Consider the following 288,358-nt stretch of genomic DNA (forward strand, 5'->3'; position numbering starts at 1 on the left):
GGACATGAAAGCCACCCTCATGCATGTGCCGTACCGAGAAACACAACTTCGCCTACACGTTTGTCTGTGGACCAGGCCATTCTAATCGTCACAATAGAAGGGATGTTATGAAATAACGTGGTCCCTTTCCTCATTAAGACATTATATAAAACACAGAACTGGGTATGGTCCTTCTTGGGGGAAATTTAGACATTTCAAATTCACAGTTGCCGCTGCCTACTCAAGGATAATCACGAGCAGCAATCTTACCTTAGATACACGGAGGCTCAAAAGGAAAGCAGAGCATGCATAATTGCTTACCTCGTTCACAAAGGTACTGAGAATTCTAAAGCTTGCAAAGCTCTTGCTTTGAAGGTGGGCAGCACATCTCTCCACATCACTATCAGCGATGCCCGTATGGTCCTGTCTTCTATTAGCTGGATGTAGATGTTACACACATTTGATGACTAAGAAAATAATTGACATGATTAAAAAGTCCCCCTCCACAGGGCAATTTGTCCACAAATGAAGTTGTCTTATCTTAGAGGAGAAAATATTTCACAGCTTGAAATAATTTCTTTTTGTCATCAATGAGCTTTAAACTGTGCCTTAGGCTGGCAATGCCCAAAAATGACTTTGAATCGGCATCTGGCTTAAAATGTTTCTTTTTAAAAAGCGAAGGAAGCCTCCATTCCTATCAGGTGACCCCTCTCTTATCTGTTATCGAGACGATGTTACCAGTTCAGATCCTTCGCTGCTGGGTGAATTAAGTTTAACAGTAGATAAAATAAAGGTAGTGTTACACTATGTAAGCTGATCTGTAAAAAAAAAAAAAAAAAAAAAAAAAAAAAAAAATTAACAGTCAGTTCATCTACCATGACACAGAACACAGTTCTTTGTGTTCATTCTTCTTAGTTCGAGAAACCATACGTAATTCATAGTCAACAGGAATGTATGAACTTTTAATTTGCCCCTGTCAAGTAAACCAGGGTAGCAACCAAGCACTGGAAGTCCATGCAAATTACCCGAGTCTCAGATTTTGAAGCAAGTAGAATGTTAGTCTTTAGTGTTGTTTTTACTTTTGTTTTTACTTTATCAACTAAGGAGAGGAATTTAAAATACCTTCTGGGTTTTCTTTCCCCTACTAAGTTTTTCTGTAAAAAATAGAATTTTTAAGTTAAAAAATATCTTCATTTTTGTATGCCAGTTTCTCTGTAAGAATTACAGGCTATTCAAGTGTTTGCGTTTCTTTGTAATGTTGGTTAAAGTGTTTCTGTTTGAGCGTTGGGTATTTAGCAGCACTGGCCTTCCCCACAGCCCCGGGCCATTCTGATAAAAACATAGCAGGTGAGCTAAGCTCTTTCAATAGGGTAGCTATTGTTGCTGCCCTACGCATCCCAGTGAATAAGGGATGCAACATCTCCTTGACTCCCATTCTGGTCCATTTTTCAAAAAGCGGAAGTCAGACCCTTCAGAAAGGCTATCCATGATCTTTTACTGAAATAAAACAGCTGCAGGAACTCACGTAGCTCTCCGCTCAACCTTCATCAAGATGAAGACAAAAGACCATTAGGATTGATGGCACCTATAGCCATTCCTGATGTCACCTATAGTCACTCCTGATGTCACCTATAGTCACTCCTGATGTCACCTATAGTCACTCCTATAGCCACTCCATTTTCCTCAGACTGAAAAGCACATAACAGCTCAAAATGAGACTTGGAACAAAGCAGCACGCTTCGTAGGAAGATGTTTTTGGAAACTGTATTTACATACATCACTGAGGTTTTACTAAAGAAAAGAACAATTCGAGAAAACCAGAGTTAAGATCATCATTTTAAATATAAGTGCTTGATGTTATGTGCAGTATCTGAGTAATGACACTTGGGTTTTCTAGCAACAGGCTGGACTCTTGACCTAGAGGTTCTGTGACCTCAATTAACTACATATTTATAAGTTATGGTTGTTCTGTGTGAGGTTAGGAAAAGCAGATATGGTTCTAATAGCAAGAACATGAGCTGGACCGCTAGCTTGAGGACAGCCTGGGCTACATAGGGGGCCCTTGTGAAGGGAGGAAAGGAGGAAGATGGGAAGGGAAGAGAGCTGGGGGAGGGGCCAGAGATGGGGTGGGATGAGGAGGAGATGGAGAAGAGGGCAGATAGGCAGGGAGGGAAGACAAGGTAGGGAAATGAAGGGAGAAAGGGGGGAGGAAAGAAGTGAGAGAGGGAAGGAGGGAGGAGAGGGAAGGAAAGAGGATGAGGAAGGAAAAAAGGAGGGGATTAAAATAAGAAAGGAAGATTCTAGATATGAAAAGAAAAGGCTAATTTCATTTGAGAACACTTGACCGGAGACCAAGGGACTGGGGTTAGCCATCGCTGACCTCTTATTATTTTCCAAACATAAACTGTAATATCATGCTTATAAAATCTTGTGATGGCTATGGAATCACCTCCCCTTCTTGCTTTCCAGCTACCTCAAGTTTATTGCTTTCTACAGGCAGGGTCATAACTCATAGCATGCTTTATCATCACTTGTTTCCTATTTTTGTCTTTCTCTCCTCAAGCCAATTTTATTAAAAATCCACTTACTCTGTCTTGTCGTCACGCAGACACCCACAGGCCTGGCTAGCCAACTGGTATGACCACACTGCTGCGTGCAGCCTTACAACTGGCTTGGATTTCAAGTCATGGAAATGACAATCAGTGCCGTTCTTACTTGCTGTATTTAGTGAGGGTAAAGCTTCCCTCATTTACAAGGGAGTCAACTGAGTTCAGGCTCATCTACCACATTATTACCCACAGAAATAGACCACTGCGATCCAAAAAAAATATAAGAAATGATTTCAAATGACTAATATTTTCAATTTTCTACAAAAATCTTTTTTGAGGGTTTAGCCTTACACAATGTATACTATTTATAAAATTACTCCATATTAGTGTGACTGATGAATGGCGGCTAGAAGATAAACTTCAGGGCCTACTAGCATACTTCAGTTACATTCACCATCAATTATTCCAGTCTTCATTAATTAGTTACATGAAACACAAACGTGTCCTTCAAGGAGGCAGCCTCATTATAATTAGATAAGTATGGCTTCATAGGGATCTAGTGGGCATATTATATAACTCACACAAAGGATAGCATGTACCGACTTCATTCCTCATTATAATTTCAGTAGCCTGTTAAAAGGGGGATCTTACTGGTAGAGAAAGTTGTGTTAGGACAAAATAGATCCACTTTGAAAGAAAAAAGAAAGAAAAGGATTCTAAGAGAAAGTGCGGAGTATCATGTCCTTTGTTTTTTTGTTTGTTTTTTTTTCCACTTGATTTCATGGCTTGGTTATAGATTTTGCTAATGCAGCCTTAAACACGATAGCATGTGGTCTTTATTCATCTCACTGACAACATAGATCCTTTCCCTTTTCTCCCTACATTTGATATACTCTGGACTTAGGGAAATCCGTTTTCAATTTGTCAAAGCAAACTTGTACTTTTCAAACACTCTTTAGTCTTATACTACCTACTCTTTCATACTAGAATCATTACTCTCTCATGTTAATTCCATTAAAAGAAGGGACAGTGAATGTCTTTTTTGTTTGTTTGTTTGTTTTGAGACAGGGTTTCTCTGTGTAGTTTTGGTGCCTGTCCTGGATCTCGCTCTGTAGACCAGGCTGGCCTCAAACTCACAGAGAGCCACCTGAATGGGCAGTGAATGTCTTAAGTGGAGTTGTATTTAAAAAAATATAACTTTTACATGTATTTCTCAAATGATTTGGAATCTTCCATCAACAACTTGTGTTTAGAATCCTGCCTCTGTCGAAAATCACACTGGCCCAGCTGTGTCATGGGAGCAAGAATCTTCTGGCCACCACAGGAAAGAAGCCTCGCCTGAGAGGCTAGCTTGTAAAGGATTCAGCCTCTGTCACTCACTGTCCCCCTCCCCTGAACAGCTTTCTACATCGACCATGAAATATGCTGAAGGCTAAAATTGATGGGTGGCTCCAATGAAATGCAGTTCTCAGTTTGCTTAACCAAAACCCTGCTCAGAAACACTTTACCTGACTTCCGGCAGTCAAAATCCACTTTGAAATTCTCAGCGACTATGAAAACCTGGAGGATTGAAAATGTTAAGTTTTTCCTGGAAGACCCATTCAAGCAGTGCTTCTTTTTCCTTTTATTTCCTCCAATGAACCCAAAGATAAAAACGGCTCACTGGAAATTCATAAGCATTTATATATATATATGTTCCACAGAAAAATTTCATTCTAAGCATTCTCAATCTAGTTTATGTTTTAAAAGATTTAGTAGCCAAAGAAACATGGGGGTGAGCGGTATATTGGTGTGTCAGATAAATATATAAATAAATTAATCTATAAAAAATAATCAATACAATCACGTTGGAAAATGGGACTTAGATTGAGCTTAAATATCATCACATTATCAGTCAGGGCTTTACCTGCAGTTTACTCAAAATGGGAACTTTCCTTGCTTGCCTCTAATTCAATATCTTGATCCTGATTTTCTTAACATATAATTTATAATTGTCTGTGTCCTGATAGCCGACCATAGAATCTCACACTCCAAAGAAAATGAATCACAACTCATGATAATTTTGGACTTCGGCAGATTCTTGGTAAACATTTATTCAGTCAATGAACTCACACTCACAAGGAAGTCATAAAAGAAAATTATTTTATTTCTTTATATTGGCATGCCATTTATTTCAACTCAAATGTTGAGTTGCTAGAGTGTGATCTCCCTTAACCCCCATAAAGAGCAAGGCCTTCCAAAGCAATTCATTTCTACAAAAATTAGTTTATCATGTTTCAGGGAGTCCACCTAGCAAGCTTGCGGTTCTCAGACTGACAAATGAGGCTGTCACCATTGTTCTCTGAAGCCTATACGGTGGTAGTCCCGCCTTCCTTGATGCCCTTCAAGCCTTAAAAGGAGCAATGTGTGCCAAGTCCTGTGCCCGAGACAGACCAATCATTGCACAGAGATCTGATGGGGCAGCTGCTGGCAGTCACCTTGCTGGTAACAGCTGAGACAGGCGAGCGAGACAGAACTAGAGGGGTTTCATACAGCGTGTGAAGGATTCAGGTCTCACTGAAACACTGGAAACGTAATGAAAGTGTTTGAACAAGGGAACAGCATCAAGAAGATGTCCAGACCAGACGCTCCCTACGCACTCTTCCTGCGTTGGCAACCCTAAGATGTATAAGATGCGCTTTGAGCTTGGCGTAACAGCCCACCCCAAAGGCTGGAGGTGGACTCGGGAAAACAGTCCAGTTGGTAGTTTCTGCTTAAGCTGCAGCTTACGCTGCTTTTGGTTCTGTCTTTTATGGAGGACGTAGGTTTTGAGTAACTTCCAGAGCCACCCAAGTAAAAATAAATCAAGAAAGATTCTGCTTTCTGCTCTACTTCCCTCTATGTCCTGAGGTAGGAAGAAAGTCAGTGTGGGTCTCCATCATTCCAAGTTGTTTCTCTGTGAAGTATCATCGAACTTTCAAAGGTTGCCTATACTGTATAGTTCCACAAAGAAATAAACATGGAAGCAAAGCCTCAGTTAGAGAATTTTATGCTACCAGTTGATTAGAGAGAGAGAGAGAGAGAGAGAGAGAGAGAGAGAGAGAGATAGATGATTGATAGATAGATATAAATGATAGACTGATAGGTAGATGATAGACACATATATTCACACAACATTTGCTAATAATCATGCTGCTTATGATTGCATACATTTGAATAAAAAAATGTCAAAGCAAACTTAGTGATATCATCAGAAAGCTCATAAGGATTTCTAAAAGTCTTTTGATAACTTTTTTGATAACAAATATTCACTAAATTAATCATAAATCTGTTCATTTCTTCCATGGAAAAGATTACTACCTGGTGCTTGGGCTGCCGTTTTTGTTTTTTTTTTTTTTTAAATAGCTTAGGTATTCAAACTTTTTTGGGACTGAGTGTGAGCTTCAACAAGCTTTATTCATTTGTGAAAATCATCTCAGACTAATTCGACACTATAAACACAGCATACACAAGGAAGGAAGTACATTGTTCCGTAGGCAGCTTTGCTGTGACTAGGCATTTCCTGTCTTTTTTATTCCCCCCTAAAATACATTCCTGCGACTTCCATGAGATCTGAATTAAAAGTCATCGCTTCCCAGAACTCCACGACTAACTCAGATGCTGGCATGCTGATAGCTGCTGATCTGAGAGAAACAGAGTTCACATGCCAAAACCGGTTGCCTTTTGGTATGTGTTAACATCTGGACTTCAAGTCAAACGTCCTATCAGGAAACGGGTTGCATTTTGGTATGTGTTAGCATCTGGACTTCAAGTCAAACGTTCTATCGGGAAACCTCAGCGCCTCACACTCAATCGCTCAAAAGAGGATGGGTACGAAAAAGAAGAAGAGGGAGCCGGAAGTTTGATGGAGCAGGCCAGGCACCATCTGGGCTATGTAGGAGGACTGGAGGGGGAAAAGGAACAAGATGGCATATGCTAGGAAAGTACAGATTGTAAAGAAAGGGTAGCACCCTTGTTTTGCAGACTAGCTACTACATTTATGTCGCTGAAGATTCGGGAGGCAGAGAGAGATATCTTGGGGTTTCTGCGGAGCTACATGGCAACGTTCTGCAGCCCCGAGGAGGGGAGGGAGACCCATCCATGACAGCGCAATAGGTATAAATAACTGCCCATGGGTGTGAGCTCTAACAACTGAGTAAGAATTTGTGGGGAGGAACCATGTCTAAAATGCCTCCTGCATTCCCCCACAGAAACGCAACCCTGGGCACACCAGACGGGCAGAAGCGCTGTGCTTGGGGGGAACATCTGGGTTTAATTACAAGCTGTTTCTGTGAGAAAGTCAACCTTTCAACCTAACTCCTCCTCTGCAAAAGGGGGAGGGGCAGAAGGGGTGGGCTATGCCAATCCTGAGGGCTCATGTCAGAATGAAATAAACTAATGCACACAGCAATGCAAGGTGAACGGGGAATAGCTCCACCCTGGAAGGTGATGGTGTCATACCTGGGACAGAAAAGCAACTAATGCTTCGCAAACTGATTGCCTGGTGAGCTTTGCTCATTACGCCTCTGTGCAAGGATTCCTTTCCATTGACTTAAAGCTTTCTCAGCTTCGGCACTACCAACACTTGGAATCAGGAAACTCCTCAATGAAAGATGGAGGATGAGGGGAAGCAGACGCTTCTTGTGCATTGCAGTCTATTCATAAATAAACGCTCTTCTCCCTCTCCCTACTAGCTCCAATAGCAGCATGCTGGTGACCATTCCCATAAGTCAGACCCAAAAATGTCCCCTGACACAGTCCAATGTTCCCAGTGGAGGCATGTGTGCCTGTACAAAATTGATCAGCAACTGGAAAAAAAAATGCTGATCTAACTTAGATACCAGGGCAATTAATCAATTTTCATAAATCCATCAGAGTTTTGCTTTCTCTATCCCTGAGTATTGGTGATAACCATAGTAGGCACCTGTGGGTACAACTGCAGAAGGCAACCCACTAACTGTTTACATGTATTATCTCCTTTACTCTTATAAGGGGGTGCAATTAATTCGCAATTTCCAAATGAAGAAATAGATGCTCACAGGGCTGAAGGGTCTTGCCCAGGTTCAAAGTGAAGTTCTGCATCCTGCTCTATAGCATTCCAGAGATGCACTTGACCACTGCTGCTGCTCATAAGATGAGGTGGCCCAAAGAGCTCGTGTCTGATGAACATAATTCACCCCTGTCAATGGGAACATGATTTTAGACGTCAGGAGGATTTATAAAAAAAAAATACAGCTATCAGGAGTTTTAGATGCTTGGTAAATATTTACATGAGCCATGAACCCAAGAAAGGCATTAAAAAAATCAAGCATACTTGAATAGAGGCAATTCCCAATGTACACACTGCATGCACAATTATCATTTAACTCTGTAGAAACTGGGTTTTGTGGATTGTATTTTCTTAGTAAATGTTTCTGTTTTCTTGCTTCAGTGTTAATGGAAAAGATGGTGCTGTTCCAAAGCACAAAAATGTTAAGATTAGGTTTGTAAAAAAGTATGTATTATTTGACAGATATGACTTCCTAAAGACTTTCTATCAATAAAGCTCATGGCAAACACTATCGTTCATTAGGTTTTGCATGCTGGCTGGCTACTTGTTGCCAGATAACTAACACAAAGTTAGTACCAAGTTACTTGATGTTGAATCTAGGCTCTTTCAAAATACTGAGACTTATTATTGCCATTTGCAAATTCAAACAATGGAGATGAGGAAAGGCTGAGTAACATGTGTCCGGTCCCAGAAGCCAGGGCAAAAGAAAACTTTAATTACTGAGTAATGTATAACTCAGATGGTCCTATCGGTGTCAATCATTAATGTCTATTGCAAGAGAAACCAGGGTTGCAAAGGTATTTAGTGTCGTAAATGATCCATCAGCAGGGGACACATCCTTCTCAGCTGACAATGAACAAGATTGTTAAGTGCTAATTTACTACAAGGAAGTCTGATTTCACATCCCTCAGACTTCTTTTCTGCTCCCTAGGGCAAGCAGAATCCTTAACTTCTACAACTGAGCACAGGTATTGTATCCTCAAACAACAGCCTTGAATCCTAATAAATGTGGGGAATCATTCTCTCTACTCATGCTAAAATCACACCATGGTTCCCATGGGGGCTGGAAGATCTTCTCCGGGCTGAGATTTAGTGTGGCAAATACCATGGACAGCATGACTACAATCTCCCTTAGTGAGTGTCACAAGCATTCGGTCAGCCACATTTTTGTGCTCTGATGAAGCCCCTGGATGGGAACCCAGAAGACACTCTGCAAGAGAATTTTGTTGTGTCTTAGACCTGTGTGTATCTGACTCGGACCAGGCCTCTAATGAAGCAAGGATCTGAATTCAGAAGCCCACCACCAGTGACTCGGGCTGCTTTCTGTTGTAAAGGACAGAAACCTATCTCAGTTTTGTTTAAGGAAAATTAAGAAGCAACTGTCTTTGCTAACTGGAAAAACTTTAGGCACGAACAGATGCAAAGTACATTCAGATTCTGACACCGCCCCAAAGCATTCCCCAACACATTGGAGCTACAAACAACTGGCTCCTTTATTGGACTGTTAAAGCGAGTAAGACGAAACAAAACGTAGAACTTAACAGATAGGCAGGACAGCTGTTACCTTCATCTTGGAGAAGCTGTTAAATGATATGTTCTCAGCTGGTAAGCTACGCACGTGATTGCTGGTGGCCCCAAATGTTCGGAATCTCAAACACTGTGCTTTTTCCTAGTACAACCTATTCTGAAAGAAAAATAGTATATAACTTGTTTTTCCTCGGTGTACTCAGTTGTGGGGAGGGGAAGAAACCGGCAGCCACAGGAGCACTATTGGTGACTAATTGGATCGTGTTTTAGTCATTGTGACTTAGAAGCATTCCCCCAAAGGTTCCTGTGTTGGAATCTAGGTCCCCAGCTTGCAGTGCTAGAAGTCACGGAACCTTTAAAGGCGGAGCCTAGAACAAAGGTGTTAGATCAGTAGGAACAGCCCTTAGGAGCAGTAGTTCTCAACCTGTGGGTCTCGACCCCGGCGGCAACCCTCTAGCTCCAAAAATATTTGCATTACGATTCCTGACAGCAGCAAAATCACAGACATGAAGTAGCAACAAAGATAACTGTATGGTTGGGGGGGGGGGTCACCACAACATGAGGATCTGTACTAAAGGGTCGCAGCATCAGGAAGGTTGAGAAGCCCTGCTTTAGAGGATATATTGGGATCTTGTCGTTCCCTGTTTCTCTCTTTGCTGTCCAACTGTCATGAAGTAAGTAACACTCTTCCACCAAGCTCTCACGATGTACTGTACCCTCAGAGGTCCTGAGTAACTGGGTCAGACAACCACTGGCTAAACGTCGGAAAATATATGATGAGACAGCTTTTTTCCCTCTGAAGTTCATGATAAGTCCCAGATATTTCATTACTCAGTGCCAGAAAGCTTAACACAGAAGTCTTTTTCCTGTGTTCCCCTGCAACTAAGTCTAATTCCACAAGAGGAATTCATAGATTGTTTCAGGAAACTCGTACTTAACGTCTACGGCAAGGAGAAGCTGATGCTGGCTCTGATGACCATCATGTCAAACAGCAAGATAAACCAAGGTTTACATCAGCACGTCCGTCGTCCTCCCCCACAACGCCCCGTCCCTCCCCCCCCCAAGTCCATGTCCTCCCCCACCCCCGCCTTATATGCTGGCTGTGTGTCACTATCAGCGGAAGCTACAGAAAGGACCTTGAGATTTTCTCCTAACGGGCCCTGAGTGAAAGTGCAGTGTCTCAAGGGCAGGTACTGAATTTGGTTCCTCATCATATCCCTGACAGTAAGCATTATTTTGGCTCAATTAATGTAGAACATGCTTTAATGAGCCGTAACATTTGAAGAATGAGTGAAGGAGAAAATGGAACTCTGGAGACTTTATGAAGGCCACAGCTATAGACATTCTTCTTCCTGAGAGCATTAATGAAAATGAATCATTTCTTAAAACTCCCATTGGTAATAAATGAAGATTACTAATTGATGAAGGACACATATAAGTTACCCTATTGTTATGGGGCTGTCTAAAGTTTCAACACAGTTACAATGGAAAGACACCAACACTGTCACATAAGAGACTTTCGGCTCTGAATCCTGTCTCTCCTTGCACATCAGGGACTTTTGGACATCAAATATCTACTCTTCACTTGTGGAGATGCATGTGATGAAATTAAAGTCATAAACATCAGTTTTAAAACAAATTTGACTCCTCTCCGCGACTCCCCACAAGATCCATTCTTGTCCCTTCCCTTCAGAACTCAGAGTCTAAATTCATTGTGTCCGGCTCTTTACCCCTCATTCAGTTTTGATGCTGTGACTCAGTTTTCACCACTGCTCTTCTGCTATACTAGCTCCTGAGAGCTCCTGATACCATGTACCAACTTCAAAGTATTGTTTTAATTCTGTCTGCTACCTGACTTTCTGTGACCTTCAACATTACAAACCACTCAGTCCTTAAAACGTTCCCCTCTCAACAGCTCATTCCTTTGATTTTTTGTTCCCAATTACTGTTTCCCTTACATCATTTCTCCTCCCACTATTGTCCCACTTAAAGCTATTATTCCCCCAATTCTCTCTTGTCTGCTGTCTTTTCCATGTACACACCCTTGTAGGAAATCTTATCTAAATCCATGCCTTCAATGATTACCAATAACCTAACAGTCTCCCATCCCAAATGTGTCTCCATTCTTGAGCTTTAGACCAATACATCTACAAACAATTCCTCTACTCCACAGCCATCTCAGTTTCAACCCATTGACTTATTAATCCACACCAACTCTCACAATACTAACCCCTTTTCTCTGTGAACACCAGTATTATTTACTCCATTGCCCAGGTTGGAATAAATTATGTCAAATTCTCTCAGTCTTCTTGGCATTTTTTTTTTATTTAGCTGATTTCCCCCAGGCTCTCTAAAATTTCTATTTATGACAAAAAAATATTGCTTATTTGGTGCTATTAAATACAGCCTCATTTGCCTCCATTTTCCCATCACTACAACTAAATTCATCTCTCAAATATATGCACAGGTCATTCTATCAAACAAATACGATCACGTCATAGCTCTGTCCAAGATGCATCAATGGCTCCCAATACTTTCAGGATGCAATTCTCCCTCCATAACAGGTTCATTATATAAGGTTCTGGATCACAAAACCCTGGCACTATTCATCTCCATTTATAGACACTTCAGTTAATTTCCATACTATAGAGCAGAACAGGTCTTCAAAGGAAATTAAAGGAATAAATTCTGAGGAGATGGGGCTGGGGAGATGGCTCAGCAGTTAAGAGCACTGACTGCTCTTCCAGGGGACTCAGTTCAACTCCCAGCACCCACATGGTAGCTCACAACTGTCTGTAACTCCAGCTCCAGGGGACCCAAAACCCATGGCAAAACACTAATGCACACAAAATAAAATAAATAAATAAACAAATAAGTACCTGGAATGGAATATATAATTTTTTTAATCCTGAGAAGATTGTCCCTAGATATAATGGAATGTGGTATGACTCCTATTCAAGCTTACGCAAACACTACTTCCTACACAAAGAAAATTTCATACTATGTTTTTGCTCTGAAGCTTATCATGTTATCTAAAAATGAATCCTCCCTAGGCATAGTGGCACATGCTTATAATCACAGCACGTGAAAAGAGACTGAGGCAGAAGAATTGCCACAAGTTCTGGGTACATAACAAGTTCCAAGTTAGCCTGGACTAGAGTGAGATCCTGTCAAAAATAAACAGTCCTAAATTTTACCCTTCCTTTTAGGAAATACTCTCTCCAAGGAGGACTTTTAATAAGATATTTAAGAATTCCCACTCCCCAAAATATATGAGAAATTCCTGAATTTATAAATGGGATGTGTTCCAAAAATTCTTTTATAACTTGGATCTGTGAAACTTGGAATGCATTTTCTCATAGAAACAATGTTTTATATTTTTATTTAATTTAGACTTAAACTATTTTTAAAATGATTTAAAGCATTATATAATAAAATACATATGTCATAAGCTTTTAAATAATGAAAGAGAGGTCCATAACAATATATTTGGCCTATGGAAAGTAATTATATCATAATTCCTATAAACCTACACTCACCCAAAACCAAGAAATGTTAACTCAGAGAATCCTGCTGCACAATACAAAATGAAGAAAGTAATAGGAGCCTTTTTCTTTCTTTCTTTCTTTCTTTCTTTCTTTCTTTCTTTCTTTCTTTCTTTCTTTCTTTCTTTCTTTCTTTCTTTCTTTCCTTCCTTCCTTCCTTCTTTCTTTCTCTTTCTTTTCTTTTCTTTTCTTTCTTTCCCTCCCTCCCTTTCTTCCTTCCTTCCTTCCTTCCCTCCTTCCTCCTCCTGTTCTTCCTCCTCTTCTTCCTGTTAACTTCTCTTTGGTGTCTCATTGTCTAATAAAATGATGTAAGGTGACTTACATGATATATGTTTGGGTACTAAACTTTGGGGGGAAAAAAGGCTGGCCCTATTGCCCTTTATAATATACTCAATAAACCTATTTTTCTATGAAAAATACATATCATACATAAGTAACTAATACATGAAGGTAATTTAATTTAAAAAGCAGAAATACGAATACATGACTGATTATTAAAAACAGGATTTAATAAAACCAAGACCACACACAGGATACCCTACAGAAATTTATATTGTGAATTTGAGGGATAAGAACCATCCTCTCTGATGATATGGAACACACTAGGAAGAACTACATAGAGATCACATGGAACATACGTACATATGTTATTACATTTAATCCTTGTAATCATTCTGTGAGGTAATACTATTGCTGTGATTGCTCCATTTTACAAATGACAAAACTGAGGCCAAAGTGAATAACTCATCAAGTTATTACAACCACAACACTAAGATCCCCTTGCATTTTTTTCTCCGATATCAGTGACCTCTCAGAGTCCTAACAGAAGTTGAAAAAGGGAAAAAAAAAAAAAAAAAAACCATGATTTTTGACTCTGCCAACCATGAGATGAGTGGACTGGCTACTGCCTTTCTCGTGATAGTGCACAGGAATACCCATTATGCTCACTTATTTCCTCCTATGTCTCGAATCCTAAACATGTCTAAAATATTATCATTTTTATATAAAACCAATGAAAGTTTAGTGAGATATTTTAAATTCCTACTTTCATCATAAGCATACAAATCCAGTTTGTATTTTCACTAGCAACACGTTGCAAACCCAACCGGGCCACATTTCCACTGCTGAGTAACATATTTTAAGATTTTAATAATTTCATGTAGCCATTGGCTACCATATTGGACAGTATAATGCGATGACATTTTATTTGTGCTTTGATAAATAAACTTTTCCTGAAGATGGGGGGGGGGAGGCCAGCCATTTTTAAGTAAACAAAGTTGGGCAGCACACACCCTTAATCTGGTCATTTAGCAGGTAGGGTCTGTGTGTGTGTGTGTGTGTGTGTGTGTGTGTGTGTGTGTGTGTTCAAAGTCACACTAGGGAACAGAGCCAAGCGTAGTGACACACGCCTTTAATCCCAGTACCAGCCACAGAGACCTGGAGGTCTGTACAAACAGGCAGTGAGTGACAAGGAAGTGAGGTAGCTGGGCTAAGAGCCAATGAGAGGGCAGAACAGCAAGGCAATAAAGGAATGGGTAGACAGGAAGTAGCTCACATTTGGAAAGTTGGCTGGTGGCTTTTCCTATTTCCCTGATCTCTCTAAGGCTTTCACCCCTATATTTGACTCCGTGTTTTTTTATTTAATAAGACCATCTAGAAATTCGTCTACAGTATAATTTCAAATGTAAACTCTGATTCACTAGTATATCCCTCAAGGGCCCAAAAAGAGCATAACATGACTTCTTTGACTATTTAATAAATGTATGAAGTAAATGGATAGTGAACAAATAAAATATAAATATTCTCAGTCTTGGGTTGAAAGAAGAGTCATAGTCTATTCTTGGCAGTTTTGCAGATGATAATGATAAAATATCAAATTTCAGATAAATTAAATAAAATTTACTTTTATCTTTTGGGCTAAGTAAATAAAAATATAGTACCAAACCATTGGCAACTTCCTCTGAGATATACTTAGTCATCTGCCTCCTAAATGCTATCTAAATCATAAAAGCTTTCTACATCCTTTTGGAACATTAGACCAGCAAATATCAGCTTGAGCCTACTCCCAACTGCCCATCTACAGAACTGGATGCTTAGTGATTGCTATTTATATCTAAGTGTTGGAGTAGCTCACAATACAGAATCCTGTAACATACATTTCCATAGAGCACATTTCTTCTAATGTGTTAATTTCCCTAAAAAATATAAAACATCTCAGGAGTCTTAAAAACAACAATAACAGCAGCAACAACAAAACTATTTTTAGTCTTACTTGAGGACAATGCCAAGTGTCTCATTTCTTATTAGACCATCTACAAAGCTAAACAGTTTCTAAAGAAGCAGTATTTCAATGTGCTAAACATCTCAGTGCATACCTAGCTCAAGCTAATTTCTCATCACAAATCAGAGATAGTATATGACAAGAAGAATTTGAAGGTAGATGTAGGCAGATAGCATACCAAAACAATTGCTAAATACAGTTTTTTCCATCAAATACAATTCTGGATAAAATGAAACATTTTCCCCAAGAGATAAGCATTATTTATAAATACTGTTAAAATGACTGGACTACCAGATATCTAGCTGTTACTGTTGATTTGAACCCCAAGGAGTAACTCTCAAACACTCATGGTCCTGATTTTGGCACTGTTGATATGAGACGATATTTTCTGACAGTCACTAATTTCAGTTAATTCTTAGTCTTCATCCTGGGCAAGAATAAGCTTATGCCATGTCATCACATGAAGTATGGAAGTTTCTTGGTCTTCTGAGTCTGAAGGCATTGCACTGGATTTATCAGACTGATATTCAGCTAGATGATTAAAAGATGCAAGGATACGACCTACAGCTCAGTATATAAAACTATCATTCAGAGAAAGCATTCACAATTGGGACTTGTCTAGTGTTACAGGATTCATGTATCCCAGCTTCATGCAAAAATACCTATGAATACAGAAAAAAAAAGAAAGAAACTGATGAAGCCCAAAACTATCACTGATGCTCATTCTAATATCAGGAACAGAGAAAATTCATTAACTTCAGGAGTTCCTGATGAAAAAACTATAAATCATAGTTGCTATTAGAGACAGGGACAATTACTGATATGAAAGGAGAGCTTTCTAAGTTTCCAGTTCTATATAATATAGATCAAATCCCCAAGACAAGCAATAACTGCAAGGCTGGGTAAAAAAAAAAAAATCCCATGCAGGATACACATGTCACCTGTCAATTACCATTACCTTATCTTCTTTGAGAATAAGACTCCCCTCCCAAATCACTGTGTGTGTGTGTGTGTGTGTGTGTGTGTGTGTGTGTGTGTGTGTGTGTGCAAGAAGAAGAGGACAAGATGATATTAATAAATATACTGCATGTTTAGGGACTGTTTCAACAAGTAAAGTACCCCAGGTAGATATAAAAATGCAAGCATTTCTTAATCATGAAGAGGTCGATCTTACATGTATTTTCTTGGTTCCAAGTGTCAGACAACAGGCATCCTAAGTATCTCAAAACCTACATCAAACCAGCAAACTGTCGCCCACTAAGTAGTTTAGGAATTGAAACAGTCATCTATACATGGCTCCCAGAAACCTACTGATATCCAATAAACCAAGATTCAGGAGACATGTCAGCCATAAACAAGTATTAGTAGCCACAGGAGAGCATTCAGAGAGTGAGCCAGGAGAAAACAAGGAGGCAGCCGAAGGACTTAGGACAAACTCTCTACACAGACAAACCCTTCTCAAACAAAATCAAAGGTCAGTAAACACTCAGGTCTTGATGAAAAATGACGAGAAGTTTTCAATGTTCTTGACCAAATACACATAATAAAGGAAGAAACAGAGTTAAACAAGGTAAGAGCTAAACAGCACTTTAATGCAGTCTAAAACATTAAAATGTAAAGGCTGAATCAAAATCAAGTCTTGGCACAAAATTTAATTATTAGTAAAGTTGATTTAAAAATAAACAGAATCAATGACCTGAAGGCAAAATATAGAGAAAAAATTACGATATGAAAATAATAAAGTGGAAATTAATAAACAGATGAATTAGAGTTCTAGATGAAAGTACCTTAAACCAACATAACAATTAAAATTGAAACTATAATACAATTTTCTGATGGAAGATCTGCCTGTTACAGAAAAAGTAAGAAAGAAAGAAAGAAAGAAAGAAAGAAAGAAAGAAAGAAGGAAGGAAGGAAGGAAGGAAGGAAGGAAGGAAGGAAGGAAGGAAGGAAGGAAGGAAGGAAGGAAGGAAGCTGACAGACACAACTTGGAGGGTGTTGTTGTTGTTGTTGTTGTTGTTGTTAATCTCACAATTCCAGGTTAACAGTACATCACTGCAGGAAAATCCAAGCAGCAGGGGCTTGAAGAAGTTAGTAATTTCACATCCAGAATCAAGAACAGAGTGTGATGAATACATGCGTACTTGTGAGAGATGCTCACTCTATCCACTCATGTAGTTCACAATGCCCACCCTAAGGGATGGCGCTGCCCACAGTGAACATGATCAAGGCAATCCCTTGCAGACACACTCACAGGATAACCTGATCCTAACAACCCTTCACAGAGACTCTTTTTCCAGTTGATTCTGGATGCTGTCAGGTTGACAAACTCTCACCCATATCTTATAAAAATTATAAAAGATAAACAAGATAAATTATTATACCAAATATTTATTACAAAGACATAGTGCTTTAATTTATATAAAAGAGGCAGGCTTATACCAATAAAGTAAAATATTTCTGGCCACAGAGTTCTCTCTAATAGTAAAGAGTATTAAGACAAACTGTCTATGAAGTTTTTGGAGGCAAAGCTTGTATCAGCCAAGAACTTACTCCTATGTGGGAATAACAGAGATAAATCCAAAAATATAGAAACTATACAGCTTGTTGAAAATGGAGTAGAGGCAGAGCTGACAGTAAACATCAAACTTAGTTACACATGAATTCTTTAAATAATTATAATTACTATGTACAAACATAAAGCAAATGACAAAATTAATCACCAACACATAAAAAATCTACTGACATCTAATAGTCCATGTTTCCATCTTTGCACCAGAGTAATCATAAATACAACCCAAAATATTCACAGCACTATTGTAGATAAAACCAAAGTAGGTAAATTGGCATAAATATTAAAGAAGAATATTTACGTTAGGGTTAAGCAGATGGTACAGTCTCTAAAGCATTTGTATCATAAGCATGAGGACTTGGATTTTGATCCTCAGAATTCACATGGTATGATGGTAGGCACATGTAATCTCATCATCAGCAAGATGGAGACAGAGAAGGCACATCCCTGGAACCAACTGTGCTGGTTGGTGACGTCTGAGGTCAGTGGGAGACCTTGTCTCAAGCAAAATGCTTAATGTCCCTGAGGATTAACACCCAAGATTGTCCTCTTACCTCCACACACATAAGGTGCATGTATGTATACACACATAATTATATAGAAATAGATATGTGTATACAAAATATTAGACATGTATGTCTTTAATCCTATGTTTTCATCAACATATTAGACACAGACATAATTCTACAGCTTCATTTAAAAACATATGTATCCATGAGAACACAGAAAACCAATTAATAAATACATCCCTAAATATTAACAATATTTTTGAGGAATGTCAGTGTTCACTGTTTTTTCAGCCATTTTCATCCTTACTGAAAATTGTTATAGTCTAAAACAAAGTTATATGAGCCAGAGTTTTTAGAACATCCATACAATTTTTCTGAATTTTATGCTTTATTTGCCATAGCTATTTTTTATTTTTCATTTACCTTTCATTTGCTCATGAGAGCCCTGAAGCTTAGCCAAGTGAGGTGGCTGGCACACTTGACCCAGCTCGGTGGTGAAGCTCAGTGAAACTCGTCTCCAGTTACAAAGCTCCGGTTTTATCTTTCACTATGGTGTGTTCTGTGGGTCTGACCGGTGCAGGTTTCCAGGGCCTTTAAAAACTGGAATAAAAGGAAATGAATTTCACTGCAGCATTTTTGCACATTTTGTTGCTCGGCTTTTCCACTCCCATCCCTCAGTCCCATGGATCTTTCTCCTCCTCCCAGGACCCCACATGCCTGTTCACCGTAACGTCACGTGTCTTCTATTACTCTCTTCTCTCCTCCACCCTTAAGACCTCTTTTCCTCTCTTATAGCCTTCTACTTTATTAACACCCCCTACCCAACAACCCAATAAACACACACACACACACACACACACACACACACACACACACACACAACTACATATGAAAGAATTTATCTTTCTGAATCTGAGTCATTTAAAATAGTAATACAATAATAATTTCTAGATACATTCATTTTCCTGCAAATGTTATGATTTCACCACCACCACCCCTCTTTTAGGGCTTAATAAAACTTCCCTGAATTTCATTATCTTTCAAGTGTTCATGGACATTTAGGCGAGTTCTGTTTCCTGGTCATGGTAAATAATGCAACAATAAACATGGATGGGTTAAGCATCTCTGCATTAGGCTGTAGAGCTCTTTGGACAGATGCCTAGAAATCTAGCTGGGTCAAATGGTAGTTCTACTTTTCATTTTTTGGTGTTTTTTTGTTTGTTTTTTTGAGACATATCCATACTACTATCCATAGAGTAGCTGCATCAGTTTACACTTCCACCAGTGGTGAATAAATGTTCTTTTTTTCTCTACATCCTCCTCAGAATTTGTTGCCAATTATATTCTTGATGCTTAGCCATATTAGAGATCTCAAAGCAGTTTTAATTTGTATTTCCCTGAACATCAGTTATTTTAGATTTTTTTTAATCCACGGTGTTACAATAATAAATAATATGTACTTTTATAAAATATCACCTTTTAGAAGTCTCTTATTTTTGAAAATTAAAATTAGGTTTAAAAACTTTAAAATACAATGCAAGGGGGAAAAGATGGTAACAAAGAGTGATTATGATCAAAATACATTTTATGTATGTAAAGAATAAAGTTTTTTTAATTAAAAGTTTTTTTAGGAACTTAGTAGATAATAACAAGAGTCATATCAAAATGTAGATTTCTCAAGACACCACATAGAGTCATTTAATAGTATATTTTATTTAATAAAAAAATTAAAGCTACTAAGTATCAATTTAAAGATCTTTTTTTTTTTTTTTTTTTTTTTTGGTTTTTTGAGACAGGGTTTCTCTGTGTAGCTTTGCGCCTTTCCTGGAACTCACTTGGTAGCCCAGGCTGGCCTCGAACTCACAAAGATCCGCCTGCCTCTGCCTCCTGAGTGCTCAATTTAAAGATCTTAAAGGAATATAGAAATAAGAAATAGAAAAATTTGTATGTCTAAATTTCAAAATTTGAAAATCCAAAAAAAATAATTTCTTATAAACATAATTACACAAATATATAAAGTTTGTTAGGCAAAGACTATATAATGTGGAAATTTTTAATTTTTATAATATGCTTCTAACAACTCTATATTAGTTATTTACACATACAAATTAAAAGGGATAGCTTTTAGGTAAATATAAATACCAAAGCTAAGGTACCATGGAACTACCAAAAATAGAAAGGGAAAATACTTGAGGATAGGTTAATAGATCCAGTACATTTTCTTCAGGAAGTGAACTGAAGTCTATGTACTCATTTCATTTTATGAAACTAGAAAAACTCCCACAGAAGAGCTATCAGTTTATACAATTATTGGGAGTCATCAATAAATATGGGTGCACCCAACACAAAATTTCTGTTATATTACAATCTGGTCTCAAAGGATCCTGTTTCAGTTCTTTAATTTCTCCATCAAACCCAGGCCATGACTAAGATTCACTATCTTGTTTTTTAAAAACATGATTAAACAGTATCAAGGTTCGGAAACTGTATTTTAATAATGGTTTCCCAATTGCATCAATGTACTAAAACATTTAATAAAAGTTACACAAATACATAAAAAGAATACAGAATATGCTGCATGTAAAACAGGTAAGTTTTATGGTACCCAAATTATATCTCAATATATGTTCTGGCAAAGAGAATAAAGCAAAATATACAAATTCTGTTTTAGACGGGAAAAAATAAAGTATTTGGGCAATCTGAGTTTTGTTTAGAGTACTGCCTTCCGGTGGTCTCTGCTAACAGAAATGATGAATAGTTTCAGCAAACCAAGGCCAGTGGGATTCCTGGCTATAATTTCTTTAGCAGAATTTTTCTGCTTTAATGTCTATCTGAGAAGCAGCACTCCTTTCTTTTCCCTTTGGGAAAGCTTCCTGCTACCTCAGCTTTCTTAATCCCAGGATCCAATACCAGCTATTTCATAGAATGGGAATTAATCACTTCTATGTCAAAAAATGGAAAATGGTTACAGGAAAGTGCCCATCAACTGCTAAGTTTTCTACCTCAAGAATAAAGACCATTAAAGATTGCATTATATAACTATAAATAATATTGGTGCTGTTATTATGAACCAAAGACATCTAAATCTTTTGCTATTATGTCTCCTTTCTAGAGTTTATTCTAATGCTGTCATATTTGGCAATGTCAGATGTGACAGCTTACCCCTGGTGTCCTAGCATTTGGGAGGTAGAGGCAGGAAGATGACAAATTTGAGTCTATCATGGTGTATAAGTGTGGTGATATATTGTGCACCCCAATAAAACTTATCTGATGATCAGAGGACAGAGCCAGCCACTAGATTAGACATAGAGGCCAGACAGTGGTGGCACACACCCTTAATCCTATCACTTGGGAGGCACAGGTCCATCTGGATCTCTGTGACTTCAAGACCACACTGGGAACAGAGCCAGGCATGGTGGCACACACCTTTAATCCCAACACTTGAGATCTCATGCCTTTTCTTGGGAAGCACACACACCTTTAATCTCAGGAAGTAAGATGACAGGGCACAGAAAAGTATATAAGGCATAAGGAAACAGGAAGTCTTGTTCTTGAGACTGAGGTTTTCGTAGAGGTAAGAACTAGTGGCTGGCTTGCTTTGCTCTCTGATCTTTCAGCTTTTACCCCAATATCTGGTCCCAGGTTTTCTATTAGTAAAACCATTTAGCAATTCATGTTACACCAAGTCACAAGCCAGATAGCAATACATGAAAAGTACCCAAATAAATAAAGACATTTGTCAATAAATTTATACAAGCAAACTGTATCAATAATAGCAAAAACATTAACCAAAATAAGGCAATAGTTAAATAAACATGTTGTATTTCTAACATTCTTTCTCTCTTTCATGTGTTTTTATGCAAGACAGTGGTGGGCAAGGAATTCATTCACAGGTTTTTGAACTTTGCTTAGATATTATTTCCAACACTGGAGAGAAAATATGAAGAGTCTCTATTTAACTCTCACCCCCACTTAAGTGTAATTTACCCATGATCAACATCCCCCACCAACATGACACATTCACCCCAAATGCTAAGAACATTATGTGAGATGAAAACATTCTGACCAACAGGTTAAAAAAACGTACATAGAAAGGTTGTTGGGTAACTAATTCCTTTAGAATTGCTAAAGGAAATGTGTTATCCTTTTTTTGCTAATATTGTCTTCATTTCTGGATAACCAAATATGATATGAAGAAAAATCTTTCACAGAAAAATTCTAGACAACAAAGGCAAAAAGAATGACAAAAAGTTTTCATTTTCCAAGCATTAAAAAAAAACATATATAATAAAACTATTGCAGGTTACAAAAGGTGGATCACACTAATATCAAATATATATATACATATATATATACATATATATACACATGATATATGTGTACATATATGCATTATATACAATCAGACATGGTGCCTTGTGATGAATGTAACAGAGATCACAGATTACCATCTATCAAGTTTTTCTGCCAAAAAAATAAAGTTTGACCAGAATCCAATCACGTTTCTAGAAACAGCCACCAACTGTCGGTGTTTTGGTTGGAACATCCTCCAAAGGCTCCTGTGTTGAGGGCTTTGTTATCAATGCAGGAATGTAAGGTAGGGCTTTAGAGAGACTATGAGACATGAATTCTCTAAGTTCACCAATGAACTATCCATTTGTGGATTGGTTCCTAATCTGATGAGCTACTGGGATATGACAAAATATTAGGGGGTTGGACCTAACTGCAGAGAAGTGGGTCTAGGGAGTATGCCCTTGGGCCTATTTATTGTCCCCAACATTCTCTGTCTGTCTGTCTGTCTGTCTCTGGCTTTTCATTCCTGACCTGTATGAGATGAGCAGCTTTCTCCCACCATATCTTACCAAGGTTCTCTGTCTCACTATAGGCCAAGAAACAACAGAGCCAAGTGACCATGGGTTGAAAATGTCTGAAACAAAACAAACTAAACTCTTGGAAACAAGATCAATCTTTCCTTCTTCAAGATGACTTTCTCCATAGAAAGCTAACTCGATTAGTAAAGTGGGGAAACACACTATCTGTAAAATGCTGGTAATAACACAGTGACAGTTCCTTCTCCAAATAAATGGCAATTTCTAAAAATGAAAAGAAATTATAATGGACAAGAAAAAACTCAAATGGCATCAACTAAATGTAATGTATGGACTTTGAATCCTCAACAAACATCACAAAATTAAAAGTAGTATTTGAAATAAGAAAACAGACATTCATTATAAATGTTAAGCAATTGGTACTTTAGTTATGTAAGGAAAAGAAAAACTCTTATACTTTACAATATAGGCTGATGCATTTACAGGAGAACTTATACGATGTTTGTTTGTTGTTTCAAGAAAAGTATGGATACAGTGAATCTATCACAGAGCGAAGAATAAATGAAATATGAATAACAGAATGCTGGTAATTGTGGAAGATAGACAACGGCAACATAGAGGTTCATTAGACTCTTCCACTATACTTTTGTGTATGTTTTCTGTAATAAAAATCTTTTTAACTGAACTTCTATATATGAAAAATTAGACCCTGAACCCTATAAGATGAAAGGAAAGGATTGTCTCCCACAAGGTATCCTCTGGCCATCACAAGAGTGCCATAGCATGAGTGCACCCAACACACACACACACACACACACACACACACACACACACACACACACATACACATACAAACACACACATACACACACACACAGAGAGAGAGAGTAAATACATAAATATATACATACATGATGTAGATGTAACCAACCGTCTTATTAAATAAGAAACATAGAACCAATGTAAAAGAGAAAGCCAAGAGGTCAGAGCTCAGAGCTAAAACCTTACCCTTTCTCCTGCAGTGGTCCTACCTCTCTGAAAGAGACCTACTTCCTGTGTGTTTGTCTTTAATATAGTCTTTCTGTTCTACCTTCTCATTGGTTGTAAACCCAAACACATGACTGCCACGTCACTGCCTGTAAGTACAGCCCTCCAGGTCTTAAAGGCGTATGTCTCCAATGCTGGCTGTATCCCTGAACACACAGAGATATCTACCTAGCTCTGTCTACCAAGTGCTGGGATTAAAGGTATGCACCACCACTGCCACACTCTTGCTATGGCTCTAATAGCTCTGACCCCGGGCAACTTTATTTATTAATATACAATTAAAATCACATTTCAGTACAAATAAAATACCACCACACATAAATGTAAAAACAATTTTTAAAAAACCTGAAAATTCACTGTAAATAATTTCTGAGTGAAGATGTTATTGATTAAAGCCAATTACGTGCAAATATCACAAGTCCCTCCTACACAGACAAGACTTTAAACAATAAATACTGGTCCCTTGTTTAGAGATTTCTTTAAAATTCATTCTATTCCTCCAGATGTTCCATCATCTGGCAATTATCAGCATTTTGTTATATGTAGTTAATTCCTTCTGAGACTTAGTCATCATCCCTGAAGGAATCCTTTGGAAAAAAAAAATCACCTGTTAAATTCAGATGTTTCTTCAATGAGAACTTAGTTAAAATGTTGCTCATTTTAACACAGAAATGCCCCAACATGCTTTTTTGAATTAGTAGTACCTAAAATACAAGACCAACAAGCCAAACAAAACAAAATCAGACATACCACGTTGGAAGTGGAGGACAAGTCACTGTATTATGGTGTAAACGAATCCTACTATTTCGTGGATTTAAATTAAAAGAAACAATTATGGGGTGTTCTAGGAACCTGAGAAAACATGCCAGTGACACTCCTGAATTTTAACAAACGGCTTTGTTTCCACACTTAACGGATGTCTATGATTAAGTTCCTGGGTTTGTTAAAAGGGCCAAAACCCTTAAACCGAAAGGATCGATTATGGATCAGTCATACAAAGTGTCCTGTACAAAGATGATACAAAAACCGGCAACCAGCTTTTAAAGTAAATATAACCAACTGCACACGCATAGTTACCTCTTCTCCCCTCCCAAGTGCCTCCAAACTATAATAATAATGAAGAAATTATAAGAACAAAAGTGTATAAGAACAAGGAACAGATGGCCGCAGCGAAATTACACAAGCTAGGCAGCAGAGCAAGTGGTTGTTGACTTAACAACTAGAAAAAAAAAAAAAATACAGCAGTATCAACTCCAAGACCCCAGAAGGACTGAGAAACCAGAGACACCTGGGATCTCTGAAAGAGAGGGTGTGGGTGTGGGTGAAGGAAGAACATGTTGGAAATCCGCATAAGTATAGCTCTCTCAATTCAGAACGTCCACGGAGCTGCCCTCCCCACCTCCAGGAAAGAACTGCAGTGTTCAGGCCCCAAAAAGACACCAGGAAGGAAGCGCAAGCGCATCTCAGAACTGCAGTCTCACTGTAACTAGGGAGCAAGTAGAACTCGATGTCTAGAATGTGAGAATCAAATGTGAGACACACGGCGAAATGATCATGCAAATGAAGCACAGAAGAGAGAGAGAGAGAGAGAGAGAGAGAGAGAGAGAGAGAGAGAGAGAGAGAGAGAGAGAGAGAGAGAGAGGCATAAGGGCCCCTCAAAAAAAAAAGTTAATCATAGGAAGCTAGTGGTTAGAAATGAGATGATAAATCATAATATTGGAAACCTAAGATTTTAGAAACGGAGACTCTAGCACAGGTGGAAGCTATGGAAAGCCAAGCAGAAAGGGCAGTCTAGAAGCACTTCAGAAGGAGGTGTCTCTATTGTAAGGACAGAGGGGAGAAAAAATGGAATTAAAATGTCATTTTGCTGTGTTTTAATATCCTGAAAGAGATTTATACCTCTACCAGAGAATTAGTGGAAAAATCAACAGAGATATGTAGAAGAGTAAGCCAGAGAAAGAGAGAGGGGGGGAGGGGGGGATATGATGATATCGGATTCTTAAATCCTGTGGCTCAATTGTCAATAATGTTTTCCCAGTTGTTAGAGTTTCAGCTGCGTCCACCAGAAGTTCATGTGTCAATGAAACGTCAACGCCTTATTGAGGCAGTGTGGGGAAGTGAGGCCTACTGAGGGCTGTGGGTCATGGGTCATAATCAAGAATGATGACACAGGAGGGGGTTAGTTTGCATGACGCAGGTAGTCACAGTGAGCTGGTCTTCTTGCTTTGCCCTGGGCATGTACTCACTTACAGTCCGTGTTCTTCTGTTAGAAGAACAGAGAACAGAGGAGAGCAAGGGGAAATAGGAAAGACCAATTTTAAAAAATCGTTATCTATGTAAAAAAAAAAAATGGTGAGAAAGGGAGATGTTGGAGAAGAGATAGTTCACCTTCTATCAAAGAAAGTGGAGGGAACAAAAAGATAAATCAAAGTGGGGAAAACCCGAGAAATAACAATATAGAAATGCTACTTAGAAATAAAAATATGAAGACCAGAAGAAATTGAAAACTATCTACAGAGACTATGAATCTCAGATCTCAAAAGACAGACCCCAAATCTCAGCACTCAAGAGACTATGACAAAAGGAAAGAAAGAAGAAGGGAGAGAGGGATGGAGAGAGAGGGAGGGAGGGAGAGGGAGGGAAGGGGGAGGGAGGGAGGAAGGAAGGGAAGGAGGGAGGGACAGAGAGGGAGGGAAGGGGGAGGGAGGGAGGGAGGAAGGGAGAGGGAGGGAAGGGGGAGGGAGGGAGGGAGGGAGGGAGAGGGAGGGAAGGGGGAGGGAAGGAGGGAAACAAATGGGATTAAATACAAATTTTAAAAATTGTTATTATGCCTCGTTACAAATTTGGCTTTTGAAACCTCAAGCGTGTGTATACCATTGATAAAAAGAAATAATTAAGTCTTAAAATCAGGAACTGAAGCTCATAAGCAAATTTAGCAGGCCAAAGGTCTTTGAATGCAGCTCATTTTCCTGCCCCTTTCTGGGCAGGGTTTTTAATGAGTGTGAATTGTGTTTCTGGAAATCAAGGGAAACGTTGCCTTTTGCATTTAGTAGGATTAAGTTGAAGAGACAGGATCACTCTTGCTTATCTAATCAGAAAAGTGGTTAATACAGAGAAAACAGCCAGAGAGAGAAATGGAGGATGGGCTGGAGGGTCAAGACTTTGTCATACATAGCTTCCAGAAACCACTCTCACTTATCCCAATGGACTTACATGAGAGCGACGAGTCCTACTACCACTGGGAATTAGGAGAATGGAAAAATGTAATTGCTCATCCCACCCCAACCACGATCCATCCATGCAGAAGAGTTGCTCAAAGTGTGTCCACACACACAAGCACCCTACAGCAAAGACCCAAACACCCAGGGAGCAAGTTTGCCTGAACAACAAAGGCACGACCCCCACCTTACATCTATCTGCCTTTCAATCTTATCCATAAGCTCCTTAGTGAATACTTTCTTAAATACGGCGAGACCCTCAGACTGTAAGGGAATTGGGGGAGCCAAAGAACAGTACTTTTTAAGCTCAGTATATGATGCTAAAGCTGCCAATTCACTAATAAGTGCCAGATGGTGTTGACCACCCACTCAGGTCTGGATTAAGGCTGGGGCAGTTATCCCTTGTTATGGAATTGTTAGAACAGTTCCTAAAAATGACCCTATTAGGAAAGACATAATTTTATCAAGTGCCACTAATGAATGATAACTAATATAATGTACTTGCATATAAATATGTATCATGCTATAACATTATGACTATTCTGGAGATTAACAGACACGGTGCTTACAGATTCATGGACAAGACTATCAGTCAATCTGGACAGGAAAGAGCCTCTGATGATCCTATGGAAATGGGGCAGAAAGATAAATTAACTGGAAAATTAACTTCATCTACCACTCAAATAATGGCTTCATTAGCAAAGTTTACAGGGGATTTCAAGAGAGTGTCTTAAGCTTGGCCCTAGCATACTTGTGGTCAATGCAAAATGAGCTCCTTGCCTGTCAAAAAGGGAAACAACTACTGTTTAGAGTCAGTCTGGAAGTCTAAAGCCTGCCAAGCAAGGAAGCATATTAAATCACTCCGTGATTTAAAAGAAAATCAAAGAAACAACTATCCGTGTCCTAAAGTTCATGTGTGCATTATCGCAATCTTAGACAGGTCCTTTGGTAAAGAAAAAAGATTAACTAAGTTGGTACTAGACACCAGAAGAATCTTTTTGAAATCTTACTCTAAAATCTGACCACAGTGGTCTCAGCTTATGCGCCAAGGCTACATCCCAAAGCACACGTAGAAACTTCAAAACCACCTATAGAACTGAACTTTGTATACAAGTACTGCACGATTTTGACGGTAACTCTGACTGTTGGGAGAATAGTGTGTACATCGTACCCTGGACAGTGAGATGATTCTCTTGCTAACATGAGATGGAGCTGATAGTTCGAGCCTTTATCACACTACCCAAAACAGTGCACAATTTAAGTTTTTGAATTGTTCCAGAATTTGCCATTTAGTATTTTCAGACCGTGGTTCACCACAGGTGATTGAAACGGCATATGAAAGGAGACTGCTAGATAGTGTTTGGAGTAGGTTACTAAGTAGTCAAAGGAGACTACACATGTGCACAGAAAACATACACATCACATGCACAAGCACATTTTAAGATAATAAAATCCCAAAACAAAGATTCCAACCATCATTGGAATGAAGTGGCATTGTGCAGGCATATATTCAGACAGAGCATTCCTATGCATAAAATACATAAGCAAATAAATCTTAATACTTACTTAGAAGGGGAGATACCATGATCACAAGGTGGCCCTCCTAGGGTGAGTCTTATCCATTGCACTCCAGACATGCTGAGCTGACCCCTGCAATTTCTCCAAATGCAGGAAACTTGACTGCATGAAAAAGAAAATAAAGGAAAAAAAAGAAAATAAAAGAATGAAGTGGCATGTATGAATGATCACCCTCACGGTTTCATCTGTAAAAAAACTGTACTGGCTAAGAATGCTATGCTGGTTCTTGACCTTTGTTCTCAGCATCACGTCTTGCTTTTCCTGTCTGCTCACATCTGTAGGCTATAAGGACTGATCCAGTGGTTTGTTTCCTAGACTCTAGTGTCAGCTGTCACTCCAGTGGGCTTAGCTGATGAGTAATGCTGACTGGAAACAGGAAAGAAAAAAAAAAAAGCAAGCAGGACAAATCAGAAAATAATAGAGCCTGAGGAAAGAGATTCACTTCCAATTGCATGGTCAGAAAAAATGTCCAGAAAGAAGAATGTTTCAAAATGAGACCAGAGAGATGGGTATCTGGTTGGCAAACTGGGAGACAGGAGCATGTGTCTTCATGAACTCACAAATGACTTGTTTGTGGGTCAGTAAAACTTGACACAAACTGAGAATTCCAGGTAAAACTAGAGAAAGAGGTAGGAGTCATCACATTCAGGTCCTTGAGGCCATGTGTTTTAGTCAGAGAAATAACACTTTGAATATATTCTAGGAAGAAGACAATTTAGAAATTATAGAAGGAAGATAATTTGGAAATTATAACAGCAAAGCCCCCAAATGCTAGGAAAGTCTTAATTGTTGTATTGACTTCAGTCCTAGGCTATTTATATATAATTCTTAGAAATAACATTTATTTTCACTCTGGGGAAAAAAGAGAAGGCAGACTATCCAGCCCTACATTCACTGCTCTCTGCTTTGGGAGCATCCCTGGCATCAGCTGCTTCTCCCTGCTGGCTCCAGCTGAGGCAGGAAAATAATGCAAAGAGAAAGGTCTGGAAGACCTTGGGTAAAGTCTTAGAATTTAGCATTGAGCAAGGCTCGCCCTCCCTGAAGCTGGATTGAGATGGTCAGTGCTGCTATTGTAGAGGCAGGGATACTCTGGAGTGGCTGAAGGTGACTCATTCTAATAATAAACAGCTTGCTTACCTTTGGGTGGAGAGTTGAGATGTGTGATGGTTTGAATGAGTATGGCCCCTGTGGTGGTTTGAATGAGTATGGCCCCTGTGGTGGTTTGAAAGAAAATGGGCCCCCAAAGGGAATGGCACTATTAGGAGGTGTGGCCTTGTTGAAGTCCGTGTGGCCTTGTTGGAGGACATATGCCACTGTGGGGGCGGAGTTTGAAGTCGTTTTCACTCAAGCTTCCCTCAATGTGACACTGAGACTACTTCCTGTTGCCTGCAGGTCAAGAGGTAGGACTCTCAGTCCATCTCCAGCACCACGTCTGTCTGCATGCCACCATGTGCTACCATGGTGATAATGGACTGAACTCTAAACTGTAAGTCACCATTTCAATTAAGTGTTTTCCTTTGGAAGAATTGCTGCACTCATGGTGTCCCTTTACAGCAACAGAAATGCTAACTAAGACAGCCCCCATAGGCTCAGATGTTTAAATATTTGGTCCTCTGTTGGAGGAACTGTTTGGGAAGGATTGGGAGGTGTGGCATTTTGGAAGAAGGTGTATTGTGGCTTCAAAACCTTCCTACCATCCTCAGTGTTTTCTAAGCCCCCCCCCCCCCCCCCCCCCCCCCCCCCCCCCCGCTTGTGGTTCGACACATGAGCTCTCAACTGTTCCTGCTGCTGTGTCTCTGCTCTGCCATCATGGACTGGAACCATAACCCCAATCAGACATTGTTTGTTTGTTATAAGTTGCTTTCATCATGGTATTTTATCACAGAAACAGAGAAGTGACTAATGCAAGATGTTAATGGTGCACGGGATACATGAAATTGTACACTAGAATCACATGTATAAAAGCACACACAAAAAAAGCCCTCACTGAAAATAAGCCAAAAATCCGAACTGAAGTAACCCAGAAACCAGAACTCAGGGACTGAAAGATGGCTCCATGGATGAAGGGGCTGGCTGCTAGACCTGATGATGTGCGTTCAATCCCATCAAACCTGACAACTTGAGTTTGATCCCAAGGGCCCACAGGGTGGAAAAGAGAGAGCAGACTCTCTAGAATTGTCCTCTGACCTCCAAATGCACAGTGTGGCACATGTACATACAACTCACACTGATGGAGAGAAAGGATGCTAAATTTTTAAAGACTAGATTCTTTGTACAGTGGGACTTTCAAGCTTCTCAACTGTAGCTTTATCTTAGCTAGCTCCATCCCTGGGAAGTGGATCCTTTCTCAACAAATTCTCACTTTGCTTTTTTTTTTTTTTTTTTTTTTTTACTTATTTATTTATTTCAGTTTTTTTTTCTTTTTTTTTTGTTTTTTTCAAGACAGGGTTTCTCTGTGTAGCTTTGCGCCTTCCCTGGAACTCACTTGGTAGCCCAGGCTGGCCTCGAACTCACAGAGATCCGCCTGGCTCTGCCTCCCGAGTGCTGGGATTAAAGGCGTGCACCACCACCGCCTGGCTCTTATTTCAGTTTTTCAAGAGAGGGTTTCTCTGTATGTATTCTGGCTGTTCTGGAACTCACTCTGTAGCCCAGGCTAGTCTTGAAGTCACAAAGATCCGCCTGTCTCAACCTCCCCAGTGCTGGGATTAAAGGTGTGTGCCACTACCACATGGCCAGGAAGTTCTTTTTTATTATTTATTTATTTATTTATTTATTTAATGCTGAATGCTGTTTATTGAAGGAGGGAAGAGGTCTTAAATACAGGCTTACAGCACAATGGGAGGACCCCAGTGGGCAGAAGTTGGCTACTGATGTTTTACAATCTTGCATCTAAGCTGTTAATGCCCATTATGCAGGATACACAGATAAGGAACTTCCCTTAAGCACTCAGGAGGTTGGAACCAGGCAGGGAATTAGCATAGGGAGGATATCAAGGTCAAGGTCAGCAAGCAAGGCAACAGTTACCCAAAACACTTCTTACAGTCTGTATGTCTCTGTTCAATTATTTACTACAAGACACAAGAAGCTGGAACTCCCAGCAAGTGCCCACTGAATCCTCCCTGTCAACTAAAATCACAGCTACTACTAAATAAGCCTATCTTGAGTCTAGCTTCCTTCCCGGAATCCAGGCTCCTGGGCTCTGCTAACTTCAGCACCTCCTCTGGACCTTCCTGCAGATTCCAATCCCCTATACAATCTATGCATCTAACTCCCCTCACTAAACTATTCACCTTTGCTGGTCGGACCCCAGTACCATAATTACAGGAATTCTCTTAAACTTATCTACAGTTCTTGAGAACAGAGAGCGCTGGTACTCAGCCAGTGCTTCTCCTTGGTAATCAACTCTAGCCCTTTCTTTCATTTGAGTTTATTGACTTTTCCTAGTGGGGTCAAGGGGTTCATGTGAGATGTGAAAGGGAATGTTTTATTGGAACTATGAACCTCTGTAAGTTCTTAAGCAGGAAATAAAACCCAGCCGTGTTCCTCTGTTTAGGACAATAGTTCTCAGCCTGGCTCCCCATTAGAATCATCTGGGGAGCCTTAAACCCTCCCCTACTCAGAAGATTCTGATTTAAGTCATAAGGATGAAAAAAAAAAAAACATTTAAGCAGTGGTCTGTAGACCAACAGTATCAGTATGGCCTGGAACCAGTTATAAATGCAAAATTGGGGGTCCCACCCTAGAATTACTGAGTCAGAAACTTGGGATTGGCCTAGGAATCTTTTAAAGTTTTACCAAGTGAATTAATGGATGCACACTAAGCTTGGAAATCATTATTTTAAGACTACCAAGGTAAAACTAGTGCACAGCACAATTAGAAAAACACAGACTGAGAAGTAGACCATCCAGAGAAGCAGAGCCTACGCTCAACATAGCCTAATACATTTTGCAATTTCCTGTTGTCCAACAGAAAATTAGCAAAAGTTGATAGCAGTAGTAGATTTTTTTAAAACTATACAGGAAGATAATGCACTAAAATTTTTAAAATGGAGAAGACACAAAAATGTAGTCAGAAGACACAAAGGAAAACCAAGAAGGTCATTTCTGCCAGGAGGTGACACACATCTATAATCCCAGCATTCCATAGGGCAATGCTGGGATACACATAAGTTCAAGGCCAGTTGCAGATACACAGTATGATAGTGTCTAATTATATATACTTATATATGTATATATATATGTGTGTGTCTGTGCATATACATATATATATATATACATATATATTCTGAACTTAAAATTGTTACCTCGATAGTAAATGTGCTTCAACAATAAGACTAAGATTCACTGAATAATGAATGTCCAATCATCTAACATATATGCTTCCAACTTGCCCTCATTCCAGCTCCTCTCCCACAGAGGAGTTACTTGTCAAGATGAACTTGCATACCAGATATCAGCTCATGAGCCCAGAGCTGACAAGGGTCTTTCTGGCAAGGGAGCAGCTAGTGTGGTGTCTGAAGAAGATTGCAACCTCATTTTGACTTAGCATAAACGATCAAATGTATTTTGGTTCATTAAAAGTACACAAGCAGTGGTAGCTTCAGGTGTGGTTTGGTCTTGTGGACCTCAACTCCATTTCTCTTGGATTTACCTCCTCACAGATTGTGGTATTTTTTTTTTCCCTTGGTCCAGGTTGTTCCTTGGGATCTCAGCCTTTTGGCCCATTTCTCCAGCTATGAATAAAGTTCTTTTCTCGTGGGACAAACAGAAAGCTCAGATATTACTGCCATGGAAAAGTGGCATCATACTGCCAAGAAGCAAAACATCTGCTGTGGTAGAGAGTGGGCATGTTAAATTGTTCAGTCCAATGACTGTGCATCAGCCTTTAAACGAGGAGCATGTTTGAGCCACCAAGAGTTCATCAAATAAACGTTCATGGCAGCCAATGGTGATCAAAGAGATGTTTTCATGACTCAGTCACTGTTTGTGCATTCTCTGACCCAGGTTAATCCTACTATTCAACTGTTTTGCTTATTGTTCAGCTTTACATAATTTCACTTAGTCATGTATTATATAATTTAACTCCAATAATGAGTGACTAATTGGGAACCGAGAAAGTGGATGTGTTGAGATGTATTACTCATACTCACTCACCACCTTCTAACAACAGTACCTTTTCTCTTCCTCTTCCTGGTGTATGAGTTTAAGTGGGACCGTCAATCCTATATAGGACTTTACCCTAGAACCAAGCTGTGATCACGTGAGTATGAGTCTTACCTGAGTTGTCACAGACAGCAACAGCTAACTGTCAGCTGATAGGTCTGTGTGCTGACACGAAGACTGAGTTAATCCTCTCCTGCCAGACTAGCAAGACCCTGCAATGTTCTAGGTCCCCTTTCTGCTCCCTAAGCTTCCTTTCACATGAGAGTCACCCCAAAGCCTTCTTGTCAACTTACTCAATTGAAGGATAATTTTCAAATGTATCTAAAACACATTCTGTTAAGAAGTGTGAGGGTGATTGTGTTCGTGACTCAACTACTAAAAGCCCCCAGCCACAGAGGCCCGGTCTGAGCTTGATTTCAGGAAACCACAGTTGAAGGAGAGGACTAACTCCTGACAGTTGTCCTTCGACCTCAATACCTGCACCACAGCGTGGAAATAACTGTGCTCGACCCACATGCACACTCTAGAAAAACATGCTTTCAACTTTTTAAAAATCTAAAATGGTAATTCCAAACTTCTATGTGATGACTCACACTAATTTTATAAATTATACGCATATGATCAAAACTTCTAGCCATTCCATCAGGATGTATGTTTCTAATCTTTTAAACGCCACTATTTAATGGAAAATTATAATTGCATTTTGTCCAATTTGACTTGTAATGTGTTAGCTGTTAGCAGTATAGCCTTTCCAAACATTCAGTGTGTTATTTGTGGATAAATGCTTGGAAATAGCAGCTTGAGTCCTCTGATACCCAACCATTTAGGAACAAAGGGAAAAGATTACAAAAATAAGCTAGCTTTTTTAGAGCAATTGTAAGAGTTCTAAGTATAGGAACAAAAGCAGCTTTCTGTCAAGGCTTGATGCATTACACAGAGATAAATTTTACTGTGTATTTTAATATCTATTTATCTCTATACTGATTAACTGCTTCTTCAGCAAGTTAGGCTTTTTCTTATATAACGAAATTCAGAAAAAATGTAAATATTTTCTAAAGCCAAAAATGTACATTTAAATATTCAGTACATAATACGTGTAAAAACAACAAATTAAAGTTGAAATAAATGGAATAAAAGAGCTTGTCATGCCTTCCAGCACATGGGAGGTAGAGTTTAAAGGTTTAAGGTCACTATCAGTTACATAGTGACCTCCAGACCAGTCTGGGCTACATGAAATTCTGTCTCAAAAATAAATAAACAAAAACAAACATGTGTGTGTGTGTGTGTGTGTGTGTGTGTGTGTGTGTGTGTGTGTGTATACATACATATATATGTGGAGAAAGTTAAAAGATAAAGAGGAAGAAGAGAATTAAAATTTATACAACAATTGTTAAAGATATACTGACTTCAAAATTATAATCTTTAAAATCACTTCTTTATCATATCAAATTATGAGAGACTGAATGAAATTATATATACCATTGAAAGGTGTTTGGAGTAAAGAAGGAAAACCCCCCGGGCGGTGGTGGTGAACGCCTTTAATCCCAGCACTCAGGAGGCAGAGCCAGGCGGATCTCTGTGAGTTCGAGGCCAGCCTGGTCTCCAAAGCAAGTTCCAGGAAAGGTGCAAAGCTACACAGAGAAAACCTGTCTCGAAAAAACAAAAAAAAAAAGAAAAGAAAAGAAAAGAAAAGAAAAAGAAGAAGGAAAAACAACAACCTTGGAAACACTGATTCACTCTCCAGCCTGACAGGAAGCTAAAAGAATCCTTCCAGGAAAGAGGCAGGAGGAATCTTTGTAGTGAAATACAAGGTGAGTAAGCGCTTACACTCAGCATCCACCAGACAGTCTTGCTTCCTGCTAATATAAATCATTCAGTCTTTGAAATGCCAGCCAACAAGTCAACCCCAAAGCACAGGCTTTTACATAATTAACATACCGGATGACTTGTGAGACCTCCAATGGCTGTTGTACTAGGTCTGGATATTTGGGCTTGGGTTTTTTGTAGGGTGGGGCTGTTTGTTTTTGTTTTATTTAATTAAAATATAATTATATAATTTCTCCCCCATCCTCCTTCTATCCCGCCCATGCCCCCTCCCTTTCAAATTTATGGCTTCTTACTCTTTAATTATTATTGTTACATATATGCAAATAAATATAAATCCAACCTGCTGTGTCCATTTAGTGTTTTATATGTGTGTGTGTGTGTGTGTGTGTATGTGTGTGTGTGTGTGTGTGTGTGTGTGTGTGTTTAGGACTGACACTTGAGATTGGATAATCAATTAAGGGGCTCCTCTCTGGGGAAAATTAATCCTCCCTCTCTCAAAACACTTGGAGGTCTTCATCTCTGTGAGATTTTCCCCGTCCCCACGGGCACATCAACATGAACAGTTGTCACGTCTTGTTTGAGCGGCCATATTACTGAGATTTCAGGACTGCAGCTTCTCTGTCGTAACTGGAACACATGCTCTTACAGCAGACTTTCCTGGTTCTCTGGCTTTTACTGTCTTTCCATCCTTCTTCGTTGAGGTTCTGTTGTATTGTGGGTGTCTCTGTGGAGGCTGGACACCTCGCAGCCACTTGTTCTGTTCATTTGGACCGTTTATGGCTTCCTGGAATGGTACCCATACGTGGCAAAAAAAGAAGCTTCTTTGATAAAGAGTGAGAGCTACACTAGTCTAGAGGTCTAAGGGTAAGTATTTAGGGTGCCATTATGAATTATGCTGGTTTAGGAAAGTGGCAGCAGTACATTCTCCTTTAAGATCTATGACTTTACTAGCCATGGGTAGTTAGTTAGGTTTACTGTACCAGGCAATCCATACTGTTGATTTGGCTCTAAGTCTACTCAGACAACTGTTAACTACCACCAAGACAGAAGGGCTACCACTGCACCTCTTGGAATATCCTGCCATGCTGGCCATTGTTGTGGTTCAGAGACACCACAGCTGAGTAGAACTATTGATTGCTTTCCTCCTTTGGCAGTTTGCAAAACATCTTCTAGTACAATTAAATTTAGCTCTCAGGGAGGAGGGTTTGGGTCAAACCCAGCCCAAGGCGTCTGGGTCCTGTGGCAAAAATAGGTTGCAACTGAGCAATATGAGCTTCCTTTCAACTTCTGGGAGGCAAGCAAGGGCAAAGGTAGTAGCCTACTTTTTTTTTTAGAGCCTCTTGGGTTCCCCTGACCAACAATGCAAAAGGAGGTTTCTCAAGCCTGAGAGAATGAATCTAAGAGCTGGTTCTTTGTGAAGATAAACAAGGCCTGGAGAGATAGTGCAGGCATTAAAGGTGAGGCTCACAACTTATCTGGGATAAATATAAGGGAAGATAAACAAAATCAAAAGATCCTTGGCCCAACTATCTAAAAGAGAAAAGATAACCCATATTGACACATCAGCAATAAACAGGGGACTACTGCATCAGACACAGAGGAAATTTCTCAGGGATTCTTTAAAAGCCTATACTAGATTAGGTTGGAAAATCTGAAAGAAATGGGTGAATTCCTAGATTCATCCAAACCACCAAAGTTAAACCAAAAAGAGATCAACAACCTAAGCAGACCCATAACAAGTAAGGAGATTGAAATAGTAGGGGGAGAAAAAAACTAAAACAAGTCTAGGCCCCAATGGATTCATGGCAGAATTCTACCAGACCTTTGAAGAAGATCTAAAAGCAAATATTTCTTAAATTATTTTCAAAAAGGAGAAAGTGTAGACAGACATTTCTTTTGGGGATGCCAGCTCACAAATAATATCATGGAGATTATTAATTATGAAAGCTTGACTGATAGCTTAGGCTTGTTTCTAACTAGTTCTTATAACTTAAACTACACCTATCTTTTAATTTGTGTTCTTTTTTGTGGCTTGGTTATCTTTACTCTGAACTCCCCATCCTGTTTCCTCTTCATCCAGCAGTAAACGCTGCCTAGCTATTGGCCATTTAGCTTTTTTATTAAACCAATCACAGTGACATGTCTTCACACAGTGTAAAGGAATATTCCACAACAAGAAAGTGAAAAAGCACTCCCAAACTCCTTCTATGAAGCCAGTATAACTCTAATACCAGAACCAATTAAAAACACAACAACAAAAGCCAAAGCTACAGACAAATATCCATGATGAATTCATAAATGCAAAAATCCTCAATAAAAATATTTGCAAAAATATAGGCATCGATCAAAAATATCCTCTACCATGATCAAGTTGACTTTATTGTGGAGATGCAGACATGGTTCAACATATGCAAGCCAATAAATATAATAAATAAATCATATGCAGGAGCTAAAAGATAAAAGTCACACTATCATCTCAATAGATAGAAAAAAGTCTTTGACAAAATCCAACAGGCCTTTATTATAAAAGTCCCAGAGAGAGTGGGACCTGAGGGCACATACTTCAACATAATGAAGGCTACATGGGACAAACCCACAGCCAACATTATCCAAAGTGGAAAAAAAATTTTTTTAAATCTATCTAAAATCAGGAATGAGATGGGCCTGCTATCGCCACTCCTTTTCAATCTAGTATTCAAAGTACTAGCTGGAACAATAAGGTAAGAGAAGGAAATTAAAAAGACTCAAGTAGGGAAAAAAAAAAGAAGTCAAACTATCCCTATTCACAGATAATATGATACTATATATAAGAGAGGGCAAAAGTTCCACCAGAAAACTTCTAGAAATTATCAGCAGTTTTGGCAAAGGTGCAGAATACAAACCAAACATACAGAAATTAATATCATTTCTACACAAGGAACAAGGAACAAGGGGAGAAAGAACTTGTGGGCACACTCCCATTCATGGTAGCCTCAAAGAAAATTAAAATGTGAATAAATCTGACCAAGGAGGTTGACTGAGCAGAGCTCCAGAGAACACTGCTGGACTGCGATACACCTTCCCCAGACCCCCCGCGATCTACCTATCCCTTCATTTGTAAGTCACTCACTAAATAAATCTTCCTTTTAACTATGTGGAGTGGCCTTAATAATTTCACCAATAGACCTCTACAATGAAAACTTTAAACCCCCGAAGGAAGATATTGAGGACTTAAAGATCTCCTAAAATATTTAAAAGATGACCATTCCACTGAAAGCATTGTACAGATTCAATAAAATTTCAATCACAATCCTCACACTATTCTCCACATAAATAGAAAAACAATATTGGATGAGAACACAAGAGAGAGAGACCCTGGATAACTAAAGCAATCATGAGAAAAAAAAAAGAACACTAAGGGGGTGGGAGAGGAGGTGTTACCATTCCAGATTTCAAGACATATTACAGAGCAATATTAATAAAAAAAATCATAGTACCAGCACAAAACACACATGGAAATAAATGTAATAAAATAGAAGATCAAATATGTCTGTATGTGACTATACTCATCTAATATTTGACAAAGAGTTCAAAAATATACACTGGAGAAAAGACAATCTTTAACAGATGGAGCTGAGAAAACTGTATATTCCCATATAGAAGAATGAAATTAGATACTTATTTATCACCCTGCACAAAGATCAACTCAAAATAGATCAAACACCTCAGTGTGAAACCTAAATGCTAAAACTGCTAGAAGAAAAAGTAGGCAGTGCCGTGTAGCATATAGGTAGAGGAAAGGGCTTTCTGAACAGGACTCCATTCACACAAGAATTAAGGCCAACAACTGACAAGAATGATCTCATAAACCTAAAAGGCTTCTGTACAGCTGAAGAAACAATCAATCCAATCAAGTGAAGAAGAAACCTACATACAGAGTGAAAGAGAGCTTTTACCAGCAATGATGTGAAAAGGGATTAATATCTAGAATATATAAAGAACTCAGAAAACCACGGGTCAAGGAAACAAGTGATCCAATTTATAAATGGGTTTTGGATTTGAACAGAGAATTCTCCAAAGAAGAAATAAAATGGCTAATATCGTTTTGTTGTTGATTTTTTTTTTTTTTAGAGATAGGGTCTCATTACATTGCCCTGGCTAGCCTAGATCTTGCTATGTAGACCACACTGGCCTCCAATGTGACTCCATCCTTCTGTTCTGCCTCCTAAGTGCTGGATAAGCATGTGTGCCACCCAGCAGCATCTGGATATTTTATGCTAAAATTCATTGGCTTTAGATTATTTGGGGACATTATTAATGTTGAATGATACTGTTAAATTGAGGGTACATATGCTGAGACTAGATTTCTAATATTCAAAATAAATATAGAAAAGAGAGATCTTGTGTCTCAGCAGCAAAAGTATACATCTAATAAACAAGAGATCCTAGGTTCAAGTCCCAGTGGGGCCTTCCACCTCCATTGTGTTTTTAAAGAAAAAGGTGGTGTGTGTGTGTGTGTGTGTGTGTGTGTGTGTGTGTGTGTGTTTGCATGTTAGCATGTTGTATGGGTATGTATGTATAAATATGTATAAATACACATATATATGCAGCCATATATACATCGAGATGTGTATGTGTATATATATCCATATATACATCAAGATGTATGTACATATATGTGTGTTCATATATACATCAAGATGTGTGTACATGCATGTATATATTCATATATACATCAAGATATATATGCATCCATATACATCAATATATATACACATTCACTTATACATCAACATGTATATGTATGCATTCATGTATAATCAAGTTATATATGCACTTGTATATATATCAAGTTATATATGCATTTGTATATACAGTCCTAATAGTTCTGACACCACTGTATCCATGAGAAAAGGCCAACTTTCGCCTTTTGGGATCTTTCAGTGTTTCACTTGACAGCTAAGTCACCAATGTATCCTATAAAAATCTGCTTAATGGAGAGTCACCCTGAACTGTGGTATTAATGCCATCATGTCTTAACAGGCAGGGTGTCCGCTGGAGGGTCAATTATACATTTTCCTTGGCTACAGATTCAACATTTGCATGGATAGATTCCAAGTCTATATGGAAAAATGCCTTAGAATCAGGCTTAATCTACTCTACTAGCTGACTTTATTAGATAACGAATACTCACTAGGCAACACGTGAACTTTTTGAAGAGCCTTCTTCTGCTAGATGTCTCTGCATTTCTTTATTTCTCAACAACTCCAGTAAGATGGCTCATTGGGTAAAGGCACTTGCCACCAAGCCTGATGACCTGAGTTTGACCCCCAAAAATAAGGGAATTGATTTTTGTAAATTATCTTCTGACCTCCATACACACGCAGACACACACACACACATACACACACAAATATAAATAAATAAATAGCATAATATAACATTATAAAAAAATTAAAGAACTCCAATACTCATGGCCAATAAAAAGAAGTAGGGATAGGCACTATAATGTCCTCTGTTGCTGGAGGGCTTCTCTCCAGGTTCCCCAAGCCCCGCAGTCCCACAATCCACTTATAAAATAATCACTCAGATGCTTATATCACTTATAAACTGTATGGCCATGGCAGGCTTCTTGCTAACTGTTCTTTTATCTTAAATTAACCCATTTTTATAAATCTATACCTTGCCACGTGGCTGGTGGCTTACCAGAGTCTGTACATGCTGCTTGTCCTGGCGGTGGCTGCAGTGTCTCCCCCTCAGCCTTCTGCTTCCCAGAATTCTCTTCTCTCCTTGTCCCACCTACTTCCTGCCTGGCAACCTACTTCCTGCCTGGTCACTGGCCATCAGTGTTTTATTTATATAGAACAATATCCACAGCAGTCCTCCATACTTATTATATATTATATATATATTGATTATTTATTTGGGTGAAGAGTGTATTAAGGAAGCAGCATTAGTCAAGAGAGGCCTATGTTTATTTATCCAACTCTAGAGCTGAGCTATCTAACCTTTGAAATTAGTGTTTTCTTCAGAGAAAGCAGTGGAACAAACTTTGAACTATTCATGGCTGTTGTAGACTGTCTGGTGGGCTGAGAAGGTATAAGTAATCCACATGCTGTACCAGGTGTGAAACAGCACAGATAAAAAGAGATGAGATAGCTGGGCAGAGGTGCCGCACGCCTTTAATCCCAGCACTTGGGAGGGAGACAGAGCCAGGCGGATCTCTGTGAGTTCGAGGCCAGCCTGGGCTACCAAGTGAGTTCCAGGACAGGCTCCAAAGCTACACAGAGAAACCCTGTCTCAAAAAACAAAAAAACAAACAAACAAACAAACAAAAAAAGAGATGAGATGAGATGTTCAAAGAGTAAAAGCACCTGGGTCCAGAACTGGAATATGCCTTGGATATCTTTGATAGCAAATTTAATATCTTTATATAAGACCATCAAATTATAAAATCGGTAGTTGACACAGCTCTTAATTTCAAACGTCTATTTATTCATTCTAGATCTGTTCGTGTTTCCAATTCCTTTATTGATATCAAATGAATGACCTTTCTGATCAGTAAATGGACTTTTTAAATAAATGCAGCATATAAACTGTATCACATTTGAGTATATGTTTTTACTCAGTTATTCAGGGAGTACAGAGAAAATTACCTATGCCATTTATCTAAAAGCAACTGAAATAACAACCTGCTGATAATCGTAACAAAGATATCTAAAAATTACACTACACCTCTGCACAACATTAAATGCAATTACACCCAAATTTTTCAAGAAAATGTATGAAATAATCATTATACACTCTTCAACATAATTACCAAATAAAATGATTTGCCTAGTCATTTCAGAGTTACAAAGAGAAAAATGATGGATGCCGTGGATGTAGTCATTAGTGCATGGCTCTGGATAATCTATGTGTACTTGTACTTAGCTGATGGGCTGGCTGACTGAAGGTCTTTCTCTTGCCGACAGCCAGGGCTGCACATGGAAAGGGCACTGGTCCAGGAGCCAAAAGATCAGACATCAGCTCTGCAGCATCCCTGGGAAAACCTTTCAGCCTGTTTAAACTCTCAGTTTTTTCATCTGTAAAATAGAATAAAAATATCTTCTGGCTTGCCCTCCTGGGTTGTCAAGAGAATTAGAGGATACGGTGCATATGAAAGCATTTTGGAGATGCAAAACATTAATAATACACTTTATTGAATGGCAGCTGAGAGAGTCTCCTGGTTTTACCCACATTTTTCAGAAACTAAGGTAATTAGTCATGGCACTTAAGATATACCCCAAAGCTAAATTTGACATAAGAGCATCAAGTTCAAAGCCACAAACACAAACCCTGTCCTTGGGCCTGAAAATTATTCAACGCCTTCGAGAGCTGAGGTCAGTCTGCTGGAGCCTCGGCATGGTATCGGCAGCATGCTAATGATATTCTGCTTTGGCGCTGGGCCAGTTTTTCTCTGACCCCAATATTACATTTTCAACTGTCACATGTTGAAATCCTGGGAAGCTGGTTGATAAGAAAAAACGAGGTGGAATCTGAGCCCCTGGGGTGCCAATACTTGAATCAGGGTAAGTCACTGATTTCAGCCATAGTTCTTGCGGTAGGTTTAAATTGACATTAACCTTCAAGAACGATAAAACAACCTTAAGGGCACTGAGGTAAAGTGTCAGTGTAGTCTCTGAATTCAGTCGCTGAAAGCACCCAACTTGGACCCGAGCCTTAAATAAATATACTCTTAATTGTCCCCTGGGTAGTCAATCTAGACAGAAGTTATATTTTCCGCTCTAGGTGGACAATGGAGGAAAGCCCTTCTAGGGCATGACTTCTGCAAAGGGATTCTGAAGAAAGGAACCCTGCTTGAGAATGCGTCTCGATAGCAATCTCATCACTAGGAGTTAAAATTTCAGCTTTTTAGATTTCAGGCATCGAAGCAGCAAGACCTGATACTTTTTCCCTGCCCTTGCCATGTTGGAGCCACATTATACCTGGAAGCTAAGATCTAGGCACAGAACTTTCAGTGTTTCCATTAACAGCTTTGTTTGCACCTCTAGATAAAGACATCTGGGGGAGTCCAAATCTCATTTACCACAAGGCTCCTTTGTAGTTTTCCCCTTGACTTCTATATGGTAGAACACGACAGTTAACTAGCAGAGATTCCAAAGGCTAGCAATAAACTAGAACACAGCTCCAAGAAGCAAATAATAGAGAAGCAGAAATTGTAATAAAAACCAATGATGATGATGAGGAAATCTTATATGTAACTCATTTTACTTCTCACAGGCTCCTGCCATCTGTTCATTCATCCTTTCCTCCATTATTGCAACCTTTGTTTTATAAAATAACAGCTAATTAAATATGTGACTGCCTCTCCTGGCAATTTAAAATATATACATACATCTGAAAGCAGAATTACTGTATTATTTTTTCTCAGCCATTACTTCAACAGTTAGATAAGGATGTTAGAAAGCAAAGACCTATGAAAGTTCAGGCCTGCCCAAGAATTTCCCTAATCAATATGAAATTCAGAGTTGAAACAATCATTTTTAGGGCCTCTGAAAATGCTGGTATTCTATGCTTTTATTTCGGATTTCAAAAAAAAAAAAAAAGGAAGAAAACAGCTCTTGAATTGACTGGGAGGAAATCAGTATACTTCTTGTCATATAACTAAGCATACAAAAATCTAATTTTATCACTTTATTTTTGGTTCTTCATCTCCTTAATGATTTATCTTGATTTTATTTATTCTTTGGTGATTGTTCAACCAGCAAAAAAGGGAAGGGGGGGCTAATTAGACGACATTGAACAAAAGGTAACAGCGCACGCCTTTAATCTCAGCATTTGGGAGGCAGAGGCAAGCACATCTCTGTGAGTTTGAGGCCAGCCTGGACTACAGAGCAAGATCCAAGACAGGTACCAAAACTATACAGAGAAACCCTGTCTTGAAAAACCAAAAAAAATAAAAAAATAAAAAAATAAAAAAATAAATAACAGCTAAGCAACATGGAGGCTCTGGCTGTAATCAGGAACCCTGTTTATGAAATTGTTTAAAAAAAAAATGGCTCCATGCCTGTTTTACAATAGGTGTTTTAAACCTTGGAACATGTCAGGTGAGATCCTAGATGTCATTTGTTTTTCTAACTGATGAATGCATTGAGCATCTTGGCCTGGATAGCTTTGATAAACACCCCAAATCATGGCAGAGGGGAGAGGCAGTCATTGACAATTCTGGTCTAGTCCTTGGTGCTACTGGTTGGCCTCGACGCTGATGTAGAAGGTGTACCTTCAAATTTGAAAATTAATTTAAAGTCGATTCCAGGTCATTCTTTGGCATCTGTGCTGAGAAGACCTATTAATGCCAAACCTCTACAGAAATAAGCACACACGCGCCAGGAATTGGACCAAGATCATCAGTCATTGAACAGGAGATAAATAGCAGCACAGTCTAAGTCATGAACTTTCCAACTCAGAACTGAGTGCAAATAGCAATTCCCCGAACATCAGCGTGAATAATAGTCCACCCCAAAACACACTTCAAACTTCCTTCTAAACAGAGTAAATATATCTCTAACACAACAAGCAGTATTAGAAATCTGCAAATGTAAGTCATTTATATCAATTTAGGAAGCTTCACTGTGAATTAGCCTTTGTACCTGGCACAATGAGAGATACAGAGATATATTCTGAGTTATATAAAACTTCCATTATACTAAAAACAACAATAAGCTGGAAATATTATAGTGGTGACTAGGTCCCCACCAGCTCAATTTCAACACACTTTCAAATATCTCCATAGATGGAGGAGGGGCTTAGAGGGTTACCAGGAGGGCACAGGATATTCCTGCCAGCGAAACACAGCAGAGTGGAGCTCATTTATACTTCTTTTTCAATATCAAAAACAATGCAAATTTAAGTCAGCACATTGTATTAGACAGTGTAAAAAGGGATGTCCTGGTGGTCCCCACGCAAATATAGGTGTGTTTTTGCATCCTTACTACAACTGGATTAGATGTTTCTGAGGGCCTTTTTAACGTCATAAGGGATAGGTCCGAATTAAAAGCCTGTCTCCGGTAGCTTTCAGAGAGAATCATGTTCTCCCCTGAGCAAGTACGGCTTCTGCTGCAAGGGCATGCTGATACTTTAGCTGTGAAAGTGAGTGATGGGGGAATGAAGCCAGGACTGGGCAGGAACAATGCTGGCAGAAATCGATCCAGCTGCAGGACGGGTGCCCAAGAAGGTCGTCGATAGTCAAACAGGCAGTTCCACAGAGCAGAGTGATCTCAAGGGGGATTGTAGCAGGCATCGGAGTCACAGACCCACTGAATCTAGCAAAATGAAAACCCTTAACCCAGAAAAGGCTATCCATAAGACTTGTGTCAGGCTGGGTCCCAGAAGGCAGTGTCTGCCACACCTAAGGTGGAGTGCTTCGAGGACACAGGACTTTTCAAGGTATGGGATTCAACTTCAAAGCAAAACGCAGTCGCCTGGGACCCACCTAGGCTGGCGTCATCCTTAGGGAATCAAGGGAAAATCTGAATAAGCCTTCTAGCTTTCACTTGGCTTTGATTATTTGTTTTTATCACTGAGTTTAGAGTTCAATAGAGAAGTCGTACACTCCCATTAACTTTGCTCCAGATAACATTCCTGACTATGGGTCACAATGATAACAATTACTTGGGTTGGTTGTAGTCCCCGCCATGCCCCCCCTCACCTCCCCACCCCCGTAACTTTGATGCAGCTCAAACTAGGCGAAACCACTAGCCCTTCATCTGGGCCTGCCCAAGTATCTAGTGGACTAAATTTTTTATACCCGTGGGCTAAATTTCCACCTTCAGAGCACACTAAGCTGCCATTTTCTGAGCGTGCATTCTTTGAAGAGTGGTGAAGTTTGATTATGCGTGTGCAGACCACGAATTACCTCATTTTTCCTTGCCTCCCAGTCACCTTTCCTCAAACCTCAGATCACCCTGCTTCTTGACCCCATAATTATCCTTAAATGCTATCCTTAGGAAGGTGGCAACGAGACTTCATTGTTTTCGGATCTCCACAGGTGAAATTTGCCATTTCACTGATGGACATATGGCAGGAGAAGGCAATGAGTTCAATAACACATAGGAAGATGGGGAGAAAAAAAACATAGGCTTGGAACCTGGAAGCTGATGACCCTCTGGAAAAGAACTCTGGCCCTCTGCACCCCCAGCAGAAGAAGGCAAAACGCTTAAGGTAGCTCCAAAGGGAAAACTACAGAGACTCACATATCACTCAGTGTCTTCCCGGAATCTCCTATAAGAGTTCCTAATGTGTGACCCCAACTGGAGGCAAGGAGACAGACTCTCATAAGCTTGGAACTGGGCAGTCCTTGCCAGACTTCTGGTTAGATTCCCCTCCTTCTGCCCCTCCCCCTCTTCCTGATCTGTTTGCAAGGTTTATGATACACTTGGCTGGTTTAACTATGAAGAGTATTTAGAAGCTCCACCTAAATGGTAGAGATGGTAACCGCTAAAATCTTTCTTCAGATCTAGGTTGCAGGGAACCTGGATCATCTGGTAACCTTTGCAATGCTCTTGCTTGAGTTTCATCCAGCATGAAGCAGCACAAAGCATGTGAATTGCCATGAATTTTAACAGGAAGTAGCTCCAGGAGTTTCAAAGTCCACTCCAATGTTCTGTCCAGAGAAGAAAGAAGGGACACACAATGGAAATGAAGATAACCTCACTAAACATACAGCCTTCCTGCTCCGTTCCTCTTCCCCTTTTCTATAAAACAACTTTGTGCTTCCTGATTCCCTGTTTCCAAGATCCTTGCAAGAAATTACCCTTCTATCCTCTTCAGGGCTCCAGCCCTCATTTTGCAAGCACTGACCTTTGAGAAGTAGGTAGTCTGGTCTTATGCTGGTAACAACTACATATAGGTCAGTATGGAGAGGGGAGAGAAGCCGACTGTAGAGCCTTTATCAGAAAAGGAGATACTAGCTGGCCTGGGCTGTGGTGGCACATGCCTTTAATCCCAGCACTCAGGAGGCAGAGCCAGGCGAATCTCTATGAGTTCCAGGCCAGCCTGGTCTACAGAGTGAGATCCAGGACAGGCACCAAAACTATACAGAGAAACCCTGTCTCGAAAAGCAAAAAATAAAAGTGGGCTGATTATAAAGGGGGGGACAGTAAATAAAATGTAAAGGGTGTATTCTTTATACCTCAGCTGGAAGCAATACAGAAGGCAATAATAGTACCTTGAGTATCAACCTGAGAGATGAACCCCCTGACCTTCTTCTATTGATGATGAAACATGTCAGAGGGGAAGAGATTAGAGAGAGAAGACTACAGTAATATATCCCTGGACCTCCCTCTCCATCTCTTTTTCATTTTCCTATTGACTAACTCAACTACAAAAGTCCAAAGCAGAATGCAGATGGATGGGAAGAGGACATGGTGAGATATCCCAAACAGAGGTTGTTGTACAATAATGAAAAATCACAAATGCTTCCCTACAGGATACTAATTTAGATATGGAAAACAATAACTTGTCAGCATAGATGTGAGTAGACACCTGGGGTAAGGGACATTGCCAGTGATGGGTCATAGGTACATCACATGGGCTCCCTAAATGAAACACTCAGAAGGACACATCACATCCTAAGCATCCCCTGGCAAAAAGCCATGCTTGTACCTAAGCAAATCCATTCTACAAAGAATCATCACACAAACACGGATGTGGGGACAGTCTACAAAATAGTTGATCCATCCACTTAAAATATAGCAACGTCATGCCGGGCGGTGGTGGCGCATGCCTTGAGGACATCTCCACGAACTCTGCATGTTCGATAACAACATGTCTCAATGTTCATTTTGAGGCAGGTCAGACAACGACAGCGAAGAGGCAGGCAAAACACATGGCAGCTAGATGCTGGCGCAACAGCAGAGCTGGGTTCCAGTATGACGTCAGGCAATTGCTCAACCAGCAAACATCAAGACCTGATAGAACAAGATGGGACCAACCTGGCCAAGAGTGACAACTGCTATATTTTGCTTCATTATAATGGCATCCCCGGCTTGAGGGATGGCTCAGAGGTTAAGAGCACTGACTGTTCTTCCAGGGGTCCTGAGTTCAATTCCCAGCAACCACATGGTGGCTTACAACCATCTGTAATGAGATCTGGTAGCCTCCTCTGGCCTGTAGACATTCATGCAGAACATTGTATCATAATAAATAAATAAATCTTTAAAAAAAATAATAATGGCATCCCCAGCAGGGGAGCAGTGGTGGCGCACGCCTTTAATCCCAGCACTTGGGAGGCAAAGCCAGGTGGATCTCTGTGCGTTCAAGGCCAGCCTGGGCTACAGAGTGAGTTCTAGGACAGGTTCCAAAGCTACACAGAGAAACCCTGTCTCAAAAAAACAAAATAATAAAATAAAATAAAAAATAAAAATAAATAATGGCATCTCCAGGTCATTAGCCTTGCAGAATTTTCTGTTCCCACACGCATCTAATGTCATGACTTATCTAAAAACCTCATCTAAAGACAAAATGAAGAATAAATCCTATTCTGAGGGAAACTCCTAATCCGTTCCAGAAACCCTCCCCTTTCTCTTATAGCTTAGTTCATGAACAATCTTCCCCTCCATTAAGCTCACTGGTTGTAAGATGTGCTGCCCCAAACTCACAGGACTCACTTGGAAATACTTCCACTCTCCCCTTGAGTGTTGATGTTTTGCTTGGTGTTGAAAGCGCTCTCCTAGTTCACAATTCTGTCTCATCTCTAGATCCCCCCTCTGATGGTGACAAGAATGTGGAAACACTGAGTAGTCTTGGCCCTGTCCCTCACAGAGACCTCCTTAGCCCTCACCACCAATGACAGTTTCACAATGACTTTGACTGTCATGCTGTGGTTACAGCATATAAAGACCTTATTTCAAAACCGCGCACACAAAAGTGGTATTAGATGGTAAAGGGATATCACAAGAAGTGTCCACAGTGATCAAAACACCTATGACTTGGACCACACACAGTACCGAAGTCATCATTCTGGAGAGACTTGCTGTGAATCATTAATGTGCCCAGGTACTATTCAATGTACATGAAGGGTCCAAAAGCTTGTGTGGATTTCCCTGTTGTATTTATTGTATCTTGTTGCATTGACTTCAATGCAATTAAATATAAGTGGATCCTAAACAAGATGCTAAATTTCTACCTCATCAATAATAACAAACATGTAATTCTTACCCCCAGGAAAAGCAGGCAGTTATGGATCCACTCAATATGAGGAGAAAAAATGCCCCTGGCAAGTCAGGCCCTCCTGGCAGTTTTCCCTGGAGTATAGTCAGAGATCTTTCAAAGCATCAAGAAGACGTTTAAAATATAAAAGTAACTCGGGCCTATGAGACCAAGAGGATCTGGGACAGAGGAGGAAAGAGATCATTCAGACTCCTCCATCCTTGTGTGAAATGCTCTTTTATCCAGGACAGAAAAGAAAAGTTCAGTCATAGAGAGCAGACTTCTGTTGGTCGCCAAGAACTCTTGATATGAAAAATGAACAGCTTCCTCGGACCTCCCAAATGCGTAGTTCCAGGGTAGAGCTGAGCAGCTTAATGTGCACCTATTGCATGAGCGTGGATGGAGCACTAAGCCTTAGCCTTAGCCTTGTAATCAGTGTGAGAGTGATGGGTAGGTATAATACATACTTTACAGCAAATGGTAGGTAGCCTAAGGGCCTTGAGGCTGCATTTCTGCCCTACTTCTTAGAATCGTGGATCATGGGTGTGGTTGTAAATGAGGTTATAAATGCTCACTGAGTCTAAGCTATATCTTATCTGTTTTTATTGCTCACAGTCTAGAAAACCTCGGTTATAACTGGAATGGCTAACTATGGGTGGACTCCGGTTCCAACTAGCAACCAGTACCCAGAGAACTTAGCACGCAGACCAAGAAGGGAAGGACATGATAGGGAAATAAAAACTGGTCACTAGTTGATGCCTTTGTGAGAGGCTTCAGGAGCTCTTCATCCATCAGTTCTGTGGTTTCCATATGAAATCTTTTCCTTTGAAGTAATCGTGCTTACCAAGTTCTCCACAAAATGGCAGTCACCGAGGAAGAAAGAAGACCATTAAATGTTGTCCAGGCATGGTCAACAATAATACTGTTTTCTCTATAAATGAAAGATTTCTTTAAAAAAAGAAGAAAAGGCAGAGAATACAGAAATACAAATTCTTAGAAAAAGAATCTGCCTACTACCACAGCCTTGGCGAAGGAATTCAGCCATAAGGGGGACATGACATGTTTTCTTTCATTTTGTCTAGCTAGGACAGTTTCTTCCTTCCAAGGTCACAGCATCCTCAAACTCAGGCAAACCAACTGACTTAAATTCCTGTCACTATAACAAAACATTGAGAAAGCCAACTCAAGGAATGAAAGTTTTGTCTCGGGTCACAGAGGACTGGGATCTGTAATGAAGTAGTACATCATGGAGAAGCCCAGAGTAGGGACACTGTCTCCCTCATGACAGCCAAAACACAACGAGAAAAGCAGTAAGGGGCCAACGCACCCTATATTTCCTTCAAAGATGCACCCTTAATTTCCCAACATCCTTCCACAGTTTATACCTCCCAAAAGTTCCATCTCCTTTCTACAGCACCATGGAAAACATAGATGTTTTAGCATGTGTGCCTCTACAGGATATGTAAGATCTAAGCCACATACACATTGTATTTGAAAATAAATTAAGGAACAAGAGTCCAGGTACTCAACAAAAGTACCAGGCATTTCAGACCACATTTCCTATGGACACCATGCTCCAACTGTAGGAAACAGCTTCAAGGCCATTAAATATTGTAAGATACTGGCTTACACTCCACATTTGCCTAGCATCCTATTGGGGGCTACAGTTGGCATTTTTTCTGCCCGAAACAAGAATGGTTCTGACTCCATGAATGAACAGCCCTGAAGTCAGTAGCAGCATGGGAACATCTCTACAAGCATGAGGCTAGATGTCTTCAATTAACTTTCAAAGAATGTTTGTATCCATGGAGATACAGTCAGAATTTCAGGACTTGGCTATACTTAAAGCTTCGTTTTTTAAACCACATGTTCTTCTTTAATTTTTTTTATCACACAAAAGGTACACAGAGTAGAAACTACCCGTGTCTGATCCCTGCTCATAGTTCAGCAGGGGGCATCTTCCAAACCAAGCTCATAAAGTAAACTACACAATTCACAAGCACCGTTCATATTTAATCACTTCAAGCACTGTGTCTCTTTTTTTCTGATAGAGTCTGTCTTAATTTTCTTCTGTAGCATTCAAAAAAAAGAGCAAATGAAACACATTTATAAAAATTGTCTTCAGCCAGGAGGGTGGGGTGGGGTGGGGGAGGTGCACGTCTTCAATCCCACCACCTGGAAGGCAGAAGCAGTGGGATCTCTGTGAGTTCAAGGACAGCCTGGTTGGTCTACAGAGTGAGTTCCAGGACAGCCACAACTGCACAGGGAAACCCTGTCTTGAAAAACAAAACAAATTTTTTTTCTTCAAGCATTTTGTTACTGGAGCTATATAACTTTCCCACACTGACTAGTTTTCCCAAAGACAGATTACATTCTTAAAAATATAAATACATCTTGGTTTCTCCGGTGTGAGCCAGCCATTGTTAGACTATACAGAGCACATCCTGTAAGCCAATCTAATAAATCTCCTTTAAATAGTGTGTGAATGACTGGGAGGCTGCCCACCTGTAATCCCAGGGTGTAAGAAACAGACAAGGAACACCCTCCCACTCCCCCAACCTCCCAGCAAGCTGGCAAAAGCTCTGAGTTCATCAAGGGGTGCTGTCTCGGTATACAAAGAGAGTGATACACACACACACACACACACACACACACACACACATATGACACACAGTGTCAATCTCAGGCCCCCACATGAACCTGTGACCACATGCACCCACACAAATGTGAACAAGTATACATACCCACCTACCACACACACACACACACACACACACACACACACACACACACACACACACGCCGTACACGCACAACATATGTGAATACTATCAAAACCTAACAGGGTCAAATTTCTTGACAGTGTCTGGGGTGGTTTGAATGAGAATGGCCCGCAAAGGCTCAGATAGTTGAATACTTGGTGGCTAGTTGGTGGTACTGTTTGAGAAGGATTGGGAGGTGTGGCCTTGTTGGAGGAAATGTGTTATCGGGGGTGGGCTTTGAGGTTACAAAAGCCCATGACATCCCCAGCATCTCCCTCTCCCCTCCCCTCTGCTTTGGGTTTATGGATCAGATGTAAGCTCCAGCACCATGCTTACCTGACTGCTTGCTGCCACACTCCCTGCCATGAAGGTCACAGACTCAAACCCTCTGGATCCATGAGTCCCCAAATGAAATGCTTTCTTTTATAGGTTACCTTGACCATGGTGTCTCTTCACAGCAATAGAAAAGTAACTAAGACTGAGATAGTGTCCATATGTAAAACAGCATATTAATGCTTTCTGTCTCTACAGGCACAGATGATACTGCCTATCATACATGTGTTCGGTAAATAGTGATTGTCATATTCGAAGACTGGCATGCTAAAGTTTTCCATTCAAAAGCAGGGTGGAGCCTGTTGACACTGAGAACACAATGGTGACACTTAGCCTGAGCATCATTGTGTACAGTGTGGATTTCATACACTTTCACCCATCAACTCCACGAGGCAGATATAATAGCACTTTTATATTGGCCTTGTATTGCTGCCATAACTGCACATTTAGAGGGGTGGCCAACACAAATGTATTATCTTATCATTCTACAGGTCAGAAACCCAATAGAGGTCTCACCAGGCTAAAATTACGGTGTCCCGGAGTGGTGTACTGGAGTTAGAAGGGAGAATTTTTTGTTGCCCATTGAGGTAGATGGCAAAATTCAGTACCCAGCAGTTGTAGGAGTGAGCATCTCATTTTCTTGCTGTATCAACTGGGTCATTCCGGTTCCTGGGCTGTTACATTCTTGGAGTCTTGGACTCTCCTTCCCCGAAAGCAGCATCATTAAGGCGGGTCCCTATCATGTTCCAAAAATCTCCTACTTTGTGTGTGTGTATTCACTTTTCTTGTTGTTCTAACTAGCTCATTGATAGAAACAACTTCAGGGAGGGTAGATTCACGTCAGTTCGGGGAATCAGGTTCAGGCCATCATGGTAGGGAAAGGTTGGTAGACTAGCATGGTTCCCATTGTGGTAAGCCAGGAACATGGAGGAACACCAGCATTTTCTACTTTATTGCTTTCCCCTTTTATTCCATTAGTTGCCACCTCTATCTGGGGTTCATCCTCTTCTTTGGGTTCGTCTTTGCCAGAATCACCCTTACAGACACAACCAGAGGGACGCCTCAGTCTCCTGGGTGACTGGAAATCCAGTCAAGTTGCCAATGAAGATTAATTTTGACCAGGAAGAGGTCTCATTTTGAGAGTTCACCCAATTAGAGGCTAGGACTAGTTCAATAATCCAGGACAATTTTCCCATAGAAGTCTGCAAATTATATATTATATCTGCAAGATTCCTTTCATTGTGTTAACGCAGCACATTCTCAGATTCCAAAGAAGCATACATAAGCAGTGTGGGGTGGGTATGGAGAATATTGACCAGTTGTCAGTTATTGTTGTCCATGTTTTACATATGGAAAGCATAAAAACCAAAAAAATAAATAAATAAAAGATAAGGACTTGTCTTTACACAGCAAAGAATGAGCTTAAACCTCAAAATCATTTTATTCTAATCGCATCAATGGTCTTCCAGTGAATTGGGATTTGTCCAAAAGACCACATTGCCCTTTTTCCCTACCTGCATGTAAACCCATGCCTCCAAACCCAGTGCCAGGTGTGGCATACCTCCCCTCAAGCTGGTGATCAGAGGTGTCCCAGAACCACCACCACCAACAACAACAACAACCATACAGGCTACTGTCATTGCTCTTACGTGCCCACCATATCGAGGTGGGAAAACCTTATTGCTGATAACACCACACACTGGTCACAAGACACAGAAAAATCAAGCCAGTACCGACCAGGAATCTTCCTCCCTGCTAGCTATCTCTCCCTACTGGAAGGTGCTACGCAGGCCTCTTGGAATGAGGAGGTAGGAGGAGTCATCAACAGACTTACCCAGCTGTGAACCTGCGAACTCCAAAAAATGTTCACAGGTGCAGTAGTAGTACAAGCTGGTGGTGTAACCAACTGCTTTCAGCTTGGATGTAGGGCCTGCTCCAAAGGAGGAAACACGTGCCTGACACGGTACATCTGACTAAGAACCCTCAGGTGGGAAGCGCATGGGCACCAGGGGTGAACCTACTACTACTATTTTGCTAAGTGAACAGTTTGTATCAAACTGCCCTCTGAATTAGTACATCTCTCCCCATAGATTAGTGTAGCTCTCAGGCCTTCACAGAGACGTTTCTTTGTGCAGTGGAAGGTGATTAACAAAGAAACACACAATTGGTTTCAGTCCAAAGAAAAAGTGGTTGAGGAGGACTTAGCCCACAAATGGAATATCTATATCACATCCCTTCTCAAAGGCACAGGACCATGGTGAAAGACGGGGGAGGGGGAGGGCAGGGAAAGGCTGTAAGATCCAAAGATTGATCGGGAAGGACCAGGGAAAAACAGACCCTTTTGGACCTGATAGGACCACTGTAAGGACTCACGAACTTACAGCAGCTGTGGTTGCCTCCCCCAAAACCTGCACAAGATTAAACCAGTCAACATTCTAGCACGGAGTGGTAAGAGGGTTGGTTCCTGAGCTCCCACGGCTAACTGAGCTATGGACAGTTAGTCAATGGTTTTGAAGGGAGAAAGAATCAGTTTCCTCTAAAGCTGTGGCTCAGGTAGGTCTACCACACTCCAGTGGATGGCCCCCTTCCCAGAAGTGTATGAAAAGAACAAGTTGGAGCTAACAGGCTACTAAATTTTAAAAAGACAACAGAAAGTAGGAGGAGTAAGGAAGTGAATGAATCTATGGGGAATTAAGGAAATAAAATTCTCAAAAAAAAATAAATAAAAATGTTTATTTTAAAAAGGTAAGTTACAAGATTTATTCGCCTTTTATGGATTGAAGGTATTTGCGTAAATTTGTCAAAACATAAAGCAAGTATAGATATTATGTGTAAACACACAGTGTCTTGGTTAGATTTTTGTCAACTTGACACATGCCGGGGTCTTCTGGGAAGAGGAACTTCAATTAAGAAGAAGCGCCTCCCTCAGACTGGCAAGTCCATGAGGCACTTTGCGCCTTTCCTGGAACTCACTCTGTAGACCAGGCTGGCCTCGAACTCACAGAGATCCACCTGGCTCTGCCTCCCGAGTGCTGGGATTAAAGGCATGCGCCACCACCGCCCCGGCCCCGTGAGGCACTTCTTGATGAGGACTGACGTGGGAGACAGCCTGCTGGAAGCAGAGCCTCCTGGGGCAGGGAGTCCTGGGTCCTGTAAGAAAGCAGCCTGAGTAAACCAATAAGCAGTGTTCTTCCATGCTTCCGTTTTAGTTCCTGACTCCAGAGTTCAGGCTTGAGTTCCTGACCTCCCTCGGTGATGGATTGTGAGTTGAGAGACATAAATGAATCTTTTCCTCCCCAAGTTGCTTTTGGTCTTGGTGTTTGTCAAAGCAATAGGATGCAAACTAGAGCATGCCAATTTATAATAAAATATAAAATGGGGGAAAGGTGATGTTTCTGAGGAATAAATATAGCTTTTTCAGTGCTTCTGTACAAGAAGCCAAAGTTTAGCTGCATTTTGGCTGATTTGGTTCTAATTTCTTCTAAAGCATACCTGTTACCGTTTTCAGTAAGTAGACATCTTTTTGGCTCAATTTGTTTAAAGGAAAATATCTATTTCCTAAACTGGGTGTGGTGGCACAATTTTTGGATCCTTAGCACTCAGGAGGCTGTGTCAGGAAGGTCACAAGTTCATGGAGAGTTTGAGAGCAGCCTGAATGACGTATCTAGACTCTGTCTCAAGAAGGCAAGGGCATCTTGATGCACAAGCAAGTCTCTGACGAGTGGAAGGCTAAGAGGCTTGTTACACTACACATGTTATATCAGCAGATAATTTTTCTCTGAATATACATTTAACAATTTGATATGGAGCCGAGCCGGGCAGTGGTGGCACATGCCTTTAATCCCAGCACTCGGGAGGCAGAGCCAGGCGTACCTCTGTGAGTTCGAGGCCAGCCTGGGCTACAGAGTGAGTTCCAGGAAAGGCGCAAAGCTACACAGAAAAACCCTGTCTCGAAAAAACCAAAAAAACCAAAATAAATAAATAAATAAATAAATAAATAAATAAATAAATCTGATACGGATATGATTAATATTCATTTGAGACAAGATTGAATACTTTCTATTGCCTAGAAAATACAATATTTCTAGACTTGTTCTTGTTGGTAGAATTTAAACATGTAATTTAAATTTATTTTCACATAAGAAACAACCAGTAGATATCTATTAACCCAATTATTAAGTTGAAACTGTCTCTTGGCAATTCAGAGAAATAAATTATTGAAAGGCAAATTGTGAATCACTGGTTATATTCTGAAAAACGGTCATGCTCCTGAAATATAGGCAATTTCTAAGAAAATGCATAAAGTTCTCTTAAACAAAGGAAAAGCAGTAACGTTAGGTTGGTCATACACAGAGATCACAGAGCATGCTCAATACCTGGCCATGATCGGTTGCTACAAGAATAGCATTCAAGCATTTTTATTGACAAAGCATGGTGGTGCACACCTTTAATCTTGGCACTCAGGAGGCAGAGGCAGAGGCAGAGCAATCTCAAAGAATTCAAGGCCAGACTAGTATACACAGAGAGCTCCTGGCCACCTAGGGCTACATAATGAGATCCTGTTTTTGTTGTTTGTTTGTTTTTCTGAGACAGGGTCTTACTGTGTAGCTCTGTCTGTTAGGGAAGTCACTCTGTAGACCAGGCTGGTCTTGAACTCAGAGAGATCTGCCTGCCTCCGCTCCTGAGCACTGGGGTTAAAGGTGTGCACCACCATACCCAGTGAGACCATTTTAAAAAATACTAATAAATGTAAAAGTTGTTTTTTTAATTGAATCCCAAGTCTTAATATACTTTATCTTGCTGTAGCAGGATGTCATAAACTTTACAGAGAGAACAAATGCATTCTTACAGTTCTGGAGCCTTGAGATTCCTGCATCAAGGTGGCAGTCTCTGGTGAACTTCTTGCTACATCACCCCATCACATGAGGAGAGCCAGATGGGTGTGCTCAGGGGAGGGGGTGTTACCAACTTTTAATCCCAGCACTCAGAGGCAGAGTTACTCAGATCCCTAGGAGATCAAGGCCAGCCTAGTCTACATAGCAAGCATTAGGCCAAGCAAGGCTACAGAATGAACCCCTGTCTGAAAATAAGGAGGGGCCAGGTGGTGGCGCATGCCTTTAATCCCAGCACTGGGAGGCAGAGCCAGGTGGATCTCTGTGAGTTCAAGGCCAGCCTGGTCTACAGAGCGAGATCCAGGACAGACGCCAAAACTACGAGAAACCCTGTCTCAAAAAGCAAACAACAACAACAAAAAACAAAAACAAAAACAAAAAACAAGGAGGAGAGGGGAGGGGACAGGAAAAAAAAGAGGACAAGGTGGGGCCAACCTCACTTCTATGACAACCCCCTCTCACAGGAGCTAACACAGTCTCAGAAATCAGAAATCTATCACTCCATTCGTGAGAGTAAAGCCCTTATGAGTTAATCAATTACTATGAGGATTCAGTTTTTAACATATAGTTGTAAACTGCAAAAATAAAAAAAAAAATCAATAAATAAAACTTGGTTTTAAAAGTCCAATAACGGAGCTTTGAGGAGATGTAGAACAAATAGAGATATTAAAAGCGTTTAAGAAGGAAATGTTAAGGAAAATAGTCTGACATCAGTATCTAGGCTGAACTAAGTGAAAAAACATAAAGAGAAACAGAAGTCTTTCGGTCTCCTGGGTTTGTAACCATGAAGGCAATGCAACCTAACGCTTGGTTGGCTCTGGAGCCAGACATTGTTTGAAAGCCTGGCTCTCCTGTGTCACAGCTATTTACTTTAAGCCAGTCACTTGCTAGTTCCAAACCTCAATTTTCTCATAAAATGAGGATGGAAATGTTATCCACATGCTGGACTTGTGAGAATTGAGATGATAGATAAAAATCGACACAGTGTCTGACACATTGGCAACACTCGGCTCTTCCTTATTGTTGTTATGGTTATTGAGAACAGTGGGCCATGGAAAGAGAAAGAGAAAAGAAAAGGGAACTGTAAAGAAAAAATTATTAGGGCATTGTAAATGATTCTGGCTTTTTTATGATCACGCAAGCTGTGTTGTTTTAAAAGGTAATAGAGCATAAAATGTGTGATCTAAACCTCTCTCCGATGTGTGTATGTCCTGAAGTCCACCAAGGTCGGAATCTAGTCAGGGCCAAGCTCTGGAGACTTGAGGTCAAACATCTTTGTCCATTCAAGCTGTCTGCTGCAATAGATACGCTCCTCGTCTGAGCTGTCCAAGTAACCAGCGGCTACCACTGATGAGGACCACCGAGGAAGTGATGTTTAATTCCACTTAGGTCATTTTATTTTATTAACTTGGTTACTTTAAATATAACTCTAATGGATCATAGATGGTTTCCTGCAGCTAGCCATTACTACCTTGAACAGCACGGCACCAGTTACACTCAAGAGAAACAATGTTCAGGATATAAAGGGACCCAAAATGCAGATGCACTGGGTATCACTGGAGACAATGAGGATGTTCGTAGAGATTCTCCAAGATAGATTAGAACAGCCAGCTGGAGCTACAATTATTTTAGGGCTGGAGAGCCTGGCTCCTAGCTCTATGCTTCAAAGCTACCTATGAAGCATACTTCCAATGTTCAGTAGTTTACTTAACTAGGAAGAATGAATAAAAAAAAAAAAAAAAACACCAGGCAGTAAGAAAATAGGTGGGAGAGACTGAAGACAAAATACTGTCTTCCAACCGGGAGAGAAGTTGGGGTCCATCTGCATTTTTCAGCCCTGGTCTGTAGACGTTAAACCAAAAGGAAGAAGTTCGATTTCCTTTCCTTCCCAACCCCGCATATGTCTATTCTTCTATTCCGCTTCCAATTTTAACCCTTTATTAACTGCATCATTCATCCATCTTCTTCTGCAGTACCAACAGCCAAGAAAGTGGTCTGGGCATTCCAGAAGCCCATTAGCCTTCTGTGTTCTGGCCTGTGGCTGTATCCTATTCATGCTTATAGCTCCATTTCCAAAACCCCTCGAGGCTCAAATCATACCAAATACTCTTAGTTCCCCACCGCCCAAAAAACTCACATTTTTTAAAAAACCTTTTTGTTGTTCTGGGAATGCTCTATAAACTATCCTTTTTCTGCTTGTATTTGATGAAAACAAAAATGTTAAGTAACCTCTAGAGGTTTTGTTACACAATGCAATCAGTATTCAGTTTTAAACAAAAGCACAAAAAATGTTGAAATAAAAATCTAAGTTATACAATGATACAGTCTAAAATAACTAAAAACAAGTAATAATAAATGCTAGCTTTTAATGCATTGTGTCACACACAACACAATCCCCTAGAACCAAGAGATGATTTGTTGAACCAATGATAAAATAAACACATAATTTCGGAACTAGGTGGAAAGCCTCAGACATTTTTTTTCCCAGTTACCTATTTTATTTGACAAGCAAGGAAAATGAAACAGAGAAATACAGTTCACTGCTTAGGATCATGCAAGATGTCAGTGGCAGCTGCTATCCAGTGCTATTTCTATATCCCATTTCTTTCTTTTCCAAATGAATCACAGCACTCCAGGGTAATAATTACTGCTGCCGTGCCTTTCCTATCAGGAAGCTGCCCCCACACAAATCAGGCCAGTATTACCAGGGTGAAGACAGCCAAATGCCTCTGTGCTAGGATGCTTCTTTCAAGGAAGGTAGATCTTCAGCACAATTCCATCTTTCAACATCAAAGTCCCTAGTAGCATTCATTGTTAATTCACCCATCATCATACCTGCTCTTGTCAATATCCACAAAGGAAACCTGTCTTATGCTTACAGGTTATTTCCTCCCAAGTCTCTTAAAAAGATAGAAAACAACAATACCCCATATGACTATCAAGTATCCCAAAGCCCCAGAAAGGAATAACAAGAAAATAAGACCTAGAGTCAGGATTTTTTTTTTATACCAGATAAAAAAAGAAATCAAAACTACAATACTAATCTATTAGTAGCTATGGTTACACTTTTTGGAAATTAGAAAATTCACCCCATACATATGGATCGTGAGATACATCATATTTGACACATTAATACTTACGTTTCTTGATGTGTGAGAATTAAACCCAAGACTAAATATTATTAGTTAGTTTTTATTCTGTCTTAAGTTGAATTTGCTGGTAAGAGATGCTAAAGTGTGTATTTGCGTGCAGGCATTTTTTGATGCTGTGTTCACCAGAAAAATGGTGAGAGGAGAGACAGAGAGAGAGAGAGAGAGAGAGAGAGAGAGAGAGAGAGAGAGACAGAGAGAGAGACAGAGAGAGAGAGACAGAGAGAGAGAGACAGAGAGAGAGACAGAGAGAGAGACAGAGAGAGAGAGAGAGAGAGAGAGAGAGAGAGAGAGAGAGAGAGAGAGAGAGAGAGAGAGAACAAGAAGGCAAAATTTGTTGAGTGAAAATGAAGATCTACAAGTTTATATAAAGGTTTCAGCAGATCTCATGGCCAACTCAGGGGCTGACCTGTTGTGCTCATCTAAATAAGGACTGGGTCTTTTTACTGCCGCATGAGCCAAACACGGTCTTTAGGCTTCATAGAAGGAAGAGGTATAATTCAGATGAAGGAGATCACAAAGATTGGCACACGGGTGCACACAGCCTTCAACGCTCACAACAGCTAAAACAAGGGCCTTGATTTTGGGTGGGGATCAGGGTGGAGTACCACTGCACAACTTGCTTTATGTAGTGTCACACACACACACACACACACACACACACACACACACACACTGTCAGGGAACAGGCTCTCAAGATTCAGGATGGCAACTTCCTAAAATAATCTTGTATACCAGAGGATCTGCTTCTGACACCTGAAGACAAAATACTGTCTTCCAACCGGGAGAGAAGTTGGGGTCCATGTGTGTTTTTCAGCCCCTCTCTGTAGATGTTAAACCAAAAGGAAGAGGCTTGATTTCATTTCCTTCCCCCACCCCCATATGTCTGTTCTTCTACTTGGCTCTCCTCAAAGCCATGAATGGTATTCACTGTCTCCTTGTCCTGCCCATTTAGATTGGCCACACTAACAGCTAATGCTTCTGTTCCTATGTGGCATACTGTTGAGGTGACTCACACCTTTGTCTCTGAGATACCTGAGCCATGGGGACATAGCTCTTCTGAAACATTGCAGCATGTATCAGTTTGCCATTGGGAATGAGCAGCATTTCCTACTGTGATGTATCTTGCACCTAGAACCCAAAGACATCTACCAAGCCGCATGTTCTCCTTGGTAGTGGGTGGTACAAGACAGAGCACATTTTCTTTTACTTTGGAGATGTTCTTGCATCTCTTTGGTGACTGGGCCCTCAAAAGCTTCGCTCTGAAGTCCTCTAAACCTTCACAGGATCTTCCCATATCCAGACATTATGGTATCCAAGGAGTTTCTCTAATGACAGATACATTCTCCATCTGTTCTTTCCAATATAATACTATGAGCTACATGTGGCTATTATGCAATTGAAATGTGCTGAACTTGACTGAACCTCAAAAAGATTTTCAATCTTAATGAATTTTAATTTATATAGTCATATTAGTTGAGGCTGCAGGCTACAAGATTGAGATTTGTAATTCTAGGGCTTGTCTGTCTCATAAAGTTTCTTAATATATTGCCGTTGCTCTGATTATCAGCCATACATTGTTCTGATGTGGATATTTAGCCTAATATCCACACAGTTTGGTTCTTATCAGACTATATTATGACTGATCAATAAAGAATTAACTTTGCTCTTACCCAAACTCTAAGTGTGGACCTCATATGAAGAAGAACCATTGTTTAGCTTAGTTTGGTGAAAGGATCTTACTGTGTAACCCTGCCTGGCTTCAGACTAATGATCCTTCTGCTTCAGTCTTATGATTGGTGGAATTAGAGGTATGTGCCACCACACCGCATGACAAAATAGATTTAATACTCCTTTTGCGTAGAGATGAAAAAGAATGTACCAACCAGGTCAATGGCTACATACCGTGAACCTGAGTTTGGCTTAGTGCATTTTAATGAAGAATGATATCCATATAGCACCCATAACTAAGGCTACAACTTGGCTGTGTCTGTCAGGTTGAAACCAGTTTGTCTGGATGTGTTTCTATGTGTTTACATTATTTTATTTTGTGGAACAAGACAAATGGGTGCAAACATGTTAGAACTACAACTCAGATGTAATTCCCAGTATATAAAATTATCTTTTATTCATCTAGCATCCCATATATCTTCCACTTGGACTTTCCCTTTGGGAGAGGTTTCATTTACAAACAAAAGATACTGAGTTAGAATTTACTGAGTACTATGTCCATTCTAATTACAATATCATGGCCAACAGGCATGTCTAGAGCCAGGAAATTCATGTCAAGTAGTCAGAAGTGGGAGTACAAATGGCCTGTGACTCAGAAGGGTCAGTATAAGATTTTTAATATTATAATGGTGCAAAAGTAGTAGGTGCTCAGGAGAAACTCTACTATGATTTTAATTTTTGATCTTTTCCCAGGCTAGCAATAGCCTACTCATAAACTCTTGGGACACCAGCTACAGGCAGCAGCTACAGTTCCCAGTCACCCTTGCAAGCACACTTTATTATATATTGTGTTGTTCAAACATGATGTTCATCAGGTTAGTTAAATTATATGCATTTGAGTTATAATATTTTCAATTTATGATGGACTTATTACTATGTAATGCCATTGAACGTCAAGGAAATTCAGTGTCAATAACTGGACCAATAAAGCATGGTGATATATTAAGAACTACTTACTACCAATAATGAGGTTCTCACAGACAGCTGACCAATGAATGACCACCTCCAAACTCCCACTTAGAACTGTCTTCTTCAGTTCACTGCACACCTTGACTGCCACGGTCTAGGCTCATGGGAAGCAAACTCCAATGCAGATTGCTTGCAGTAACCTTTTAGGGAAGTGACCATGCAAAGCCCTACTTGTGAAGGAGCAAGAAGCCAAAACTGGCCAGATGAAGCAATCCAGCTGTGAAGCAAGAGAAACAAAGGCCTCTGTGGATTCCTAGAGAACTCTGGAACTGGCATAGCCCCTAAGGAATTCTGAATTTCGGCCAGAAGTTTGGTTCTTTGAATGGTCCTCATCCGTAAGAGCCATCAGTCACTGAATGCAGGCTGCCCCTGGGGAGGAAGCAAAGACTTACACAAGGCAACTGGTTTGGCAGAGGACAATGCCCAGAGAAAGAGGGTGATTCCTGGAGAGGGACTGGGCTGCTCGCCTCAGGAAGCGGCACTCCTTGCTGTTGACAGACGGAATGAGTGTCCCAGATAGAAAAGTTGGCAGTGGGTGCCACAGGAGGCCTGTAGACAGTGAGAGCACAGCAGCCACCAAAGGTCCCCTGCCTGGTTTTGCCTGAACATCGAACCTGCCTTCCCAAGTCTTCTCTCGCCCATCTGGATGCCAGGGCAGAGAGCTGAATTCTCATGGATGTGCTTTTCACTAATTATTCTAATTTCCCAGTCTATAAGTGTATAGTTTTTCAAATGATATTTTTCAATATAAGTAAAGAGGGGGATTCATACAGGTATTTTTCCCCCTGATTTTCATCTAAAGAGAGAATTATAGCAACACATTGCTTTGCTTAACCTCAAAGTCACTATCTAATTTTCACAAGCTAAGGATGTCGGACGTCTTTCTGTTACCACTTTGCATCTTTACAAGGTGTCTTAAGTCTTATTTGTATACACAGCTTTGCCACAGCGTGCTGTGGAATCTATTGGTTTATTTGTTACCAGAAGTCATGTCTATTCAGCTTTAAAATATAATAAACAGTGCATGAGTGTGTAAGTGTAAGTGTGTGTGTGTGTGTGTGTGTGGTGCATGTGTGTGTAAAGCCAGTTAGAGAAAGGGAGAGAGGAAAAAGGTATCAACTATCTCTCTAGTGCATATAGGAAAAAAAAACTTCAGAATCCAATCTTAGGAATGTCATTGAGACTGGATAGGACTAACTAACATAGACTAGTAGTTACTAACTACTGTGATGAAACACACTGACCAAAAGCAAGTTGGGGAAGAAAGAGTTTATTTGGCTTACACTTCCACATTGCTGTTCATCATTGAAGGAAGTCAGGTCAGGAACTCAAGAAGGGCAGGAACCTGGAGGCAGGAGCTGATGCAGAGGCCATGATGGGATGCTGCTTACTGGCTTGCTCTTCATGGCTTCCTCAGCCTGCTTTCTTACAGAGCTCAGGACTACCAGCCCAGGAATTGTACCACCCACACTGGGTTGGGCCATTCCCTGTTGATTAATCACACACTAAGAAAATTGCCTATATTGGACACTTCTTATGGAAGTATTTTCTAAATTGAAGTTCCCTCTTTTCAGATGACTCTAGCTTGTGTCAAGTTGGCATAAAACTAGCCAGGACAACTTCTTTTATGCATCCACAAGGAAAATAATTAAATCTCATTCTTAGAAGTTTCTCTGTACCTCTTTAAAAAGTGATCAGCAAAATGCAAGTTTTCTCTCCTATTGCAATTTCAAACCACGTCCTTTTCCATGCTCATGAATTGAGAGGGGCTGCCAATCACTGTCTATTGCCAATCATCATTTTTCACATGCTGAACTTTATCACCATGTATTTATACCTAAGCAGTCTCTGACACAGTGGCATATCTTATACTCAGTTATTGCCTCCTTTTAAACTATTGAGTAATATTAGTCCTCTTAATACCTTCTCTAGTTCTCTATCTATCCCAGAAACTATAAAACCAAATTTAACAAATCTTCAAAATTCATGTATGCTGAGATTTTGTTCCTTGAGAGGTTTGAATGTCACAACCTAATGACACTGGACATTTTAATCCATGCATTAAAAATGCAGATCAAGGGGTTGGGGATTTAGCTCAGTGGTAGAGTGCTTGCCTAGCATGCACAAGGCCCTGGGTTCGATCCTCAGCTCCACAAAAAAAAATGTAGATCAAATATTTTATATCAACAAAGAAGCAACTTAGCCACAAGAGCTATTTGTAAAGCAGGCCAGTATCTTCCTCTATGTGATAGCCAAGGTAAACTATTAATGGTATGTATCCAGTCAAAGGTCCTCCATGCTAACCCTTTCCAAATAATCTTGCAGAGTAACAAGATTCGTTTTGTCCAGCAGCATTTGATTTGGAAGGACAAATGTTTTAAGTGTCGCTAATTCAGTAATCAACACTTGGGAATTATAACTGTCTTCTTTCAGTTCAATCTTCATGACATAACCAACAGATGTGAATTTCTCGATATAATCCCTCCAGTGAAACAATGTGAAATGTAACATGTTTCCTGGTGTTCATAAAATTAGAAGACAAAATGAAGAGGGCAACTGAAGAGATTTACTGTCTGTAGAGTTAAAAAGAAGCACCCACACTGAGACAAAGCAAAGGTCTAAGTTTACGTTTTTGAGGAGCATCTAGAGGAAATAGTTAATGATTAGAACTCATCTGCACCTGACATGTAAAATATAAAAACATTTGCAGGGGGTTCTACAGTCTTTATAAGTATCATCTATGAAGTCTTTATAAGCCAGGCAGTGGTGGCTCACACCTTTAATCCCAGCACTCAGGAGGCAGAGCCAGGCAGATCTCTGTGAGTTCGAGGACAGCCTAGTCTACAGAGAGAAATCCAGGACAAGCACCAAAATGAGAAAACTTGTCTCGAAAAAAACAAAAACAAAAACAAAAAACAAACAAACAAAAGTCTTTATAAGCAGAAAGTGAGTACAGCATACCTAATTATGTGTCAGGACACAGCTCCCATTTATGAAGCTCTACCGACTAACTTCATCATCTCATTTTAAAAGTTGCCTCTCCCAAAGGCCTGTGACTATGAGAATCCTGTGTGCACTGCGCATATGGTACCTCTCATCTGTGGGATCGTGATAGGTACTGTTGCTTCTTGGATTCACACTGTTCTTAAGCACCTCCCAACTCTGACTGTCGACAGTGGGCCAGTCTGTCTGTCTGTCTGCTGCCGCAGACTGCAAGCGTACACACACAGAGTGGGAAGGCAGCTGAGCAGCTGCGCAACGCCCTCTGCACAGAAATGCCTTCCGTCTTCCCACCCGCGAAGCATCCACGCATGTGAGGAAAGTTTTACAGGGACAGCAGGGCCCTATATGCGTTAGTTTATCTTTGTTACAGTAACATTTGAATGTGAGCTCTATCGGTATTATTCCCCATCTAGGAACGTAAGTGCCAGAGAAATTAAACATTATGCCAAAGCCTCACAGCCAGAAAAGTGCAGAGGTGGGCCTTGAATGGGTGTTCAGGATTCTATAACACAGGAATTTCCCATAATGCCTTAAAAATTCCCACTCTCAGGTTTTGGCAGGATACCCTAATGGTTCATAGTAGCATTTGTGGAACTTAACTGGTTTCAGACTCTCTGATTTGCTAAAAGTCATCACCTACTTAGTACTTAGTAAGTTAGTTCCATGCTAGTAGAACACAAATAATATCAGTGTATAACTTGTAAAATTAACACAAAGATAAATTCTTTTAATTTATGTAAAGTATTATAGGTACATAGAGATTGTAATATAGAAATAATTAGAATATACAAACATAATATGGAAATACTGTATTTCTGTATTGTAGAAGATAATGTTAAATTAGCTATTATTATCATTCTATATTCTATTCTCACTATGCAATAAAGGCCCCCACTGAAAATGAAATCATATTAATGAAGGAGGGCAGCAGCCCACTAGTCCATCTGCCCAGGCTAGAGTCTCACAATCCTCCACTAGTCATCCATGAGAGCACCCAGGGAATGAGGATGATATGAAAGCCTGTTTTATCTTTTGGATAAAAGATGTGGCAGAGCATTACAGTGTCAAAATAGGGTGTAAGGGAGTTCTGAAACCCGGGAAAGGTTGCACTCAACAAGAGAGAAGCAAGCCCAAAGTTTCTGCTTTGAAATGCTCCTGTAGAAGACTGCCCTGAGCCTGGCATGGTGGCGCACGCCTTTCATCCCAGCGCTCGGGAAGCAGAGGTAGACAGCTCTCTGTGAGTTCAAGGCCAGCCTGGTCTATAAAGCAAGTTCCTAAGACAGCTAGAGCTCAAACACAGAGAGACCCTGACTGGGGGGTGGGGGAGGGGAGGGGAGGCTGCCATGACTACCTTAGATGCCATGTCTTGTCATTGACCTGATTATCATTTTGGTTTACCTTATTTTGGATGCAACGGTCTTCCTATTGTCCCATAACTCTTCCAGAATGCGTGTTCCTTGAAAAGGAATTTTTCTTTTAACTTTGGGAACAGTAATAGAATTTTGAAAGGTGAACACACAGACTCAATATTGAACGTATGCATTCATGTGGGTCGCAAGTATTATTCTTCAGGAGCCATCCATCTTACTTAGAACTGACATAGTTTTTATTCTATTATCCTGAAACTCAGAGTGGACTAAGGCGACTGGCCAGCAAGCCCCTGGGGACTTTCCTGTCCCTGCCTCCAGTGATAAGATTACGAGCACCCACCACCACACCACACCCAGTTGTTTAAATTTTTTTAAATGGTAGGTTCTGGTGATCAAATTCAGGTCCTCACACATTAAACAGCAAGAATTTTACCCACAGAGCCATCTCCCCAGATTTCAATTTTTAATTTAAAGTTAAATATGGCAAGTGTGAAAATAACTATAAAATTATGTGGCGTTATCTACGGAACCTCTCTGAAATCTAGGTCTTATTTTTTTTTTCACTATTTCCTCAAGATCTACCGCCTAATAAAGTTCACAGCATGTTTGACAGGATTTTAAATATACATTATTCTTCTTGATTTGAATTGCAACTTCTTTATTTGACATTCAAATTCTTCACTCCTTTATGCCTCAAAGGATGAGATTCTGCCGAAATAGGAGAATTTGTGATAGTTTTCCACTGTGTTCTGTGTCTTGTATTGAGACTTTAAAGCGCTCGTGATCATGTCACAACTAACGTCTCTGTAGCATGATCAAAGGCTGAGATGCCATCGAGAACTTCAGGTAGGGTTTACTCTGATCCTTGTAGAGGCTGGGTGCAAACACACAATGAAGTTTCTGAGTCTGCGGTGATTCGTTATGAAAGAACTGTGTCATGCAAAGAAAAGAGGTGAGAATCAGGCAAGACTGAATCATCAAAGTGGAGATGTATCATCTCCTTACACCTTCTCTCCAACAGCTGCTACACAAGAAGTGAGGAATTCAGACTGTCAACTGCAGTCCAATTAAGCAACTACTTCCTTAGAGTGCCGGGAACCTGACCATCTACTCACAATACAAACAAGTGGAACAAAACCACATTAGTATGAATGCTTCCGTGAATGTTTAATAATATCCAATAGTCACTCTTTTGCGTCTCTGCAACAAAAATGAACTCAGTAAGAGAGAGTACTGTAATAGAATGTCCATTGTTGGTGCACTAAAGATATCAAATAATATTACTTTAATTCAAATTTATGCATTCATAGTAAATCCTCTTCCTCATGGATACAAAAAAAATCTAGCTTTTTGTGTTGTTTTGCTTTGAGACAGGGTCTTGTATGGTCTTGAACTTACTGTCTTCCTACCTCAGCTTCCTGAATGCTGCTGGAATTGCAAGTAATGCACCATCAGAGTTGGCTTCCAAAACCATTTTCAATGACCGTATTTCATTTGTCATAACTAATCCCTGTGGCAATTTGGATGGGGACAGTATTATTGTCCTCATTTTTGGAGCTTAACAAGAAAAACACTTCAAAATAATTTGCCTAGAGTTATAACTAGTAAACTATAGGGACGAGACCCAAAATTTTGGATTTTTTTCTGTGCTAAGAGGTACCAGAAATACAGTACAGTCTTGAAATAAGGCAGATATCAAGTAAGATGTAGTTGCTCAGATGAAGAGAAAAGACAGCATAATCCTCAGGATAGAAGACAACAAAGATTGTTTTAGAGTTTTTCTTGGCATCAAAGGAAAGCTATCCCCAAAGAGGACCTAAACAAGTCTCTTATGTGTTTCTAAAATGCATGGAAGCAGGTAAGAAAGGGCCTGGAACCCATGAGTGGCCATTGTAGATAAGATTAGCAGAGTCAGGCTTCTGCCTGGGAGTGGTGAGATACATCCGGGTGCACAGTGGTGTGGGGGGGGGAGATCTCACCTTGGACAGTAGCAGATGCCAGAAGACAAAGCAGGTGATACAATGATAGAGATATTGGCGTCAGGCAAGCTATTTGTTGGTGTGGGTGCAGGGAGCATTGAGAAGCCGGAGTTGGGGTGAAGGCAAGCGTAGTTTCCTATTTCGTGATGAGCTAGAAGGACAGAGACCGAGGGAAAAGAGGCGTTCGTGCTGGAGCACAAGGAAAAAACAAAACAAGAACTAAGAAAGAAAAAAAAGACTGTTTGGTACATGGAGACCACTATGCGTTAAGTGCAAAAGACAAGTTCCCCCAGGAATCTGTTACCTGTATAAGGGCAGAGCTATTTACTAAGTAGGAAGATACACTTCTAGGACTGTGTCTGTGTGTGTATTTGGGAGTACACAATCATGAAGCTGGCACTCCTCATAACACTTCCTTTTTACTAAAAACAGAGACTATGTACTAATTCAAGGCAAAGGGATGATTGAGCTGTGATCAGTTAAAATCCTTTTAAAATCATTTTACTAGCTTTAGGAAACAACACTGGTACATATTTGGAGAAATTCAATGTTGGCAATCGACCGTGCTTAGGAAGCTTACAGGAACAAGATCAAGGTCAATGTTCTCTGAGTAGAATTTTATTTTTACCAACAAAAACAGGGGAGTAACTCACAAATACCAAGGACTAATATGTATGTGAGGACTTTGAATTTCTCATCCATTTTTCAGAGGCGCCATTATGATAATCATCAACAATAAAGGATTGGACATTGTAGATAGAAGTGAAACCTCATGGAGGCAAATGTCTCAGGCACATTAAGAGCCAAACCTAGGTCTCCTGAAAAGGTAACACTCTGCCAGAGGGAGTTTTCATCTCTAAAAACAGACAAAAAAGGAAAGAAACCTGCTGTCAGGTATCTTCATGGGAGAGAAAATGAACACCCTGGCATGGTGGCACAGTCTTGCTGGTACCTGAGAGGCAGAAGCAGGAAGCTCTGAATGTTTGAGGAAAGAATTAAAGAAACAAACAAACAAACAAAGAGGAGAGAGAGAGAGAGAGAGAGAGAGAGAGAGAGAGAGAGAGAGAGAGAGAGAGAGAGAGAAAGTGAGCTAAAAGGAACAAAAAGGAATCTGGATACCACTGTCTTCAATGTTCAAATGCATATTGGAAAATTATTTAAGACAAAACAATAGATTAATAATAATAATAATAAACAATAAGCAAGATACAGACAAGATGTTCTCAAGAGTTCCATAAAATTGATTTTAGTTTATTATGTGTCAACAGAATCCAAAAATTGTCTATAATAACATGAGAAGAATTTCTTAAGGTTAAAAATAAAAGATGAAAATGGCCAATAAAATGCCTTAAACCTGAAGTTTTACACTGTGCTTTTAGAAATTGATCATTTCTTTCGTCAGCAAGTGTCAAATGCCTTGCTTTGTCTCCCTTCCTCAGAAACATACTGTTCTTCAGCATCTGCCTCTGTACAGGGCGGCCATTATCTTAGGGCTTAGTCATCACGTTCAAGAGCTGAGACTCAGAGATTGTCCATATAAATGAATGTTTAACCTGTACAGCCCTGCAGAAAACAATGTCTCTTTTTAATGGGTGAATCATAACATAATAGAGCCCCTCCCTCCAATGAGCTCAACTCCTTAATGTGCTTTCAAACAATTTAGTAAGCACTGAAGAGTTCAGTCAAAAACTCCTTCAGCAGTCTGTTTTCCCATTCCAGTGGGCCTCCACCTTGGCAGCCGATAAGGGTCTCTTGTGAAGCTATGAAAGACACGCATTGAACTGGGGCATCTGAGGGTACAGCCTGGCCTGCTCTAATCAAGAAAAGCTCCACAACGGATTCTAAGGCACAGGCCTGCCTCAGAGTTCTGATATGGGTAACATGTAAGCCATGTGATGGGCTTTCCTTGAGAGGAATTGGTGAGGACATTACTATGTTAAAAAAAAAAAAATGCTCCCAAATAGGAAGAAATTGACTTCTGAAAAGAGTTACACTAATCTGACTGCTCCCTGAAGTGGCCGTGGCTCCATGATCTGCACACCTCCAGGCAATCCCACTTCAGCAGCAGTGATAAATTCCAAGCATATTTCCAATGCAAACTGACCTGACCTTTGAATCTAAATCCCTCCAACTCTCTCCTAAAGTTTAACTGTAAACGTTCACTTGGGTTCAACTTTCCATTTGCCCAGTATTATTAGTCAGCTGGTGTGGTTTAAACATTTATAGATAGAAAAGTTCAGATGTGATTCAAGTTTTGTTGTAATCAAATGTTAACTGAGTTGTTCATGCTACTAAGTCTCCAACTCTTACAGATCTTGGAGAATAATCATTGTCAAAGAATCTCAGGAATTTTGTTTAGTCTTTAGAAATTAACAATGGCACTTATATAGGTTTACAAAAATATTTATCATGACAGCAGCACACTGTGCATGCACTAGTAATCACACCCTTAATTTACTCATATTCTAATAGAAAGTCTTTAATCATCTAGTTTATTGTAGGGATGCAAAAATACTGTCTTAGTTAGGGTTACTATTGCTGGGATGAAACACCACAACCAAAAGCAAGTTGGGGAGGAAAGAGTATATTCCACTCACAGTTCCACATAACAGTTCATCAAAGGCACTGAGGGCAGGAACCAAGCAGGACAGGAACCTGGACACAGGAGCTGATGCACAGGCCATGGAGGGGTGCTGCTTATTAGCCTGTTCTCCATGGCTTCCTCAGCTTACTTTCTTATAGAACCCAAGACCACCAGCCCACGGATAGCACCACCCACAACAGGCTAGGTCTTCTCGAATGAGTCACCAATTAAGAAAATGCCCCACAGGCCTGTCCACAGCATGATCTTATGGAGGCATTTTCTGAATTGAGGCTCCTTCCTCTCTGATGACTCTAACTTGTGCCAAGTTGACATAAAACCAGCCAGCGCAGACGTACATATAGGATAGAATGTCTGCATCTGGAATATCATTGTCTACACAAAGGGGCAAATCTATGAACTAAAACTTCTCCCATTTGGTATCATGATAGAAGTAGGTAGAGAGTATCATAGAGTCACAGAGGAGAACAAACCTTTATAGGGAGAATTGGGGTAGGTCTTACACAGAAAATGACATCTATATGCAAATCTCAGTGGGGGGAGAATGTGGCACATTCAAGAAAGGGTGAGAACTACATGGAATTCTTTGCACAGGGCCTAGGGATGCTCTGTTCAATTCCACTCTTGCCATCATTTTTGATAATGGCAGCACACCTGAAGTTATCTGCCCAATTTCCTGGCTTCTAAGCTCTTTATCTCCAACAGTTTCCTCAGTTTCCCCAGGCTCTGGCTTCCACCATTCTACTCTTGTCATTACAATGCCTGCACCATGTCTCCTTGAAATTCCAAAGTTAATAGTTCAGGCATTCTGAGCACAGAAACCCACAACTACTACTACAGTATGCTTGTCTTGGAAACCTCCCTTCATAACTTCAGTCCTGTTAGGCTCTCCAGTCAACTAACCATGTCAACCACTTCTCTGCTCTCTTCCTACCTGTATCACTCATCCCGTGTACCACCAACTTCCATACCCTGCTCTTCCTCATCTGATCAAAGTCCTGATGAGGCTCAATACTCTACTATTACATGTCCAAACACTAACAGTTGAATATAACTGAAGAAAAACAATGAAGCATGTTATCTAATTCTACAGCTCTCAGGGCAAAAAAAAATGACCTTCTCCATCCTTTTGCAATTGATGTTCCTTTTGCCTAGGATGCATTCCCCCAAAATAGTCACATGCCTTGCTACTCTGACTCATTCAAGTATTTGTTTATAGATCAACAACTTCTTAAAAAGGCATTCTTGGGGTGTCATCTAAGAGTATCAGCTACCCCAACCTAGCTCTCCTCTCTCTGTGTCCTTTGGCTCTGTTTTACTTTTCCTCATAGTACTTCTTATGAAACATCTTTGTCATCTCCACTGATGACATGAGGCCATCAACTACAACTGTCATGTTCATCATAATGTGTCTGTGCATGTGCCACATCATGAGGGATGTGGTTAATTGTATGTCAACTAACCAGGTCAAGGAGTACCCTGATAGTCAGTTGAACATTATTCTGGGTATGTCTAAGAGGGTCTTTCTAGATATTAACCCTTAAATCAGTAGTGCAGACAGATGCCCTTTCCAGTGTGGTTGAACCACATCCTATCTGCTGAAAGAAAGAAAGAAAGAAAGAAAGAAAGAAAGAAAGAAAGAAAGAAAGAAAGAAAGAAAGAAAGAAAGAAAGAAAAGAAAAAGACAATTACTAGTTTTAAATACTTTACATTATTACCAACTATTAGGATATAAAGAAATGAAAGTTAGTAGTTAGACATTACAATAGAAATTGTAGTCATATTAGATATGTTTTAAAAATTGAGCAGATGTATTTTAGACAGGTCATCTTCAAACCCTTCAGAGATCTACAGAATATGGCATTTAAAATGTTTTAATAACTTAGAAATTTTTCTTTTTTGAGACATGTCGGCTCCTGGCAGTACCAATCTACTTCAGAGAAAATATGGGCATTGAAGAAACTGCATATGGAGTTAATTTTCATTGTGGCAAAAGTTAGCCACTGGACAACAAAGTATCCTCAAATCAACAGAAAAAATGGACAGACAGAACACGAAACAAAGGACTACCAATTCCTGCCAAAACAAGTGTGGTTATGGCTTTATCAAAAGGCATCTTCTGAGGCCAGGACAATATGGCACCATCCCTGAAGTCGCCTTCACAATCTGGAAAAGGTACAGTACCCTTTTCTTCGAAGGCAGCTGAACAGGCAGTGGGCCGATGGCTTCTGTTGTGCAATGGAACAGCAACTGAAAGCTCACACCTCTCAATAGTAGACTGGCATTTAATAGAGGGATGTGGAGAAGGGGATGCTTAGATGAAGCCATATATACACAGCCAAGAAGAATGGACAGCTGAATTCAAAAACCATCAACAATTTCCAGAATTTAAAATCCTGAATCATGACATGACACTAGTGGAATTCAGGTGTTTCTGGTACATGGACTGCTCTCACCCAATGTGAGGTTGAACTGTTGACCTTGTGTACAACCTACTTCACAAATGAGTCTGTCAGATACCATAAGCCTATAGGCTGAAGATGATGCCCCAACACTGTGGAGAAACCTCAGGTGACTGTCCAGGCAGCTGGCTGTTTCTGTCAACTCACAAAATTTTTGGAAGCTGCTTTTGTGCACTTCTTGTTTTTATTTTTGTTAGCTAATATTATTTCCTTCTTGGGTCTCTGAGGGAGTTGAAGATTAGTTAGTTATAGTTGAAGATTAATTAGGATAGAAAGTGAATTAGATACATTTTGGACTTACTAAAATAGGATAGATAAGGGAATTATTTTCTCTGATTTGTCAAATACAAATGGACTAGACATCGTTTAGGTATTTGTTACTTGTATATATTGTATATAGTTATTGTACTTTTGTATATAGTTTTTCTTTTGTTAGTTATAACCTTTTGCCTTTTTTCTTTTTATTAAAATAGAAAAGGGGAAATGTGGTGATATTTTATTTGTACTGAAATGTGATTTTAATTTTATGTTAATAAATAAAGTTGTCCTGGGGTCAGAGCTATTAGAGCCATAGCAAGAGCATGGTGGTTAGAAGAGCTAGGTAGATTTCTGTGTGTTCAGGGATACAGCCAGTATTGGAGACATATGCCTTTAAGACCTGGAGGGCGGTACTTACAGGCAGTGATGAGGGAGTCATGTGGTTGGGTTTAGAACCAATGAGAAGGCAGAACAGAAAGACTATTTAAACACAGACAAACAGGAAGTAGCTCTCTCTCGCGGGGAAGTTAGGAGCACTGCAGGAGGTAAGATTTTATCTCTGAGCTCTGACCTCTCGGCTTTCTCTTTTACATTGGCTCTGTGTTTCTTATTTTAAAAAGACGATTGGTTACATCTACAGCAGAATGTGGGAGAATGTGTTCTCTCTGACCGATTCCGTACTGGGACACATCTTCTCTTGCCTTTGGTTAGTCATAGACTAAAACATCATTGGGTGTCTTGGGTATCCAGTTTACTAACTGTAGATATTGGGTATTCTCACCCTCCACAGCTACATGATAAAATTCTTTTCAATAAAGCTGGAAACACAAGTGGTAGATAGATCATTGTACCTACACCTTGATTTGAGAAAGTCAGCAATATGTCTTTACTGTCCTACCTTAGAGGTGTGTCCATTCTCCAACACCATGTCACAATTCATTTCAAAATGACATCTTCTTACTCAGGGGCCATTAAGAACCCAGGCTGACCTGGAACTTAATTCCTCCTGCCCCTGCCTTCCTAATGCTGGGATTTCAACCGTGAGCGGCTACATCCAGTTCAAAAGGATTCTGATTGTGTTTCACTTCCACAGGCTATCACAGTTGCCCATAATAAGGAGCTATAACTACGCTAGACATAACGCTAGGACTTTTGTGTGTCCAAGAATCTGGAGTCATCTACTTCGGTGAAATTGCGTGTGTAGTAGAACTCTAGTAGTATGAGATATTTCAAGATCCTCTCCCCCCCCCCTTTTTTTTTTCTCGAGACAGGGTTTCTCTGTGTAGTTTTGGTGCCTGTCCTGGATCTCACTCTGTAGACCAGGCTGGTCTTGAACTCCCAGAGATCCACCTGGCTCTGCCTCCCAATTGCTAGGATTAAAGGCGTGTGTCACTGCCGCCCAGCTCTCCCCTTTTATTAATGATTCTTTTCTTGAAAGATTTGTTTTAGTTTTAATTATGTGTATGTGTGTATCTCATTGTATTGCATAGATCAGAAGAGGATGTCAGAACCCCTGGAACTGGAGTTACAGATGTTTGTGAAGGAATGCTGGGAACTTCATCCAGGTCATTTGAAGAGCAGGTGCTCTTAACCTCTGGGTCATCTCTAGCCCCCAACATACCCATTTTAAGATTAAGGGTACGTGGTTGTATCTGGTTCCACCAATAATCAAGAAGGAGGCACAATAGCTTGTAAGCCTATTTGAATTTTGGAGGTAACATATTCCTCTGCTGGTGTGATTTTCAAGCCATTTACCAAAACAAACAAACAAAACCTTGTTAGTGTCAAATGGAGTCCAGAGTAAAAGAAAGACTTACTGTAGTCTAGGCTGTTATGCAAACTACTCTGTTGCTATGTCCATGTGGCGTAACAGATAACAATTGTGCTTAGTATCAATGGTAGATTAGTAGACAGCTGTTCAAAGCCTTTGATGGGACTTTGCAGATGGACTTTAGTGCAAGCCCTTAGGATGCTGGAGAAAAGCACTCATCTTTCCCAGGTAATAATCTCCCTTTGAGAAACAGTGTTAGGCCTCGTTTTAATCACAGGCCACCATGTGACCAAGCAATCTAATCTGCCCACCAATTACTGAGTGTTACCTAACCCACCAGTCGTAAAGCCGGCATGAACAGCATTAAACACGCAGGTCAGTAACATCGAGAAGTGGTTCAAATGTCCACAATTCCCATTATATGGCTTTTTCTTTCTGTGTCTACATTTATGATCCCTTGGAGGATTCACTATAATCCCTTGACAAGAAAAGACACAGCTGGCATATAGTTCTACACCGTAAAGTTCCCACCATCCTAAGGAAGCTGTGACACAATCATTGTTGAAACAGACACCTCGAAAACAGCTTTCAGGATTGGGAAAGCATTTTCTGGAAGGCTGTATACGATCTGAGTCAGCATCTCACACATGGTGCTATGAGTTACACAGCCTGCAGCATTGTGAGTCCAGCTATAAAGGTGTGGTCACTGAAGCGACATCGTTCGATTACCCCTAGTCAACATCTGTGCTTCCTGCTCCTATGGTCTTCCGCTTTGCTCTCCTAGAGGTTTTAACTCAAGAGAGGAGAGAGAGAGAGAGAGAGAGAGAGAGAGAGAGAGAGAGAGAGAGAGAGAGAGAGAAAGAAAAGAAATTCTGACAGTAGAAGACCCAGACACGATGCCATTAGACTAGCAGTTAAGACGCCCATCTGGCCACTTTGGACTCCCCATGCTTCTGAATCAAGAGGCTGAAAAGAAGGATGCCTTGTCAAGGTGATCTACCCTGATAGGAAAAAGAATTAGGCTGCTTTTCCATAATGAAGAGAATGAAGAGATTAGTAACCACAGGGTATCCCTTGGGACTATTAGGCTTTGTAATTAAAATCAAAGGGAAAAAAACAAAGACAAAAATGCAACCCCATCCAGGCAGGACTGGGAAGGACCTAGAGTGACCCGGATGTATCTACCCTGTGGCCCACAGGCCACAGGCCACAAGCCCCTGATAGCTATGAATGTAGCCCAACACAAAATTATAAACTTACTTAAAAGTGTGAGGGTTCTTCTTTTGGGCCATTTTAAAATATTTGATTGTGTGGTTCTCAGTCATGAATTTTGTGGGTGAGGAAGGCAACGCCACATTGTAATAGCAAAAGGTTGGACAGACCTGACACTAGATCTCCCAAGAATGGAAGTTTAGGTCACCAAGTAAAGAACCAAGCCGAGTCAAGTGCCTTTTGAAGGTAAAGGAAATACAAAATGATTAGTAAACTGGGTAGGTATGAACAACAGCTGTAGCCACTTAACTAGCTACAGAAATACTAAAGTTGTCATGAATATTTTCTCCTTATTTGACCAGGAGTGTGCTTGGGTATGTGTCTACTTAAGACACATATGTACATGTAAGCCTATGCTTAAATGTTTATTTATGTACTTAACAAGTAGCCTTATTTTTTTCCTCTGCACACTTATGTAATGCCAAGTGTACTGACTTTACATCAAGTATTTATGTATTGTTATTTTTTTGTGTTGTGGAGTTTAACTTAGAAGATATCAAAGACAAAAGTATATACTCCACCCCCCCAAATTGTACTTCCACTTCCAGGGAAAGGGTTAAGGCAATTCTCCTTGTACACAGCATAATTTGGTGGTGTCAGGTGACATGTGTGTTATTGACTGTATTTGGAAAACACATATGCTCTCAGGAGACTCATAGGGTGCCAGGTTGACATGGAGCGGACTCGCTATACTTAATCTTACGTGTCAACCTGACAGGGTCATGGAAGGTTTGGTTAAACATTATTCAGGGTGTGCCTCTGAGGGTCTTTCTGTATCAGATTAACATTGAAATCAGTAGATAAAGAAGGGTGTCCCTACCCACGCAGGTGGATCCAATGAAGGGCTTAAACAGAATAAAGCAGAGTAAAGAAGAATGCATTGTTTCTGGCTCTCTTTGATCTGGGTCACCAATCTTCTGCCTTTAAACTCTAACTCAGAGTGGAAAGTGTGTCATCACTTCTCCTGGTTCTCACATCTTTGGTTATACTATAAATTAGGCCCCACACCCATGACTCCATGAGCAGCACAAATTTGCCTCAGTGAGTTCTAACACCAAAGAGGACAGAAAATTGGGAGGAGCTGGGGAGGTATGAGTGGATCTTGGAAGAATCAGGAGGAAGAATGAGGATTGAATATGATTAAAAATGTATTCTAGACATGTACAAAATTCTGAAAGAATGAATCAAATACATTAAAGATTCAATAGATCACCAGCTCTTGTCATTATCAAGTCCCTACACTTGAACAGAAACTGCCTTCCAAGTTCTGGAAAAATTGGCAATCCAGAAGCTACATTCAGAAAGCCTCCCCAGCATGGCTGCCCAAGACATGAGCTGAACAAGGACAACAACAATAGACATGTCCGAGTGAACAAAGAAAAGCCCACAATGCCTCAAGCCTAGGCAAAGAACTGAAGGCAACTAAGAAATGCTGAGAGAAGGAGAAATAGTCTTCTCAGGGATGCACACACTGATTGGTTACCCAAAACCAGATGGTCAGCCTTAAAAACAGACATTTAAGTATATTTATTTATTTTTATTTTTATTAATTATTATATATATGTATACATAATTATATAGACTGAGAAGGTTATACATATATGTATATATGTACATATACACATATGTATCTATATATGCATGAAATAATGATTAAGAAAAAAAGAGGTCATGAATTTGAAAGACAAGGAGGGGCGTATGGGAGGGTTTGTAAAAAAGAAAGAGAAGGGAGAAATGGTATATTCTCAAAAAAAGTTGGCAACTTCAGATCTTAGGACTCTAGCTTTCAAACAATTTTTGTAATGAATCTACATAAATTTAATTCTTCTATTGGCCTTAAACTTTTACTGAATAAGTGGGTAAATTAAAGTGGCCTTCTTTGTATTTAAAATGTATCAGGCAAATTAAGTTATGAAGCTAAAGAAACAATAACATTTTAAATGAGAATTAACTGTATTATGCCATAACCATAAACAATATATGCAAACAAATATAAATAAGTTATTTCATTTGTCACTCATAACCTCATACAATTGCTATTTTTATGATCTCCACTTTACAGAAAGCACAGGAGTTAGGTCCCTGTCTCATACACCATTATCATAAGTGTTTACCTTGAAATTGTATTTCACAAATAGAAACAGCTCTAATATTTATGTTCTATCAAATCAATCACCTAATCACTTAAGCGGCAAGAACATACTGAGTTTGATAACCTTGACCGTGGTGATTTCCTGTATGGAAAATAAGCCACTGATGATCAATACAAATATCTTCCTGGATACAGGACACATTAGATAAAGGACTCTGGATATATTCCACCTTTGACCAACCCTCCCCCTTATATTGCTATAACTCACTATTTCCAATAGAAAAAAAAATTATAAGAGCTAAATAGCTACTAATTACAACCTAACTATAAATAAGAAAGAATTAGCTTGACGAAGCATTTCAAATCATGTGGACCTTGTCACATACATTATCAGCAATGTGGAGATCATGTTTTCCTCTAAGGAATAAAAAGCCTACCCCCAACACAAATATGTTCACAAAACAAAACTCCTCCCACAGCCATGGTCATCTTGATTAGGGGTTAATGGGCCCTTTTTGGTAAATGTTCAGATGGTAAATATTTCAGGTTTTGTGGTCTTTATCACACCTGCTAGATTCTACTCTTGTCACATGAAAATCGACACAGGCCAGTAAATGACTGATATTAGGATATTACACACACACACACACACACACACACACACACACACACACACACACGAGTCTGTCTTTATAAAATGGTGAGGGTGATGGTGGGGAGAGATTGAAGGTTGCCTGAGTTGTAGTTTGCCTGAGCCCCTGAGCCCCTAACTAGAATCTTAGGTACCACATGGCCAGATCAGAAAAACAAGCTGAGAAAGTCTTCAACTCACTCTGATGCAAAGTAGGTGTTGATGAAAGCTAATTGTAGTGATGAATAAATTGATAAAGGGTAGAGGTAGCAGTTGATACCAGACCATCTCAAAAGAAGCTTGACGTAGGGATGGCCAGAGAGCTCCGCAGTTAAGACCATTGGCTGTTCTTCCAGAGGACCCAGGTTCAGTTCCCCACACAGCAGCTCAAAACTGTCTATAACTCCAGTTCCAAGGGATCTGGCACCCTCACACAGACATGCATTTGGACAAAACATCGATGTACACAAAATAAAAGTAAATTAAAAAGGAATTTTTTTAAAAGAAGTTTGATGTAAATTATACAAAAGAATCCAAATCAGTTAATAACCAGGGTGGTTACCACATAGGCAGGAACTCCAAGTGTGGCTCAGCGTCATCTTTTGTCAGTAGACTCTTCAACAACACTGGTGCTCGCCCACAAATTCTACTTCCTTACCCGGACTTACCTACCCTGGAACAAAGCAAGCCTGTCACTTCTCCCCCAGGTATGGTAACTTGTTTACTGAGGCCGACATGCCAGTTACAGAATGATATCTGCACATTGCTTTCACTAGGCAACTCCTTAGCATGCACTTGCTTCCTGAACTAACTCATTCGACAATAGCAACAAAAACTTCATAACCAAAGTTTCAAGTTTACTGGATCCCCACTGGGTTTTAAATCATAGAAACTGCACCAGGGACTTAGCACTAAATTCTGAGGGATACAAACAACACCAGGACTCATTTCTCAGAAGCAACTTTCACCACCTACATGGTTCCCAGGGAACTGTCTCTCCACCCACCAGCCATCACTAAATGGCTCTTTATTAGTTTTCTGGAGGACTATAACGAAGTATCACACACTGAGCCGTGTAAATAACAGAAATGTATTGTCTCCAGTTACGGAGGCAAGAAGTTTGAGATAAAGGGGTCAGCAGGGTTGACTCCTCCTGAAGGGAAAGTCTGTTGCAGGCCTCTGTTCTGGTTCCTGATCGCTTGCTGGAAATCTTTACATTCCCTTATTTGTAGGTACATCGTGCTCTTTCTGCCTCCATATTGACATGATGTTCTCCCCACGTACTCTTCTGTTTCTGTGTCCAAATCTCTTATTTTTACAAGGACATCAATCTTATTTATTTATTTATTTAGTTAGTTAACATCCCTAAGACAGTTTCCCCTCCTTCTCCCCCTCCCATTCCCTCCTCCCTCCCCCCATCTACTACTCCACTGTTCCTGTTCAGAAAGGGGCAGGCTGCCCATGGGTATCAACAAAGCATGGCATATCAAGTTGCAGTAAGACTAAGCATTTCCCCTCATATTTAGGCTGGGCAAGGCAATCCAGTATGAGGAATAAGTTCCCAAGAACCAATCAGAGCATTAGGTACAGGACCTGCTCCCACTGTTAGGAGTTCCACCAACAGACCAAGCTACACCACTGTCACATATATGTAGAGGGCTTAGGTCAGTCCCATGCAGGCTCCCTGGTTGTTGGTTCAGACTCTACGACCCAGGTTATTTGTTTCTGTGGGTTTTCTTGTGATGCCTTTGAGCCCTCTGTCTCCTAGAAGCCTTCCTCCTTCTCTTCGGCAGGATCTCCCTGAGCTCAGCCTAATGCTTGGCTGTGGGTCTCTGCATCTGTTTCCATCTGTTACTGGATGAAGGCTCTCTGATGACAATTGGGATAGTCACCAATCTGATCACGGGAGAGGGCCAGTTCAGGCTACCTATCCACTATTGGGAGTCTTAGCTGAGGTCCTCCTTGTAGATTCGTGGGAGTTTCCTTGGCATCAGGTTTCTACCTGACCCTGAAACCGCTCCCCCTCCTTCCCACTCATCTTTTTCAGTACTCTCGCCTTCCACCCACCCCCAACCTGATCCCGCAAGTCCCCATCCCCACCCACCCCATCCACCCAGGAGATCTCTTCTATTTCTCCTTCCCAGCGAGATCCATGTGTTCCCCCCTTGGGCCCTCTTTTTCACCTAGCCATTCTGGGTCTGTGAATTGTAGCTTGGTTAAAGGACATCAATCTTACTGAATTAGGGTCCAATTGAATAAAATCATCAAGTTAATAATATACAAAAAATAAGGTCATGTTCAGATACCTGGGGTCAGAAATTCGATATCATGTTGAAACACACAATTCAACCCATAACAACTCTGAAGTCTCCCAAGCAAGGCCAATGAGAGACTCCCTGGGGACTTTTGGAAAGACCATTGAGCTATCTCATCCAGATAACTAAAGTGGTGCTATGTTAATCTCAAGAGCACTTAGTAAACATTTTTTTCTATATATAGAAATTCCAGCTGCAGTAATAAGAAAACTAACATACATAAGAGATGAAATATTTTTTTTAAATTGCTCAAACACACAGAAAGCAAAACATCACCTGTGGATGTGATGGCAACGGAGTCACTGGTTCCAGATGTTTCACAGCTGAGCCTCCAGCTGCCATGCCCATTCCAAGGTTTCCTTACATTCTGTTGGTCTTTGCAACTCTCAATATTAATATTAATATTTTAGCATCTTTCAGCCTTCAAATATTTGTCCTCCACTGTATTAATTTAGGAAATTCCATATAAGATATGATTGTAAGACATTCTTTACTCTACTAAAAATTATTACAGAAATATATACCACCAAATAAAGAATCATAAGGCACCCAAGAGGCTATTGAATAATTAAGTGTTCTGGTCAACAGGAAAAAAGAAAAGTCATCTGGCAACAATAGGAATATCAACAACAACAACAACAAGATTATTAGTCAGGACTTGGATGTTTTGATAGAGGTTGTTCTAAGTTTGGAGTTCAATAACAAAAGCTAACTTTATGCACCTTAGAGAAGTAGCTAATTGTCCTCTGCTGGCTGTGCCTTGTCTTCTCATAGATTTGATTTATACTTCTTCATATATTTGGCAAGTGTCTATGATTTTGACATATCTGAAGAACCAGTAAAACAGGAATTCTAGAGGATAATTCATTTGAGCAGCGAAAGCGAACAAGGAAAGAGTTCATACCAAGGGGAGGAAACCAAAGGCTAATCAGAAAGCAGTAGCCACTAACAATTTTACTCCAGTTCAGTCTGACAGAGCATGAAAACTGGAAAGAAAAAAAAAAAGCAAGTTTATTCCTTAAAACTCCATGAATCATTGAGAGTTCTGGTCAACCTCATTATCATTATACGTTACTTTGGCAATAGTACAATGATATGGCAATCTGTTATTCATATTTATCAACAGCATTGACTAACCAAAACAGATGACACTAGCAACACTCACACCACTAATTTTATGAATAAAATTACTGTTATCACCATGGTAAGCATAAGGGAAGAATATGGAATATCGCATGGTAGTTTGGAAAACTAGTTTGGTAGCATACTTGAAACCTCCAATACCAGGGATGTTCAGAACTATTTCAGAAAATATATGAAGATTTTTCTTTACAACCTACAAAGAAGACAGAAGAAAAAACAGACTGGTCATGTCTGTGATTACTATTATAACCTTACTTTCTCTTCTAATTTGGTTCAATCTAGAAAAAAAATTCATTCTTGTGACAATCGCTCTATGAAGCCTAGCCCAGCCTTCAGCTACATACAGGTCCTTTACTTCAGCCTCCCAAGTGCAAGTAAGAGAGGGCTGTGACAATATAATTAAGTAAAATTTAATATTTTTGAAGAATAATGAAAAAAACTTTTATATATTTTCAATTCTTTTCTACTATTTGTACAGCTTTATATTTCCTTGTATATTGTGATTACATACTTTAAATCATTTTCATTATCTATTAATAGTGTCATTTTATGAGTCTCTAAGGGGCAATTTGAAAAGCACTAGGAGACAAAACAACAACAAAAAAGAAAAGAAACAACAAATACTCACAGGCATAAAATGAATTTCTGTACTGTAGATATAACAGTCTTATTAAATGAGGAACACAGAGCCAAATGCAGAGTTAAAAGCCCAAGAGGTCAGAGCAGTAGCTAAGAGCTGAGACTAAAACCCTTTCTTACCCCTCACTGCTGCTGCTGTCCTTCCCCTGAGAGAGAGCTACTTCCAGTGTATCTGTCTTTTTATTGACTTTCTGTTCTGCCTTCTCATTGGTTGTAAACCCAACCACATGACCTCCTCGTCACTGCCTGTCTATACAGACATCCAGGTCTCTATGGTTGGTATTGAGATTAAAGGCTTATATCTCCATGCTGGTTGTGTCCTTGAACACACAAGGATCTGCCTGTCATGTGATCGGGATTAAGGGCGTATGCTACCACTGCCAGACTTCTGTTATGACTTGCTATTAGCTCTGACCCCCAGGCAACTTTATTTATTAACATACAAATAAAATCACATTTCAGCACAAATAAAATATCACCATACTGTACTGGGGAGATTGAGAAAGAATGGGCACCCCAAGTTCCTGGGCTACAGAGTAAGAGCTTGTGCCAGAAAACAAAGCTTAAAAGAAAAAAAAAAAAAAGACTCAGACAGATGAGTGTGTTGTTGTACAGGTCTGTAATCAGCCCTTGGGAAGAGGAGGCAGGAGGATCAGGAATTCAAGGTCATCTTCTACTCCATATTGAGTTGATGACCAGTCTGAGATATAGGTGAACTCTTGTGTTGGGGGAACATAAAAGAATTGGAACCACTATCTCTGGCTAACTGGGCAATCAGCTTCGATAGGGGCAGAAGTCACAGAACTCTCCCCATGTGGGGTGTGAACCAAACAGGTCTACAGAAGGCTTTGTCTATAGATTAAGAAATCCTCAGAACCTGCCTAAGTTGATGTCTTCTATGCTTTTTCTGTTCAATACCAACTCTGTCTTAATAGTCCAGTGTTGAAGCAGAGAATTTCATTATCTTTAAGTGACAGTAATGTTTTTTAAAGTTTTATCTGAATATACCCAAGCTTCAAAGACAAAAATCTAGGCATGAAAAACTGTTTAGTGACATTTTTTTTTTCCCCGGTTTTTCAAGACAGGGTTTCTCTGTGTAGCTTTCACCTTTCCTGGAACTCACTTGGTAGCCCAGGCTGGCCTCGAACTCACAGAGATTCACCTGGCTCTGCCTCCCAAGTGCTGGGATTAAAGGCGAGCACCACCACTGCCCGGCTTGACAAAATTTTTTAGAGCAAAAAAATTTCTGCATTTTTGTGTTGTGTGTTTTTGTTATTGTTTGTTTTTTTGGGGGGGCGGGGGGGGGGACTTGAGAAAGTATTGTTTTTGTCTTTTTCTTTTTGGTACAGGAAACTGAACCCAGGGCCTTGAACATACTAAGCAAGCTTTCTACCACTGAGCTGCAAAACCAGCCAATTAAAATTAAAAAAAAAAATTTTTTTCTTGAGGCAGATTCTCAATTGTAGCCCAGATTAGCCTTAAACTCAAGGTCTTCCTGCCTCAGCCTCCTGAACACCAAAATTAGACATGTACCACCAGGCTAAGCTCTTGTTTTAACTTCAAAAGAATATGAGTAAATTCTCACAAATTATAATCAAAACATCTGAGTCACAAATCAAACATTTTGAGTATAATAAAATAGTTTTCTATTGTAAATGACGTTATTTTTACCATTAAATAAAGTATCATATAACTAAAATTTATTTTAATTTCTCTTAACATTATATTTATATTGTAAACCACATATTTATTTTTTAGTTATATGAGTATTTACAGCATGCTATCATATTTAACGCTGAAAATAAGATCTTACTAAAAGCTGGAATTTTCTTATTTTAAAGTTGAAGCCACCTTCAAAAACTGTTTGATGTAGGTCTTAACATCCAACATAGAGTCACTAAATTTTAATTTCAAAAGTGAACTCTACAGCGCATAAGTGTCACTGGTTTCAATTTATTTTGCCATTTAAATAATGCTTCATGTTGTGTTGGCTTATTCAGTAGGAAGAATCCTGTTTAGAGGCAATTAAGATTATAAAAATCTTGGTTAATATTATAAAGATTTTTAAAGTATCTTCAGAAAATTCACTCTTCTAAATCTCATTTACTCTGTATGATACGGTCAATGTAAAGCCTCAGAAGGATTATAGAAATTAAGTCAGTATCCTTTATCTGGAAAAACAAGGCAGATGTAGGGTCAAGGACATTTCTGAGAAGGACTTCATCTTCCTTGGCTTTTTTCTTTCCTAACCCCTGAGAGTCACTGGCAAGCAATGTCATGGGTGCCCCTGTAGGGACCTTCTCCCATCCTTCGCCACTTTATTTAATTTTTGTGCAGAGAATTCAAGTGAAAGTTTTATCAGTTAGCAAAATTCCATTTTTCAGTGCAAAACGATACCTGAATCTGTAGAATTGATATTATGAGTTAGGCTTATAAATTATTTAGAAAGAATGCTAGGAGATTGTTTGGAAGTTGTGGGAGCTGTTCCCCCCCGCCTTTTTTAAGAATGTTTTATAATTATACTGCATGGAGAAAGATATATTTACTTAAATCATAAAGTGGGTGGCCAGTAAGATGGCTGAACAGGTAAAGATGCCTGCCATCAAGCCTGACCAACTGTACACACACACACACACACACACACACACACACACACACACACACACACACACCAAAAAAATGTGAAAAGGAAATGAAATTTACAAAGCAGACCCTGGCAATGATCTAAAGTGTGTGTGTGTGTGTGTGTGTGTGTGTGTGTGTGTGTGTGTGTGTGAAATCTGTTGCCTGTCTGCCTGTTTTTTGTTGTTATTACTTGTTTGTTTGTTTTGTTTTGTTTTTAACAGGGGCTTACCCTGTAGCCCAGGCTAGCCTGGAGTTTATTAGGTAACCCTGGGCTGTCCTCAAATTTGCAGTCCACTTGCCTCAGCCTCCCCAGGGCTGGTTTGTAGCCTGGGCCACCACACCCACTTATTTATATCTTACCATAGAAACCAGATGTTCGGAGAGTTAAGGAGACACCTTCTCAAATGTTCTCTAAACTTCTTTCCATATTTCATCAGCATGACTCTTGGACAGGACAACATTTATCAGTTGGTTATCAACAACTGCTTATATGAAACCAGAGTTCAAAAATGTGGTTAGACACTACCAAGAAAAAAAAAGTGAGAGAGAGAGAGAGATCAAATACTTCCTATTTTGCAGCTTTATAAAGAGAAAGGGTGTGGTTGGCAGAATTTTTAAAAAGCCAGAGTACTGCTGGTGGGACAACTGATAGTTTATTTGAGAGAAGTACTGTGATTATCTTTTAAATGGAATGTTTTCTAAAAGTAGGTATTTCATGATGTGAAGAGTTTAACTGGAGTAGTATATGTCATAACTAAAAGTTGCTTCCTTAAAAAAAACAAAAAACCTAAAGTAAAAAATTGCTGCTGACTTTGTCCTACCAAGAAACTGTCCAGCAGGACAATTCACCTTGAAGAAAAATGTAGCAACTGGTCAACTAGAAGATATAGATTGGCGAACAGAAAACTCAAAGAAAAAAATGTAAACAAATATTTAGTGACTTTGAGAAAATAGACTGGAAAATGAGAGGGGTAAAGAGAACAGAAAACAGCACTAAAGGGATTTAAAGTGGGAATACATTGACGAGGTGCTGATTTAGTTATTTTTTTTCTTCCCCTAAAAACACTTTTACAAAATAGAAGGAAAGAAAAGCTGAGTTATGGAAACTGTCATCACCCCCAAATTACAGAATTGAAACTCACTGTCACCAAAGTAGCACTTTCGCCTTACAATTACATGCCCTGCCTAGCATTTCTGGGCCCCGTCATCACGTGACCTGCCATGTCACCTGCATCAGACTCCACAGTTTGTTTCTTGCATCTTCCACCACTGCAGAGTCCCAGGAGTGTCAGAGGCCAGCATACCAGAAGCGGGGAGCGATAATGGGAATTTTGTAGCCATCACTGAAGTAACCTAATCCAAGTCCCCGGATGCTAATGTCTTGGGTTCAAAGACCATGCCAGAGGTAGCATACATTTAAGAGGAGAAAGTACATTCTCACAATGAAGAATCCTGAAGTTCTCCCCTTAATTGAGTGATCACTCTTCACCAACACTGGATCCCAGTCTGACATTCACCTGTGTGCTAGTACTGCCCAAAACACCAAAAATACTTTAACCTACATCCAATTCTGAAGAAGCTATCAAACAAACAGAATTCAGGACTCTCACTATGACAAGTGACCTGGACTTTCCAAAATGGTTAATATCATTTTTAAAAATGGAAATAGTTCTATTCAAAGAGATGGAAGATACTGTACCCAAATGTCATGCATGATTCTAGATCAGCACCTACAAAGATCAAAATATAGCTAAAAAAAAAAAAGATATTTGGAGACAGTTCTAAAATTTAAATATAGATAGCTTATGAGATAATAGGTTTTTAAATTATTATTAGTTGTCTTGGGTATGAGAAATTTATTATGTAGGATAATACCCTAATTCTTAAAAGATGTAGGTTAAATACTTGGATGTGATAGAATGCCTGCAAGTTACTTTCAAATGGCCCATCAAAAAATGTGTGTGTGTGTATGTGTGTGTGTGTGTGTGTGTGTGTGTGTGTGTGTGTGTGTGTGTAAGACATGAATCAAATGTGGCGAGATAACAATTGGTGAAATGTATAAAATATATTTAAATGTTTGGTGTACTATTATACATTTTTTTAAGTTTTAAAATTTTGTAAATATAAAGTCAGGTGGCAAAGAGCTATTGGGAAAAGTCATAGAGCCTGAAAGATTTGACTGTTGTCTCTACACTAAGCAAGGCCTCCAGCCCTCAGAGCATGAAAAGGGTAACCTCACTGACTTGCTCTACAAGACTGTTCTAAAGGTGAATAATGATATGATGTCAAGGGAGTGTTTGTGAGCTACGAAATCCTTCTGAGTTCTCAGCTGTGGGCAGAGGCTAGGAAACTCACTAGCCTCTAATTGAAATCTAACATCTCCTTGACCTACAAAGGTAGGCAGGAGTTAGTGTGTCACGTATCTAGAGTATAATAAGAGCTCAATAGTCCCGACTCTATTGTCACCGTAGTTCATTTTCTTAACTTGAAAGAATGACGGTCATGAAAAGCATGAGTCATTTAGGCTCCCTCTCTTCTTTCCTTTCCACATCTCAAAGACACACCTATTCTGAGCCAATACTACAAGAAGATACTCTATCACTGACTGACTCACGCTTTCCATGGCCCTCACTTGGGCAACTTACAAAAACAAACTGTGATAACAGAGCTAACACACTATGTTCCAAACCTAACTTGTGATCACCATACCCTTTAAAAAATCCCATTCAGTGCCTCTCGAGTGAGAGGAGACTCAGGACAAAACTGTGGCTGCATCTTTGATTCCCCTTTCTTAGCAGCTACCTCTGGTCATTCAGGAAGAAATTCTGTTGGCTCTTTTAAAATATATGAAAAGTCTATTTCCTACCATGTCTACTACCATGACTCAGATATAAGCCATCACCACCTCTTACGGAAGACCAATGAAACACCCTTCCAGAAGGCCTTCCTGCATCCTCTCTTCTCTTGCTACTTAATTATATGCCTTCTACATATAATTATCCTGTTAAGAAATGTCACATTATCTATTCCTCTACTTAATACCTTGTAATGATTCCCATTTTCTTCAGAATAAAAGCCCAAGTCCTACAAATGATCTTAAGAACATACATTTGTATATGTGATAAATACAAAACTAGACTTCCTTACCACAGTGACCTAAACTCCTGTCTCCACTTTGCATGCCACACTCACTTCCTTATTGCTCTGTGAATATGCAGACAGACGTGTTCTCACCTTAAGGCATTAGTATTAGCCATTCTCTTGCTTCCAAATGCTTTTCTCAGATGGTTATGTCCATCATCTCTACATCTCTAGCCAAGTCTCATATACCTTAGGCATATTCTGGCAACCTTTTCAAAAATAGTGGCCAACTATTTTTGAAATTGGACTAGGCCAATTCCTAGTGCCTCTCATTCCTCTGTACTTTTTCGATAGCACTTGTCACCTTCCAAAGTTCAGACAAATTATATGTTGCCTATCACTAGATTATAGTTGGGTGGTATATTATAGCTCATATGTTTAAATGATGTATTTGTTTTTGTTACTCTGTTTTATTTTGAGACAGGTTATCACATAACCGAGGCTAGCCTCCATCTCACTGTGCAACTCGTGATGACTTTGAACTCCTGATTCTTCTCACTGCTGAGATTACCTGTACCACTATGCCTGGCTTCTTCTTCGTTTTTTTTTTTTTAGTTTTATTTCCAATTTTTATGAGTAATATGCAAACGATGTACTATTGTGACCCAGGATGGTAGCACACACCTTTAATCCCAACACTTGAGAGGCTAAGGCATGATCATGCATGAGCTTGAGGCCAGCCCGGGGTACATAGCAAAATGTTGTCTCAACAGTGACACAACAAAAAACAATATCCAAATCATGCTTAAGTATGGAATTCAGTGGTACCAAGCACATTCGTGTTGTGCAACCATCAACACAATCCCTCTCCAGAACGCTTTCCTTCTTGCAGAACTGAAACCATAGCCATGAAATATTTCCTCATTCTCATATCTTCACATTTCGTAAGAACCCAGGACAGTTTCTACCACACTGGTACTTACCATGTTTTCTGTTGACTAAATAAATAAAATACCTCACGCGGAACTTCAGATGTCATCTCTATGGGGAATGTTTCCAAATTTATAACTCAAGCACAGATTCTCTGTCAAATTCCTGCAGTTTTATCTGAATTATGCCCTCTCTGGCCGTCAGAAGCACTCACACCCTGTGAAACATCCGTACTATTTCAAGTATCGGCCGTGCCTCTTGCACGGTTGTGTTCTCCATTATCACGAGCGGGCAGTCTTAAGCATGGCACACATCTGCTAAGACTCCAGCGTATGAATAAAGGACAATATCAGAGTTGCGAGTACTGGGCCTTCCTAACCCACGTCTTGCTTAGTACCTCCTCCATGGTTCCAAGTCAGCCAACATGTGTTAAGGCTAAGACACTGTGGACAGGAAGAGGACAGGCGGACATGCATTCAACTATCGCCTTAGTGTTATAAAAATCAAGGCTTAGTATGCACATTAATATCCTTAATATTAATATATTATATATGTTATAATATATTGTCACCATATAATATATAAATACACATCATTATATATCATTATTATATTGTTTATATGTTATATATTGATAGTATTTATTATATAAATAATATATCCATATATATGTTGGGCCGAGTGATGGAGAAGAGCCTGGAGGTAAGGACGAAATGACTCAGAGTATTAACTCACTTGGAAAATGTGGGCTAGAACAATACCAGGCTCCCAGGAGGTCAAGCTGCTGCCCAGACGGCCGGTTTTCTTGGGGACAACATTGAGATGGAAAACTTGGGACGCCACAATTGACACTCTCCCACCTCACCTCCAGGAGAAGGTCACGACGTCTGGAGTCCATCCTGCGGAACCTATTATTAGCAGCGAGGAAGCCACCTTTTTAGGAAGACGTATGATTGTGTCCGTCAAACTTACTTGCATGCAGCCGGTAGGAAAGGTTCCAGATTCCTTGGCAGCCGCGCGCCTGTAAACCAAGAGGCAGGCTGACAGCAGGATCCGGAAACAGAGCTGTGAGCAGCAGTGAGGAAGACACTCTTCCACTCTCCTGTAAGAGTAGAGGGGTGACAGCTGCCGGGGGGAGGGTAGCCAACTGGGTAGAGACACCGCAGGGGAATCGACAGCTGCCACAGCGTCATGGGACGGGGTCCAGCCAGCACGCGGAAGGGTTTAGGGGTTTATGCAGGTCGGTTTGTAATTAGACCCTTGGAGCTCTTCTTCTCCCCCACCTCCTCCCTGTGCGGTGGGATAATTCCGAGGAAAGAGAGGCCCAGTGAGATCAGCTCGGTTGAATGATTTCTTCTTTGAATTTGTCACCTACAAAATGGGTCATAGAAGGCCCATGTGCCCCCAACTCATAGAATTCTGTGCTCGCAAATTTCACTCCAGTTGAATTTTTTCTCAAACCGTGAGTTAAACACATCCCATAACCTTAGACCTGAAAAGTTGGAGCTAACTTCTAACGGCTGTTCAACAAAGGGAGATAGTCCCCTTCATATCCTAGACCATTGTTCCTCTATTTTTAAACCCCTCTGTTGTGACACCTAAATGAAAAGCTATAGCTTTTTAGAGGCCAAAGGAATAGGAGATTGTGTGGTGATAAAAAAAAATTTTTTTAAATTAAAAAAAAAACAAACTAAAAAGCAGTCTCGTCTTTTAAGCTTGTCACAAGCCAAATGCACAAGCAGCTCACAAGAAAATCCTTCCTGCATCTCTCCTAGACCAGCCAGGCCCAGTGGCTTGTTGGGGAAGGAAGTTAGAAACATGAACAATATGAGGCCAGGAGGCAGCCTTAGTGCATGATACAGAATATTTTTTAATGAAATTCAACCAGGTGCAGTAGCATACATTTGTAATCCTAGCAATAAGAAGGTGGAGGCTGGGAGGGTCATGAGTTCAAGGCCAGTCTCAGCTAAATAGGAAATTTGAGGTTAGGCTGTGGTACGTGAAACCTTGTCTCAAACAAGTATGGGGGCTCGAGAGATGGATCAGTCAGTAAAATCCTTGCTGGTCAAGCATAAGGACCTTGTTCAACCTTCCCAGAACCCATGTAGAAAAGCTAGGCACAGTGGTGTCCATTTGTAACCTGAGTGCTGAGGACACAGAGACAGGAGGATGCCTGGGACTTGTTGACTGGTCAACCTACCCTACCTGGCAAATTCCAGGTCAGTAAAATACCCTGTTGGAAAACAACAACAACAACAGAGATGGTATTTGAAGAATGCTTTGTCAAGAAGTTGACTTTATCTCCTCGTGTATAAAAATACATGTGAGCGCGCGCGCGCGCGCGCGCACACACACACACACACACACACACACAAATACAAACACAATTTTACTCAGTTATCAAATCTTATGTTATATTCACTCCAGAGCCTTGGAGTCTGAAGAATGCTTAAGTTCTTATAGTCCAAAAGAAGTATTGAGAGAGAGAAAATACAGATCTAAGATGTTACTAAGGTTTGGGTGGAATTGTGGAAAGACGAGGGGAAGAGCCTAAACTGAGGATGTAGAAAAAGGTTTTCAAAAAGTACATCTGTTGGTTAATTGTAGACATTTTCACTAACTTAACCATATAAGCCATCTTATAAGTACAGTGGGGATCTCGTTGCTGGTTGTCATCTAAAGTTATTCTTGTTTCAAGAATCCCGGTTTTGTGGTGTCATGGGATGAGTGACAGTCTAAGTCAGAGGAGGGAAAACTTTCTGTACAGAGCCAGGTAGTAAATATGTCACACTTTGCAAGGATCCTGTCACAACTGACCAACTTTCCTGTGCTAGCACAAAAACAGTCATAGCTGATATAAATATGAACATGCATGGCTGTGTCCCAATAAAACTTTATTTCCAAAACAGGTCCCAGCTGGGGTTTTTTTCCACTATCCACAGTTTGTCAACACTTGGTCTAAGGCCATCACAGAAACTTCATTTCTTTTTGCTAGTGACTGATCTGAAGCCGAGGTGGGTGACCTAGTTCTGCCCAGTGAGAAGGGAGATTCTGCTAGAAGGTTTCTGATAAAGATTTCATTTGATGATAAAAGACGAGGGATATAAAGAGGAGGTTGTTTTATTCTCCCTCTCCCTTTCTGCTTTGGATACTTGTTCAAGGACATACAGCTTGAAGTGGTGGTAGTCATCTTGTCCTATGAGACTTGAAGTTGGAAGACAAAAGGCAACACACTTGGGAGGATGGGAGGCAGGATGAAAAGACTCAGGATCCTTACTGACTCACCGAACTTCTACCTCGCTCCAGATTTCTTAAGAAAACAGTAACTATCCTGATGACTGAATCATTGCTGGTTTGATTTTGCTCCTTACAGATGGAAGCATGCCGAACTCACACATCCACAAAGGCACAAGATGTGAAGTGATTTTAACATGAGCATTAAAGTCTTCTGCAAGGGGTGAGTGGATTTCCTACCGTGTGACTGGGAGCATGAGCTCTTAAATAAGGAAAACAAAGACTAATTATAAAAAAAAAAAAAGTACAGGATTTCCATAGTAAATGCTATAGAAGCCATAGAAATACAAGTTACACTAGTATCGGCTGTGGGTTCTATGGAGGTGTTAATGTGCCTGTAAAAGCAATCACTGTCACATGTGAGATAACATTAAGTCTATATGTGTAAGGTAGCAACAATACGCTAATTGTCTAAGCTTGGAACCGGCCAATCATAGCCCACTTTTATTTAAATGCTATCTGAATACTTCTATTCCCAAATCCTTAAATACAGTACTTCCCCGATATCAATAGTTTTGCTTTCTGTAACAATGGTTACCCACTGTCCACTGTTGTCTGGATATAGATGGAAACTTCTAGAAATGAGCAATTCCTAAGTTTTAAAGAGCTTGCTATTCTGATTAGCACAACAAGATCTTACAGCATCCTTACCCATCCTTCCCAGAACACAAACCATCCCTTTGGCCACTGTATCCACACAATATGTGCTATCTGCCTCTTATGTACTTGGTACTCTCAGTTACCAGAAGACTAGTCACAGTACTCTTATTTTTTGCCGTTCAATATTTTTCCTTTCTCTAGAAACTACTGGTTTTTTAATGTCTTACTGTGTCTAATTTATAAATTAAACTTTATTAAGAGTATGAATATGTAAGGAAATCTCTCTCTCTCTCTCTCTCTCTCTCTCTCAGTTATTATTATCCATGGCTGGGACATCTACTAGTTGTCTTAGAACATATCCAACACAGATAAGGGGAGAGGATTGTATTCTCTGTGATTATTGTAAGATACAAAGGACAAATTGAGAAACTGCAACGAAGTACACAGGACCTGTAAAACCTATACTAATTGCTATCTATTACTGTCATGCCTTTGACCTCAAAAGTTTACTGACTCCCTAGTCCAGACCATAGTTCTAATTACTCCCATCTAGTCCCCAGAATTAGGGTTTATTTAGTCAGTCTCTTCATACTGCAGATGGAGATTTAATGGCCTAAAGCTAAAGTGTCTGGCTCAGTCTTGTAAACACTTGGCAGAATCAAGACTCATTGCATATATCAAAAAGAAGAAGCATCAGATGTTACAAGCCAAATGCTTCTAGTACTTGTGAGCCTTTTCAAATGTATTTTAATGACCAGGCTTCCCAAGCTTTCAGTGGCTTATATTTCTTCACAAGAACCCATTCTGTTCCAATATCATCAGTAATCTGTCCACAATGTTTGTATTTTCACTAGCAACCACTTCTCTTTGAAATGGAGGTAAAATTAATTCTGCTGGTACTGGGTGATTTTCTGCATCTCCCTTTTTAATTCTCCTTCTTTGTATTCTTCTCTCTTATAGCTGGACCTGAGTCCACTCAACTTCTCTGTTTAAAGCCAAGCCAAGATCTTAGAAGTAATATGCAATAACTTGTAAGTGTCTCAACACTCATACCCTTGAGCTTAAGTACCTTAGAAAAGGCCCAAGGTCCTCAATAAGAAGCTAACTAATGTTATTTGAGGTAGAATTATTTGGTGAATAATATAACATTAGTCAAAAAGTAGGTTCATTAGGATGTGGGGGGGAAGGCTATAGAAAACACAGAGACAAACATAAAAATCTGAATCCGATGAAACACCTACAACAAAGAGGCAGAAACCTGGATGTAAGACATAATTGTGTAGCTAATAGCATTTAACTCTTAGCCAAAACAGGAAACTTCTTTAACATTTGACACAGTCATCTAGAATTTACCATATTGTTCTAATAAAAGATCTACCTTAGAAGATGGTAACAGGTGTCACGAGCAAAATTTCATAGTAAATGAAATCTGAACACGGTATTTAATAACTTGACATAGTATCCACATTAGAGATCCACAACACACACTAAAATAGTAACATTTCAGAAAACACTTGATGTAAGTGCTTTGGAGCCAAAATTGTCGTAGAATATTATTTTAAGGTGTGTCACTTTTGTTTATGCTGCATTTGTTTAACTCTGTGAAGCTGTGATACCTTGGCTGTCTAAAACACCCGATGGTCTAAAAAAGAACTGAACAGCCATTGGCGAGGCAGGAGAGAGAAATAGGCAGGACTAGCAGGCAGAGAGCATCAACAGGAGGGGAAATTTGGGAAAAGAAAGAAAAGAGTGAGAGGAGGACGCAAGGGGATAGCCACACAACCAGCCACGTCAGGATCGTGATGAGAAAAACCACAGAGACAGCTGCCCCAAACTAATGGGAACTCAACAGACTCAAGAGTGATCTTTTAAATTTACCTTAGCAATGTAGTTCAGCATGCCAGACACAGTGCTCAAAGCAGGCATGCTGGCTCTCCCCAATTCATCCTGAGGTTGGCTTTGGATATAAGTGTATTAGTTAATAATCTATCTGACTACAAGGAGCAGAATGTAGGAGCAAGATCACTTTAAATAAATAAATAAATGCCATTTGGGATGTAGTAGCAATGAATCAATGTTTTGTTTTTTGTTGTTTTTTTTTTTAAAGAAAATCGTCTCTAGGATCCTGCTGGGATTTTTCCCATGAGCACTGGGCCACGAAGAAATGATATTAAAGTACTGGTTATCCAGTAGCACATGGTAAGCCCTGAAATCATGTGCAATCAAGTGACATATGGATTGAGTATGTGGTATTTATATACTTAGGAGTGTGTGTGTGTGTGTGTAACAACAATTAAAAAAGGCCGTGAATTTGAGAGCTAGTAAGAAATACATGGGCAGAACGGGAGGGAGGAAAGAGAAGGGGGAAAGTGATGTAATGACATTTTAATTTTAAAAAATGAAATGATGGGCTGGAGAGATGGTTCAGCGGTTAAGAGCACTGGCTGCTCTTCCAGAGGACCTGGGTTCAATTCCCAGCACCCACATGGCAGCTTGCAACTGTCTGTAACTCTAGTTCCAGGGCATCTGACACCCTCACACCAACTCACATAAAATAAAGTTAAATAAATTATTAAAAAAAAAAAATGAAATGAAAAACCAAGAAGCAACGAAAGAACTATATAAGACATAGCCATTATATTCATAGTTCAATGTGAAAAAAAAAGGGAAACTGCAGAGTAAACGTGCAGCATAAACTCTTAACAGGAATGTTCAAAGACTTTTTGAAAATAAAGCTTTTGCTAGAAATCCCACAGCAGACATCTGCTCAGGTATTATTAAATAGAACAGTGTCACAGCATCCTTACCTGTAGGGGAAGCCTAAAAAGAAAGAAAAAAGCAGGATTGTTTTGAACAGCCTAGGCCAGTACTTTCCAATTATATATATTGGTTTTTCGAGTTCGAGACAAGGTTTCTCTGTGTAGTTTTGGTGTCTGTTCTGGATTTTGCTCTGTAGAGCAGGCTGGCCTCTAACTCACAGAGATCAGCCTGCCTCTGCCTCCCAAGTGCTGGGATTAAAGGCATGTGCCACCAACGCCCGGCTTCCAATGATATTTTATGCATACCATATATATAATTTTAAAGTAGGGGCTGGAGAGATGGCTCAGCCGTTAAAGGCTAGGCTCACAACCAAAAATATAAAGTAAAAGAAACAAGTTCATTGATTATATTAGCATAGTTAACTATAAATCAAAACATAATTATTTCAACATGTAATCTATATAAAATTGTTAATGTGGTATTTTGCTTTTTGTACTTTGTGAAATCTAGCTTACATTTAATACTTACAGCATTTCAATCTGGACTCATCTTACTTCATATAGTCAATAGCCACAAGTGATTAGTGGTTTGCCTTCCTGGATATCACAGCGTTAGAACAATCAGATTCATTGCTTGGCACAAAGCATGTTGGGATAATTTTTTTTTTTAGCACAGAAGGGCACTGTGGGGCGCATCTGTATACAGGCAGTGAGCAAAGACGGTGGCATCCAAGCACTTATTGACATTATTGCCTATTAGCCTGGACTGTCTAATAATATAAAGTGAAGTGCAGTTGCTTGCATTTACGTGCTTAAGGAATACCACGAGCTGTTCTTGAAAGTTTGTTTTACAATTCAAAAGCTGCAGACAGACTCACATTCCCAGATGTACTCATTCAATACATATTTGCTGGTGACTTTACAGTATTTTTCAATTTCCTTCAACACCTTCTCGGTGGCATCTGGAAGTTCTCACAAGCTATTTCCTCTGAAAGGAACCATGTTCCCTCCTTGCCCCACCCTCCCATCTCTGAATCTGGATGAGTCTAACCCATCTTCCAACTCTCAGATTAAATGTTACTGCCTCAAGGAAACCTTCTTCCAACTTCATATCACATACTTCCATGGCCTCCCGTCACTCACCCATCATTATGTTCATTGGACTTTACAGTAATTATGTCTTTTATTATCCCACTACTTAGCTATATTGCGTGCCCCACAAGGTCTGAAACCTTGTCCATCTCATCAGGGACTGAAGCAGACTGTCTGCCCCCATATTTAATATATGATTATTGGATGAATAACTGAATGAAAGAAATGCCATGCACTACACTAAGTAATGCAGTGGGGGGTTAAGACAGACTTCAGTACAAATTAAAATACAGTATGGTCAATACAATTTGTTATGAATTCAACGCCTGGAATGTAGGAGTAAAAACCCTAAAGTGCATTTTAAGAAATTTGTCCCTCTGCAGTCAGGGTGGGTACAAGCATTCTAGACAGGAGAGATGACAGTCCTTTTGGCTAAGAAGACATAAAATCCTGAATCAAGGCAACTAGAGTGTAGGTGTAGGTGACGGGAAATTCAATATCTATTTGGGTAAGTAGAATCAGTAAGATTTGTGACAAGAACAGTTATCAATAGCTGAATAAATACAATTTTTCAAACCAGGCTCAAAGCCACAGGAAACTTCTTAACTGATGGCAGAAGGTCTTATGCAGGCTGCTGAGGGAGAAAAAAACATTGGCGGTCTTACCCAGACCTAGACCCTGCGTGCTACATTACCAACACACCAGGCCATACGTGCCCCCTGGTGCAATGGCGGTATAACAGTTATGAGGTAACCAACTGCTCTCTGATAGGATTGGAGGCCCTTTCTACAGAGCAAAACTCATGCCTGTTACTATAAACCTGGTCAAAGGCCTGAATCTGGTGAGGCCGGAGGCCCTTGGTTAGCACCGATCATTGCTATTTTGTTAAATGGGCATGTTGTCATACTGCCATTTAAATAAATGTTTGTACCTATGGATTTATGTTTCTCTCAATTTTGGAAGCTTCTTTTTGCAGCGGGGAGCAGTTTATGCAGAGACTCAAAGCTGGTCAAAGTGCCAAATATAAGTAATCATGACCTGCTCAGCTGCTGCTGGATCATCTGCATTAACCCCGCTAAGGCTTGAGAAACATCCAGGAAGAGGAGGCGGAACAAATGTAAGAACCAGAGGACGGGCAGAGGGCCATGAAGTCCCTTGTCTTCTGAACAGGACTACTGAGCTCATGAACTCAGAGCAGCGGTGGTTATATGAGTAAAGACTGGCACAAGATCAAGGCAGTCACCATCCGCCATGAATGGGGAACAAGCTCACCAGACCCCACCCCTACGTGATGGCTGCCGTGGGAAGGAGAATCTTGGGGGTGTGTGTGGCCATTGGTAGTTTTCTCAAGCTCCAGGGGACCATCCCACACATATGTGCAGCACTCATTGGATATAGCAGATTTATTTAAAAGTAAAACAATAACAACATAAAGTTGGAAGGGGATATAGTATGGGAAATCTGAATAATAGGGGTGTGGGGATTGTATATAACCATATTTGGTTGGATGCATATATGAAGTTCTCAGAAAACGCATATTTTAAGTGAAAAGGGAAGTTCTGGTGTCTACATAGATGAGCTAATTTCCATATTATTATGTGATATAGCTCTAGGTGAGCATCCCCTTGATGGCGTATTCCTTGAATACTATTATTATGTATGTTTACCTCAGGGTACATTATGGATTATGTTATGCAATACTAAGCACTTGTTTGATTAATTGGTCAATGGATTAATGAGGAGTAATTTTTAAATTCCCTTCAAATTTCTGCTAGCCCCACAGGCCTATACCTGTCAGTATCTGCTTACACTGGTTATTTGCTGTGTGAGATTTATGAATTTGTCTGTGCCTTTAGTAGATTGGGATTGTGAGGGTTAATTTTAATGGAGTGGATTTTCCAACTTAACTGAACTAAATATACTCTGAGAGGTAGGAAAGCATCCTGTCTAGGTGTGTCTGTGAGATGTGAGAGGGTTCAGGGAGAGCTGAATCAGTAGACTAAGCAACATGGGTTACCCTTTCTAAAATGGTTAGGATTCCTTCATTATGCTAGGAGTCTAAATAGAACAGAAAAGCTGAGAAAAGGGAAAATTGCTTTTTTTTTTTTTTTTTTAAACTAGCGCTGAGACACACATTTTCTCCTACCCTTGACTCTGGAGTTCCTGGTTCTTCAGTTTTGAAACTTGGACATCAGCCCACCCATGAGTCCTCAAGGTCTTCAGCCTCAGGCTTATTACCGCAAGTTTTCTCACTTCTGTCGATTTAAGACAACAGACTATGGGACTTCTGAGTTTCCATAGCTGCATGATTGATTTCCTACAGTGAATCTCCTTTTGTATGAATCTTTATATTCTTAGCCTATTGGCTGCATTCTCTGAGAACTGTGACTAATACAGTAACCATATTGACAGCAATAATCTTGCTTAGGTCACTCATAGATAAATCTAACCCCATACCAGAACAGTTGTTGGCACAATAGTTTTTTTTTTTTTAAATAGGCAAAAATAAAGAAATAAAAATAAAATAAATAATACTATAATAATAAATAAAAATAATACTTTGGTTATTCATTGCTATGCAATAAGTTACTCCCACATGTTATAGCTTAAAACAACGGACATTTTATTAGATTTCATGACTTTAATGGGTCAACAATTGAGGCAGGGCTCAGTGGGGGAGAGTCTTCTGCTCACTGAGGACATTCAGTGATAATGAGGGGGCAGATGACCTGGTCTGGAAGACTTAAGACAGCTTTACTTGATAAGGATGACTGGAAGACCAGGCTTCTGTGGGTCTGATGGCCAGGGTCACCTACACTTCTCCAAAGTGGAGGTCTGAGTGCTTTTGTTTGCCTGAGACTCTTCTGAATGAGTATTCAGAGACATGTGGTGGATTTCCTATCACTTAGCCTTCCAATTCTCACTCTGTCTTGGCCGGTTCCTTAAGCGGGTCACCAAGTCTAGTCTATTTTCAAGAGGAGAACGCTCTCCAAGGGAGGATTAGTGGGGAATTTATAGGCATTTTTCAATCTTCTGCATGCATCAATGAAAAAAAAAAACACACAGGTAAAATCGGGCAGGGATCTAAAATAGAACAGTGATTGCCAAATGAGCCAGACATAAGTAGCCAGCAAGAAAATTTATAGGTTATGCATACAAAGAGCTAACTTTTTTTTTTTTCCAGTGCCAGGGAACAAACCCAGGACCTCAAGCAAACCCAGCCACAAATACTGACATTTATAGGGAAATCAAAACCCTTGAAAATATCTATAAAACACTACTATTGACCACTTGATTGACTGCTTTATATGTATTCTCTGTGTCCTAATAAACCACACTATTGAGTGGATACTCTTATACTCCCACCCATTTTACAGATTATAAAACAGTAATACTCACTACCACAATTGTTGAGGGGTAGCACTGAGTTAGGAGTCTAGGAATTTCAACTCCAGAACCCTTGCTCTTTCCCTCCAAAGCAGTGGGCTCTGGAAGTGAGCATTATAATTTATTGCAGAGCTGAGTTCCACCCTCAGCGTGAGCAGGAAGGGCCTATTTTAAGAACATGAAAAAGGAAACGAACTTTAGACTCAGTCCTGTGTTGTAATCCTGGTTCTTCTCAGCGCTAACTGCAATGGGGGTAAGCTATTTAACTTTTAATTACTCATGTGCACATGGCGGGTGATACCATCTAGTTTGTGAGGTACCACAAAGATTAAAGAGAATCATTTCAAGTGCCTAGAAGAGTCACCACTTCGAAAGGCTTAGAAAGTTTTAGTTCTTTTTGCAGACCTGGAACTATTGCCCTACTTACAGGGAGAATCAATCCTCGCGTGTGTCACAATTTTTCATAAGAATTTCTCATGACACAATTAAATATTTATACTGAAAGAAAAAAAGCGCTCCAGAAACTTAGATTGATCTGTCTCCCCACCAGTTTAGTGGCTGTCCAACCTAGTATGAACAACAGAACAAAGTCTTTAAACAAAAGCAAGGGTACCACTAATACATTAATAATAGGAGACTGTCAACACAGTTTTTTCACTGGTTATAGAAACAGCTTTATAACTTGCTTTCATTTTACTTAAAATTGAAATCAGAATGATCTACAATATAACATTAGAAAGAAAAAACCAACAAGTGTCTAACTCCAAGTTCTACTCCCACTGGGCGAGGGGCCGTAGCAGCACTAAGATGCCGGCATTTCTAGCCCTCACAATGTTATCAGCATTATCAACATGAATATTTTATCACCAGCAGTGTGCAGTCAGATTGTTGGATATGGTTCTTTGGAGACAGGGTCTCACTGTGTAGCCCAGACCAACCTCCTGCCTCCATCTCATAATACTGGGATAACAAGTGTGAGCCACCACACCCAGCTCCTACACGACTGTGCTAAATCTAACAGTAGCTAACTCCCTACCAAATAACGAAGAATGTCAACTGCATTTAGCATGCTCAAGTAGTTCTGTGCGGTCTGAGTAAAGATAAGAGATAAAGGTAAGACCGGGCAATCCAAGAATGCAAAATGTGAGCGTTGCCGGTTGACAAGGGATATAGAACAGCTTGTATAGGCACCAAGAAAGAATCTTTACATGCTCAAGAAAAAGAAAAAGAAAAAAAAAAAAGAACAAAACCCAACCAACCAAACAAACAAACAAACAAAAAAAACAAAACAAAACAAAGATGAAGTAGCTTGAAGTAAAGTGCAGGATGGTTTAGAACAAAGCCTTAGAGACAAATATTCAACAAACGCAATAGGAGAAAACTTTGACTTCTAAAAATGTTTTACTGTCAGCTCCACGTTTAAAATGCAGAACCTCCCTCTAGCATATGCATTACAATGGCTTAGGGTTACCAAGCTACAGTTTTGAGTCTTCAAGTAGAAGCCTTGGATGTGAGGATTAGGGAAGGAAGGAGGAAATGGGCACAAACAAACTGGCGATTTCAGTCTTCTTACAATTGACGAGCTTATGGGTTTTACAAACGCAAAGGGCAACAGAATGTGGGCTGTGAAGGAAGCAGATTGCGGGGAGAGCGAAACCAGAGACAATTTTGACTTTGAGAAAACAGTCTCCAAGGGTGAGAGTAGGCTGCTGACCCAGGGCAACAGGAGAAGTGACTGTAATTATTATATTAAACAAAGCCTTTTATGGCCAATGACTTAAAAGGAATCGCAAATCTCTTAATTATATAATAAATGCGTTTCTGAAAGCCTCCTATGAATTAGCCAGTGGAGACCAATTAAAGCGATAATAGTTTACTCTTTGTTCATTAGGTGGCTATCAGCAAGCTTGGCAGCCAAACAAGGAAACAACAGAGCAAAATGGACTTTCGTCCACGTACAGGATTAAAAGTCTACGCATCTTTGCAGTCATGGAAAACTTGACAAAGCATTTCACAGGAGGTTTGCAATTAGCACATGCATTATGCGAAATATAGTGGAAAGGATGGGGAGGGGAACGTCCAAAAGTCACATGCCTTTCAATGTCCTGAGTCACTATCACCACAATAATGTGAACTGGGTAATTGCTACACATCCCTTTTTGGGGGAGGAAGCAAATTGACAGAGAAATGTTTGCACAACGGAAAGTCATTGGATGGCAACTGACGTATTAAGCTGTTTTGGAAGGAAAGAGTTAAACCTGTCGATGGAGGGAGTTCCTAAACGTGCTATTATTTGAGACCCACAGAGGAGTGACAGCTTGCTAAGTAAAACCATGTCCTCCAATAGTTGGGTCCCTAACGTTCATCCCGACATCTAGTCCTTCAGTGTATAGAATGAGAAGGTGACCCTGGGTCTTTCCGGAAATGTTGCTGGAATGGAGCGGTCGGAAGAAGGAACCTGGACTGCAAGAGAGTAGTTGGTATTCAAAAGATGGCACCCACAGGCAGCAAGGGAGAAATAGAAAGCCTCCAAAAATAGAGCTCTTGAATATTGGACCAAGAACTTGCCCACACAGAAAGAGAGTCTGAGGTCTCCTATCATGTTATCTTACGGCATAGGCCATTTTGAGGCTCCACCATTTTTGCGGCTTTACAGGGTTGCGTTTTGTGTGTTTATTTTGAGGGTTTTGTTTCTTTTTGGAAAATGATTTTGCCATTTGGCTCCTTCCCAGATCAATACTTTCTAATTGTCATTGATGGCAATTGAGTGGATGTGACAGTTTTAGTTTCAGTGGATATTCATATCAGATCCAAAATGTACTTTTACCCATATCTGTAGAGTTAAATCAGTTAGTGTGTATAGGAACCATGGGCATATATAATGGGAAGTTTTATATGTATAAAATTTTCAAGTAGTGTGTGTATGTTATGCATTGTTCAAGAATTTGTCCTATAGGGGAATTCTCTTTTTTTCCATTCTTTTATCTTAACCACTATATTGTTCCTTTTAGCCTCAAATGTGTGTTTGTAATAATCTTCTATATTTAACTACATTATTTTTAACTCTCTTACTATCCTATCTCCCTTCCCCCTTGTATTCTCCCTGACACACCACCTAGGGTTATCAGCGGGGAGAGACACATACTTACATGTATGCATATACATTTCATCTTTAACATTCTAAGATATTTTATTTGATTCAGATGTTTCAATTGGTAGCAGTAACACACCAGGGAAACGGTCCTTGACAGCACAGCCATCTGTTGATACCAGGATCTAATAGAACTCACATCTTTTAATGGTTCTCCTCATCTCTACTACTCCCTTCCCTGTTTTGTTGTTGATATGGATAATGACTGCTAGTTTCCTCCATTTGTTCGGAGACGGTGTCTTCACTCTGTAGCTCAGTCTGTCTTAGAACGGATGAAGTAGCCCAGGCTGGCCTTGATGATACAATCCTCCTTCCCCGGCCTCCTGAGGAATGGGATGATAGGTGTTAAGCCGCACAGCTGTCTGGAAAGTGGAAAATTTCTTCCCATCTTCCCATCACCTTTACAATGCTGCTGCTAGCCTATCTCTCCAACTTCATTCCTATCATCGGCTTCCAGTATAGTCTATGCTCTAGCCATTATAACTAGCCTGTAATCAGTGGGAAAAGCTAGTACTTCAACTTCCTTTTTTTTTTTTTTTTTGCATATGTTGTTCCTTCTACACGAAAGCCCTCTCTTTTTACCACTCAAGCTCAAGCTGATCTTCCAAAATTCAAACTTCAAAATGAGCATCATCTCCTCTGTTAAGCCCCCCCCCCCCACAGGATACTTGGTACATAACACACTAAGCTAGAATTGCTTTTTTGTTGTTGTTGTTCTTCCTACCAGACTAAATCCTTGTGTCTGTCATACCTACCATATTATTATGGTGCTCAAAATGTAGCTAGTTACTTAACCATTGAATAAATAAGAAAGATTGCTTCTATCAAGCAAATAATTACCTATGGGTAGATAAACTATCTTTTCCAGCTAATATCCCTGGTATCTGCAGACAACTGTTAGGTCTCTCTTCCTGTGTTCAATATCTACACTAGTTCAGCATCCTGATCATCTTTGCCTTGGTGACTTAAAGATCCTTTGAATAGATCTCCTCTAAACCCATCATGCTGTCTGTCCTTAGCATACTATCTAAATTTTACCCCGTGCGTTTCCTGCCAGCAGGAGTAGACTTCGTTTTCTCGATCATTTCACACTCAAAAAATCCATTTCCTTCCTGGTATCTCATTTTATCAAGGCATCCCATGTTTTTTTGCCTTGAGGGCTTCTTCCAAGCTATACATCCTGCATATGAGGAGACAGCCACCAATCAACCAGCCAGCGGCAGCCGTGGCTTGGTGGACAAAGGCAAGCTCTCACTGTAGAATCTTACCAAGGGAGGGCCTGGCTTCCATCAGCTAGAGAAGGTATTTGTAAAAGTCCATGCTTTGTTTCATACTGTAAAACCTTCTGGGGGGGGGGGGGGGAGAAACTACCATGATAATGAATAGTCACTTTGTTTTTATTTCATTAGTTGTTAAAAGACCAGTCTTGAAGAAATGCTTAATTCCTACTTGCAATTATTAAAGATGGTGTTCAGGGCCTTTAGATAGGGACCTAGTCGCTGAAGAGAGTATGACATTCTCATACACTGAAGAAGGACTCGATTTTTCAACTAGAAAGTGATCTTCTAGTACACACACAGACACACACACACAGACACACACACACACACTTTAAAAAAAATTGGCAAGCCAGAGGCGGTCCCTTTATTAAAAGTTTACCAGCAGATTGTCTTTCTACCCCATCTAGTTCATACACTACTGCGATCCTGTAAATGCATCCTACTGCTGTGGGATGTTAATGTATGTCCTGTGGGAGCCCTTCTTGGGTTCCTTGTGGCGTTACCCAGCAGGTTTGCATAGAGGATGATTAGGACCATGGGCCTGAGTGCAGGTGTCTGAGATGGTCTGCACTTGGCTGTACTGGGGGATGGTCTGTATGTCAAGTTGCTCTGATTGGTCAATAAATAAAACCTGATTGGTCGTGGCTAGGCAGGAAGTATAGGCGGGACTAACAGAGGAGAAATAAAAGAACAGGAAGGCAGAAGGAGACGCTGCCAGCCACTGCCAGGACAAGCAGCATGTGAAGATGCTGGTAAGCCACGAGCCACGTAGCAAGATATAGATTTGTAGAAATGCGTTACTTTAAGATATAAGAATAGTTAACAAGAAGCCTGCCACGGCCATACAGTTTGTAAGCAATATAAGTCTCTGTGTTTACTTGGTTGGGTCTGAGCGGCTGTGGGACTGGCGGGTGACAGAGATTTGTCCTGACTGTGGGCAAGGCAGGAAAACTCTAGCTACATCCTACACTTATCTGTAGACTTTACTGCTTCATAATTCAGTAAGAAGACTATTTTTAAGGACATAGACCCCCCCCATAACCCCCCCAGCTTTCTTCTTTTTTGCATCGATGAAACCCACACATAGGAGCACGTGCCACCACAGGTCAGATAGCTTCCTCGTCTAGATGAAAGGTCTTGTTGTACACAATGGCTTTTACCTGTAGCAGGTTTCAGGGATGCTGAACTGTTCCCAACCTGGTCTTGCAATTTGTTATATCGCTGGAAGAAAGGTAAGCTCAATGTTGTATCTCCCATTTTAGAGATGAGTGAGAAGAACTGTAAAGAGCTCACCAGTTTTCTCCATGTCTTCTTGAGTATCCAGTACATCAGGATGCAAGCAATGGTAGATATCTTCTATGACCTCCAAAGAGTCCAGTTGCTAAATGGTTCTACATCATACTTCTCCCCTTACTGTATATAATTTAAATAATGATAGCTGTCATCCCTGTCTTACAAAGTAAGATTTTATTTATTTTGGGGATATTTTGATATGAATTTTAAAGCTTAACTATTCAGATTAATTAAAGGGAGAAGTATAATTCACAGTAATTTAAAATATCCTTTTCTCACACATTCCCATTATCACTGGTATGTTTCTAAGTTAATTAAGTACAGAATTGCTCCACATTTCAGCCCAGAGAGATTCCAGTATATTAGTGGTTATCAATGTGGCTTTTAGCATTTTAGAAATGACCATATAGAGTATAAATTTACTTCTCAAAATGCTCTTGGGTTATCTAAAATGCTATTTTTAGATTTTAGTCTCAGTGCAATAGTCTCATTAGTTGGCTTAGAAATTCACTGCTTAACTTTTGGATCTATATGAAGGATCTCATAGACTCCATCTATAATAAGCAGCTTATCCAGTATGTTAATTTTAAGGGCTGCTTTAAAAAAAATGCTGGCTCCTTCTGATAAACCCCAGACTTTAATAGCATGTCCTCTGAAGTTGTTTTGTAAATGCAGTACTAAGGTTCAGCGAGGCACTCTGAGCTATTTAATTAGCTCCCAGCTGCAGGGTTGGGAAGCAGTGTAAGGATAGCATGCCTTGTTGAGATAATTTGGTGTTCACTGTTTGGACTCTGGTTCTGAATTCAGTGGTCATCGTAAGCTTTCTTGAAGAATAGTGCGGTGGTTTGAATAAACACATAGAATACATAGATGATCTTAACTCACATTGTAATGATCTTCTAAATTAGAAGGGAATTTCTTATCTGACCAAAAAATAATCTGAGTTAGCAGATTAATTAATATGTCATACAAATGAACTTCAATTTCATGTCTTTACTACTTCAAAATTTCTTAAACTTTCAAAACCTCCCTTACAATAATGAACATGGTTTATAAAGTTTAAAAACTTCCTTTGAAGCTGAATACATTTTAACCACATTTCTTTCATTTTCCATTAATTACTTTACTTTTATAGATGCTAGCCACAGTGGTTCTCAATCCCCCTGACAAACCTCTATCTCCAAAAATATTTACATTATGATTCCTAACAGTAGTGAAATTATAGTTATAAAGTAGCAACGAAAATAATTGTATGGTTGGGGTCACCACAACATGAGGAACTGGGTTAAAGGGTCGCAGCATCAGGAAGGTTGAGAACCACTGTCCTAGTGAATTTTAAGAATTACTCTAAAATGTGACAGATTATGTAGGACAGTGGTTAAAGATCTAGTTATTGGCTGGGTGTATTGGCTCATGCCTTTAATCTCATCACTCAGGAGGCAGAGGCAGGAGGATCTCTGTGAGTTCAAAGCCAGCCTGGTCTACAAAGTGAATTCCAGGACAGCCAGGGCTACACAGAGAAACCCTGTCTCAAAAACACCAACACCAAAAAAAGAAAGAAGAAAAAAAGGAAAAAGAATACCTAGTCATTGAACACCTGCTGTGAAAACTGCATTGCGTAACTTCATTCTCAAAAGAGCCCTAGAAAGTTATCCTTTTACACAGAGGAAAACCAGAGAGGATGAGGAACTGGTTGAACAAGATTATTTAGTAGTAAACTTCAGAACTGGAGTTCAAGTCCAGGTTGCCTAATACCTAACCTCAGGCTCTTTCTAGATGCCATATTGAATCTTCCTCAAAGCCAAGTATAATATTTCAGTTCATTTAAATTTCCCTAGCGTAAGTTTATACAATATATATTACAGGGTCCCACAGTCATTTATTTCTCTGAAATTCTCTTACTATTTTGTGAATGGCCAGTGCTCCTAGAAGTATGCAGGTTCCACATCCTATCAATCTCTTCTTTCAGCACAATAACTACTCTGCACTAATCACAACAGCTTTCTACTCTGGTTCTGCCAGGAGGTGACTATAGAAATCTTCCTCTCACATATCATGTGTCAATAGTATTAGAATTAGAAAAATATGTAAACACATGCAGGTAACTATCTGGACCTATTTTTTTGAGACAGGTCTTGAACTCACTGTATAGCCAAGGATAGTCTTGAACTTTTCATTCTCCGGCCTCCATTTCCCATGTGCTGGGATTACAGGCATGTGGTATCGTACCTGATTTGGGATGTTTTATTTTTAAAATTCTGTTAAATATCTATTTTGGAAATTTTTTTAAAGTATATATACATATCCTTGATAGGTTTTCTAATGCTGTGATGAAATTCTATGACCAAAAGGAAGTTGGGGAGGAAAAGGTTTATTTGACTTATACTTTCACATCACTGTCCATCATCGAAGGAAGTCAGGACAGGAACTCAAGCAGGGCAGGAACCTGGAGGCAGGAGCTGATGTAGAAGCCATGGAGGAGTGCTGCTTACTGGCTTGCTCCTCATGACTTGTTCAGCCTGCTTTCTTATAGAACCCAGGACCACTAGCCTAGGAATGGCACCACCCACCATAGGCCTGGACCTCTCCTATCAATCATTAATTAAGAAAATGCCCTACAGCCTGATCGTATGGAGGCATTTTCATTAGTTTAAATTTTATTTTCTTATTTAAGAAATTAATTTTTATTTATTTTACATACCAACCACAGATCCCCCTCTTATCCCTTCTCTTGCTCCCCCCCCCAAACCTCACCCACCCCTACCCACTCCCCATCCCCTCTTCGGAAAGGGTAGGGCCTCCCCATGGGGAGTCAGCAGAGCCTGGTACGTTCAGTCAAGGCAGGACCAAGCCCCTCCCCCTGCATCAAGGCTGAGCAAGGCTTCCCATCATAGGTAATGGGATCCAAAAATCCAGCTCATGCACCAGGGATAGATCTCACTTGGAGGCATTTTCCTAATTGAGGTTCCCTCCTCTCAGATGACATCAGCTTGTGTCAAGTTGACATAAAACTATCCAGGACAACTGACCCCCTGTCAACTTGACACCAAACACATCACCATTAAGCCACAACCTTTTCTTTCTCATTCATCCACAAGATGAATTTCTGCATTAAAAATATAAATAACTTTGAAAGTCTCACAGTCTTTACTAAAAGCTCAATCTCTTTAAAATAGTCAATCTTTTTTTTTTTTTTTAAATCTGAAGTCTTTTAAAATTCAAAGTCTCTCAGCTGTGGGGTCCTATAAAATAAAAAAATACATAAAATACTTTCTTACTTCAAGAGAAAAGAATCAGGGCACAGTCACAAGCAAATCAAAGCAAAACCGAACTCCAAAAGTGTAAATAACTCAATGTCTAATGTCGGGGATTTACTTACCATCTTCTGGGTTCCTCCAAGGGGCTTGGGTCACTTCTTCAGCTCCACCCTCTGCAACACGTACAGCTTGTCTTCCAGGGTCTGGCTGGCTTCAATCCACAACTTCTGCTGTTCTTGGTGGTCATCCCATGGTCCTGGCATCTCCAAAATGCCAGGGTCTTCTGCTGAAACTGGGCTGCACTTTCACCAATGGCCTCTCCTAGGCTCTCTTCATGGTGCCAAGCCTCAACTCCTCTATGAACCCTTCAATCCTGTGCCTTCAACTGCCCCTGGGGCTGCACTTTCAACAGTGGCCCTCTCTTGGCCTCTCACAGTGCCAAGCCTGAACTGCTCTCCATGACCTTCAAAACCAGTACCACCTGGGTCACTCTTACACTACCAAGTTCAGCTGCCAGCTTGAAGTACAACGTCGGCTGCCTATGAAACATAGGTCGTACATGCTCTCAGGAAACACTTCCCAGAAGATGTCACCTCCAACAATGCTGGTCTCCTCTTCATCACTATTAATTTCTCAGCTCTAGTCAACCAGCATTGAGTATCCCAGCAAAGCAAAGCTTTCCCTTTCGTGGTTTTGGTATCTCATTTACCACAGCTGATACTTCAGCCCCAGCTAACCAGAGCCACAGAATATTAATTAAAAATAACAAATGGCTCTGACAGAGTCTTTAAACTTCCCTTTGAAACTTCAGAAGCCAGGCCTCCATCTTCTGCATTGCCCACCACATTCTTAGCTTCCAAGCTCCTACAGAACTGCCCACTAAGTTCTCATCAGTTAATGAATTTTCTAGGCCAGCGTCCCAAGGTCCTTCCACAATCTTCCCCAAACCAATAGTCATGTCTGTCACAGCAATACCACGCTTACCTCTTCAACAGTAGGTTTTTGACTGAATTAGCAGTATTAGGCATGGATTCCCTCATGCGGGGTGAGCCTCAAATCCAAGCAAAGAGTGGTTGGTTACCCCCAAAGCTGTCATGCCAGTACTGCACTGGTGAGTAGCTTTTCTCTGGTAGGTTGTTATTATAGTTGACAGGGTTCACAGCTGGGTAAGAGAGCTGTTGCCTTCTCTCCCCTAGTGGCTTGCTGAGCACCATCTAGCACTATGAAAACCAACCAACACGGAGGAAACTCCCAGTTCAGTCCCAGCTTGATTTCAGTGTATTTTGCAACAAAGATGTCTGGTGACTCCAGCCATACAGTCTTACCCATTGTTTCTGATGGACACCCAAGAGGAATTGCAAGGCTTTGTACTGTCTTGGGGGCCTTCCTAACTAGCAACCCTAAAGGAACTCTCTAAAGCTTGGCACTTGGATTTTTGCATGATAGCCCATGGCTTTTAGGAATAGAAACACACTGTGATTGATGGCGGCAAAGCATTAAAAGGCGTCTAGAATTTGGAACTTGGAAAGTTAAAAAACGTACAGAAGAGTCAAGAATCTTGGCAAGCCAAAAGTCAGCCATTGGAACACCTTCCAGAGACAGGTATGATTAAAGTTTCAGAGAGGCCAGAGCTAGATCACAGGCTAAGCTGCAAAGAAGCAGAAGTGAGTGGAAACATATGTGAGAAGTGGAATCACTGCGTCAGAACCTGGGTAGCCAGAAGCTGGAAAGGGCACAGTTGCTGGCGTTTCAAGATACCCACTGAGAACCTGGAGGACTCCAGATCCCAAACCAAAAAAAAGGGAAGCCAAAGTCCAGAAGGCCTCAAATGGGTCTGGCACCCATAGAGTCCCAACAGTCGGGGCTGAAGAGTTGGGAAAGCAATGAGTCTGTGACATGCTGTACCCAGAGATTTCGCCATTCCTCTACCAAAGTTTTATGAAGAACTCAGCATTTCTGGATCTCGCAGGTAGACCGGAATACACATCTGACTGGGCTCTGCCTGCTTCTGCCGGGTTTTCATGGTGATAAGCATTCAGGATTGTATCCGCAAAATTTTAAGGTAGGTGTGCTCTTCTTGTTCAGCTCAGAGAGACTCCTTGTCAGCACAGCTTTCTGTATGGACTGACAAGGATACCCAAACTGTTTTCATAAGACTGTGATTGGCAGCTGCTACATCATTTCCAGCTTACTCATGTATGCCTATCAGTTATGGCCTCATGTGCAACTGAAGTATTTTGCTGGAAGGATGGTTCCAGCGGTTGATCCAAGGCCTAGGAGCCTTCCAAGCCTGTTCATTAACATCCGAAAGTCCTTTCACCTTCTGAGACTTTTCAACAAGGGAAGTATAAGATCACCAGAACCAAAGGTTTTCTCTCCCCATGGCTATCTGTGTGTACTAGAGAAGAGCTTGCTGAGACTTTGTACTTGCATTTTCTCCCTCTTTCATTTCTCAAAGACACAGCGCTTCCAGTGTGGAGGACAAGAAGAAGGGATGAAGAGAAAGCCTCCTTTCTTGGCTAGGCTCCATTTGTAATCCCCTCTGGCTGGCACTGGATGCTTTCTGAGTGGCAGACATCCAAACATTCATAAAGGTGTATGTGGGAGTTTTGGGGGAGGGCACAGCAAGACTATTGTTTCTTATCATGAGCGATAAGCTTTCTACCAACCTCTTGTTCCTCCAGGCCTAACTCCTTGCAATCTTCTGATAAGGACACGCCAAGCTGTCCGGCAGAGAAACTGGCATCCATGCTGAGTCACATCACGGGCTTTTTATCAACTTTCCTGTCGTGTCTCTCACTCTGGCATCCCTCCCCATTTCTCATTATTCCTGACATGTTGACTATGCAGACATCTAACTAGTGTATGCAGGAACCTCCGGTGTTGGGAGGATGAGTGATTCTCTTAGGAAGGCAACAACATTTTAACAAAATATGGAAAACTCCTATGGGAGAGTTATTTCCAGAAGAACTCTGAAGAAAGCATCCTTGATCTCTCTACCCATGTGGTTGTTAATATAAAGTTAGCCATTAGGTAATTGAAGGTAATTGTGTCTTTTCTTTTTCTTTTCTTTTTCCCATTCCTGGCTGCTGCTAAGACTTCCTCTGTCTTTTGTGTCATGGGATTTCTTAGTGAAGTGTGTAGGGTAGTTTTCTTTAGTGTCTTTTATCACTGGTTCCCCATTTATTTATTTACAATTCTGGGCAGAAATTAAGCCTCACTGATGCTTTTCCCTGGCGTAAGTGAATTGGAAGGACCCAGTACCAGCACTCCATTGTGAGATGCAGGATTCTATCTTTACATGACATTGTAGCCCATGCAGAATGCTACCAACATACCGTAGACTCGCTATTTTATAAGCAGTTGGTGCTTACATTTGCAGTTCTGGAGTCTCGGAGGTTCCAGATCAAGGTAGAAGGGGCTGAGCATCGGGTGAGGGCCAATTTCCTTGTTCACAAATAGTGACTTCTGTGTCCTGAGATGGTAGAGAACAGAGTCAGTAAGTCTTCCGGCCTATTTTAAAAGCAAATCAATTCTGCTCTTGAAGGGTCTTTTGAATCCTCACTACTTGATCAGTGTGGAGGACTAGACTTTTAACATGAATTTTAGGGGGACACAACATTCAGACAGACTGCTTGCGCCCACTTTGCTCCCTCGGTCATTTCTTGCCACAGTTATCAGCAGAATTCTGTGATTCTGTCTACCTGGCTCATTTCCAGGTTAACTAATTCCCTGAACTAACAACTGCTTATGGTTGTTTGTTCCTCTACCAGTGAGTTCTCCATTTCCAGACTCACAAATGTCTTGTGTCTTTACCCTCGGTTTTGTTATCAGTATTGTTTCCTACATCCTCGGTACCATTTATATGCACCGCCCACAAACATCGGAGGAGCAGAGTTACATAAATGCAGGCAATTTAATCCAGCAGATCTGAAGAGGCTTCATGTGAGAACTCTAAAAACTTCTTGCCAAAAATGAGTCTGCATTATGAACCGAACTGAGTCCCTTAACATTTATGTGTTGAAATTCTAACGCTTGGTGTGCCTGTATGAAGAAGAGGCCTTTAGATAAGCAATTAGAGTGAAGTAAGGTTGTAATGGTGGGTGTTGAATCTGATAGGGCTAGTGTACTCATAAGGGAGAGATTCCCTTTACATTCACTTTTACCAATGCAAGTCACGTGATGTAAAAGCATGGAGGTATATCTTGCAAGGTCGGCAGAGAAGCCTTATCAGAAACTCCCCATAGGCTCTAAAATGGTGAAAAAAAATCAATTTGTATAGTTTTAGCCATTCAGTCTGAGGTATTTTGTTGGAGGTCTGAAAAAGACTAGTACACTCTGATGATTAGGGCTATGTCCATTCTCGCTAGGAAGCTGTGCACCAGACCCTGACTCTACATGCTGAGGCCAAATAGGAAAACAATCCCAATTCTGAGTTCTGACAACCTGTCATGCAAACTCATATTGCCAGAAAAGCACTCTAAACTTACCAGGCCTTGGGAAACCTACACTTTATTCTTTAACCATATTTAAATTCTTTCCATCTACCCATCTCAGTCTTCAGTTTTACTTCATCCTGGCTGATGACCTTAAGGAACAGCAAGATTCCTCCTTGCTGGCCTGCATTATCTTCCCTCTGAACTTCCGTTTCCAGGCTCCCTTCTTGTTATTTTCTAGACTCCATGTTCCTCTTACTGCCCCACAGTTATCAACATTCGCCCCATGGCTCCGGTTCGACGGACACGTGGATCAACTCGACAACAGTTTCCAGTGCCTTGCTTTGGGTGACTGGTTGATTGCTCTCTCGCATCGTTTCTATGTGGAAGAAGCAACACTGACCCTCCAGAAAGTTCCCGCCCAGGATAAGAATAAAATCAGGTTATGTGCATAAACTTAGAATTCATCATCAGAGAAATGGTTACTTCTTTTCTTTGTTCATTCATTTGTGCTAAATGAATTGGCATTCACTTGGTGCCAAATTCTGCTAGGCCTGCCATGTAGTAAGTGCTTAATAAATGTTTCTTTGTGTAAATGACTAGATGAACTATTATTATCTTGATACTAATGTTGCGTAAATAGAATCTTTCTTGTTTTCCTACCTTAGTGACCTCAGAGGACATTTGTCAGGTTCAGTAAGTACTTAGGAAGTAAAACAGCATTACCCTTGCCATCAAGGGACTGAAGTCATGGAAGTGGGCATACTCAGTATCAAGATAGGCAAATGCTGAAGAGCAAGAGCCTACTATTAGAAATAGGCAGGATGGATAAAAAGAACAATTAAAAAACACAGAAGGGCTGGAAATACCTCAGTGAATAAAAGGCATGCAAGCATAAGAATCTGAGTCCATCTCCAGCATGTGCATGAAAAAACCTGGACATGGTGGCATATGTTTGCAATCCCAGCACCAGGAAGGAAGTGATAGGTAGATCCATGTGGCTCAGTGGCCAGTCAGTCTAGCCTAAAGGGCAAACTCTAGGCCACTGAGAGACCCTGTCTCAAAAAACAAAGTGGAGAGCCCCTGGAGGTCAGGCAACACTCTCCTCTAGCTTCTACGTTCATGTCTATGTGAAGTCTCACACAATGCTCCAACACACACACACACACACACACACACACACACACACACACACACACACACACACTTTAAAAGGATGCTATGGCAGAGGAAGAAAAGAGTGTTCCACACAAGAACCATGTAAAGGACTGTCTACTTTGGAGAGATTCAACTAGAAGTTCTGACCCAGAAATCTGCATTTGCTTACCAAGGTAATTCTTCACTGTGGTTCTTGAAGGATGTTCAAACAAAACAAAACAAGAACAAACAAAATCAACTTAAAAAATTACATAAAAATAAGTTAGCAGACTAGAATTTGACATCAATATTGGAAAATTTCTGCCGATTGTTCTAAGGATGGACGGTATCAGAAACGGTAGGGCAGAAAGCTATGAACCTGCATTCTGGATGGTCGCGTTCAGCTGCTGATTCCATCCCACCATCTGTTCAGAACTTCTCAAGTGGGACCAGCATCGGCTGTGGTTGGGATAGGCAATGGTTTCGAAGGCTCACGTGCTGAAGGTTTGGTTGCACAACAGTGCTCACGGGTGTCTGGATCATGAGTGCTCTGGTCACCAGTGGAAGAATCCATTGGTGTATCTGTAGGTGACTGGATTATAAAGATGTAGGGTCTACTTGGAGTAGATCCCTGGGGAGCGGAATATCCCTGGAGGCTCTATCTTAGTTCCTGGCCTCCCTCCCCATTCTCCACCCTTCCTTCCACCCCACTCTACCTCTCTCCCAGTCACCAAGAAGCAAGCTGCTTGGCTCCAGCCCAGACTCCCCAGTAGGAGGCTCCGCCTCGAGGTGGTTCTCAACCTGTGGGTCACGACCCCATCGGGGTTGCACCTCGCATACCCTGCATATCAGATATTTACGTTACTTATTTATATCAGTAGCAAAATTACAGTTGTGAAGTAACAAGGAAATAATTTTATGGGTGGGGGGGTGTCACCACAACATGAAGACCTGTGTTAAAGGGGTCACGGCGTTAGAAAGGTTGAGAACCAATGGTAAAGCAGTAAAGATAATTGACTATGGGCTGAAAGCATGGGGGGGGAGGGGGCAAAATAGCTCGTTAACATAACCTGTATTCATAAAAGCCACTATTTGTCCACTTTTTGGTTAACTCCCTCCAAAACCATGTCTCATTTAATAAATGTAAGTTGTTTTGTTTTGTTTTTGTTTTCCAGAAAAGACTTAGACTCTCTCAGTGAAATGAGGCAGGGACTGGTGGACGGTGTGCTGTGATTTAAGGCCGACCACAGATAAGAGTCTTTTTCACCAGCAAATTAGTCTGTCCCATGGGTATAATCCAGTTGACTAAGCAAATCAAATGTGCATGTTTGTAGCGCAAAATAATAATTTGTAATATGAAGTAAATACTCTGGCAAACGCCTTTAATCCCAGCACTCGGGAGGCAGAGCCAGGCGGATCTCTGTGAGTTCGAGGCTAGCCTGGTCTACAGAGCGAGGCCCAGGACAGGCACCAAAACTACACAGAGAAACCCTGTCTTGAATAAAACCAAAAAAAAAAAAAAAAAAAAAAAAAGAAAGAAGGAAAAGAAGTAAATAGTTTGTAATAAAACATAAAAATGAGTATTTCTGAATAATGTCATTTATTGAGTATATAGTAGATATCGAGTACTGTGTTTCGAATGAGTCTGGTAGGACACACCTGACGTGGAGGAGGCAGAAGGAAGAAAAGAGGGAATTCAAAGCAACCCTGGGCTACAGATAAGTTCTAGGCCAGCCTGGGTTATAGAATGGGAACCTTTCTTAAAAACAACAATAACAGGACCCCGACCCCCGCAAACAAAAAAACAGAAAAGCGAGAAACAAAAACCGTGTTGAAACTTTATGCACATATTTCACCCAAATTTTATAACAGCACTATGTTATATGACAATTCGGCATTAGTAATGGGAAAGCGATGCATTCTAATTAAGGGAGGCGAGGGCTCTCAAGGGTCATCAGGATGCGCTTGAATAACGGAGGACAAGGGAAATGGTTATGGTAAACTTGTTCACAGCCAGGTTACGTTCCCAGCCTTTTTACTGTGCATATTCTTTTCTATTAAATGATGTCTAGAGTAGATCTAAATCTGCCATGAGAAACCTTCTCAGCATTTTGGAATGATCTATTGGCTGGAATTTATATTTGGGGGTCAATACCATCTGTCTAAATTATACAGTTTTTGGGGTGTGGAAAATGCCTTACTCCTAGAAGGTACAAAGTATGTAGGCATGAAATAATTCCCAGCAAATGATGTCATCCAACTGTTTTGCATTTTTCATATATAAAAAAACTTCCTGTTTTGTGACTTGAAGATTCTTATTTTAGGCTTACTTGTAATTGTACTCCATTTAATTCAACAAATAGAATTAATTTGTTACTAATAAATGTTTTCTGTAGGTTTTCAGCTAAGTAATGTTTCTATCTCCAGGTTAATGAAAATTTGAGAACATACATAATTGTATTTTAGGAAGCGTTTGATATTCCTCCCACCCTGCTCCCTCCCTCCACCCATCAGTCTTCTTGTATTCTGTTATGATTGGGACTGACATATTTATATATAGAAGTCCATTTAAGGAATGTATCTTGTTTTAAAAACATACTACTGTTGGTGTCTTAATTTTGCTCTGTTTTTTTTTTTTGAGACAGGGTAGATTTGGTGCCTGTCCTGGATCTTTCTCAGTAGACCAGGCTGGCTTCGAACTCACAGAGATCCACCTGGCTCTGCTCCCGAGTAATGGGATTAAAGGTGAGCACCACTGCCGCTCAGCTAATTTTGCTCTATTGCTTAACACATATGATGCCTTTTTTTTTTTTTTTTGATACAGGGTCTTGCTATGTATTATAATACTGGCCTGGAACTCACAATGTACCCCAGGCTGGCCTGGAATTCTCCATCCTCCTGGTCCTTGCTTCCTGAGTGCTGGGATCATGGAAGTGTGAAATCATGCTAGGCTAGGATTCTTAAGAGAATCAAGAGCCTAATGTTTCTCTTCACATTTGGTTACACTGAGGAGTTTCTGCATGTGTTATAAAGCTTGACATAATCAATTTACCAGTAAAGATGTCAATACAATTATGCCATTAAAAGGAATTAAAGGATTGCACCTATTAAAATTGCCTAACATGTTATTGCATTTCCAATATAGCATCCAAAACAGTAACTTTTCTGGGGTTCATCCTTGTAAGTTTGGTATTGTAATTAAAAAGCATATTTGCAAAACTATAATATTATTTAGTAGAAAACTGCATTGTGTTGTTCCTATTATATGCTAATATACCTCCAGCTCAATTAAATTCATGGGATAAATTAGTTCTAAAATGAAGATGATATGCTCATATAATACACAAGGGCATTGATGACTTCCAGTAGCCCAATATCTTATGAGAAATAATTGCGAAGGGTTGAACTCTAGTCCAGTGCCAGGGTACTTGCCTGAAACCATGAGGCCCTGGTTCCATCTCTTTCACCAGACGGAAAACAAAAAACCCTAATTAAGCAATTCAGCATTTTTACATCGAAAAGTATGTCATTTGGGAGATTTCAGGATGAAGCCCTGTGGGAGGAAAAAAAATTGAATTTCTTAATGAGCAGTTACTTCTATATTGCTTTTAGCTTTAATTTCGTATTTGAAGGAATGAAAATATACAAATCAAATATACAGTACAATTATGTTGACTATATGAGAGTAAATTTCATCATGCATGTAACTCACGTTTATTAAAGTGCATACAACTATGTTCTGGGACATATACATTTTCACTCAAATAAAAATTTCATACCAATAATGTTCCATACTAAGGATGCTCAGTGATTTTTTTTCATGAACATATACTTTTAAAAGCATGCATTTGATGATTTAGAATTTCAACAAGCCCATAAAGTGAACAGATTCTAGTTTAATCTTTTATCAGTTTTGCTAGTGTAGCATACAATGATTCATTTATTACTTTAATGTCAAATTCCTGATTAAAGTAGAATGCACAATTCAATTTTCTACGGGGACTTCCTTGGTCGAAAGTTGAGAACCAGCCAAGGGTTTGTGGATGTGTCTGAGCTATTCAGAAAAAGATATTTCAGGGCGAGAAAATACTGGAAATTACCTAAGTGAAATTTAATTAATCTGCTTTCCTATTTGTAGATTTGAAATAGTATCAAGAAGGGCTATTTATTGTACCACACCAACCTATTCTCTGTGATGAAACAGAGAGGAAAAAAATGCCCAGTGCCAGTTTTACATGTCAAGGGCACAGTTCAGAGGGTTGGTAATGTCTAGCCTGGTGAAAAAGTATAAATGGAAAAAATGCATTTTTTCTACTAGTTTTATCGTGGAAAACTTGCTTTGAAACTCAGATATTTTGTTTCCAAGCCTTTACATTATTTTAAAACAAATTCTATCAGGTAGTGAACATACATAATGCAGTACTTGCCTTTCTTGACCTGTGTGCTTTTGAGAAGACTGAGCAACTATTAAGTCTTCCATTTCAGGGGTTGAACAAAAAGAACACTACAGAACTTTTTTTTTTTCTTTTTTCTGGTTAAGTGATACTGAAAATAACCCTGATAAGGTCTAAACGATCGGGGGACCTTTAAAGCAGAGGCGATCAGACGCGGAAGGGGCAGAATCCACATCTTTAAATCCGTGGACACAGTCAAGAAAACCCTTTTGAAAAAGTAGATGCGATAACGAGCGGTTTTCTTTCTTTCTTTTTTTAACTGCAACCCGTTCAAAAGGTTGAGCCAGAATCGGCTACCTTTTAACCATCGCCACACTGCACATGGCTCTGTATGCTTTCTTTTTAAATTTCTTCTCGTTTCTTTCTCCTCGGGAAAAGAAGAGGGCAGAGCTGACGGAGGAGGAATTCAAAGCCCCACAAGCTTGCCACAGGTAGAACAAGATTAAAAAGCAAACCTAAGAGAGGAGGAAACACGAGGACTTGAAGCCCGGACCGTGCGAGGCCTGTTTGCACCGGCCCGCGGACACCTTGTGGCCCGCTGCAGCGGGGATCCCCGGTGTCTGCTAGCCGGGCCGGCGCGCAACACGGGGACAGTGGGCTCCGGTCCCCAAGGGGGAGGCACTCCGGCTGTCTGTCGGGCGAGTGCGTCACTGTCCGGGACCGGAGACAGACAGGTCCGCTTAGGGAGTGGGCGCCCAGCCGCGGGGAGCCGTTCTCCGGGTCCGCTGAACCGGCTTCGCCTCCACCCCAGTGGGGGCGGCTGGAGTGGGACCCCGAGTGAAGGTCGTCCCGCTGCAGCGGCGGCGCTGGCGGCGACAGTCATCACTCTCCTGCCTCCGCACGCTGCGGGAGCCGCCCGGCCGCGCGCCTCGGAAGCGGCGGTGACGGACGGAGTCGCCGCCCCCTCCTCCCCCGCCGCCCCCCCTCCCAACCCCAGCTCCCAGCGCCCCTCCCCGGGCCGACACGTCATGGAAACACAGACGTCAGAGGCCGCCGGCCAATCAGAGGCCGCCGCAGGAGGGGAAAAGGGTGGAGTGGGGAGGGGGGGGAGGAGACGCGCAGGAGGGGGGGGCGGGGGCAGCGGGCGAGCCCGGCGCGCAGGGGTGGGGGGGGTTAGAAAGGAAGAGAGAGGGAGGGGCGCGCAGCGGAGGCGCGAGCCGCCCGCCTTGCACTCCGGCCACCCTTTCGGCACCGCGCACACGCGCGCGCGCGCGCGCAATCGCCGGCCCCGGGGCGGGGCGGGGTGGGGTGGGGTGGGGGGCGCGCTCGGTGGATCCACCCCCTTGAAACGCCCCTCTCGGGGAGGTCGGGGCGGGGGAGCGAAGCGCCAGTCCCCGGGCCCAGCCGGGCTCAAAAAAAAAAAAAAACCTCCGCTCCGTGCGCGCACCCCTGCGCGCGCGCCCGCCCGCCCGCCCGCCCTCAGGCTCCCCGCGGGCCGCGTCACGTGACCGCGCCCAGCCAAGGCGGCAGCGGCGGCCGCGCGAGCATCGGCGGCGGCGGCGGCGGTGGCAGAGGCAGCGGGGAGGCAGCTGCGCCGCCAGCGTGGAGCGGGAAGGCGTGGAGGTGTGGAGCCCAAGGGGAGCGTCGGAGTGGAACGGGTGAGCGTCCACCTTCCTCTCCCCCCCCAACCCCCCGACCCCCGAGACCCACTGCCTGCTCGGAAACGATCCCGCGGGTCACCCCGGTGCACACGGGGCCCCCTTGCCCCCCGGGAGCTGGCCGCAGCCCCCCTCGTGCTCCAGCCGTCTGCTTCCCGGTGTCCCCCGGACCCCGCCCCGGGGCTGCACCCCGCCCGCTGCTGCTGGCTGTTGCTGCTGCTGCTGCTGTTGCTGCTGCTGCAGCGGACGACGGCGCGGGGCCGGCAGAGCTGCTGCTGTGTGCCGAGCGCGGCGCGCCCTGAGCAGCGCGGCTTTGCGGAGCCGAGGAGGCGGGTCCTGCGGGGACGCGAGCGGCCACTCGGCGATCGCCGGGCTCTGGGCGGGGGCCGGACCGGGCGCCGCCTCCTCCTCCTCCTCCTCCTCCTCCTCCGCCGCCTCCTCGCGGTGCAGCGTGAGTAGGGAGCCCCGGCTGCTGGACGCCGAGAGTCTCCGGGCTCCGCGGCGGCCGCCTCCTCCTCCTCCTCCTCCTCCTCGAGGTGCAGCCGCACCTCCGCGTGGCGCCCCGAGCCCAGCGAGCCGGTTTGCGAGCACGTCCCGAGACCACCCCCCTGCAATCTCCTCGCCTCCACCTCTTCCCCCCCCCCCCTCCTCCGACCCTCCCGCCTATCCTTCCTTGATTCTTCCCCCCTCGGAAAAATGGTTCCCGCTGCGGGCGAGGTGAGTGGCGGCCACCTGCGGGGGAGGCCGGGCGGAGCGCGCAGGGCGCGGCGGGGGTCCTGACAGCTGGGCGCGCGGGGTGGAGCGCGGCGGGTCCCCGCGAAGTTGCCCGGAGCCGCCGGGGTTCGCTCCTGCTAGGAGACCCGTAAAGGTGAGAAAGATCTTCCTCTTCCCCCGCGCGCGCGCGCCTCGGCGCCGGCTCCAGCTTGGAGTCGCCGCCGCCGCTGTCCCGGTGGCTTCTCGGTCTCCACCCCGCGCGGCTCTCCTACTTCGCGGGGCTGCCTCCCTCGGCTGCCGCCACAGCCCATCCAGATACCGGTCGCCCCCACCCCGGCGGGTGCTGGTGACCTTGAGGGCAGCCGTGCCCGGCACTCCCTCTTCCCCGCGCCCCGGGAGGGTCACCCGTTTAATCCCTGGCTTGGGCCCCCCTAAGAGGTGCTGGAGGCGCAAGGTGAGGGTTCGTGCGTCGGCCCTCCGGAGGTGGGTGGTGTGATAGATGCGTGTCACCCAGGACGGTGACTCCCGGGGAGTTGGAGAGCCGCCTGGACTCTGTCTTCAGGTCTTGCGTCTGGCCCCCCAGGATGTTCACGGTTGCTTCCGATTTATGTTTATGTACTTAGTTTAAAAGAAAAAAAAAAAAACAAAAACAAAACCAATAATCTCCGCGCTGTCCTCGGGTCCCCGGAAAGGGTCAGTAAGAAGGAGGGTGGCATTCCAATTGCGGGGGGGGTAGTGGGGTGGAGAGGGCGGGGGTTCCTCTCTGTTTCATCTTGCAAGAGAATTTTGTGGCTTAGCTAGTTAGCGACCCCTGGGTCTGCGCTTCGGTCTCTGCCTAGGTCGGTGTCTGTGCGCATTTCATTCACCAGTTTACTGCGGGACTCTGGCGTTGGGAGTGCTTTTTGCTGTTGGCGGCGAGAGGACCCCGAGGGAGAGCATGGGGACAGGGGTCTGCAGGACCGCGGAGGACGCGAACCTCCGCGGTGGGCTGATTTTTACCCTTCCTGTGGGTTCGAGCGCCGCAGACAGCCACCTTTGGCTGCTGGGCATGCTACTTTTCTGGGTTTATTAATAATCTAATGGCTCCTGTTGGTATCGATTGCTGTTCCTGATAAATTAGTTATATGGATTTTTTTTTTCATACGTGTGTAGGTATATGCACGTCTGGACTGTCTGCCTTTCAACATGGAAGGCTTTGTTGTATTTCACCTCCCCCACCTGAGGACAGTCTTTACTTTAAAATAAGATTCTTGCTCAGCGTAGGTGTATTTTATAATAATAAGTACTTGTAAGGGCCTGGTTTGTATAAAGCGCTCCTAGGGCATCCCTTTGGATGGTGGCCCATGTGAGTGAATGGAGAGCCTTCACTTGCTCTGCCACCAGCCTTCCCTAGGGAGACTCCCTGTCCTTGTGTGTGGCGGGGACGGATTGGGAGAATTAAAGAGGGATTGGAGGAGGAGAATCTGCCTTTTGTACTTGTGTGCTGCGTCCAGCACCCCCACCCCAATCCCTCTTTTCCCCCCTCCTGGTGAGGGCAAATAGAAATTTTTTTTTTCCCCTTATTGGGAGCTTTTGAAAGCTAGTGTATGAAATGGGCCTTTTAAGCCATGTTTTTTCAGGGAAGCTGTTTTAGTTTTTTACCTTGCTTTGGATAAGACAGTTAAATTGCTGTCATTAAGGGTGGATCTCTGTCCTGATTTTGGCTTGGGTGTAACTGCAAAAGATCTTTGAAAAGTAACTGTTATTTTCTACCATATAGTCTGCAAAAGTGAGTCACATTCGGGTGAGATGAGGACGGAGCGCCACCTTTGATTTAAAATTTTGTTAACCCCCCACCCCCACCCCCATCACATGGTGAAAATGAAGAGTATGGCTTCTTCCTACGGCAGTTGTCCTCCCCCGTATGCCCGTTTAGAAGGAAGGGGGATTTGTCTTCATTTTTTTTTCTTTCTGCATTCTGTAATTTCTAGACCTTGAGAGGGATTTCAACAGCTGGGTGGGAAGCCATGGTGTTTTGTTTTTAGTTGAGGCTCAGAGACCTTACGTAGCCTTCTAAGATGAGGTGCGGAACTACACTAGTTTTGACTCGTGTTGATAATAGACTAAGAGGATATTATTGATGATCTGGATCGACCGAGCAAAGGGGGCATTGCAGCAATGTTGTCCACTGTGTTGAGACATTCCAGCAAATTCCAGTACCTACCAGCATGGTAGTGCTTTGACTTTTTTTTTCTTCTTCTTCTTCTTTTTTTTTTAACTGCTGAGCTATGAACAGGTTATAAAATAAACACTGAAAATGTGGTAAAATTATTTTTCTGGCCTGACTGTGATACGGTAATTCTTTTCCATTCGTTATCTTGGTTTACCTGCCTTCCGTGGTTTCACCGGGGCTTATAATTTACTTGCCTTAAGATAATACGAATGAGCACTTTGAAAACAGGAGTACTTATATTCGAAGTTTAATCAAGACCATGTTGGAAAAAGTGGTTTCTGCGTACAGCTCCTCTCAGATGCATCTCATAAAAATAAATGGAAATTTTCAGGCTTGGGGGGGGGGAGATGCTGTCGTGACAGCTGAGCAGATGAGATTTCCCTGCTCTCTCTGCACATAGTCCTCTCTCCTTTCTCAAATCCAGATTTTTAGGGTACACTGTCTCTTCAGGCAGAGGATAATTTTTTTACTGTCATCCGTGGAACACGAGAGAAAAGGATGTAAGCTTTTAAATAATGGGTAAATTAACACGGGTATTACCTAAGACGGATTTTTAATTACAGACCACAAGCTATTATTGCTGTTTTATCTGCATTTAAATTTTAATTCAACATTTGTGAGTTCTTCTGACTACTGTAAAACATCAGATGTTGAGCTGTAGATAAGTATTAAGCTATAATTAAATAAAAAAAATCCGTTTGAGATGATAGATTATTTATGCCTTCACTGCTACAAGGCCTCCTGGAGCCATAGAATATGGCCCTGGTAACCTTGTACATTTAAAACCATGAACTTGATGCATGCAGAATAATTAATACTTTGCTAAATGTGTTTTGATAAAATCCTTTATTTGGGGATTCAGTTGACTAACTTCCCTGGGCAAACATGCTAACTTCATTTGAATGGAACAATCGCTTATGTGGAAAGAGTTCAAGGATTTGTCACTCAGTAAAACTATTATAACATTGAACATCAAACAACATTTGCCAATTTTTCCTATATTTTATACATACAAAGTTTAAAGCGGTATTTTCATCTCTTAATGGAATTTGTAATTAATATGAGAAAACAGGAAGAGTAAGGATCAGGAAGCAGAGACTTAAAACTTACGTTTCTGCAGCTCATGTAAAAATATTTGCTTGATGATTTGGGAGGGAAAATGATTTTCTGGTAAGTGTCTTATAGAAAGGTGCTATTAATAGCTTATTTGGGGATTTACAGACTCTGAGGTAACATTGCTAGGAAAATGATACACAAGGAACATTTTGAAAAAAAAAAGTGACCATTTCTTAGCTTTTAGAAATGTTACTTAAACACACACCAAATACACTGCCTTATTAAAGTTTTTGTTACAGAAATTGCCAATGAAAATGGAATAACAAAATTAAATGACCATTTTGACAACTCAGAAACTCATAACCTGTTCACTGTCAATATCCTTATACTAGAAATGAGTGTTAATAAATGGCACATTAGGTAAATAGGTGGAATCCTTTTTTTTTTTTTTAAATGTCAGATTCTTACTATGTAGCCTTGGCTGGACTGGAACTCATCATATAGACCAGGCTAGCCCTGAAGTCATAGTTCCACCTGCTTCTACCTCTTGAGTGTTAAACTGAATTCTTACGTTTAATATTTGTAGCATAGGAGATACTCAGTACTGCTCAATATTTAATAGTCCCTGAAAAATTGACTCTGTAGTCTCGGTTGTGTATGTGGCATAGATTTTTTTTTATTTTTCTTCTGATACTCTGTTGTATGGCAGATGCTTCCTAGTAGCTCTTCAGGCTTCACCCTGGTTCATGCTTTATAACAGTGACTAGGAAATACTCATAGTGTGGTTTTTTTAACATGCTGTGCCTCATGATTCTCATAACAAGTAATTTTTCAAAATGAGTTATTAGACAGTTGTACACCCCACCACAACCACCCCCCACTCCTCCCCACCCCGTAGTCAAGGTGATTTATCTAGGTTCAGTTCATGTAGCTAACAGATAAATCAGCCAGACCTGGACTCCAGATTATCCAGAGGTGTCCCCCGAGTTCTGCTCACTCACTCTCTTCTCACTATATGTGTTTGTATAAGTTTATGAATATTCACATTATATTCATATTCATAATATACAAAAGGTCAGTTTCTGATCAGTATACATTTAATAATATAATAATAAAAGTAAATTCACTTAGGCTTAACTTTATAGTTTAATTATTGCTTATGCTTGGAGTAATATAAACAATTCACAGATACCCTGATTTGCCTGACAATGAGTGAGTGAATATGAAGATCTGTAAAATATTATAAATTTATATTTTTTTAAAAAATCCTGTTTCCGGTGACCTTGCTGTTTTGCAATAATTTAATTAAAAATAAAATTTGTTAGAGTAAAGAAGTTCCTTTCAAATCCTGTAATGTTTTATGCGCTTGTTTTTCTGCCACAGGTATGTTATCTAAACTTTTTTAGAATATTAATTTGTTGAGCAGGGGAATTTAGAAGTTTAAATTGGTCCCCAGTGAGGAGACTTTAGTTCATGAAATCCAAAACCTTGTTATAAATCTCTCACACACACAAAAAAGGTGGTGGTTCTCAACTGTTGGTGCGATTACCTGGGGCAGTTACTCAAAGCACAGGTCCCTTGGCATTGCCCTGGCAATTCTGATTCAGCAGATTTTGGGTGGGGCCTACCAGTCTGCGTTTTTGAAAAAGAATGATACTGAATTTGTAAGTTAGGTGGAATTGTAACATTGTTAAAAATCCTTTCATGGTTCAGGAGGAAATCATTGATATATTTTGAACATAGCTGACTTTATGTTTGTAAATAGTTTTGACTGTGTAGAAAAGTTTGATTTGTTGGCTTGGGTAGTTTTTGTGGCAGTTGTAAAAACTGATAGATGGAAAAATCCTCTCTTAACTGTGTATGCAGAGTCATCTTTCAGAAGATCTATCTGTGGTTACTTGTTAAGCATGTCAATTCCCAGACAGTGTTCTTTCTTATGTTCATGCCTAAATGTCTGCCACCTTCAAAGGACTTGAACACAGGTGTCTTTTTCTAAAAGTGACTAGTGTTGTGTCATCATAGTTTTGTGTCTTTAGGCTTCAGTCTACCTCTTGTCTTATTGTTAGCGGGGAAAATCCTAAAAAATAATGGACATAAACAAGTAGATAAATAGTCACCCTTTTAAATACCATTTAGCAAAGAGCTACTTCAAAAGTAGCTTTACCATAGTACTGATGATCTTTCCAGGATATTAATGATGCTAGATTGATAACTTACCAACTGGACACCAGAACAAAAGTTAGTGATGTTTCACTCCCACGTTAATAATTTGTGTAGCTAGGTAAGATCCATTTCATCTGGTGTTAAGGCTGCTTTAACTGTTACATACTATATATGGACTAACTGCCTTTAATAACCTTCCTGATTAAAATCAGCCTTAAGATGCAGTTGTTTTATGTATGTCAGTGTATAAAGAGTACATGCTTTAAAATGAAAGTGGCTTCAAAGCCCACCTCAAGACTTCTGAAAACTTGTTTTTATTTTTAAAACATAGCTTATTGGTTGAGCCTTAGGGAACAGTTAGGAGTCACGGGGTATAATTTACTAATGACTATGGAAATCTAAATTAGTATTTTTGGCAGAGTGGGAAGACTCCTCCCTATAGTCTCTTAAAGCTGTTGTCTATTGAATTTCCCAAAAACAATGTTAACTGAAGAATACATGATTTTCATTAAATGACTTCTTTGGTAAGAAAATTATTTGCTGTTTGTAAGTAGAGTAACTTCTAACACTGTGGTTTCCAGCATTCTGGGATTCTGGTTTTGAATTAATGCTGCTGTCACCTGGGCCTCCAGAGACAAGGAGCATACTTTTGAATGGACCACTGCCTGCTTACACTGTGAAATCTGAGATTATACTCTTCACTGAAAACTGGTATGACTGCGGGACAGACCGGGTACATTTACGAATAAAATGTTATGTTTTCTGAAAAGTGAATGTTAGAAAGGATTTGACCATTTAACTTAAAAGGAGCTTTTACAATAATTGTATTGTTAGCAGTGTAGATCTGTTCGGTTTATTAACCTAGGACGTTCTCCTGCTACGGAGACTAACAGTCTTGTTCTCAAAGTTTCTCAGTTTATTTACTGTAATCTACTTTTCATATTTGTGTTGAAATTTGTTGCCCTTTTTCTTTTTCTTTCTTTCTTTCTTTCTTTTTTTAAGAAAATACCTTATCTGGTTGGCATCACTTACTCACCAACACATTTAATAGTTCCTCTTTTCTTTTTTAATCATATACAACTTATTCTGGAGTCCTTACGTCAGTTGAGTAACCCAGTGTTTTCTAAAGTGTGTTTGGAAACCCTAGCTCTTAGAAATATTAAGGGTTTGAGGAAGCAGGCAGAGCTGAAATCTAAGATGTACTGTTTATGCAGTTTTTCCACTTGGGATTTCTCCACTGCTTTAATGTGAGAATATGGATAGAACCTGTTCTATCCACACGTGTTCGGTGTTTGCTTCTATTTCATAGACCACCTTCAAGGAGCACTGATCTCATCAGTCAGCCTTAATCTGCTCCTAACCAGGGTCACTAGTTTGTACAGTCGTGGGGGGTGCTATTCATAAGAAGAACATCAAACGCATTCTGTTTTCTGGAGTTGAGAGCCGCGCTGTATGCGTAGCACTGTTGACTGTCCATTGGAGACAGTTGTATAGTCTGGCTGTTCCCCTGGTTCCCCTTTCTATGACTTCATACACGTGTTTCATCTAACCTGAGAAAACTCTGGGTCTTCTGGTGGAAGTATGCCGATCATTCAAAGCTCAGCACCTGCCATTCTTCATTAATCTGCCTATCCTCAGTTTCTCTGATTTTCTATTCTTGGCTATACGCTTACTGGTTTTGTCCTTAAGATTTATTTCTCTTCTTACTTACACGTATTTTTTTGTGTGTGCTTGCCTAAGTGTATGTGCCCCATGTGTGTGCTGGAGGCCGGGGAGCAGTTGGATCCCATTAAGCTGTTGTTACAGGCAGTTGTGAGCCATCGGATAATGGGTGCTGGGAACAGAACCCAGGTCCTTCAGAAGGGCAGCAGAGGGCTCCTAACTACGGAGCCATCTCTCGAGCCGAAGTGATCCGCTTCTTACGTTATAGATCCCCTTTCTGTAAGGGTTTTCATTTGGAGGAGATACTATGGGAAAGTTGAGACATGGGTTCATTGAAGATGTATAGGCTTGGAGATAACAGATGTTCGATCAGAATTTGTTACATATTGATTGGGTATCTATCCTTTGGTAAGGTAGAAATAACAAGCGTGCAGAAAATTGAGAATTTCTAAAGCCTGTTTTATCTTTGACTTTTTAACTCTGCTTCTTTTGCTTCGAAGGACAGTCTGTTTTGCTACTGGTAGAGTCCTTTTCATTGAATATCACTAGGACAGTAGGTAGAATTTACCTTCTATAGGGGACGTATTTTCCGTTTGTAAACAGTGTGGTGTATTCATTCTTAAGAGACTTCATTTTGATTCTAAAAAGTAATTATAGTTAAGATTTGTATTTTTAATCAAAACGTGTATGAAACTCAACTCTCAAAGAATTAATAAAAATGAAAAAGAGAACAAGTTATTGGGAAAAAATATATATATTTTAAATAACTAATTTTATTTTTGGCCTGGGCCATCGTTGTCTTTCATTTGGGCTAATGTTGAAAGGTGCTTCCTGGGTCTATATATAACCTATCCCACTGGTACCTTGCATGGCGTGAAGGACCACACTTGGAAGCCTATGTTACGGCTTATAATTGAGAGTTCCCGATTGTGGATAGGACTGCTGGTGGAGCTGCTGTGGGCTACAGGTTCTCCTGTTGACGGCTGTTGAACAGCAAGTGAAGTGTTAGTCCATGAGCTCCTGTTCAGTCACTGTGGGCATCGGGAGGAAGTACGGGGACACCGTCTGTTAAAGTTTAAAGGTACGGTAATATGGTTATTCTTCCACCTGCCTTCAGGTCAGGAAAGACCACGTCTATCAATTCTACTGAATGCTCATTTTATACACGCAGCATTAATTTCAAGCATCAAGTGATGATATAAATTTAACATGTAAGTCATCACTCTCAAGATACTTGGGGGGGAAAAAAACTCTAGAAATTACCCACTTTCAGTAATTGGCATATTGTGTTCTTGTTTGTCTAACTATTTTAAATTCCATACATTTTTTTAAAGGGTTTTAAGGATTAATATTTTAAGTATTGATTATTTTTCTTTAAAACCTTTTATTTTGGGACATTATCCTGTGTAGGTCCAATTTATTGTCATTTGGGTAGTTTGTAAACTCAAAACAACTAATACCATGACCGAGAAACATGGAGGGAGAAGGGCCCAGTGCGTACGGAGAAGACGCCAAACAAGGATGGCCATTTAGTGAAAGAGCAGAGAGGGTGTGCATGCTGAGGAAAACGGGCCTCTCAGCGTCAGACTCCAGGTCCGGTGTTAGAACCCGAGGTCAGCCAGTCCCCTGTCCACACAGCAGATTGGGGTAATGGTTGGGTTGGGATGCCTTTGAGTTCGAACACCAGTCTTTCTGTGTATGTGGAGCACGCGGACCCACCTGATGTCTCCGTCCCTTTGTTTTCTTGCTGAAGCGTTTTCGGTGTTTTGTCAGGATATATTCCTCTGTGCGTCCACAACGAGAATGTCCACTTGGCTTTTCCCTCTGTGATTTCCGTGGATTCCACGTTTAAGTTCTTTCTTGTCTTTGCCACTGAAACCCTAGTGACTTTGAGTGGATGAAACACTTGGGTTTCTGTGTCGCCTCCCAGAAAAGTGAAAAGAGGCAAGTCTTTTTTAAATTAATTTTCTCTTTTAAGTTTAGCTTTCAGAAGCCTTATTAAACTTAGACCCCCTGTTTTTTCCCCCCAACCTTTAATTTCCAAATTTTGTTAACTCTGTCTTCTAACTTTGTATCCTTGATTTTTTTTTTCAACTGTGACAAGCCCTGTTTGGTTTGTGAAGACAAATAGATTCATTGAAAACCTAAGTTGTCTCACTTCATCAGAAGTTGTGTGTAACTAGCATTAATTCGGCTCCCTGTCAAGTGTACACTAAAAAAAAAACGTGAATAGTGAGTTGCTTAAAAATTTAGAGGAAAAAAAGAAATCCATACCATCCAAATCAAAGTGTTGGAAAAAGCTGCGATAGCCTTACATCAGAACTCAAGATTGCCATTTCCAACAACATGATGTTTACTGCACAGTGTTAGACCTTAATGAAGCAGCACGAAAAATTTTACATTATGATTTTAAAAAGAAATAAGACGAGCAAGCTAAATCAAAGACACAGACATCAGTGTGTGGCTGTCTAACTGGATTTCACTGTAGAAGATCTGACCCCCCCTCCCCTTTTGAACACACACAAATCAGGATCTTCAAGACTTTCTCCTTGAGTTGGAGAACTCTCCTATGCTACATGGCAGGCTCACTAACAGATGAATGAGGGGCGGCCCTTAGTGTACGCACCAAGCTGAATTCTAAACCGGTGATAGGATAGCCTCATAGCTACTCAGTTTACATTTCAGAGTTCCCCAAAGGCTCTGGGTGTAGCTCTGTGACCCCTCCATCCATCCAGATTACAGAAGCCTGTTTTCTGGGGAAGCTGAAAATCTTGAGGCCCACAGCTGACCAAGATACAGTCCTTAGGGAGTGCGTGCAGATCCTGGCCGCCCCTCATTCAGCTGTTCGTGTGCCTGCTGTCTAGCATGGGAGGGTTCTCTGGCTCAAAGGGAAAGACTTGAAGATTCTGCTTTGTGTGTGTCCCCCCCAAAGTGTGTGTGGGGGGTCGGTCTTTGTCAGATCTTCTCCAGTGAAATCCATGGTTAGAAAGGCACACGCTGATGTCTGTTTGTACCTTTGATTTACTCTGGTTGTCTTTTTAAAAAGTCACATGTAAAATTTTTCTTACTGCTCTTTTAAGGTCTAATACTGGGCAGTCAACATCGTCTTGTTTAAAGTGGCAGTTTCGAGTTCTGATTTATGGCTCTCTCTGTAAAATCACTGCAGTCAGTATGTGTTGTCTCTCCCATAAAAATGTCTTTCTGTCTCTTTCTACCACACCCCTTCCCATCAGCCCCTGCCACTTTCCTAGCGTAACCACTGATCTGTCCCCACAGATTCATTGGACATTTCTACAACTCTGTGTACGTAGAATCACGCAGTACATGCTCCTTTGTAGGCTGGCTTTCACTCAGTCTGATTATTTTGAAATCCATCCATGTTGTATCTATTAATAGTTTGTTTGTTTCTTATTGCTGATGAGGACGTCATTTATATAGCTATACCACAATTTGTTAATTCCAATAATGGACATTTTGGTTCAAGTATAAAGCCTAATTTGTTGTTTTTGAGTTATATTGCTCTTGTATCGGTTAGATCAGAGATTTAGGAATCATCCCTGCTTGTGTGGGGAGTTGGGGGAAAGTGTTGGTGAAAGGAATATGTGGAACCCCAGACTGGTAATGCAGGGAGGCCGCGCTGTCAGAATTATTTGCAAAGATGATGATAGTTTCTGTCAGTCATCTTGACGTCCTTGTGGGGATATTACCCCCCCCCCCCCAAATAAGTCAGTTGACGGAGGAGAGGCTGATGTGGGCTCCTGATTTCAGAGATTTGGGTTCGTGATTGCCTTGCCCCAGTGTTCTGGGCCTGTGGTAAGGCATCTTGTGGCAGAAGCATGTGGTAGATAGAGGACGAGATAACCCCAGGGCAGCCCAGAAGCAGGGAATGGGCAGGCTCCAATATCTCCTTCAAGGGCACACTCTCAGCGACCGAAAGTCCTTCCAGGATGTCCACGGCCTCACAGTAGCATCCCTCACAGTAGCATCCCAGGTTGGTAACTAGCCTAGCCTTTCACAAATATGCTGATGGGGGTAGGAGTGGGGGGCAGTATTTAAGATCTGAAAGCAGAATAAGTACTAAAAGAATAAGTACTACAATGAACAGTTAATAGATTAGAAAGCCTAGTTTGTGGCTGCCCCTGAGTAGAAAATGATGTAGGACGGCTAAGGGGATTCTTGATATTTAAAATAAAAGAGCATTGTGGATCTTGGCTCTAAACAAACTTAGAATTTTGTCAAAACTCCAGCTGAATAAATTTCAATGCGTGGATACCCCAGACCTGTCACCTGTTAGTCCCTGTGTCTGTTTGCAATCTCTAGTGTCTTAGATACACAAATCATGTTACTTTGGGTCAAATAACTTGCTTCTATGGAAGCATAAAGGAGTAGTAATGCAGTTATGCCTGAACATTTCTTTTTTTTTTTTGTTTTGTTTTGTTTTGTTTTGTTTTTTCGAGACAGGGTTTCTCTGTGTAGCTTTGCGCCTTTCCTGGAACTCGCTTTGGAGACCAGGCTGGCCTCGAACTCACAGAGATCCGCCTGCCTCTGCCTCCCGAGTGCTGGGATTAAAGGCGTGCGCCACCACCGCCCAGCTAACCTGAACATTTCTTTTGCAGAGATATTCTGTGGACAACTTATGGGTTTATTTTTCCCCCTTTCTGATTTCAAGCCCATTCTACTTAAAGTTCAAATTCCTAAGTCCTTATTATGAGGAACAGTGGATTGTTGCCATCCTTAATACTGTAGTAATGTTTTAGAGCTTTCTTCTCATGACACCTCAGTACTTCCAGTTACTCTGACCAGAAAAAGGAAATTGAAAATAACTGAGTAAAATGAATCGCCGTATACCAGTTTTTTACCTGTAACCCACTGTTCTGAGACAGTCACATGAGTGCGTTCTGTGGAATTTGTGCGTGAGATAGTCTAGAAGAAGATGAAAAGGGTCATTTATTGTTTTCAAGGGTTATTCTCAAGGCTGGGGAGATGAGTGAGTCAAGTGTTGGACATACAGGGACAGGAGTTCGGATCTCCAGCACCCACTAAATGCCAGGTGAGCATGGGAGCACACTTCTGGTCCCATCCTTGAGTGATGGAGACCGGGAGCTAGCCGGCTAGCTAGAGAAGTGGAATCAGCGAGCTGTGGTTTCAGTGAGTGACCCTGCCCTCATAAATAGAGAACAAGAGGAAGACACCTTGAGGCCGACATCCGACTTCCCTGTGCACGCACACACAGGTGCATGTATACCTCTAGACACGTGAAAATGCACATAACCACACACAGTTATCTACAGATGCAGTGACTTACTAGCTTCTGACTACCTAAAAGTGAAACAGCACGAATTATATCATGTTTGGAAGATAATGTAAAAGCAAAAGAAAATCAGGCTGGAGAGATGGCTCTGTGGTTAAGAGCACTGACCACTCTTCCAGAGGACCCAGGTTTGATTGCCAGCACCCACGAGGTGGCTCAGAACCTCCTCTAACACTAATTCTAGGGGGTCTGACGCCCTCCTATTCTTCTGCCCTCCACAGCCACCAGGCACACACTGGTACACGGACTACATGGAGACAAAACCATCTATACACAGAAGATAAAAAAGATTTTAAAGAAAAGTCTCTTATTCTGTGTCTGATAAACAGCTAGCTTTAAAATGTAATTATTTTGCTGTTTAAACTGTATATGTTTTAACCTCCTTGAAGTAATAAAGTGTGATTCTATTGCTTTAGAAAACCTGACATGCTTTCCCCTCTGTTTCAGTTTTCTCCTTGATGCAGATTAGTACGATCTATCCTGTGGCTAGTCCCTTATTTGGAATATGTTGGCTTTCCTCTCTGTTAAATAATCCCTCCATGTGAATTTATTATTTTTTTTTTTCAAGACAGGGTTTTGCTGTGTAGCTTTGCGTCTTTCCTGGAACTCGCTTTGGAGACCAGGCTGGCCTCGAACTCACAGAGATCCGCCTGCCTCTGCCTCCCGAGTGCTGGGATTAAAGGTGTGCGCCACCGCCGCCCGGCTGTGAATCTTTAATTGTAGATGCTTGTCTTTACTTATGACCATGCCCTTTTTTTTTTTTTTTTTTTTTTTTTGGTTTTTCGAGACAGGGTTTCTCTGTGTAGCTTTGCGCCTTTCCTGGAGCTCACTTGGTAGCCCAGGCTGGCCTCGAACTCACAGAGATCCGCCTGCCTCTGCCTCCCGAGTGCTGGGATTAAAGGCGTGCGCCACCAACGCCCGGCCTGACCATGCCCTTTATAATTATGAAATATAAAGAAGTGCAGTGACTTGTAACCTATTCCAATTTCCTTCCAACTTCCCAGAGTCAGGTGTTTTGGAATTTTTTTTTTCCTTCTTGGTTCTGTATATAGTTTCCTGACTATTTACAAGTCTTTCCGCTACTGTCTCGAAATCCCCTAGCACTTTTTTAAATGGTATACCTGTTTGACGCTTCCAGGAGCTGTTCAGTCTGAGAGTAGAGGATGTTAATTTTTCTAACACTTGCTCTTGGCATGGTGCCTATTTATGCCTGGGAGATTCTGTGTGACTTTGAGTGAGTGTCTTGTATCTAGTGTTGAGCTTGTATCCATTGGCTTCTGATGCTATAAGACATATGGTTCTACTCCACTGTTAAGGGCTCTGGCTTCTCTTCCAGAGGACCCAGGTTCAATCCCAAGGATCCACATGGTGGCTCACAAATGTCAGTAACTCCAGAACCAGGGGTTCTGATAGCGTCTTCTGGGCTCTTCGGGTACCAGGCACATGTGTGTTGCACAGACATACATGCAGGCACTAGTATACATAAAATAAAAGTAAAATACTTATCCCATCGCTTAGAAGCAGTAGTGTGCTTGGAATGAGAGTTTCTCAACAACTCCTGTTTCTCTTTTTTTAACTTTTGAGTTGACCCATGTGTTAGCCAAAGGACACAAATGAGCAGATTTGGTTATGGCTGCTATGTGCTTTATACATGGAACCCTTTCTGCAAGGAGAATTGACTGCCTCTGTAAACAGAAAGATGGGCTGATCTAAGGAGCAAATAGTACTAGGAAGAGAATCCTTATAGATCCCTAAGCAACTGTGAGCCCAGAGTGCCGGAGGGAGAGTCATGCCCTAGAATGGAATAATGTGGTTTGCTCTTGTTTTTTAGAACAGGCAACTACAGATGTTGTAACATCTAAACTTTGATGGAGATGTCTGTGTGGAACTAATAATGTATAATGCTGCATTGTAGGCAAAATAAGATTGTGGAGACATTTCAAGGTATTTTAGTAGATTTTCATATGACGTTTTCTGATTTGTTTTTTCAAACTAGATTTTGAGTGGAAGACAGTTTTTTTTTTAAAATTAAATACGTGTTTGTTTTTTTTTTGTTTTGTTTTTTTTTATTGTTTTTAACGGGGAGACAAGATCAGGAGTTCAAAGCCAGACTGGGCTACATGATACTCTGTCTAAAAAATAAAAAGAGGGGTACAGAGAGAGACATGAGGGGAGTGTGTGTGTGTGTGTGTGTGTGTGTGTGTGTGTGTGAGAGAGAGAGAGAGAGAGAGAGAGAGAGAGAGAGAGAGAGAGAGAGAGAGAGAGGAAAGAGGGGGGGGAGGGGGAGAGAGGTTGCTGGTCAGTCCTGGTGGGTGGGACTCTGCTGGAAAGAGACTGGGGAGCCCTGAGTCTGCACACTCCCTGCTCCTGTCTGGGTTTCCTTTTCTGTGAGGGTGCTTGCTCCTCAGGTGCTTCTGGCTTCCAAGAACCAGTATTGTGTGTTCGCCTCTCTCCCTTGCTTGTTCCCTTTATTAAAGGGGTATATCATTTCCAGCTGTTTCTATTTTTCCCTGACAAACTAGAGGGGAATTCTGGGTGTGTGCTTTCAGACCTCGGGGGTTTTGCCGCCCTTGTTTCCGTTCTTAAGAGTTGCCGCTGAAGATGTTCCTAAGTGGAGCCAAGGGCTGGTGAGTTAGGCTCTCCATTCAGGTATATGGACTTCCCCCTGCCTCCTTCCTTGATGCGTAGTAAGCTGGGTAGCATGGTTAATTCAGATTGCGTGGTTCCCCAAGAACCTGGTTCCCCAAGAATCTGGAGGAGTTACCTGTCCTGAAATGAGTGAAAACTGTTGACAAGGTTCTTGGGCCACACTCCTACTGGGCATTTGCCAACAGCCGCTAGTCTCGTGTAGTGTGTGCCCCCAGAGTTGAGGGAATTTAGACAGGTTTTAGGGTTCTTGACAGATGTTTATTTAGCCGAAACTGCAAATACATACAAGAAGAAGCTGGAGGTCATCCTTGAAAGCCAGCGATAATACAGGAATTGTGGGCTTTGGAATCAAGAGGGCAGCTGCGGAAGTGGGGATGTGGTGGGGAGAGAGAAAAGGTTAGGTAGTTGGCTGCAACCTTTTTACATTGATAGCTGCTTATATACGTGTCCTTGGGATCTCAGAACATGTAGGGTTTTGTTTTGTTCTGTTTGTTTTTTTCTATGTAATATCACTTAAAAAAATTATAGGTATAAAAGAAGTGTACCATAATGCGATTTTTATGTTGGAAGTCATTAAATGCCAGTCTTGGCGGGCCATAGTGGCACACGGTTTTGATACCATCCACTTGGCAGGCAGAGACTGTCCGATCTTTGTGAGTTGTAGGCCAGCCTGGTCTACAGAGCAAGTTCGGGGGCCACTAGGACGGACTACACAGCGAGAGCCGGTCCCCGCAGTCTTGAGGAGTGCCATGCGTGGACTGAGTCTTCCTGGAATGGGAAAGAATGAAGCCCCAGCAGGGCCAGAGGAAAGGTTAAGAGCTGTCTGGTGCTTTCTGGGCTAGCCTGGGGCTGTTGTTCATCCAGTTTCCTGAACCATGTCAAACAGAGTAGAAAACCAGGAAACTGGCAGAAAAGCGTTTTCAGGAGCCAAACTCTTCCTGTCAAAACTCCAGAAGCCTCTTTTTCAGCTTAGGTGTTTCCTTGGCATGTTTACTCACATTTTAGATTCATTCCTGTAAAAATTTCACAATTAGTTTCCTAATGTATTGTAAATGACAGAACAGATTTGAGAAGCAAAATTGTTTGGAGGCAAGCACAAGGATCGTGGTTAAAAAAATCGAAATTTGACGTCCTGATGGCAAAAGATGACATTTTTGAATTGATCAGATTTAACAGTCGTGGACAGTTGGTTGCAAAACATTGGCTCCTTGCTGCTCTCCATATCTGGAAAACCTTCACTTGGAACGAACATCATTTAAGACCCTGAGACTCCCTTCACGAAACACCCTACACCTCTCAAAGATTAGGTGCTTCTGACTCGGCATCTCAGGAATTAGTGGCCCTCTAGTTAGACCCTGCTGTGTGGTTCCCAGCTCTGTTGACCCAGTCATCACCCCAGTCATACCGGGAGACTTGGCTGGTTCCAGATGTGCACAGCAGCTGTTCACCGTTCCCTGCCTTTATATGTCGTATTCCTCTTCACTCAGTCCCTCCTGTTACAGAACACTGCTCCTCTTCAAGGCCCACTTTAAAGGCTAGGCTTTGATAAGCTCCTCCTCCTGCTTCCCTGCACAGAAGCATCCCCATGTCTGTGTTGCAGTTGTTTCTGTATTATTAATGTTTCCTTGACTCTGAACTATCAGGTAGGAAGTAAAGGATGAGATTAGTAACGGTTGTAGAGAAGAGGAAAGTATATGCACGCAGCAACGCTTGTGCCGATGGCTAGAGACAGTTCTTTTCTCGGTTGTTACATGTAATAGAATATATTCTTCAACTAGAAACAAAAAGAATTGTATTACTATTGGGATATCCTTTTTTTAAAAAAATAATAATACAGAAATCCAAGTTCAAGCCTTTTTGAGTTTCAAGTCAATTGAGTCACGCTGCTCTCTCTCTGATTGGGAATGGTGTCACAGCAGCTTGTTACTTTTTATAACCTGTGTTCTTCGGTCTTACCCTCCCCTCCGACTTTTATACAGTGGGCACGTAACTGTTCAGCTTGGCAGAATGTCTCGACGTGTTTGGATTTCATGTTTTGTTATTTATTTGATTTTTTTACTTTATTAAGTGTGTGAGAGAGTCTTGGGCAGTCAGAGACACAAGGAGGTCCGAGGACCCCATTTTCTGGGAGTCAGCTCTCAGCTGAAGCAGTCTCTCTCTCCACAGTGGACCCAGGCAAGCTGGCCTGGGAGCGTCTTCTCCTGTCCTGTCTCTCACCTTGTCTCAGGAAGCCTAGGATGACTCGATGTACCACAGCATCTGCTTTCTACCAAGGTGCTGGGCGTGACCCCAGGTTGTCAGCTCCAGCGGCCAACACGCTCACCCATGGAACCCTTCTCCTCGGCCCCAAATTTCACATTTTCTAATTCTCTGTGGTTTTCTTCTTTTATTTAGTTCTGTCGTTAATGTAATAATGATTGCCCTTTGTTAATTTGAAAATCCTTTTCTGAGCGCAGGCCGGTCCCTTTCTCTGTTATTGCCTGTCTGACGTGTGACAGGCAATCCGTGTAAACTAGAGTTTGGATTTCAGTGTTGTTTCTTAATTACAGACTTCTGAAAGATACTTTAAACAGAAATGGGGGATTCGGATTCCCATGGACTCAACAGCGACAGAAGGATGGAGTTTCCTATTTGGGAAGCTAATAGTGCTGAGAAGCTGGAAAGAATGACTGAGGAGAGGAGTGGAGTATTTCCATGTGTGTGTCTGTGTCTGTGTGATTGTGGAGGCCAGGTGTCTTCCTGTATGAGTCTACATTATCTTTTGAGACAAAGGCTCTCACTGACCCTTGTGCTCACTAATTATTAACTGGAATATTTCCGTGTGTGTGTGTATGCGTGTGTGTGTGTGTGTGTGTGTGTGTGTGTGTGTGTGTGTGAGAGAGAGAGAGAGAGAGAGAGAGATATTGATTGATTGATTGATTGATTGATTGATTGATTGATTGATTATGTGACTGTGGAGGCCAGGTGTCTTGCTGCATGAGTCTACATTATCTTTTGAGACAGGGCTATCACTGAACCTCATGCTCCTCACTAATTATTAACTGCCTGGCCGGCAAGCCCCAGGGCTCTGCCTGCCTCTCCAGTGCTGGGATTTTATCTGCCACACCTGGATTTTTAAGTGTGTGCTGAGAATCCAAACCCAGATCCCCAAGCTTGCACAGCAAACATTTTTGCCTGTCAGCCAGTCCTGTGTGTTTCTAAAATGTCATTTGTTATCTTAAATTGACTGTTTATAGGTCTATTGTCTTTAGGTCGAGTGGGAGTTCCTCAGGAGTTAGTTGGTGACAGTGTAACCCCTAGGCCTATTAGAGTTCCTGGGACACTGCAGGGCTGAGGCTGAATAGTAATCATGAGTTTCACTTGCTGGCTTCATTGTGCTTGGCTTTTTAAAATCGTCCAAGATAATTTGTGGTATGTTGGTAAAAGATTGTCACCCCAATTATTTAGTTTCTATCTTTGTAAATTTTCATTTATGCATGTTTTAGTTTGGGTTTTATTGCTGTGAAGAGACACCTTGACCTCCGCAGCTCTTATAAAGGAAACCATTTCTTGGGCTTGGCTTACAGGCTCAGAGGTTTGCTTCATTGTCGTCCTCAGGGCAGGAAGCAGGGAGGCACACAAGCAGACTTGGTGCTGGAGAGGTAGCTGAGAGTTCTGCATTTGGAGCCAAAGATAGCAGGAAGAGTGAGTGAAACACTGAGCCTGGCTTGAGCCTCTGAGACCTCAAAGCCCGCCCCTAGTGACACACTTCCTCCAACAAGGCCACACCCACTCCAGCAAGGCCACGCCTCCTAATAGTGCCACTCCCTGTGGGCCAATGGGGCCACTTTAATTCAGACCACCGCATGCCACATACCTCATAGCACAAGTTTTTCTTAATAACTTCTTTAGACACGCTTTAGTCATGGATTTCACCCTTTGCCTTGAGTTTAGGAGAATGGGTCTGGACCATTGGCTTTAATTTTTGTAGTCATGAGGTTCAAGAGTCTGATTTTCTGACACAGTTAGGTGATTGTGTGTGAAGCATGTTGCATCAACAGCTGGTGTGCCTTGATCTGTATGGCGGATTCCTTATAAGGTCATAATTCCTTTCTCTGTAGACAAAGACATAAGTGAGTTTACCCTCCCAAGTGCCCAGAGGCCTGAAAAGGCCTATGGGCCAGTTCTCTAGTTGAGTAGCTGTCCTTTCCACTGCCCGAAATTGTGTCTCTGACATGCTTGTGTACACGTGAAGTAACGTCACAAGCTAGATACATACGTGTGTGTGTGTGTGTGTGTGTGTGTGTGTGTATTGTTTGTTTGTTTTCTTAAAATTTTCTTGAATGATTCTTGAATTCTTGCCTGTTTCGCCCATTTATTGTTGCAAAAATGTTGAGGATATTGTGCATTTAATTTGAACTATTGACTAAATGTTGGTTTTAGAAGGACCTGTTTAAATCTAGTTCTGTTTGGATTGTACCACTCATTGAAAGCAGCAAACAAGCAGTGAACACTTGAAATTATCCCAATTCTTTTTCCTTTTTGTGTGATAGGGTTCCATGTAGCCCAGGCTGGACTTCATCTTTTGACCCCCTGCCTCCATCTCCCGAGTGCTGGACTGTCAGGTGTGTGCCGCCACATTTAGTGGTATTATTCTCCTCTTAAAGGAAGAATGTATACTGCCAGCAATGTGGTTGAGGGTGAGGGAGAAAATGGCCATTGTTAATGAACTGTGGTGTTTCTGATTATTCCGGGGCCAGGGAAGCGGGGGACAGAAAAAGGCCACATTTGTCCAAATTAACACGAGGTAAATCGTAGATGCTAAAACATGCTTCAAGTTTAAAAACAGTTCTGTTGAATTTGGGCTCAGGAGCTTGATGATGATGATCTGATTGATTTGGGAGATTTTTGTGTTGCAAAACTGCTTTGTGTTGGGACTTGCCTCTGACAGTTTCTGTGATACAGCTTTGCCAATGTCCTAAGAAAGGGCTGAGCCACAACTTACCTTGTTACTGAGACTTAGTTACCAAATGTCTTCAAGTGTTACCTTTTCAAAACAAAATGAAGATTTGCTACCTTTGAGACATTTTCTTTGAAGAGCACCCGGAGTAGAAGTTGCAGATGATTGAAGCAGTGGGAGCGCTGTCTGGTGACTTAAGAGAATTATCTCTTGGTAAAAAGCACCAGGCAGTGGGGGTGCACGCCTTTAACCTCAGCACTCGGGAGGCAGAGCCAGACGGATCTCTGTGAGTTCGAGGCCAGCCTGGTCTAAAGAGTGAGATCCAGAACAGGGACCAAAACTACACAGAGAAACCCTGTCTCAAAAAACCAAACCAAACCAAACCCCAGGCATTTACTAACCTGTATATATCTGGTATTTTTAAATTTTTATAATATCTCTATAGCCATATTGCATAGAAATAATAACTAACATCCACAAAAAAATGTCTAGAAATTGTATCAAATGCCTAGTGAGGTCTTACGACAAAGAATCCAAGGTTGCAAAAAGTAAGGAATTTGGGGCTTCTATATATTTCATGTTTAAACTAGAGACAGAACAGTTAATAGGATTTTATTTAAAAGGAAAAAAGAGAACTCCGCGTTTATCACAGGATCAGTATGATTCAGAAGTGCCATCTCACCGTCTGTGTGTAGTGATCTACAACCATTTGATGTTTAGAAGACAGGATTAGCTGGTCATGGTGGTGCGCGTCTCTAGTTCCATCGCTTGGGAAGTAGAGGCAGGAGGATCAGGAATTTGATGTCAGCCTAGGACACATGAGATCCTGTCTCAAGATGAATGAATAGAGAACAAATTAATTTTTGTTCTCAGGAGCGAAACACTGTATTTGCGTGATGTGCTGTGTGTATGGGAAAGGTAATGGGTGGACGTGAGGACAATAAAAACTCTCCCAAACTATATGTGGAAGGCAGAAATAAACAAGTGTGAACACTAGGATGGGAAGGCCATGCTGAGCCTGGGCGGAATGTGGGTTAGAGGGTCCTCCTCCCTGACTGCTAATTGCGCATTGGATGTCTTTAAGCTTCCTCTCAGAAGCAGAGTGGTCATTAGAGCCAAGAGCTCAGGCCAGATGGACAGTCTGTTATCTTACAATTCATTTCCAGTATTTGTTAAGTGTGGTGGGCTGTGGTGGACTAGAGTGAGGTGATGCTCAGCTGCTGGAAGACCCAATTTCCTTCAGAATCAAAGAAAAACCTAAATTGCATGTGATGCTTAATCTATTTTTTAAAATTGTTTCCTTGGAAACGGGGCTTTGTAATCAGAGAAAACAAAGATCCATTTGCCAACGAGTATTTTTTATGTGCCTCAGATATTACATGGGATATACATGGACTAAAAATCATTTGTTGATTATCTGAAGTTTAAATGTAATGGGAAGTCCAGTACTTGGTGTCATAGCCCTTTTAGGACTGACATGACAGGCAGTAATGGGGTAAATCTTTGGTTTTACTGGTAAATAGGAGTCTGAAATACAGACTGTGTGTAAGTCGTAAAGAATGTACCAGTATTCAAAGCCAATTTTAAAGGCCACCTGCTTTTATTGATTAGAACCAATAAGGAATTTTTACATTTAGAAACTAAATTCAATACAGCGATCCAGGGTTTTGAGCCATTAACATAAACACAGTAATGAATGTATGTTGTGACCCTTTGGGGCATCTTCATAATCGTTTTATGGTAATAGAGACTGTGTACAGGAAGTGTGGGTGGGCCTGTGTCCACTAAATGGGGCACAGATGTTTCTGTACTTGAAGATGCCAAGGATTTCAAGCATTCCGGGGGCAGGTAAAGCCTGAAAGGCTCTGAGAACCTGGTGTAACCATCTGCTCCGTACATGAGACCCAGTGGTCCTGCACTTTGCTCAGGATCATTCAGGTGGGTGAAAACTCAGATCTCATTCCTAAACGTTCACAGTAGTAGTGTTCATTCAAGATAATACTTGAGTGTTAGCTCTATGTTAACCACAGTCACAGCTTCAGGTAGTGTGTTGGATACTGAGGAAGACCGTGCCTAAAGCAGCCTTGTCCTGTATATATGGAAGTGTCTTGTGTCTCCGTTTATCATAGATAGGTGGTAGCTAAATGGACCAGATGGCACAGAATGATTGATTTAAAGTGTATAGTCCCGAGCTACAGAGCTTATATCCTGTTCTACAGTTTAGCTGTACAGAACTTTCATGCAGGTCTCCAGATACTTTGTAACTTAAAACACGTGTGCATCTTGTGGTCCTGAACTGCTTCTTTACTGGTAGTTGTCTTAGTCACTCTCAGTAGTGATGATGGTTACTATGGAGGAGACCTGATTGGTTGTACAAAAGAAAATGTTATCAGGTGATGTCATTGCCTGAGATAGTGAACAAAGAAAGGTCTGACCTTAACTAATGCCTCCTCTTCTCCTGGACGTAGACGTCTGCCAACAGCCTTGACGAGTTTTTAAACTGTAAGAAAGCACATGGAAGCCCTGGGTTAATTAACAGGATAGGCCTGATTTTCTTGTCAGGTGCGCCAGTGTTCTTACATGTTCTTGTATGTATGTATGTATGTATGCATGCATTCGTTCATTCATTCATTTAGGGTTTGCGCATAGAATAAACCAGTAGGAAAGATAACACCACAAATATTGTATGCATCTGCCCTTCTTATTTTGGCAGTCTAATGCATTCTCAGCAGAGAAAAGAATGCTTGGTTTGCATCAACACTGAAAATGCAAATGTACCTGCTACTTGTAAGACCCTGTGTAAGACCTGGTTATCAGAATTGCTTTGTAAGTCACACTGATTTCCATCCCACGTTGAACCTCACTACTCTCAAAATATTAATGTTTTTCTTACTAGCCCCCCCCCAGTGTTGTGATTCTCAATATCAAAAATCAGTTGGGTGTTCATTAAGAAAAAGAATTGGGGGTGGGGGTGTGGGGACTGTGAAAAAATCTCAGTGGTTAAAATTGCGTGCTGTGCCCGCCCGCGTGAGAATTGGAGTGGGGATGCCCCCCAAAAACCTCTGTAAATGCCCAGGGGACAGGGTAGCCACCTGTAAGTGTAGCCTCAGAAGACAGCAACAAGGGATGCCCACAGCAAATAGATATCAGGGCTTGTAGATATCAGTTAGAAATGAGCTCTGGATTTGGTTGAGAAATCCTTCCTCAATAAATAAGGTGGACAAATGGAGGAGGGTGATTTCAAGCATCAACTTCAGGCCTCCGCTGCACTCACACATAGGTGCACCTGTCCACACGTACATGTCTACCAGGAGAGAGAGAGAGAGAGAGAGAGAGAGAGAGAGAGAGAGAGAGAGAGAGAGAGATACTGAGCCCAATTACCACTTTGAAAAGACTACTTAGAATGAGGTTTTAAATCATTTTAAACAGTATGCTGGGAAGATGGATAGATATGCTTGCTGCCAAGCCCGATGACCTGAGTTCCATCCGCAGGACCCACATAGCCAGAGGACCAGCTCGTTCGCAAGGTCTTCTGACCTCCGCATGCCCACTGTGGCACGCATGCTCCCCAACGCAAGTCCCTGAAAAGTGGGTTAAATGTAATAAAATGTAATAAAACTTAAAACAACTTATTTATGAGCTTGACCTATCTCCTTAAGTTGGAACAGATTTTCTAATTAAATATTCAACCTAAGTTCTAATTAAAGTTTTACATCATTTTAAGAGGACATTTTGTGTTACTATCTTTATGGGAAAATAATTTCCGTTGGAATTTGAATGAGAAAGGGACTAGGTGATTAGCGTGTTCGTTTCTTTAACCTTAGTGCATAGTAAATTAAAAAATCCTAATCATTTGTTTTAAATCATCTGTATTTGTGGGAAATACAAATAGCCTCTAAAGGGTATTATATTAAATTAATTTAGTAGAGGTTCTCTAGCAGTCTTTGCCTGGTTCGTGTTGCTCTCACCCTCATTAAAGACGCTTCTCTACAAGAGAAAACACAGAAAACCACAGCTGGTCAGAGTGCAGAGAGCAACTCTGCGTGGAGTGTCCGGGCCCAGCAGATTTATCTACAACAGAACTCCTACACCTAGAACTCAAGGAACATCTCAAAGGAGGATACAGAACCAGAAAGTCTGCTGTGAGATTGGGTCTCCTAAAAATGGCAGGGGGGCTTCATCCACGCTACCGCAGCAATATGGCTGCCTACGCAAGACCCGAACAGTGACGACACTCACAGACACACAAACACGGAAGGGAGACACCTCAAGGAGCCTACCCTTAGAGCTACAGACAACTTGGGACTGCTGTGTGTGTGTAAAACAATACTCAAAGAAAAAAACTGTGCGTGTTTGTGTGTGTAACAATAAAGAAAAAAACTGTGTGTGTGAAACAGTAATCAAAAAAACCCATGAATTTCAAAGGGACTAATGGAATGGGCGGGGCATTGGAGGGAAGAGAGGAATGATTTAATATTTTCATTAACATTTACATTTTTAAAAATAAAACTTAAATACTTAGGTAGAGGCAGGATTATATATATATTTTTCTAAGTAACACACTTGTTTTACTGTATGTATACTCGGCTAATGTAGAATTACTCACCGGTCTCTGAATGTAAATTAAGATGTATCTGTACCTGTGTACACTACATAAACATGAAATACGAAGCCCTTCCCAGATGGTATTTTGTGCCATGTGTTGATGGAACATAGTGGATACACACACAGGTGCCTCTGCCCGGGGTACTGTTAAGTTTGTTAGTTTATGTTTGATTTGTGGTTCATATGTTTGATTCATAGGCTAGCATTAATAATTTCATCAGTATTTCTTAATAAAGGGCATACTCAGTAGAGTGTTTTTTTTCCTTGTAGGAAATGATTTGGAAGGTTTGATGATCTGTTGGTTCCACTGTATTACACAAAAGAGGAAGCAATGTCTGTAGTTTCATTCTACATTATTCTAACCATAATAAATAATAAAAGTGTAGTCATAAACATACTTGTCACCTGATGTTTGAGAAAGGGTCAACAGTCTTTGAGAGGAATGAGTCACAAGGATGGATGGTAGCCATCAGAGGCTGCAGGTGTCTTCTCAAGGGGGTCAGGAACAGAATACTCCTTTGCCATCTGAATTGTGAAAGTCTGATTTGATGAAGAGACACTGAAGAGAATTTCAGAAATAATCCTAACAATAGCTGGTGGTACCTTCCGTCCATACAGCAAGAGACAGGGCATAGAAACCACACACTTTGTTTAAAGTAAAAGGGGATATGTTAATCTTCTGGGACTGGGGTAAGAAAACACCACAGGCTGGGTTCTTTCCAACAGTGCCAGCTCTGTTGGAGGAAGGCCCCACCCTTTTACCTCACCTAACATTTCATTCCTTCCTTGAAGATACCATCGCCAGAAGTCATACTGGAACATAAGGGTTCAGCACAGGAGTTTTAGGGCAGTCCTCGTTGAGAAAGGAGGGCGATCTCCAGGCACCTGGGAGGCTTGGCAAGGCCTTTGGGGTTCCTGGGTTTGTCTCATGCTTGAACGGTTGTCGAGGTTCAACGTGATGATGTTGATGCTATTACTGTGGGGACTGTACTTGGAGGGTGGCTTTTGGGTTTGGGGGGGGTAGGGTGGGGGTGTTAAGCTTGAGAGGTGTGAGAGGGAGGGATATGGTTGGAAATAGAAGATGACAGGGGGAATGTTCAGGAGACTCTTCTTGGTTCAGCTTACCAAGCTATGCGCATTTCCAATTTAGTGACATCAAGAGAGATTTGATTGGAAGTTCAGTCGCCTAAATTGTCTGGAAAATAAGTTCTGATTTTATTATCACTCTTACTTCCCCTAAGCTTCAGAACTTTGGTAAGATGTCCCCTCTCAGTCCCTCCGCCGCCGCCGCTTCCAGTTCAGTGTGTGCGTCTGCAGATGGGACTTCTCAGAGTGTCCACGCACTCAGAATTCCCAGCCCTTTTCTGCTCTGCTCTGTCACACGCCTCCTTTCTGCTGGGTTCTTGATCCATCTTCTCTCTCCCCAAAAGAAATAGACTTGCATAAGCTGTCTTATTTCTTGTGTTCTTTCACAGAGGTTGGCACTGTTCCCTGTCCTTGATATATTTCAGAAGCTCCGCCATATTGCCTGGTAGACAGCTTTCTCCTTGTTACAGGTGGGTCGTATTCTGGTCTGTGTGCCGTTCTGTATGCGCAACCACTGTCTTAACGTTTGGACCTTGAGGAGGTCCCCGGTATTCTGAAGTTTAAGTGATGCCACAGTGAATAACCTTGTGCGTATGTATTTCATATTGCTAAGGTGTATGTATCTTCAGAGTAGATTTCTAAAACGCAAGTAGCTGGGATGATGGGCAAATTAGTATGTTTTCTTAGCTGTTGTCAAACCCCATACCAGGTGGAGTACATTATTATGTAAGTTCCTCATGGGGCCATGTATGCAATATTCTCAAGTCTTCATACAGTTAAAACTTTTTTTTCCGGGCTGGAGGGTGTAGCTGGGCACAAGCATGTTTTTGTCTACACTCAGGAGACCTTTGGTTCAGTCAATCCTCAGCACCCTCAGATAGCCTTTCTCTGTTGACTTGGCTATTGGTGAACGGACGTCTTGGCTCTGGTATTGGTAGCTTTCTCACGAACACTGTCTCACTGTTCTCTTTGCTGCCTTCATAGTCTCATTTGCTTGTCTTTTCCAATCATTCCCTGTCTTTGCTCACGTGCTGTGGATTTTCCTGGTTTGTCTTTACATTCTGGTAGTGTGGTTAGCATGTGTCGCGAAGTAGATTGATGTAGGTCCGGCTTCCCGTGTATGCTATGGTCCTTTTCAATGTGGCTGCTTTAGACATTGTCGATGTCTTTCTTCACTTACAGTCTAAGTGTTAGTTCTGTTCCAGTATTTTCTTAAGGCGCTTCAGTTACATGGCATTGAGTCTCTCCCATGTCTTCTGTTTCAGCCTCTGCTTTTGTTAGCCTCTCCTCACTCCCATTTCTCACTCTCCTTTCTCCCACCGGCTCCTCTCAGATGTTGTTCAGATGCGTCCCACACTGGGCCTTCTGAGTTCATTCTCAGTTTCTGAAAGAAAAAACAAAAACCAAAACTTAAGCCCCTTCCTTGAGATCCGTCAACTGTTTCTAGGTGGTTTTTTGTCCCTTACCTTTATTCAGTATGAAGGACTTGGCTTCACCGCTTTCTTCTCACGCATGGCGTATGTGTGGCTTAGGTTGGTTGGTGGAGAAGAGTTCTTACCACCTTACATCCGAGTGGCATTTACCTCTAGTTCTTTTGGGTAGACTGGGGTTGATTTCCATATCCCCTCACCCACCCATCCCCAAATTCCTAGCCACGCTCTTAGGTAGTTTTTGGGCTGGGTTCCTGATTTAAGAATGCCTTGTTGAAATAGTGATGCTTTAAAAAAAAAAAAAAAAAAAAAGGGACAGTGCTGGTAGTGAAGAGGCGTGCCAGGAATTTGTGTCGTCGGTTTGTACACCACCCTTCGTTTCCTCCCTGGGCTCGCCTTCTGCTTCTGGAGAAGCTCTTTTTGCCTGAGTGTCCCATCTGCCTTGCTGTTGTTCCTGTGTGATTGGGTGTGATGAACGTCCATGTTCCAATATTCATCCTTTTGGCCCCTGACACCAGTTCCTTCCTCCGTGAGTGACTTCATCCGGTTCGTCTGTGTCATTTGGGTACCTCCTTCTCACAAGACCTCTTGGGCTCCTTCCGTGATAGGTGCACACAGACTGGCGCTAGGTGGGGGAGCGGGGGCCCTGTTGGATTGTGGTGTTTGTTAGGCACAGTCATTCAGAGTCCATGGTATTCTCCTTGTACTGAAGTCCATGTGTGGCTTTGTGCTTCTTGTGTTTGGAGGCTCGGAGAGGAGAGAGATGGGTGGGGTTCAGGCTTCTGCAGTAATGAATCTTCCTGCCTCAGAAGTTGTAAAGGAACCTTTCAAAATGAAGGTTTGTGGATGCTAATCCGGGACACACACACACACACACACACACACACACACACACACACACACACACTCACTCTCTCTCTCTCTCTCTCTCTCTCTCTCTCTCTCTCTCTCTCTCTCTCTCTCTCTCTCTCCTGCTGTAAAGCTCTGTAAATCTTTCCTTTGCAAATGCAGATGTACACAGGCAGGTGTGACCCGACACAGAGCTGGTTTGCAGAACTGCTGACCTTAGTTAGACCAGGGAGAAGCACGATCCTCTCTAAAGGCTCATTTATTAAAATTTTGAAGTTGTGGGAACCAGGTAATCTTTGTGGAATGTTCTCTCTCCCTGTCCCCCCATTTTCTCCCTCCTTTCTTTCCGCTCCCTTTAAAAATAAAAAAGCAATTAACCTTAAAAAAAAAAAAAAAAAGATGGTGTGTGATTTGGGCCAACTTCTGCCATGCACTATTTTCCAAAGTTTTGTTTATTTAGTTTGGCTCGAATGTTCTATTTACTTCTTCTGATGGTTTGAAGTCTTGTTTCTAATAGCCTTAGACCTAGTCTGGCGACAAGTCAATAAGAACAAGCCGGAGCACCAGTGGAAATGCAGGCAGGTGTTACTGGCTAGTTGCTGCGTATGCAGCCAAGGAACCGTCTAGGATTCCTAGAAAACAGCTTCTTTTACAGGCACCTCCCTTTAAATGGATGCCTTGAGTAGTGACCGGGACAGTGCTGAACATCTGCTGCTGTCCCTATGAACACGGAAGTGACAATTTCTTAGAGAATACATTCTGAATATCCTTACAGAGTTTTTTTTTTTTTTTTTCTTTTTTAAAGTTTAAGAGTGTGTACGAAAATGGTTTGGACGTTTGTATGGCCGAACTTGAGCCTTTCTGGCAGTGTCCAGGTTCCATTGCTTCGTACGGCGACTCTTAATAACGCGGGAACTCGTCAGAAAGCTGAACAGAATTGTGTGAATGTGTTAGAGAAAGAGGTCTTGCAGCGTGCTGACCTCGCTCCCACTCCTGATTTCCCCAGCCTCGGGGTGGGGGGGCAACATTCCCTTGAGGATTATAGCATATAAGAGATTATTTTTGAGAGGGTAAACAACGTGAAGAAGAATAGAGAGATGGAGCAGGTAAGGCTCAGGTAACAGATTCACTGAGTGGTTCCTTCACCCATAGGTTCTTTCTATTCCCACTGGAAGGAAACGTGGAAGTGGAGCCAACTGGTCCCTCGGCAGTATAATTTAATCCATTACGAAATCACTATGGTTTGAAGGTGTTTTGTCACCCCCCCCCCCATTATGTTGGTTAGTCACCTCTATTTTTGGTCACTAGTCATCCTATTCTTCATGATTCACTCATGTGGTCAGTGTTTGAAAGTCTTCTGCTGACCGGCTCTCACAAGGGAATAGGAAGGCAGGGGGTTAGCGTTAGTAATGTTGGCTCATGCAGTATCTTGGTAACTCTTTCCATTATCTTAGAAACGTTACCAGTTGTTCCCAGGCCGGAGGCGTGGCTCACCTGCGGAGCGTGCTTACTGCTGAATCATTGGGACCACGGTACAGACCACAAATCCACACAAGCCGGGTGGCCCGCAGCACACCTGTAACTCCAGCTCTTCAGGGAGCGAACACCCTGTTCTGGGCTCCACTCTCGTACCCGCCTGCGCGTACCGGCCATGCTCACCTGCTCATGCGCATATGTGAATCAATCCGCCAATCAGTCTTTCTTTGAAAGGTTCAACTTTCAATTCCGTGCGACACTTCCACCCTCCTTTATTTTCACAGAGGCCACAACAATCAAACAGCAATCAGACTGCTTGCTGTGGGTTGCAGGCTCCTCGATATCTGGGCCTTACTAACCCACGAGCTCCTTGGGAGCTGGCTTTTAATTGATGCTCTAGCTGAGTTGACCCTTCTGTACTTCTGGATATTGCCTTCGGGACCTTGTCGTTTTTTTTTTCTGCTAAGAATGCATCCTGCCCACGTCTTCTTGAGCCTGCTTCCCTGTCATAAGTTAAAAAAGACTCGTATTCTCCTTCACCCTCATTGAGAGCTCCTGGCCTACTGCCCTTTATATAAGTACTTGTGTTCTTTGAAATTAGATGGGGGAGACAGGCAAATTAGTAGAAGCTTAAGGCTTCTATGAGCCAGGGCCATAGCCACCATGTTAACCACTCAGTTCTGTGCTTTTGCCCCTCTGTGTTTTTTAGCTTTGGTTATCCCATTTCCTGCTGATAAAATGTGAACAATAGCCCATCCCACTTATCTCCATGGAAGCTAATGGGTAGTTGATCTTGGCTTGTGCTTTATCATTGACCTGTAGACTTCAGGAATTAGACTTGTTATTTTTTTTTCTTTCATTTTTCTTTATTAAGAAATTTTCTACTCACTCCACATACTATTCACAGGTTCCCCCCTCCTCCCTCCTCCCACCCCCCAGGCCTCTTTCCCAAGCCACTCCGAATCCCCACATCGAGGTCTCCCATGGGGAGTCAGCAGCGGTTGTTTGGGGGGCACCCAGGCAGGGGGATCGGGATCTGTCCCTGGTCTATGGGCAGGCTTCTGGAACCCGGTGCCTGTGATATGACACCTTGCACAGCCTTGGTGCAGTGGGAAGGGCCTTGGAATTAGACTTCTTTAAGAAAGTTTTAGCCTTAAGAGAAGCACATAGTAGTGTATCTACGGCTATTTATTATAACAGGAGGGTTGTAGTCAGTTAACTTAAAAAGCAATCAGTGTTCAGTTCTGTAACTTAGAGACTGCATAAATCCCCGTACTTTAGTTTAAATGTCAGGAAATTCAAAGGTGTTCTTTGTTTTTAAGCAGAATGATTTATTGTGTGGTTCGCCATAAGATCCTCTCGGTTTCAGTTTCTGTAGAAATGAAATCCCCACCCCCACCCCCACCCCCCACCCCCGGTTACCTTAAGTATTGACTCATGCAGAAAGGGAGCTTTTTTTTTTTTTTTTTTTTTTTTTTTTTTTGGTGCTTTCAAGTATTGTACTTTGCATCCAAGGTTCCTGGTATCAGAGACACATTCAAACAGGGTGCTTTTCCTTAATTCCCCCCTTCCCAGAACACTGGGGTCTCTGCTGCCTTCCATACTTTATGTAGATTACACAGTCAAGCTTAGGTTTGCGTTGGTAGTGAACTAACAGCCCTTCATTTTGTTAAGATGTCTCCATTTTATACTTACATATCTACCTCCAACCTTCTAAGGAGTCTAAACATAGAGATTAATATTTTTAAATTTCATCCTGTTCTGTTGAAGTCTTTGAACATATAACCTGCCATCTGGTCACATGAGATCTCTCTTTGCATTATGCAAAAACTGTCTTTCATGGCTTTTTAAAAAAATTAAAGTGCGTATGTATACATATACATACACACATATATGTATATATGTGTGTATATATATGTATACACACACACACACACACACACATATATATATATATATATATATATATGAATGATATTATACCATTTGACATTCTGAATAGCACACCTGAGGTTACTGATTTGAGGCTTGGAACCAGGAGATAGCAAGCTTTAGCTTTAATTGAAGGACTTGCTTGGTCCGTGCATTTAAGGAAGTAAGTAGCTTTCCTTCACTCCAGTTTTCTTTTGAAGACAGAGAGTGTCACGGGGGTACATCGCTTCTGTGGCATTTTCGGTAAAATTTGAGTAAAGCATGAGTTCCGTTATAAGCCTGGTCTTGTGTTCGTCCATTTGAAAGTGTAGTGGATCAGAGATTGCCACTGGAGAATTAAGAGGAGAATATTTTCAAGACAAATTAATCTCAGTTGGAGACTATTCTTTAAAATATTCATTAATGCGCTGGAAAGATTTGGGGAAGGTATAATCACTGCCTCCCACTTCCCCACGCACAATTGAAATTAAACTCCTGTGGATAAATCACTCAAAACAGCTGGGCTCTGCATTGAAGCTCCTCAGAAGCCAGGCTCAAGCTCCGTGTAAAATACAAGGTGGTTCATGTCCTACAGGGTCTGTATTCGGTATCGTTGGGCAGTAATTAAGGAAGCTCCTCGCTGCCCTAGGATACTGGTGATGTGAGGCTGTCAGTATTTAAAAATCTGAAATACCTTTCAGGATAACACCGTGATTTGAGGGGGTGGGTTTTTTTTTTTTTTGTTGTTGTTTGTTTGTTTTTTCTTTTTGAGAATGACTTTTGAAATATTTTAAATCCATATGGATAGTAGCTCTACAGAATTTTATTCTAAGGAGAGAATGAGGTGCCTCTGTGTGTTTTGGGGGGGGGTGCTACCTTTTTTGTGTCTCGTAATAATAGCAGTTTTAAATTTTGCTTTATAAATCTGGGAATTGGGAATTAGAATTGTTTCAGAATTGGCAGTTTAGAAGGGTAATTACCTCTAACAAATGTAGGAATCTGGAAGTTTTGTTTTGTGTTGACTGTGGTAACAACTGTCAAATGAATGAGTTGTTTCTCTTTGCAGTTTTATGCCTCTGGTTAAGTCAGAGATATCTTCATTCAGGAAAGACTGTATTACACAGGCCTCGGTATGTCTTTACCCTGTAATGCCGATAATAAGTGCATAATCATCCGTGGTCAGATCCCTCCTGTTTAAAGTTGGCATGCCGTGTTTATAACGTAGACCTTGTCCAGGAGGCCACCGTGGTTAGCGAGTGCTGCATGCATATGCAGTTGGAGCTGACATCGATCGCCACATGACTTGAGAGAGCCATCACCGGATGCCCCTACACGGATTGCCTGTGTCAGCTTGATCTCTTTGGTAGTGCCTTGTGTCCGTGGTTCTCAACCTTCCTAACGCTGTGACTCTTCAGTACAGTTCCTGGTGTGGTGGTGACCCCCGACAGTTATTTCGTTGCTACCTCACAAGTATAATTTCGCTACTGTTATGACTCATAATGTAAATATCTGTGTTTTCCCGTGGTCTTAGGTGACCCCTGTGAAAGGGTCGTTCAAACCCTGAAGGGATCGCGACCCACAGGTTGAGAACCACTGGCTTCCATGGTTCTGTACATCCAAGATTGACTGCAGCAGTCGTTATTGAGAGTATCCTGAAAACCTTTGCCTTAAACTCCATGCTTGCTCTGATGGGATGAGACTAGGAAGTTCTCTGTCGCTGCTCTTCTTTCTCTAGCCCCTGCTGCCCGATGATTCTGATATGTAAAACAAAAATCTAAGCTGCCTGGGCTTTATGCTTTAGATAGCCAATTCCCCTTAAAGATAAAATATTTGATATGCAGCAATGTTCATCTCTGAGATGATTAAAAGACATTCTTCTGCTTAAATAAATTAATAGATTAAGTACTTCTTAAGAAGCAACACCACCACCAAAAACAACAACAAAACAACAACAAAAAAGCCCAATAGCAGGATTTCACCTTAGCCAGACAGGCCTAGAGCTCATTATTTAACCCAGTCTATACTTGAACATAGAGCAAACCTTAGCCTTAGCCTCCTGCATGAAAAGGAGCCAACATATTATTTAACATTGTTTGCAAAAACTTTGGTCATTTGATTTTTTTTTTTTTTTTTGACCTAACAACACCTAAAATTTAATCCTGGCTTGCCAGAATTTTCGAATAAAGCAGTATCCTTCCCAAACTGAAATTACCATGGTGACCGGGGCAGTAGAAAGGACTCTTTTCTAACCTGTTCACCGTAGCGTTTGAAGCATGTGAAGTATTTTGATAGATTGGAGTTGTAGAGGCCACTTTTCCAGAATGTAGTTACAAGACCATCATTGCTTCAGCTGGAAATTATGTAATGGCCATACACTGGAGAGGTTGGAAATTCTATATTTGTGTATTTTTTCCCAGCACTGTGGTTCTGTTGATTCCTTTGGCAAACGTGTGTCAATCCTGTGCCATACCACACTCTCCCAGGGGTAGACGATGGGCTTCTTAGGTTTAACGCTAATAAAACAATGGCAGAAATGCTCTCGTGGTTTACAGTCAGAGTTTTAAGAGTCAGGAACAGTGCTGCTGCCTGCAGAATACAGTGGTCATCCCTCAGAGTAGGGGAGTGAGCCTTGCGGGGATGCTTTGGCACTGAAGACAAATTGCTATTGCTATAATGATTTGCTCCATACTGTCCCATACATGTTTTATGACAAGCATCGGTATAAACTTATTGCTAGAACACACTGACATTTCCTAATCCATTTTTCATGAATGATTCTGCTCTTGGGTTGCAAACTTAATCGGACTTTTACCCTCTGCCTCTTCTTGTTCCTATACTGTCATATGATGCCTTTTACCTAATGAGTTCCAGTGTAAATATTGATGATAACAAAGTCCTTGATTTTTAAAATGGAGGATGCTTTGAGATTACAGCTCTTAAGAATTTTAGTTCCTGCTTTTCAATAAATAACAGTCCTCCCTCTGTGTACCTAGAGGTTCTGTAATACCTGTAAGAGCATTGTAGATTTGGGGTTATTACAGCATGTGACCATTTTTTTAAGTGCTCAGCTATCTGATTCAAGTAAGTGTGCTTTCTGTAATGGCGTTTCCAGTAATGTAGGGCAGTATTTCACATTTAATGGTAGGCTATTTTTATTTCAGTGAATTGCTATCTTTCCAAATAGATGATCATCTCAGAGAGGTCAAGTATTCTGCTCCCTCTAAATGCATGCAAAGACCATAGAGATACGGAGGTATACGCCATAGGACTGGGGTGCAAACCCAGCACTGCCCCTTAATAGCTCTGTCACCTTGGGAGAATTAATTAGCCTGCCTATTTTTAGTTTCCATAAAACAGAGCATAGTGCTGATTGATTATCCTTTATCTGGAATGCTTGGGGCCAGAAGTGTTTTCAGTTTTTGGAGGTTCTGGGTTTTGGTTTTTGATTTTTTTTTTTTATGTTTTTCAATATTTGTATAGACAGACTACTGACAGAACATCCGGGACTTGAAATCATAAATGCTTCAGAATTTAACCCTCAAAACATTCAGACTTCAGAACATTTCAGATCTTTGCATTATAGGTTCACCCTGTGGTACCAACCTCGTAAGGCCAAATTAAACACTGTGAATGTTAGCTATTGTTAGCATCATTATTGTAATCATTTACTCTATAATAAACTGAGAGGTTTCCTTCCCTCAGTAAGCCAAAGGAGTACTAATCGGAGGTATGTTTGCTATCACAGGAACAATTTTAAAGAATTTGCTTCTAATGCTGCCATGTGGCCACAGCCTACCAATCGCTGTGCTCATTCAGATTCCTTGCATTTTCTTGCCTGTACCAAAAGACTTTAATCAGAAAGCTGGAATCCCCCCCCCCCCTTTTCTCATTTCAAGTGTCTCATTTCAACTTTCAAGTTTCTCATTTTCAACTGTAAATAACCAAGGAGAAAGGAAAGAAGTGGGGAGGGGAGGAGTGAATGAATGAATGAATGAATCAATCAATCAATCAATCAATCAACCTGCATCAGGGTATGCAGTTCTTGGAGGATCATTGGCCCCAGGCTGGACGCTTCTTGAGACCCTATCACGAAGCAAACAATACAAAAATTGTATACTTCCTCTACCTCCAGTAGGAGACAGATGTTCTGAATAACTTTGTGTGTGGGTGTGGGGGGGGTGTCTGTCTTCCCCTCTGCCCGCAATACCTGGGACTGAGGAGATAAAATTTAAATATTTATGCTCTTCATGTTAATATGTGTTCACGGATTTAAACGAAATGGACATGACCGTCTTGAGAAATTTGTAGACTAGTTGAAAGATGCAGCACAATAATAAAGTATCAGGGAAATTCAACATCAAATATTTGAATAAATGAGAATCTAGCTGTAAGTTGTTACCTTCTGTACCTGATTACATGTCATTCACATTTCTTACTTGCTTTATTTAAAAGCCCCCAGTCTTAGCTAATATTTACAAAGTCAGTAAGTACTGTCTGCATAGAACAGCTAGAAATCCTCATGCTCTGAATCAGCATTTGCCATAACAGGAAGAATTTCAACTGTATCACAGAGAAAAGATGGCACCACATTCAATTCTAATCCTTACAGCAGTCCTGAAATGTTAATAGCAACATTTTTTTTTTTTTAATAGAGAGAACCTGTAACTTATGTAGGACATGGTCTGGAATTCAGTGGTTTAAGAAGTAATACGCAAAGAATGGATGTGAGAAAATAGAAAAAAAGGGAATTTGGTGGGCTGGACAAATGGCTTAGCAAGTTCAGATCCTCAGAAACTATCTAAGAGGCCAGGTAGGGTGGCCCACACCCCTAGTCCCAGAGCTGGGAGGCAGTTACGATCTCCAGCCAGTTAAGAGCCTTAGGTTTAGTAAGATACTCGGCCTCAAATACCTTCATGTGGTTGGTGACTTCAACCATAAAATTATTTCATTGCTACTTCATAACTAATTTTGCTACTGTTATGAATCATAATGTAAATCTCTGATGTGCAGGAGATCTGATTTGTGACCCCCAAAGGTGTCGTGACTCACAGGTTGAGAACCACTGTTAGGGAGGGACTGAGTGGATATTGGGTAGATACGGCAGGAGATCAGAGTTGCTTTTGCATATAAGTAGTGGGTACTTGGAAACAGGAAAGACTGGAGCAGCATTTCCTAAGGTATCCCGTGAAACACTGGCTCCAGAGTATATTAATAGGTGTTGATGGAAAAGAAAGTTGAAAATAAGCTCAAGAAATGCACCATGTGCCTTTTCCCTCTTTTGAGTCACGTGTGCAAGGCCGTGGAAAGGCCGAAGGGACATGTTTGCCTGGGGTGACAGACACTGCCTCTGCTAGTGCACTGTGAGTCAGTCACTCTCCAGGACACCAGCTTGGAAGTCTGGCATAGAGAACTTGAGATGGTTTTTAGGCTGGGAGTTGGAAGTTTTCGTGTCAAGCATGGGAAAACAAGAGACAGAGCTTGGGGAGGAAAATAGCAGTGTGCAGTTGTAAGCTGAGCCTGGCACCATTCAGTTGGGTGTGAGCCTTCAGGTAGGCTCCGGTCTTTAATACTCTGAGCGTACAGAAAAATAGGAGACTATCTTTCAGAGTGATGTGTGAAGTAGGGGAGGAACCCGAAGTCATAACTGGGTGCTAAAGAGATTGAGTACTGAACCTTGGACTCTACTGAGGTGGGTGTAGAGAGCGTGGTTTTGGGGAGACAGGCGGCTGGTAGGAAAGCCAGTCAAGACACGGGGAAGGAACGCAGGCAGTGTAAGAACTAGGAATTGTACATGGACTGTGAGAGGGTGCTGCGTGCCGTGGACGGGGAGCCGTGAGTGTCGAGAGGAAGAGGGAAAGACTGTGTGGTGTCTTTGCAAACGAAGCCAGGAGAGATGGTGGTTTGCTAGGTAGGGATTAAGGACCAGGATAGCCTCGTTAGAAATCTTGTTCTTTGATGTTTATTTTTGTACTCTCGACTTGAAAAGGGAGGAGATGGCAGATGATGGTGTGAAAGTGTCACCTGATCTTGGGAAGAAGAGGACTGGCAGTCCCTGAGGGGAATTCCACAGCATGGGAATTATTATATCCTCTCGTGGATTTACTTGTAACGAGTCAAACTTGCAGGCTGGGAAGCTCAGTGGAACTACATTCTAGATGTTCCACTCAAACTCATTCTAACAGAGTTGGTGAGAGTGATATAAAAATCAGAACGCCAGCTTACTGGTTTATGGTTCCGAAATTCCATTTGCCTGTGTGTGTGTGTGTGTGTGTGATGTGAGTGTGCATGTGTGGAGGTTTTTGACGGCATGCGTGTGGTCTGGAGGCCGGTGTCAGTACTGAGAGTTCTTCTCTGTCAGTCGCCACCCCGTTTTTAAGACAGGGTCTCTCCCTCAACCAAGAGCTTACCATGTCAGCTAGACGGACCGGCCAGGAAGCCTCTGAGCCTCTCAGGGCAGTTTGAGAGGGAGGTTTACAAATGGTGCCTCCACCCCGGCTTCCACCTGGGTGCTGAGTGTCTTGGGTGTTTGAACTCAGGTCCTCATGGTTTCACAGCCATTCGTCAATCCCACTTTGATGATTTTTTTCAGCCTACTGATAGAAACTCCCCAATCCTGGCTGTTCTTTCCACTCTAGACAGACTACACAGACTAGAGAGTACGTTGTTTATCAAGCAAGTGTTATGTTGGAATGTATAATGTTGTCTCTTGTTGTTGGGGGTCGGAGAGGTTACGTAGCGTGACCCATACAATGTACCATGACGTGCTTAGAGCAGAACCTGCTCAGGTGTGCTCTTCAATTCCGGTAACAACTATTAGCGGTTGACTTTCTTCTCATCTGTGCACAAATATGACTATTAAAACCTCACCACGTGCTTAGAGTGCTCTTCACACTAAATGACAAGGGCTAGCTTTTCCTTCTTTCCTTCCCTGCTCTGTCTTTGCCTGCTTTGCTATGGTTGACAAGCCAGTTTTCTCCTCAAGTTAAATTGATTGTCTATCTAATCATAGGTCTTGAGACACGGATTCTATTTTATTCTTTTGAGGATGTTTGGTTTAAGTGTTCTTTCTGTCCAGCTCCCAAGACTGGATCTAAGTGTGCGAAATTGCTGATGTTTTCCTGGTTGTCATCTACAGAAATGGCACTGTCATTTGGCTTGATCTGATAATAAGGATTTTAAATTTTAATTCCTCCTCAATGTTTCCATCAAGACAGACTGAGTCATTTGAAGTCTGAAGCTTTTTCTTGTCTTTCCTAAAAAGGCCTGGACACTTATACTTGGTTTCCCCTGTTCCAGTTCTAAGAAGGTTCTTCAGAGAGCCGTGCATGTCACGTGTATTGTACCATTTTTCCTTTATTTGCTCCGGATGGCATTAAACATACAGTATACTCTCCGTTTATTCATAAATGTGTTGAAGATGTTAACCAGTACTTACTGCTCAGTGTTCATTAAAGTGGCCAAAGGATGTGAGATTAGGACATTTGTGACATTGCACTTGGCATTTTAGTGAACTGCTGGTAGGTTAAAATCAGAATGCCTAACAGTTGGAAAAACAGCACTTTGGCTTTGTGGTGTACAAATAGCGTCCAAAACATTTGGGAAGCGTGCTTATTATTTATTTCTAAGTGTGTTTATCTTTAGTTTATTATTTTAAAAAATCACCTGGAAGCTAGGTGCTCACTTCTTCCTAGTCTTTGCCGATTCTTGTCTCTTTGTAGCATTTGAATTCTGCTTAGTTACAATCATTGGGTCCATGTATTTTTTGTCCTGCGCTGCCGTCCCGCCCCCTCTAATATTATGCAGCAAAGAGTTTTCCAGGTTTGTGTCTTAGTTTTGTCTCCAAGAATCTTAAACATCTCTAATAATTTGGATATCTGATTTTATTCATAAGAAGAAAACTTTTCTCCCTTTGGGTGACTGTAATACTATTCTTTCAAATATGGACCACTTAGTTGGAGATTAACTATAATTCTTCAGTTCTTTGAAATTCTTAAATTTTATTTGGAGTCACTATATGAAAGGATATCGCCTTCAAATACCAAAATAGACACATTTGTCTATTTAATAAATATATAATGTATCTATTAGATATGTATATAATGTACTAATATATAATTATAATAAATATATAATGCATATATGTATAAAAATACATAATAACCCTCCACAATACAGGGTTGATTCAGACACAAGTGTGACAGGAAGCTAATTAGAATATTTTGTTGCTAGTCAAGTCACAATAGTTACAGTTCACTGAGTGCTTCATACTAAGTAGCAGCGCAGGTCCTAGGAGCAAGCCGAGTCCAGGGAGTTGAAGGTAACAGTTCGCTCACATTTTAAAAGTCAGGAAGGTGAGACGGTGTTTGTCAGGGTTACTGTGCCAGTTCAAGGAAGTATGACAGGGAATCTAAGTTGCTGTGGACTAACCATCATTCCTCTTCTGATTAACTCAGGGGTCGTATGTCATTGTGAGTGCTGAGGGAATCTTGGTCTCTGTGGAAGCAGCAGCTAAGTGCGTTTTTCTGGCATCTGAATGAGGCTCCTTTCATAAAGGACCACGTTGTCTTTAATGCTGTTGCAGCTTGTGCTCCAGCTCAGTTTAATTACCCTGTGTTCATCGGTTTCTAGGGACAAAGTACTGTTGCTGGAATGGTCACTAGGAGATACAGAAATGAATGCCCATCCCGCCTTCAGACCTGACTTGCGCGGTTTAGCAAGGAAGCATGCAATCCGCACAAGAGGTTGCAGTCCATGCTGAATGTGTTTCAGAGGTTCCAAAAGACCGCAGAAACACATACATGGATTATTTCCATTCTGTCAGGTCAGAGTAAGGGGGGGGGGGGGCATTGGAAGCATCCCTTGGGAGAAGCCAATAAAAGGGAAGGGAATAGGTCAGCCTCCACAAGGGAGCATGCAACAGTCGAGGACTTCCGTCTGTCTGAAGGTCTGTTAAGATCTCTGGCGGTGTTAATGCTCATGAGCTAGAGGCTTCCCAGTTTCCATCACTGGCTGAAAGCAATCCTTATCTTCCTGGTTCCTTCAGTTTACTTTCTACAATGCTAAGAAAGGAAATGAGACTTGTTTCTGGGCTTCTCAAAAGATTAGTCTTTCACTTGTCTTTATTAATAGCGGGAAGAATCACAGAGTCAGCAAATTTGAAGACTCCATGTTTCCTCGTTGATTTTATAATAGCCTTCAGTTTCAGTTATTTTTAATTTAAAGTATGTGTGTAAATGTGTGCATGCGCGGGCACATGCCCACATGCTATGTGGGGTGCCAGTGGAGAACAGCTCTAAGATCGCCCGGAACTAGAGTCACAGGCAGTTGTACATGACCTGTGTGTGTCCTGGGAACTGAACTCTGATCCTCTGGACGAACAGCCAGGGCTCTTACCTGCTGAGCCATCTCCTGGGCCCTTTCTTTTTTACATGAGTGCTGCTGTTACTTCAGCGTTCTGTTACGGAAGCTTAGGTTGTGTTTTAGGAGCGAAGATGACTTTCTGTGAAACTAACTTTGGAGATAGGACAGTGCTTTTATCCTAAGACCAGCTATTTTTTTGAGCTACCTCCTTGTCCCCCTGCACTTGGCAGGAGACTCTGGTTCTCCTTTACAGAGACTGTGAAATCCTTGAGGACAGAGCCTTGGTCATGGGATTTATTCAGATGCCTTTGGGACTGATAGGAACCTCAGAGAAAGCAGATTAGATGAGTTGAATATTAGTGATTTCACCTGAAGTACCGAGAAATACTTAAGTGGTAATGTGGGTCGACGGCTGTAATGTAACCTGTAGCAAGAGAGTAATACTCTTTAGTAGATGTAGGCCATGATGTTATATGAGTTGCCAAGAGAGTCTTGCAAAGAGATCCGGGTGATGCCCTCATTTAGGATGTTGTAAAGATTTAAAAGGCCAGTGAATTTGGTTAGAGACCTATGAGAACTAAGTGATAATGGTGACTAGCAGAGACAGTTGCATAGAGAAAGGTGGGGGCTAAAAACCAACCTGAGGTCATTAATCACTGTAATGTCATCTCAGGAGTATGTGGACTCCAGGATGGATCCAGTTGCCAACCTCAAGGTGAGACTTGGGGATGAAGTTGTATTGAGGAAAGATGTTTTTCCGAGGTGTGGTGGGAGGAGATGATACAGGATAGCTTGATGGGATAAGAACATCGAAGAGAGGCAGGCTTTTTAAAGGAAGAGAAAGAGATGGTCTTTTATGGAGTAGAATGTCTGTAAATATTGGCAAGGCTAAGTGAGAGACCTAACGGAAAAGGCGTTGAGATGCCGCCTGGCCGTGGCAGTTAAAGGAACGGGAGTGCGAGCAATGGAAGACTTGAAATCGAAATCAGAATATTCTGGGAAGATGAGATGTGTCAGTGAGTTGTATGTTACTAAGTCATGTAAGTTATTAATGAACTGGAACCTGGTTTTTGTTTTTTTTAGACGGGGTTTCATGAAGCCTTGGCTGGCCTAGCATGTGTTATATAGACCAGTTGGGCCTCGAGCTCCAACAGCAATCGGCGTACCTCTGGCTGCCCTGCCTCCTGAGTGCTGGGATTAAAGGCATGTGCCGCTCTCTCCAGCCTTAAGAACGATGGACCTGAGAGGAATGGGAAATGAGTGCGATCAGGGTGCATTGTGTGACATTTCCAAGTAATCAACTAAAAAAAAGTCCTCAAAAAAACCTTGTGGTGGCGCGCGTCTTTAATCCCAACACTTGAGAGGCAGAGTCAGGCGGATCTCTGTGATTTTGAGGCCAGCCTGGTCTACAGGGTGAGATCCAGGACAGACACCAAAACTATACACAGAAAACCAAAAAAACTTTAAAAATTGTTTTTCAGTGGGCATGGTGGGTCGGGCAAATAGAGGCAGAAACAAGAGAATTGTGTCCAGCTCAAGCCACTCAGAGATACATACTGAAACCTTGTCTTCTCTCTCTCTCTCTCTCTCTCTCTCTCTCTCTCTCTCTCTCTCTCTCTCTCTCTCTCTCTCCTCCTCTCCCCTCTCCCTCATTAGTTAAATATGTCTTTTTTCAGTATTCCTTAAGCAGATGCTTTGTCTCTTCTAGGGGTCGCTAATTAACCAGATGGGTCTAGTAGGAGGACCAGAGCCAGTCACACATCAAGATACTGGGAAGTTAGTTTTTTGAGGGAGGCTGGTCGTGCTAAGGAGTCTGGTGACCTTAGAACTAGTCAGAATGTGTGACAAGATTCGGTAGACTGAAGAGGACCAGTGAGGAACGTTGTAGCAGAGAGGAACTCTGAAGAGAGCACAAGTCTGGGTGAGGACTTGAATGGGTGGCACTGGCCTTCAGTAGCAGTGAGCCTACAGACCAAAGTCAAGAGCGGGAACGTGTGGGGAAACCTCAGGACAGAGATTGGGAATATGTGAACAGCTTCGAGGCTCATTGGTGGTGTGGTGGAGTAAGCCACGGGTCAAGACTTTCCCAATGCCCAGACTTTCTGCACTTTTATTGAGTTAACCATCAATCAAATGCTGCCTAATATCCTCTTAAAATATAGCTTATTTTTCAGCCAAGTTACTTGAACTAGCATGAAAGTGAATATTGGTTTTCCAAGCTCCTCTTCAGTAACCATAGCTGGAAATTGCAAAAGCCCATCCACAATCAAACTACATACATAAAATAGGAAAAGTGTCTCATCCTCTTAGCTTTGTGTTCAGTTTTGAAGGGCTGGGCTATGGGGTTGGGGATTTATCTCAGTGGTAGAGCGCATACCTAGCAAGCGCAAGGCCCTGGTTCGGTCCTCAGCTGGAGAGGGGGGTCGGGTGGGGGGGGGATATGAAGTGCTGGGCCACATCTTTGGAATCTAGAATTTTCAATTAAATAAACAGAAAGCTCATGTTAATTTACAGGGAAGAGCTCGCCTCCCTGGGTATTGCCAACTTTATTTTTGTGAGCCTGTTCGGTGACATAATAAGCATCCTGTTTCCTTAAGCAGTTAAGTGTAGGTTCTTGTGAATTGACAGGATAGAAGCTCTTAAGAACTGAGTGGGCCGCTGGAGCAGCTGGTGTGACATTCAAGTGTTCATGTTGCCTCTTAGCCCTTGAACAGAAGGGAAAAAAACACTTTTAATTTAGAAATCTCTTCCTTGACTAGAGTTGAAAATTTCAACACCAGAGAGACCAGAAAATGATAGAACATTTGGTTCTCATATTTAACCGGAGATATCGTACGTTCTTATAGTTGGTAAATTGCACAGGATTATATAAAATTAACTTTATTTTGGAGCTTTTTCAAAAGTCCCCCACCCCCACCCCTAGCCAGGGATCTTACTGTAAAAATGAAAGATTTAAGATGCCTAAGTAGAAGAGTAGGCCAGGAAAAACCAAAGTATAGTTTATCTTAGAGGTGTGCACAGAAGATAGGTATCGAAATTAGAGCATTTTGTTACAAATGAATGCTTTAAGGTTAAGCGTTATGCATTTTTAGTTTGAAAGAATTACTCACAGTGTTTGTGTACTATGAGACTTAAGTAGAAACATATCAATGTACCTGGTGTTAAAAACCAAAACAGTTCAAGGCACCAGCTCACAAAATATTTTTAGAAGGTAAGTCTGCTTTAAGTTATTCCTGAAACTGAGGAATAGCAGTACAATGCAGAGTCATGAGGAATTTGCCCATGTTGTCCAGAAACTTTTGGGTCAAGGTTGGATATCCAACAGTTAGTTCTTGAGTCAGAGTTCAGGTCGAAGTTGCCTAAAGGTAGCGGCTCACCAGAGCAGCCGAAGGATGAGTATCCCCAGCATCCCAGAAGTTGTTAAGAGTGTCAGTTTTCACTCTGTGCACTGCTTGACTGCAGAGGTTTCGGAGGTGGGACCCAGCAATCCTTGTTTTAAGAGGCCTACAAGTGTGACTCAGGGCCACTGCATTCGAGAGGCAGAGATCTGCTGTATGTAGAATTAACTTTAAAATTTATTGTGGTCTGTTGATTCGGTAGGTACATCCTTGCAAGACTATGCCAGTCCCCTCAGAGTTGTGGGTGTCACCAGTACACTGGATCAGATTCTACCAGCTTACCTGACCTGAAGGCAAACAGGAGGTCTCGAGTTACCGTCCAGAGATCTGTGCTTTTGATCAGTGACATTCAAAATTTTATCGCCCGCTCCAAAGTGCTTTGTTGTCATGAACAAGTATCAGTGCTGGAAATGGCAGCTATCTAAAGCTCCAGAGGTGTGGTTGAACGGCCAGTCTGTACCCCTGCTTTGTTTTAGGCTGGCATACACTTTTATAAATGAAAAGTTAATGGGAATAAGAGTTGTGTTGGGGGGAAGATAAGGAAACTGATTTCTTCCCTCCCCCCCATACTTTCTCTGAGCCAGACTACTATAGTGTGTTTTAATTGAATTGTGGCATTGGGAAATAAGAGAAAAACAAACAAAAGTCTTTTAATTGCACTTGTAAATAAATTTTTATTATCGAAAAGCCAATCTGGTGTGTGTGTGTGTGTGTGTGTGTGTGTGTGTGTGTGTGTGTGTGTGTGTTTGTGTGTCTAAAACCAGATGAAAACAGTTACCAGATCACCCAACCCCATCCCACTGATTCCCTTGACAATTGTTGGAAGAAGCCGAGCCAGCTCTGGAAAATGAAAACATGCTGCCAGAGACGACAGTGTGGTAGGAATAGGAGTCCAGCAATGGAGGGATTAAAACAGCAGAATGGCGCACGCCTTTAATCCCAGCACTCGGGAGGCAGAGCCAGGCGGATCTCTGTGAGTTCCAGGCCAGCCTGGTCTACAGAGTGAGTTCCAGGAAAGGCGCAAAGCTACACAGAGAAACCCTGTCTCGAAAAACCAAACCAACCAAACAAACAAACAAAACAGCAGAAGCTTCAAGAGTTAGGAGAGTGGCAGAGAGTAGCAATTGTCGCCAGAAAGTCAAGTAAGAAAGACTGTGTGCTCTTCAGGTTCAGGAACGCGGGGATCACTGGTCACCTAGAAAGTGGTTTCTCGGAGCACTGGAGAAGCTAGAGTGTAATACATTGATCAGGAAGGGAGGTAAATCGGAACAGCACATTTCAAAGGACGATAGGGTTGTGGGGCTTAATTCAAACGGCCTTTACTAGCTGAGAGTTTAGTGTCTTTGTTTCTTGGGAGCACTGGCTAAGTTGATTCCTGTACTGATTTGATGTCTTTTTATTTGGCATGAGTAACTTTAACAGTTTATTCCTCAAATAAACATGCTTATCCTCCAAGCTTGATGAACTACTAAAGCTCAGAACTGGTGCTTGGCCTCCTGTCAAAGATCCGACCCATTGTTCAAAGACATTGCCAGTAGTCATGTATAATTTATTTGAGACTCTGAAGTGTATGTATGTATGCATGCATGCATGTTTGTGAAACATGGTCTTGCTGTGTGACCTTGGCTCTCCGCTGACTGTGTAGACCAGGCTATCTTGAACTCACATAGCTTCTACCGCTGCTTCTTCTTCTGTGGCTGGGATTAAAGACATGTCACCCCGAATAGCCTGGAGTACTTTGTAATTTCTGTTGTCCAAAAGGATTCAAAGGGAAATAAAAATGATACATCTTTAATACGGAGATGGTTTGAAAAGTCCCTCAAATGCCAGCTTTCTCAGAAATCATAATGCACTTAGCATATATTTTAAACAGGTTGTAAGGTTCTATCTTGTTTTTATTTGAATTGCCACAACTTGGTTGCAGAGCTGCTTTTTCAAATAGATCGTAGCTCACGGCATGAACCAAGAGCGTTTCTAGTCAATAAACATTGAACCTTCACTATCACAGACACAGATGAGGGTTAAAAATCAGTAGGACAGATTCTACCCTGAGGTCACAGTTCACTGGGAAAAACCCAGAGAGGGAGCTCAGATCGTTACAGCTGTGTGAAAATAGCTGTGACAAGTGACAGCTAGGTCCTCTTCTGTCCTAATAATCGGCCCCCACCCACCCCCAGACATTTGCTGAAGCCTTCACGCTGGGCTTACAGCTGGACATAGCCGCAGTGACTTTTTTACAGTACCGCATCTCTGCCTGGAATAGTCTTCCAGAAGAGAAATTGTAAATTACTGACCACAGTGAGAACAGTGTCTACAGATCTTTGGAGATTGATAAACCAGGCATTGTGAACAGAGCTTGTTTTCTGTTGTATCAGTTCTGTGTAAATGAGATCCTCCTTGGTGAATTTGTGTGTGTGTGTGTGTGTGTGTGTGTGTGTGTGTGTGTGTGTGTGTGTGTGTGTATTCATTTAACAGGAATTAACTTCTGTGACTAAGAATGTGGACTTTGTGTTCTCTCATATGAGTAAGTTTTATGTCCTTTGAAAAAAAAATATAAAACAGGAGTTCTGAGTAAAATTAAATTCGAGTCTTCCCTTGGTTTCCTAACTGATTTAACGAGGTAATGTGGACATGCTGTCATTTGTAAAGGAAGCTCCCACCACTGGTGATTTTAAAATGTGTGCTCTTTCCACTGTTACAGTTTCGCCTACTACTTGGAAGTGAGTTGTTACTTCTTAAAAAACTATTGTAGTTGTTGAAAGATTTCAGGGTTTGGGGGCAGGAATCGGGTGAAAGGTGTTTTTTTGCACTTCTGCAGAAGTAGCTCTGAAGTTGTGTGAAGGAGTGTAGTTTGTCTTGCTGAGACACAAGATAGCATAGCTCGGGTCTGGCCTCTGGTAAGTTTTCAGTGTAGGAGGCCATCAATCCAGTCTAGTTTGGAGTATTTATCTACCCACCCCCTCAAGGGACACCATAAGGCAATCATTCTCAACTTGTGGGTTGTGACTCCTTTGGGGCATCACCCGTTAGGTATGTTGCATTTCAGATAATTACATTACGATTTGTAACAGTAGCAAAATGACAGCTATGAAAATAGCGACAAAGTATTTGTCTGGTGGGGGGGCGGTACCCACAGCGTCAGGAACTGTACTGAAGCAGAGGCAGCACCAGGAAGGTTGAGAAGCACGCTCTAAGGGGACATGGTTCAGGTTGTCCCCACTGACTTGAATATAATTGAGGAAAGCTGGGTGGGGCGGGTTGGTTCTTTTTTTATTTTATTTTATTTTACAATATAATTTAATTCTACATATCAGCCACGGATTCCCTTGTTCTCCCCCCTCCCGCCCCCTCCCCTTCCCCCCAGCTCCCCCCCCCCATTCCCTGGTTCTTTAGTTTGCAGAGCAGCTCTCAATAAAATGCTAGCCACAGTGGAAACCATTGCAGAGGTTGGTGACCCTTCTGTTAACTGACCGTGGAAGTACAAAGGAAATAGAATTGATTCTATGCTGATACACATGGATACATATATCCACACATGCTGAGAGAGAAGGGGGGATGAGAAAATGGAGTTCTCTTTACATGTTCTTTTGTGAGCTGAAATTCCAAACTGTTTTTGAGTTCTTTGATCTGTCTAAATGCTAAGTTTAAGAGTACAGTCATTTCGCTGGATGGCAGGTAGACCTTCTTAACATTGGCACATTGTAGGAAGTATACCCCGATTATGTGATTGGGGTTGATGCCTTACTATTAACATGATAATGCTGATTAATATGGCATTAACACATTTAGCTTTTGATAAATTGGGCCTTTGTCTTTCATATATGCTAGTACATTCTTATACATCATATTTATACAGTTGCATTTTAGAATTAAATATAGGATGATCATACGTGTGTGCCAATTAAATTTAGCCTCATTCCCATCTGTCTGTTTGGATCCTGATCCTGTTATCTAACATTTGCTGATTATCCTGCTTTAAATTTTATAGATTGAATAAATACAATTTTCACATCTTCAGCTCACTGCATACATTTAGAATCATTAAAGAGTTGGGAACTCCATTTAAAAGGAGTTCTTGTTGCTAATATTCTAAGTTTTATCAGCACATGTTTCCTGTTTTACCTACAGGAATCTCTTGTTGGTATATATTAAAGTCATTTCACGGAATGTTTTATATGACTCCATATTTCATTCCATAAGTAACTTAGTTCTTCTCCTACATTTCTTTTAGTTTGTATAAAATAGTTTTTTAAACCTGATTACCTGTGTTGAATCTAGATAACTTTCCTACAACTATAGTCAGAAGTTTCTCCAGTCCTGCAGCCACTTATAAAATAATCACTCACAGGCTTAATATTATTTACACACTGTATGGTCTATGGCAGGCCTCTTGCCAGCTAGCTCTTGTATCTTAAATTAACCCATTTCTATGAATCTGTTTTACCACGTGTTCCATGTTTTTGCCATGGTTAAACATAGCTTTACCAGTTTTCTGGCATCTTGCTGCTCCTTTGGTGATGGATGATGTCTCCTCTGCCCGGCTAGCTCAGTCAGTAGAGCATGAGACTCTTAATCTCAGGGTTGTAGGTTCAGGCCCCACTTTGGGTGCCACTTACTACAACCAGTCCACTTAAGTCTATTAAATGGGTAACAGAATTTGCTAAGATATAAATTGAGGAAAGACACTCAGATACGGAATGGAGTAGACAATAGCAAAAGTCGTCCTCTGATCTCACTGGGAGCGGATCCACCTCTTAGGCAGGAGCAGGGAGAAGGCCATGTGACCCTTCTCCAACTCCTTATAAGAGGTCACGTCCAACAGCAGGAAGCATCACCTCCTTTGCGCCACCGTATAGCCCAAGGTCATGGGCGGAACAAATACCACTACATACAACTTCCCCGTGTTCTTTAAATCAGTTTACCCTCTGAAAGGAATCGAGATTGTGCATTGACAGTACAGTCTCTGAGCCTCACTTAGCAGGTGGACTTCACAATCATCCCTGTGTGTTCATTTGTTTCTCTGCTCATTCCTAGGAAAGTATTGTGTGTGGTAAGAATCTACCCTATCCCCTCATTTGAAGATTGTAGCTAGTTGTGGCCGGTGCCAGGCTACAGCATCTTTTTCTAGAAAGCCTTAGCCTACCAACAGTGACTTAATCAGAAATGTCATTTATTCTGGCATAAATTTTATAGTCTAAGTGTTCTACACAGAGTTGGGTATTTTCTTTAAGACCTTACCTTTCTGAGGTCTCAGCTTCCACTTAACATTTTTTTTTTTCCCTCTTAAGCTTTTAAAATGGAAGTTGAAATTTCTTTGAAGAACAAAGAAGATCAAAATAGATGATCTGGTTTCTGTTGTATTTGAATCCAAAATAGTTTGTCTCTTACATGACTATAATTTTGAGGCTAACAAATAAAGGCCAGGAGTTAAGGCATTTTTGTCATTTTGATAAATGAATAAAGAAAAAAATAACAGAAGATAATAGATAATCTAGAAGTAGAAAACAGCCAGCCTGATGTGTAATTTGTAGATCATCGGTAATTTGGACAGGAGCTCTTTTGCAGTTTTTGTGCTTCTCCTGAATATCCTTTTCTCAAACTTGTTTGTTTAGTGTAGTGGAACTGAACATCGCCATATGCGCCACCAAAGGCCCTATGGTTATAAAATAATAGTAAACTCAACTTCTCAAAACTATTTCTTGATAAATTGTTGAGAAAACCCAGGACAGGACAAACTTTACTGTTTGTTTAAAAGAGCGGCTTAAATGATGCCCTAGGACTGAAAGGCCTATGTTCATCCAGACATGCACGCATGCATCTATCCATCATCCAGCCTTACATGCCTTCCCTATTGGATCACGTAGTACCAGATGATCATAGCAGCTCTGTATGTATGCTTCTCTGAGATTTAAGTTGAGTTAGAAGATCTAAGCTGGTAGCATGGAGGCACAGCAGAAGTCTCACTGCCAGACTGTTCGGGTCTCATTCACATTTCTGAAGCAGGGAGAGCATGGGGGAAGAGTTTTCTATAGAACCCAGTTCAGATTTAGTAAGCACTGGGAAAGGGCTGTTGAGGTGGCAACAGAAATCCAGAGCAGTGTCTGTTGAGTATTGATTTGATTATAGGAATCAGTGTGTTGGTGTTATTTGACTTTTTTTGTTTTAAACCAGCTAGGTCCATTGTGACCTAGTAAATGTGAGGATCAAGGGGAGGCAGCATTGTCAATGTAAGGAGCATGGCATGCCACTTCCACTCCCAGCTCAGCTATTGTCCTTTTCTCACGGGCAGCCGGTGAATAACATGCTTTGATTTCAATCTGTTGAGAGAGCAAATACTGGTACCGAAGAATCAAACATGTAAGTGCTGCTATCGCCTCCCCAAACAAGCACGTCAGCAAGCTGCCTTCTGTAGACGAGTGCAGCTCGTAGCCCTGGGCACAGAAGTGCTCTTTGCAGAAGATGACCTATCTCGTATGTATCTTCAGAGTGTTGAGAAGAAGTGACTCACAGAGTCAGTCTTAAATGGAACATCTGTATTACAACACACACACACACACACACACACACACACACACACACACACACACACACCATAAACAGCAACTGTGAACATCTGCACCAGATCAGCCCCTGCAACTTTTCACCGTGGAGAGAGGGGGGTGACCGCGAGGCTATGAGAGCTAGTACTGCTAATAGATTTGCAGGGGAGAGGGCGTCATTTTCTCTAATAGAGCACGTAGCCACTGGGGGACTAGGTGAGAGAGAAAAGAAGGATTCAGAGGGTGGTGGAGGGTAACTAAAACTCAAAAAAATAAAATGAGTGATAGTACCGATGAAAGCTAAATGGAAGGTGATTTTGTGGGCAGCCATGACATTCTAATATTGAGCCCAGAATGGCACTTTGCCTCCACTCCAGGCACTTTGAACAACGGTGGGCTTTATATCTTGTAAGTCTTCTCATTAAATCTCAGTCTAGAATATACGAGCCATACAGCCATGCCATTCTTTTAAAAAAAAAAGGGGGGTGGTGCAGAAAGGCTTCTAGGGAAATACCTCCGACAGAATCATCACTTTCATGGCGGTTGGTGGGATAGTGGGCCGGGAGTTACAGAGGAAATCTCTCATGGAAACCAAGGACAAATGGACACACATGCCCTTATCACAACACAGACAAGAATCTTAATTATTTTATCTCTTAGGATAAATAATCCATGTTACGGTTAATGTGATGCTCTAGCCAACAAATTTTGAGTATGGAAACTGATGATTATCAAACAACTACACTCTAGTTTGTTTTTTTTTTTTTTTTTTAAGTTGACTGTTATAATAATTGATGTGAGTAGGCGGGAACCCGCTTGGCCTAGGAGATGAGTAACACGGCAGTCATCGGGCAAGGGTAGGGTGATGAAGTAGGCGGAAGGAGGCAGTGAAAGGAAATGCCTCCCAGAATCCATCACTGTATTCTTGCAGATTCAAGGCAAGGCAGACAAGCTTTCCTCAGCTCAGCTCCATCCCAGGAGTTCTCAGGATGCTCCCTGAGCAGAAAGCACCTGAATTGTCTGGAAACTTGATAGAGATGTAAGCTGTGGAGTACGTGCTTAACTCTACTAAACGTATCACTCGTGAGGTGTAGGCCCCAGCCGTTTGTTTTTATAAACAGCCCTCCAGTGGACGTGGATGACTGCTGGAGTATGTGGACCACAAACCATGGGGCCCACAAACATACATCCCTCTATCAGTCTTAGAAATGAAAAGTACTTGCCAGTGTCTTTCCACTTGCCAGACATTTTATTAAATATTTGGAGAGTTAGATGGCTTGAGAGGCAGAAAAGTTGATTTCAGTTTAAAAAGAATGCTGTGGTAAAATGTCCAAGGGTTGGATGAAGGTGATGTTATCATAGGAGGATTGAACCAGACTCGGTCACTCACTGAAACAATTAGGGATGGAGCCAAAGACGGCACAAGCTCAAGCCCAGGTCATTAGGATGATAGTGGTCGTGGAAGGGTGTAGCAATAGAGAATATTACCAATCCAGTCTTGAGCGTGTTAGATGGGAATTGACAGGTCAGTTTTAGGTGAGTTAAAAAAAAGATGAAAGTACAGTGAAGAAATTAAAACTGTTTCTCAAACTTTTATTATCTACCTCATTTTTTTTTTTGGCATTTCTGTATTTTAGTATTATGTTCATTCTTTTATTGTCTGTCATGGTCTGCCGTAATTCTTGACACTAAGCATAGAGTAACATGTAGATAAGTTAGATAAGCAGTTAGAAAATGAAGTCACAGGAAAGGTTGAGGCATAGAAAGCAGTGTTAGGTAGACAGAAGAAGACCTGAGGTGGTAACATGATGAAAACCTTATGGAAGAAGCTTTAGAAAACCAAAGGACGATGGAGCCGCAGAGTAGTCAGGAACAGTGCGGAAACTGTGTATTCAGTTTATTAGGCTTTTTGTGTCGTCACAGGCTGTTCCATATGAGAAGGTTTATTAACAAACTTTCTTAGGCCCATGTATAAGAAAGAACTGTGGCTTTGAGACCATTCAGCTTCAGATACTTCAGCCCTTGAGTTAGCTGCAAACTAGTTTGCCGAGACCTGACTTTTCTGGGTAGAGTAAGAAATGGTGGTGTTTAATTTTAATAGTTAAATGAAAGGAAGAATTTAAGGTAGCTAGCAAAGTTGGAACTAACCACTTAGAGCTAAGCATTTCAACAGTAACTTAATTGCTAATACACAAGCACAGAATTCAGTCATGCTATGCAGTTTCATTAATTCTTGGGTTCTAATGACTAGATGCACAGTTTTTATTTAGAAGTTATACTGTGATCAGAAACCACGGCTCACAATATGTATGACGAGTGTACTTTGTTTAGCTACCGGGTGGCATTTTAAAAATAGGCTTACGTGCATGCATAATACTCTTGAGGATGAGCCATTAACACCTAAATATTTTCTCCTTACAGATGTATGCATCTCAGGATTGAGGGGAAGAAACAAGTCATGGGCCAGCGGTCAGGATACTTCTCTGGGAATTGTTGCTGCTGATACTACTTCACAGAGTTCATACAATGAGTGTTTGGTTTAAGGAAGATTTTCATATTTAAAAGATTTTCATCTTGGAAATATATCAAGTGAAAATTTCATTCTCTTGGGAAACATTTTCCTCCTAATAAATTATACTTGTAATGGGCGACATGGCAAACAACTCCGTTGCATATAGTGGTGTGAAAAACTCTCTGAAGGAAGCTAATCATGATGGAGACTTTGGAATTACACTCGCAGAGCTGCGGGCACTCATGGAGCTCAGGTCCACGGATGCGTTACGGAAGATACAGGAGAGCTATGGAGATGTCTATGGGATCTGCACCAAGTTGAAAACATCTCCCAATGAAGGTGAGTTTGATTGTGTGCTGATGAGTCACTGGTGCAGGGAATACTGTTGGTTCAGCTCAGATGGAAACATGGTGCTCCTGTTGCCTTGGCCACTGCATGATTTGAGCAGTGAGTCATCAGGTAGCTACCGTGAGAAACTGTTCGCGTCCGTGTTTCAGAATGGTGAGCTGAAATATTTTGTCCTCCTGTCTGCGTTAGCGCTCCAGTTGACGAGAACAAGCTTGCCCTTCCACTGGAGATGTGGAGGGTGGAGCTGAGAGTGGTACCCCCCGGGGGATTCAGTGGAAATAAACTGCTCACTAGCCTTCATCCTGCCGGTGGCTTAAAATAGTCCTCCCTTCCAGTAGCCGTCAAAGCTGTTGGAGCTCATGGGACTTAATCTAAACTTCTAATAATCAGTTGACAAGGTCCGAACACAACATTTTAAATTAGGTAGCACTAAGTTTTTCACTTAGTATACATGTGTGTGGTCAAGTTACGTTGAATTTCCCTCTGTTTGAAAAGGCTTTAGTTTCGTGAGTTCCTTGATTTACGGTATGGGCTTTGCTGTACTGTGACCTTTGAAATGAACTGACAAAATTGGGGCTTTTATATATTGATATTATTGTTCATAAAAGGAAAGATACGGAGTTTGAAGAGAACACTCCCAAATTACAGGGAGGAAAGTGAACAAATAAATATGTAGTAGGATAGTATCACATGCTTAAAAGAAAAGTTCCTGGAAAGGGGAAGGCAGAAGTATTGAAGGTGCCTGTATTAGACCGTGTGACAACTTAAGGAACCACTCTAGACAGGGGGTAAATGTTCAGTGCATGCAATTTTTCTTAGTAAGACTGGGAATTTTTGATTTTAAAATACTATATTGGTATATATTCCAAAGCCAGTTATAGAGAAATTATGAAGGCTGCTTTTCTCAGCATTTTCATGGCATTACTGCTGAATTATGGCATTATTACTTAAGGGACTAGCAAAAGGTAATTATCAGAACTATTCAAGAATTAGAAGCCATACTAAATTCAAAGATATTTGTCTAGTTGTATGTGAGTTGCTCACTACTGATTGTGGTAGGTAGGCCCTTTGAGTTCCGTGACGTACCACAGTGATGAGGAACTCGGGGTCCATGCTCACACATGCCCTAAAACAATGTCATCTCACTGCCTGAGGTCTTTTCTGCAAGGTAGTTCAAGATTTTTCTATACCTTTTAAAGTCAGAACTACCAGCAACATAGACTTAACTGTTGTTATATCTTAGTAATATGATAAAACGTGAAGCTTTGCGTTAGGCAAACAGGATTTGAGCGTGCTTAAGCTTTTGACATGCTAGATTATACTGCAATGTGCTGTTCTCCATTAGTAGGTTTATTAATTTTCTTTACCCGTACGCACTCAATTTCATCTAAAACCCAACTGATGAATGCTTCATGATCAGCAAATTAGTAGGAAATATTACCATTAAAAAAAAAACCCTCGTCACATACGTTTGTTCAGAAAAGGCTTAGTGAGTGGCCAGGGATGAATGTAGCCCTATAGCCGAGCAGTTCCCTAATGTATAAAATCCATAGGTTGAATGTCCAGCCCTGCAAAAGGTGTACATTGAACTTCAGTTACAGATGTACAATCGGTTGCCCTTCCTTAACCATATTTCTGTATTTTGTTGCTGTGAGTTACAAGAGTCTTTATTTCCTAATTACTGAATATATCTCTCCTATGCCTTGGCATTTTGTGTAAGTGTGATTTCTCATTAATTTGCACTACAGTTTCTTTTATTTTGAGTAATATTTTACATTGATTTTTATTTAGTTAATGAATTAATTGGAGTTTTTGCTTCTCATAAATTCTGGGAAGAAGTGATTATTCACTCTTGACAGTGTGGTAGAAGCCATGAGTGGTCTCTAGAGAACTGACTTAACACTTAACATTTTATCTTTATTGTTTGTGCTTTGGGACATTAAATGAAATTATGCATTGTTTTTCACTCTTCTAAATTTTACTGAGTTCTTGATCATGTTCTTCATAATACTGTGAATTAATGTTTGCTAAAATTTGTACAAACTGGTCTTTACAGTTCATATATAAATTAATTTGTCATTTGGAAATGTTCTTTTAAAATACTACAAAATGGTCCATTGTAAGCATTATGTTTGTGTTCATAGTTGCTGAACTATAACCAAAATGGCATCGAATTTCATAGAACGACTCCCAAAGGACTCTTCCTAGCCTTTCCCTTATTAGAAATATTTCACTCCAAAGTCTTAACATTTTTGTCACTGATCAACCAAATCATAATAAGTGAGTCAGGATTAAAAGTCAGCAGCTAGGGTTTGTGTAGCCAAGGGTGTGTCTAGACCATAAATCCCTTGTTGGTAGAATAATCTGTGTTCAGGAAAACTGAGAACTGAAATGGCTCTTCAGAGTAGATGGGTTTTATTGCGGAAACTAGAGGTGTCCCCTGTCCCTCAGGTCCTTTTATGAGTCACTCCCTGACATGACCCTTAGTCATGCCTGGTGCTCTCTCGTGTAGATCCCTGTTATCTCCCTAGAACGGAAAGGCGTTGGCAGTTAGAAGAAAATTTCAAGGATGAAATTAAGTTACATCTAGCACTCAGAAGTTTTACTGAAATATGAGTCTCCATGTCTTTTAGAAAGTATCTGCTGGGGCTGGAGAGATGGCTCCGAGGTTAAGAGCACTGGCTGCTCTTCCAGAGGTCCTGAGTTCAATCCCAGCACCCACATGGTGGCTCACAACCATCCGTAATGAGATCTGGCACCCTCTTCTGGCCTGCAGGCACATATGTAGACAGAACACTGTATACATAATAAATACATAAATCTCTAGAAAGTATCTGCTACGTGACAGGTAACTTTTCCAGGCCCCGGGCATACATCCGTGAATAAAGCAAAGATCTCTCTGCACTTCATTCTCAGGAAAGGGAGACAGACAGTTCACCGGGTTAAACGTATGGTGACTACATTAAACATGCAGTGTTAGTGTGTTAGGCTTCAGAGAAAGATGGATGGAAAGGGGAAATCAGTTGTGCTGGAGGTGCCTGTGTTAGATTGTGTAATGTCTGATGGAGCAGCTCAAGACATTTCTTAGGAATAGCAACAACGAAAACAGTACCCCTTACTACAGGTAACATCTTGTGCTAGATTGCTTATTTGTGCCTTCTTACAAATATCAACTCATTTTATTTTTAAAACTCCTTTATCCTATGTTATAGGCAAGAGCGCCACCCCCTCCTCCCCTCAAAAAGAGGTTAAGCAGCTTGCCCAAAGTCACTTTAGCTGTGGTCTCACTCTGAGTAGATGCTTTTGGCTCACACAGTGTGCTGCTTTTTTATAAAAGTTCAATTCGTATAACTTACACTAGAGTTGAGATACTGAGAAAGAGACGCCTTTGTTCTCTTAACAGATTTTCCCCCAATGGAAAAACAAACTTATTTTTGGGAGTTAACGTGGTGGATAAATGGTTCTGTGTGTCAACTTTCTGTCAGTGACAAAATATTTGAGATAATCAGCATGGAAAGGAAGAAAGGTTCATTTGGATCGAGTGTTAAGGGTTTTTATCATGGTTACTTGGCTCGCTGGGTTTTGGGCTGTAAGGAAGCAGTAATTATTAGCAAGAGGGCATGGCAGAGGAACTCACTTGGTACCTGGGAGTGAGAAGGTGAATGAAGGGCCTTTGGGGAGGCATTCAAGATCCAGGCTGCAGCGTTCTCAGCACTCTGTCCTTTAAAAACATGCCCTTCCTATCCAGGCAGCCATCTTTCTTCCTCGTTGGCACACCAGCTTACCCCATGTTCTCTAAAAAAAGTACTGTTTGAACCTGTTCTCAAGAATACTGCAAATATGTTGACCAGTTGAACAGGTTTGAGCCTCAGGAGATTTTTTTTCCCGTCTTTTTTGACTAACCATCATAATTCCTGAGGGGATTGACGTTCCAAGTTCAGGGTAAAGTGAAGCCGAGACTTGGAATGTCATGTATTTTTATGGTATCTTTTAGGTGTATTAGAGCAAGCATCTATCTTATAGTTCTCAGCACTCTAGAGTGTAGTTTGATATCAGAACGATCTGTTTGAACATCCTCACGCAGAAAATGACTGGGTACTCTTTTTCTTTTGTGTCTTATTTTCCTATATTGACTCTATGGTTGGTACTATACACTCCATTTCTCGGTCCTGGAGCGTTCCCAGTGGCTTCAGGTGTCTTCTCTGCTTTAACCCTGCATTGTCTGTCTGAGCTTGACATTGAGTGTCAGGGGACCCTGCTGCTGTAGATTTCTGGAACGCAGGCCTCTCGCTCCACTATCATATCTGTTAGGCAGTAAAGCCACACTAAACAAAGTGTAAAAAATGAATTCCTAAAAATTAAAGACAGATGCTGGGTTAAATAGACTTCGCTTCGTGCACCACAAAGGAAAGAAGTCTTCAAGTAAAACTGAGCTTTTGAAGTGATGATCGTCAAGATTAGGTAAAAGAGAGGCTAAAAAAACAACAACAACAAAAAAAAAAAACTAACGCAGGAGGCACAGAATGGGAGTAGAGAGAAACAAATGAGGTCTATGATGGGAAGCAGGGTAGGATCAATAGCCGTTGTCGTTGGTTGCCTGGTTTCCACGTTTGAAGTGCCAGTTCCTATTTGCACTCCCTAGAAGTCAGTCTCTTGGACTGGTGTACTTTCACCTCGTCTCCATGTTGTGATAAAGTTTAACGCCTGGAGAAAATTGACCTTTCCCTAGGGATAAATCCCAATTGACTTACAGGCTCGTACAGAAATGCTCTGATGTCCCGTGGTTCGAGCTTGGTTTTACAGATTAGCGTAGACAGTCAGCCAGTGTTTGCATGGTCATGGTGTGCTAGCATGTATGGTTTTAGGCTTGTGAGGTCTGTGATCTTGCATGACCTTGTCTGAGAAATGTGTTGATACTGTAGTAGAGAATTAGGTGTTATTTTGATGTCTGCTCTGGTCATTTGTTTTTGTTGGTTATAGATTTCTTTTTTTAAGATCATTTAACTAGTTCTCAACTCTGTAGCATGTATATAATTTTAAAAGTCATATGTGAGCCTGCAGTAGCATGTTCTTGGTTTTTTTATTGTGCTTCTAAGTTTAGGTTTTAGGTAACAGTATATTGAACTCCTTTTCGAATACTCCCCTTTCTGTCTCCCCAGCTTACCCCTGGAGTTCTCCATATTGTTAATAGACTTCACTCTCCTCCTCCTGTGCTTCCCTAGGCTGTTACTTCTCTGTGATGAGTGCTTCTGGGCAATGCCATTGTTGGAACGACTTGACTTCACAAGCCGTCACCTGGATGCTGGTGGTTCCCATGTCAGCAGTTCCTACCCCGGGACCCCGGGACCCCGGGATCCTCACAGCCTCGAAGCCCCAATCCCTCATCCTTTTCCCACGCCCTGTTTAATGAAACTCTAATTTTTTTTTTTTCCTGAAGTTGTCATCCATGTTGCTACCAAGTTAGAAACTTGAACCACTTCCTTCTTAGTGCTGGGATTAAAGGCGTGTGTGCTTCCCAAGCAAAGGCCTGAGATCTCAAGTGCTGGGATTAAAGGTGTGTGCCGCCACTGCCTGGCTCTCTTTCCCTCCTAGACTGAGTCCATCTCGTGTAGTCCAGGGTGGCTTAGAACTCACAGAGATCCAGATGGATCCCCGCCTCCTGAGTGCTAGGATCAAAAGTGTGTGCCACCACTGCCTGGCCTCTATGTTTAATCTGGTGGCTGGTTCTGTTCTCTGATCGTCAGGCACATTTTATTAGGGTGCACAACATATCACCACAATTAAGTCTTGAGAGTTCTAACTCCTAATGCTCTCTTCACCAACAGTGTCTCCTTTCCTGCTTTCCTCACTTTACCCTGTGGGTAGAATTCACTGTCTTGTCTTATAAAAATTCAGCTAAGGTCATCATTGATGCCTCTTCTACACACTGTCATTTTTCTACTCTTAAAGCCAAATAGTGTCCCATTGCTTTTTGGGAGGGCATTTAGAATTTTCGAGCAGACCTACAGCTCTCCTTGGGGTCTGCCCTGCAGGACCTTTCTAAGTTGGGCCCCCTTTCCCCTTTCTGAGTCTTTGTGTTTGAAGCAGCCAGTTTTGTTTGGATTCCGTTTCCCCACATGGATTCCTGTAGTACGGTCTCCACTGCCGTCTAATGCGTAATACACTGGGTGTGTCCGGGTGGTTGCTTATTAGTCACCCCTACCAAACTGTGAGTTCCTTAAGGTCAAGAACCAGGGAACGGCATCCTGCCTGACCCATCTCTTGTGCGTTCAGTACCTTTCCACAGTGCCTAGCACATGGGAATGAATGTGTGTCTGACTTTGGATAGGTGGATCCATAGTTTGAGGGTAGGTGAGGTATCACCTCCTCTTTGAAAACTGAAACAATGAAGAAGGATGTACATGACCACATTTCCACATACTTTTCTAGTCCGCGTCCTTCTCTCCCATGTAGGATAGTTACCCTAACTGCTACAGCCATCCCACCATCATATGCGTGTAGATGTGCAATAGATACATCCATAGTCGTAGTTTCTAGTTGTGTGTGGAATGTATTCTCCTTGATTTTCAGCTAAACCCACCTGCTTCAAACACGACAGTAAACCCATTCCTCCTTTCATAAGTTAGAATCAGCGACTGAGATGCTGTATTTTCTTGATATAAGTGACTTGATATGATTGGATTTTATTCTCTCTCCATTCAAGTGTAAGATAGTACTGTTGATCGATATTATTTGTTCATGAGATCAATTTTAGGCTATTTTTACTCCCCACCTTGGTGGATACAGACATGGGAAGTATATCATCTTGAAGCTGCCCTCTATGGGTTGTGGTTGTGTTTTTTTTTTCTTTGTGAAGCTAACTGTGCAGTTAGAAGATCAGTCCTGTGCTTGACCTTGACATGGTTGCCACGGCACTGTAATCAGCCAAGCTCCCAGGACTCAGCAGGCTTTTCATTGTATTTACTGATAAGTTATTGCTAATAATTTGTTGCTTCTATCATCTAAAAACTGGGACCAAGGAGTTTCATCACCAGCTCCACTCTTCGGACCATGGCAGCGTCTTCCTGATCCGTCATCAGACTGGCAGGTTCCATCCCTTCTTGCTTCTTCACAGTTCTTACTCTAAGAATATCCATGATTTCCTGTTATCACTTCTGTCATCTGCTCTGTTTGTTGCATTTCCTTTGGTAGATACCTAATATCTGCCGCCCATCTTTGGAAACACAAACTACACATAATACCCACTGTAAGTCACCTTTACGGATGTATTTCTCCCCCAGAGTGTCTCACTTCTTGGTGTGTGTGGGGGAGGGGGGATGCTGGATATTTACCATTTCCACTTGCTTATACCATTGTCTATTCAATTCATTCTCATCAGACCTCTTTTTTACCCTTCGCTCCTGGAAGGCTCTTATCAAGACCATCATCATCTTTTGTCAGTGAAAGAAAATAGGCAGTTTTCTGCCTTTACCTTACTAAGCCTTCTCACGGCATCTCAGCATCATCTTTTAAACCCTTTTCTTCTGGAGACTTCCGTAGTCCTGCTCAGAAATGCTTCATTCTGTCCTAGGTTGTGTCTTGGTGCATTCTTCCCCCAGCTCCCCTTATAAACTTCCTTTCTCTCCTTCCTGCTTCTTCTGGCCTTCAGAAAGCTCTCACGGGGCCAGTGTCTCCAGAAGCCTTGTGTGTGGCTAACCCTCTGTCTGGTTCGCACGTTGCACAGACATTCTGAATGTGACCTGCAACCTGTTTACTAGATACAGCCACTTGCTTGCCCAAGTCTACAAAATAGAACTATTAAGTCCTCCTTCCCTTCCTCCAGCCCTGTAGTCCCCCAAGCCTGCCCTGTCTTGGTAAATAACCACCATCCACCCACTCACATGACACACACACATTAGCTGTGATTTTCAGTTAAACCCACCTGCTTCAGACAGTCCATTAACCCACCCCCACTCAAGTCCTTGTACCAAAAAAAAAAAAAAAAAAGTTAAAAGTTAGGTCTAGATACCATTCTTCATTCATTCTTCTCTCTCCCTTTGATCCCACATCCAATCATTCCTCATCTTGTCTGATCTCCTTCCAGGGTACCTGGCCGATCCAGTTACTCCTCTCTGCCCTGGCAGCTAAAACCCAGAATCAAGCACTTTCGCTCTTTGTACACAGCCTCTTGCCCGGGCTTTTCCCTGGAGCACTCCGACAGGGCAGTGTCAATGACCTCTCTAAATCACACGTTAGTTAGTGGTCACTCCCCTGCTGGAAAACCTTCCGGTAGTTTCCATCGCAGTTCAAGTGACTAATAGTCTTCCTTCCTCTCCCCTGTGATCTTGGCTCCGGCGCTCCTCGTTTTCACCCATTCTTTCTTTCCTCCTTGATCACTGGACCTTAGCCACAGTGGTTTGCTCTCTGGCTCCTTCTTGGAACCTTGCTTTGATCTCTGCCTGGCCTTTGTGTCTGTGCTCCTAGAAATACTTTGTTCTGGTCCTCTCGTGGTTGGCGCCTCGTCAGTCAGACTCCTTTAGAGGGTAGTTGGTTAGAAAGGCCAATGTCCTCTGAGAGAATTCTGGTGGCCTTTTAAAAAACCGTCTTCTCACCTGAGTTACAGGTGTCCTTACATTTCTTAATTTTACCCGTTTTTGTCTCTCTCCCTTGTAATTTACACTTGCTGAGTGTAGAGCTGGCTCCCAGCATGCAGAGCAGTGTAGTGATGATCAGTAAACAGCCATCTTGGGGCAACTCGCAAAACTCTTCACTTCATGATATTAAGATTATTAAATCTATAATTAAAGATGATGTTCCAAATGGGCTTGAAACTTAGAGTATTCAAATTGGTAGCCTGTCTTCCCTCTACTTAACTTCATAAACTTTACCCTGTAATTTATGATTTACAAACTCAATGCCCTCTCCTTGTCTTCAAAACAACCTTGTAAGTTACCCCCACCCCCACCCACCCCCAGGCAAAGTGACACCAAATTTCTTAGGTCTTCCAATTCCTCAGCAACTTCATTGTTGAGTGTTGTAAGCATATGTTTAACCCACATGATGGGTTTGGTTTGGTTTGGTTTTTGGAGGTGAGGGGGGCTGGGTTTGAGACAGGGTTTCTCTGTGTAACAGCTCTGGCTGTCTTGGAACTCTCTCTCTGTAGACCAGGCCGGCCTTGAACTCACAGAGCTTCACCTGCCTCTGCCTCCCGAGTGCTGGGATTAAAGGCGTGTTCGCCCATAGCCCGACTGATGTTTAGAAGACTCGGAAAGTCTTAGAGCTGCCCGCCTCCTTTTCTTTTTGCTCCCCCCCCCCCTTTAACTGTTCGACTTTTCACTATTAACATAAAACATTTTCTGTAACTAATAAAGATAGATTTGACTTATTGTTTTGTAATTACAATGGTAATATTTAAACTGATCAGGTGTTAATTATGTGAACAGTGGTAATCTCCAGTCAGTATGAGTTAAAAAATAGATATTTATAATACCAGTTCTTCGATAGCGGAGACCAGCACAGGGTAGACTAGGACTCGGCTTCTTTCCTCCTGGACGTTGAGGTAACTGAGGCAGGAGACTAAACAAATGACCCAGACTTCCTAGTGTCCAGTGTCGTCATCGTTAACTGTAGTCTACCCTGTCTTTGGTCTGGTGACTCCACCTCCAAGTTTAGAGTGCTGGAAGGTTCTGGTTGACTTGGCATCAAGGCCTTTTGAACTGTGTAGTGTGTCCATGTTAACAGTTGCCGGTGAGGACATTCTCTGGAATCTTCTTCTGGTACATTCAACAAAGCCAGTGACAACTTTGGATCTGTTTGTCCGTTTCTTCTTCTAGCGATGTAGTCTGGTATCTCTTCAGCTCTCTGCTTGCCTTATCATCAAGATGAACCAAAACACTGAAGACGAGAGCCTTCTAGTAGTGATGCAGTTCTTCCCATTTTCTTTGTTGCCTTTCATGGGCTCCTACCAGGTTAAAAAAAAGGGGGGGGGGTTGAAATAAGGTCAAATTTGACAAATTAAAAGGTACTATTCTGGTTCCTTTGACACCTTCCACATTCTTAAATAAACTAAGGAAAATGAGATCTGTGGAGGCTGTCTGGTTTCCCTTGGTGAGCAGCGTGCATGTCGGTGCACTTTTTCATTAGAGAATTCCTCATGTATCTGGGTTTGGATGGATGAGATTAAATTGGGGAGGAGGATATGCTTGACAGGGTCAGGGAAAGGCAAAGCGGTGTTTGTCCAACTCTCTCAATCTCCCCCTCCCATCTCTCAAATCCCACACCTGAACAGTGGACGTTCGGTCCTGCAGTGCGCCTTTTCCCAACAGCACTTGGGAGCCGCAGTTCCCCTTGAGAGGCCATTGTGAGCCTCCTGCTTCCTGACAACAAAAATCGTACTAATCTACCTAAAACTGACATTTAGTAGAGATGCTTTTAGAGGGTGTGTGAAAATGAACTCCTTGTTCTTTTGTAAATAAGGATTAGAAAAAAGTGTTTATAAGAAGAATGGTCAAAATAAATAACTAAGAAAGTGAAAGTGGAGTTTTAAAGCTGTTTTAAAAAGGAGGGGTTTCCCCTTTTCTTTCCTTTTCTTAGTTTTTTGTTTGTTTGTTTGGTTGGTTGGTTTTGTTTTATTGCAGTGCTGGGCGTCAAACCCAGGGTCTTCCATATGCTCCATGAGCTCTGCCACTGAACCTTGTCCCAGCCACGGGCCACTCTTGTGAGTTAGCTACTCAAGATGTGTGCTTCGAGTAAAGCTCCGTATGTTCCCCACTGACTTAAGCTCTGTGTGTAGACTAGAGGACAAGAAGAAACATCCCTGTCTGGTATGATCCTGTGAGCCAAGTCTAGCGGGTCACCCATGAATGTGCTTTGAATGAGGCGGTCAGTCTTCACCAAAATTTGTTTCTTTCCGTCAGGTTTAAGTGGAAATCCTGCAGATTTGGAAAGAAGAGAAGCAGTGTTCGGAAAGAACTTTATACCTCCTAAGAAGCCAAAAACCTTTCTTCAATTAGTATGGGAAGCATTACAAGATGTCACTTTAATTATCCTAGAAATTGCAGCCATAGTGTCATTGGGCCTTTCTTTTTATCAACCTCCAGAAGGGGATACTGCACGTAAGTAATGGGGGAGGGGTGTTTTGTGGGATTCTAGGTCACCATATTTGCTTAATTTGTGGTAGTAATAATAATAATAATAGTAAAGCCAGAGAACATTTATTGACTGCTGTGTGCTAGGCTCTGTTCTAAGCACTTCAAATGATTTCCACAGTGACTGATGAGTTCCAGTGTTGCCTGCATCATATAGGGAGTCACGGTTTAATTGTTCTTCCCTGCATATGTACTATGTTGACATCGTTATACATCTGGGCACTACGCTTGTATGATACACCCTGTTATTGAGGGTAAAAGTTTTTTAATTTTGATTTTGTTTTATATGGAAATGCTTAAGCACAGGTTTAGTACAGTGCTTGAGACCAAAGTGCTGTTTATCCCTTATACTGCAATGCATGAGACCAAGGTATTGGATCTCATGTCTTTGGATTGGGGAGTATTTGCAAAATATATCCAAAATGAAGTTCTTGAGAAAAGGGCCTGTCTAAATGCCACATGTATTTATGATTCAGATATACATACCTGAAGGTATTTTATACAGTATGTTAAAGAATTACCTGCACAATTTCCTAGCTAGAGTTTTCCACTGTGGCATTGTGTCTGTGCTCAAAAGGTTTCAGATATTTGAGTGTGTTTTGGATTTTTTGGAGATTGAGTCTGTGGGGAACACTGTGACCCATGAGGAGGTGAAGCATAAAAGAGGCAGATCAGCTTCAGTATCTATCCAATGGTTCTGATATGCTCTTTCTATGCTTCTCATTTATTCCTCCTTCAGTTTCTTTTTTGCCTTTTAAAAGGCTTTATCATAATGAATATTATCATTACTATACTCTGTGTACTGGAGAATCTAGCCTGGATTTTGGATATTCAAGTTATCCTGTATTTTATATCAAAGGACTTTTTTTGGTAAAAGCTTTATTCTTATGTCTTCTACACTATGAAGAGTTTAATAATAATAATAATAATAATAATAATAATAATAATAATAATAACAACAATAATAGCAGCCAGCTCTAGAGTTTGGCTAGGTAAAATACAAAGAAATGCACAAACATGTGCCTAGGACTTGTGTGAACACTTGTTTCTCACTGATTTCTTTAAGGAAGTCGGTCACAGACTATCCCCATTTATCTTAAATAGTGTAGAGCAGAACTTCTGAGCAACGTTACTGCTAAAATTTGATCAGAAACAGTCCTCAGTGTTCACTGGACCATTCTTCCAGTTAAGGCACCAAAAATGCATCCAGGTTTTGTAACCTGTCTCACAGGGACATAAAATTGTCCCTGGATCAAGATCACTGGTACAGGTAAGAAGATGTTTTGGCAATATATTTGTCAGTAATTGGGCAAAGACAAAACAAATTTTTATTTAAGCAAATAGTGTGTGGTTTGTTTTGTTTGTGGAAAAAATAGAGGAAGACAAGGTAATCAGAAGGAAATAATAATTTACTGGAAAATACCACTTTCTACGTAGTATTCAGAATCCCTTCCAGATTCTAAAAAGTCCATATATACCCATGTGTAGTCATCTATTTGAGTGTGTGCATGCTTTTTGCAAGTCTTAAAATGTACAACTGAGTTTTTCAGTTTTGCATTACCCAACTTTCATTTTAAATTATTGAAAATTGATATTCTAGATTTTAGTTAATAAATTAATACAAAAGAAATTTTACTAACAGTTTTTCCCAAGACTGTAAGGAAAATATTTTTTTGTATGTGTGAGGTTTATTATGAGCAAAGTCTAGGGCAAGTCTTCCCGGCATCCAACCTACTTCATTTATAGGATGTAGAGAAGAGAAATTTCCTCTGATTTGTTAGAGATTCTGCTAATTGAATACCTCTGAGACGATAATTTAGTTATCCTAGGGCCTGCTAAGATTTACGATCTGGTAGAATTTGTTGATGAAACCTAGGTTTTTGTCCCATGATAGAAAGTTAGTTATTTGGTGGTTGCACTTTATTCTATTTTTTTTTTTAAGAGTTGTATATGTACTACCTGGGTGCTTCCATCCAATACTTTTTCACATCTAAATGAAGTATCTTTAAGAAAGTCCAGTATTTGTGAATCTTCTTAAAAAATCTGTGTTAACGACATGTCTTACCTAATACTGTTTGGAAATGAAATACAGCCTATGCCCCTATATAATTCTTGAGTCACTAGTATCTGCATGTCAATGATTCTCCAACTTTTTGGACTCAGGGACCCTTTATACTTGGTCTTGAGGACTCCAAAGAGCTTTTGATTATGTGTGTTAGGGTATAGATATTCCTTTCCCGTATGTTAAACTAAAGTGGAAACATTTAAAAGTATGAATCAACTTGATTGTAGTCATTATTATTTCTCAGGGTCTATATGAATCACGTGGTTACATTAGGGTGAAGGAGATGGCCCCGTTGGTAAAGTAGTTGCTGCCCAAACATAAGGACTTGTGTGTGGATCCTCTGCATCCGTATAAGAGTAAGGCACACTGTGAGAAGACAAGACAGGCTGCTTCCTGGAGCTCGTGGGTCAGCCAGCCAAGCAGAATCAGTGAGCTCCAAGTTCAGTGAAAGACATTGTCTAAGAAAGTTAGGAGGTGAATGATTGAGGAGGACAGCTGGCCTGCACATAACATGAACATAAGCAAATACGCATACACACATAAAAATATTCCATTTGCCTTAAATGTAGCCATGGTTTTTTTTTTTTTTATTCTTAGTAAATCTAAATATTAATGAAACTTAGGATATAAGCCTACTGCAAAGTGGTATTGGTCACATTCTTAGGGGAAGCCATTGTCACCCCCCATCTCTACGTAAATAATTTTGAACGAAGGAATGAAAAGAACAGTGGAACTTTGTAAACACAGTCTTGCCGTGTAGCTCAGACTGACCTCAAGCTTGTCTTCTCCCCTCTTTCCCCTCCCAGTGCTGGGATTACAGACGCATGCGGCCGCACTCACCGGCCTTTTCTCCCTTTAGTGTGCCTTTTATTCCTGGCTTAACGAGAGCCGAGATCCCATGCCTTTGTCTGTATTCAGGGTGTCACAGCCCCATGGAATGTGATCCTTGATCAAATAATTTTCAGAAGATTCGTAAATGAAGACTTTCTAAATGAAATAGTTGCCTTGAGGTAGATGGAGGTGGAGTGTGGACCTCATACCTCTCGTTTGAATATGTTTCCGGGGGTGGGGGGGCACACATTTGGTAAGGTATTTACAGTAAGAATGAAAGCGGTGCACTTTTTGCACCCTTGACCTTGGGTTTCCTTTCTCTGTCCCTATAGCTTCTAAAAAGTTTGCTGTGGTCACCAGCCGCAAACTGTCTCAGTTTTTAGGGATACTGTACTTCTCTGTACAGATCACATGGTCTTGGGTAATGTGCAGTGGAGCTAGCTGTATATGAGATGAAGTGTGCCATCGTTTCTTGTTTTCTTTGCTGTCCTCAATAATTTAGTGATAAATACGTGTTTCACTCAAAACCGATAGTTACATAATTGCTTCACAATTCCTTCCTCGTAACTTCCATTGTATTGCCTTTAATCTTTTATGGTTACCCTTTTAGGAAAAATTTTAACCCATACCTCTGAGTGGTAAATTTAATTATATGTATTTGCAACTGTATCTTTATAATATGTAATTTAAAAAGTAGAAATTGGAATAAGAAATGAATAAAAATTAAATTTTTATTGTATTTCTTGTACAATAGTAGCTGTAAGACTTCATGAACTTAATTTTGGCCCGTATTTATTTCCATAATTTTACTAAGGGTTCTATAGTGGGAAAACATACTTACCAAGTCCAGATTGGTTCTCGGTCCTTTCTGTCAACTACACAGAAGCTTTGTTGAAATGATAATACTGTCTCCTGTTCTTTTATGCTTTTAATAAATGAAATGAAAATTCACGCAGGTGCTTCATTGGGATGATTTTCTAGCTCATTTCCAGGTTGCTGGAAATATTCAACATGGTATTTTGACCTTTGACTCATGGTTTCTATTGCCATGAAGAGACACCATGACCACAGCAACTCTTACAAAGGAAAACGTTTAATTGGGGTGGCTCGCTTACGGTTCATAGCTTCGGTCCATTATCATCATGGTGGGACATGGTGCTGGAGAAAGAGCTGAGAGTCCTACATCTTGATCCAAAGGCAACAGGAAGGGAACTGAGACACTGGGTGCGGCTTGAGCATATATGAGACCTCAAAGCCCACCTCCGTGGTGACATACTTCCCCCAATAAGGCCATACCTACCCTAACAAAGCCACACCTCCTCACAGTGACACTCCTTATGAGTTTATGGGGGCCATTACATTCTAACTATCACAACCTTTATGTGTTCTTAAATCCAGACTTGATATAATTCAGAGTTAGTCTCTTACCTTTGATGTGTGGGGTATCTTTACATGCGTAAATCATTAATTCATTCAATTGTATTATTGTACCTAATGACGTGATCATTTCTTCAGCCTAAAAGTAATTAAAATGCAAGTCCTGATAACTGAATTGGGGCAGGGTCAACACAGCACTAAGTGGACCATTGGCTTCTACTTCATCTTACAAAAGTGCTTTGTGCCCACCGATGACTGAGTTCTGCTAGCTTTCAAAATAGCTTTTGTGGTGATTAGCTTCATCTCCAGTGGATCTTAGGTTTATCCTTCCTTCCGTGACCATTTCACATGTTCCTTTCCAAGACTGATCATTGCCCAGTAACCTCACACTCCAGATTCTTTCTCTGGTCTCTGCACCTTTCTGGAATAGGCTTAATCCATTTCTGCAATTGCTTATTTACTTATTTTTATTTTCACTATCATTCTTCCCAGCCTGTCCAACCAGTAGCTTCAGTTCCGCTCAGAGAATATAATTTTATGTAATGTTCGAAAGAATGTATCCCTCCCGGTGAATTTGTAAATACCCAAAGCAAAGCTTCAGGACAGGGTATTGGCAGCGTGGTGATCCCAACGCGAGGGAAACTGGGCAGGAAGATGGAGAGCTTGAAGCCTACATGGGCTGTATAGCTAAAACAATCCGAAGAAAAGCGAAATTAAGACTCCCTGCCTCTGTATCCTCTTTTTTTTCTTCTTTTTTTTTTTCCTGAGGCTCATCATGATCCGCTGAGTCAGTTTTAGAAGCCCCAGAGAACAAAGACCAGGTCCATTATCTTTGTGGTTTTCAGGGCTTAAGGAGTCAAATCCCATCCTTTTCTGACTGCTTTTCTGCTTTTTAGCAATTATTGCTGTCCTCAGTCTCTCCCTGGTATTCTCTTCTGTTTCATCTATATGCTGGTGGTCGCCGGTGACCATTTGACGTGTTGTGGGCATCTTAGAGCAACTTTCTTGGCTCATCCAACCTCACCTCATTTTGTAACATATAACTGTTTTATTTTTTTAATGAACTTATGGATACTTTATTATTGATGTCTTACCTGAAAACTCTATGTCCTGAAGTAGCGTCTGCCACCCACAGTAGGTTCATGTGGTGGAGCAAACAAGTAACAGTTGTTTCCTTAACTCTGCATACTACAGAAGTCACACTGAGCACTCTGTAGTAAAACAGAATGATTTGTGGAACGCATATCATCTTTAACTTGTTACTTACATCTTGTCTGCCATCTGTAATAATAGCAGGTGGCCTCTTCAGCTAAACAGCCACATTTGAAGTACAAAGGAAAATTTCTTAAGGGGAACGGCGCAGGGTTACTCTAGTGAACACAAATGATAACCAAGTGAAACAGCTCTGCTGCTGATACAGAGGAAGTTTGAGTGGTCTGGAGAGAAGATCACGCAAGGCAGCCACAGCATCCCTGTCAGCCAACATGTAATCCAGAGCATGGCCCTGATTCTTAATTCTTTGAGGGCGCTAAGAAAAGTCAGGAAGCAGCAGAGGAAAACGTCGTAGCTGGCTGAGGTTGGTCCGTGGGGCTTCAGTGAAGGGCCCTTCTCCATTAACCACAGCCTGAGGTTCAAGTGCTGATGCGGAAGCTGAAACACATCATCCAGAAGACATAACTAACGGCATTGATGAGAGTGGTACCCGAAACTCTTTTCAGTGTGAATGAAACAGCCTTGTATTGAAAGAAAATACCACTGAAGACTGGCAACCAGTGAAGATTTCAGTGCCCGGCTTCTAAGGGCAGGCTCATTCTCGTTGAAGGTTGATGCAGTTAGTCCCCAGAAATCTTTCTGCTCTGCCTGTGCTCTGTAAATGGAATAGCACAGCCTGGCTCATTGTGCGTCTATTCTAACATGGTTTACCGTCTTTTAAGCCCACCACTGAGGTTTCCTGTGCTAACTGTTTTATATACGCGTGGAAGTGAGCCTTCAACATCACAGCAACACTCAGCCACAACACAAAAAACGAGCTGCACACAGGTCACTCAGATGACCATTGACAGTTTGTAGCAATAAAATTATTTGTAAATATGGAATATAGATTTTTTAGACTATACATACTTAAATTACATATAGATTACATATTCATATAATAAAAATTCTATTACTCAACAACAATGCACCTGTTCACCCAAGAGCTCCAATGAAGGTGTATGGTGAAATGTTTTTTCATCTGCTTGCACATCATCTACTCTACAGCCTACGGACTCAGGAAGCAATGATTGTCTTTTGGGTATCTTTATTTAAGAAATACATTTCCTAAAGGGAACACTCCTCCACTGTTGGTGGGAATGTAAACTTGTACAACCACTGTGGAAATCAGTATGGCAGTTTCTCAGAAAATTAGGTATCGAACTACCTCAAGACCCAGCCATCCCACTCTTGGTCATATACCCAAGGAATGCTGATTCATACCATAAAGATACATGCTCAGCTATGTTCATAGCAGCACTATTTGTAATAGCCAGAACCTGGAAACAACCTAGATGCCCATCAACGGAAGAATGGATGGAAAAAATGTGGTACATATACACAATGGAGTACTACTCAGCAGAGAAAAACAATGAAAGCATGAAATTTGCAGGCAAATGGATGGAACTAGAAAAAATCATCCTGAGTGAGGTAACCCAAACCCAGAAAGACAGTCATGGTATGTACTCACTCATAAGTGGATTCTAGATATAAAATAAAGAACAATCAGACCACAGCCCATAGAACCATAGAGGCTATATATATAGTATGGAGGTCCCTAGGACGACTGTGGCTTATAATAAATTTCAGTTTTACTCAATTATTGAAAAAAAATAGCCAAATGAATGGAAACACGTGAACTATGAACCAAAGGCTGAGGGGCCCCCAGCTGGATCAGGCCCTCTGAATAGGTGAGACAGTTGATTGGCTTGATCAGTTTGGGAGGCAACTAGGCAGTGGGACCAAGTCCTGTGCTCATTGCATGAGTTGGCTGTTTGAAACCTGGAGCTTATGCAGGGACACTTGGCTCAGTCTGGGAGGAAGGGACTGGACCTGCCTGGACTGAGTCTACCAAGTCGATCACAGTCCTCGGGGGAGGACTTGTCCTGGAGGAGGTGGGAATGGGGGGTGGGCTGGGGGTAAGGGGAAGGGGTGGGAGGGAGGAGAATAGGGGAACCCGTGGCTGATATGTAGAACTGAATGGTATTGTAAAATAAAATAAAATTAAATTAAATTAAAAAAATAAAGGAAAGAAATACATTTCCTAAGGCTATGGATATCATAGGTAATTTGACAAAGGAAAAAGTGAAGTGAGAACCTAAGGAAAGAGTTCACCAACCAAGATGGGAAGAACATCCTGGTTCCTGGAGGAAAAGCATCGGCGTTAACTGAGATTTGGAAGACATTGATTCCACCTTCGTGGATAACTCCGAGGGGTCCTTCACCACAGTAGAGGAACTCACGGGGTGGACTGCAACTAACTTGTAGTACCAGCCTGCAGATGTGACTAAGTTGCTGCTCATACGTGAGCAAAGAAAATGGCATCTTTTTTTTTATTAAATATAATCTATTTTTATTTTATTTGCATTGGTGTTTTGCTGCATGTATATAGACTGTGTGAGGGTGTCAGATCTTGGAGATACAGACAGTTGTGAGCTGCCATGTGGGTGCTGGGACTTGAACCCGGGTCCTCTGGAAGAGCAGTCAGTGCTCTTAACCAGAAAATGGCTTAAACAGACTTAACCAGTCCGTGCTCTCCAGCCCCAGAAAATGGCATCTTGAGGTGGAATTAGCTTGTGGATTTAGAGTATTGTGTGTATCTAGTGATAAAGTATTAGAAGATTGATTTCAGCTTTGAAAGTGACTCTTCTACAGTTGATAAAATGATACCAAACTGCTTTAAATGCTCCAGGAAACTCTTGCATAAAACTCACCTTACATGGCAAGCAAGCGTCATCCTTGTTTTTTTTTTTTTGTTTGTTTGTTGTTTTTTAACTTACCATTTTTTATTATTTATTTTATTCAGGAAGATTATAAATAATTAATATCCTTTCTTTTTCCTCCCTCTAGACCCTTCCACTTCCACACACCCCCTCCTTGTTCTCTTTCAAACTCACGGCCTCTTTTTTCATTAATTGTTCCATGCCTATGTGTATATACATACACATTCCTAGATACCACCTTTAATTCCAGCACCAGGAAGGCGGAGACGGAGACAGGTGGAGCTCTGTGAGTTCAGGCTCAGCCTGGTTTGCATAGTCAGTTCCAGGTCAGCCAGAGCTACACACAGAGGCCCTGCCCTTAATAAAATAAAGGTCTTCTTCATGGAAGTTGCTGCTTTATATCCCTTCCTTCAGCAACCACTAACTACCCTGATCAGTCAGCAGCCACCATTAGAATCAAGAGCAGTGCTCACACCACCAAAAACTTAGGAGTTACTGAAGACTCAGATCACCATTGGCAGGTTCAGCAACAAAGCTGTGTATAATTACGGTGTGTACATTTTTAGACTTCATGCGTTTGCAGCCTGTCTAGACTATAGTGTGGACGTAGCTGAAAAGCACGAGAAAGCTGAAACTCTGTGTAAGTTGAAATACTGACTGCATTGGGTCTGTCTGGAATGAAGCCCTGAATCACAGAGGTGTGGCTGTAACTTCCCTGCCGGCTGACGCTTGGCCTTCCCCACATTTTCCTTCTCTGCTCTTTACTGGCACCCTCTGAAAGGCTGGCAACTTTGAAATTGACAGAGCGAGGCTCTTCACCTTGGCAGAAGGATTAAGTTCAGTGGCGCTCAAAGCTCTGTGTAAAATGGATGAAGTAAAAAAAAAAAAAAAAAACAACGGGAAACATTCGCTCCGTTTTTTATCATCGTCATTTTCTTTACTTCTTTTCAAACAGTTTGTGGAGAAGTTGCGGTCGGGGAAGAAGAAGGGGAAGGTGAAACTGGGTGGATCGAAGGAGCCGCGATCCTCTTGTCGGTCGTGTGTGTGGTGTTGGTGACAGCCTTCAATGACTGGAGTAAGGAGAAGCAGTTCCGAGGTTTGCAGAGTCGGATCGAACAGGAACAGAAGTTCACGGTCATCAGGGGCGGTCAAGTCATCCAGATACCTGTAGCCGACATCACGGTGGGAGACATTGCCCAAGTGAAGTACGGTAAGGCAGGCAGAGCGCCGGCCGCGTCCACCTGCAGGGTCCCACCGAGGCTGTCCTGAACTCCGGCACGGTTGAGCATGTCACTGCCCTTCTCTTTCAGGCGATCTCCTCCCGGCGGATGGCATACTGATTCAAGGCAATGACCTGAAAATTGATGAAAGTTCGTTGACGGGTGAATCTGATCATGTTAAGAAGTCTCTAGATAAGGATCCCTTGCTTCTATCGGGTAGGTATTTACAAACTTTGAAGATTTTACTAAAAAAAAAAAAAAGCCAAGAAAGCACTAATCTTAGAATTCATGAAGATTTTTATGAAATGACAGCTATATTGCAGGCCTTGGAATACAGTGCTGTATTTCATAAATGGGGATAGAATCCAAAAGGTAAAGAATGTGAAAGATAGTATTAATGATAAATGGTATCTATTAAACTCTTTTTATATTCTGTTTATGCTTATGGCTTGTTATAGCTAAATCCAAAAGGTAAAGAAATGTGAAAAAATGGTATCTATTAAACTCTTTCTATATTTCTGTTTGTTCTTATGGCTTGTTATAGCCAAATACTAAAGAATGATTATAGATTTAAAGCAAAAAAAAAAAAAATGCACTGCAAAGAACTGGTTCATTTTGTTTTACATATCACCTGAAGTTGAATCCCCTCCCTCCCTGAACTGTTGGGTAATTTGTTCGAAATGGGAACTGTTTAGGTCAGGTTACATGAGTAACTGACGGCAGTCACACTGGAGTGACGTTCACATAGACCCGTCAGGAGTGAGTTTGAATGTCCATGTTACAGGGACAGAGCTGGAGGATTTGCACAGGCAAGGGTGCTATTGGAAAGGAAGATGTAGATGTCTGCTTAGGACATGTGTGGTCATATATTGTAGCTGGAGTTATCTCCAGTCCCGCCCGGCAACCACTCAGCAGATAAACACACGGGCACTTATATTATTTAAACTATTTGGCCTAATGGCTCAGGCTTCTTGCTCTTATATCTTAAATTAGCCCCATTTCTATAAATCTATACCTTGCCATGTGGCTCGTGGCTTACCGGTACTTTACATCCTATTCCTCATGGCGGTGGCTGGCAGCATCTCTCTGATTCAGCCTTCCTGTTCCCAGAATTCTCCTCTGTCTTTGTCCCGCCTATACTTCCTGTCTGGCTACTGGCCAATCAGCACTTTATTTATTTATTAACCAATCAGAGCTACACATTCACAGCATAGAGAACATCCCACAGCACAACATAGGAGCAATAACATAAACTAAGATTATTTGGGATTGAAATTGAAGGAACACTGAAAAAAGTATAAGCTGCCTTCTCAAATACTAAACGAGAAGAAACCAGAATGCCAGGTTGTCTGTAAAAGTTTGCTCACTTTTTAAATTTAAATTTCTGAGATTCCCTACTTTTAATCTTAAAATATCCTTTAAAACATTTATAAAATTATTTGTCAGAACTGTATTGTTAGATTAAATTTTAATAGTGGTACTTGGGCCATCTAGTATCATCAAATGTTCATGGGATGCTAGTGTCCGTAAATTGAAGATTCCTCCCTATTTGATATTTAATGACTATTAAATAATTTAGCAGCTGTATTTTTTCAGGCCTTGGTTAGCTTTCTATTTTAATAAATTGAACACAGCTTTATTGAATCGAAGTCAAACTTACAATACCTACGGAAGTTAAGTTATACTCACAACTTCAAATCGGAGCCTAAAATTAACCATTATCTTTATAAAGTTTTTAATGACGATGAAAAGGCTTTCTGCAGAATAAATAAATAGTAATCAAGAGTAACTGTGCATTCATTGATGAAAAGAGTGGGTGTCGGTTGTAACATAGGAATGCCTTGTCAGAACATTGAGAATTGTATGCTGTTTGTCAGAATCCTAGGCCACTTAGAGTGCTGAGCCTGTGAGTGGTTATGTTGATGTACTTAAAATACATACTGAGGATGCATTTCATCGATGTAGAAGGATAATGTCTGTAAGTAATGTGTCCTCACTTTATAATGCTGTGCCATGTTTCTAAGAAACTAAAATCAGTGTTAGCCAGGTAAGACCCATAGTCCTTCCAGAAGGGACAGGAGGTATTCCTAGTCCTCATCTTCTCATCATAGACTCACCGGCTAGTATATTGGGTGAACAGAGATGGCCTTGTGGTGCCTTTTGATATGTATGCATCATGGACTTTTCATGCATGTGTCGTTCACTTACCTAGTGCTTAGCTGTTTCATCCTGGTCCCTTTAACTAAGCTTTGGTCCTCTGACAAAGATGACTGGTAAACTTTACATACACACTCCCCTTCCCAACATGCCAGGATACCAAAAGAACTCTATAAATTTTCCATGTTCAAGAAAAGACTGAAATAACTTTGTGCAGTCCCTTATCACAGTACGGGTGGGAAAGTTTCTCTGCATTTATTTCCCTGTTCCAAAAATGTACTAAAAACCATGACATGCATTTATTTTTAAATTTACTCTCATGATGCCATCTCTCCCTGCTGTTCTTGGCTTCTTAAATTTAGATTTTTAAAAGCAGTGTTGGGTTAGTGGTGGGATAGGACCTGAACAGAAACTGTTTACTTTTCCTGAGCACATTCACTGTTAACATTTGAGCAGACTTATTCGACTAAGGAAAAACAGAACATAAAAACTGAAATCTGAAGAAAGCCAGAATTGTTCAAAGGATGTGTCTTTTATACATATTTCATAAATATTATCCTTCTGAATTTCATGTGTTTACCTTTTGTTTTCACTGACAACGAATGCAGTAATCAGTAAAACACTAAGAATGTGGGGTTTGTTTGTTCTCTAAGCAAGAAAAGAATCAAAGACCTCAAAAGTTCACACTGGAAAAGTTACCCGATAATTTGTAGCCAAATGTGAATCCCAGTGACTGGAGTAAGCACATGCGCTTTATAGTCTTATTTAGCAAATAGCCCTTGAGCACTGTGTGTAAATGTACGGAAACTGGAGAAAAGAGGAAACTGGTGGCTGTAGGTCTCCGTTATCTTCTGACAGAGCTACATTGACTCTTTGCCTTGTTCGTGATAACTGTATAACTTTAGGCAAATTTCTAGAAAAGAATAATAATGATGATGCTTGTCAACTTGCAAGATTGTTATGAAGGACCTGGTCTGAATTCAGTGTTCCCGTCTGTGTTCCTAGCTGTCTGGACTGGAATTTTATGGTCGCGATGCAGAAGATTGAGAAGGCTGGTTGCTCTCAATTGAAGATGCTGGGCTTGATCCAGTAGGCAGTGTGTAGAGGCAGAATTGACTGGACCCTAAGAGGGACGCTAAGTCACAGTGTGGAATAGTAAACACCAGGATAAACTAGAGAGTCAGAGAAACTAGTTAGCGAGCTTGGCAATAACCTTGGCAAGCTGAGCCGAAAGTCTGTATAAGAGGTTTGGGGGTTGAATATGAGGACATGTTTGTGCTGTGGAATTCTTGGTCATAAGTATATTTAGGTTTGAATGATACAACTTTTTAATGCTACTCCTCATGCCCTTATGTGCTTATGTTATAGCTAACACTGACTTCATTGAATACTCACACAATTCCAAGCAGTGTGCTGATTTTTCCCTTATAGGCTTTTTTTTTTGAGAAATATAAATTGTATTACATTTTATGAAATATGGGTACTATAATCTGTATTTTACAAAAACAAGGAATTGATATATTATCATTTTCCTGTTGTCATTTGGTGATAAGTTTTGAGCTTGTATATGACTGACTGCAGATGGCTCAGTCTTCAATCACAAGAGTTGAAGATTCAATGTTAGTCTGCTTTATTAAATATTGAGTTTATTTAAAAACACTGTTACTGAGATTTGAAATTGGGTAGTTGGAGGGAAACCTGTTGTAATGTTTACAACGTTCTCTGTTGTTCTAGGCACTCATGTCATGGAAGGTTCTGGAAGGATGGTGGTTACAGCTGTAGGTGTGAATTCTCAAACTGGAATTATCTTCACCTTACTGGGAGCTGGAGGTGAAGAAGAAGAAAAGAAAGATGAGAAGAAAAAAGAAAAGAAAAGTAGGTCTAGCCGTTTGCTGTAAGAATTGGCGTTTGGAGATAACAGCGACTGGGAATCTTAAAAACTGGTACAGAGATAGATTGCTCTCAGGAGACTGTCATGTGAAAATGGCTGTAAAATGTTAATTACCTGATACACTTTCAAGTAACAGAATAAAAGGAGAGGGGATTTCTTGTAATGGTCCACCAGCCCCGTCTACCACAGGAAGAGACAGGTCATTGTAGACGTAGTGCTTCAGTTTGGGCAGTCTCCTGTCTGGCCATGTGGTCATCTAAATGAATTCGGCTCTCCCTTCCTGGTTGGCTTTTTCTTCTCCCTCACTGCTAGTTTTTCTCTTCAGCCAGTTGCCTCTTGCCCTTGTTTGGTTTTTAATCTTCAGATATTCGTCTCTCTTGTGTTCCATTCTGTACGTACATGGTGGGATGTTTGGACGCTGACGGGGGCTGCCCTTGGACACTTCATGCTTGTCTCGTCAGACTGACCCCATCATTCGATGTCAAGATCTCTCATTTTGACTCTCTCTGCTACCTACCCCTCCTCCCCCCACCATGAGCTCCATCAGCAGACTTTGGCAGCATATCATTTTTCCACAGAGATCTTAGAGCACACTGGTGCACACAGGGGGACCTCTCGGACTGGAAGTTCAGGGTGGGCCGCTTTAGATGCCCCCTGCGCCATCCATTTCACTCAGAGGGACCTTTCAGGACTCTTTCCCCGTTGCCTTGGCAGTGGTTAACCATCTGTAACCATCTGGATTTATTTCATTTTCTTTGGGATGTAAGCCTGTAGATGTAACCAACCGTCTTATCAAATAAGAAACACAGAACCAATGTAAAAGAGAAAGCCGAGAGGTCAGAGCTCAGAGCTAAAATCTTACCCTTCCTCCTGCGGTGGTTTTAGCTTTCCGAAAGAGAGCTATTTCCCTGTGTGTAAGTCGTTTCATAGTCATTCTGCCTTCTCATTGGTTGTAAACCCAAACACGTGACTGCCTCGTCACTGTCTATAGGTACAGCCCCCCAGGTCTTAAAGGCGTATGTCTCCAATGCTGGCTGTATCCCTGAACACACAGAGATCTATGGGATTAAAGGCGTGTGCCACCACCGCCACGCTCTGTCTATGGCTCTAATAGCTCTGACCCCCGGGCAACTTTATTTATTAACATACAATCAAAATCACATTTCAGTACAATTAGATTACCACCACATAAGCCTGTATTTTGTTTTCTCACCTGAGTCCCTTAAGATCTTCTAAAATAAATGTCTGGCTAAAATTGTGGCTTGCTGTACTGTAGCATTGTTTTTAATCTGTTGCTTTTGGGGAGTTTGTTCTTGGGGTTTATGATGCTCGGCTCCACAGTTGAGGTGCCTGGTTGCTTGGACTGAGGCAGGGTCTCACATTCTGCCTCGGGCTAGTCTTGAATTCAGTGGATAGCCCAGGTTGGCTTGAACTTGAGGTAGTCATCCTCCTTGAAAGTATTGGTATTAGAGGTGTGAGCCATGACACCTGGCTCGCATCAGAGCTTCTGATAGTTTCGTGAGTTGTTTATTCTTTTTGTGTTATCTTTTCATACAAAGTTCTTATGTCAAGCAAAATGTATTTGAAGAATTCTTTAGGTTGAGAGGGTAGCTCAGTGTTGGAGAACAGAACGGCCTACTCAGTCTCTGTGTTTATTTCCTAACACTAGGGGTGGGGGCGGGTCGAAAGTTGTGGCTGAAGTTGAGGGTGGCTAGCCCCGTGTTCTAGATTTCTCCACTTCAGTACCCCAGGCAGCCCTTGACGAGCCACACAGGCCTCTTGAAACCTGGTAGCCGCACTTACTGGATGCTTTGCACACTCCCATCCTCATCTACCTTCATTCTGTTAGGAAATGAACCACATGGAGGTTGTGTAACCTGATCGGGTAGCGAGTGTCTGATCAAACTCGGCTCTTCTCTGTCCTCAGACATCATTGAATCCTATGGGAAAAAAAAAAAAAAAAAGATGTGTGCTAATGACTGCACTTACTGACCTCCAGTAAGCACTGTCCACTAAGGTCTTCCCCAATTGTTTGGAGTAGCCCTAGGAGTTAACATCAGAATCATTGTTTGGCTCTTTTTACTTTTTGTCTCCTTCTAGTCTCCTTTCACCTCTTCTCCTAGTCTCTTGACGACTCTGTCCTAAGCAAACACAGCCCGGGCTCATCTGTCTCCGTGCCCTGGACGTTGGCTTGCCTGCCTACAATGTGGTTTTCCGGTCTCCCAACCCGAGCTCGCCGAAAAGAGCTAGGTGTTCCCTTACAATCGCTCCATCATCTGTCCCAAGCTCCTCTTCTTCCCTGACATACTCACTCGTTCCAGGTTTCCCAGCTTGAAGATGCTCTTCTTGATAGGGAAGTTGGAAAGAATTAGGCTGGTTTGCTTGTTCCAGACAGTAGGTCTGTCCCGTCCCGTTCCCCCCCCCCCCTTATGGCTTCACGTGTACCATCTCTCTGTGGTCTGTGAATCTAAGCTAATTTAGGGGTTGCTTTGGCTGTCAATCGTCCTGGCTTGTTAATACTCTGGCTTTCCTAACTCGCCTCCCAGCTCTCACATCCTCTTGTTCTCACTCCCACCGAAGCGCTCCTGTATGCCTGTTTTCTTTTTATAGCATCTCCCCCCCTCCCTCTCCATCCTCTCCTGCTCTGCTTTCTCAGGGTCCGGTCTGTATTTAGCTTGTCAATCTCTTGTACCATATTCGGGCTTATTATAACTTATAAAAGAGTAAAGCCTTATGTAGAAATACCGTATGCGTGCCCTAAATTACTTTGGAGCATTCTCCCATGGTGAGATGTAGGAAGTGATTGAGGTGAGTTCAACAAGCTGGCGTTTTCTGTTTGTATACCTACACACCATTGTGTAACAGTTCTCTTATGGAAATGTGAACTGCCCCTGCATAATTTAGCATGGCCGTATCCATTTCTTTTGGAAAGCTTTCATTCCCATTTTGTTCCTACAGATAAGAAACAAGATGGAGCTATTGAGAATCGCAACAAAGGTAAATTGAGGAAGATAAAAAGTACGGTTAGCTTGTTTTCATTGTCTCCAAAAATAGATCTGCTGTGTACTATATTTATCCAAAATTCGGTTGCATGTGGCGGGGCACATCAACAGTGTTCACTTGGATCACCCTCTCTTGCCATTGCTCTGGTCATGCTGTCTACAGTCTGAAGAGGCTGTGAATTACGATTTGTGCTGCTGGGCTGAGGTGGCTTTCCACACAAGTGTTTCAAGAGCTTTGTAACATACCTGAAATGTTAGTCCCTAGTTGGTAGACAGTGCCTAAGAATCTGTAGGGTCTAAATTACATTTAAAAGTCTATAAACGTATGCATATTCTATATGTGGAATCACAGGTGATGCTCTGCATTTGATCATAAATTACATGAGAGGGATCTGTATAATCTTTGGATAGAACCTAACCCCTAACATCGCATGAAAAGAGATTTGGTGTTCTTAGTTCTTAATTGGAGGACTGTGTATGCCTCATTCCCGTCACTGAACGGGACATTCTTAAATCTGGAACAGTATCCCAATCTTATGTCACTGTTGTCGTATTCCCTCTGTGTAGCTACCCCCAGTACACGTACACACACACACACACACACACACACACACACACACACACACACACGCACACGCACGCGCGCACACACACAGAGTGCTGAATGTTTATCGTTCAGCCTTTTTCCTATAACAAACTGATACTGTTTTAAAAAAAAGTTTTCGAGGTGCGAATCATACCTTTACAATGCCGTGAAATCGTATTTTCTCTGAACTTAGCAAAAGCCCAGGATGGAGCAGCCATGGAGATGCAGCCCTTAAAGAGCGAAGAAGGAGCGGACGGCGACGAAAAGGACAAGAAGAAAGCAAATCTGCCCAAAAAAGAAAAGTCCGTTCTTCAGGGGAAGCTGACGAAACTGGCCGTTCAGATTGGCAAAGCGGGTATGACTCGGAAGAAAGCGGGGTGCTGGCTTTAAAGTACCTCTGTGCTCTAAAGGTGTCTTTTGACACAGCGAGGGCTGGGCAATGTTACTCGGCAAGTGTAAAGGATGTTTGAAGAGGGGGGTTGGGGATTTAGCTCAGTGGTAAAGCGCTTGCCTAGCAAGCGCAAGGCCCTGGATTCAGTCCTCAGCTCTGGGGGAAAAAAAAAGAAAAGGATGTTAGAAGAATATTTTTCTATTTTGTATGGGACCTTTTGAATGACCATAGACACTCATAACATGATTACAGAGTACGGGCCCTTTCTCCTCCTGTCGGTGAGATAGCCAGTGAGTGGTCAAGTTAAAATCAGTGCCTGCATTTGCTTAATTTACAAGCCCTTGTAATCGGCTCTAAATGTTTAGGGTCAGTAATGAAGAAGGACTGTCGGGGAAGTTACTTAGTACAAATTATTGAACTGTAACAGGTTCTTTGCACACATTTTGCTCGGCCTTTTATTGGCTGGCTGTGAAAAAAACTCTATCTTTGTAAACGTGATTTTGTTCCCCTGAAAACACGGGTAATCGTGAAGCTGAGATACGAAAATGCTGCTTTTGCTAGAAAGTGCCTGTGAAACCTCCTCGGGGGGCCCAAAAAAGGAGAGCCTATGGTGTTCCCACCTTTTGACACATCACTGTATGTAAACAGCGTGCATTATGAGAGTCACGCAGCCATCATCATTGGAGGTCCACTAGGATCATAGGTGAAGCAGCCTGTGTTCTGTACTAAATAAGTTGATTGCTAATAGCAAATACATACGTATATTAATCACTCAAACATAGTGTTGATTCATGCCGCCGGGAAGGGTAAACCTGAGGTAGTTAATAGCATTTAGTGACTATTGGGTAAGGGTATTAGACCCAGATATTTAGACTTGCTTTATCTTTTAATATTCATTTTTAAGAGGCTAAGTAACACATCATAGAAAGGTAGATGTTTTGTAATATGTAGTTAAAGTTTATTTTTCTGAGTTAATGTGTCAGTGAAGATAGACAAAAAATAAATTAGGAAATGATCTAGGTAGTATACTTTTATGTGTATATTTTTAAACCTACCATTAATTTAATTTTGAGACTCTCCAAGTTGATCAGTCTTCCCAGCATCTTTGTGATGACCAGCCCGCACTGATTTGTGGGTTGCTTGTATTTGCCTCTTACTTTGGGCCTTTGAAGACAAAACACAGTTATTAAAGAATCCCAGAAGCTCCTCTCAGTTCTCTGGAGTCACGGTTATACCTGGAAGCAAAACTCAAATCTGACAGGCAGGGGTCAGATGTGATGAGTGAAATGCAAACTGGAAATAACAGCTTCTCAGAAAGATTAAAACAGACATAACTTATCGAGTTAAGAGATTAGCCGTACAGTGGGTAATACAGAGTTGGCAGTGGGTTGTGTTTATATATTGAAACAGTTGCCCTTTTTCTGTCTTTCAAGGTCTACTGATGTCTGCCATCACAGTTATCATCCTAGTGTTATATTTTGTGATTGATACCTTCTGGGTCCAGAAGAGACCGTGGCTTGCTGAGTGCACCCCGATCTACATACAGTACTTTGTGAAGTTCTTCATTATCGGAGTCACGGTCCTGGTGGTCGCAGTGCCCGAAGGTCTTCCGCTGGCCGTCACCATCTCATTGGCCTACTCAGTCAAGGTTCGTGGGAAGAGTTAGTAGACAACACTTAAAGCCTTGGCTGGCATCGAAACCGCACACACTGGAAAGTGGAGGGTTTCCGTTCCCTTGAAAATGCAGGCAGTGATTCCACTATTTCTGTGCATGGAGACCTACTCACTTCATGGAGAGCCGCAGCCTTGCGAGGTCTTATCACCCCCTCTCCAGTCCGTAAAATTGAGGCCAGGGTGTGCGCTGTTTCGAATAGGGCACAGGAGCGAGGACATTTTCCTAGGGCCCAGCATGTTCCTACTTTTCTATTCCTACACCATAGTCTTCCCACTTGTGGGCAGGGTTATATTTCCAGAAACAATTCAGATAGATGCGTGCGTCCAATCCGCTGCCTCCCTTCCTGTGGCCCGCAAAGTCCCGCTCATGCTGGCCCTTGCTCACCTCCCTGTCGGTACTCATCCGCCTCCCTCCCTCCCTCCCTCCCTCCCTCCCTCCCTCCCTCTCTCTCTCTCTCTCTCTCCCTCTCTCCCCACTCCAGCCTACCCTGCTGCCTGCTACTTTCTAAGCAGTCCATCTAGGGCTTTTCTTTTCTAATAGTTGTGCAGGTTACCCTTGACAGAAGAATGCTGCTCTTGTAACTTGTGAAGTTAATTGGTTAGTAACATTTCTGATGGGGAGGAATCTAACCAATCAGCTTCCGGGCTTACATTTTTCCTTCAGTCTTCCAAATGGTTTACAAATGGCCAGGCAGGAGAATGTCTCTTGCTTGCTGTTCAAGGTGTTTGTTTGTTTGTTTGTTTGTTTGTTTGTTTGTTTGTTTGTTTGTTTTTCGAGACAGGGTTTCTCTGTGTAGCTTTGCGCCTTTCCTGGAACTCACTCTGTAGCCCAGGCTGGCCTCGAACTCACGGAGATCCGCTTGGCTCTGCGTCCCGAGTACTGGGATTAAAAGCATGCGCCACCACCGCCCGGCTGTTCCAGTTTTTTTAAACTTACCGTGTCTGCACATTTGTGTGTCTCACGGTGTGCGTGTGGAAGTCAGGACAGTTGACAGGAGTGGATTCTTTCCTTCGTGTCTGTGGACCCCAGAGACCCAACTCGAGTCACTGGGCTCGGGACACGCAGCTTTCGCCCGCTGAGCCACCTGAATTTAAAAGTTCCAGTAAGGTGTTCGCGGAACACAGGCTCACCGTCTGTTTGTCCGTTCTTGTGTGCTCTAAAGTAATTGGAATAAGTACTGATTTTAGACAAACCACCCTTTTTGCAAAAATTGTCGCTAGTTCGTTTTGCATAGTCATGAATGATGTTAATTTTTCAGTTGATTGGGAAGATATAGATTTATATATAGGTTTATAGGTTTGATAGATATAGATACAGGTTTGTGTTCCTTGACTAGAAAAGTGAGATCCTTTTGCCCAAGGTCCTTTAAGCCTGTGTTAAATGTCTACTTGGGCCCTAGTAATCACCTTCTGATCTTTCACTGTGTGTGGTCTTTATATTCCCTGTCCATGCTTCCTAAAATTGAACCTGTTTCCTTCACTGCACATTTCGTTCTCTTAGTTTCTAACATTCAGACCATAAGTAATTTCAGAAGTACACATTTCCCTTTTCTATGTTTATTCAAAAACCTTTTTTTAAAAAAAAAATATTCTCCTGTGATTTAGTTATGGGTGGGGGAACTTTGGAAATGAATTCATGTAATTTCCGTGTGTGTGTGTGTGTGTGTGTGTGTGTGTGTGTGTGTGTGTGTGTGTGTGTGTAAGAGGGAGATTTTAACTTAAATGTCTTTCAACTATTGTGAAAACTCTTGGCATCTTTGAAACTATCCTCTTTGGTTACAAATGAAAGCAGTGACGTCCACTTTGATCCTAAGGATGAAAATGTCTAGCATTTGGATTGAATGCAAGTGACTCAATCATGCCTTTGAATGTTATTAACTCAGGGGTTGGGGATTTAGCTCAGTGGTAGAGCGCTTGCCTAGCAAGCACAGGGCCCTGGGTTCGGTCCTCAGCTCCGAGGGGGGGTGGGGAAGAATGTTAACTCAGCCTTTAAAAGATGAGGAAACAACCCCCACCACAGATTTTTCATTTTCTCTGAGTAAAGCTATGTGTTTGTTGGGAATTGCTAAGAGGTCTTTTTATGTCATACTTAATGAGACTTAGTCCTTTCTCTTGCATTACCGTAAGTACCACTATACCTGGACTGTTGTAAGACATTTCACTAAGCATATCCCAGGCATGTAGCACCTAAATATCGATGCTGAGATCTCTGTTAGATTATGTAATGCATCAGTAACATGATTGAAACCATTCAATGTTAGTATTCTCTTTGGCTTATTTGAATGGGTCAAATATTTTAAAGTCCTTCCAGTGTTAGGCTGACACTCTTTAAGCTGTGTTTGCCTTAATTGACTCTACCGTTTTAATGTAATGAGATGATTGTCTTTCTGTGTAGTTCAACTGTTTGAGATTGTCGTTTTTTTTTTTTTTTTTTTTTTTTTCTTTGTTGCTGTAGAAAATGATGAAGGATAATAACTTAGTGAGGCATCTGGATGCTTGTGAAACCATGGGGAATGCTACAGCGATCTGTTCAGATAAAACGGGAACACTGACAATGAACAGAATGACGGTTGTGCAAGCGTACATAAATGAACAGCATTACAAAAAGGTTCCTGAACCAGAAGCCATTCCTCCGAATATTCTGTCCTATCTAGTAACAGGAATTTCTGTGAATTGTGCTTATACATCAAAAATACTGGTAAGATTCCTTTCATTTAATTAATGCATGAAGGGTGACTGTTTGTAATAGGATTACGCCAAGAGCTATTTACTTGTTTATTATTATTGCTGGGTTTGTGTGCATGGTATTTCTGTGGGCACAAATGTGTGCCATGGGGCACCTCTGGAGGTCAGAGGATAACTTTGTGGAAGTGGTCCCTCTTTCTCAGTTTACTTGTGCTCCAGGAATCAAACTCAGGTCTCCAGGCGTATACAAGTGCCATAACCCGGAAGCCTTCTTCTAGCCCACACTTATGCTTTTTATTGATTTATTTATTTATTTTATCTTGAATTTCTGGTATTCAGAAACTATGAATTCTTACAGTCAGAACGCCAGGCTACGTTCTCACTTTTGCTGTCGTTTGCCGCGGTGGGTATAGGACACGGGGCCTCGTGTCTGTGAAGTCAGTGTTCCACCACCATGCTACTCCCAGCCAACGGATTCATCCTATGAAATGATTGTGACTCGGTTGATGGTGTAACAGACCTGCCTGCCTGGCTGTCTCATGGTCGAACACCCAGTGTCAGTTTAAAGCAATCCTGGAAGCTGCTATCAGTGGCATACTGTGCTTGTTCAGATGTTTTTTCACTACTTCCTACCCATAAAACTTTCTTTAGACCCTTTAAAGGCTCACAAAGGAACCGTGGATTCTGTGAGAACTTCATTAAGGGATTCTCAACTTTGCAAGCTTGAAATTTTTATTTAAACAGAAAGCATAACCTGTGTGTTTGACTTTTTATTGTCTAGTGATGTGTTAAATCGTTGGGCAAAAGTTACATTGCAAGTTGGTGAATGAAAAAACGTGGGTGGGTGGATGAGAGTTAGGAGATTCTGTTTCTAGACCTAGTCTTGCCATTTTCTAGCAGAAAGTCTTGCGTTCTTATTTTCTATAATTACAAATAAGGACTTTATTTTGAATTACTTAATATGTAAATATTCAATGAAAACGGGAAAAGGAATTTAAGTTGTATTGTGTATGGAGAGTTAAGTAGAAGATAGGAGCATCTTATGTTATTTGATTATAAGCTCATAAGTACTCCTCTTTATAGCTACTGAAGCCACCACCATAGTAGTTGGAAAGCTTGACTTCTAGACGTTCACTTGACCAGCAAGTATCTGGACTGAGATGGAATCCCTGTCACCCTTTCCCAAACTCTTTTCTACCTTACCTATGTCCTTCTTTGAAATTCTCATATTAGAAGACAGTTTCTACGTTATTTTGTTTCAGAAACTATATCCTGTTTTACATTAGGTTGAATTTTTATAGGGAAGCAAGATAATGCTAGCTTCTAACCCTTATTCTTTTCCAGCCCCCAGAGAAAGAGGGTGGATTACCTCGTCATGTGGGTAATAAAACAGAATGTGCCTTGTTGGGATTTCTCTTGGATTTAAAACGGGACTATCAAGATGTTAGAAATGAAATACCAGAAGAAGCATTGTACAAAGTCTACACCTTCAATTCTGTTAGGAAATCCATGAGTACAGTCCTGAAAAATTCAGATGGAAGTTACCGCATCTTCAGCAAGGGTGCATCTGAGATCATGCTGAAAAAGTAAGCATGGGGTACTGGGAGGAACAAGCCGACTGTTGGATATGGAATACCTCTGTGTATTGTTAACGTCCTTTGTGAGCATCGTGCATCTGATAGCATCACAGAGCTTTGGAGCATACTTCTGGTCTCCAGAGAGTTGCCCACTGGGTTCTGCCTCTCACACTCTAGCTTCTAATTTCTCAGCATTTTGCTCTAGAGAAAATAAGCCTCTTACATTTAGTGTGGTAGTATAAGTAAGATAAACTTCAGTGTTTCAGTTTTTTTAATAGATGTTGATTCCATTATTTTTATACAATCTTTAAAAAAATCCCCTTTTGTTTGTTTTTGTTTGTTTGGGTTTGGGATTCATTCATTCATTAAGTTGTTTTTTTTTGGGGGGGGGGGCGGGGGGCAGGGTTTCTCTTTGTAGCCCTGGCTATCATGGAACTCACTCTGTAGACCAGGCTGGCCTCGAACTCAATGACTCTCCTGCCTCTGCCTCCTGTGTGCTGGGATTAAAGGCGTGTGCCACCCAGTGTAAGATTCCCCATTTGTATCAAAGGGAAGTTTATATTTATGCTGCTGCACTGTCTTTTAAGTATAACCTCTTTTATATATTTTATATATATATATATATATATATATATATATATATATATATATATATGTAAAATCTTTGTTTCTTTGTTCTTTTATAGTTCCCATAGTTTCAAAGTTAACATTCCATGTAGAAACATATAATTCCCCATTTATGTTATTACAGCTATTAAAATTACTTTGATTTCTTTTATTCTAATAGAGAAATAGAGAAGTATCAGAAAAACATAAGAGCAATTTTGTAAATTTTAAATGTTTCTACTGTTTAAATTGCTTGTGTATGGTTTATAATTTAATCTTATTTTAATGAGCACCTGACACATTATAGTCTTAATAGCCTTAAGAGACTAAGTACATTTTTAAAAGCAGCTTTTGGTAGATTGATAAAGTTATCTTACTGTCTTGTCTTGGTTTTTGTTTTGAGAAAGAATCTCATGTACCTCGGGCTGTACCCCTCTGCCCCCCCCCCAAGTGCTGGGATGCCAGGCATTTGCCCCAATTCCTGGGTGTGCAGTGCTGGGGAATCTGACCTAGGCCTCCGTGAACTGGCACTCCTCACCCAGACACAAGCTTTTAGCGGAGAGGTAGCACTTCAAACGGGATTAGGGATGAGTTAACGAGGGCTTCAAGGTGCAGGATGCAGTTGTACTGGAAAACATCTTGTACAGTTAAGCAGGAAGTGAGGTTTGGTGAGACCTAGATTACAAACGGCTTTCTCACATCCATAGCATACTTAGTTATGTGAGTTCAGGGTGACAGGTTAGAAACCTGTTGCATCCCTGGCATGCTTGGTAACGGGTAAATGGCAAAGGAGAGTTGTTTGTTTGTTTGTTTGTTTGTTTGTTTGTTTGTTTAAATCAAAATCAATCAGGCATTGACTCTGCCCTTGCAACTAATCAGCTTTGAAATCTGAGGCAGAATTTTTTCTCCTTACTTCCCATTCTCCATTCGAAAAGGGGGTGGCAACCCACAGCAAAGCCAAGCCTATAAATTTCTCCCGTGGAGGTTGATGGGTAGTAAGTGATGTTTTTATACTCTGATTAAAGACTTGAGTGTGAGACTGGGCAGGTAAGAATGAATAAACCAGGTAATACCGTGAAAGCATTTTTCATTGAAGTTCTGTGACCGTAAGCTAGACATGCGGGTGGGGTGTATGCGTATAAATGCGTGTCCTAGCATCGGAAAGTTCATGGGGATTAGACATTAGACACCAGCCTGGGCTGCATAGTGAAACCTCATTTAAAAGACAGAAACAAGAAAGCTGTGACTTGAGACAGGAACTGATTCCAGGCCAGGCTGAAAGGAGTCCTGACGCCAGGCATGGATGGAACAGCTGTGGCTGTTACACAGTAGCTCTGGCTGGGAAGTGAGAGCCCCGAGGAGGAAGTAGCACGGAATCCAAAGGAAGGAACACATGACCTCGGAGAGAGGCGAAATGTGGGGCTGAGGAGATAGGTGACAGTACTTGGGGGGGAAGAAGCAGCAAGTGTGGTGATGTTGATGGCACCCGCACAGGTAGGGAGCAGGCAGCATGCAGTGCTGTGCACCGAGGTTCAAAGGTCGGGCAGAGCACTCCAGCACTGACGGAGAGCCTTAGAAAGCAGTCGAACAGAGTGTGGCTTTGACAGACACCTCCATGGAAACGCACAGAAGGGCATTACCAAGAGAGGAGTATGGAAGATGTGACTTGACTATGTACTACGGGGAATCTTGGGGCTAGTCTCACTAAAAATTAAACTATTTTGATGTAATCTTTCCCTAATAGAATGCCTACTTTGATATTTTAACAAAAAGATTCTTTTTTTTTTCTTTTGTGGTTAAAACAATATAGGTGATGAAATAACCTCACAGGTAAGGAGTTGATACACTGTCTATTGAAAAGGAGAAAATATTTTGTGTGACTGCTTGGGAATCTTTGTGAAAATGCTTTTAAAAAAATTGCATTTCCAAAAAAGAAAATCTAGAGACTATCTGTGGTAACTAGTTAAGAACCACAGACAAGAGCCATCCAGGTGAGAACTGGTTAGTTGGGGGAGAGTCAACAAATCTATAAAATGCACAGTTTGAGATTCCCTCACCTCCAGCTCTCAGACCCCATGATACCCTTTGCCTTGCAGTTCACTTTGATGGCGTCAGCTCTTTCTTTTGCTAATTGTGGATGTTTGGATTGTTTCCTTTTAGGTGTTTCAAAATCTTGAGTGCTAATGGTGAGGCCAAAGTATTCAGACCCAGGGACCGTGATGATATTGTGAAAACTGTGATTGAGCCGATGGCCTCGGAAGGCCTGAGAACCATCTGTCTGGCATTCAGAGACTTCCCAGCGGGCGAGCCAGAGCCAGAGTGGGACAATGAGAACGATGTCGTCACCGGCCTTACATGCATTGCTGTTGTGGGGATTGAAGATCCTGTGAGGCCTGAGGTGGTGAAATCTCCCGTTCTGCATGTGTAGAATCTTGTGCTATAGTGGATCTAGGCATTAACCGTAACCAGCCTTCCAGTACAACTCCTGATGTTCGTGATTTTTTTTACTCTCTGGGAACCAAAAAAGAGCGGAATAATAATGGAGCAATAGTAAAATAGCATTTGTTACTCTTGCTGCTAATCGGTGAGACAGCTTCCCTGGTGTCCTGTGTGGTTCTGGCACCATAACCTAGCACAGTACCTCCACTGTGCGTTTTTCAATTGACGTTTAACTTAATAAGGAATGTCATTAAGTGGTTAGCTTTCATCCTGCAGACCAGGACTCTGTCCAGCAGAGCTTTCAGGGAAGACAGAAATGTCTCCGTTTCTCTCAGTACAAAAGACACTGGCAGTGTCTATCTATCATGTTCTTGAGGTGGGATTAATACAACTGGAGAACCGAATTGTTAACTTGACTTACATTTAAACATCTGCCATATCTGCTAGCCGAGAACATTAGACTTTGCCTTTTAAATTAATGGAAATTTTTGTTTCCTTGCTGGCTTTTGGTTTTGAAGTATATCTCAGACTCTGTTCTAGGTACTAGAGACAGAAAGAATTTAGAAATCTGGTCCCCAGCTTCAAAGAAGTCAATGTCTTGGGTGACAGTGAACACAGTACTTAATGTTAGTCCGTTGCCAGTTGTATACAGAGCATGTTGTATAATTGGAGACCCGGGGGTATCAGCCCAATCTAAAGCAATAGCATCTTTTTTATTAAGTTTTTTCTTCTGAGCAGTTCACATCTAACTTCATGTAGTGCTTACCTGGTGGTTGTAATATTAATTACTCCTATTTGACAGGAAAATACTGAGATGTATGGGGAACTTAGACATGGTATGTTCAGATCCTAGCTCTGACTCTAAAACAGAAGTTAAAAAGATTATCAGACTGTATTCCTCACTGTAAGGTTCAAATAAGACTTCTTAAAGGTTGATTGCTTGTCTTGAGTCTCAGGAGGATAATGAGCTAAAGAAGGTAGGACAGGCAGCTTTGGGAACACAGTGAGTACATCTAAGCCAAGAAGGCACAAAGCAAAAAATCCTTTTGTTCAGTGATTATACCAAGTAATTTATTCAACCGTTAATACTGGGCAACTGAGAACAGGAAATACTGACTGCAGTGAGCAAAATAGTCAGAGAATGTACATGCTGGAAGAAAATACCCCACCTAGTACAGGGATGGATGCCTGGACAGCGTGCCAGTGGGAAGGGACAAGGCTTTGTGAGGAATACTGATGATCCCTGTGCTCATAACCTGTGTAGTTGAAATGGGGAAGGGGGCAGCTATGATGATGATCCAAATGGAAACGTGACATTGCGTGGGCTCTTGTAAGAGCGTAAGGGTTGTAAAGGAGCTGTACAGCATAATAAAATAAGATAATTGAGGAAGACTATATTAAGAATTTGAGCTGAAGTGAAATATGGTGGCTTGCTATGAGCCAGGCATATAAATAGCCGCAAGAAGAACATTCCAGACTCTATTAGTCAGGGCTCTCTAGAGGAACAGAACTTACAGAATGAATCTATATGTCTATAGGAAGGGCATTTATTAGACTGGCTTACATACAGAGTGTGGTCCAGCTAGTCCGACAGTGGCCATCTACCAATGGGAGAATTCAGGAGTTGTTCAGTCCTTGAGACTGGATATCTCAGCTGGTGTTCATATACACCAGGATCCTGGAGAAGTAGGCTCTAATGCAGAAAAGGAAGGAACAGGCCAGGGAGAGTGGGGAGGGCAAGCAGGCGAAAGGAGCAGGCTTCCTTCTTCCGCGTCCTTTGGGTGGGCTGGCAGCGGACGGTGTGGCCCAGATGAAAGGTGGGTCTTCCCGCCTGAAGATCCAGATTGAAAGTGGGTCTCTCCACTTTGGTTTAATTAAGAAACTATCCCTCGCCGTGACCCAACAACCACTTGGGCTTTAGTTAATTCGGATGTAGTCAGATTGACAACCAAGAACAACCATTGCACAGGCAGACAGCGAAAAGTACAGGGGACTGCAGGCGAGAAAACCCCGCACTGGGCTCCGTACAGAGGAAGAGGGAAAGGAAGCCAGTGTGGAGCTGAGGGTAAAGAAGCAGGAGATGAGATTATCCACGGCCTAACCAAACTGTAAGGCCTCCCTCTGAGTTCTTCTACAGTTTCAATACTGTAGCATTATTGTGTGCTAAAATACCATTTTGAAGGCTGGAAAGAGAGAAAGGGAAGCAGAACACCCAGTGGAATTTTTTTTCACCAGTCTCCATCAGTACTTGGACTCCAGTTTTGACAGGGAAAGTGAAAGATGACTTCAGAGGTAGGCCAGTGGGGATGAATGAGTAGGTTAGGTTTGAGTGTGCTGGTTTTTTGACCCTGGTGAAGTGCATGAGACAGCCTGTGTGTGTCAAGTAGGCTTTTGGACCTAGAAGCCACCAAAATAGTCTAGGCTGGAGAAATTCCGAGGCAAAAAGAGATGTCCTGGGGAAGATATATAGCCAGAGAAACCTTGTGTGGTCTAATGGTGCGTCCTTTGCTTCCTGGTGGTTAGACCAATCATAGAGTAGTGTCACCACCTGAGACAGAAGCTCCATAGTCACTGGTACCCATACCCTCTTTCCGCATCCTGCATCCTGTGGTGCCAGGCACTTGTGTGATGTCTGTGTCTACATTTACCTACCTAGAACTTTAAAAAAACCAAAACCCATTCTCCTTAGCTCATTATAATTAAATATTGACTGGCCTACATCTCACCATTCCCCTTACCTCTTAAACTCCCAAGTTGTGGTGACCAACTGTGCCCTTCCTAAATACTACCCCCACATAGTTTTAAACCAGTCCAGCCTCTCCACACTGTCCTCCTTGCCTCAGTGATCCCAGATAAGTTTCCAGTCAGAGATTTTGCTTAGATGTTTCACCTAAAGTGTGTCTTGAGTTTGTATGAGATGTCAGGGGTTACATGATATTTAAACAATTGGCCAGTATTTCATAAATCACTTCTTGATTAAAAAATCAATAACCTAAGCATCACTAGGACCTCCTATGGCACCCTGTAAACATTAGCTCCAGGGAGTGTAGAGAAGGCTCCCCTCCAGTGGTATAAATAACTAAGAGTTGGCAGGGAGGCGAAAACAATATAAACCTTTAAACTTAGATACATATTTAAGTTGTTCCTAATTATTTATGTGTTCTAAGACTAGCAGATACCTGCTATTTGTACCACCCTTGAAAAGCATCCCTGTGGTAACTATTTCTTCAGAAACATTAAATTCAGAAGCACAATACATACTAAGCTCTGATTATTGACCAGATACTTAAATCTGTAAATAAATGAATTTGCTAAATTAGAGATAAAGCAAAGGTCCTGCCTTGAGAAACAGACTTGCAGAGGACATGAAGAAACAAATATCTGTAATATGTTGGAGTAGCCAATAATAGAGATATTTAATAATAAGATGAAGGCCAAGTTTATCTGGGTAGCTAATTCAGTGGAGCTCCAGAGAAGTTATATTTACACTGGACTTGGAGTGGTCATAGGCAGGCAGCTCTCGGGACTAATTTAGTACTCCTCCTTCTGCATGTATGTATGCGATGTGTGGAACGTAGAGAGATCACACACAGAGTTTCTCCTTTCTCTTGAAATCGTAAATTGCGTTGGCATAGGCTGTCTTCATTCTCCCATAAAAACCAAACCCGGCGAGAGCTGAGTAACACTTTGATTAAGCGTTTTTCCCCCCCCTTGGGTGTGTCTCTATCAGCATATTTTCCCCATTGCTCCTCTCTGCGTGGCCCCGAAGCCATTTGAATTTGTAGCCTCTGCTCTAGGAGGAGGGTCTGTACAGGCTCTCTGGCCAGAGGAACAGGAAAGGCTTTTCTGAACAAACTACAGTAGCAGAAACGCACACTGCCACGTCAGTCCATATGTAGCAGAGAAAAGTTTCAGTAAATCTCGAGAACTCTCCTGAGGCCATCTGTTACTCTTAGTACTCAGAGCTCTGAGCTCTGTGTGTAACAGCTGAGGAGTCACAGCGTATTTTTAACACGTGTTGCCATGTGAGAAAGAATTCTACCATACAGTGCATCAGACATTTTAAAGAAGAAGCAACAGAGAGACGAGGGCAGCAGTTAAAAGTTGTTGCAATAAGCCCCGGGGCTAGAACTGACTCAGGAGAAGCAGGAGACAGAATCTGTTACGACTCGTTGGGCCTTAATGGAAGCATAGGGAGGAAATGGGAGAGGAATTAAGAGTTGACTCCCAGGTTAGTTTAGAAAGCATACCGTACCAAATTGTGATGCCCACTTTGTAGACGGAACCTTGAATACAGACCGCTCTCAGAGTGTGAAGGAAGGGTGCAGGTGTCCAGTCCTTAGCTCATAAATGGTTTGGAGGTAGACAGAAGATGGCCTAGGCTGCTGCTGACTCTCCACCCCCCAACGCTGCCACCCTTTCATACAGTTGGGACCCCTACCCATAGAGTTATTTCTGTGGCTACTTCCTAACTTTAACTTCGCTGCTATTATGAACCGTAATGCGAATATCTAAGAGGCAGGATCTCTGATATCGACCCTCAGGTGGAGAATCACTGGATTAGGAGACAGGGAAATCAAAGGGAGCCCATCTGTAAGTAAGCGTTTTACTCCGGTCTCCCCTGGGCAGGAAATCTGAATCGTTGACAACTAGCACATAAGAACTGCCTGATGGTTTCCAGAGGGAAACGAGGCTTTCGGTGACATTGGGAAGTTCGTATCTGCAGTAAGGATGGCAGCTGAAAATGGCCGGCAGTACTAGAAAAGAAGACATCTTTGGCAGTGATTGAGATAAAGTTGTCAGTTGTGGGCTTGGGAGGTCATACTTGTTCAGTGAGACATTATTCTTTGGAAATAATTTTCTGTCCTTTGGATTTCTCTTTCCTGTGTAAATCAGGTACCCGAGGCAATAAAGAAGTGCCAGAGAGCTGGAATTACTGTGCGCATGGTCACTGGTGATAATATTAATACTGCTCGTGCTATTGCTACCAAATGTGGTATTTTACACCCAGGGGAAGATTTCCTTTGCCTAGAAGGTAAAGATTTTAACCGAAGAATACGAAATGAGAAAGGAGAGGTAAGAATTTTTTTAAGTTTTAAATTGATATGCTTAGTGTATTAGTAATTTCTTCAGCCAATACATACTGAATATACATTCTCTGTTCGACGCTATATATCAGTAATGCTGTTCAGAAGCAAAACCATCTTGTAGTCTAGGAGATAGGAACAGTGGATCTGAACGGGATTATGTGTTGCAAGAATGCTTTACGAAAGGAGTTAGGCATGTCTAGACTACTTTCATAAACACTGCACTACCTGCTACCAAGAGTAACAAGGTGGGCTGGAAGAGCTGATGTGGAGAGGAAGTCAGGAGACCCTCCATCCTCGGTTCTCATGCTGAGGAAGTGCATTTTCATAGGCAGTGGGGGATTTTTCAAGATTCGACCTTAAGGTGTAGAGAGCAGTGGTTTTTAAACCTGTACATGAATCAGAACCACCAAGACAGCTTGTTAAAACATAGATTGACATGCCCCACTCAAGAGTATTTATTGTTTGACCTGAGGCCCTGCCCAAGAATGCAATTCTAGACATTCCAAGGAGTTTCTAGTACTCTTTGGACCATAATAAAGAACCACTGGTAAGCATAGCAGCTAGCTAACTTAGAATTGTAAGACTAGTTTTGGCACATTTTAACTTGGATAAAACTTTACAGATTGAACAAGAGAGGATAGACAAGATTTGGCCAAAGCTTCGAGTCCTCGCAAGATCCTCCCCCACCGACAAACATACCCTGGTTAAAGGTAAGTCAGTTGTTGTCTGTCTCACAATTTCTTAATACAGAAGTGCGTTCTGCTTCCTTAAGTTAAAACAAACCCTGAATATTAAATGGAGTCACAGAGAGCAGTTTTCTAGTAAAATGGAGATATATTTCCTTCTGGTATCTTTGGACAGTTAGGTTCATCTTGCATGATTACTACTTCTAATAGAACCTTAGTTTCTAGAATTGATCTTTGCGCCATAGCTAAGTAGTTTATACTTTTATGTTTGCTTAAACGTATTTTTTGACTTCCAGTCTATGAAGCAGACTGGTCAGGATAGTCCACGGAACCGCCTTATCCATTCAGAGGGTTTTTATAGCACACATGTTTGCTTCTGTTTAAGGTATAATTGATAGCACCGTCTCCGAGCAACGTCAGGTTGTGGCTGTAACCGGTGATGGTACAAATGACGGCCCCGCACTAAAGAAAGCAGACGTTGGATTTGCAATGGTAGGAACCTGCTTACTCACGTATTTATGTACAGTTGGCTAGCTGGGTTGTCTGCTAATTTATTGCCAAAAGTACTGCTGATTTTAAACAGTGTTTCTCAAAAACTAGTTTAAGTGATAAAGGATAAGCCTGAGTGAGTTGATCCATCTATTTTATATGCTCGCTTTATTAGATACTTTGAAGTCTGGCTAGAAGATGATTTCTTTGGCCAACTGTTAACAATATACCTTTGCTGTGTGCTCTGCGAAGCATTTAAGCATGTGTCAACTCACCCGACTCTTAGAACCACCTTCTTAAACAAGCGGATCACAGTGGTGACCTCAGAGCTTTTAAAGGATGCTTGAATGTCATCATTTTATAGAGACATGCAGTCTCCTGTGTGTAAAACTGTGCTTCATTATGGCATCCTCACACGTGCATACAGCGTGCTTTGCTCATATTCACACATAGCCATTGCCCTCTAACTCACCCCCTCCTTCTTGCTGGTCCTTTACCCTCCACGGTTTGTCCTTCTACTTTGATGCCTTACATAGTCTGTCAGTCCAGAGTCTACATGCCAGAGAGTGGCTTTAAAGGGGTGCAGTGGGGTGCTTGTTCCTCAACTGAAGTGTTTTCTTTACTCTTTGTCTTATTTTTAGAAAATAGTAGTCCATAATCCTAATTGTCAAATCCAAAACGTGACCAGAAAAACGGAATACCTGACTGTTTTTGTTTAATATACAGCCTAGTCTTTATTTTTTGCATTGGACTGGAAAGTTTTACATTGTATTACAAAAATCTCTTCTGAAGAGCTATTTGTTCCGCATAATGTGACTGTCCATAGCCATTGTAGAAATATTAATTTTTTAAAGGGGTGCTAAATTTGCCTCCTCCTCCTAAAGTATAAGAGACATTGAACTCTGAAATAAAGCCTGGCACTCAGGGTCCCAGGTATGCAGATGTTTTCTGTGCACTAGTGTGTACGTGCATAATTGTCCTCAGTACTTTGTTGCTAAAATAGAGATTTAAAGGAAGACTTGTAGTAGGATTTAATTAAGAGAGATGGTAAGAGGAAATATATGAAGAGATTTCCCCTCAAGCAAAAGCCAAGTTTCCAAAGAGACTCACCCTACCCCTATCTAGATGCCTTATAGAGGTGAAATGTTGAAATCTTGGAAAGAATTCCAGAAGTGGGCCAAGGGATGCTCCAGATTCTGCCTTGTGCTTTGAGCAAGCAGCATTGTTCCACTCAGGAACGTCACGGCCACCAGTTGTACCACAGCACTTAGCAGAGTCTCGCTGCTCCTGTCAACCCTGACCGCTAACCAGGATGGCAAAACTAGATCCATAGAACAAACGATTTTTGTCCTCAAAATTTGGGCATGAGACAGACATTGTGAGTTTTAGATAATGGTTAGCAAAACTTAACCCGGACCAACAAAAAAGAAATGCAGTACACAGGCTGAATGGGTAGTGGGTTTTGCACAGCTTAAAATTGAATTTAAAAAATTAAGTTGACTTTAAAAGTAAGGAGAAGGAGTAAGTGCTTGGGTGGCTTGCTCTTGTAACCGTTTTTGCTAGAACTTGACTTCTGGTAGAGTATGAATCCGTTTAGGTCCGTGTGTTTATGTGTCACACTGGGGGACTCACTAAAATCTCATGTCTGTTTTGATCCAAAGTTTTCCCAACCATAGTTGTCTGTGGACTTAAGTTTTCTTTGAATACCAATTAATCACTTATAACTACCAAATTGGTAAGGATTTGAACAAAGACATGAAGAGATTTGCATTTACCACCTATAAAAATGACTGGAATTGAGAGAGTAAAGCTAAGGGGAAGGCCTAGAGACTGAAAATTTAGATCATGGTTGCTTCTAACGGAATGCTTGGAGTCAAGCTCCATTTCGGCTCTTCCTGCTGAGCCGTACGGTGTCTGTCACAGCTTTCAAGTTTGGTGTCGAATGCTCCTACCACATGCCATCTCTTTCACCTTATTTTTTGACTCCCAAAAGGAAACGACTGTTTTAGCTATTTTGTCCCCCATACGTATAAGCCATATGATTCCTGTGCTTTGTCGCCATACAAAGCATTGACTACTGGCTTTTCCAGGAAGATGAGGATTCAGCACTGAACGCAGGCACAGTACCACACTCCCTCCATGGACATTCATACTCCCCCTGTCCTGCTGTTCTCCCAGTAGTACTGCATCATCATTTGGGCTAGATCAGTCTTCAGTCTTTCTTGTAACAGTGCCATTCCATCCCGGGCCTCATGATCCCCTACAATTATTTTTCCTTTTTTTTGTACAACTTTTCATATTCCCTACATATTATTTTTTTGTTGATGTTCACTTAATTTTTTCCATAATTTTTAACATACTCGGCACACACTTATTCCCAGAGTCTCTTTGCAGTGACTCAGAGACAGTTGGTGATCTTAGCAGTTTTACCTCAGTGTCCCTCTGCCCTACCCCTTGACCTGCTTGAATCTGGCCATGGAGTAGCAGTGACAGCCTACCTACAGATATGAATTTGAGAGAGCTCTGAGATCTAGTGACCTTGTCCTGTGACTACTCAGAGCTCATTGCTTCTGCCTGTTTTAAACTATACAGAGTTTCATGCATTGTGTCCATCTTTGGTTCAGCACCAGTATATGAAAGTTATCTGGGATGTTTATAGGTACAGTTAACTCGTTTTTTATGACCCCACCGTCTGTTAATCTGCCCATTCTACTGTTGACAGTGTTACTAGTCTGAGGCTTCTCATGGCTTCTTCAGTGTCTTCAGGTCTTCAAGGGCGTCTCTCGTTTCATCCGTTTCTAAGTGTGCAGGGCCTGAGCCTTGTAGGAATTCTGTAGCGGGGAAGAAAGACCTCATCTCTGCTTTCCCTACTGATGGCCTAAGCTTCAGATTCCTTCGGTCTCCTGAGTTACTTGCCATTCATCATGTGCTTCAGTCCCCGTGGGTTTCTTGCAAACATTCCTTTCCCTCACATTTAATCACTTTTAATAGTTTCTAAAATTTTACAATAATACTTTAAATTTGAGAAGTCATACGTATGTACAGTGTATAATAGTCATATCCACCTCCTCCATTTCACCTCTCTTACTTCTCCAAGCCCTCTAACATGCCTCCCCGCCCCCCACCTTCATGTCCACTCTTTTTCTCTTAGTATTTTTCATACACTTTTTGCATGACTTGGGAAGAGGCCTCCCTTTATTTGCAACACCATTTGCATCTTGCTTCTCATTGCCTCATTCTTGATGTACGATGTCTTCTCAGCCTGAATGTCTTTCTCGGTGGCATCTTAAAATGACAGTGCTATCTTCTTTTAGCATAAGTGTGATTATTTTTTATTAAGTATAATGGTGCACATTTGCATATGTGAAGTTATATTTTAAACATCTAGTCTAATTCACAGACTTTTTTAACAGGGCATTGCTGGAACTGATGTGGCTAAAGAAGCATCTGATATTATTCTCACAGATGACAACTTTACAAGCATTGTTAAAGCAGTTATGTGGGGACGAAATGTCTATGACAGCATCTCAAAGTTCCTTCAGTTCCAGCTTACTGTTAATGTAGTAGCAGTGATTGTTGCTTTCACGGGCGCTTGTATTACTCAAGTAGGTGACTGTTACTATTTATTTCAAAGCCAAAATTTTATGCTCTGCCTTTTTAAAGTCCTTAAGTATTTAAGTAAGATGCTTTATATTGTAGGCTAATTAACATAAAGTGTAATCTGTTTTGTTCCTTAAGTCTCTGTAACCCTAAAGGCTTCCTGAAAGTCGCTGCCTCCCTGCCCAGTTGTGAATGTGTATTAGGAAGCCTGTCTTTTCCAGGATTCACCACTTAAGGCGGTACAGATGCTGTGGGTAAACCTCATCATGGACACCCTGGCCTCCCTGGCCCTGGCCACGGAGCCACCTACCGAGTCGCTCCTGCTTCGGAAGCCCTATGGTAGAAATAAGCCTCTCATCTCACGCACAATGATGAAGAATATTTTGGGTCATGCATTCTACCAGCTCGTAGTGGTTTTTACACTCTTATTTGCTGGTAAGAGTTCACTGTGTGAAAGTTTCAGTTTAACCGTTTCTGTTAACACATTACTGTCCCTCACATTCGTGTGACAGAATTTTCAGAAGCCTCAGTTCTGTTCCTGCCTCCACATACCTTAAATTTTTACTTGCTTTTCGTGTTGCCTATCTGTTTGGGGAGAGTGATGAGGTGGTCGGGGAAGTAGACAGAGGCTTAGCTTCTGTTATTCAGGCTTCACCACTCTTAGATCTGTGATCTTGACTTGTCCCCATAACACTAGGGGGTTTCACTTTCCTTATCTGTAAAACAAAAGCTGCACCAGATAATCCCAGGCTCCATTCTGGCCCTGAGACTGGCCAAGCTTTGTAATGATGCACTTCATCGAAATGTGGTATGCTCTTTTCAAGTGATTGTTACGGTGACTTTTCATTTCAGGAGAGAAGTTTTTTGATATCGACAGTGGAAGGAATGCACCTCTGCACGCTCCCCCCTCCGAACATTACACTATTGTGTTCAATACCTTTGTGCTGATGCAGCTTTTCAATGAAATAAATGCCCGGAAAATTCATGGTGAAAGAAATGTGTTTGAAGGAATCTTTAATAATGCCATCTTCTGCACCATTGTGCTAGGCACCTTTGTGGTCCAGGTGAGTGCATGGCAAGGATGCTTTAGATTATAGTCAACAAGCAGGTACTTAGTTCTGCAGATGAGTCCAGCCAGGAGGGAGCTTCTGTATATGGACTTGTGATGTCTGTCCAGCTTCATGGTCCTTTCAGGTATATTCTGAAAACTATGGTGACTTCTCTCTAGCTTTCTCAAAAGTCAGTTCCACAGCTGCCTCAGCAAATAGCTTTATTTCTTTTCGGCTATAAAGTAAAGAATTATTTTTAATGAGACCAAATCAGCCAGTCACATAATTATTGGTTGTCCCAGTATTTTAATGCCTTCCCTTCACACCTCATTACACCAAAAAAAAAAAAAAAACTTCCAATTTTAAAAAAACTAGAAACACTAAACATTTTCCCATTCCCTGTTTTCTTCGTTTACAAAAGAAAAACCGTTTCACTTTCATTCCTTTATGAAAATGCAGACCTCATTACCAAATCAGTTCTAGTGGTTATAATACTATAACATTATAATATATATAATATCAGCTGTCATGCTAGGCTTCTAACAAACCAGTGATGACTCTATCTGGACAAATAGACAAATATTCTTAACATTAAAGAAGCAATGAAATTAACAAATAAATGCAAAGCATGAAATTGGTAATGCTTTTTAAAAGTATAAAAATGGTAACGACTGTTCAGTACCAAAATTGCCATTTTTGGATTTCCATATTTCGCATCTCCTTCCTTATATCAGAGAGAATTGTCATACGCAGACAAAGGTGAATATTTTGCTGCTTACTTATCTGTTCCCAGGTGTACTACTGTAGAACACTAAGGACCAGGAAGGGATCACAAGCATCGTAGTGTGACTTTTCTTTATGTATGTCATTGGACTGTACTCTCACTGTTGAACACACTAGCAGGGCTAACACACACATCCTAGCTTCGGCGGGTTGCTTTTTTTCTACTACAGAGCATGCGTAGTTGGCTTAACATCTAAATGTCGACAAGGAGTGGCTGCTGTGTAGGAAAGAAACCAGGTGGCATATTCTGTCCACATGTGTCTCTGTGGCATGTGGTACTTCCCACAAAACACTACCTTCCATGAAAGGCTTAAACTATTGAAAGCACACCAAAGAATGTAGTTATTTGGGATAATACAGGAAAGAACATGAAGGTATTCTTTTGGTCATGTGATTTTTATTTTCAAGAAGCGTAATTTACTCTATTTAAAACTTGGGGCAGAGATTGTGCTTTATTTTAGTTGTCGTTTAAATGAATTTGCTCTTGATTATTCCTCCAGATACTAATTGTGCAGTTTGGTGGGAAACCTTTCAGCTGCTCCGAACTTTCAATCGAACAGTGGCTGTGGTCAATATTCCTGGGAATGGGGACCTTACTCTGGGGCCAGGTAAAAATCTCACTGTTTTTGTTGAAACCTAAAGTAATTTTTTTTTTTTAAACTTTCAACCATTTCTGTTACTTGTTCTAGTTACCACTTGAGTTACAAAAGGGAACTTGAGTGACGTGGGATTCGTCCCTTTCCCAAGTGGCTCTTCCGAGGTGGCTCTTGTTTATTACGCTCATTGGACTTTCCTTCCCTTCTAAGGTTTCAGAGCAGGTTTTTGCCATTACAAACATGGCATGTATATGCCTGGTTAGAATGGTAATGCCTGTGCCTTTACCACCTGCCTTCATCTTTTCAGGATATGTATGCTTCGTCGCTTTGCTGTAGACTTTAATATCTTTTAAAGCCTGGGAGAAATTTTGAGCCTTACATACATAGTGAATGGGTAACTGAAAAACCCGAGCCACAAAATGGGATTTTAAGGCACTGCAGTAGTTTTAACAGTTGTCTATCAATGAAAAGGCCAGGAAAGTCGGATCCGCCTCAGCTTTGCGGATAGTCGTCTTGCCTGCCGCTGCACGACGTTCTTTGAGAGATGAGTGGTCCTGGCGTACACACGCAGTGTTCACCAGCAGGCTGTTGTTACTAGTCTCAAGCGAGCTGCTGGACAATCGGTACTGACGCATCCATGAGTACAGGGTCGCGTGTTAGCGGATATATAGATATAGATATAGATATCTATATTTATATATATATAGCTCATTCATTGTCATTCTGCAGATCAACCAAACTCGGGTTTTATGTTTTTCATAATTGTGTTTCTGGGTTCTACGTGGTTTTTATTATCTTAAAAATCTCTTTCTCGGTGATCCCTAATTGGTCCACATTTCTTTCTTGCCATTCTAATTATTTCACAATGTTCTCTGATAGGCAGAGCACAAGCCTACAACCTAAAAACTTGGCTAATTTCAAGAAGAAAAACTCAGTGCTGCATACACACACAGCCAGCAGCAGCAGGCTTACATTGATTTTTGTCTTGTTGATTTCAAGTGTGTGATTCTTTGGAAAACAAAAAAGTCCTGACTTTGGTGCCAGGGAGACCTGGAATCTTAACCATTTCATGAGCAGGTTGCTTCACAAATTCGATCCTGTTTTACTCTGTGAATTCAAATGGCACGAGGAGAAGTTCTCCAGGCTGTTCTGTGTCTGAATGTAGCTTCGTTTCCCCTTGGTGAACTCTACTTCATAGGTATCGCCTGTTAACGCTCAAACGCTAATATGTATTACTGATGTTTCTGATAATGCTCATGTTTGTGAAGGCATCTGTTGTTATGTATTGCTATTATCGATCGGTGTTGATTTAATTTAGATAGCTAAGTTTTATAAAAATAGTAACCTGAACTATTTCAGTATAACCTTAAAGATTTCCTGAATTCTTGTTCTTTTACTTGTTGAATTTTTATAGCAATAGTGGATTACAAGCTTGTTTTGCATCCAGTAAGACCACACGCCATTTCATTTTACTTGAAGTAAATGTAATTAATATGAGTTCAGGTGGAGATTTTATACATAAAGACACAGTAAAATATGGTTGTACAATTTAATGTCATGAATGTCTAAATTAAAATATGAGAAATACCATCAACTTAACTTCTATTCAGAAAACACTTTGCCTTGTGAACTTAGGTCTTTTCTGTAACCGAGTGATTTCTGTTCTGAAGTCTGATCACCAAGATCTCATTGCTTCACTAGTGAAAATAAGCGGATACTCCTGCAGTTTTTAATAACACCTTAAGTTCTTTCCCCTGTGTTATAGCTTATTTCAACAATTCCAACTAGCCGTTTAAAATTCCTAAAAGAAGCTGGTCATGGAACACAAAAGGAAGAAATACCCGAGGAGGAGTTAGCCGAGGATGTTGAAGAGATTGATCATGCCGAAAGGGAGTTGCGGCGTGGCCAGATCTTGTGGTTTAGAGGTCTGAACAGAATCCAAACACAGGTATGGGTCTGGTAGAGAGGTAGGAAACCTGATGGGAGTAAGGATTTTATCTGGGGAGAGAGGTCCAGACCACCTGAGCTTTTGAACTACCTCTCCAGCCTTCCCACCCCCGCAGAGTTTATTCTTTTGAAACCTACTGATGGCTGAACTGGGTGAAACTCTGAACTGATTATGAAAAAATGTCTCTTATACGCCCTAAGCTTCCCCCCCCCCTTTCATCTCCAAATGCTACTTCTGGCCTGTTTATCTGCTCTGTAAAGTGCCTTTTTCTTGACGTTGTAAATGTTGGTAGATGGAACGGTCCTTTCTCTTGTTCTCTCTCTCTTGCTCAGCACGCTGTCACAATCTCTGATTCCTTGCAGATGGATGTAGTGAATGCTTTCCAGAGTGGAAGTTCCATTCAGGGGGCTCTAAGGCGACAACCCTCCATCGCCAGCCAGCATCATGATGTAACAAATATTTCTACCCCTACACATGTAGTGTTTTCCTCTTCTACCGCTTCTACTACTGTGGGGTGTGAGTGTGTGTTCCTAAGTGCATGAAATTAACATTTCCTACTTCACACACCTAACGTTTTTCTCATTTTCTCCTTAATGTTTAAATTCATTGTTCAGGCTTTCCATAAAGCTTTCTTTTCGTAAAGTGGATTGAGACCTCAAGTGTTACCATTTGTTGTTGTTTTATTTCTTAGAGGGTTAGACAGGAGCCGAACAATTGCAACCAAAGATTAGACGTGAAATCAGGGAGCTTGTCTCTTGTGTTAACTTTTATAGCTAATATGGGGAATAAAACTGTAGCTCAGCACTTTGGAAACTACTATAAATGTTTGAGTATATGCCTTTAAGCATTTTCATACTGCATGGTTCCCAACAGCATGTGATTTGAAACTGAGCTAAGAGAACCAGGAAATGACATTTAGAACACTAAAGAATGAATTTAGCATTTCAACCTGAATATTGTCCTGTAACTTAGTAGCATGAAGTAAAGTTCTTGTGTAGACAGCCAGTTGCTTGCCTTCTGACTTGAGCTTGCTTTGCCTTGTTCTCTGTGTGTTTATAAGAAAGGTCCTTGACTAAGTTTCTATTCTGTTTCTATTGCTTGGGTTCTTGGGTTTTTCCCATTTGTGCATCAGTTCAGCTTAAAAATGCATCATAGATAATATTCTCCTGTTACAAACAAAATTGACAGTGTATTCGCTACTGTTAGTCTGTCAAATTGAAATAGAAAAGCATGAATAAAGTAGAATTATAAAGTAGCATAGTCAAGTCACAAGATAATATTGGCAGGATACGTTTGGTTTTGTGTGGGGGCATGGCCAAGCTTCTCAGCGTCAGCTCAGACCTCTCCCGGCTCAGAATCTGCCTTTTCCCGAGACCCCCAATTGGTGCATATGCACATTAGTGTCTGAGGGTCCTGGGATTGTTCATCTATGCTAACACTGTACCACACTCTATAACAACCCTATGAGGTGTAGGGACCATACTGTTGAAGAATTCCATTTGATTACAGTTCCTGATCCTCTAGTAGGTGGAAACCTGAAACTCATTCTCCGTCTCTATTTTTCTCTGTAAAGGGCCGAGTTAATTTAGACCACTTCACGTTGTTCTCAACCTTCCTAACGCTGCAACCCTTTAAATACAGTTCCTCATGTTGTGGTGACCCCCAGCCAAACAATTATTTTTATTTCTATTTCATAACTGCAGTTTTGCTACTGTTATGAATCATAATGTAAGTATCTGATACGCAACACCACCCCCAAAGATGAGAACCACCGATTTAGACTTAACATGGCTTACAGATGAGGACACTAAGTCTGGAAAGACAAACCGGGGGGTGGGAAGAGGGGGTGTAGGATCATTTGAAAGGGCACATGACCCTAGCCATACATTTTTAGAACACACATTCGAATGTATATTTGAATGGTGCTTAATCATCATTTCAATGTTGAGATGATTTTAGTGATGACTGTTTTCTTCTAGAATGCTGGTGTGACTTCTCTTTATGAGTAAATGATGATTTCATTCTTAAAATTATTAGAATTGACACAAAAGTGAACGTTTTTATGTTATGAAAATATTTATATTTTTGTACTAACGTAAGTGCTCAGCTGAATGGATTTTTTTCTTTTCAAATGTTTTTTGAGTGACGCTAGTTTGTGGAGGCCTGTTGTCGGCAGTGCAGCAACATTTTTGTGATTGCCCTTTAACCTAGTTTCTTGTATACAGCAGACACCCAAGAAGAAAAGTAAACTGCTGGGCCGTAAGTCTAAATAGTTAGTAGAAAACTTTGAAACTGTTTGAAACTGTGTGTCCTTTTCTCAGAATTTTTCAAAGAGTCCCAGAGAGAGAGAGGTGTGTGTGTGTGTGTGTGTGTGTGTGTGTGTGTGTGTGTGTGTGTGTGTGTGTAAGCTGTTCTTTCCAGCAAACTGTAGTGATTAAGTTATAATCTCTTATACAGAAAACCACTAACACCTGTGTAGAAAAATGGCATATGCTCAAATATTTATAGCTGTTCACTAGCATTTTATAGATACGTATTTGGACTTGTCTCTATTCTTCATTTTTAATTAAGGAAGTAGTGGGGCCGATGTGAGTTCATTGTGGCATTCAGCTTATATTTGCCTGGCTTTTTCATGGTTGGTGACACCCCGACTCCTAGCATGATTAACAGTAACCCTCTGTGCTTGACTTTGTTTAGTTTACTTGAGTTGTTTTGAGAAGTACGTTCTTTTTGATTTAAAGAGAATTCAACTAAGCTTGTGTATGGCTAAGTTCTCATTTTGTTTTTTGTTTTTGTCGTCTTAGGGAGAAAAAAAAAACATTCTACACAATGGCTATTAAATTTTTAGCCAGTGGCAATAAGATTTTGTTAGTGTCCCTTTGAATGTATACCTCTTAATTAGAGTATGTGGTTTTGTTGTTCTGTAGTGTCCTACTAAAATATTCATTTTTTTACAGTGTATTGCAAGCTCCACTGCATTACATGCAAATATGATTCACTCATACCTAGCTGTTTGTGGATTCAAACTCATAAGTGAACCATTGCTGTAGTTAAAGCTACTGGTGTTCTGACATCTTTCTGTGTTTTCTGCTGTTTACAGATTCGAGTGGTGAATGCATTTCGTAGTTCTTTATATGAAGGGTTAGAAAAGCCAGAATCAAGAAGTTCAATCCACAACTTTATGACACACCCTGAGTTTAGGATAGAAGATTCAGAGCCTCACATCCCTCTTATTGATGACACTGATGCTGAAGATGATGCTCCTACCAAACGCAACTCCAGCCCCCCGCCCTCTCCTAACAAAAATAACAATGCTGTTGACAGCGGAATTCACCTTACAGTAGAGATGAACAAGTCTGCTACCTCTTCATCCCCAGGAAGCCCGCTACATAGTTTGGAAACATCACTCTGATTGTAAGCTGAATGTTAACACACTAGCTGCAGTGTAAAGAAACAAATTGAAACTGAGTCTTTTCACATATTGTGACGGACAAGATAGTATTTCTTGTCTTTGGACTTCAACAGAAGACACACACTTGTACGAATGTAGATTTATTTTTTTAAAAAAAAAATGCAAAGCTTTCTGCCAGACTGAGGGTGCTTTTTGGGGGGTGGGAGAAATGAACTGACGGATGAACAGCTCGGCATACGTGACCTGTGGATCATCCGTGGTACCTGGCGTGGTCCTGACGGTGTATTAGCAGAGCTGTGGTTTATCTCAGTCCTTGATGGGAGAGGGGGAGAAGTAAGGCTGGGCAAGACAGAGAACCCTGGATCATTGAATGAATACTTTAATTTCTGCTGTTGGCTGTTAATAATTTGGATTATTTATGTTTATAAATGATACAGATCTGTTTACAAGGTTTGTAGATACTTTTTTTTTTTTGTTCTTCTTCATAGATGGGAAGCTTCCTTATAACTAATGCAGAGAAAACTTAGTCCTTCAAATACTGCTGTATTTTCAGGAAATAAAAAAAAGGGGTGTTTCTATTGAAACTGTACTAAATTTTTGCCTACAATTTATCTTGTTAAATATTGTAGATAAATTGCTAATACTAATAGCCGAATAGATAACACTAATGCTTTGTTTAAAAAACAAAAAACAAAAAAAAGAAAACAATAAGACAAAAAAAACAGCAACAACAACAAAAAAAAAAACATGAGCAGTGGTGTTCTAATGAAGTTATGGCATCTGTCCTAATTAGTTTCTTAAATACATTTACTACTTAATGGTTTTGAAAGAACTGTTTAATTTTTAAATTTTTTGAAAACTTGCTAATAACCTTTTGTTCAGAATTTAGTAGATTGTTTATTGCCGGACGTCAAATACACAATGAAAGATGCTTGAAATGCTTTTGTTATTTCAGGCAAATCAAATTAAACTATCAAACTACAAGAGAACCTTTAGTCCTTTTGTTTTTGTCTAAATATGTTAGTTCAGTGATGTCTTGGTGAACTGTGAGTGAACTGTATTGATTTTTCTAATAACTCCTTAGAGACCTGCATACAGCATACAGGGCTGTTGGCATTTTGAAAAAGGTTAATAGGTAGAAGCATACATGTTTTCCTTTTGTTTTTGGAACTTGTTTGTAAACATAAAGGAATATGCCCTTTTATTAAATAAATACACGGCAATGGTTTTAAGACAGCTCAGCTCCTATCCTCAGTCCTGCCTACGTGATGCATCGGTCTGTTCCCTCTACCTACAATTGGAATAAATTTCAAGCTGGTAACGGCCCCACGAAGTACTGTTTGAATTCTTTGTTGCTCACCTCATAGAGTCAGGCTGAGACAGCACAGTTTTGCCACCTACCATATTCTTCATAGAACCTAGTTTTATCTAAAATAGTGTCACCGTTTTATAAAAAGTCGTGACCGCCATTATCTCTGACACACTTGTTTTTATTATTAAGTGGCCAAATAACATTAGATGAAAGGAGATAAATCATGAAAACATGAAAGCTTCTAAACGTAATATACGCAGATGTGATAATTAACCATGTGCTGAAATGCCCATCCCGGAATCAGTTGAATTTCTGGGCTCTCTGCTTCTTTCCTGTCTGCCTTCTTCCTTTGTCTGCCCTGCGTCTTCACCCTTTTGAAACTGGTATTGTTTCAGGGCGCAGATTTCACCGGATAAACCATCCTCAGGCTGATAAAGCATACGAGGCCTGCGACATCCAAGAATGTTGACCCGGCAAAGAAACCTAGTTGATGGTGCTCGAGATTTTTTTTTTTTTTCTTTTTTTTTGGTGGGTGGGAGGAATCTTTTCTCTCCATCAGTTGCCTGCAGTAATCCTCTGCAAGTCTTAGGAACATACTGGCTCTGTCGCATCCATCACTGTACATTTACTCATCAGGTATTTGTAGTTACTCATACTGTAAAAAGAGGTAGCATGATATGCTGGGAAGCATATTTAGACCAGGCGTCCGCAGTGGGTGCCTAGTCTTGATTTTGCCATTAATGTGCTGCATGATCTTGGGGGAAATGACTCACCCTGAAAGAGGGTGGGGGACCAGACTCCTCTCGAAGAACCCTTTCTACTCTAGAAATTGACCCTATCCACTGAAGAAGCCTGCAAGGCATAGGGAATAGAGAAAAGGGAAATGTTTTCAGTTTTCTTTTTTTTTTTATTTTGGTTATGCTTAAATATGAATGTAATTACCACAAGATTTAGACTTGCATGTGCTTTGGAGGGTTTGTGTCCAGCTTCCCGGTCTTTTTTATCAACTCAAGGCAATGGCTTCTTACACCACCTCCAGTCCATAAACGGGTCTCAGGACATCCATGAAGTAATAGCAAGACACGCTCAGTGTGCATTTCTCTCTCTGAGACACTGTAATTTCTACTAGAGATTTCCAGAACATTATGTAAGTAAGGGGGGAATAAAATGCAAGCAAGCTGTTAAAGATCTTGGATCCCGTTATAGAGTGTATAGCTAAATCAACATCTGTAATTCACATTTTATCTTTAACAAAAGAGAAAACTTGTTTGATTTTGCATCCCAAATGTTTTTAATCTTTGTATATTTTTTAAAAATCCTTTTCTCCTCATCATTGCCTTTTTTGTGGTTGTAAATAGACTTGCTGCACTTTGACGCTGGGTTTACTCCCTCTCATCTTACGAATATGTGATACGGTCATTTTCATAACAGATATCAGTTTTGAACCAAGAAATGGTGATTTGTTTATAAGAAAAAAAAAAAAACCTGGCTTCATTTCTGTGAAATTGCTCTTTGAAAATTTCATTTCCACGTGTAAGCCAACCAAGATACTACCATGATGGTGTTGATTTCTTTTAATGATGCTTACCATCTATTTTAACCACTGAGCCTTTTATTATTTGTCTATTTGTAAAGTTTTATTTGTCTTAACTCATTTAATAAATATACTGTTTATCTGTTTCTGAATGGGGACTGAACTTTTTGAATATTGGAATGATTTGAACATCATATTTTGGCATTCTGTTTTTCTACTTGAGTTTTTTTTTTAATCTACATAATGGAAGTTCTATAATATACTTGGAATGTTACGATCGATACAGTGACTCGGTGTGCTCATGTCCATGGTCTCGCCTCTGGAAGTAAAATGTGTATGGTGTCCACACTCCTGCCCATGGGGTCAGCCCTCAGCAGAGCGTCAATTCTGCAAGCCAGGGCCTAGTGGTTTTGCCTTAGAACAAACTTGGGTTCCATATTACTAAGAAAATTTTATCAAACAATCCAGACTTTTCCGTAACAATTATCTTAACTCTGGGATGAAATAGTCATCACAATGAAATTTGCACTTAATGATCTTTTAGGAGAAATAATTATCATAAATTCACAGAAAAAAAATGCCAAACCAGCAAAATAATATGAATGCCATATTTAGATAGCATAAATTATTAAAGGATTGAATATAAGTAATATACAACATGCAAGGTATTTTCCATCTTGTCAGATGAGGAACTTATATGTGTATTCTGTCAGAATTGAATTTTTAATTATGTTCTGTTTGTAAAGATAACTAAGAATGGAAAGTTTCTTTAGTCTTCATTTCTTAGCATTTTCCCCCATACCTTTAGAGAACTCGGGTTCTTTTTGTTTGTTTGTTTGTTTGTTTTGTTTTGTTTTGTTTTTTACTTTTTTTCGAGACAGGGTTTCTCTGTGTAGCTTTGCGTCTTTCCTGGGACTCACTTGGTAGCCCAGGCTGGCCTCAAACTCACAGAGATCCGCCTGGCTCTGCCTCCCGAGTGCTGGGATTAAAGGCGTGCGCCACCACCGCCCGGCTGTTTTGTTTTGTTTTTCAAGACAGGGTTTTGAAACCTGTCTTTGTATAACAGCCTGGCTGTCCTGGAACTCATATTTGTAGACCAGGCTGGCTTCAAACTTACAGAGATCCACCTGCCCCTGTCTGTCCTGGGATTAAAGATGTGCACCACCACTACCCAGCGAGAACTCGTTTTATCTCTGTAACCTGGGCTACTTTAGACCTCTTCTGCCCTGACTCCATAGCAACCTCCTTTCTCAATTCTTACACATGTGTAAGTCTGTGCTTGTGCTGGTGTGCAGCTGCCATAGGGCATGGGTCAGCAAGGAAACTACTTCCTTCCGGATCATTTATTTTTTCAACAGATGGGTGGCTTTTCCCTTTAAGCTCTCAATCTCTTTACTATATACTTTTGCCATGAGAATTACTTTTTTCATTTTCCATATTTGTAAAAAAAAAAAAAAAAAAAAAAAGCAAGCTTATAATCAAATCTAGTACAAGCCGACTGGCTTAATCTGTTGTCTTTTGAGTTCAAATTGTCATTATTAAACAGGACATTAATGGCCCCATTTTGGGGCCTTAATGTGTGTGTTTCTACAGTGTTGATGCCTGGCACAGTTGCCTTAAGCAGCACATCTGGGTTTCGTTCAACTCGGGACGAAGCTTCTCTTCATTGAAATCAAGGCTTAAAAGTCAGAGTTTTTCCATATTAGCAATGAGTTATTGACTCATGAATTAGTAATTATGCAGCATTTTCAATATGCCAAGCATTTTATATGGATTATGTAAATAATAGCCCTGTGTATTCCCATTGTACATACAGGAAAATTGAGGCTTAGGAAGTTTAAATCTCTTGCTTTGGATCACACGGTAGAACTAGGCATTACACCGGACGCAGCTTTATAGAGCCCCAGGTGGTCGCCCCTGAGTCAGCCCAGTATCAAAGAAACTCTGCCCTTAAGTCTCCTTACTGTTACAGTCACTGCTGCTCTGTCTTGATAACTCAGGCTCCCAAGACCCCTCCCTAGACAACAGCGCCAAGACTGAGGTGAAGAGTCTCTGCTTAGGGTGTAAGTAGCCTAGGCCTCCTCACAGGCCTCCTCTAGCTAAAGGGTCAGAGGAGGACAGGACAATGATCTTCATAACTTGAGTTAGAATTTCTAAGATGGGTATTTTTTTTTAAGTTTCATAGATAGCATTAACAAGTCATCCCTCTCACGGATGCTGGGTGAAAATTTATCACATTAATGATGAGTGTGCTGTCTTCTCTGAAATTTGTAAAGTTTGGGCGATATGTTGGCACAGAAACTAGACCTGCGGAATAGAATGCTCTGCCCTCACACTGTTCACTTTTCCGTTGCTCTGTCTCATTTACCCTGAAATCTTCATAGCTCTGTTTGGTCCCACCCACCCCTCATCCTCCCTAAGCTGACTTGGGTGAGTTAACTTTGTGCTTCAATAGCATTTTCCCTGAAGGAAAGTCCTAATGCTTTCCTATTTAGCCCAAGGAAGTCATACTGTTGCACACGAGATTGGGGTGATCCAAGTTAGGAAACGACAGCCCTTTTTGACTGCCAACCTTGTTCATCTGTGTTAGTGCAGTTTGTGAGTACCCTCACCCTATGACTTATAAAACGTGAGGTGCTGCTTGCTAGCTTCTATGGTCATTAAGGTATCTTCGTGGAGATAAAGTATACTAAAAGGTTTTGTTTTCAGTAAGACTGCTTTTGAAATCACCAGTCTTTAGGGTATATCTTAATGAACAGCTGGACAGGAAAAAAGAAAAAGCAGGCACTAAGACCTGGGGTGTATGGCACTCAAAATTCAAATTAAGATCCTTTTCATCGTAAGCCTGCTCTGAGGTGAATTCGTAGTGTGTCAAAAGGCCTTTGGTGTTTCATTTCCCTGCTTTTGCATTGGGGGAAGTAATACCTCACTTCTGTGAGGGCAGGGGCCTTCAAACAATACAGCCTCTCCAATTCTAAGGAGTCCGATCCTGTCACCATCTTACATCACTGCCTGGGAATCAGTCCCCGCCTCCCTTCCTCTTGAACTAGCTGCTAACTGCTTTTGGTGGTTTTCCTTGTCCATGTCTCCTGCTCTCCGGGTGCTCATTCAACAAGTATCTGGAACCTGTGAGAACGAATTCATACCTTTCTGACCCTGAGCATAATCAAACAGGATGTGACCTAAGTCTGATCATGGGGCGGCGGGGCGGTGATGCTGTGTTGCTTTGTGTGGTCACAGAGGTCCTCACAGATGTGGAACAATGGAGCAGAGACAAAGGAAGGTTGTCAGGAAGATTCTTTCACACAGAGGCTCTAGTAGCTTGGTGCTTTGTCAAGTTGAGAGCCGAAATGAAGTGGTCAGTGTAGCTGGAATGGCTGGGCCAGTGGGAGAGTGTTTTTAAAACTTAAGTAGGCAGTAGGGCCGGGCGGTGGTGGCGCACGCCTTTAATCCCAGCACTTGGGAGGCAGAGGCAGGCGGATCTCTGTGAGTTCGAGGCCAGCCTGGGCTACCAAGTGAGCTCCAGGAAAGGCGCAAAGCTACGCAGAGAAACCCTGTCTCGAAAAAACCAAAAAAAAAAAAAAAAAAAGTAGGCAGTAGGGGACCACTTGGCTTCAGTATAAATAAGCCTCTGGAGAACTTTGACTCTTTGGCTGAGTGAAACCAGAAGCCGCAGGGCAGAGGAGAAACAGGCTGGCTTTTGAAGGATCATGGCTGTTTGTGGATATGATTGGAAGCTTAGGAACCAGTTGGGTAGAGATTACCTTAACATCCGCTCTATGGCAGTTTGGTGCTCTCTGCCTCTTGATTGCCCCTTCTAAAGGTCTGCTTTGTCCTTATCTGTGCTAATTTACATTTGTCCTGCCCAAGGCCGGTACCATATTTTTAAATATCACACCTCTTCCTCATTAGCTTCAGCCTGTATGGACGTTTCCCTATGGATAACCTTTGTATTCGGTGTTTTTCATTATAGAAATAAAAGATGGCCATTCTCTGCTCTCCGGGCTAATGGCATTGTGTCTCCTCCAACCCACCTTCGTTTGGCTTGTGAAAAACCCTTTTTGCACCTGCTGGTCATACTTCTCTCTGGCATGACTGCCACCTTGTGTCCCTTGTCTTTGCCTAGTAACCTTTGTTGACTTCATCGTTACCATGTATTTGAGCTGGGCCACTCATCCTGAATGACCTTCAACTTCATACCTCTTCGGAGCTTTACAGCACACTCCTAGTCTTGATAGAAATGAAAATAAACTCATCTTGTTTTCTGACTGATGCTCAAGCCAACCTTTTATTTGTGTTTTATTATTCTCGGGTCCATTCCTCATTGCATGTATTCCAGATCTTCATATATCCCTTCAACCAAGATTCAAGCCCTGGTTTGGCTGACTCAACTCCACACTGCGTTATTCGGTCCAAACCTGGAGCATTTTGCTGTCAGGCCATAGCCTGACAGCATTTCCCATTTCAACATCTGCTGCTCATTCTTACTGTGTTGTTAGGCTTCCGTCCAAAGCAAGATTTTACATCTGCCTGTATTAAACCGTATTAAGGTTTGCTACATTGCTGAAGCCACTGCTTTCCTGGAAAAAACTAAAAGGCACAAGCAAGGAAGATCTGCAAATGAGCCTTGGCCTGATTTTTTGTAAACCCTATCTACCAGGCTGCTGTTTAACCCAATGATCAGTTAAAGACCACCTCGTTAAATATTCCATTATGTTACATGTCAGTAGCCATTGAATCCAACAGTAGTAGATAATGATTATTTCACTGCTGTTTCTCCATTACCTCTTCGCTAGTTTCAACTTTTTTGTCAATATCCTTAATTTCAAATATTGCCCTAATCTCTCTTATCTCCAGTCCATAATAATGGTTTCTTGACTTTCTGTTGTCCCTACCCTGTCTACTAAGTCCATGCCACACCAAAAGTTCACCATTAGCGTGAGTTTTCCCAAATAGTGGCCGGGCAGTGTTGGCACACGCCTGGAATCCCAGCACTCGGGAGGCAGAGGCAGGCAGATCGCTGTGAGTTCAAGGCCAGCCTGGTCTGCAGCGCAAGATCCAGAACAGGCACCAAAACTACGCAGAGAAACCCTGTCTCAAAAAAACCAAGAAAGAAAGAAGGTGGGGGTATAGCTAGAGTTTTCCTGCCTTGCCCACAGTCAGGACAAATCTTTGTCACCTGCCAGTCCCACAGCCGCTCAGACCCAACCAATGACTTATATTGCTTACAAACTATATGGCTGTGGCAGGCTTCTTGCTAACTGTTCTTATAGCTTAAATTAATCCATTTCCACAAATCTATACCCTGCCATGAGGCTCGTGGCTTACCAGCATCTTTTCATGCCACTTGTCAGGGTGGCAGCTGGTAGTGACTCCTTCTGCCTTCCTGTTCTTTTATTTCTCCTCTCTGTTAGTCCTGCCTATACTTCCTGCCTAGCCACTGGCCAATCAGTGTTTTATTTGTGGACCAATCAGAGCAACTTGCCATACAGACCATCCCCCAGCACAGCCAAGTGCAGACCATCTTAGACACCTGCACTCAGGCCCGTGGTCCTAATCATCCTCTGTGCGGACCTGCTGGGTAAAGCCACAAGGAACCCAAGAATGGGCTCCCACAGGACATACAGAACATCTCACAGCAGTGGGGAGAGAGAGAGAAAGAAAAAAATAGTAAGTGACCCCCAAGAAGCTTTGAATAGCCCTTACCCCCAAGCTCTCAGCTGTTAACTATTCCCTTTCTCTGCTGGGAGCAATTTGTTCATGTGTTCTCCCAGCACCCCCAAGCTCTTTCCTGAACCCCATGCTTTCCTGGGCCCTTCTGCACTTTGTATCTCTCTGCAGTACCTGTCCCACCCTGCCTCTGTCCTTCGTTACAACTACAAGAGACAAATGGTCACGAGTGAGTGTTTTCACTGGGTGTGGCAGCACTCCCCTGAGGGTCTGAGACAGGAGAATCGCAAGTTCTCTACTAGCCTGATAAACATAAGACCTAGAAAAGCAAGGACTGGGGAAATATCCCAGTATTACAGCACTTTTGTAACACCATGGGTTTGGTCCCCAGCATCACTCAAAAGAGAAGCATCATTGGGGGAGAATCAGCCTTCTGGGAGAGGATGCTGAGGCTCTGGATGTGAGAGGTAGGAAAAGGCAGCATTCTGTGGGAAGAGCATTGACCTGGCGGTCTACAGAGCCAGTTCTGGTCTCAATTCTGCTTTGCCCTAACAACGCTTTGAGCCCCCAGTGGACTCGGCAGGAACATAGTCCAGCCCCTGCTCTTTGATGGTCACGTGAAATCAGAGATGTGAAAGTGCTTTCCTGACTCTAAGAAGAGTGCACCATGGGCACCGTGATTTGGCAGCCACGGAACCCTGCGAGAAGCTGGTCCTGTCTCCCTTGATTTACTTGAAATAAAAAAGTTTGAGCTGCCAAGAGTTTGCAAATCCCATCTTGGCTATAAACATAGCCTTAGGAAGACAATCAAGGAGAGTCATTCAGAGAAATAATAGTACTTGTTCCCATTTCCTCTTTGGTGTGGACTTACCTATTGCACATCTGGGAAGTGGAGCTCCAATGCCTGCAGTGGCCCAGTTAGATTTTGCCATTTTTCATGTAGCTAAATACCACTAGATGCTCTGATGTGTTGATTCATTTAATTCCCTTGTCCCTGGTCCTATCTTTATTCTCATAACGATGATGAAGTATGTCAGTATCCCCCAAGCTTTGTTATAAATGAATGACTGGAGGGAGCATAAAATGCTGGTGCTAGCTCAGCCTCCAGTGGTCAACGGTGTGACCAAAACATCGGCAACATTTTTTTAAAATTCCCAAATGATTCAAATATGCAGCCAGAGTTTGAGAACTCAGAAACACTGAAATGGCAGTCCCAGAATGCAGAAATCTGCCCAGAAGGTAAATGGTAAACTCACCCAAGATTGCTGTAGAGAGCCACAAATGCAGTTTGCTGGCTTAAGAGGCCGGGCAGTGGTGGCACACGCCTATAGTCCCAGCACTCAGGAGGCAGAACCAGGCGGATCTCTGTGAGTTCGAGGCCAACCTGGTCTACAGAGTGAGTTCCAGGACAGGCACCAAAGCTACACAGAGAAACCGTGTCTCAAAAAACAACAAGAAGAAGATGCCTATAAGAAAAAAATAAAAATGTCTGTAGTGCTCTTTAAAAAGTGTACAGAGGAAAAAACAGGTTCTGAAACTTGCTGTTTCTCTTAACAGAGGCTTCTAAACTAACCTGAGATCTGTACTGGGTGGAAATACACCAATAGCAAGTTTGAAATCTCGCAAGTACAAATTCTTTTTTAATTAGTCGGTTACATGAAAACAAAAGCGTTTCTTTGCTTCCGAAACTCAAGTCCACGTTTAAAGCTGTACCTGTGCTGGAGGGAGAGGGCTCAGCGGTTAAGAGCACGTGACGCTTTTCCAGGGGACTCACGTTTCAATTTCAAGCACTCATACCAGAAGACCCACAACCACCTGTAACTCCAGCCCCAGGGAGGTCGGACACCTCTGGCCTTTTTGGACACCTGCACTCACGCACGCGCGCGCGCACACACACACACATTTAGAAATAATAAACACTAATTTTTTTTTTTTTTTTTTTTTTTTTTTGGTTTTTCGAGACAGAGTATCTCTGTGTAGCTTTAGTTCCTGTTCTGGATCTAGCTCTGTAGACCAGGCTGGCCTCGAACTCACAGAGATCTGTCTGACTCTGCCTCCTGAGTGCTGGGATTAAAGGCACCACCACCACCACCTGGCAGTAAACATTACATTTTAAAATAAAGACAGTGTCTGAGGCAATCTACCATTTCTAAAGTTGACTTCTACATCATTCCCCACTACTAAAAGCAAATAGCATTTATCACTTGATAGGTAAATATTAAAACCCATGATTGTTAGTAAACACTAAATATCAAAATATAAAGACTATCTTCTTAATTAAAATACGAGTTTTTAGAAATCATTTCTCCAATCTAGAAAAAAAAAGTTTTAATTGAGTTTTTCTTTCTGCCTCTGAGGGCAATTTCTAAGTCACTTTAATCTCAAAAAGTTTTGGTTACATCTGTCCATTGGGTTAGGAGTTGAAATATCCCACAGCATCCTGCACTAGGGCCTGTTCCCTGCTTGTTTTCAAAGCATCAAGGGTGCACTACAGGTACTTACTGTGCTCTGTTCTGGGTCCCACGTGAGTCCTTCCAGTCTACTCGTGTATAATGCCTGAGAGGCATCTGCTGCTTGAATCTATTTGCAAGCATTCCTTACAGCCAGGGAGGCAGAGAACCCTATCACCCACTTTACCATGCAGCTTTTCAGAATGTAGCAGCAACTTCTCATAGCCCCAAGTCCCAAGCTCCGTCCTCGCTTTCTTGCCCCCACACTCACGGATCCCGTACCTAGAGCTGTCCCTCACAATGGCGTACCATCTGTCCCAGTCTGCCAATGTGGTTTGGCCATCTCCAGGTGATCACTAACACCCCACCCCACCCCACCAACTCGGTCTGGTTTGAATGGTAAAAGTGACATCCCCAAGTTTCTTCATTCTCTTGGTCTCACTCCCCCGGGGGTTATGTGTGTTCTGTGTCGGCAGCCCGGCAGGCATTTTGAGATTGTAGACTGTGGGATTTTGCTGCGATGACAAGTAGAAAGTCGAGATAGGACGTGGAGCCCCTGTGTGTCAGAACAGGTGACAGAGTGGCTCCCGAGTGTATCAGTTCAGCCCATAAATGTCTAGCCAAGAAGCCTGCTCCAATAGATTGCAAAGGGTCCAGAACTTAGCTGTGGGCAAGCGAGCCCACCTGCTTTCAGCCCAAAGCTGGAACCTGAGGGTGTGATGAAGCGTGAACCTAATTAGTCTTATCAATGAAAACCAGGAACCAGATATCAGGGTAATAACCTGAAAGATCAGAGAAACAGAGGAGCATCCACCAGTAACTTCTTACCTCTCTGGATCCTCCGACCAAAAGGGCTGAGATCCTGTGTCCAAGCCCTGCCTTATCACTCCCTCTCTCCGCCTCCCGAGTGCAGGGATTAAAGGTGTGAGCCACCACCACCTGGCCTCTATGGTTAACTAATGGCTAGTTCTACCCTCTGATCTCCAGGCAAGCTTTACTTGTCAGAACACAAACAAAATATCATACAATAGTGTGATTGGGGAACTGGCTGTTGGTTCAAAGCTGATCGCTGGAACCTCCTTAAGATGTACATAGCTAAGCTGAGTCATTTCTTAATGTTCTGAGAAGCCTTTCATCCTTGTTTAAGGAATATTTTATTTATTTGGTTATGATAAATTGTGCTTCCCAGAGGCACAATGGGTATCCGATTTCCCTGTGAGGACAGAATGCCACAGTGTGGTTGGCATTCATTCGAATGAATGACAGGGTTTGAACAAGGTGCTTTCCTGTCAGTTGTGGTTGGACAAGCACTGGGAGGTGGAGACAGGAGGATCAGTAGACTATATCTCAAAACAACAAAAATAAAAACCATAAAAATCATGTGTGTGTGTGTGTGTGTGTGTGTGTGTGTGTGTGTGTGTGTGTGTGTGAATGTTGCTAGTGAACAAAAGGAACTAACAGAAAGAGGAAAAGAATTGTGCTGGGTTAGAGGACAAACATGATCATATGCACTTGTGTGAATACTAAAAAGTAAAACCACTTTTTGGTTTTTGGTTTTGGTTCAGCTTTTTGCTTTTGTGAGGCAGGGTTTCTCTATGTAGCACTGGTTGTCCTGGAACTCTTGCTGTAGACCAGGCCAGCCTCGAACTCAGAGATCTGCCTGCCTCTGCCTTCTGAGTGCTGAGATTAAAGGTGTGAGCCACTATTTTTAAAAGATGTTTTCCGACATAATTTTAATTAGAGGCTCCAGTGTTTAGTAACAGAAGCCTCTTGAGGTATTTTGTCACATATCTTCATGGTGAAATTTATGCAGTTGTTAAAATATAAACAAAAATGTTAGAGGCTTTTCATACTCCTATTATTGTATTGATCATAGCATTGTAAATATTTCCATGTGACTACTATAGACTTGATTCTGAAAACAATGAGTTAGGACGCATTATTCAGCTTGTATGATCTTTCCCTCACTTTTTTTTTGTTTGTTTTTTGCCTGAAAACTGAACACAGACTAACTAGCTATTTCCTGATGAAGTGTCAGAAAGTCCTAGCACAGAGCACAGCCTGACAGAGAACACTGAGACTATGCTGGGAGCTCCTATAGGAAGAGCTTTCACTGATGCGATATTAGAATGAACCAGTGAATCCATGCTGGTCCCAGTACAGTGAGGAGGACCAGTGGGCTGGTGGCTCAGGAGCATGTCTAATTCACCGATGTGTTATAGTTGGCTACAGTTGTCATAGCACCCCCTGAGTGTCTGTTTGTTTGGCTGGTGGGTTTGGTTGTTTGCTTCATGGATATCCTACATTGAAAATTAGGTTGGTGTAAAAGCATCCTTTTTTTTTTTTTTTTTTTTTTTTTGCACCTGGCAACATGGACTCTCATTCCCATAGTGATTCTAGCTAGGTGCTGTTTGCATGCTGCTCAGTGCTCCCTGTAGGCCAATGTCACTTATCAGTATCTGGACCATTTATTGTCTCATAGTAGGACTAAGAGGAGAGAGAGATTAATTTTGTTGCTATTGAGTTTTGAATAATTAAGAATTGATCAGGGTACAATTTAAAGAAACTTTCTAACCCGGTCATCCTCACTCGTATGTGGTGCCAGCCTGGGTCCATCAGGCATTTGTATAGAGCCTATAACCTGTCGTAAAATGTTAGGGCCGTGGAGAGGAGCTAGCCCTGTGGGTCAGGTGACCATTCTTTCCTCATAAGGATAAGTGAGTCAGTCTTGGAATGACTGTACCTTTTTGCCCAAGGCTCTTGTTAGAAACTAAAGTAATTCTTTAAGATACAGTGACGTTTCTCTTTACACTGATTGGGCCTTTTAAGGGGTTTTATTTATTAAGTTCAGCAGAGTCGCACACATTTGCAATCCCAGCCCCCAGGAGGCTGAGACAGGAGGGTCACAGACACAAGGCCAGCCTGGCTTCCATAGTGACACTTCAACTACAACAAAAACAAAGACAAAAAACTTGCAAATGTTTGCCTTGGTTTTAAGTTACAGAATTGATAGAGGTCAATTCTCTGTAAACCAACTCTCTAACGGAGTGGTTCTCAACCTCCCTAATGCTGTGACCCTTTAGTACAGTTCCTCATGTGACCTGGCCCCCACCATAAAATTATTTCCTTGCTAGTTCATAACTAATTTTGCTCCTGTTATGACTTGTAAATATCTGATATTTAAAATCAGGGGGTCGTTACCCACAGTTTGAGAACCACTGACCTGACGCCTCTTCCCACTATGAAACACTGTGATGCGTGACATTCTACAAGTACGTTCTCTGACAGCATCAAGGAGCTATCTAGCTTATTGAGTCTAGTTTTGTTCCAAGGTTTGTGACCAGTGTGAAGAGCACACTGGAAAGATGTACCCTGTGCCCCTGATTTCCCTTTCTGAGCAGTGTGAGCTGAAGAGGCACCTGCCTGGTGGAATACACTCGGCATGCTTGGGGCAGTGGTGGCAAGTGTGGGGGTAATTGTAGGTGTGGGGGTAATTGTAGGTTTGGGCATGGCCAGTTGTAGGTGTGGGGGTGATTGTAGGTGTGGGGGTGATTGTAGGTGTGGGGGTGATTGTAGGTGTGGGGGTGATTGTAGGTGTGGGGGTGATTGTAGGTGTGGGGGTGATTGTAGGTGTGGGGGTGATTGTAGGTGTGGGGGTGATTGTAGGTTTGGGCATGGACAGTTGTAGGTGTGGGGGTGATTGTAGGTGTGGGGGTAATTGTAGGTTTGGGCATGGCCAGTTATAGGTGGGGGTGATTGTAGATGTGGGCATGGCTGGATGTAGATATGGGGATGGTTGTAGGTGTGGGGGTGATTGTAGGTGTGGGCATGGCTGGTTGTAGATATGGGGGTGATTGGTGTAAGCATGATTAGTTGTAGGTGTGGGGGTGATTGTAGGTGTGGGCATGGCTGGTTGTAGATATGGGGGTGATTGGTGTAAGCATGATTAGTTGTAGGTGTGGGGGTGATTGTAGGTGTGGGCATGGCTGGTTGTAGATATGGAGGTGGTTGGTGTAAACATGATTGGTTGTAGGTGTGGGGTGGTTGTAGGTGTGGGGTGGTTGTAGGTGTGGGGGTAGTTGTAGGAGGGATGGTTGTAGATGTGGGGTGGTTATTAGTGTGGGGCGGGTATGGGGTGGGGTGGTTGTAGGTGTAGGGGTGGCTATAGGTTATAAATTTCATTTAGTACATCAGGAAAAATGTGGTGGCTGATGATTAGCTGTGGACTGAAAGACCTAGAAATAACAGATCCACCTTCATATGTAATTTCAAGTTTCTTCTCTAAAAGATTGATGGATGCAAATAGCAGTGGCTAAATTACTCAGCTTACTTTTGCAATTCCTTTATCTATTTCCAGCCCAAAGGAGTTGGAAAGCAGGCGACATGAGCAGTTCACAGTTGGGTCATGAGCGAAGACATGAGCCATTATTCTCAGGTGCCAAATACCAAGCTCCTTGGGCGGCAAAATAGTTCCGTGGGTAAGGCCACTTGCCACTTGCCAGCCAGGCCCAGTTATCTGAGCTTGATCCCTGGAGTCCACATAAGGTGGAAGGAGAGAATCACCTTGTCTTCTGACACATACAACATGCCATGACACATGCGACAAAAATGAAAACAATAATGATAACAATAATAGTAATAATAAATACTTAAAACTAAAAGCTCTTTTGAGATCAGGGGACTAATTGAATAAATTTGAAGATGTAGCTAGAAGAATGATACTAGTCTCATTAAGGAAACAGGCTTTTACACTTTCCCTTTGGGGGTATTGGTTTTAATCATAAGACCAGAGACATTCTGGGGGGGGGAGATTTTACAATATACTTGTTACAAAATGCTTCTAAAGATAAGGAACTTCAGGTGTTTTCTTTTTTTTTATCTCAGATCCATGCTCTTTACTAAAGTAGAGATGTATATAATGCAAGGAGATATCCTACCCCCTCTTTCCAGGTTAAATCCTAGCATCGGTGTTTAGAAACCTTTGCTCTGCAAATACAACTGGCCTCTCACATCTAGGCAAACCTTTGGCACTGAACACATTTGATGTTTCAGACAGTGTTCGTTATAGCAAGTTTGATGGAGCTGGAAATGGCCCACTGCAGTCCAAATTCTAAAAAGGTTCAAGACAAAAACCCATATGTGTGAAGGTTTAAAGGCATGGTACATCAACCCTATTGACCAGGCTATCTCGGGGGGAAAGAACAAAACGTATCTGTGAGAAAGAGCGATGTGCTGTGTGATGAAAATTTCAGCAACGATTCTGAAAAGGCTGCTTCCGTCCTAAGGAACTGTCAAATGAAGCCATGATTTCACCTACGGGCCACACCACTCTTCTGTGGCGTCCTTCTAAGGTAAAAGAGGAATGTAACCAGAAAAGCATTTCTGCCTCAGAGAGGAGAGGAAGCAGGCAGCAGAAGCAGGCTGAATTGAAAGGCTTGAAGTACGATAGCCCTAGAGGGCGGGTGTGGAAGGTACAACGGAGTAACAGTACAAAAGCCACCTGAATCCATGGCACGATAGCAACCAACTGTCTTCATACACTGAAAACTCAAAGTGGGACTTTTAGTTCTGTTCCAGAAACATGCTCGGTGCCTCTATCTTTTGCAGGAACGATAGTAGGCCGAAGGGGAACTGGGAATGTAAAAGGCACAACTCCTGTATCTGAGGGTAATTTGTATTAGCCATTAAAAATACCGTTTCAAATACCATTTAAATACTGTTCTAAGTGCCATGGCCATCCCAAGTCAGGGCACTGGCAGGATTAAATCCGATAAGCATGAAGATTCAGAGTTAAAGAATACTCAACAGAGAAATCAGAGAGAGAGAGAGAGAGGGAGGGAGGGAGGGAGGGAGGGAGGGAGGGAGGGAGGGAGGGAGGGAGGGAGGGAGGGAGGGAGGGAGGGAGGGAAGGAGAGAAATGGGCAAGGTTCACCAGCTCAGAGGGACAGGAGTCCAGACAAGAACTAGCTGGTGCAAAGGATCAGAAAACAGTGATATTCTCTTCACGGTGGACGAGCCAGTCGGGTGAAGGACAGTGCTTGGCGTCACCAGCCTTGAAGGCTTACCGAATGAATGATACATGCTTAACATGTCACAAAGACTTTTCTAGTCCATGTTGTCAGCTAGCTGATGCAAAAGGCCTTTCTGAGACACAGCCCTGAACTTCTTACAGCTACATGCCAGCATTCCGCAGAGAATCCTGTGCTGGCTAATAAACGCTCTGGGCACTGACCATGAGACACCGCCTTGTGGATGGGTGCTTCCGACATTTAACATTGGTGTGTGTTGTTTTGTAACAGTTCTTAGTGATGCCATGGGTTCCCTTGGGTCCCTTCTCCTTCTTCCATCATAATGAAATGCTGAATCTGAAGAATATGTACTGTCCTATTTTGCACCAAAAGAAAATAGTTTGGCTACCAGAAGAGCATCCTCCTTCAAAGTGAATAAATACATCTAGTAAATATTTTTCTCATGCATTGCTTTGGCACCAGAAATGACAGGAAGGCTTGCGTGCAGATAAGTATCTGTGAAGTTATGCCTTTAATGTCAGCAACATCATGTCAAGACCTAAAATAACCGGAGAAATTTTTTTCTCGGTCTTATTCTAACACAGCTCATTTCATGTAGTTTGGTTAAACGCAGCTTGTACGACCTCTTTTCAATTCAATGGTGTGCTTTCGCTGTGTTCAGCTTCATGGAATGTGGAGGCAGCATCCGATTCAATATTTTTATTCGGGCTGTTTACTCTGTAGTCAAACATTCTTCAGAAACATTTTCGTCTCCCCGTACTTTCCATCCAGGGCTGTCAGTTCCTATTTGGAAAGGTTAATTGAGGCCCAGAATCTCAAAGCCTCTGACACAGAAGCAGCTTCTGCCGGCTTTAATAGTCAACTTTGAATCTGCTGCCAGGGCTGATTCTGCATGTAAATATTTAACTGACTTGTTTTTTTATTTTATTTTATTTTTTTAACCAGAGTGGGAGAGTGCATTACTAAAACATAATGTGTGAGGTGGGGAAGCCAACTTTTATTGCTGCATGTTCCTTTTTGCTAACTTCTTGGTCAGGGTCTCATTTGCAGAGGCCTTCTTCACTGTTCTTCACAACACCTTTGGCCTGCTTTGAAGCTGCTGAGTGGAGCAGGAGATGATGCAGCCTGCTGGTAAGGAGCTCACCGTGTATAATCAACGCCCACCCCCACCCCCATGTCTCTGAGGAGGCTCAGTTGAGTGGTCTCTCTACCATGACCCTTAACTCTTGAGAATCAAGCATCTCTTCATGAAGGCTGCCTTTGAACAGTTTGTCTGAGCTGCTGGCATAACTCCTTTCAGAACCTCTCCAGAAAGTATAGCCTGCCTGGAATGTAGTAGAAATAACCCCAGTGCGGAAGAAACCGTTGAGCCACAGAACGCAGTATGAATGCTGTCTTTGCCACAGCTTCCTGCTGAAGAAGAAGAAAGATTGTCCCATTCCACCTCCTTCTCTTCCTCGTTCCAGCCGGCTGCCACTGAATTTAGACAGGAGAAGGCAGCTAACATAAAAGCCAGGCCTGAGATGGGTACTCTGTGCCGAAATTATCTGTTAATTGTGATACATGCCAGGCACATAACTTAGGCGTTTGAGTAGTCTCATTTTAAAACCAAAAAGACAGGACTAATTTGAATAGTCTATTTTGAGCCAGAATTTTGAAAATATTTAACATGTAATCCAAGCTGAGTAGGATGGCACACCTGTAATTTCAGCTCTCAGGAGATGGGTGTAGGAGGGTCAGGAATCCAAGGTTGTCCTCAACTACATAGTATGTTCAAGACCAATCTGATCTACAGGATACCATCTTACCACCACCCCAAAAATAAACCCCAGAAACTTTATCAGCAAGATATTTTAAGTATACTTATTTACAAACTAAGTGTTCAAAATATGGTGTTTACACTTCAGGTATATCTCAATTCAGATATTAAGTTTTCATTGGAAATGTGTATATGGTTATTTAGATCTCGTAAAATTAACAGTTAAAAAGGTAGATACAGAACAAAACTTGTTCTAAATATGCTTTTTAAAAATGCATTACCGGCAAAGTATTGGATTGTTCGTACTTTTTAGATTAATTGAAATTCGATAGAAGTCAAAATTTCTCATTTCAGGTGCAGTTCACAAACACAGAATTCCACTCCAATGGGGGTTTTTAATACAGGAGACAGAAGCCATAAGGAGAAGAGGCAGTTTTAGAATAGTTCTATTCCGATCCTTTGTAACCTGTAGGGCAGTCTCACGGAATGGAGCACTAGGTAATTTCCATAGGGACAAATAGCTAAGAAGGACCACAAGGCTAAGGACATGGGGTTTAAATTCCAATCTAACGCCAGAGCTTAAGATTCTAGTTACCATGTCGCACACAACAGATGCGTAGCACCTGCATAATCTGTAATAAAGACTGGTTTCATTTTATTTTATTTGTGTGTGAGGGAGGGGACGGTGCATGCCTGCGACAGTGCACGTGTGGAGGTCAGAGCACAAGTTGGGGGGAGTCAGTCCTTTCCTTCCACCACATAGGTCCTGGGGATCAAACTCAGGTCAGCGTGCTTGACAGCAAGTACCTTGACCTGTAGTTGGTTGACTTTACTCTTTGTTCTTTGGGGGCCCTGCCACCCAGCTCCCAAATACATACATGGAGACTTATTCTTTCTTATGAATGCCCGGCCTTAGCTTGGCTTGTTTCTAGCCAGCTTTTCTTAAATTTTCCTGTCTACCTTTTGCCTCTGGGCTTTTACCTTTCTATATACCCTTCTTTACTTCTCATTCCATGGCTGACTGTGTAGATGAGTGGCTGGCCCATGGAGTCCTTCTCTCCTTCTCCTTTCACTCCCTGATCTTCTTCCCAGATTTCTCCTCCTGCTTATTCTCTCTGCCTACCAGTCCTGCCTATCCTTTCTCCTCCTGCCTAGCCGTTCAGCTCTTTAATAGGCCAACCAGGTGTTTTAGACAGGCAAAGTAACACAGCTTCATAGAGTTAAACAGATGCAACATAAAAGAATGCAACATATCTTTGCATCATTAAACAAATATTTGACAACATAAACGAATGTAACACATGTTAAAATAATATTACACGTTTATGCACGGAGCCATCTCACCTGAGCTGATTCTGCATTTTCATTCCTGACCACTAATGGTTTCAGGTTCCAACTCTCCTCCTTTTTACCCGACACATGGCCAAGCCTGTGAGAACATAGTTGCATTCTCTCTCTTGCTTCCAGAAAACAAGCTTACCTCATTCTGCCTCTACCACACTCCAGCCCCATCCCACTCAGTCACGCTCAGCCTGGCTTGGATACTTACTCTGTTGTTCTTCAAGAGTGAAGGATAAATCTCTTTATCCTCTCAGTTGGGTGTGGCAACATTTATCAACTTCCAAACAAATTTTGGGCAAGAGATATTGATAACACCCTATATGGGACAAAAATAAAAGACTATTAAACTAAATATTGTGACTTGACATGACACCAGAAGCTTCCTCCAATGGCAGAAATGACAAGGATTACTGGAGACCCTTTGCTGCTGGGAATTGCTTCCAATGCTTTGGGCATGCCAGACAAGAATTCCACCACCGAGCTATATCCACAGCCCAGATTCATGAATCTCATTATTACATCTGCAAAAAACTTTGGTTGCTACGTTGTCTAATTATGGTGAATATTATTGGTGGGGGAAGTATAATTATCTTTCTCCATCCTCCAAACTTATGTCAACTCTTCACTAAGCCATTTCCCAGCTCCAGGGAACAGGAACAGGTAATTTGATGGATGTGTTCCCAAAGCTCAGTTTTCTGGTGAACAGGGTTGTTCTTGTTTCTATAAAAGTTAACCTTTGCACAGGACATTCACCAGAGCATTCAAGTCTATAGTTCACAACTTTCCATTGCCCCACCACCAACCCCTTGGTGTACCTTCAACATCCCCCTACTCAGTTCTAGTAGTTGTTACAATCTCCTATAACCTCGCCTGTTTATTATTTCTCAGTTCACTGTATGTACCCTGTGAAATGTATCTGTCTAGTCAGCACCAACCTTGATGGTGGATGGGAAAAATAGTCAATTGCTGTCCTCGCTTTGCAAGGACCCTCAGTGACCTCATGTTGCTGTCACTCATTGTCCATTCACTCTCGTGTTCAACAAAGGGCTTACGCCTTCTCATTTCTTAAACCTCTAACGTTCCTGCGACGAGCTGAGACCTTCCTACTCCATCAAACCAAACTGGCTCAACCGGAAGGGAATGCCAACGGGTCCTCACCTCCAACGGCAGCATCTGCATCCATACACTCTGCCTCCTTGGTGGAGTTAGAGGAGGGAGAGACACTCCCCCTAACGCACGCCGCACGAGCTCTGTCACCTAGACAAGGATAGTGCTCCAGTTATCTGCTGCCTTTCTCCTCAGTCCCCAGCCCTCGTAATGGCTATTCTATGGACATGCGTCAAATTTTCCTGAAACTCATTTCCCCCTACTTATGGTCACACCCCTTTTTACTCCTTTTTGTAACAGAATTCCTCAAAGAGCAAGCTCTACTATATCAAATTCCTTACCTCACATTTTTCTATTTAAATCACTACATTCAGCCTCTTACCCTTTTGATTCCACTTAACTACATGTCTTAAATCTGTTTTTTTTTTTAACTGTGAGTGTGTGTGTGTGTGTATGTGTATGTGCGTGCATGTGTGTCAGGGATGGCACATGTTGGGGGTAGGTGCACATGCAGGTGTGTGTACACCCCCATGGAGGGCAGAGGTCAACACTGAGTGTCTTCTTCCACCACACTCCCACCTTCTTTTTCGAGACAAGATCTCTCAATGAACCTGGAGCTCACCGATTTGGCAAGACTAGCTGCCCCGCGAACCCCAAGGATCTTGTCTTGGCACTTGGATTGCAGGCGTGTGTCGCCATGCCTGGGACCTTTCTTGTGGATGCTGAGGAGCCAGAGTCAGATCTTCATGACTGTGCAGCAAGTGCTTTACCTCTTGAGCCCTCTCTCCAGCCTCTCCACTTACCCGCTGCTGTCAAGGGAACCTATGACCTCTGTGTTGTTAAATCGAATGCTCAGGCCTCGATGTACTGAATTCATTGACACCGTGTGACGATGTGGCCGCCTTCCTCCATGACACATTTCTTACTTGTGTCCCTGTAAGTGTCACTCAAGACAGGGTTTCTCTGTGTAGCTTTGGTGCCTGTCCTGGAACTCTCTCTATAGACCAGGCTGGCCTTGAACTCACAGAGATCCGCCCACCTCTGCCTCCTTAGTGCTGGGATTAAATGTGTGCGCCGCCGCCGCCGCCGCCACCACCACCCGGCTGATGATTTCTTTTCTTAATGCTGCAGTGTCTCAGCAATCAGCCCCTAATTTTTTTCTGTCTTTCACTCTTTTGGCAGTCTTTTTTTATTCTCATACATCCCAACTGTAGTTTCCCTTCCCTGCCCTCCTCCCAATCCCCTCCCCACATCCTCTTCCCTCAGATCCACTGCTCCTTCACTTCCCTTCAGAAAAGAGCAGCCCCCCCCCCCAGGGATATCAACCAAACATGGCCTAACAAGGTAGAATAAGACTAGGCACATATAGACGGGACTAGACAATCCAGTAGGAGGAACAGGGTCCCAAGCACAGGCAAAAGAGTCAGAGACACCCCCCACTCCCACTGTTGGGAGTCCCACAAGAACACCAAGCTACACATCCATAACGTATATGCAGAGGACCTAGTGCAGACCCGTTCAGGCTCCAGGATTGCCACTTCAATTTCTGTGAGCCCATATGAGACCTGCTTAGTTGATTCTGTGGGCCATGTTCTTCTGGTATCCTCGACCCCTCTGGCTCCTGTGACCCTCTTTCCCCTCTCCTGCGGGGTTCCCCAATCTCTGCCTAATATTTGGCTGGGGATCTCTGCGTCTGCTTTCATAAGCTGCTGGATGAAGCCTCTCTGATGACAACTGGGCTAGGTACCGATATATTCCTCTGGCTGGCTTGGACTGCAATTGAGCCCTTTTGATATGGTCTTATTAGAAATCTTAGCCAGGAGATTTTCTGTGCCATCTGAAGCTAGGCGTTATAATACCGTTCTTCCATTTAAAGAAAAAAATAATGGGGAGAACATGAGATGCCTCAGCGGGGAAAAGTGCTTGCCGAATGTGGTGATATTGTGTCCCCCAATATATTTTGCACCCTAATAAACTTATCTGGGATCAGAGAACAGAACAGCTACTAGATAGAGGCCAGAAAATGGTGGCACACACACCTTTAATCCTAGCATTCTAAAGGCAGAGATCTGTCTGGATCTCTGTGAGTTCAAAGCCACACTGGAAACAGCCAGGCATGGCGGCCTTTAATCCCAGGAAGTGATGACAGGAAGCAGAAAGGTATATAAAGCATGAAGACCAGGAACTAGAGCTGGCTAAGCTTTTAGGCTTTTGAGCAGCAGTTCAGCTGAGATCCATTCGGATGAGGACGCAGAGGCTTCCAGTTTGAGGAAACAGGATCAGCTGAGAAGTTGCCAAGGTCAGGTTAGCTATGTCCTGTTCTGTTTCTCTGATCTTTCAGAATTCATCCCAATACCTGGCTCCAGGTTTGTTTTTATTAATAAGACCTTCTAATAATTCATTCTAGAACTGAATAATCCCCACAATGTGAGTTCAATTCCCAGAACCCATGGTGGAAGAAGAGAAATGATTCTCAAAGATTGTCCTCTGACCTCTGAATGCGTCCTCTGACCTCTGCATGTGTGCTGTGATATGCACACCACACACACACACACACACACACACACACACACACACACACACACTATGATGATGACGATGATGATGGTGGTGGTGGTGGATGATGATGGTGGTGGTGGTGGATGATGATGGTGGATGATGATGGTGGTGGTGGATGATGATGATGGTGGTGGATGATGATGTTGGTTGATGATAATGGTTGTGGTGGTGGTGGTGGTGGAGTGAAACATAAAAATTTAAAAAGGCCTTGCAAAATGACTAATTTTGGAGGTAGCATAGGAAAAATTCAAGAGAACTTCGGCATCCTGAGGTGCCAGGATATAAGGAAATGATGAAAAAATTAAAAGATGAATTTATATAAGAAGGGACACAGTTTAGTTCCAAACTAAAGGAACCTTCAGTGCTCAAAACTGGAAACTTTTGAACTATAAAATAAATCACACGGTACTGGATTACCACCCAAATGATAAAATAAATATACATGAATCTATAAAGATATAAATAACCGAGAGAGCAAAGACAAATCTGCCATCTAGAAGAATTTCAAACAACTTATGTAGATGCACCCCCTGCAGGAGGCAGGAGAGCCTTCCCTTCCCTTTCAATCTTGCTTAGATTTCCCAACTTGTTTCCAAAACACAGAACACGGAGAGGGAAGACTCCAGCCATTTCCCTGAGAAGAGAGACGACAAACACCGTTATGACCCACAGATCGCAGTTACCGTGACCAGCAATGTCACAGTCATGGTATGCTTCCCAGGTGAGGTGTGCTAAGAGGAACACGTCATAGAAAAAAAACAAAACAAAACAGTAAGATACTGATGAGGTCTGGAGAATAAGGAACCCGTATCACAAGAAGAGAGTGTGACAGCAAGAGAAATAGTGAAGATGTAGAAAACCTTTGCTTTGAAAAAGTATTCTGAAGTAAACCGTGGTTATATTCAAAAATAAAGAGCCAATTCAGCCTCTACCTGCATACTTGTGTTCTCTCTCTCTCTCTCTCTCTCTCTCTCTCTCTCTCTCTCTCTCTCTCACACACACACACACACACACACACACACACACACTCACACACACACACCACTCTTCCAGTGTCAAGCTCTTGAAGCACTTACTCTTGGAACAGGATTCTGTGTAGATGGTGTGATGTACAGGTATGTCTCGGATCTAGCTGATAGCCACCTGATGAGAAAGCCTGTGAGATAAACCCAGGCTCTAAGCGTGAACTTCCTAAATGAGCCCAGTCAATGTTCAGAATTATTGCATAGCATCAATGGTAAGAAACTCTTTTATGCTTCTGTTGGGAGGGCTCACACAGATAACATCCCCTAGAATTCTCAGGTGAGTTATGCCTTGCTCTTTTCCATCTTTGATATAACAGCCCAAGCACTTGGGAAGTCTGGGGAGATGAAAGAGACATTTTCTTGTGGACATAGTAGAAGAAAATTCACTTCTACTTCAAGCTGCTTCTTCATATCCATGCTGGCTTATACCAGATAGCCTTGAACTGGAGAAATGTTGAGCATCAATTATATAGTAATCAGAGTCCCATTCTACTGATTTGTGGAAGAATTTCTAAATGGTCTTATTAAATAAAAAACACAGAGCCAGATATAGGGGTGAAAACCTGAGAGATCAAGGAAGTAAGGAAAGCCACACCTCCCCTCCCCTCACTAACTCGGCAACTTCCAAAGGTGAGCTACTTCCTGTCTGCCCTATATGCCTTACTGTTCTGCCATCTGATTTGCTCTCTCTGTCCAGCTACATCACTTCCTCTTCCTGCCCAGCTCTGTCACTTCCTGTCTGTCTGTACAGACCTCCAGACCTCCATGGTTAACTAGTGTTGGAATTTAAGGCGAGTGCCACCACACCTGGCTGCTATGCCTGTCGAGTCACATTATGTTTTTATATTCACTTCCCAATGCTTGGAGGAAACTGAAGTTAGGATTTTGAATAAGCCAGAAACAGTAAAGCAATTTCCTCCATTCATCTAACACATACTTTCTGAGCATTTAGTCTATGTCCGTGCACTTAGAAATGGTTTCCTTACGTAGCATTGTGGGTTGGAGTGTGTGTGTGTGTGTGTGTGTGTGTGTGTGTGTGTGTGTGTGTGTGTGTGAGAGAGAGAGAGAGAGAGAGAGAGAGAGAGAGAGAAACAGAGACAGTGTGTGTGTGTGTGTGTGTGTGTGTGAGAGAGAGAGAGAGAGAGAGAGAGAGAGAGAGAGAGAGAGAGAGAGAGAGGGAGAGAGAGAGAGACTGACTGTGGAGACTTAAGGTTAGCACAGCTATTTTCCTCTATAGCTCTTCATCTTGTTCAATCTCTCAGTGAACCCAAGCCTCACATTTTCAGGAAGTCAGACTGGCCCACACACCCCTGGGCTCCTCCTCTCTCGGCCTTTTCCACTCCTGGCTCTGGCATCACAGGGATCTGCCCCGACTCCCTGCTTTGATGTGGGCACTGGGCATCCAAACTCTCGTCCTCCTTTGCTCGGCAGGCCTCTTAACCACTGAGCCACCCCCTCAGCTCTGCATTTAGAAATGTTTTTTAAATGATACTCTGGGTTTGAGCTCCAAGTACAGGATGCTATGAAGTTTGGGGTGGGAAGAGAGAAGATTTTTTTTTAACTATATTGTGGGCCTTTACTCCATGCTAGGCAACTGGCTTGGGTATATATGAAAGCATATCAATTCTATTTTACAGAGGACACAGTGGAAGCCACACAGCCAGTGAGGGCAAAGTGGGACTCTCACCTCAGACAGGTCTATCATCCCAGTTTTCCCAACTTGACTAGAAAAACAAAACAAAGCAAAACAACTCAGGACTCTGGAGACAAAGGGCCTATTTGAGATCACAGCTCTGGCAATTAGTGTGTGATCTCAGATAGACATCCTAACTCCCAAGTCTCTCCAAAACTGAATCCTTGTAGCAAAGATTGTGGAAATGTGTGTGTGTGTGTGTGTGTGTGTGTGTGTGTGTGTGTGTGTACATACACACATACATGTGTATGTGAGGGTATTTGGGGGATCTCACAAACAACATCCAGAAAATATATTTTCACATGCGCACTCATGTACACACACACACACACACACACACAGAACCTCCATTCAACAGAAAACAGGAAAGGACAATTATGCAAGTAATATCACAGTACCTACCATGATTTGTCCTTTTGGCACTGAAGAGGGAACTGTGTGTATTGTAAGTCACTAAGTTCTCTCCCATGACGTTGTCCTTATAGAAAACGATAGTATATGTAGGCCAGGCTAGAACTAATGAAATAAGATGACTTATAAACAGATGACAGGACTCCAGGTACCCAGTATCCATCAGATTGCCCCAAGAGCCAAGGTGCCCCTGTAAAGTTAGTGGCACATTAATGTACCATGGAGCATGGCTGAGAAGCTCTGCCTGTAACTCATAAATCTCATCAGAAGACGTTATATAAACTTTAGCTACATGGAGAATTGCTAAATAGTTCTATGGCACAGGATGAGAAATGAAACACACTCCTTATCTCTTCATCAAGATCAGGGGTGTCTGAACACCCAAGAACCAAAACATTTTGAAGCATCTCCAGGCAGTAGATATTTGAATGTAGATATTATCATTTTTGTGGTGTACTGTACTATTTACAGGTAAAGTAATCAATGAACAAAAAGAATAGGGTGAGGTTGTCATTAGTTTGCGAGAAACTATCAACACCCATTTGGAAATACCCATAAAAAATGAGAGATACTTAAAGAGATTTACTGGTAGGCAATTTTATGCCAACATGAAATGAGTCAGAAGAAATTTCTTACACTAGTTGAGAGAATTGAGCAGGATACGTTGTGGGAAGTCCGGACACAGCAAGTATAGTTCAGGAGTGGCCACCGGGGTTATGTGCACTCATTAAAACTCCGGCTGCTGCTACCAGAATACTTTCAATATGGTTAGAAGAACAGACAAGCTGTGTGGGTGTGTATATGTGTTGTTCATTGTGAGAAAACAGTTACTGGGTGGTACCGGACCTAAGAATTTACCAAGTGCTCAGGAGGGGCTGGATCAAAGGACCGAAAGGCATCCTAAATTTGGACAACTTCAACAAGGGGATTTCTCCAGACCATCTCACTTTGCTGTTGTTCAGCCCACTTAGAGGACAAAAATGAATCCGGTTCCTAAGTTCTTCTCCTCCTACCCATCTGGGGAATTTCTTTCCTTCTTCCTTCCTTAGTCTTTGTTGCTTTGGTGTTTGAGACAGGGTCTCCTTCTCTCACTGAGTTTGACCCGGGACTCTTAGCCATCAGGATTCCTCATGCTCCCGAGTGCAGGGATTACAGATACGAGCCACCACACCAGACCATGGAGTTTCTTCTTTTAATGTTTTTATTATCATGTATTAATTATACAAAATAACAGGTTTTATTGCTGTGGGATGTCTTTCTGTATGCTGTGAATATGTGCTGCTACCATTGGTTAGTAAAGAAGCTGCTGTGGCCTATGGCAAGGGAGAATGGAGCCTGGCAGGAAATCCAAGAGAGATAGAGAAGAAAGGTGGGATCAGGGAGGCGCTGCAAGCTGCCACCAGGAGGAGGAAGATGCGAGAGAACAGGTAATGCCACGAAGCCACGTGGCAAAACATAGATGAATAGGAATGGGTTGACTTAGGTTGTAAGACCTAGCTAGCAAGAAGCCTGAGCCATAGGCCATACAGTTTGTAATTACGCCTCAGCATGACTATTTTGTAAGCCGCTGCAGGACCTCAGTGGGACAGAAAGTTCAGCCTACATTTCATTATGACATTTCATACATGTGCATGTGTTTTGATCATATTCACCCCGTAGCCTCTTCCCAACTAAGTCCATCCCTCTTCTACTTTCATCTCTCTCTGTGTGTGTGTGTGTGTGTGTGTGTGTGTGTGTGTGTGTGTGTGTGTGCATGTGCCTCTGTGTGTGCTTCTGTGTGTGTCCCAGTGAGTTTTACTAGAGTTGCTCACAGGAGTATGAGAGACTTAGCAATGGCTACACTAATGAAGAAAATGTTTCTCCCTCTATCAGCCACCATTAATGTAGCTAGAGTTTTTCTGCTCCTGCCTGGCCCACAGTCAAGATAAATCTCTCTAACCCACCAGTCCCACAGCCGCTCAGACCCAACCAAGTAAACACAGAGACTTACATTGCTTACAGACTGTATGGCCGTGGCAGGCTTCTTGCTAACTGTTCTTATATCTTATATTAATCCATTTCTATAAATCTATACCTTGCCACATGGCTTACCGGCGTCTTCACATGCTGCTTGTCACGGTGGCAGCTGGCAGTGTCTCCCCTCCTCAACCTTCCACTTCCCAGAATTCTCTTCTCCTTGTCCCTCCTACTTCCTGCCTGGCCACTGGCCAATCAGTGTTTTATGTATACAGAACGATATCCACAGCACATTAACACTTTCAGATCCTTAGGGAGGGATAAGACCACAGGAGTCATTCCCTCTTCCTGTGACTGGGTATTGATTGGCTAACTCTTTTGCAGATCATCTCAGCTGCTGTGAGTCCAGGAATGCCGTAGCCCCATGTCCTGGAAGACATTGTTCTGCAACACACCAACCTGTCATCCAGCCCTTACATTCTTTCTATCCTCTTTTCCACAGTTCATGGGATGTTTTTGAATTCAGAGTCTCAAAAATGAGTATCTGACTACTTAGATCAGGTATCCGATTATCCCCCTAGAGGGTTGGACCCTACATCTTACTCAGTGCTACTTGCATGACTGAAATAGAGAGATGCCCAGTCCTCCTTTGAACCAGGCCTGCTGATAGACTGCCCACTCCAGTATAACTTAAGGAAGGGTTAGACATGTTAGGGTAGAATGCGGGCAAACCTAGGTTATTACTCCTGAGCCCGGCCAGAAGAGGAGCAAGACAAGTTACCAAAATGCAAAGCCAGAGAGAAGCTTTGAAATTCTTAGATGGGCTGCAGCAGCCCAAAATGACCCTAGGAAGGAACCCAGAAAACGATCTCCATCTCTGTGGTTTACCCCACTGGCCATATCAAAGGATGAAGACTCTTGATAATGCAGCCACTAGAGCCTGCCTGCCAAGGGTGGAAAGCGTAGAGTACTGAGTGACATATCTGGTCATTGTTCCCGGAATAATATGCAAAGGAAATTACTCCTCTGCCCAGGTTTTGATGGCTTCCTTTAGAAAGCGTCCCAGCGTGTTATAACATCACACTGCCATGAGACCCCAATGCCTTCATTTCAACGCCAGTCAATATAGACTAATAATAAACTGTTCTACTTTATCTAAGGTGCATTCCTTGTCTCCAGCCTTGCTGCCCTACTTAATCATCTAAGACCAAGTTTAAACCCACCACTCCCCCAGGCCCTCCATCTGCCAGCCTCTTGTTGCGCCTGAGTGAATATTTTGTGCTCCTTGCATGCCCAGGTTCATGATCATTCATCTCTGTGTCCCTATGGAGACGCTTGCAAAACCATCACCCGTAGAGGATGCTGGAGTTCCTGGAGTCTTTGTGGCAGAAAGAATTTTGCAGATCTCATATTTTCTAGGGTGGTGTTCATTTCTCTCTCTCTCTCTCTCTCTCTCTCTCTCTCTCTCTCTCTCTCTCTCTCTCTCTCTCTCTCTCTCTCTCTCTCAAAGATTGCTTAACAGGCCCCGTAGGTTTCTAACTTGGAAATACATACTGTTCAGCAAGTTAGAACATTTACGAAAGGGTTGCTGCTTACCTCACACATTGAAACAGCCCAGCTCTTGCCTTAGGGTTACTTTTGAAGAACTTTTATTTGTATTTTGACTATTCCCGAGAAAGGGTTGGCTGGTATTAAATAGCACAGAAATGAATCACCCTTGTATCTTGAGATAGGATAAGGAGCGCAATTATTAAAACTCAGTGGACTGCACTGGGGGGAAGGGACTGTTTTTAACCTAGAAATAGTCACAAAAAAATAAACTTGGAAGTGAGTGTAAGAAGTACACATGATAATCCATTGCATATTTTTTTAATGTTAGTCTAAGAATTATTTTGGAGTGGGTGGTCTAAAAACTGCTCAGCTTCCCAAAAGAAATATCAGAAAAGGACAAAAATCCACCCTTTTAAGACTCATAATCTCCAAATCTCGCTCAGGATGTCTAAGTGTAAGAGATCCACCCCTGGATACGTAGCTGCTATTTAAGTCCAAAGTGTTAAAATCAAAGCAGTCAGCCATGCTCTTTGTTCAACCTGCTTCTTCCCGACCTTGCAGTCAGGACTTTGAACTTGTTATGGGATTCTCTATACACTTCTCTGCTCTAGTATTCAGTCAAACACTACACCACTTCTCTCATGTCTATATACAAACCACTCTAAAAAAGATTCTTTCTCAATGGTATACTTAATAATAAAATACAACTGGGCATGGTGGCGCACACTTTTAATCCCAGCACTCGGGAGGCAGAGGCAGGCGGATCTCTGTGAGTTCAAGGCCAGCCTGGGCTACAGAGTGAGTTCCAGAAAAGGTGCAAAGCTACACAGAGAAAGCCTGTCTTGAAAAACCAAATAGTAGTAGTAGTAGTAGTAGTAGTAGTAGTAGTAGTAGTAGTAGTAGCAATACAAAGAAAGCATCTAAGAACTCAGTAAAGGTGCTAATAGGACCTGGAGGATTCCTGAGAAGTATTAAATAAGATGATACACATAAAGCCGAGGACCTGGAAGCACGTGGTGGCACAGAGTGGACCTCAGTGTAAAGGCACAGAAATCATACGAAGACTGTCTTCCCCACTGCCTCCGACAGCATCCCCCTATGGAGATTAGACCTCAAACTGGTGTGGCAAGGGAAAGTGCCGGACTCTGCGTCATGCCCGCCCCGGCTGGTACAGGACTTGCTTGCTGGTGGAATGAGCACACTTGGAAGGGAATGACCTTGGGCTGGGTGAGATCATTCCTCCAGCATCACCCGCGATAGCATCTCGAGAACAAGAGCACAGCCTCCTACACACCCCACACCAACACAAAGCGTTTCGTTGACAGATCTCATCTCTCCCAGGCTTCCAGATTCTTGACCTTCTGAGGTCAGGCTTCTGCGGGAGTTCTCCCCCGCCTCACCCTCCCCCATCTAAATACAGTATTCAGAGCACTTTAACATCAAGTGAGGAAAGTTTTCCAAGACAACGACCTCAATGGCCAAGGTAACAAGTATTTGGGAGGTGGGGCGGAAATAATAAACTAGTGCAGAAAAATCCTGTGTTAAATTCTCTCCTTGTAATGCACAATTTTTGCCTTCCAATTCCCCAGCTGTCATTAGACATGCCAACGATCACATCTTCTGTCTTTACAAGCCCCAAAACTTTAAAGACATTTACAATAATTACAATTAATACCGTCCATTGCCCCCTGGCCAACCTTGTGTTCACAGTCCCGCTGGGTTCCCAAATGAACTCTCTAACATCAGTCCTAATACTATGCCCATTTTACAGTTGGCTCCTGAGGAGTAAAGGACACTACTTTGCCCAACTTTAAATCACTAGTAAAGATGAAGACAGTATGTAAACCCATTTGTGAACCAAATCCAATCCTTCAGTGACACCTTGGGATCTTCCCTAATTGTCATCCTCGCCTGACTACGACTGGATGATGTTTGGATACTCACTTAAGTATCTTTCTTTTGTCATTAGCTAAGGCCTGTGGTTTTCTCAACCTTCCTCATGTTGTGGTGACCCCCTAATCGTAAAATTATTTTCATTGCTACTTTATAATTATAATGTTGCTACTGTTATGAATTGTAATGTAAATATTTGACATGCAGGATATCTGATATGTGACCCCTGTGAAAGGGTCAGTTGACCTCCCCCCCAAAAAAAGGGTCACGACCCACAGTTTGAGAACCACTGGCTTGGGCACATATTCAATTCAGTTCAGCCCTATGCTGAGCCATCTAACAGAGACCGATAAAGAATTACTGCTTCAGTGTCCCTGAATTTTAACTTGCTTCACCCAAGCTCAATGTATACTCCTCTGGATTAACTATCCCAACTTTAAGCCAGGCGGTGGGGGCGCACACCTTTAATCCCAGCACTCGGGAGGCAGAGGCAGGTGGATCTTTGTGAGTTCGAGCCTGGTCTACAGAGCGACATCCAGGAAAGGCGCAAAGCTACACAGAAAAACCAAAACCAAACAAACAAAAAAAACCTATCCCAACTGTACTCCATCATCTAGACAGACTCAGGGAATGCACAGCAAAGCACCGGGTACAAGGCATTCATCTCTTCATTGTGCTGTCTGATCACTCTGTGAAAAGACCACCGAAGGAACTTGCGGGTGCTCATGTAGCCAGGAGCAGGAGGCTCCTCGGTAAAACCTTGCCTGTATCTTCAAAGAACTCCAGAGGTGGGTATTTGTTGGATTTAGGGAGCTTGTGGTTAGGGTGAAATTTGCAGCATGGGGATCTGATTTTGACTGTCCCGGTTTAGCGGCATAATGATAGGGCTTTGGCGAGTTCAGCGAGGCCTGGGTTTTGGAGCAACTCTCAATAAGTGGACATTCCTTTGATAAGTACCTCGGCACCCAGTTGAACAGTATGTTATGAAGAGAGATGAAGTTTCTGGGATTTTTTGAAGTGAGCACTTGACAACTTTATCATCTTACCCCAAGATTTCTGAGAAGAGAAGTTACGTCGGTGTAGCCCATGCTCACTCATGGAGTTACAAGTAGTTTTCATTCAGTGTTTATGTCCCTTATCTGTAAATGGAGATGATTAAAGCACTTACTTGGAGAGACATCATGAGGTTTAATGAGCTAATTGAGCTCTTAGAAGGGGGTGAGCACAAAGAAGACTCTCGGGATGCATTCAGCGCCATACCTAGAACTCCATGCAGGTACTCTTGCCCCAGACAGACCAAAGAAGAATCTTCTATGATAAATCTTCTCTAAAGCAATGGATTATGGGCTGAATTATGTCTTCTCCGATGTATGTGTTGAAGTTCTGATTTGTAATGTGACTCCTTTAAGGACAGAGCCTCTGAGGAGGTAATTAAGGTTAAATGAGGTCATGAGATCGGGACTCCAAAGCAAAGGTGTCTTAATAAGAAGAGTAAGAAATCCTGGACATGCCTTTCTCTTTACAGACACACAGGAACAGCCATGAGAGGGAAAAATAAGCTGTGTGTGAGCCAACAAGAGACCTCCATGTCGCTTTGATTTTTTAAAAGCCATTTTGAACAAACGAAATGTATAAAGTTTGCCTCTGGGGCCCGAGATCTTTGTCTCTACTGAATTCTATTAAGGCTCGGTTTCTCTGCCTGGGACTGCTTATTATTGCCAAAGCTCACCTTGAGGTCCTGAAGCTGCTTTCACTCAAAACTGAAGCCAGAGTGAGCTCGGGTTTCTCCCTTCACCCATTCCTCCCCCCCCACACACACACACACCTGTCCATTCAGATGACTGGCCAAGGTCTCAATCACACAACAAGTATGAACTGGGTACCTTTCATCTACCAGGTATTTCTTCAAGTAAAATGGTGACCAATATGAACAAGGAGTCTTCCCTCCAGAATCCATGGAATACAAGGGACAGATGGATGATAAATCTAAAGCTGCAATTACCACACATGCTGGGGAAGGGGAGACACAAACGCAGGTATGTCATGAGAACTGAGACTGCCTACAGCCAGATACCTCAACTCAGGATAAGAACCAAAGCCGCCTACATCAATGTGACTTCATTATTTGTTCCGGTAATTCTTGCCCAGGGAGGTAAGACGACACACCATCAACACTCCTATTGTTTGCTTTAAGAACTTGCCCTACATCAATTTGTCTAGCTTCTCAACCAGCCAATACCTCAGGACAGAGGCTCGGTGTAACTCACTTATCACACGGCTTTTCACCCATCAAGGTTTGCTTCAAGACTCTCACCTCAACCTGTTTGACATTTCTAAATGTTATCAACTCCCCTTGAAGCTGGTACCTGACTCTATCCTTCAAATCCTTAGAAATATCAATTCCTGACTTCCCCTTTGAGACACTTTTAAACTGACTTTGACTGACAGCTTAAGGTGGTCTGCGGAGATACAGTCACTCATCACCGTGCCCCGCTGATGGGTGCTAGAAAAACCAATGTGTGGGGCAAGAATGGGCTGCAAGGCGCAGATCTACAGAGAGAGTAGGTAAAGAGGGCCCAGACAAGGCCTCAGGGGAAGTAGAAGCGTGCTGGAAGAAGAACGGGAAGGATGCTCCAGGAAAAAGCCTCTGGTTAGGAGAGAAGTGTGATTTTCTAGAATGAAGAGAAGGCTCAAGGCTGGACCAGAGATGGAGCAAGAGGTAACACAAAGACCTCAACGATGGAAACATATGGAAGGGTTGAAATCAGGAGGGTGAGAAGATCTCATTCAACAGTATCACTCTGGCTGCTGAGTGGGTGGCAGATTAATGGCAGGTTATAAAGCAGAAAAGCCTCATGGGAGAGAGTTGAAAACTGCTGTAGATCTGATGATTTAAACGAACCCGGAAACACTTGCACTGGAACTCACAGGCATCCAGTTAGATGGGCCCTCCCTGGCTAGTCTTCAACCATGGTCAGCCATGCCCACGCCACTCTTAATCTAGTTCATGCTAACCTAACTCTCTCATCTCAGTACACCACTAAATAAAATGAGGTGACAGCAATATGCGGCCCATGTGACTCAGCAAATATGTTTTTAGGTAATGTTTATATTGGTGTATACTCATTATACACAGCACTGGGCTTCAATACACGCCTATCTTCCTTTTTGTCTGTCTTCTTTACTCCCATTCATCTCCTTCTTGGAGCCTGATTGGTTGTTCTTAACTTGTGGGTCATGACCCCTTTGAGGGCCACATATCAGATAGCCTGCACATCAGATATTTACATTATGATCCGTAACAGTAGCAAAATTACAGTTATGAAGTAGCAATGAAATAACTTTGTGGTTGGGAGGGGGGGGTCACCACAATATGAGGAACTGTATTAAAGGGTCGCAGCATTAGGAAGGTTAAGGACCACTAGTCTAGAGAGTTTCGTGTTTTTCTTTCATACCTTATATACATGCACAATTTAGTGTCACTATGTAATATCTAGGATCTGCAAATAAGAAAAAAATCATACAATATTTCAAGATATTTTGGAAATAACTGTGCTTAGTCCTTGAAATTGTCATGGGCAAGACCAGTTCATGGAAAATGGCGCGCATGGACGACGAGGAAACCACAAGGCTGTGCTGACACTCTTCATTGCAAGTGATAGAAACACTAAATGCAACAGGGGAACGTACAGCTCATGTGCTTGAGACGTTTAGAATTCTGCTCTACACATCTTCAGATCTGTATAATAAGATCAGCAACCAGGGGATGACATGAGGACTCTATGCCTTCATCCACAAAGTAAACAAGGTGGCTACCAGGAGTGCAAGGAAAAGAATCTCCTGGCAGAAAGGGTACAGCTTTCCTGAGAACACGCAGAAGATAGTACCGGACAGGATTTTGATTGGCTTATGTGAGGGACCCATTTTCATTTCGGCCAGTCTTGATGTGGAATTCTGTCTAGTTTTAGATCTAGTGCCCACTTCCAGAGGAAGGAACTGAGCTGTCAGTCATTCTGAACCATACACACTAAGCCATATTTCTATGGGATACTGTAGGGGATGATTAGATACCCAAAGCAGGGGGTTACTAGGCAGAACCAACCACAGCATGCCTGAAATAATTACACTGTACATAAGTTTGGCTTTATAATTGTGGCTGAAATATCTGCTATCTCTGTGATAGCCTTTATAGGTCTTACCACAAATATTAAATGGAAGGGTTGGCATCAAGAGTGACATCAGGTGATGGTGCTTTGTATGCTGTGAATGTGTTGCTCTGATTGGTTGATAAATAAAATGCTGATTGGACACTAGTCAGGCAGGAAGTATAGGCGGGATAAGGAGAGAAGGAGAATTCTGGGAACAGGAAGGCTGAGTCAGGGGACACCAGCCCAACATCAAGGGAGCAGCTTGTAACAGCACACAGGTAAAGCCATGGAACACATGGCAACATATAGATTAACAAAAATGGGCTGAATTTAAATGTAAAAGCTAGTCAGTGGTAGGTCTGAGCTAATGGCCGAACAGTTTTAATTAATATAAGCTTCTGAGTGATTATTTTATAAGCAGCTGTAGGGTCTGAGGGGCTGGGCAGGACCGGAGAAAACTTCAGCTATACAGGAGGGTAAAAGAATGAGAAGGGAAGACAAAAATGAAATAGAAAATGCACTCTTTTAATCCCAGCACTCGGGAGGCAGAGCCAGGTGGATCTCTGTGAGTTCGAGGCCAGCCTGGGCTACCAAGTGAGTTCCAGGACAGCCAGGGCTACACAGAGAAAACCCTGCCTAGGAAAATAAAACAAGACAAACAAACAACAACAACAAAAGAAATAGAGAAATAATGTAAGTTAAGTAGATGATTTTCGGGATGAGAGAAATGTTTTAATCTGATGAAGGTGCAATGGAAAGTACTGTTGAGAATTCAGACTGTCTGCTGTGAAATAAAAGAAAAAGAAGCAAAGGAATTCAGTTGTCGGTGGGAATGTAAATTAGCACAACCATTATGGAGACCAATATGGAAGTTGAAAATGTGTCTGTCACGGGATCCAGCTATCCCTTTTCTGCATATATGCAAAGAAATAAAATAAGCAGAATGGAGAGATGGCACACCCAAGTGTATTATGGCACAATAGCTAAGGTATGAAATCAGAGTAGGTAATAACCAATGAGTACATGAACATACACACACATATACATGTGCTATATCCACAAAATATATACACAATTAAATACCATTCAGCATTAAAGAATGAAATCCCATGATTTACAAACTGCAGGACATTATGCTAAGTAAAATAAGCCAGACACAGAAAGGTATTATATATTTTTTTTCTCATATGAAGTTAAAAAAAATCATAATTACTAGAGGTTAGCAATGGGGCTGAGTTTGAGCCGGGTACACTGATGGCATGTGCTGAAATGTCACACTGCATCAAGATGTACAAGCAAAGAAAATTAGTCAAAAATGTAAAGGAAATACTGAAAAGAGAGAAAAATCACTGGGAAAAAAGTCGATGATGAGAAAGACTAAAAACTAGAAAGGGGCTTTGGTCTTGAGGCAGCACACTTCATATTTGGGTGCAAGAAATGAAAAGACTGGGTATAAATAAAGGGTATGGGTGTGTCACACTTTAAACCCCTCTCTTTTTGAGCACAGCTCATTTTCACATTGAAATGTTTCTCCTACATGAATAATGTTAGCATTTGTATTCCTTTCTCATTGCTATAACAACATGCCCCACAAAGGCAACTTAAGGGAGAAAGGATGCATTTGGCTCATGGAGAGTGTCGCTCATCCCAGAGGGAAGGTTTCCTAGTTTGCTTCTCTGTTACTGTGATAAAACACGGGTCAAAAGCGGCGTGGGAGGTTTGGTTTATCCCACCTTACATTTCTAGGTAGTCATCACTCAGGGAAGTCAAGACAGGAACTCTAGCAGAATCCTGGAGGCAGGAACCGAAGCCGTGGAGGGGTGCTGCTTACTGACTTGCTCTCCATGGCTTTCTCAGCCTGCTTTCTTATAGAACCCAGGACCACCTGCCCAAAGGTGGCACTGCCACCGTGGAGCGAACCCTCTCACATCAATCATGAACCAAGAGAATGTCCCCCCAGATGTGCCCACAGGCCAAGATAATGGAGGCAATTCCTCACTACCCGGTGTAGACTCCATGGTAGACTTCATGGCAACCCATGAAGGCATCTGAAACCTCCCGTTTGGGAAGAGCAGGAAGCAGAGAGCAGAAGACGTTTGCAGTCCCTTTTCCCCTTTTTTTTCAGTCCAAGACTCTAACCCATGTGACGGTGACACTCACATCCAAGGTGGGCACTGCTTCCTCAGTTAAACCTCCCTGGAAACCCTCTCACAGACATGCCCAGAGCTGTGTCTCCCATGTAATTATAAATCTCATCAAGCTGACAACCAAGATGAACTGTTATAGCATTTGTTCTATCATTTTTGTTTTGTTTTGTTTTAGTTTTTGGTGTTTTGAGACAGGGTTTCTCTGTGTAGTTTTTGGTACCTGTGCTGGATCTTGCTCTGTAGACCAGGCTGGCCTTGAACTCAAAGAGACCCGCTTTTCTCTGCCACCCGAGTGCTGGGATTAAAGGTGTGCACCACCACCGCCCGGCTTATTCTATCATTTTAATGACAGCACCCATCCTTAGTTCACACAAAATCAGAGAGTTTATAAGATTACTGATTTGTAGATTTGATGCAGTTTGCCAGGTCATTACTATGTCAGTAATCTGAGTGCGTCTGTGTTTGATCCATTCCATGTTCTCGTCTTCTAAGTCAATCAGGGGATGGAGTAAAGTAGTTGGCCAATGGATATCAGGTTGGACTTTGGATTTGGCCGGTACAATCCCTGCTCTGGCTTGACCTTCGGCTCCACCAATTACTAGGCCGGCTGTATGGTCAAGTTGCATGATGTATTTAGGTTTCAGTTATCTATAAAAATAACAGTCCTAATGCATGCATTTGCTGTCAAGATCAAATGGTATGTGTGTATTAGGGGGAAAAAATGGGCCATAATCCATATGAAAACAATTTAGTTGTGGCTCTTTGGTGGCTGATGCTGCTGTTGCTGTTCTGTTTTTTAAGTGTGGGGTGACCGTTGGAATGAGGGTAGGACAAGGGAAGGAGATGAAAGAGTAAGGTAAGAGCAGTATTTAGAACCCACTGGAGGATGAGACCACAGACCTCCAGTCAGCCCGGTAGGGTGAGTTCCTCCTGACGGGTTGGGCCGATCAGGGATAGGTGTGGCCATGGCAGATTGTACATCGGATGTTTGGCTGGGTGCGTGCAGCAACATGCCAATCATTCTGCTGGACCCTTGCCTGGGCTGTTCTCTTGCCAAAACCGCATTTTATCACAGCCATGTATTTGGCCCCTCACCCACACTTCAAATGCTACTTCTCCCCAGGGGCACCTCCCTGGCCATCCTCACCTAAAAGAGCACCGTCTACCTTGCCTTCTCGACACCTTCGTTAATGACTAATGACAGGATTTTTTTTTTTCATGTTTCTACTGCCTGGACTCTTGGTGACTAAGGTAGTGATGACATAGCCCACTGTCCTCTCATTTCTTGTCCAGCACATGCGCATAAAGGATGACTCAGGAGACAAACCCATAACCAGAATCCAAAGGTGAGAGAGAGAGACATTAATTGGGGTGATAATCAAAAGTTGAGATTGCAAGGGAAAGGAATAAAACCACAGGAGCCGATGGTCTCTCGTTCCTTCACACATTTTTTTTTTCCAGCTTTCTCTTTCACCGGCTCCTTCCCGGGGCTGAAGATGGGCCAAGGGAGAAAGCAGAAACCGCCACTTCCCCGGGCCTTGTCTTCAGCTATGGGAGATAGACAATAAACACGATCAATAATTAACGCTATGCCGGGCTAGAGGAGATATGCCCTGTGGAAAAGTGAAACAGGACAGAGGACATGTAGAACAGAAGGAGGGTGAGCGGTTACAGGGTAAGCTACGCAGCGGGGGACCGAGACAGTATGTTCCAGCTCAGGCGTGGAAGACAGCAGGGTGACTTTATTATTTTTTTTTAATTCTTCTCTCATACATTACATCTCAACCACAGTGTCCCCTCCCTCCGCTCCTTCCAGAACCCCCATCCCCACCCCATCTCCCCCAGATCCACTCTTCCTCCTTTCCTCTTCAAAAAGAGCAGCCCCCCCCCCCCCCCCCCCGCTACCAGGGATATCAACCGAACACTGCGTAACAAGTTTCCATAAGACTAGGCACAAACCCTCATATCAAGGCTGGATGATGCAACCCAGGAGAAGGAACAGGGTCCCCAAATCAGGCAAGAGAGTCAGGGACACCCCCACTCTTAGGTGTCCCACGAGAACACCAAGCTATACAATCATAACATGTGTGCCGAGGACCTAGCTCAGACCTATACAGGGTCTATGATCGTCGCCTCTGTCAGCAAAGTGACTCTTCACGGTTATGGGGAGAAGATTTTTGTTTTGTTTTGTTTATTTTTTGTTTGTTTGTTTGTTTGGGGAGGGGGAGGAGGACACAGCCAGAGAGCCTGAGGAGTCCGCATTAGGGGCGTGACTAGAATAAATGCACGGGGAACAATGGGGAAGCCAGTATGGCCGCCCGAGGAGCCCGGAAGGACAAGGGGGCCAGGGAATGAGGAACGTGTAGGATGTTGTCAGCCCGTGGGAGGATCTGTGATTTCACTCCAAGCAATGGGAAGCTAGCTGTGTCTGACTTGAAGCAACAAAGTAACAAGATTGGGATTTTGAGTTGAACAACCTGCGAGAAACAATCCTGGCTTTATCGCTAATAAGCCAGCATTCGGAGGGAATGGTGATAGGTTTAAAAATCACGAAGCAAGTGACCGTGCATGGATTGGCACATCCACATCCTAAACCTATGCTCTTGGCCAACAAATTCTGTCTCCCCCAAAAGGCACATGCACAACAGGGCTCCACAAAAGCCAGGGGAGCAGGAGTCTGTTTCCAGGTAAGAGATCAGATTTTGCTCGGCCAAGGCCAACAATAAAAGCTCTGTCTCTTTATGGATGAGTCCTTCCAGCTTAAAGAGAGACACTGCCCTCACCCACCCCTACACCTGCTGCGTCCTATAAATGACTAAGAAGTGTGTCGCCAAAGTACTAGCTGGCCAGGCCTTAAAGATCTAGAGATTGTGCCCTGAAAAATGCCAACTCCTGGCTCTCACAAGCCTCATGCAAGGAGCTGCCTTCCCCAGGTCCCAGGATATGTTTTAATGTTTGCACGTGCACCAATGCGTTCACGTGTAAGTGCAGCTATACGTATGCCGCGGTACGCATGTGGAGGTCAGAGGGCAACCTCGGGTGTCGGTCCTCAGTTTTCACCTTGTCTGAGTCAGGGCCCCTTGTTTTCCCACAATGTACACCAGACTAGCTGGGCTGGAAGTTTCCAGGGACTTTCTTGTCTCCCTTCCCATCGTGCTTAGGAGTATTGTCCCGATGTATTTGTGGCCAAGTCAAACCAACCTAGCCAAGCTGAAGCAAAGTCCCAGATCACTTGATGTTTTCAAAAGTTTCTTTCTCCTCCTCCCAGGCACACGGGCAGTCCCCAACCTTCTTCCGGTCTCGGAGACTCTCCTCTGGACAGAGCTATCAAGCCTAGCTGTGCCCATGCCTCCCTTTCCTGCTCTGGAATATGGTGTTTGAACATCTAAGACCATTTCACCGACATCCCTTTCTCACTATTTTCGGTTTTTAACCATGATTACTAATCTAGTTTACAAGCAGGGAAACTAAAAAAATGTTAACCAATTAAAGGCAACTTTTAATGGCCAATTATACTCTCATAAGTACTAACTGAATTCAATATCATTTTGTTTAGGGTGCTGAAGACAACTCTGAACAGGACAGAAAAATCCTTAGTTCAGAAAAACAATCAACAAACCTGAAGTCTAACTTCATCCTCAGTAGCATAGTTCTGTTGTACCCAGAAAACTCTTCAATTTTTTTCATTTTTTATTTTTGAGCAGCATAGGAAGGTAATAGTTTCTCTTTGCTATGAGCTTGTGATGTTGAAGTTGGGCATTTGTTGACCTAACAAAACACTTGGAACCGAATGCAGCTCGAGAGCTGATTAAAAGTAAAGCATGTCTCCCTGTCTCCTGGTCTGAATGCTTCCAGTAAGGTTTGAATTTCCTCCTTGTTCCTTTAAGCCACGGCACGCAGCCAAGTCATTAACTTTCTGATAGTCTGTCCTCTGTGCTATCTGTTCCAGATCTGGACTCAGTGACTCGGGTTACGGAGCTGCCTTGATGGAGATGGGAATGGGCAAACATGGAGAGTCCTAAGTCTGAAAGGCCCAAGATGTTCCCCATGCCAGGAAAACAAAGGAAAATCCAGCAAGGTGACCTTTGTCCGCCTCTTTCAAATGCCTAGGTGTTCCTCCATTGTCTTCCTAGCCTGAGTTTTAAAATGTAGCAAACAGCAAAAATGACCTCTTCTGTGCTTGGCACTGTAAGTTTGGACATGTCTATAAACTCATCCAGTTACCATTACAACCATTGCCATGAAAATACACATTTCTGGACTGGATATGATGGCACACACCTATCATACCGGCAGTCCAAAGACTCAGGCAGGAGCATCACCAGTTCCAAGGCGAGTTGGGGCTAGACACAGTGAGACCCTGCCTCAAAACCAAAACACTGAACAAGCGAAACAAAAGCTGCCACTGTATCTGGCCTCTGAACCCTAACGGGGAACCCCCGTCAGTCTGCTGCCTTGCTGGAGCGTGCTGACGGTTAGAGACAGTCTCCTAAGTGGAATCTACCCTGTGAGGCTGGCCGGCTCCTTTCACTTGGCCTAATGACTCTGAGACGCGTCCAAGTTTCTGCATGATTCAATAGCTGGTTCTGCACAGCACTGAAGAGAATTCCATTGTTGAGATGTTCCACTGTTTGTTCCTCTTGGAGGACATTTATATTGATGTAGTTTCCGATTTGGGGTGACTATGAATAGAAGCAGTTATAAACATTTATGAACAGTTTCATTGGGGATGCACAAATGTTTGGGGAACATTTATTTTTCTGTGGTGAATATGTAGGACTGGGTTGCTGGATGTGGTGATAGATACATGTTTTACTTTACTTAAGGACTCTCAAGACTTCTTCCCCTAGTGACTGGATATTTTGCACTCACACTGGCAGAACACACAAAATCTATCCATTACATCACTGTAATTATTTTTTTAATTTATTTATTATGTATATAGTGTTCTGCCTGCATGCATGCCTGCAGGCCATAAGAGGGTGCCAGATTTCATTACAGATGGTTGTGAGCCACCATGTGGTTGCTGGGACTTGAACCCAGGTCCTCTGGAAGAGCAGTCAGTGCTCTTAACCTCTGAGCCATCTCTCCAGCCCCACTGTCTTTATTTGATATTCCAGTGTTTTTTTCATGTTGCCACTTTTACAAACACACTGTGATTTTAATTTACCTTTCCTTAATGACTAATGAAATTGTATGTCTTTTCATGTGCTATTTTTCATCCACGCATGCCCTTCTTTAGTCCACTTTACAATTTGATTGTTCCTTACTGTGTAAGTCTAAGGGATTTTTATACATCCTGGATAAAAGTGTTTTGTTGGAAATGTGATCTGTAAATATATCCTTCGAACATCAAGCTTTTATTTTTATTTTATTTTATTTTTTCGAGACAGGGTTTCTCTGTGTAGTTTTGGTGCCTGTCCTGGATCTTGCTCTGTAGACCAGGCTGGCCTCAAACTCGCAGAGATCTGCCTGGCTCTGCCTCCCGAATGCTGGGATTAAAGTTGTGCACTACCACAACCTGGCTAAACTTTTCTTTTCGTGCTCTAAAATGTCTTTTAATTAGCAGTTTTTTATTTGATGAAACCTATAAATTTCTTCTTTTATGGTTCAAGCATTCACTCTTTAAATTTCTGCATGTTTGTGTGTGTGATGTGTGCCTACTTATTGTGGAATATGATTTTAAGATGTTTACATTTGTTTATGCTGTGGAACATTTGTTTAATGATGCAAAGATGTGTTGCATTCTTTTATGTTGCATTTAACTCTGTGAAGCTGTGTTACTGTCCCTGTCTAAAACACCTGATTGGTCTAATAAAGAGCTGAACAGCTAATAGGAGGGCAGGAGAAAGGATAGGCGGGACTGGCAGGGAGAGAGAATAAATAGAAGGAGAAATCTGGGAACGAAAGAAGAAAAATCAAGAGAACACGAAGAGGAGACTGCTAGGGTCCAGCCACCCAGCCACGCAGCCAGCCTCAGAGTGAGAATGAAAGTAAGATATACAGAAGGAAAGGAAAAAGTCCAGAGGCAAAAGGTAGGTGAGATAATTTAAAGTTAAGAAAAGCTGGCAAGAAACAAGCCAAGCTAAGGCTGGGCGTTTATAAGTAATAATAAGCCTCCGTGTGATTTATTTGGGAGCTGGGTGGCAGGCGCCCAAAGAGCAAAGAGCCAAAAGAGTAAGAAAACAACAACACCTGTGTGCATGTGCGTAGGCACACATGTACAGGTTCACATGCATATGTGCAAGCGTGTGGAGGCCTTAGGTTCATGTTAAGTGTCTTCCTTGACTGCTCTCCACATCATCTACTGAGGCAGTGTCTCTCGCTAAACCCAGAGCTCAGCCATTCATCTTGTCCAGCTAGCCAACCTGTTTCTTCCATGGAGTGTTGAGTTTACAAGGGGGCCGTGTAAGTCTCTTACTCATGCACCAAGAACTTCACCCACCAAGCCTTCTCCCCATCTCCTTGCTCAAGCTTTTGCAAAACTCTTTCCTTAGCTTTAAATCATGAAGGTTTTTAATCTTGTTTTCTTCTAAAGGCTTTCAGGTGTGTGTTAAATATATTTTGTTTGTTTTCCTTTGCTTTTGTCTTAAGAGAGGATCTCACAGTGTATCCCAAGTGGGCCTGGAACTTGTGGTCCTCTTGCCTCGGCCTTCCAAGTGCTGAGATTACAAGCATACACCATGTCCACACACAAGTATAAACTTTGCAACCGTGTCTATAATGTATGTGGCATTTTTTTTTATTCTTTCAATGGATGATATGATGGATTACCTTGGATGATATTCCATGTTGGTCAATGTTGTAGTCACAGGATGAATCCCATTTGGTTGGGTTTTTGTTTGTTTCATTTTCATCTTGACACTAGTTAGAATTCAGTATCTAAGAAAAGGCAAACACAATTGAGAAAATGCCTCCATAAGACTGACCTGTAGGCAAGCTTTTGGAGTATTTCCTTAATCAATGTGGGAAGACCCAGCTCGTCGTAGGCAGTGCCACCCTGGGCAGGTGGGCCTGAGGTATATAAGAAAGCAGGCTGAGCAAACAATGATGAGCAAGCAGCATGCAGGGGTCCTCCATGACCTCTGCTTTAATTACTTCCTTGAGGTCCTGCCTTGGTTTCCCTTAATGAAGCCAAGAATGTATAAGCCACATAAATCATTTCCTAACAAACTGCTTTTGGTCATGGTGGTTTTTGTTGTTTTGTTTATTTTAGTTTTGGTTTTTCGAGACAGAGTTTCTCTGTGTAGTCCTGGCTGTCTTGGAACTCACTTTATAGACCAGGCTGGCCTCGAACTCATAGAGATCCACCTGCCTTTGCCTCCCGAGTGCTGGGATTAAAGGTGTGCACCATCACTGCTTGGTTGGTCATGGTGTTTTTTCACAGCAATAGGAACCCAAACTTGAAGACAGTGTGGTGTGTTCTCTTTACTATATATTGTTGGGTTTCATTTCCTTGAGGGGTTGGGCATATGTTTTCATATATGAAACATTGAAATATGAATATTGGTTTGTAGTTTTTTTTTTCACTGCCTTTAGTTTCCTTATCAAGGTAATGGTGGCCCTAAAATGGTCTGCTAGGTAATATTTCTTTGTCTCTTATTTTCCTGAAAAAAGTTTATGAAATAGGATTCTCTCTTCTGTGTTACCTGTTTGGTAGACTTTACCAGGAAAACCATCTGTAACTAGAAACTCCTTAAATTTTTTAGGTCTATTAACTAAGAATTAAATTTTCTTTAAATGTCGTAAGACTGTTGAGACTATCCATCTCATCTTAAGACAATAGTTGGGGGCTGAAGAGATAGCTCAGTGGTTAAGAGCACTGACTACCCTTCCAGAGGACCTGGGTTCAATTCCCAGCACCCCCATGGAGGCTCACAACTGTCTGTAACCCCAGTTTCAGGGGATCCAACACCCTTACACAGAAGGAATAGTATTCTCTTATTATTTTAATATTTAATACATACATGAAGGTAGAACACCAATGCACATAAGATTGTGGAGGCCCACAGAGACTCAATAGTAAGGCCTTATTCCATCTTGACTCAGGGTCATAGAGTCCAAGTTTGATTTGCCCTGCAAGGCTGCATAATAAGTTGTTTTGGCCAAAGGCGTGGTTACCAGGTGTCTTATACTTCAAGCCTAATTATAAGATGCTTTGCCATAAGGAGTGGTTACCAGGTGTTTTGATAATTAAGGAAGGGTCTACACTTGTTTGTACTTTGTACCTTGACCTTGAAAGGGGAGATCTTTTGCCTCTCCCTTTGCTGGTGTATAAAAGTCCCATTAGGAATAAACTCAAGGCGACCTAGAGCCCTCCGGAAGATATCCTGTGTCCCTGTCTTCTTCTCTTACATCTATTACACTAGGTGTTATCCCTTATGTCTCTATTTTTCATATCTATTACTTGTTAATCCTCACTCCTCCTTTCAAGGACTGTTCCACAGGTTGGGATGGTCGCCAACATGAGATAAAAATAAATAAATATTTTTTAAAAAGAGGATATTGATAGTTTGATTTTTTATGTGTTGATATATTCTTCTGCCACTTATAAATACTAAGTCATAGTACCCTCTTATTATATTAATATTTAATACCTATGGAATTTGCAGCAATATTTCATTACATGTCATATGTTGATAATTGCTGCATTCTTTCTACCATTTATATATTAAGAACTTCTCGAGCTTTACTGACCTCCCATTGCAGTTCATCAGTTGTATCCTTGTCATTTACTTCTTCATTATAATTGCTCTGAGCCTATTTTAATCTTCTCTCTGTAGCTTCTTGAATTAGACATTTAGATGATTGATTTGAGACTTTTTTCTAATATAAATTTTTAGTGCTACAAATACCCTCTGAGTGCCTCTCCATCTGAGGCTCGTAAGTTTCAACACACGTACCTAACTTTTCAGATTTACTTAGAATCAATATTTTATCAGTTGAAGTGGGATACAGAAACCTCACTGCCATCTAGCTCCTTTTCTTGCCCTGCTTTTTGTAATTTCTTATTTATTACATTCTTATTATTTCGGTGCATCTGCATGCACCGAAAACCCCATTAACTGTAATTGTTGCTGTCAATCATCAGGCGTATTCAAAGCAATGGACAGAAGAGGAGTCTCTAAGGTGTCTGCCATGTCTTCCTTTCCTGCACTATTTCACTTGTGTCTCAAGAATTCCCCTCAGCTGTCTTGGAGGAGAGGCTTGCTGGCAGCAAATTCTCTCATTCTTTGTATAAAAATGTTTTTATTTTTTCTTAATCCCTGAAGAGGATTTTTATTGAATATAGAACTCTTGTTTAATTTTTTTTAATTAGTGTGTTTAAAATATTTTTGTTGGGCTGAGAGAAAGGTTAGTCAGTAAAGCACTGGCTATGCAAGAATGAGGCCCCACATTCTACCCCAGATTCCATGTGAAGGATCCAGGTCTGGTGGTGTGCTGTAACCCAGTGCTGGTTTCCTCGAGTGGCTCAGGATCACTGGTTCTCTACACACTGCATTTATTCTTCGGGATTGTATTCTGGACATTTTCAATCTTTAAAAAAGTTTATCGGGGGCGCTCACCAACCTAAGACAGAGAACCTGTGTGGCCTGGGCAGGCATCTCCATGATGGGTAAGGTGACCTGCTGATGTCCCATACAACCTAAGTCAGAAGCTCATTTATTAGTAAAAGGGGGACCTGTAGGGCCCTGGCCCCGTTTTGGGTGACTGTTGCCTTTCTTGCTGACCTTGACCTTGATATCCTCCCAATGCTAATTCCCTGCCTGGTTCCACCCTCCTGAATGCTTAAGGGAAGTTCCTTGTCTATGTATCCTGCATAATGGGTGTTAACAGCTTAGATGCAAGATTGTAAAACATCAGTAGTGAACTTCTGCCCTCTGGGGTTCTCCCATTGTTCTGTAAGCCTGTATTTAAGACCTCCTCCCTCCTTCAATAAACAGCATTCAGCATTAAAAAAAAAGTTTATCATCATAATGGTGTTGTTGTTAGTGTGTGTGTGTGTGTGTGTGTGTGTGTGTGTGTGTGTGTGTGTATTATATGAGTGTGGGCATGCATGTGTGAGCATCACAGGACAACTTTCAGGAGTCAGTTCTCTCCTTCTACCATGGGATCCTGGAATCAAACTCAGATCATCAGGCTTGCACAGGGAGCACCTTTTCCCACTGAGCCCCTTTGCCAGTCTGGCTGACCTTTTCAAATTTTGATTATGGAATTGGAGGTCTTATTTACATCCTGCAAAGAATAATGACAGCTCTGTTTTAACAGGCAATTGATGTTGAATTTACACGTTCCAACCAGTCAACTATGATTACAATTCCAGTGTCAACCTAAGCTTCAAAACCCACCCAGCCCTGTTCAGTTCTCTCTCTAGCCAATGCAGTCAATGATCTTGGCTGTCCAGGGTCCAGGTCATGGTCCGGCCACTCAGCCATTGATGTCCATGTGATTTAACATCAACTCAAGGGTAAGATCAGAAGTTCACGAACAATTTTCAGGAGCAGCCATCCAAGCTCCTCGTCTCTCATCTGTTTGGCGCCTCCGGGTTTCCCAGGGGTCCTCTTTGCGCTCCTGGTTGAGAAGCTGCGGTTTGCTAGATTTGTCCTTTTTTTTTGCATTTCCTGCAATTATCCCCCACATCTCATGCCAAGTGGTGAGAGAACACCACGTGAGAAAAGAAGCAGGAGTCTGCGAATTCTCCCGGTGTCACAACTACTCCAGCAGACAAGGATGGCCTCCTCAGAGCTTTGGCTCCTGAGTGTCCGCTGTAGTAGACCGTCTTTGGAAACCAAAGCAAACTAAAGGTAAGACGGTAGTGTCATAGTTTTCCCTGGCCGCTCTGAGCACCTGGAGTCAGTCAGCTTTCCCGTCCTTCCAGCCAGAGCTAGAGGTCATCCTGAGCACTGCCTGTGCCCCAGTCTCCACTTCTGGCTCCGGACAACCTTCAGTTCATTCCAAGAAATGCTAAATGCTGAGGTGTTAAACTCATCGTTTTGACTTTCTTTTCAACCTTCCTACTACGATTTACGTGTCCTTTTTATCTTTTTTTAATTAAGGCAGAATCTTGCCATATATCCCAGACTGGCCTGGAACTCGCTATGTAAGCAAGGTTAGACTCAAGCTTGCCATGGTCCTGATTCAGCCTCCAGGGTTATAGGATTACAGGAATGTACCACCATGCCCCACTTGGTTTTTGTTTTGTTTTATTTTGTTTTTTGGTTTTGGTTTTGGTTTTGATTTTGGTTTTGATTTGTTTTGTTTTTTCAAGACAGAGTTTCTCTGTGTAGCTTTGATGCCTGTCCTGGATCTTGCTCTGTAAAACTAGGCTGGCCTCGAACTCACAGAAATCTGCCTGGCTCTGCCTCCCGGGTACTGGAATTAAAGGCATGCGCCACCACCGCCTGGATTCCCACTTGTTACTCAAGTGTCTCATGCATTTCTGCCCACCTCTAGTGCTTTACTCCACGGGGCAAACAGTGGAGTCCGGTGCTTATTCACTGTACTGGAGTCAGAACCCCCATCATGAGAAAGAAGTTCCTTTAAGAGCAAAAGGAAAGAGATGCAGTTTGTCAGCGTGCATTTCTCCCTAAGTAAAAGTTTAGACTTATTAATGCTAGGAAGAGGAAAAATACATGCGTGGGTGGATGAGGTGGGCTTATCATGCAATCACACGAAGCATTTTAAAGCCAAAAAAGAAAAGGAAATCTTTGAGTTTTACTTTTACAGGCTTCTATTTTACCCGGTACCATCTGTGGGAAAGGAACTAAGAAATGAAAGGCAAAAATTAAAACAAGTTGTGAAATCAGTAAAAGACTACAGGAAGTTTGACTGGGGAAACACAGTTCACTAGCTGGAAGAGTTTGTCCCATCTCCGAGAGAGGGCTGAAGGAATTTCCCTTTCCCATCTACCCCACTTACAGCCCACCACAAAGAGTTTGCCCAAGCCTACGCTCCAGATAGAATTAGAATCCTTTTAACTCCTAAAGAGGATCAAGACAGGACACTCTCAAGGCTTTTCTTCTTGCTTATCTTTCGTGGCGTTTTGTTTGTTTGTTTACAGCCATATGCATTCTTGACATCCTTGCCTTTGGGCTGCGCAAACCCCTCATCCTCAGGTTCTTGCATTTCTGGGCTCACAGGGTTTGGTCACCCAAGAGCCTTGACCTCTACACAATGTGCTACTGTGTAAGCTGGCTTCAGCCTGAGTCTGTTCACCTGGCAGTGGGTAGGAGAGGGTGGAAAGGAGGGATGTGCTTGGGGAAAATTTCAAAGTCAAAGTTCGATTTAAAAATAATAATAATACAAGGTCTCACATAGAAACTCTTTTGAGAAGCTCATTTTCTCAAGCCCTTTCCTTTAAGTATCTTTATAAAGGACGCCTGGCCTATTTTGAGTGAGGTGAGAAACACCATTTCTCCTGTTCCTTGGGCTACATGGTGAGGAAAGGATTGCTGGATACAAATTTTTTTAAGGCAAAATAGAATATTCATCCCACATGAGGAACTACATTTACTTGAAACCTGCTTTTTTGCCCAGAGGTGACTCTCCCTGAAAACACAGTGGAATCACCTTGCATGAAGGTCCAAGGTCCCTCTTCTCCACAACCTGGCAGGACACGGGAGTTTGAACTTTGGGAGTGAACTCCAGTCAGCCTAGCAGCCCACCAGAGTACAGGCATTTTGTGCATTGGAGATTGTCTGCTCTTCACCTTTCTTCATTCTGAGCACTAACCTCATCCATTTTAATTACTTAATTACGTGGTATCTTTACCAGACCGGAGGAAGTTAATTCATTCATAACCAGCATGTATTGAGCTGCCTGTTTTAGTCAGAACATTTTTCTAGATCTATGTTCTGGGGGATAAAGAAAGAACAGGAGAACTCCTTGTCTCAAGGAGACTACAATTCAGTGGAGGAATCAAAGAATAACCAGCCGGCCAGAAAGACATTCTGCAATGACAAGAAGCAGTGAGACACATACAGAAAATGATAAGCAGAGGAGGGTGGAGCGGTGTGGGCTGTAATGGCGGTCTTTAAGTAGAGGCATCAGTAAAAAGCTGTGAATCAAGCATGATGGCTCACACAATTAATTCGAGCGCTTGGGAAAGTGAGACCAGAGGACTGTGTGTTTGAGACCAGCCTAAGTTACACCATGACGCCTAAAAGAGGCAGTCGGCTATTCAAACAGTGAAGGATCATAGATGGCAGAAAGATAGATGCTTAGCAGCCCAAAAGAGTTGATCCAGATGGAGCCGATCAGAGAGAAGGGCCATGTGCAGTATGTGTGGATCGCTGGGTTCCCGTTTCAACTCAAACTGAAGCCACCTTGAAGCGTCTGGTCCCTAGCATTCCTGGAGCAGCCAGAAGGAAGGAAAGCATAAGTATATTTCAGGTACCAGGAACCTCTAATAAGAACTCAAATGATAAGAGATCTGGCCTGCCCCCAGAAACTTGAAAACAATTCACTCAACAATTTGCAATAATTAGGAAGGGACAGGTACTGTACAATTACGCATAATTATGGCCTGGCAGGAAACCTGGAAAAAATGTCCTTGGACTTATGACCTAGGAGGAACTTATTATAGCAGCAAGTGGTGTTCCACCAACCGCTCTGTTCCCAGCCTGGAATACCCTAGGACAGATACTGTGTGCCATTTAGTTGCTGCTTTGTTTGTTTTGTTTTGTTTTTCAAGACAGCGCTTTTCTGTGTAGTCTGGTTGTCCTGGAACTCACTATGTAGACCAGGCTGGCCTCAAACTCAAAGATCCACCTGCCTTTGCCTCCTAAGTACTGGGACTAAAGGTGCGTCCATCTGGGTGCTTTTCTTAAAGTACTGCAGGCCTTGGTCTTTGGTTCTCTTAACTTTTTCATACTCTTTCTTCTTTGTTCTACTTTATTGGACTTCCTGTAAGTCAAAGAAATATAATCTCTACTCCTATTAATGTGAGGTTTACATTTGCACTCACATACCGATCCTGAACTCTCAACTCATTAACCCAATGTAGCTGCCTCCTTGTCCCCTCCATAAAGCTGATGGACATCTCAAACCCAGTGTATCCAAACCTCAGCTTCTAGCCTTCCTCATCTCAGTCAACAGCTTCACCTACTCAGGTCTAGAATCTGGAAATTGTGCACTACTACTCTGCAAATCTCATGTGGTGGTTTGAATAGGAATGGTCCTCATAGGCTCATAGACGTGAATGCTTGGTCACCAGGGAGTGGCACTATTAGGAGGTGTGGCCTTGTTGGGGGAAGTGTGTCACTGTGGGGGCGGGCTTTGAAGTCTTTTTTTCAAGCTTCACTCATTGTGACTGTCAGTTGACTTTCTGTTGCCTGCAGGATGTAGGATTCTCAGCTCCGGCACCACATCTGCCTGCACACCGCCATGCTCCTCACCATGATGATAATGCACTGAACCTCTGAACCTGTAAGAGAGCCACCCCAATTCAATGTTTACCTTATAAGAGTTGCCGTGGTCATGGTGTCTCTTCACAGCGATAAAAACCCTGACTATGACCAACCTCAACGCTCCACACGAGTGACCCACTTCCTCCAACAAGGCTCCGCCTCCTAAAGATTCTATGACCTTCGGGAACAGCGCCACCAGCTGGAGATCAAGCGTTCAAACATATGAGTCCGTGGGGACATTTGCATCCAGATGACAACAGTGTCCCAGTTGAACAAGAAAAACTGAAATCTTACAACAGTCTACGATTATCTTCTCCCTTATTGGGTGTCTAGCCTCGGATCAATTCCACCCCCATTGCTGACTTAACCTAATCATACCGGCCTGTTTCCCTTGAACTTGGTCCCTGCCTCCTCATTGGTTCCTCCCTGGCTGTGCACATGGTTGATTTATTCTCCATCACTTCTTTGTACCCCTTTCTAGGTGACACCTACCCGAACATCCTATTTAAAGCTGCAGTCTCCGCCCCCACCCCCAAATACCTTGCATCTCCATCACCTGCTCTACGTTCTTGAGGAGTCATTGTTCCCTTCTCCTGTACCTTGTAGTTTGCTCTTTGATTGCTGTTAATCGACCGTCTCCTCTCGCCAGGGATGGGCTCCGCAGGGTGAGGAGTTCTGTCTGTATTGTTCACTCGTGGGATCTCATATGTCTGGATGGTTGTCTGGCATCCAGTAGGTGCTTGGTGAATAACTGTTTTGTGAATGAGTTGATTGTTTTTTATATATCACTCTCCCCGCTCTATAGCTCGGCAGTATTTAAAGCAATTCCTGGTGTTGTAAGCATTCAATAAATATCTCTGGCAAGCTGCTGATTCAGCAGGAAGAATGCACTACGTTGTGCGGTATTTCATGAAATTTTCTCATCTAGTTTCCACTTTATGGAAACATCTAAGGGAAGGGCATCATCATTAGAGTCCATTTCATTTTTTTTCTTATGGGAATAAATGTATATGAAAGCATATAAATCATAAACGCACAACTTGTTGTAATTTCACAAAAGCCACCCCTGTAACTTCTCAGGGGAGAAAGCACATTGCCAACTCTCGGTGACACCCTCTTGCTTCATTTCCTGACTTCTAATTTCACAAATTAGGCACATGTTATTTTATTCCTGTTAGGTATCTAATAGTGTCATTAATGCTTGCATGAAGGCAGCCTTATAAAAATAATGTGGCCGGGCGGTGGTGGTGGTGCACGCCTTTAATCCCAGCACTCGGGAGGCAGAGCCAGGTGGATCTCTGTGAGTTCGAGGACAGCCTGGGCTACAGAGTGAGTTCCAGGAAAAGCGCAAAGCTACACAAGAGAAACCCTGTCTCGAAAAACCAAAAAAAAATAAAAAAATAAAATAAAATAAATAAATAAATAAAAATAATGTGAATCTTCTCACCTTACTAAGGAACTATAAAAATGAAGTTTTTATTTTTAAGTTTATCTTTATAGTATATATATATATATATGTGTGTGTGTGTATATATATATATATATATATATATATATATATATATATATATAGTGTGTGTGTGTGTTTTGCCTGTGTAAATGTATGTGTTGAGGGATAGTCAATCACACTGTGAACCACAAATTTGCATTTGCATTAGTTAAATAAAATTAACCTTGGGTCAGGAGACTGCGTTAGAAATAATGGACAGAAGGCATCCGGGAGACACACACACACACACACACACACACACACACACACACACACAGGAAGTCAAAGGGAGGGGTTGGGAGTGGTGCAGCATTTTCTGGATTGGCAAACTGGAAGCACGGGTCTCCCGTGGACGCCAGCAAGGAGAGAGGGTCAGCTAGTTGCTGCTCAGCCTCTCTGAGCTCACAGGTTTTCACCCCAACCTTTGAATCTCTAGTCTTCTTCATAAATAGAACGATAAGACAGTTAAGTAAGCTACCTTTTAGTGGCAGCGGCAGGGCCACTGCCTGTGGGAGCAGGAATTCCTGCTGGGCTGTGGCCTTAGCAGCCAGGCCACTGCTAAGGAAGCAGGCTGGTAACTGCAGAGTTGCAGTTGCTGGCTGAAATAGCAGTAGTTTAGGGCACAGACACTGTGTCAACGTCAAAACAACATGTATGCACACCACATTCGTGTAGCATCTGCAGGGGCCAGAAGAGGATGTTGGAGCTCCTTGGACTGGGGGTGTTACAGACCACTGTGAGCCACTGTTTGAGTGCTGGGAACGGAACCCAGG

The 288,358-nt window shown here is 41.8% G+C and overlaps 2 protein-coding genes and 5 long non-coding RNA genes across 14 annotated transcripts; 2 read left to right on the forward strand and 5 right to left on the reverse strand.

Annotated features, from left to right (window-relative positions):
- Positions 1 to 4,750: 4,750 nt before the first annotated feature.
- LOC121823738 (uncharacterized) lies at positions 4,751 to 119,051 on the reverse strand. The gene is made up of 7 exons (XR_006065289.2): positions 112,127 to 119,051; positions 40,866 to 42,756; positions 28,691 to 28,804; positions 18,454 to 18,630; positions 9,161 to 9,280; positions 7,586 to 7,725; positions 4,751 to 5,500 (listed from the first exon to the last, which is right to left on the reverse strand). It is a non-coding gene; the product is annotated as an uncharacterized LOC121823738 (long non-coding RNA).
- Positions 94,942 to 98,064, forward strand: LOC121823688 (uncharacterized). The gene is made up of 3 exons (XR_006065215.2): positions 94,942 to 95,348; positions 96,746 to 96,816; positions 97,893 to 98,064. It is a non-coding gene; the product is annotated as an uncharacterized LOC121823688 (long non-coding RNA).
- Positions 119,052 to 119,125: 74 nt separating the features above from the next.
- Positions 119,126 to 122,894, reverse strand: LOC143269435 (uncharacterized). Of its 3 annotated transcripts, none has more exons than XR_013045856.1 (2): positions 122,329 to 122,894; positions 119,126 to 121,130 (listed from the first exon to the last, which is right to left on the reverse strand). XR_013045856.1 is itself a non-coding variant. In XM_076554671.1 (2 exons), the coding sequence occupies exons 1-2, from the start codon at positions 122,852 to 122,854 to the stop codon at positions 121,118 to 121,120; spliced, it is 381 nt and encodes a 126-aa protein (XP_076410786.1). In that variant the 5' UTR covers positions 122,855 to 122,894; the 3' UTR covers positions 119,126 to 121,117. The 3 variants fall into 3 exon arrangements, 1 of the variants encoding a protein (XP_076410786.1); XR_013045855.1 differs by having other exon boundaries at positions 122,015 to 122,894; XM_076554671.1 differs by having other exon boundaries at positions 122,487 to 122,894.
- A 593-nt stretch (positions 122,895 to 123,487) lies between these two features.
- On the forward strand, positions 123,488 to 236,101 carry Atp2b1 (ATPase plasma membrane Ca2+ transporting 1). Of its 6 annotated transcripts, none has more exons than XM_076554677.1 (22): positions 123,488 to 123,629; positions 177,411 to 177,840; positions 188,745 to 188,942; positions 198,178 to 198,432; positions 198,533 to 198,658; positions 202,334 to 202,474; positions 205,449 to 205,487; positions 206,272 to 206,433; positions 207,903 to 208,117; positions 210,599 to 210,841; positions 212,173 to 212,414; positions 215,172 to 215,409; positions 220,347 to 220,526; positions 221,163 to 221,250; positions 221,612 to 221,718; positions 225,129 to 225,320; positions 225,537 to 225,750; positions 226,168 to 226,379; positions 227,648 to 227,755; positions 229,509 to 229,691; positions 230,054 to 230,205; positions 232,792 to 234,428. In XM_076554677.1, exons 2-22 carry the CDS (start codon positions 177,633 to 177,635, stop codon positions 232,802 to 232,804), a joined length of 3,516 nt encoding a protein of 1,171 aa, XP_076410792.1. In that variant the 5' UTR covers positions 123,488 to 123,629; positions 177,411 to 177,632; the 3' UTR covers positions 232,805 to 234,428. The 6 variants fall into 6 exon arrangements, with proteins under 6 accessions (XP_076410792.1, XP_076410788.1, XP_076410791.1 ...); XM_076554673.1 differs by having other exon boundaries at positions 230,054 to 230,140; XM_076554678.1 differs by lacking the exon at positions 123,488 to 123,629 and adding an exon at positions 124,063 to 124,346.
- Positions 143,252 to 146,839, reverse strand: LOC143269436 (uncharacterized). The gene is made up of 2 exons (XR_013045857.1): positions 146,771 to 146,839; positions 143,252 to 143,490 (listed from the first exon to the last, which is right to left on the reverse strand). It is a non-coding gene; the product is annotated as an uncharacterized LOC143269436 (long non-coding RNA).
- Positions 236,102 to 253,200: 17,099 nt separating the features above from the next.
- LOC121823748 (uncharacterized) lies at positions 253,201 to 255,282 on the reverse strand. The gene is made up of 3 exons (XR_013045858.1): positions 254,357 to 255,282; positions 253,407 to 253,514; positions 253,201 to 253,286 (listed from the first exon to the last, which is right to left on the reverse strand). It is a non-coding gene; the product is annotated as an uncharacterized LOC121823748 (long non-coding RNA).
- A 20,525-nt stretch (positions 255,283 to 275,807) lies between these two features.
- Positions 275,808 to 278,573, reverse strand: LOC143269438 (uncharacterized). The gene is made up of 2 exons (XR_013045859.1): positions 278,463 to 278,573; positions 275,808 to 276,370 (listed from the first exon to the last, which is right to left on the reverse strand). It is a non-coding gene; the product is annotated as an uncharacterized LOC143269438 (long non-coding RNA).
- Between the last annotated feature and the right edge of the window lie 9,785 nt (positions 278,574 to 288,358).

Source organism: Peromyscus maniculatus, chromosome 18 (genome assembly GCF_049852395.1).
Source record: "Peromyscus maniculatus bairdii isolate BWxNUB_F1_BW_parent chromosome 18, HU_Pman_BW_mat_3.1, whole genome shotgun sequence".
Lineage (NCBI taxonomy): Eukaryota > Metazoa > Chordata > Mammalia > Rodentia > Cricetidae > Peromyscus > Peromyscus maniculatus.

Excerpts from the sequence above, each read along its gene's own strand:
- LOC143269435 (XM_076554671.1), bottom strand. The coding sequence starts at position 122,854 with ATGACTGTCGCCGCCAGCGCCGCCGCTGCAGCGGGACGACCTTCACTC.
- Atp2b1 (XM_076554673.1), top strand. The coding sequence starts at position 177,633 with ATGGGCGACATGGCAAACAACTCCGTTGCATATAGTGGTGTGAAAAAC. Across the intron at positions 215,410-220,346 it reads AAGATCCTGTGAGGCCTGAG|GTACCCGAGGCAATAAAGAA; the intron begins GTGGTGAAATCT and ends TGTGTAAATCAG. Across the intron at positions 230,141-232,791 it reads TCGCCAGCCAGCATCATGAT|ATTCGAGTGGTGAATGCATT; the intron begins GTAACAAATATT and ends TGCTGTTTACAG.